General features: G+C 38.4%; 2 protein-coding genes and 1 non-coding gene across 4 annotated transcripts; 2 read left to right on the top strand and 1 right to left on the bottom strand.

The window, feature by feature from the left end:
- The first annotated feature begins 63,357 nt into the window (after window positions 1–63,357).
- On the top strand, window positions 63,358–67,437 carry CXHXorf66 (chromosome X CXorf66 homolog). Its single transcript, XM_059251386.1, is given in 5 exon segments — window positions 63,358–63,452; window positions 66,368–66,657; window positions 66,660–66,826; window positions 66,829–66,967; window positions 66,970–67,437. Coding segments are annotated over 5 exon segments (993 nt in total). The 5' UTR covers window positions 63,358–63,372; the 3' UTR covers window positions 67,287–67,437.
- A 25,538-nt stretch (window positions 67,438–92,975) lies between these two features.
- On the top strand, window positions 92,976–271,850 carry Atp11c (ATPase phospholipid transporting 11C). 2 transcript variants are annotated; one of them, XM_059250218.1, is made up of 30 exons: window positions 92,976–93,139; window positions 164,886–165,005; window positions 173,705–173,794; window positions 175,925–176,005; window positions 178,173–178,280; window positions 184,535–184,663; window positions 187,789–187,892; window positions 190,695–190,745; window positions 191,847–191,911; window positions 192,240–192,321; window positions 193,414–193,564; window positions 194,261–194,458; window positions 209,180–209,341; window positions 209,990–210,141; window positions 210,697–210,768; window positions 212,472–212,545; window positions 213,914–214,017; window positions 214,668–214,849; window positions 219,308–219,571; window positions 225,047–225,221; window positions 230,035–230,137; window positions 231,464–231,609; window positions 244,034–244,093; window positions 246,766–246,893; window positions 249,928–250,063; window positions 251,992–252,057; window positions 254,416–254,519; window positions 257,799–257,952; window positions 265,557–265,661; window positions 269,321–271,850. In XM_059250218.1, the coding sequence occupies exons 1-29, from the start codon at window positions 93,113–93,115 to the stop codon at window positions 265,656–265,658; spliced, it is 3,390 nt and encodes a 1,129-aa protein (XP_059106201.1). In that variant the 5' UTR covers window positions 92,976–93,112; the 3' UTR covers window positions 265,659–265,661; window positions 269,321–271,850. The 2 variants fall into 2 exon arrangements, with proteins under 2 accessions (XP_059106201.1, XP_059106202.1); XM_059250219.1 differs by lacking the exon at window positions 265,557–265,661.
- LOC131900257 (U6 spliceosomal RNA) lies at window positions 234,539–234,641 on the bottom strand. Its single transcript, XR_009376175.1, has one exon. It is a non-coding gene; the product is annotated as a U6 spliceosomal RNA (small nuclear RNA).
- Window positions 271,851–279,883: the final 8,033 nt, after the last annotated feature.

The following is a 279,883-nucleotide window of genomic DNA, read 5'->3' as shown; positions in this document are numbered from 1 at the left end:
CACTGCTCTTAACCTCGAGCATAGTGACTTGGAGATAGAACACATCAGTTATGCCAATAAGACTGTGGACTGATTGTTGACTACTGGGTCAAAACTCAAATGAGGTGAATTTTTCTTTTAAAGGGTTTACATGCTAAGAATCAACTTCTAATAGCCATGAGACAATCAGTTATAGCTACCAGTAGTACAAGTAGCAGATCTATTTCTGTAATTAGCTCTGAGCTCTATATTACATAATGGAGCCTTAAATCCATGGGGTTCATATAAATCATTTTGTTCTTTGAATGCTTGTGGAAACTGTGAATAACTGTAACTGGGGAATGTGATAATGTGAAGGTGTAGTATTAAACTTCGGGTTTAAACTGTTTGGAGCATTTTAAGCATTCATTTCACAACTAGATTGTATAAGGTATTGGCCGTGATGAGACTCACTCTATTATTCAGTAAATCATCTCATTCAGTAGGCACATAGTAAACAGCATTGTCTTTGGTGTTCTGTAGGGAGTGGCTTTCATATTGATCTATTGAAATTAAATTAAATGTGCCTTGAAATAGTTGGGGTTTTTTTTTTAACTTTTTTTTTAATTGAAAGCAGATTTTCTTTCATACAATATATTCTGATTATGGTTGCCCCTCTCCCAACTCTTTCCAGATCCTCCCCACCTCTCCAAATCTACACCCTTTCTTGCTCTCTCTCATTAGAAAACAGACACAAGAAAGAAAGAAAGAAGAGAGAGAGAGAGAGAGAGAGAGAGAGAGAGAGAGAGAGAGAAGAAAGAAAGAAAGAAAGAAAGAAAGAAAGAAAGAAAGAAAGAAAGAAAGAAAGAAAGAAAGAAAGGGAGAGGGAGAGAGGGAGGGAGGGAGGAAGGAAGGGAGGAAATAAAATAAGATTAAATAAAAACAAATAAACCTGAGTAGGACAAAATAAACAAAAAGCCAAAGAAAAAGCACAAGAAACACAGATACACATGGAGACACACACATTGGCACACACAGAAATCCCCTAAAAACACAAAACCAGAAACAATAATATATATAAGCAAAAGACCTCTAGGGTAAGAAAAAATACTCCAAAAATAACAATTAAGTTTGTTTTGTGTTAGACTTGGGACCTCCCCTTAAGAGTGGTTTGTTTCCCCAGTGAGACTCCCTTTCATTTGTGAGCAGTTATTGGTTGGAGATAGATAGATTCTGGGTTAGGGATGGGGGCTTGTGCCTATTTCCCCTCTCAGAGTGGCGACCCACCAGGTGAAGACCTGAGCAGATCCTGTGTCTCCTGCCACACTCTCTGAGTTCACACGTGCATTAATCCTGCTGTGTTCAGAAGGCTTTGTTTCCTTGGTGTCCTCCATCCCCTGTGGCTCTTACAATCTTTCTGCCTCTTCTTCCATAGGGTTCCCTGAGCCCTGTGGGGAGGAAATTGATAGAGACATTCCATTTAGGACAAATTGTTCCCAAGTCTCTTACCTTGTCCAGCTGTAGTCTTCCCCATCTGCTGTGGGAGGAAGCTTCTCTAGTGATGGCTGAGCTATGTATAGAGCAGAATACCATTAGAAGTCACTTTGTTGCTTCATTCCTTTCAGGTAAAGGACAGTATTTGATTATCTGAGGTGATCAAACCATTGACTTGAGTTCTTTCCTCTGTTCTATTTTAAGTATCTGGTGCTACAGCAGTTCCCTCTCAGCAATACTCTATATGAGTCTGATAGTCATTTTTGTTGTTCATTTTGTGATAATAATGTTATTCTTCAAGATTCCTACTTTAATGGCGCCCTCTTCTGTCAGGACAGCTGTGGTGATATTTTATTTGTGCTCTAATAAATAAAGCTTGCCTGGAGAGCAGAGGGAAAAGCCAACCATTATAAGTAAACACAAAAGTCATGCAATATTAGCACACGCCTTTAATCCTATCAGTTGGGAGGCAGGGACTGTCTGGATCTATGTGAGTTCAAGGCCACACTGGGAAAAAAGCCAGGCATGGTGGCACACACCTTAAATTTCAACACCAGTTAACCATAAAGGTCTGGAGGTCTGTATAGACAGACAGGAAATGACAGAGCTGGGCAGGAAGAGGAAGTGATGTAGCTGGACAGAGAGAGCAAATCAGATGGCAGAACAGCAAGGCATATAGGGGTGGATAGACAGGAAGTATCTCTCGCCTTTCTGGAAGCTGTGGAGTTGGTGAGGTGAGGTTAACATGTGGCTGTTGGCATTACTCTGATCTCTCCCAGGTTTCCACCCCTATGTCTGGCTCCATGTTTTCTATTAATAAGACCGTTTAGAAAGTTCTCTACATACAACCAAGTCCAGATACATAGTCTTCTCTCTTTTTTAGCCAGAAGTTAATAAATTTTATTAATATTTTCAACAAAATAACTAATTTTTGTTTCATTTTGTAAATTATTTTTCTGCTCTTAATTACTTCCTTTCTTCTGTTTGCCTTGCACTTATTTTTGCTCTTCTTAAATTTGTGTGTTCTCTTGTATTGTATTCCTCTTTCCTTTCCTCTCCCCCCAAAGCACTGAGGGTTTAATCCAGATTCACAATGCTAGGCAACTGCTTTGCCACTGAGCCAGATCCTCAAATCATATGGTTCTCTTTTCTCTATTTGGACACAAATTTTGGCTCCCCATAACCAACATTCATTTGCCAAAAGCTCTCTGCACTGATTTTAGTTTTTCTTTCTCATAAACTATCTATTTCAAACACTGCACCTTTAAATTACATGTGCTTTTAAATCTCTTTCATACACACACACACACACATACACACACACACACACACACACACACACACACAAATGTTGTGGGATATTTGTACACTGTGTGAAAATGTATTTGCTAAGATTGGTGTAATAAAAAGTTGAACAGCCAATAGCTAGGGAGGAGGTATATGAGGAATTTCCAAGGAGAGAAAGGAAGAGGAAGATAATCTAGGTACACAGGGGACGCCAGGTGATACGGAGAAGAAAGAGGAGGTACAAGATGGAAGAGAGGTAATACCATGTGATAGAATGGAGGTTAATATAAATGGGTTAATTTAAGTTATAAGAACTAGTTAGGAAAAAGCTTAAGCTATAAGATTGAGCTTTCATAATTAATAAGTAATCTCCATGTCATTATTTGGGACTAGTGGCAGAAAAGAAGTCTGTCTACACATACATACACACACATACCGCGCACACTGACCCATCTAGATTTTTTAAATTAGGATGAGCTTTAACTTTCTGGTAATGGGCCCATTAGATATTTATTATTTCTCTTCTGTTTTCCCCTCCCCACAAAGCCTTGTAAAAAGGCAAGTGAGAGGAATGGAAGAACATGAGCAATAACACACGAAAATTTGGTATTTATTTCTCCTTTTACTAAGATTTATTTTGAAGTTGGGCTATTCTTTCTTCAAATTATTGTAAGCATATGACTTTCTGTAGTTTTATTTTTCTCTTCTTGTTGCTCTGCATTAGTTTTGGAGGGAACACTGGGAAGTTTTGTAGAATCACATGACTGCCATTGTTATCTGATACCCAGGAGTTCCCAATCATACAGAATTCTAAAATTAGAAACATGTTTGCCCAGAGTTTTGGTGCTCACCTATCATCACAGCTTTTGAAGGGTAGAAATATGCAGATTTCTGTGAGATCAGGAACAGTCTAATCTTCATAGCAAGTTCTATGCCTGCCAGAGTTACACAGTAAAACCCTGCCTATAAACAAACAAACAAATAAAATGAAAATAGTTTTTTCTGCTGACTGATCATTTCTTGTTCTAAGTATGTTTTAACTTATAGTAAAAATGTGTGGCATACTAATGTGGGAATAATATACAATTTTCCAGGTCTAAATTGATTTTTCTTTCTTTTGATTTTGTTTTTATGAGACAGGGTCTCACTATGTAGTCCTGGCAGGACTTAAATTCTCTATGTTGTAGACCAGGCTGGCCTCAAACTCACAGAGCTCTGCCTGCCTCTGCCACCCAAGTGCTGGGATTAAAGGTATGTGCCACCATGCCTAATCATGTTTCTATTTGATTCTGCTTTCAACCTCAGTGGTTAAGATCACATACTGCTTTTGCAAAGGAGCAGAGGACCCACTAGGTTCACAGAACCTACATCAGGCAGCTCAAAACTGCTTGTAATTCAAGTCTAGGTGATCTCATGCTCTCTGCTGCGCCACCCCCCCCCCGCCCCGTACCTGTACTCACACACACATATAATTAAAAATAATAAAATAAATATTTTTTAAACTTTTCAAGTGTAGACTATAATGTACTTTGTCATTCTAATTCAGAACATTTGGCTAAATTAAAAAGACTATACAAAAGTCCACTTAAATGTTCCTTCATTTCTATACCTTATCATCCTTCATAGTCACTTTTTCAGAGACCTTTCTTGCTAGAACCATGATAGGCAAAAACAGATTTTTCTTACTCTAAGTGTCACTATTTTAAACATTATACTTTCAAAATAAATGTTTACAGCTAAAATCTTGCATTAATTTAGCAGCCATGTTCTGTCATGTATTTTTTTTTTCAGAAAGTATGACATTGGAGTCAATATATGAGAGTGGTTAGTACATAGAGTTCTCAGAGCCAGAACACCTGGATGAAAACCCAAGTTTTGCCATTACATACATGTGTGGCCAGGTTGCTTGAACACCTCCATACAAGAAAAGAAAATAGGGGTGAGAAAAATCTTTACACCTCATAGGGGCACTGTGAGTTAATACATGTGAACCACTTAGTATGTGACATATAGTAAACATCTGTGTTTATACTATTTACTGTATTGCTTAGCTTGTTTTGTACACCTTTTGAAATATTTTTGGAAATTAAGTGTAATTATATCATTTCCCCTTTCCCTTTCCTCCCTCCAGTCTCTCCATGTACAACCCATGTTTGTCTCTCTCAAATTCATGTTCTCTCACTTCTTTGTCTTTACTTTTTGTTATTGTGTGTATACATATTTATTATATAAATATATGAATACAATCTACTTAGTTTGTATAATGTTAGTCGTAGGACACCGACAGACATGGTTATATGGAAGGGAAAAATCTCATGGGACTCCAACCCTGAACAAAGAACTACTGAAAATGATGGAATATTTTGTTTTGTTTTGTTTTAAAAGGGAGTTTTGAAATACCCTAGGCTGGCCTTGACCTCATTATCCTCTTCCCTCTGACTCTCAAGTACTTAAATTAGAAGTACAGCCCATCATGCCTGGAGTTTGTATAACATAGTTTCAGCAGCATCTTTAATACCTGTAGCAGTTACCTATTGCTGCAGAAAAATTGCCATAATTTCATAGTCTAAAAGAACACATATTTCTTATGTTACTTTTTCTGTAGGTCAGGAATCTAGGTGCTGCAGAACTTGAGTCCTCCTATTCAGAATCTCTCATGACACCAAAAATCAAAGTGTTTACCAGAGCTTAGTTCTATATTTCTGAAGGTTGGCTGGAGAAAGATTTGTATACAGGCTCAAATGATTGTTGGTAAGATTCAGTTCCTTGTAGTCTGTGAAACCAAGGGCCTTGGTTCTGATACAGTCGATTATAGGCCTCAGTAAGATCCTTGCCCAAGTTTCTTCAACATGGTATCTTAAGCCAAAAAGGTAGATGTTGGGCTAAACAGACAAAGGTTGCCATATCTTATAACCTAACCAAAGAAGTTATGGCCCATCATCTTAACTATAATCTACCAGTTATAAATATCGCTAACTACCCCACCCTCTAGGGGAGTAGTCATCTGGATTCAGTGATCACTAGAAGGAAACTTAACCTCTGTGCATCACACCTTAAAAAATAAACGAAATATAACAGACACTTAACAATGCTGGCTTCTAAACAACTTACCTGGGTTTAAATAGTGAGTTTGAGTCACTAATTCAGTCTTCTGAGTCTCAGTTTCTTCACCTATAATATGGAGTAATAATAGTATTTGTAATACATTTTGGGGAGGATTAAATATGAATATCTATCTTGTTTTGAAACTAGTGAGTGTTTAATAAATACTAGTTTGTTACTTGAAAACTAAAAGAATAAGTGTTTAATTTGGCCAGCTAATATGTTACATACATTACTGCTAAATAGGTAATCAGATAGGTTGGAGAAAAATGACGATAAACAAAGTACCATCATAAAATTGATACTGTCCCATGTTAATTATGACCTTTGCAATGTGCCCCATTTGTATATACTCTCAGCTAGTCTTGGTGTCTTTTAGCTGCTTGTATGCTAAGAATCAAATTAATAATGGCAATTACAATTCACCTGTACACACCAGCTGCGTTTCAATTCTAATTCAGTCCGGACATCCACTACACACATATAATTAGGACATTTAATCACAGAATTGATACATTTTCTTGCCTTACCTGTGTCTGTTAAGATTCTTCTACGCTTCAGTCACTTTTCTTAACAACAGGAGGACAAAGTCCCTGACCACAAACAGGTTACTGGCTCTACAGAGAAATTTAAACATGGAGTATAGTAATGAAATGTCACACATTGTGGCAGGAACTGACACAGAGGACTATACAGTACAGAAGAAGGGACTCAACTCAAATTAGGGGGCTTAGGACCTAAGTTTTAAAGAGTGGGTGGGAAAAGGAGGGTTGGTAGGGCAAAGATATTGCTCAGCAGTTAAGAGCACTGGCTGCTCTTTCAGAGGCCCCAGATTCATTTCCCAGCACCCACATGGTGGCTCAGAACCATCAAGAATCCCAGTTCTACTGCCCTCTTCTGGCTTCTGTGGGCATCAGGCACACAAGTGGTGCAGAGACATACATGTAGGCAAAACACCCATATCCATAAAATAAGAAGTAATTAAAGAAAGGAGGGTTGTGAGTCATTCAGTGGTAGAGTGTCTACCTAGCATACACAAAGCCCTGGCTTTGATCCCCCAGAACTGTGTAAAGAAAAAATAATAATAACAAAGTTTAAACATAAGCTGTCCTCAACATGGGATGTGGCAGGTAAAATAGAGAGTTCTCTTCCTTGTCTCACAGTCCAATGGGAAGAACAAATCAGAAAAAAAAAATATGAGAACACCATGTATGATTAAATTCTACAGGAGCACAGGGAAGCAGATGGGATAGAAGGGGATAGATCAAAGAAGGGTTCACAGCAGAGACAGCTCAGCTAGTATTTGAGGATGGGAAATTGTTTTGATGTTTGGTCTTCATCTTTCTCCATTGCTATATTTAGCATTAAGTGTTTTTTTTTTTCCAGACTGGGACTATTTTTAACCAATATCTTCCCTTATTCATGTGTAAATAAAAAATCTAACTAAAATTTAGAATGCTAGAACTATCTGCTGGAATTACATCTTGGCTATTTCCCAACTTAAGTGTTATCTCCTCAATACATACCCACATGCTGCCTTTATAGCAGCAGTATTAATATAAATAATAATAATAGCTTAACATTTGTATAATGTTTTCTAGTTCAAAACCACATTCTATAGTTAATTTCTAGTTCAAAACCACATTCTATAGTTAATTACATTTCAGATATACAGAAAATGACTAAAAATAACTACCTGTAATCACACTATGCAGTTAACTGTCAATATTTCTTGTCATTTGCTTCAACTTTCTGTTTTTCTCTAATAATATGTTAAAGGGGATAGCTGAGGATGCAACTCAGTGAAGAACTCTTATCTAAAGTGCTGGTTTTACCTCTACAACAGAAAGAGAGAGACATAAAGACAGGAACAAAGACAAAGAGATAAAGAATCAATGAAATATACAAAAATGCAATAATGAATCACATTATTTTGCAAGCTAGTCAAAAGAAACAAATTTTAAAAGATAAAAAGGGGTGGGGAGATGGCTCAGTTAGTGAAATGCTTGCTACAGAATCATGAAGACTTTAGTTCTGCTCCCTAACGCCATGTAGAAAGCCCAGCATAGTGGCATATGTCTGCAGTTCTAGCACTGGGGAGGTGGACACAGGAGAATCCCTGGAGCTCACTGACCTGGAAAAATTCGTGAGCTCCACATTCAGTACAGGACTCTGTCTCCAAAAAGTAATGTGGAGCATAATAGATGAAGGCAGTTAACAGCAACCTCTGGTCTCCACATACACACTCACAAACATGTGTATGCACACACACATGAACAGGTACACCATAAAAATGTTTTTTAAAAGACAACATATAAACAATACTGTGTAGTTTAAAAGTTAGGAATTAATGAAGACTAGAGAGATGGCTGGCTCACTTGTGTGTATTATGTACATTATATAATATAAATTATATATCACTTATGCCAAGTTGTATACATATATAATCATATATACACATAGATCTTAAGCACGATCTTCTCACTACATGCCCATAAGTTGCCTTTATAATGGCAGTATTAATATAAATAATAGCTTAACATTTGTATAACACACACACACACACACACACACACACACACAGAGGCCTGCAGCCCTCGCAGTCTGGGATCTCAATGTGTTTACAGCCTACGGGCAAGAATGAATCCATTTCTAGAATTTCCATGCACCCTTCTGCTATTGTCCCAACACCATAAGACTCAGGATGACTTGGTGATTGGAGCCTGTGGCCATCAGGCAGCACAGTCCTCTATCTCCCTATGTCCTGGCCAGTCCTCCGGGTCCAGGATGAGTGGCATCCATACTCAGGTCAGAGGCTAGAGAATGTAATGGAGAACAGAGTTTGTTGGGCCTGCTTTATGAGCCCATGGTGATGCTGCTGAAGGCATTTGTAAGCATAAACTGATGCCTTCCTCCAACCTCTACCACCACTTTTTCAAGGGTCTTTTGCATATGTAGTCATGAATGTACATACATGCACCTGCATTAAAGATGTATAACCTAAAAATAAGCAGCCAATCAAGCCCACAGACAAAACCAACCATGGATACAAAGTCACTCACTTTTGTTATTATTCACTAGGCAAGACTGATGCTAAGAGACACTATCGAACTCACTGGGCCTTCAAGAGCTCTGGCAGATCAGGGCAGAAACAGGGTCTGTAAGTAGGTGACCAGAAAGGGAAACAAGAGAGAAAAGGAACCAGGGTTCCTGAATGAGTGTTGATGTGGAAATGAAGGGAGGATGGGGAGTTTAGAGGGGAACAGGGAGATCTATGAGAAAGCAAGCAAGTAGCAGTATGGAGTGGGGCTGTGTGTGGCGACACAGAAAATGTGGACATAGCTTTGAATCTTTACGTTGTGAGTGGCAGCTACTGTAGTATGGTGCCGCTAAAAGGCTGGAGGCTTGTAGGGTGCGGGTCTGGAAAAGGTCATGGGCAGATCTGCAAGTCTTGAGATTAAGCGTTGATGGGGTGGGGCTGAGGAAGTGCCTAGTTGGGCTGTGAGTACCTGGTAGGCCTTAGGGATGTGAACTGGTGCAATAGAGTTTATTGGGCAGCAGGGCAGAGCTATGAGTACTCACCTTGGTGGTCGGGCTACTGGAACACCAGGGTGGACGGCAGCAGTGAGGAAGAATTGGGGCCAAGGCTATGGATCCTGACCAGGTGGGCGCTGACGCAGGAGTTCTAGCGTGCAACTGAGTTGTGACGTTTGTAATGTGGGCGGAGCTTTGGAACCCGATCCTGTGATGAGTCATACAGTTGGAGGAAGAAGGCGGGGCTGTCCTGGTGAGATAGGAATTGGGAGCAGGGCTGAATGCTGGAACTCTGGAACCGGCAGGTTTATAGGAAGAGTCAGAAGGGGATGCAAGTACTGATCTAAGTGGGTAGGGCTACTAGAATGTCAGGATGAGGCTATGAGTGGCGAGGTGTAATGTGGAGAAGGAGCTTTAAATTCTGCCAGTTTGTGCTTATTTTGTTAGATGTAAATATAAACACCGTTAGAGTTAAATTCAGTGGCTCAGTACTTGCCTAAAAGTAGCGAGATCCTAGGTTAGAACTTGAGCACTGAAAATAACTTGACAATAAAACAATAGCAAATTGAATTCAATAACATATTAAAAGAATTTTACCTGCTGGGCGGTGTTGGTGCATGTCTTTAATCCTAGCACTCAGGATACAGAGGCAGGCAAATCTTTGAGATCCAAGATAGGCTGGTTTTCAGAACAAGTTCCAGGACAGCCAGGGCTACACAGAGAAACCCTGTCTTCGGGGTGGGGAGAGGGCATTTTACATCATGACTAACTGAGTTTTACTCCTGGAATGTATCAATATTTCAACATATAAAAATCAATCAATGCAATACAACAATTAAGGATAAATATATAATCTTTCTAATTTATGCTGGAAAGATATGAGAAAACATTCATCCTTTCATAATAAAACAAAATAGAAATAGAAGGGGACGCAACATATGGTCATATATGACAAAGTACTCATGTGGAAAGTTCCACTTAATATCATACTCTATGGTTGTGTGTTCCTTGCTTTTCTGATACTATAACAAAATGTATGCTTATGACAGAAGCAATTGAAGAGAGGAAAGGCTTATGTGGGCTCATGGTTTCAGAAAGTCCATGGTGCTGGGGACGATGTGACAACAGGACAGATCCATCTATGGCAGATGAATCATGCAACTTGTTTACATCCTATCATACAGCAAGCAGGAAATACCAAGGGGAGTATAACTTTCAAGGACCTGCTTCACCTGCTTCCACAAATCAGCCCCCACCTCCTAACGTCTTCCCCAACCCCAAAACAGTACCGAGAACTGAACATACAAAACTTGAGCCTGTCAAGAGCATGTTAAATTCCAATCACAACATTGGTGAAAGTATGAAGACTTTTGTGGTGCTTTGGGTGGGAATGACTCCCATAGGCTCATATGTTTGAATACTTTTCCCCCAGTTGTTTGGGAATATTAGGAGGTGTGGCATTCTTGGAAGAGGTACGTGACTGGGGGCAAGCTTTACAGTTTCAAAAGGCTCACACCATTCCCCACTGTGCTCTCTCTGCCTCCTGCTTGCATATCAAAGTGTGAGTTCTCAGCTTTTGTTACCACCATGCCTTTGTTTCACCAGCATGGACTCCAACTGTCTGAAATTTTAAGCCCAATTACATGCTTTCTATTTTAAGTTGCCTTGGTCGTGATGTTTTGTCAAAGAACTAGAAAAGTAAGAATTTTTTTTCGTTTTTTAAATTTTTTTAATTTTCATTTTTCAATTAACATACCAGCCACAGATCCCCCCTCCGCAGCTCCCTACCCAACTCACCCCTCATTCCCTCCCCCAACAGGGTAAGTTCTCCCAAGGGGGTACAGCTAAGCCTGGTATATTCAGTTGAGGCAGGACCAAGCCCCTCCCTGATGCATCAAGGGTGAACAAGGTGTCCAACCATAGGTAATGGGATCCAGAAAGCCAGCTCAAAATAGATCCTGATCACACTGCCAGGGACCCCTCAAAAAGACCCAACTACACAACTGTCTCCCATATGCAGAGGGTCTAGTGTGGTCCCATACAGGTTCCACAGCTGTCGGTCTAAAATTCGTGAGTTCCTTTGAGCTTGGTTCAGTTGTCTCTGTAGATTTCCCCATCATAACCTTGATGCCCCTTGCTCATATAATCCCTCTTCTCTCTCTTCGACTGGACTCCTGGAGCTTGGCCTGGTGCTTGGCTGTGGATCTCTGCATCTGCTTCCCTCAGTTACTGGATGAAGGCTCTATGCTGACAGTTAGGTTATTCACCAATTTGATTACGAGGTTAGGCCAGTTCAGGCACCCTCACCACTATTGCTAGTAGTCTAGTCTGTGGTAGTCCTTATGGGTTCCAGAGAATTTCCCCAGCTCTAGGTTTCCCCCTTACCCAATAATGTCTCCCTCTATCAAGATATCTCTTTAATTGCTCTCCCACTCTGCCCCTCCCCCAGCTTGACCATCCCATTCCCTCATGTTCTCATTCCCCATCCCCTCCCCTCTATTGCCCTCCCTCATCCCCAGTTCACTTATGGGGATCTCCTCTGTTTCCCCTTCCCAAGGTGATCTGTAATCCTCTTAGGGTTCTCCTTGTTTCCTAGCTTCTCTGGAGCTGTGGGTTGTAATCTGATTATCCTTTGCTTTACCTCTAGTATCCACTTATGAGTGAGTACATACCATGTTTGAACAGCTAAGATCAAAAACACTGATGACAGCTTATGTTGGAGAGGATGTGGAACAAGGGGAACACTCCTCCACTATTGGTGGGAGTGCAAACTTGTACAGCCACTTTGGAAATCAGTATGGTGGTTTCTCAGAAAATTCGGAATCAATCTACCTCAAGACCCAAGGGATGCTCAGTCATATAACAATGACACTTGCTCAACTATGTTCATAGCAGCATTATTCATAATAGCCAGAACCTGGAAACAACCTAGATGCCCCTCAACCAAAGAATGGATAAGGAAAATGTGGTACATATATACAATGGAGTATTACTCAGCTGTAAAAATCAATGACCTCATGAAATTTGCAAGCAAATGGATGGAACTAAAAAATATCATCCTGAGTGAGGTAACCCAGACTCAGAAAAACTAAGACAATTTTTATTTAAGATGAGGAACAAAGCAAAGATGCCCACTTTTACCATTTATAGTCAACAATTTCCCCTTTTCTTTTTTTTTAATTAAGAGATTTTTCCATTTATTTTACATCAACCATAGATTCCCCTGTCCTCCCTCCTCCCACCCCCAGCCTTCCCCCCAACCCATCCCCCATTCCCACCTCCTCCAAGGCAAGTTCTCCCATGGGAAGTCAGCAGGGCCTGGTACATTCAGTTGAGGCAGGTCCAAGCCCCTGCTCCCAGCACCAAGACTGTGCAAAGTATCCCAGCATAGGCACTGGGCTCCAAAAAGCCACCTCATGCACTAGGGACAGGTCCAAGTCCCACTGTCTGGGGATCCCCTAAACAGTTCAAGCCAAACAACTGTCTCGCTTATCCAGAGGGCCTAGTCCAGTACCACGGGGGCTCCTCAGCCATTGGTCCACAGTTCATGTGTTTCCACTAGTTTGGCTAGTTGTCTCTGCACTCCTTCCAATCATGGTCTCAATATCTTTTGCTACATGAACAAGCAAGGGGGTGAGGGAGCATAATGGAGGGCAAGGGACGGGGGAATGAGAGCTTAGGGGAGCATGAGGTTTGAGCTGGATCAGGAGCAGAGTGGGAGAACAAGGAAAGAGATACCATGATAGATGAAGACACCATGGGAATAGGGAGAGATCGGGTGCTGGGGAGGTCCCCAGGAATCCACAAAGATGACTCCACCATAGACTACTGGCAGTGGTCTAGAGGGTACCTGAGCTGACCTACTCTGGTGATTGGATGGCTGAATAACATAGCTGACATCATAGAACCCTCATCTAGTGACTGATGGACTGAATGGAAGCTGATGCAGAGATCCACAGCTGGGGCCCAGGCAGAGCTCCAGTAGTCCAATTGATGAGAGAGAGGAGGGATTCTATAGTCAACATTTTATTAGAAGTCATAGCCAAAACAATCAGACAAGAAAAAGAAATAAAAGTTCCAAAATTAGAAAGGAAAAAGTAAGATTATCTATGTTCACTATGCCCCCATTCCTTTATTTTGCAATTGAAATGTATATATTCTGTGCCACTGTATGTTGGAAGCATGTAACTTGATATTTTATTTTATTTTATAGGGGGTCATAATTAAGATATTGCCTTGAGTTGCAAAAGTGACTTTGGACTTTTAGATAGTATTGAAACTGTTATAGACCATGGAGACATGTGAAGTTTGACTAAATGCATTCTGCCCCACATGGGCTCAGGTATTTGAATATGTGGTCCCCAGTTTGTGGCACTGTTTGGGGAGACTATGGAAACTTTAGGAGTGAAGTCTCGCTAAAGAAAGTATATCTGGGATTGGGTTTGAGAGTTTATAGCCTTGCCCTTCTAGTTCACACTCTTCTTTCTGCATGAGGATAAAGTTGTTATCACTTAGATTCCTGCCCTAGCTGCCAACCATCATGCCTCCCTGCCATTATAGGCTCTCCTACTGGAATCAGAAGCCAAAATAAACTCTTCCTTCTGTAAGTTGTTTTTGGTCATTGTATTTTATCATAGCAATGTAACCAATACAATCAGTAAACAATTAACTGGGTTAGGACTCTTCAATGGTACAGCTTTTCATTAGTCATCTGTGCTAGAGTAGGATTTCCCAGTGGTATAGCTTTTAGATAATCACCCATGCTTCAGTAAGTAATTCGAACAAACTCATTGTTTCACCAATCTGAACTTATATGGATACCCCTCTTTGTTTTTGCCAATGCCTTCTTTGTCTGGAGTGAATACACTTTTTATGTCTACCCAGAAAAATTAATATGACCCCATTTAATGGGGAATAGGGGTACATTGGAAGAGGAGTATTTTCAACAAATGGTGCTGGAAAACCTGAACATCTGTATTTGTAAGAATGTAGTCAGAAGGCTGGGTGTGGTGGTATATACCTTCTCAGAACTAGGAGGCAGAGATGGGTAAATCTCTATGAGTTTGAAGCCAGCCTAGTTTACATAGCAAGTTTTTGGCCAGCTACAGCTATAGCAAGACCCTGTCTCAAAATAAACAAACAAAATAACAACAACCATTTTTAAAAAAAAAAAAAAAGAAAACTGTAGTTAGATACTAGGCATGATGGTACATGCCTATACCCCAGTACTCAGGAAACTATGGATCATAACAAGACACTGTCAGCAAAGAAGAAAGAAAGATGTTGACATTTAACTTTTATCATATACAAAAATGAAATAAAAAAATAAAAGTGAAAATGGACCAGAAACCTAAATGTAAAAGTTAACAGTAAATAACACTTAAAAGAAAACATAAGCAGAAATCTTTATGACAGTAAATATGACATCTTCTTGGAAATGTTGCCAAAATCACAAGCAACAAATAATAAAATGTGTAAATTGGACTTCATCAAAATGAAAAGCCTTTATATTCTAATGGACAGTATCAAGGTAGTGGGAAAAGGATGGTAAAACGGTTCAGCAGGTAAAGTGCTTGCCATGCAAGACTGATGGCCTGAGTTCAAGTTCTAGAACCTATATACAGATGGAAGGAGAGAACTGACCCTATATGTGTGCTGTGGCATGTATGTATGCACACACACACACACACACACACAAAAAAAAAAAAAACATCATATACATACAATAAATATTTGGGAAGGGATTGAGACAGGGCTTCTCTGTGTAGCCTTGGCTGTCCTGTCTTTGTTGACCAGGCTGGCCTCGAACTCAGAGATCTGCCTTCTCTGCCTCCTGAGTACTAGGATTAAAGGCATGTACCACTACGTCCAGTTACAATAAATATTTTTAATTTAAAAGATAATAGAAAGACTACTCACAGAATGAGAGAACAAGTTATAGATCTGATAACAAATTCACATATGGAATAGAAAATACCTATATAATTTTTCAAAAGTGAAATCCAACTTAAATGGACAAAGGAGCCAGGTGTGGTGGCACACACCTTTAATCTCAGCACTCAAAAGGCAGAGGCAGGAGGATCTCTGTGAGTTCAAGGCCAGCCTGGTCTACCTAGGAAGCTCCAGAACAACCAGTGCTACATAGAAAGATCCTATCCCAAAAAAAAGGAAAAAGGATATAAATAGATATTCTTCGACAAAGATACATAAATGGCCAATAAACATATGAAACACTGTTCAACATCAGTAGCCATTGGGTAAATGTAAACTCAAACCACAAACATTTTGTATGCATGTAGATGGATATATATATATATATATATATATATATATATATATATATATATATATATATATATAAAATCAGACACCACACACAGGTCATAGAACATATCCTCTTTCCTGGCTAGTTTTCATTGCACTAGATGGCAGCACACAGGCTGCTGGCAGAAAAAGTTATCAACAGTCTTACCCAGTTGTACAATATAATACAGAATACAATAATGACTAGTATGGTGAGATAAGACAAAGGGATTGTAGGCCTGTGTTCTATGTATGCCTGGCAGCAGTAATCTTAGATTTGTTCTTTTCTTTAAAGTGGTTCATTCTGCCTATCTTCATGTCTACTTTAGGTCCATACTGTCATTCATTTGTAACATATCTATACTGTAACTCAATATATTTCTCATGAGTCATTTAAATCCATGCCTCAACATTTTCAGAAACTATTAAGGCTGGATGAAAACTGATAGAAAGAGACATTTAATAAAATACTCTATAACAGACCACAGGTCAAATCATAATCCTCTAGACAGTGATGTTAGTCTATTTCTTCCCTCTAATAAAATTTGTTCAGATAATTCAAGGATTACGGAGGACAAATTAAGACTTTCAATATATACCACTGGGATATGAACAAAATAATTTTAATAAAATTCATTTGCTTTGAAATAGCTAAATAGTCATTACTTCAAGCAAATGAAAAGTTAAACCTACAGAACAGTACATTTGATCAGTTTTGAGCTGCAAAGCACAAAAGTTTTACATAATTCATGAGAACTACAGGATAAACAGAGCATACTTCTACTGGAAAAACAATAACTTGTTTTAGAAGTTAACTGCATGTAAAAGAAATGAGCTTTAGACAAGACTCCATACCTTTGTCTCTAAAGAGATGGAAAGGACCTAGACTGACCACCTTGTAAAGCTACTTGCTTTTCACAGCAATTGCTTCCTTCCTAGTCCTCTCTACTCAGTTACCCAAATGAATCTCCGCCATGACAGTTTTTCAGTTGTATGGCTCCAAGTTATAATGAAAGAATTTCACACATGTGGTGTGATGGGAAAAGGGGATGTTGGGCAAGAAAGCCTTCCAGGTGCTCCTTAAATCACACCATTCTACTCTGCCCTACTTTCTTTGTTATTACATCAATCTTTGAGCCTGATCTTTTGCACCTGTTGAATATGGCCAGCATTTAGAGATGTGCTTCAAGATGTTGGTCATAATCTACAAGCTATCTAAAACCATTTACAGATCACTTCAAACTATTTCAAAACAGTTCTTCCAGAAAAGCCTGTGTAGAATTTCAAGGGTAGCTCAAATTCCATTAGAATATGCTTAGGACATCAGACAGCAATTACCTTGCAGATTTTCTGTTGCCCAACAATCATCTTTGTTTACTGACTTGCATGTATAATAACTGGCTTTGTGGAACATTAAATTAAAAACACATTAAAAAGCAATTAGGCCTATGGTAACTATGTCTGATTTGCAAATCCAATTTTCTAAAAAATAAAAGAAATTAAGAGGAGTTTAGCCTGATAACATATCTAACCAGGTTCTCAGAAGTTGTTTATTGAATGAATTAATAACATCATGATTTAACTAAAAATGTGTTAGCCATGTTCCTATTCCTTCATTATTCTAGCTAATTTTTCTTAAGTAGGAAAAGATAGTTTATAGGAAAGGACAGTTTATTCAACCTGAAAATAGGACAGGTGTAGGGAAAACTAAGATATCTAACTATACAATATTAACTAACAATACTTGGTTCTGCCCTGCATCCATCAAATCACTTCTAGTTTTTGGGTCTCAGTATGTTTCTCAAATCCCTTTCAACATCAAAAGCTTATGTGCTCACCAATGTCAGAGAGGAAGCTGTTTGTTAAGTTTTAAACTTCTAGCTGGGCATGATGGTATGTGCCTGTAATCCCAGCACTCAGGAGGCTGAAGCAAAATTTTTGTCAGTTTAAGGCCAGCTTGGGATACATAGCACAAAGCAAATCAGTTATGGCTACATAGCAAGACCTTGAACTTGGAAAAAACAGAGGTTTAAACTTCTAGCTATTATTTGTTTTCAAAATTGTGTGTATTAGAAGACAAAGGGTGAATATGCATCCTAAATGTTAATTTGACTCTATGTGGCATATTTCTGAATAGTTTCATTTGCACTTCAGATTTTTAAAGTTATATAATTTTTATTTTGAAAAAATAAACATTTTATAAACTTTAAATCTAATCATAATAAATCAGAAACTTAGCATTTTCTTAGGATGCTGCATTGAGTGTTTCTTCTAAGAGTTTAACAGACATTATCTTGATAAGCCCTAAAGCATTTCTGTGAGGTGGCTGGATGGTATCATATTTCTGTGTATAAGCATCTTTTTCCACTTGAGGTCTCCAAAGGAATTAAGCCCTGATGCCTAAAGGCATCTACCCTGTCTTAGTGTTCTATAGCTATGAAGAGACACCATGACCATGGCAACTCTTAACAAGGAAAATATTTAGCTGGGGCTGGTTTACAGATCAGAGTTTTAGTCCATTATCATCATGGCAGGAAGCATGGTGACATGCAGGCAAACACAGTGCTAGAGAAGAAGCTGAGAGTTCTATATCTGGATCCACAGGCAGCAGGAAGAGAGAAAGACACTGGGCCAGGCTAGGGCTCTTGAAACCTCAAAGCCTACCACCAGTGACACACTTCCTCCAACATGGTCACACCTACTCCTGCAAGGCTATACCTTCCAATCCTTCTCAAGCAGTGCCACTCCCTGATAACTAAGCATCCAAACATAGAAGCCTATGGGAGCCATTCTTATTCAAACCACCACCACATACCCTGTGCAGTGAATTAACTTTTTCCCTATGAATCTAGAATAATACTAATTACTTCTCCTTTGAGAAGTTGTGGGTAACAGCCACTCAATTTTTGTGTGCAGCAATTCAGCTAAGAAATTCCAGTTTTCATCAATTTTCTGCCTCATTTTGGAGTATCCATTTTATGATGTCATTTTGCTAACTTACTAGCCACATCTGTGTTTTAGCAATTAGCTTAGCTTATTGGACACATCTTCATCTTATCAGAGTACACCTCCCATTGTTATTATGCCATTTTACATAAAAGATCTATGTAATAACAACCTTTTGTTTCTCCTCTCCTATCCTTGCTTTTACTACCATAAATCATTCTTCTACATGGATTCTAAACCCATAGAAAATCTGCCTGTCTTTATCTAGGTTACTCTTTCACATACTCTGTCTTAAAAACTCTCCCTCAGTAGTAATGATACACAGTGTAGTATTCACTTTATTTTTTATCTCCAAGGATCACTGCCCCTGATTTCCTGATGTCACCTTGAAACTACTATTTCCAATATTTTGTCTGCTATTTTTTAAATTATTTAACATAAAATAATAAATGTATATGATTTCACTTCACCTTACTTAGAAGCCAAAGTCCAGAAGAAAGCATGTGTATGTTTGCACATATGTATGTTGGGGATTGGATCCCTCTCTCAAGCTAACCATTCACTTCCCCACTAAACCACACTGTCAGTTCCTACTGTGAACCTTTATACTATATATGAATTCCTTGGACTTAGGATAGACTTTTAGAGTTTATTTTGGGATCTGGCATTGTTTCAGAACAAAGTTTCAATTGGAGAGTTCTTTGATGCTTATCAATTATCTGGGGTGGGGGTTGTGCAGATAAGCTAATGATCAATGAGTCAACCAAGATTGTGTGAAAGAATTTCAAGGCAATGCCTTGGAACTGCTCATGAAACAAATTCCCAAATGGCATATAGCATCTGAGAGACAGTAGCCAAGGATTGAAGGAGAATAGGTTTAGAACAGTAACCCAAGTGGGGAGTGATTCTTCAGACCATAACCTTCTTATTGTAGATTGGACAATGGTCAGCCAGCATTTTTGTAGGTGTAAAACTGGGATTCAGTGGGATAGAGTATTTTGACTAACTCCTAGATTTCAATGGGCTAGTATGGTTAATTCCTGGTTATCTGATTAAAATAATGATGATGATGATGATGATGATGATGATAAAGCAACTGTGTGCCTATTGCAAGAATTCTTTCCTTGAGAAGACATAAATAATGTTTACCAGCTTTAGAAGGTCCCAACAACAAACCAAAGTATGATTCCTCCAAAGTTCAAGCTTGGGAACCAGAGTTTTTTGAGCATTCTTACAGAGCATAGATGAGTAGTTGTCTATATTAGTGTGGGTGACCCCAAAGCTGCATAGAGGAAGCCTTCTTCTGTTCACCTTCCCCAGTACTTTCTAGGACCCCCTAGGCCACAATTAGGGCAGAATTGCACACAAATGGCTAGGGGGAATGGCTGGAAAGTCAGGTGAGGGTCCAATGACAGTCCCTATGCCCTTCTTTTATGAGGGAATATCAGCAGTCCATTGACCTTATCATGACAGGCTCTTGTAAGCAGGCACAGCTGATCTTATGAAGATAGTGGCTGTTTTACTCAGAAGTCTGTGTTCTACAACAGGATCTGTACCTTTGAAGTATTGAATATGTTTATCCCCATAACAAGCTTTGGAAGGAATTAAGTACTATTTGACCAATTTGACAGACTAAAGCTTCAAATGCTTAAATTACCTACCAAAAGTTTATACTGCTAACATTCAAAAGAACAGGAATTTGACCTGAGAACCACATGATTACAAAGTCAAGACTTTAATCTGTGCCATAGCAAAGTGAAAGTCTATTTTGATGGAACGCTGTACCCCAAGTTGCTGAATCTGAACAGGGCAGCAGGAGGCTATTTTATGTACAGGAGTTCATGAATAATGAAGGACTGAAGTAAGAAGAGGTGCTTCTGTTTATCTGTTCTGGAGAACAAACACTGGCCTAATTTTAACAGCTTAAACAACAACTAGTTTACTATCTCACATGTTCTCTGACTGACCTTGTCTCAGAAAGCTCCAAAGCTCACCTTACCTTGGATAGCTTAGGAAGTTATCATTAGATTAAAAGATAGCAGCTGGGTTGAGTCTTCTGGAGGCCTAAGTGTGATGGTGAGAAGGGTGACCCTTCCTCCTCATTCTAGTTCAAGACCACTCCATAGCAGGAAGTCTTACATGGTAGAAAAGAGCCCCCCAAAGTGAATATGCTCTTCTAATCTTTCTTTCTTTCTTTCTTTCTTTCTTTCTTTCTTTCTTTCTTTCTTTCTTTCTTTCTTTCTTTCTTTCTTTTTTTCTATTTCTTCTTTGCTGTGGGATGGTCTGTATGTAAAGAGTGTTGCTGATTAGTCAATAAATAAAACGTTGATTGGCCATTGGCTAGGCAGAAAAGTATAGGCGGGACAAGGAGGAGAATAAAGCTGGGAAGTGGAAAGCTGAGTCAGAGAGACACTGACAGCCGCCACAATGAGAAACAGCATGTGAAGGTGCCGGTAAGCCACGAGCCACATGGCAAGGTATAGATTTATGGAAATGGATTAATTTAAGCTGTAAGAATAGTTAGCAAGAAGCCTGCCATGGACATACAGTTTGTAAGCAATATAAGTCTCTGTATTTACTTGGTTGAGTCTGAGCGGCTGTGGGACTGGCAGGTGAGAGAAATTTGTCCTGACTGTGGGCCAGGCAGGAAAACTCTAGCTACACTTCTTCTTCTCCTCCTCCTCTTCCTCCTCCTCCTTCTCCTCCTCCTCCTTTTGCTGTGGGATGTTCTGTATGGCAAATGTGTTGCTAATTAGTCAATAAATAAAACACTGATTGGCCATTGGCTAGGCAGGAAATGTAGGCGGGACAAGGAGGAGAATAAAGCTGGGAAGTGGAAAGCTGAGTCAGAGAGACACTGCCAGCCGCCACCATGACAAACAGCATATGAAGATGCTGGTAAGCCACGAGCCACATGGCAAGGTATAGATTAATGGAAATGGATTAATTTAAGCTGTAAGAACAGTTAACAAGAAGCCTGCCACGGCCATACAGTTTGTAAGCAATATAAGTCTCTGTGTTTACTTGGTCGGGTCTGAGCGGCTGTGGGGCTGGCAGGTGAGAGAGATTTGTCCTGACTGTGGGCCAGGCAGGAAAACTCAAGCAACATCCTTTCTTCTTTTTTATTGGTTGTTTTACTTTTTGAGACAGGGTCTCTCTATGTAAGCCTGGCTGTCCTGGAGCTCACTATGTAGACAAGGCTGTCCTTGAACTAAGAGATATCACCCTGCCTCATGTGCCACCATGACAAATCTTTCTAGACTTTTCCAATAGTTTCTATAAAGCCATTCCAGCTCTGCCTAATGCTATACCTATCTTAGTTAGGGTTACTATTGCTATAATAAAATACCATGGCCAAAAGCAACTTGGGGAGGAAAGGGTTTATTTAACTCACAGTTATGTGTTCATTACCAAAAGCAGTGAGGGCAGGAACCTGGAGGCAGGAGCTAATGTAGAGGGCATGGAGGGGTGCTGCTTACTGTCTTGTTCCTCATGGCTTGCTCAGCCTGCTTCCTTATAGAACCCAGGACCACCACCCCAGGGATACTACCACCCACAATGGGCTGGGGCCTCCCCCCATCAATTACTAATTAAGAAAGTGTCCTACAGGCTCGTCTACAGGCCTATCTTATGGAGGTATTTCCTCAATTGAGGTTCCCTCCTCTCAGATGATTCTAGTTTGTGTCAAGTTGATAGAAAACTAGCCGGCACAGTATCTTTCAGATTTTTTTTCTTATGGCAGCACTGCCTTTTATCTACCTTTTTTTCTCTCTCTTTTCTTTCTCTCTTTTCTTTCTTTCTTTCTTTCTTTCTTTCTTTCTTTCTTTCTTTCTTTCTTTCTTCCTTCCTTCCTTCCTTCCTTTTCTTTTTCTTTCTTTTTCTTCTTCTTGTTCTTCTTGTGCTCTCTCCCTCTCTTCTCTCTCTCTCTCTCTCTCTCTCTCTCTCTCTCTCTCTCTCTCTCTCTTTCTCTCTCCCTCTCTTTCTGTTTGTTTTAGAGATAGGATTTCAACATGTAGCCCAACCTCTGAGTGATGGGATTGAAAATCTGAGCTACTATACCTTGAATATATTTCATTTCATTTATTTTGCTTTGTTGTGATGTCTTGCTATGTAGCTCAGTTAACCCTGAATTCATGATCCTTCTGCTTTATCCTCCCAAGTACTGGAAGTGTTTGCCACTATGTTTAGCTGTCATTTATTTTTTTATTTTTATATTTTGGGTCTCTATCACTGCATAACAAACCACCATAAAACTTACCACTCTATTTTTTTATAATTTATTTAAATTTATTTTTATGTGCATTGGTGTGAAGGTGTCAGATCCCCTGGAACTAGAGTTACAGATAGTTATGAGCTGCCATGTGGGTGCCGGGAATTGAACTCAGGACCTCTGGAAGAGCAGCCAGTGCTCTTAACTGCTGAGCCATCTCTCCAGCCCCAAGCCATCTCTCTAGCCCCAAAACTTACTACTCTAAAGCTATCAACATTCTATTATCTATCATGGCTCTGTAGGTTTATTGAACTGAACTTTAAATAACTATAAAGTTCCACTGGTCTCCAAAGCAATTGCAATCACATGCTAACCAGACTGGCTTTAAGTAGTTACATATAACCTATGCACATTCTCCTGCATATTTTAAGTATCACTAGATTACTTGGAATACCAAATACAATGTAAATTGTATGCATATAACTTTTATATTACATTTGGGGAATGATGACAACAAGAGACCATACATATTCAGTAAGATGCACCCCCCCACACACACCACAAAAACAAAACTGTGTGTAATTGGTTAAATCTTATTTGAAGAGTAGAAATCAGACCCTGGCAGCTCTTTTAAAGAGTAGGACTGAAACTGATACAACATCACTGTGGTGGTTTGGAAGAAAATGGTCCCAAAGGGAGTGGCACTATTAAGAGGTGTGGCCTTGTTAGAGGAAGTTAGTTACTGTGGGGGCAGGCTTTGTGGTCTCTTTTGCTCAAGCTTTCCTCAGTGTGACAGTCAGTTGACTTCCTGTGGCCTGCAAGATGTAGGACTCTCAGCTATTACTCCAACACCATATCTGACTACATGCCACCATGCTCCCCACCATGAGGATAATGGACTGAACCTCTGAAACTGTAAGCAAACCTCTTCAACTAAATATTTTCCTTACAAGAGTTGCTGTGGTCATGGTGTCTTTTCACAGCAATAAAAACCCTAACTAAGACAATCCCTTCTATAGCATTCTATTGGTTAACACCAAGACAGGACAGTCCACATTTTAATGAGAGCAAGGATTGCAGAAAAACATGAAGACCAGGTAGCAGCATAGTTTATCAAACACTGTCCTCAGAATCTAACTACCATAGATAGCTAAAAGCAAACTTTACTTACTTCATGAATATTAAATCACAAACTCAGAAAGATACTGCATGTTCTCTTTCATTTTTTATAATGAGTTCAATTCCCAGCACCCACATGGCACATTTTTCTAATTTTTATAAATGCATATTTATGTGGGGGTGAGTGTGTATACAGGCCAAGAAACTAGAAGAGGACTCATGAAAGAGGAAAAAGGCTTCAAACAAAGAAGTCAAGGAGGGTGTTGTGGCTTGAAAGAAAATGACCCCCAAAGGGAGTGGCACTATTAGAAGGTGTGGCCTTGTTGGAGTGGGCGTGGCCTTGTTGGAGGAAGTATGTCACTGTGGGGGTGGGCTTTAAGTTCTATGCTCAAGCTACTGTCCTGTTGTCCTGTTGCCTACATATCAACATGTAGCAGCTCCTTCTCCAGCACCATGTCTGCCTGCACACCACCATGTCTCGCCATGACGATAATGGACTGAACCTCTGAACTGTAAGCCACCACAATTAAATGTTTTCCTTTATAAGAGTTGTCATGGTTATGGTGTCTCTTCACAGCAATAGAAACCCTAACTAAGACAGAGGGTAATAGAACATATGAGATATGAGAGTAAGTGGAAGGGAAAACATTGGTGCTGGATGGAGAGTAGGGAGAGAGAAGGGAGTACAAGAAGATCAACCAAAAATCAATTTCAAAGTTGTCTGGTAGTCAAAGAGGAATTAACAGTGGACCAGTGATAGAATGATGAGAAATATGCTATGAAATGACCTTCTGGCAGTTCATTCAAGTGTTATGACTAGCTGATAAAAGATAAAAGCCCATGATCCAGTTTGAACCAGTGTGGTTAAAACTACAGGAAGAATTCACCACAAAGCATGCTTCAATAATTGTGGCTGGTCAGAAGAGGTCAGAAATAGCAGGTGAAATCTGGCAAGTGCCATAGGTCAAGTCAGACAAGGAGCTGACTGAAGCAGAGTGGGGCTCATGGTGCCCTCTCTAGGCTGGCTTTGCTTCTGTTTCACACATGCACTAACCTCTGACCTGACTCAGTAATTCTAATGGTTTGTCCCACCTGGAATTCTCTCTCTCAGCCCCACTAAAGGATATGACTTAAAGCCACTAAATTTCAAAATATAGATTTGACAAACTCCTGAAAAACCACAGTGGCTGTAATACCATTTTACAACCACTGGTTTGATTAAAATGTAAAGGTTTAGCATGGGCGCCAATAGGAACTCATATACTCTGGAGGAATATAAGCTAATACAACCTCTTTGGGGAAGGATACTAGTTTTCTTATAAAACTGAGACATTTGTTGTAGCCAAATTTCTAAGCAGTCTTATTAAATAAAAAACACGGAGCCAAATATAGGGGTGAAAGCCTTAGAGATCAGGGAAATAGTGAGAGGCACCAACCACCTTACCTCACCAGCTCTGTAGCTTCCAAAATGCCACAACTTCCTGTCTACCCAGGCTTTTATTGCCTTGCTGTTCTGCCCTCTCACTGGCTTTTAGCCCAGCTATCTCACTTCCTTGTCACTGTCTGTCGGTACAGCCCCCCAGGTATCTATGGTTGGTACTGGGATTAAAGGCATGTGTCACCACGCTTGGCTCTGTTCCCTAGTGTGACCTTGAACACACAGAGACCCTACCTGCCAAGTGATCGGATTAAGGGCGTGTGCTACCACTGCTTGACTTTTGTGTTAATGGCTTACTATTTCCTCTGATCTCCAGGCAAACTTTATTTATTAACATACAAATAAAATATCACCACATTTCAGCACAAATAAAATATCACCACATTTCAGCACAAATAAAATATCACCACAATTTGTACTCCTTGTAATATACATATTCTCTTCCAGGGAGAAACTCCCCAGAGAAACCCTTGTACACATCCACTACAAGTCATGCACATGGACATTAACAGCAACAGAAGAAAGGCTAAGTACATTCATGTAATAGGATCCTGTGTGTCAGTGAGAAGAATTACATTATACACAAGGATAAAGCAAGTTATAGGAGAGACATAAAAGTATCTCCCCCTTTCACTTCTTCCTTTTTCTGTGCTAGGGATGGGACCCAGGTCCTCATGCATGGTAAACCTTAGTGATCTGTTACCTGCAACACTTCCAACCCTCCATTCTTATATTTCTCAGAGTCAGGAAAAACTAGAGACACCTGCTTCAGAGACAAAATCTTAAGGAAATCAAGGGAATGAGTCAGGTATGGTTGCACACACCCATAATCCCTGCCCCCAGGAGGTGGAATAGGAAAGATAAAGAGTTCAAGGCCAACCTGAGCAACATGAGAACCTGGTGAAAGAAAGGATGGAGGGGGAGAAGGAAGGAGAGTAGGAGGAGGGGGAAGGAAAGGGAAGGGAAGGGAGGGAAGGGAATCAAGTGAATGGGAAAGCAAGTCAGGAGAGGGGCTACCTCAGGTCAAGGAAAGGGAAGGGTAAGGTCAGGAGCACACCAGCAAACTCCATGGAATGTTGGTATTAAGTCAGTTGAAGGGTTCACAAATATTCATTTTATTATTCGACTTTATAAGTTTTATATATATTATGCACATACATCAGTTACATTCTTTCATACATAATTTACTAATGGAATTTTTATTTTATATTTCTAGTTTATACTTGTAGTTTATTTTTTACCATCTCATATCCCTGCCATTTATGCAGTATGAACTTGGGCAATAACTGGGAGAAGATCCTGCCTGGCATCTACTGGTGCTAAGTAAATACTAGTTTCTCCTGTGTGCATTGCATTTGGAGCAGTAAATCGTACAGCCTGAACTGGTTAGGAAAAGTGAATGAAAAGTCTGGCAATCTTTGTTGTTTTTGGCTGTTTGCTTGTTTTAAGACAAGGTCTTTTATAGTTTAGGCTGGCCTTTACCTTGAATTTTTTATCCTTTTTTTTTTCCTTCGGAGCTGAGGACTGAACCCAGGGCCTTGCACTTGCTAGGCAAGTGCTCTACCACTGAGCTAAATCCCCAACCCCTTTTTTATTCTTCTTGCTCTACCTCCTGAGTACTAGGATTGGATTGCAGGTCTGTACCACCAAGCCCACTTTATAGGTTTCTGGCTCACTGAACCCAGGGTTTTGTGCATACCAAGCCAACATTCTACCAATTGAGCTACTAGTCTGTCATTTTTGATTTCAGACTCAGGTTTTCTCTCTGTGTCCTTCCCTTTCTCCTCTACCCCTGCAAGGAAAAACTAAATCTCTCTTATTTTTAAAGCCCACCCCCCAACACAGGATCTCTCTATGTAGGCTGACTGTCCTGGAACTCACTAAGTAGAGGAGGTTGGCCTCAAATTCACAGAGATCCTCCTGCCTCTGCTGGGATTAAAGGCATATGTCACTGCTCGAGGCTCTTAAAGCTCCTTTTAAATGAAACCTTCTGCAATTATTTCCTTGATATTTATGCTCCTTGTCCACACGATGGCAGAATAGGCAAAGAGTTGTGAAATGGATACTGGCCTGTCAAGAACACCTTTTATGGGTGGTCAAAACCTTATAAAAATCAATCTATTACCACTTCACTAATGTCAGCCCCTGAGTAAATTGAAATTCAACCAAAAATTCAGATTAAACTTGCATAATTTACATAATAACAACTAGAATACATTAGCAGGCACATGATAAAACATAATTTCTACAACTATAGATATTTCCTACAGGTTCTCACCCCTGAAATTTTGTGGGTATATGTATGTGTGTGTGTGTGTGTGTGTGTGTGTGTGTGTGTGTGTGAGAGAGAGAGAGAGAGAGAGAGAGAGAGAGAGAGAGAGAGAGAGAGAGAGAGAGAGAGAGAGAGAGAGTGTCATTATGGTCAGAGACAGGAAATAACTATTACTGAACTAGCCTGAGCTACTTACCTACCCTTGTGGCCAGAAAGGAAGTACATTGTAATTGTTAGTTCTTTTCAGGACTACTTGATTTGGATTAAAAAGAAGTCATTTTTCAAAATAATAGATTTCCTGTTCTTAGCAGATAAAAACTCATGTCCATGAAAGGGGGTGGCATAAGGTTCCACATATAAATACCTGTACATATATGTGATCAAGTTATTGACTGTGTTGTTTTAGTATCCGTAATCTTAATAATTTTGTGTCTATCTATTTGTATTTCACTGAAAGTTATATGAAGCTATGTGACATGCTTTGCATGGCATCAGGGGTCAAATTAACTGGGGTGGTAAGGGAAGGCACATGGACACAGGTGTAGCTGAAGTTTTCCTGTGTTCCACCTGACCCATGGTCAGGACAAATCTCTCTCACCTGCCAGCCTTGTAGCTGCTTGGACCCAAGTAAACACACACAGGATTATATTAATTAAAACTGCTTGGCCATTAGCTCAGGCCTACCACTGACTAGCTCTTACACTTAAACTCAGGCCATTTCTGCTCATCTATATGTTGCCACATGTTCTGTGGCTTTTCCTATGTGCCATTACATGCTGCTCCCTGCATGGTGGGCTGGCGTCTCCTGACTCAGCCTTCCAGCCTTCCCACAATTCTCCTTGTCTGCTTATCCCACCTATACTTCCTGCCTGGCTATTGGCCAATCAGCATTTTATTTATCAACCAATCAGAGCAACACATTCACAACATACAGAACATCCCACACCACACAGGAAAGCAGGGAGCAGGTGGACTAGGCTCTTTGATGGAGAAGCTGTAATACCTTGGAAGTTTAGTGTTTTTATTACATAGAGTTAAAAAGGGAGGCAGGGTTATTACATGCAGCTAAGCAATGAGGCAGGGTTATTAAGTACATATAAAGAAGGAGGCAGAGTTATTATATACAGCTGAACAGGGAGGCAGGTTTAGCTAATCTTAGTAGGAGCAGTCACTGTAGGGGAGTAGTCCTCAGGCCATAAACATCTGGTGGGGGGAGAAAGCTACAGGGGACATTTTTTACACACACTGTCAACATTCACATTCAGACCCAAAACCTTTTGACATTCCTCTAAGCCTCACCCAGGGAAGGCTTTGCCACTCCCATGGGGCTAAGACATTGGTCCTTGACATGGCCATGGCCATGCCAACAACATACATTCACTCAGGGCTTCACTAACTCCCTAAAGCTGTGCATCTCTAGGTTCCTAAATCTCAACTTTTTGTTTCATAAAGGTTAATACTAGAATTGATTGGCCAACATTGACTATTTCTTAGGCTCTTTTGTCATCTTTTCTGGCCCCCATCCTCAAGTTTCTTTCAGTCTCTGATTCCTGCTTTTATTATCATAGGTGGTGTCTGGTGGCTATATTTCCTTATATAAAGGTCTGAAATAGATACTTGAAGGCCTACTTAATCATCCCATCATTCTATTGTCCTTTCTAATGTGATAACTCTGGAAAGTATGGAGTATGTCACTGACTCTCTAAGATGAGCACTACACCCAACAACAATAGTTATTTTTGTGATGTACATGGTCTTGTGCATACTAGACAAATGCTCTATATCTGACCCACATCCCCAGCCCCAAAGCTAATGTTTCTTCATCATTTCTTATGTGATGGCACCTTGCTAAATGCCATACATGAATTATTTAGCTTAGTCTTATGTTTTCATTTAGAAGCTTCTATTATTTTTCCAATTTTAAAGATGACAACATAAAATACAGAAGCATTAACTTCCCCAAAAGTCACCTAGCTCATAAATGTTGTCATAGAATATCACAATATCCATCTTCAAAAAATTTCCATGATCTCAAAGTAAAATGCTGTCCTCACTCAAAAATAATTTTCTATTCCCCACACTACCAAGTCCCCAGCTACTAGTATTCTGCTTTCTGTCCCTGTGAATTTTACCACTGTAGGTATATGATATAAGTGGAATTATAACACATTACTTTTCTGTTAGCATAATGTCTTTAAGGTTCATTAACATTATGAAGTATATTGAAATTTCATTCCTCTTTAAGGTTGGATAATGTTCTATTGAATGAATGTAACCTATTTCATTTATTCATCTAACCACTGATGAACATTTATTTGAGTTTTTGTACCTTTTGGCTATTATGAGAAATACTACTATGAACATAAGAGTATGAATAATTTTGAGTAAAAACCTATACTGAAAATAATACTATGCAAAGAACCCATTTATATGAAGCATGTGTGTGTGTTCATCATGTACATAGACATGCAAGTTAGAGTGCCAAAAGTGATTTGAGAGGGCTGGAGATATGGCACAGTTGTTAAGAGCACATGCTTCTCTTGCAAAGGTCCTAAGTTTGTTTGGCTCACAACCATTTGTAACTCCAGCTCCAAGGGATCTGATATCTCTGACCTCCATGGGCACCTGTACTCACATGCACATATTCCCACACACTCATATACATAATTTAAAATAAATATCTTTAAAAAGTGATCTAAGAGATGTACATCAAACATTTGAGTTATCTCTAGAGGGAGAATAGAGTGTGGTGGAAATGAGTCTATAAATTTTATTATTACTATGCTATTGTATTTTTCCAGAAAAAGAATAGATTAATATATATCTTAAGGAATTTTAAAATGCAATGAAAAATAATAATGAAGATTTCTGACATCTGGTAGACTGAGAGTAAAACATATTTAAAGAAATTTTCAAAAGGTCAGAAGAACACAGTGGACACAGGAAACTGGATATGACTATGTGGCTCATGCCTATAATCACAATACTAAGGAATCTGTGGAAAGAGAACTGCAAGTTAGAGACCATCCTGGGCTACATAGGTATCACTGCCTTGGAGGACCAGCCTCTAGCAGCACAGGGCGCAAAGGGAAATCTACAGAGTCAGTGAGTACTAGACTTTTCTATCTGAGGAGGTTAGGGAAAAAGACACTCACACTCTCTCTTCATTGTTTCCTTCTTTATGATTCTATGTTTTTCATTCTGTGTTCTATATTCTCTTTCCTTATCACTAGCAGAAATGGCCATTTTGGCTCTCTTGATGTTTTCCTTCTCCTTCTAACTCTTTTGATGTTCTCCTCCTAATTCTCTCATTCTTGATGTTTTCCTTCTAGCTCTTTCATTTTTGATGCTTTCCTTCTAACCCATTTTAACTCTATCTTTATTCATTCCTTTACAGCTTATAAAACCCAGCAAAATCTTTCAAGCAATATAAAAATTACAATGTGGTTACATTCTGTTTCTCAAGTGAATGAATACAAGTAAAAAACAGCATGCTTTCCATATCCTTTACACAAGTAAACATTTTACATATTACAGGTGAAAACCAAATTATCCCAAGAATCCACATACATTTATACCCAAGCAACTTGTTATAGATTAACCATGTAGGCAAGCAAGATATTCTTCTCAGTCAGGTCTTTTATTGGCAGGCTGCATTTTGCAGTTACAAAGAAAGGGCCAATTACTTTATTACTTATCTTGAAAGGTAATCTTATAAGTAATCACAAAACCTAAACTTTTATATATGAAAAAGGATCAGTCAGCTCTACTTTAAACCTTTAGAGTGCATACCCACTCATCAATAGCTTTTTATTTTATATCAGGAAATTGAGGGCAGAAATGGGTATAAGAAATTAATCATCACCTTTGGTCATCAACCAATCCTAGCAAGAAAGGCACATCAGCTAATAAATATTGGGCTGCTTTGTTCTTATTCCCTGACCTTAACAAGGTCCTCATTCAACTATGTGCCTTTCTAAAATTTTAGATTGTCTTCTTGGATTTTTTACCTCAAAGCTATTTGACAAAACATCTTAGTCTAACTTTGGTTATTTTTCAAAGCTTTATTTCAGCCATGATGCACCCCAAAACCTGTGAACACATCTCCCAACATTAAGATTAAAAGAATTTAAACTAGCTGGGCTACTGGGACTCAATTGCTTTCCTTAATCATTAACCTAAGCCACAGTCTATATGGCTTTTTAATAGAAACTCATGTGTTCTAGCTGTGTGATACTTCCTTGTTTTATTTTTTTATCATCAAAACTCTATTTAAACTAACATTATTATTATTATCAGTTAGACAGTATAGCTTAAGAAGAAATCATCTTCAAAATAATCCACAGGTAAAAATGCCCAGTAGAATGGGATGTTTTCATGAGATAAGCACACTACATTACAGGCAGTGGGGATCTAGCCACACCCATTCACACCATGCCAGCTACCAGAGAAAGATAGCAGCAGCAAATACGTAAAGGCACAGCAGAAGCAAAAGACATTCTGGGGTCCGGGGTCTCAGGCCTTGTCTATCCAAGATTCACCCATCAGGGAGTTGCCTCCTGTAGGCTAAAACCTTGAACTTCAATTGCCACCTGATGCTCCTCTGACACGCCATGGCACAGTGTGTCCAAAGTCAACTTGTACTACATAATAAGATCCCATTTCAAACAAATACAGTCAGCCTGGAGTGGTAGTCCATAGCAAGTTCCAGGAAACCCAGGATTACATAGCAAAATCTTGTCTCAAACAAACAAACCAACAAGAAAAATCTAGTAAGAAAAGTTTAAAAGGTTCTACATAACATTGCAATGTCAACTGAGGACCAGAGGGGAGCAGTAGGGAGCAATAAGGCTGCAATGGCAGAAAAGAGATAAGGCAAAACTTCACATTTTCAGGGTAGAGGTACTGTTATTTTCAGGCTAAAGGTGCTGGCAAGACACTGAGAACAAAACCATTGGATATAACAGAGGAAATTAGAACATCAGCAAATGCTCAACTCTGGAGAGCCAAGGGAGAAAAATCTATGCTGGAATTCTTTGCTGAGATTCATACAACAGTGACCCAAGAGCAGTGCTCTGGGCCAGATGCCCTTGAAAGATTCCTAGGTGTCTGGAGGCCATGGGCCTATTTAGAAACACCCTGCTGAGTTATTGAATCCTGTCCCTTTACTTGTTATAGTAAAAATACCCTGCAGACTGAAGATGTATGGCTGGGATTAGGGTAAGTACAGGTTTGGGTCCATCTTTAAAATGTGTGATATAGTGCTGGAGAAATGGCTCAGCAGTTAAGAGTGCTTGCTGCTCTTCCAGAGAATCAGTCTGGATCCCAGCATCAACATGGTGGCTCACAATTGCCTGTATCTCAAATCCCATGGGATCCTGTGCTCTCCTCTGGCCTCATGAACACACACACACATTTTTTTTTTTTTTACTTTTTTATCTTCCTGGAATTTTTTTTTTAACCTTGGAGCGGAGGACCAAACCCAGGGCCTTGCACTTGCTAGGCAAGCATTCTGCCACTGAGCTGAAGCCCGAATCCCTCTTCCTGAAATTTTTGCACTAATTTTTATTTTATAGTGTTATATTAAAACATCATTTATCTTGATAAACCAGTTTGTAAGCTATTGCTTAAATTATGTGTAATAGTTAAGCATCTCACTGGGCCTACCCCTAATCCTGGTAACAATAAAATAACAACAGGCAATATAAAGCAAAATCTGGAGTTATAAAATACATCTGTTAGAAGATGTGGTGGCTCATGCAAGTAATCCCATCATTCAAGAGGTTGAGACAGGAGGATCACCATGAATTTGAGGCCAGCATGGACTACAAAGTAAGTTCCAGGCCACCTTGTGCTACAGAATCATATCATCTCTCAAAAAGAATGGAAAGAAAAGAACCCTAGAACATAGATTAAAAATACATCTTATGCATGTAAAAAAAAAACTTATGCGTAAGTTTAATCAAAAATTTTAACTTTATCCCAGAATTTCTGAGTATGAAATGAGTGATTTTTAAAAACTAGTTTTGTGAACCTGCAGATAAAATAAAATTATAAAAATCTATGTTAAAGCAAAAAAGTAAATGGTTTCTGTATCCCTTGTGAATGTGGAATGTTTGAGTTCCAATTTTTTTTTGTTTTTTGTTTTTTTTTTTTTGAAACATGGTTTCTCTGTGTAGCTTTGGCTGTCCTGGAACTCACTCTGTAGACCAGACTGGCCTGGAAGGAACTCACGGAGATCCACCTGCCTCTGCCTCGATGAGTGCAAGGATTAAAGGTGTGTGCCACCACTGCCTAGAAGTTATTTCTGAAAGAATGTCTTTACTATTAAAAAAGAACTGGATATGATGGTACATAGCTTTAAACCCAGCACTCAGAAAGCAAAAACAAGCAGATCTCTATGATTTCAAGGTCAGCCTGGTCTACATAGTGAGTTCCAGATCAGCCAGTGCTACACAGTAAGACTGTCTCAATAGATGAATGAATGAATGAATTAATAAACAGGTAACAGGTACATTCCTTCATTCTACAGGTACCAGTAAAGTTGAAAAAGTAGGTTAGAAAGCCAGCAAGATGGTTCAACAAGGCACTAACTGCCAAGCATGAGAATTTAATCCCTAGATCTACATGATAGAAGGTGAGAACCAACTTCTAAAAGTTGTCTTCTGACCTCCACACTTTATGGCATGCATACTTCCCCCAACACACATACACAATAAAATAATTGTAAAAAATAAAAAAATATATTCAAAAATAAAAATACTACTTTCACTTAAAAGTTATTTTTGGAACAGGATTATTTAAAGCTTCAAGATAAAAGTGGGTTCTATTTTTCACTGGATATTTAGTTTTGTAGTGTTCTAATGTCCCTAAGTGAATAATTTCAATGACTTGTATCCTGTTATTATGATCAATCCATGTGAGTCTATTAAATGGGTAACAGAATTTATACATCCACGATTACAGAACAGAGTAGACTACAGAAGTTGTCTTCTGATCTGACCAGGAGCGAATCCACCTTGCAATCAGGAGCAGGGAGAAGGGCATGTGACCCTTCTCCAACCCCTTATAAGAGGTCACTTACAATGGCAGGAAGCACTGCCTCCTTTGGGCCATATAGCCCAAAGTCATGGGTAGAGCAAATACCATTACATTTCCCCTTTTTGTCTAAATAAGAAGGTTCTAATCTTAATGCAAAGTATATGCAATAAGAATGATTATCAAGTATTGTCCAGGAAAACAAATGGTACCTGATAGGAATTCCAACCGCGCCCCATGGTTGCACATGCCCGGCAGGACACTTAGATGACTCTGCCTAGTGACTCATGCCCCATGGTTACACGTGATCTCTGTGCGTGGGCCTGTGTGCGCAGGTGAGACCTGTCCTTTATAAGGTGGCACCATGTTCCCCTGGTCTCTCTCTCACACGTGTCTTTCCACAGGCCTGATCACATCTATCTCTTTCTCTTTGTCTTGATAAAACTCTTGTTAGTGGATTCTGTTGTATGTCATGACTTTTGCTTTGGGGCAAGAGTGCCGTAAAAATCAACATGTGGTGCCATGGCCCAACGGATGCTTCCAGGTGCCTTGTGCACGGAAACCTGTAAACCGGGGAGTCCGCTCCGTCCACGACAGCCCACTGTCCATTTGCCTGGCCGCAGAATCCTACACACAACACCGCTGCTTCAATTGGTGAGTCCCCCACTTTGCAGCCAGTGTAAACAGTTTCCTGGATCTGTGGTAATGACCATTGAACATCCGGCATCCCTCTAGTATTCTTTTTTTTCTGAGACAGGGTTTCTCTGTGTAGCTTTGTGCCTTTCCTGGATCTCGCTATGTAGACCAGGCTGGCCTCGAACTCACAGAGATCCACCTGCCTCTGACTCCCGAGTGCTGGGATTAAAGGCGTGCGCCACCAACGCCCAGCCCATCTAGTATTCTTGAAACTGGGGGAATTCCTGACCAAGGTCTCTACTGGCTATGGTTGGCCCCTATCACAGGCTTGAATTTCTAGCCATCTCCCACGTCTGCAGTTTGAGATATTCCTCGTGGTCAGACCCCCGCCTTCAGATGGATCCTCAGGCTGTGTAAGGCCAACACATTTTTCTGGCTTGATGAAGCAGAAATTGCTGTCTGGATTCGTGGTGTCTCCTTGCCTTCACAAGCCTTAGGCCCCTGCCTTTCGGCTGACAAGTCATCTGGCAGCTTGTGCCTGGTACAGATCCATCCTTGGCCTTAGGTACACCTGGAGGACTTGGTTTAGGATCACGTTTGTTTTTTCATTTTTATTTTTTTATTTTTTGCCTCTCTGCTGCAGACATGGGAAATAAGGCTTCCAATCTTATCACACCCACCTCTCCCCTAGGATGCCTTCTTGATGCTTTAAAACCTCTCAGCTTAATGCCTTACTTAAAGCTTCAATCTATTGGAACCAATCTACACAGGGTAAAATCTCACTGTCTAACATCTATATCTCTATCAATCTAGAAAAGTGGTGGTTCCAATTCAAATATAAACCAAGCTGGCTTTGGAGATGGAATTGGCTCACTCCTTCTCTAAACCCAAGCATATTGCTAAAAGAAAAGGTTGAAGCCAGGCGGTGGTGGTGCACGCCTTTAATCCCAGCACTCGGGAGGCAGAGGCAGGTGGATCTCTGTGAGTTCGAGGCCAGCCTGGTCTCCAAAGCGAGTTCCAGGAAAGGCGCAAAGCTACACAGAGAAACCCTGTCTCGAAAAAACCAAAAAAAAAAAAAAAAAAAAGAAAAGGTTGAGAGATTCTTCATTCCCATATCAGAAGAGCCCTCTGGCGTGGGCCAATAAAAAGGGACCATTGTCTTCAAGATTCTAATTCTCTCCATGCTTACTCTTGATTTCTCGGAATCCTTTCTTACATGTCATGTCATCTTTAAATCCAAACTTTCCATTTTGATAAAAAATAAGTATTTCCAATAGCAATCCCTGAAGTCTCTAGAAGGAGGATGGGGCCCCAAAAACAACAACTCTACCCAATCCAGAATGATGCCATGGTAATCATCATCATACTACACTTCTTCACAGAATTTCAGACATTCTTACCCATTACTCTGTAGTGGGTAGCCATTCCAGCTTTGTTCTGGAAGTTCCAACCCCCATTGAGACTTCGGCAACTGTCACGCCTACAAGGCGGGGCCAAGGGAGGCACCTGGGGACCCGAGATCTGGATCGGCGAACACTCTCTTGGTTGCAGGACCCTGGATGGTGGAGGTGGACAAAGCAGAGCTCCAGAGAACACCGCTGGACTGTGATACACCTTCCCCAGACCCCGCGACCTACCTATCCCTTAATTTGTAAGTTACGCCATTAAATAAATCTCCTTTTAACTACGTGGAGTGGCCTAAATAATTTCACCAATATCTGGCGCTCACATGGGGCAAATTCCAAAAGCCTGGGTGGCTCCTGCCCTCAGCCTCCTCCCCGGCTAGCGGGTACCTAAACCCGCCTGCAAAGTTCCATATAACCAGGGAACACCTACATGGTTCCATTCCCGAAAAAGGGAGCAGCTAGTCCGGTCTCAGCTCCCTAGCTTAGCCCCGAGACCAGCGAAAGAGGCACTCCCCAGCTTCCTGAGTGCACGCACGCCAGCTGCGGCTCGGCTCCGCCATCTTGACTCCAGCGAGCTACAGTCAGCCAAGATCACCAGCAGGACCTGCTTTGGAGCTGTACCATCGCCACCTGCTGGCTGAAAAGTGCTACTACACCCCCCAAAACCACAAAAGGTAAGTAAAAGTACCTGATAATTTTACACCTTAAAATTGACTAACAAATTTTGAGTAATTCTTGTAATATGGCTGACAACATTACCTCACAAGAATTTGAAAACCTTTTTGCCTGTATGATGAATGACATCTTCCTGGAAATATACGACCTTCCTAAGGCATATCTGGCCTGTACCATTTTGGCATTCATTGTAATAATCCACGCAGTGTTCAAACACTGGTTTAAAAACAAGAACAAAGATGAGTCATTATTGGGACTGATACAGGCTTTAAGCGAGAACAATGAAGGCTTACAGAAAAAGATTCTTTCTCTGGAATCTGCTAACCACGATTTACAGGCTTTCAAAGATAGCAATGAAGACTTACAGAAAAAGATTCTATCTCTGGAATCTGCTTTAATGGATAGCAATGAGACCTTAGAGAAAAAGATTCTTTCTCTGGAATCTGCTAATCAGGATTTACAAAACAGGCTTGTACCAAAAATTGATCTTATTGATAATAAATGTGAATATTTAATGGACAGAACACTAACTCTCCAGACACTATATAAGGAAGAAAGATTATCATTAATTGATAAGATAAGGTCCATGGAATCATGTGTTTCAGAGGAACATAAAAACTTCTATGATTCCATGAGAAATCTGGAGTCCCTTGCCAGAAAGGAGGTTCACTCCCTAGAACAGACCCTACGTGCTCGTTTGCAGGCCTTAGAAGAAACTCTCAGTAAACATGACAAGGGACCTAATAAGCAGAAGGGCAAGACCATAGAGGCTGTAACATCTCCAAATGGCTCTCACACAATGGCTTATCCTGTTATCATCCATGAGAAGCCAGCGGATGACACACACCCCGAGCCATATAATACATATACATTACAACCAATTTCAACAAGGGACTTTAAAAATATAAAGGAAGCAGTAGTTACGTATGGGATACACTCCACATACGTAAAACAATTGTTAAATTCGTGGTCTACCTCTCATAGAATCATCCCAGATGACTGGCATTAGTTAATTTCAGCTGTTCTAGAATATAGTCAGCAGCTACAGTGGAAAAGCTGGTTGAGAGAAGAGGCAAAAAATTTAGAACAACAAGGTAAATTCAGAGGTTTTGTGATCTCCCAAGATCAAATACTTGGTGAGAGATGTTTTGCTGACAGGAATGTACAAGCCATTTATGATGAACATACAATATCCCTATGCCGTACAGCAGCTCTAAATGCTTGGGAAAAAATTCCAGAACCTGGAAAACCAACTGAGGTATACACAAAGATATTTCAGGGACCGCACGAACCCTTCACTGATTTTTTACAAAGACTGAACACAGCTATAACAAGAGCTGTATCAGATAAAGAATTAAGAAAAGTATTAACTGAGTCCTTGGCGTTCGACAATGCTAATGTAGAATGAAGAAGAATACTTACACCATTAAAGATCAGATCAGCTCCTTTGGAAGAATGGATTCAGTATACTAATGGTGTTGAGTCTCGTAACTACAGTAATGAGGCTTGGATAGGAGAGACAAATCCCAGAGGTGAAAGAAGGCCCCGTGTTACCAAATGTTTTAAATGTGGTACACCAGGTCATATAAGTAAAAACTGTACGTGGGTACTCCTAGGAGTAATACTCCTTTTAGGAATAGCCTAAACAGGAGACCCCAACCACCTCCCGGATTATGTAGAAGGTGTGGCAAAGGCCGACATTGGACCAGTGAGTGCAGATCAAAAATAGATATACGAGGTAACCCTTTACTGGCGGGAAACGCCTCAGGGGGCCTCTTGCAGGCCCCCAAATCAAATGTAGTACGAACATTCCCAGCCACTGTGGAAGAAATTCCTCTCCAGGACAACTGAATAAACCACTGCCTAATGTAAAAAACGATACTGCAATGGATGATAAAACAGCTCTGATGGATGGATCACAGTTTACAAAGAACACTATAAAACAAATATTTTGGCAGACTTCCATAAATGATCAAAGACCAAAGCTTAGAATTCGAATTAATGGCCTGGTTATGGAGGGACTGGTAGACACAGGTGCAGATGTGACTATAATTACACCAAAATCATGGCATCCGAATTGGCCTCTTCAAGAGGTAGATGTCCAACTTTTAGGGATTGGCACCCTATCTCAGATAAAACAGAGTTCAAGATGGGTTGAATGCATAGGGCCAGAAGGACAGAGAGGAAGACTGAAGCCATATGTAGCAAATGTAGCAGTAAATCTTTGGGGCCGAGATCTGTTACAACAGTGGAATACCCAGATTAAAATTCCTACACTTTCAGAAAAAGAATACAGACCAATGCATGTTTCTAGGAATAATATCATCGCATGCTATAAAAATCAGGCACCAACCATTCAGGCTGTTCACAAACAGAGCACAACTGCTGTTGAACTCTCAGAAGTACCAACTGCCTTACCTTTAAAATGGCTAACTAATAAACCTGTCTGGGTTGGACAATGGCCTTTGACAAAAGAGAAGCTACAAGCTTTAGAACAGCTGGTTCAAGAGCAGTTAAATGCTCAACACATTGAAGAATCTACCAGCCCTTGGAATTCTCCTGTATTTGTTATTTTAAAAAAGTCTGGTAATTGGAGAATGCTGACAGATCTGAGAGCTATTAATAAAGTAATTCAGCCAATGGGCTCCCTACAGACTGGGATGCCCTTGCCCTCTCTGCTACCTAAAGAATGGCCTATAATAGTTATTGACTTAAAAGACTGTTTCTTTACCATACCCTTACAAGAAAATGATAGAGAAAAATTTGCCTTCACAGTACCTAATTATAACAATTCTCAGCCAGTCAAGAGATATCAATGGAAGGTCCTCCCACAGGGAATGTTAAACAGCCCTACTTTGTGCAGAAACCATTGGAGATAATTCGTGTAAAGTTTCCACAATCCATAATTTATCACTATATGGATGATATCCTATTAGCTGATCCAAAGTTAGATACATTAGAAAGCATGTTTGAAGAAGTAAAAACAGTTTTGCCTCACTGGGGACTGCAAATTGCTCCTGAAAAAATACAAAGAGGAGATTCTATTAACTACTTAGGATATAAGATAGAGCTACAAAAAATTAGACCCCAAAAGGTACAGCTAAGGAGAGATCGATTGAAGACTCTTAATGATTTTCAAAAGTTATTAGGAAGCATTTCCAACTTACTGGGTATCATGGGAATACCCAAAGATGGACTACAAAATTTGGCTAATACTCTAGAATGGGACAAAGAATTAAATAGTCCAAGAGAATTATCAGCCGAAGCTGAGAAGGAATTGGCTCTAGTAGAAAAGATAATTCGAGAAGCACATGTGGATCATGTGGATCCAGAACTTAAATGCATTCTTGTCATATTCCCCTCCAGACATTCCCCAACAGGTATTTTGATGCAGAGGGAAGATATTATGTTGTAATGGATATTCCTACCACGTAAACCAAATAAGAAATTAAAGACTTATATAGAAAAGATCTCTGATTTGATTCAAAAAGGTAAACTAAGACTTCGCCAGTTGACAGGAATGGACCCAGGAGAAATTGTAGTACCTTTAACTAATGAAGAAATTTCATCACTATGGAAAGATAATGAATACTGGCAGAGAGCCTGCAGTAACTTTTTGGGAGAGATTAACAACCACTATCCCAAAAGCAAGAGAATAGAATTTATAAAGAAAACCGAATGGGTCCTTCCTCACATTGTACGACAAAAGCCAATTTCTGGAGTCCTCACATTCTATACTGATGCAAATAAATCAGGGAAAGCAGGATATAAATCAGGAGACTTAAGTAAAGTGGTACAAAGTCCATATAGCTCTGTACAAAAGGCAGAACTGTATGCCATTCTTATGGTACTGATGGACTTCACAGAACCCCTCAATATAGTCACTGACTCTCAATATGCAGAGAGAGTTGTTTTACATATTGAAACTGCTGAATTTATTCCTGATAATACAGAATTAACTTCATTATTCATACAATTGCAGGAAATCATCAGAAAAAGGGAACATCCTATATATATAACACATATCAGATCCCATACAGGTCTGCCAGGACCTCTAGCACAAGGTAATGATGAGATTGATCAGTTACTAATAGGTAATGTGCTAGAAGCTTCAGAATTTCATAAGAAATACCATGCAAATAGCAAAGGTTTGAAGAAGGATTTCTCCATCACTTGGCAACAGGCTAAGGATATTGTGAAAAAATGTCCTACTTGTTCCATCTATAACCAACTTCCATTACCTGCAGGGAGCAATCCAAAAGGTATACAAAGAAATGAAATTTGGCAGATGGATGTGTTTCATTTTGCAGAATTTGGAAGATTAAAGTATGTACATCACACCATTGACACCTATTCAGGATTTCAATGGGCAACTCCTATGAGTTCTGAAAAGGCTGATTCTGTGATTACACACCTATTAGAAGTTATGGCCATCATGGGGATACCTGTACAAATTAAGACAGACAATGCTCCAGCATATGTCTCCAATAAAATGAGACAATTCTTTGCTTATTACAATATAAAGCATGTTACAGGTATACCACACAATCCCACAGGCCAAGCAGTCATAGAAAGATCCAATCGAACTTTAAAGGATATGCTAAATTAAACAGCAACAGGTAACAATGACTCCTAGAAATAGATTACATAGTGCTTTATTAACCTTGAATTTTCTCAATGCTGATGAGAAAGGAACAACAGCTGCAGAGAGACATTGGACGACAGACAAAACTCCCGAGCTAAACCAACCGGTTTATTTCAAGGATGTGCTGACCTCAGAATGGAAACCTGGATATGTTCTACGTTGGGGAAGGGGTTTTGCCTTTGTTTCTGCAGGAGAAGAAAAGCTATGGATACCAACAAAATTAATAAAAATTCGATTTGAACAGGAAAAACCCCTTGATGAGGTGAAGTAAAAGATCATCCACCAATGTGACATCTCTACAAGTTGTAAGAAAAATTTAACAATCAAGGTTGGGGTAGGGTTCTGTTTTTGTCTTTCCAGGATAATGGAAATACCCATCTTCCAAAAATCATAAGGCCTTGGATATCCGGATGTTTACAGCAGAAAGAAAGAATCTATTGGTACCAATCTACACACGGTAAAATCTCACTGTCTAACATCTATCTCTCTATCAATATAGAAAAGTTGTGGTTCCAATTCAATTATAAGCCAAGCTGGCTTTGGAGATGGAATTGGCTCACTCCTTCTCTAAACCCAAGCACATTGCTAAAAGAAAAGTTTGAGAGATTCTTCAGTACCATATCAGAAGAGCCCTCTGGTGTGGGACAGAAGGAAACCAATAAAAAGGGACCATTGTCTTCTAGATTCTAATTCTCTCCATGCTTAATCTTGATTTCTCAGAATCCTTTCTTACATGCTATGTCCTCTTTAAATCCAAATCTTCTATTTTGATAACAAATAAGTTTTTCTAATAGCAATCTCAGAAGTCTCCAGAAGGAAGATGGGGGCCCCAACAACAACTCTACCCAATCCAGAATGATGCCATGGTAATCATCATCATACTACACTTCTTACCAGAATTTCAGACAATCTTACCCATTACTCTAAGACTTGCTGCAGAACCTACAGTTAGTCTAACTGAAATTTAACTATCTGCGCTTTCTCACAGTACCCAACAGAGATAACATCACCCCCTAAACAGCAGGAAGCAATTCTAAGAAAACAACGCCCCTTCTCCTTTAGGTTTCATAATTCTCAGGGTTATGGATGATGGTTATAGGGTTGGGGGTGGAAGGAAATATTAAACTCAGTACTCTTAAAAAAAAGGAAAAGAAGAAATGGAATGGATAGGTATAAGACATTATGGTAGATTATTGTGTATACTAGTAAACAAATTTAGTAAAATAGCAGCCTTAAATAATTTGCACTGTAATTTGCACTGTTATGGATTCTTATATGTTGATACAAATGTAAACTATTTTTATATTCCTGTTTAAGATAATTTGTATATTGATACAAATACAGAACTATACTTGGTATAATGTACATATATTTCTACTCTTATTTGAAATATTTGTATATTGATACAAATGTAAATTTATATCTATCATACTTTATGTATGTTCTACTTCTGTTTAGGATATTCGGTATATTGATATCTATTTAAGATTATTGTCATATTGCATATCCCACTACATACTCCTACCTCTGTTATAAATATTGATATATATTTAAGATTATTGTCATATTGTATATCACACTATACACTCCTACCTCTGTTATAACATCTTGTATATTGTCACAATTTTGAAGTCATCGTCCTTTACCATACATTTGCTTATAGACTGTCTACCTTGTTTACGTGAAGCCTTAGTCCTTAGGTTATTTCAGTAGATAAGACTTATAGATTTATAGTCACCTATGCTTGTCATCTCTATAGTTACGTTAGTTAGGTTATACAGATTTACAGATACATAGGTCAGATGGACAGGTAATCTTCAAACACTTCATAGACCTAGAGAATATGGCATTTAAATAACTTAGAATTCTGTCGATGTGAGACACAATTGCTCCTGGCTGCACCAATTTGATCCCAAGAGAATGTTGGGCTTCTAGACATTTCCATTTGGAAGTTTGTCTTCTTGGCACAAAATGGCCTACTGGGCAAAGAACTGCCCTTGCCTCGACGGCTGACAGTACAAATGCAATGCTATCCTTTCTGGACAAGCGGGACACAAGGAAAGCGACCACTGTACTCTGCCAAGACAGGGTAAGATGGTCTTTCAGAATTCCTGCTTCTGAAAATGGTCTGTCAGATACTTTAGGCCTGTAGCCAATTTGAATGCACCAACAATGCTGAGAAACATTAGGTGACTGTCCAGGCTGCCAGCTGTCTCGGTCTACTCTCGCAAGATTCCTGAAAGTTGCTTGCATCCATCTACCATTTCTCAGGTACCATTATATTCCTTCTCAGGTCTTTGATGGGATTGAAGACTAGCAGTTATAGTTACAACTTAGTAGATAGAACATATTAAGTATTAGATTCAGGTTCTTTAGGATAGGACACCTTTTGGAATGATCTTTGTAACATGCCATTTACCTATGCTCTATACTTCTCTGGATTTTAATATGTGTTTCTTGCTTGATATTGTTTGCATTGGTTGTAGTTCCATCTTATCTAGGTCATTATCCCTCATTATTCCTGGACAATATTTGATAACCATTCCTTTGTATATAGTCTTGTATTAGGTTAGAACTTTCTTATTTAGACAAAAAGGGGGAGATGTAGTGGGTAGCCATTCCAGCTTTGTTCTGGAAGTTCCAATCCCCATTGAGACTTTGGCAACTGTCACGCCTACAAGGCGGGGCCAAGGGAGGCGCCTGGGGACCCGAGATCTGGATCGGCGAACGCTCTCTTAGTTGCAGGACCCTGGATGGTTGAGGTGGACAAAGCAGAGCTCCAGAGAACACCGCTGGACTGTGATACACCTTCCCCAGACCCCGCGACCTACCTATCCCTTAATTTGTAAGTTACGCCATTAAATAAATCTCCTTTTAACTACGTGGAGTGGCCTAAATAATTTCAGCAATATTACTCTGAGACTTGCTGCAGAATCTACAGTTAGTCTAACTGAGATTTAACTATCTGAGCTTTCTTACAGATACCCAACAGCAGGAGGCAATTCTAAGAAAATGATGTCCCTTCTCCCTAAGGTTTCATATTTCTCAGGGTTATGGATGATGGTTATGGGGGTGGAAGAAAATATTAAACTCAGTATTCTCCTTAAGAAAAAAAAGTGTCTCAAACAAAAGGGAAAAGAAGAAATGGAATGGATAAATATAAGATATTATGGTAGATTATTGTATATACTAGTATACAAATTTAGTAAAATAGCATCCTTAGATAAGTAATTTGCACTGTTATGGATTCTTACATGTTGATACAAATGTAAACTATTTTTATATTCCTGTTTAAGATAATTTGTATATTGATACAAATACAGAACTATATTTGTTAATAATGTACATATATTTCTACTCTTATTTGAAATATTTGTATATTGATACAAATGTAAATTTATATCTGTCATACTGTATGTATGTTCTACTTCTGTTTAGGATATTCTGTATATTGATATATATTTAAGATTATTGTCATATTGCATATTGCACTATACATTCCCACCTCTGTTATAAATATCTTGTGTATTGTCACAATTTTGAAGTCATCGTCCTTTACCATATATTTGCTTATAGACTGTTTATCTTTTTTACGTGAAGCCTTAGTCCTTTGGTTATTTATTATATCTTATAAATCTATAAGATAAGACTTATAGATTTATAGTCACCTATGCTTGTCATCTCTATAGTTATGTTAGTTAGGTTATCCAGATTTACTGATACATAGGTCAGATGGACAGGTAATCTTCAAACACTTCATAGACCTAGAGAATATGGTATTTAAATAACTTAGAATTCTGTTGACGTGAGACACAATTGCTCCTGGAAGCACCAATTTGATCCCAAGAGAACGTTGGGCTTCTAAGACATTTCCATTTGGAAGTTTGTCTTCTTGGCACAAAACGGCCTATTGGGCAAAGAACTGCCCTTGCCTCAACTGCTGACAGTATGAATGCTGTCCTTCTGGACAAGTGGGACACAAGGAAAGTGACCACTGTACTCTGCCAAGACAGGGTAAGATGGTCTTTCAGAATTCCTGCTTCTGAAAATGGTCTGTCAGATACTCTAGGCCTGTAGCCAATTTAAATGCACCAACAATGCTGAGAAACATTAGGTGACTGTGCAGGCTGCCAGCTGTCTCTGTTTACTCTTGCAAGATTCCTGAAAGTTGCTTGCATCCATCTTCCATTTCTCAGGTACCATTATATTCCTTCTCAGATCTTTGATGGGATTGAAGACTAGCAGTTATGGTTACAACTTAGTATATAAAATATCTTAGATAGATAGTTTTTAAGAGAAACAACGCCCGATACCCACTCATCTGTCATCTTTTATAAAATCAAAGAGTCTGGGATGACAGGAATTCCAACCATGCCCCATGGTCGCACATGCCCTGCGGGACACTCCGCCTAGTGACCCAGGTCCCATAGTTATATGGTCATGTAGTTATGTGGACGTGAACACGTGATCTCTGTGTGTGGGCCTGTGTGTGCAGGTGCGACCTGGCCTTTATAAGGTAGCGCCATGTTCCCCCAGTCTCTCTCTTGCATGTGTCTTTCCACAGGCCTGATCACATCTATCCCTTTCTCTTTGTCTTGACAAAACTCTTGTTAGTGGATTCTGTCATGTGTCATGACTTTTCCTTTGGGGCAAGAGTGCCATAAAAACCAACAGTACCAACACAGACAAAAATGGAACTACAACCAACAATAATAATATGAAACAAGAAAGACATGCTAAATGTCCAGAACATAGGTAAATTACCAAGATTACAATAGCTGTCCTATCTTGAAGATTCTGAATCTAGTACTAATATGTTCTAGCCAACATATGAGAAGATTGTAACTATAACTATCTAGTCTTCAACTCCATCAAAGACCTGAGAAGGAACATAATAATACCTGAGAAAACAGGAGATGGACGCAAGCAACTTTCAGGAATCTTGCCAGAGTAGACAGAGACAGCTGGCAGCCTGGACAGTCACCTAAAGTTTCTCAGGGTTGTTGGTGCATTCAGATTGGCTACAAGCCTAGAGTATCTGACAGACATTTTCAGAAGCAAGAATTTTGAAAGACCATTGTAGCTAGAGTTTTCCCTCCTGGCCCACAGTCAGGACAAATCTCTGACACCCGCCAGTCCCACAGCCGCTCAGACCCAACCAAATAAACACAGAGACTTATATTGGTTACAAACTGTATGGCCGTGGCAGGCTTCTTGCTAACTGTTCTTACAGCTTAAATTAATCCATTTCTATAAATCTATACCTTGCCACGTGGCTTGTGGCTTACCGGTACTTTACATCTTCCTTGTCCTGATGGCGGCTGGCAGTGTCTCTCTGACTCAGCTTCCTGTTCTCTCAATTCTCCTGTTAGTCCCGCCTATACTTCCTGCCTGGTCACTGGCCAATCAGTGATTTATTTATTGACCAATCAGCAACACATTTGACATACAGACCATCCCACAGCACTTCCCCTTTTCTTTTCTTAAAAAGGAAGGTTTTAACCTTTACACATCTCCAAAGTCAGCTTGGTATATTTGGGAATTTGGGCGTAGCTTCTCTTACTACTTCCTGCTGGAGGGGGGCGCTGTATCTTATGGGGACACAAAGAATATTTTAGGATTATGGAGTAGTCCATGAGGGTGTATCGTCTGAGCCAGTTGCCTTGAAACGGTTCTGGATGTTGGATCATTTGGGCCATGGTGTCATCGGAGACCTTTCAGGTGGTCTTGGCTGGTCAAACCTGATGTATCTTAATCTGGAACAAATCCATATCCTCTGGCTTTCTGTGGAAACAAAAGCAGAGCCTCCTTTCCAAAGCAACATATCCTTACATCCAAATTTTGAAGTCAAGGTACCTTTAAAATATACATTTTGGCATAACTCAACAGTTTTTGTAATCAAATGTTTTTCTTCAGTTATGAATATCAAAGAGAACATAATCCAGATTTTCTGTGTGGTAGCCATCTTTACGTGGCTTATTTTTTTATATTAGCTTGAGCCTATTGCTTTAAACTGCAGCCTTCTAAGCCTGAAACGGCGCTGGCGCTGTGGCTGCTGGTTCCGCCCACTTCAGCTTCCCAACATGGCGGTAGTACGTTTTCCGCCAGCTCTGGGAGCCATCAACTCTCAGAAATAGTGGGTCTATACTTCTATCAAAGCAGCGTGTAGCCCAGAAACCTTTTTTTTTTTTGTTTTTTGTTTTGTACTAGCAAAGGCTAAATCCACCACACAGCTTAATGTGCCACTTGCAGAGGCCTCATTCCCACCATACTGCAGGTTGAGCATGCATGCCAGGAACCCGCCATAGTAGCTCAAACACGTAGGCTGCCGCTAGCTTGAAAGAGACAACTAGGAGCTGTTTTTAGCTCTGTTTTAGAATCTTTTTACTCAGGTTTTAGGTGGAAACTCTTGCCCCACGTTGGGCGCCATTTGTAGCTAGAGTTTTCCCTCCTGGCCCACAGTCAGGACAAATCTCTGACACCCGCCAGTCCCACAGCCGCTCAGACCCAACCAAATAAACACAGAGACTTATATTGGTTACAAACTGTATGGCCGTGGCAGGCTTCTTGCTAACTGTTCTTACAGCTTAAATTAATCCATTTCTATAAATCTATACCTTGCCACGTGGCTTGTGGCTTACCGGTACTTTACATCTTCCTTGTCCTGATGGCGGCTGGCAGTGTCTCTCTGACTCAGCTTCCTGTTCTCTCAATTCTCCTGTTAGTCCCGCCTATACTTCCTGCCTGGTCACTGGCCAATCAGTGATTTATTTATTGACCAATCAGCAACACATTTGACATACAGACCATCCCACAGCAGACCATCTTACCCTGTCTTGGCAGAGTTCAGAAGTCACTTTTCCTAGTATCCCACTCATCCAGAAAGGACATCATTTGTATTGTCAGCAGTCAAGGTATGGGCAGTTCTTTGCCCAGCAGGCCATTAAGTGCCAAGAAGAAGACAAACTTCCAAATGGAAATGTCTTAGAAGCCCAACATTCCCTTGGGATCACATCGGTGCTGCCAGGAGCAATCATGTCTCATGTTAACAGAATTCTAAGTTATCAAAACATTGAAATGCCATATTCTCTAGGTCTATGAAGTGTTTGAAGATTACCTATCCATCTGACATATGTTTCTGTAAATCTGGAGAACCTAACTAACATAACTATAGAAATTACAAGCACAGGAAACTATAAATCTGTAAGTCTTATCTCCCTAAATAACCTAAGAACTAAGGCTTTATGTAAACAAGGTAAACAGTCTGTAAGCAAAAGTACAGTAGAAGGACAATGACCTCAAAATTGTGGCAGTGCACAAAACAGCTAAAGCAGAGGTAGGAATGTATAGTTCAATATGCAATATGACAATAACCCTAAATATGTATCAATATACAAAATATCCTAAACAGAGGTAGAACATACATACAGTATGACAAATATAATTTTACATTTGTATCAACATACAAACATGTCAAATAAGAGTAGAAATATATGTACATTATAACAAATATAGTTCTGTATTTGTATCAATATACAAATTATGTTAAATAAGAATATGCAAGTGTTTTACATTTGTATCAATATACAAGAATTCATAACAGTGCAATTTATCTAAGGCTGATATTTTACTAAATTAGTTTACTAGTATATACCATAATCTACCTTAATATCCTATACCTATCCATTCCCCTTTTTTTTCTAAAATAGAATACTGAGTCCAAATTTCATTGTTCTACCCCCAATCCTACAACCATCCATCCATAACCCTGAGAAAATGAAACATTTGGGAGAGGGGTGTCGTTTTCTTATACTTACTTCCTGCTGTTTAGAGGGCAACGGTATCTCTGTGGGGTCCTGTAAGAAATATTAGATTGTTAGGTCTCAGTAGGGCTAGCCATAGAGTCTACATCAAGTCTCAGAAATGGATAAGATTGTCTGAGATTCTGGCTAGAAGTGTAGTATGATGGACCATCTCATCTTAGAACTGTCTAGTCTAACTCTATGTCTAATCTAGTGGCTGGCTCTGTCCTCTGATCCTCAGGCAAGTTTTATTGGTGTACACAATATATCACCACAAACAGGCATCTAAGGGATAATAATAAAATAAAATATATAGTAAGATTAAACAAAAACTAACATATTGGAATAGGACAAAACAAACAGAAGGGAAAGAGCCCAAGAAAAGGCACAAACACAGATATGACTTTTACTGAGTAATTCAATTCATCTACCTTGCGTTCTATCCCTCACACTCTGTTTTCTACATGATCCATTCTGTTGAGATGGTTTTCATTGCCTTTTTAATCTGGTTCATTAAGTTTTTCATTTCCAGCATCATTTTAATTTAGATTGTCTTCATCAATTCTCTTTGTTGAATTATATCTAATATTTTGCATTCATGTCCCCATTCTACTCACCCCTTTGTTTTTGTTTATATCTCCTTGGAATTATTTGAATATGGGTATAATTGTTCTTTTGAATTCTTTGTTCAGAAAATCTTCTAGATAATTCTCATTGTGATTAAAGGCATGAGCCCCACCACACCTGCCTTTAAATCGTTTTTTTTTTTTTTTCTTTTCGTTCTTTCTTTCTTTTTTTTTTTTTTTTTTTTTGGTATTTCGAGACAGGTTTTTCTCTGTGTAGCTTTGCGCCTTTCCTAGAACTCACTCTGTAGACCAGGCTGGCCTCCAACTCACAGAGATCTGCCTGCGTCTGCCTCCTGAGTGCTGGGATTAAAGGCGTGCACCACCACCACCTGGCATCACTTTTCTTAAGTGTAGTTATGTACAATGTTCATGAGAGATTAAGTTGTAAGATGGTTCAGATATTGTTTTCCTTTGTGGAACTGGTAATGAGAGTTGCAGGTTTTATCCCTTGTAGTCTTTAGAAGCCTGCTATGGTTCATGGGAAGAGACACTATCCAAAATCAGCATACCTCTTGCTGTTCCTCTCCTAAGCTGATTTCTGGTGTGGCTCTCCACATTTGGTTGTCCTACATTGATGAGGTGGACTGAAGAGAACAGCTCTCTTATGTTCGAATACTTGGTCATCAGTTGGCGAAACTGTTTGGGAAAAAATTAGAAGGTATGGCCTTTTGGAGTATGTATGTCACAGAAGTGGTCTTTAAAGGCTTCACATGCTTCCTGCCATCCCCAGTGAACTCTCTGCTTTCTGTTTGTGGATCAGGATGTGAGCTCTCACATTCTGCTCAAGTGCTCTGCCTGCCTGCCACCATTCTCCACTATGATGGTGATAGACTCCTACCCTCTGGAAATGTAAGCTCCAACTAAACTTTTCCTTCTATATGTTACCTTGGTCCATGGTGTTTCATCACAGTGATAGAAAAGCAATAATGTACTTAACAAGTTCTAGCCAATTGGTTATTAGGGATACATCTCGGGAAGATGGGTGTGCAGTAGGGAGGCCTAATGTGTTGGGAGGTCAAGGCCTACCTGGGAACACTAGGAAACAAGAACCCAGAGGAGTAAGAAGTTTATAGGGTAGGAAGGAGTGGGCCTAGTCTAAGGTATGGAGATGAAAGATCCCAGAGGAGCCTAGCAGCCTGGCAGCGCACAAAAGCAAAATCCCAGAGAAGCTGGGAGGCCTACAGGATGGGAGGAATGTCCACCTAGTATCTCAGGGAAGTGAGGTCACAGAAGACAAGAAAAACAAAAAAGCACCAGATGGCCTGTGGCATGGAAGGCAAAGGAGCATAGGCTACCTGATGGGTAAGGAAGGGAGGTCTCAGAGGACTCCAGCTACCTATGAGGTGAGGTGGGATGAGGTCTATTTGGCAGCATGGAGAAGGGAAGAGCCAGGCCTATGAAGTAGGAAGGAGACGCTCACATTCTCTCTTTTAACCACATGTACTCTTTATTTGGTTCTTCCAATGTGCCACTGCCTCCTCCACCACAGTGCTTTTGCGCCTGTGCTTGCCTCCTTCACTAAGACACACTTCTCTTTCACTTTTTCAGAGTCTATTTGTTTTCCAGAACTCAGCTCCAGTACTGTTTCTACAATGTAACTGGCCCTAGACTTCCTTGATGAAATCAAATCTGGTATTCTCAGTTCTACTAGCGCACAAGTACTTTTCTTTAATGTTTCACACACACACACACACACACACACACACACACACACACACACACAATTCTCTCTACCATTGAAGCCTCCATAATACAGAAGAAACCCCACTTTTGAATTAAATACTGCCAATTCTTGGTGATATAACACAAAACTACAAGAGCAAATCCATTTGTGGGAATGCAGTCTGTAATGCATATATACCTCTCCAGGAGAAATGTCTTACATACAGATGTCCCTTGTCTGTATGGTGATACAGAAACCAGGGCAGGCAAAAATAGGCCAAACAAAGAGAGACCAGGTCATGTGCTTAAGCAAGGTATCTCCTGGTGCCTCTGTTTTAGGGGCCTAGGCTCAGAGCCCTGAGATGAGTCAGCTCTTTGAATAGTATACGCTGGTCCATTAGTCATATACTGACAGAATGTGGTTGTCAGGGAAAACTCAGCAAACTGAACACTCTCTTATATAGCAGTTCTGATTAACATCTATTTCCCAAGTAGGATTAATTATGATGATTAGTTTCTTAACTAATGAATATATCACCTACCATAGAAATAGCTTTATCATTAAATAGTTTTTCTCATTATCCAGAGAAAAGCACAATTCCCAACTGTTCTCACATCTGACAGTTTCTTTAGTCTATCCATTCCTGAGAGCATCTGTTTCCAGCCTTCCTCACTGTCCTCAGATCTCTGCCTTACCTCCTTTAAAAATGATTTGTACTTTTCCATTGCACAGTTCCACTATGTGCATATATGACATTTTCTTTGTCCATTTCTCTGTTGTTGGATCCCAAGGTTGGTTCCATTACACAGTTATTGTGAAGAGTGCTACAATAAACATTGTTGTGAAAATATCTCTGCAATATGTTGACCTTGGGATCCTTCAGGTAAATCCCTAGCAGTAGTATAGCTAGGGTGTGGGAGGTTTATATCTTCTGAGTACATTATCTGCTTACATAATAATGGCCTTTCTTGGACTTACTGTCTTAGGTCATATGAAAGAGCAAGCTCATGAGCCATGGAGAACAAGCAAGTAAGCAGTATTCCTCCACGGTCTTTGCTTCAGTTCCTGCCTCTAGTTTCCCACCTTGAGTTCCTGCCTTGGCTTTGTTGGAGTGTAACTTGTAAGCTCAAATAAACCCTTTCCTTCCCTGAATTTCTTCTGACCAGTATTTTATTACAGCAATAGAGAAGCAAACTAGAAAACCAATCTCCATAACTGAGTACTAAACGTCTGTCAGTTAGGAAGCCCCTATTGTGCTTTTCCTTTGGCATGGCATTTCAAACTAACTAAGACAGCCCCTGTCCAAATAAGCAATTTGATCTTGCCACTGTTCACAGTCAAACATGAAGGCAATTGTATATATCAGCTGTGGTGGTTTAAATGAGAAATGTCTCCCCCAGGCGAAGGTATTTGAGCATTTGGTCCCCAGTAGAGGTGCTTTTTGGAGGATATTACGGAACCTTTCTGAGGTGAAGTTTTTCTGGAGGTAGAGGTGGGTTTTGAGAGTTTATATCCATGCCCTACCTCCAGGCTGTTTGTTCTCTCTGCTTCACATTTGCAGTTGAAGATGTGGTCTCTCAGATTCCTGCTCCAGCTACCTACTTCCATGCTTCCCCCTGGAATTATGACCCCTCCTTCTGGAACTGGAGCTGAAAATAAACTCATCTATAAGTTGCTTTTGGCTGTAGTATTTTATCACAGCAGTAGAAAAGTAACTAACAAACAAACTAATATCTCTTTCTCAGCTCTTGATTACTCTGCAACCCACTGAGATCTGATTTCTACCTCCATCGTTCCACTGAGTATCTTTCATTTGCTTTGCTGGGTCAGCCTCTTTTACCCAAATTTTCAACGTAGGAATCCCTCAGAATTTAGTCTTTGGCATTCTTCTTTACCTTCTCTCCCTGGGTTGTTCATATCCACTTCTACTAACTAGAATTAGCATCTAGATTGGGTTTTTGAAACAGAAACATTAATAGAATTTGGATGTAAACAAAAGTAGATAAAAATGCCCAGGGGTGGTGGTGCACTCCTTTAATCCCAGCACTCAAGAGGCATAGGCAGGTGAATCCCTGTGAGTATGAGGGATGATCTACAGAGTATGTTCCAGGACAGCCAGAACTACACAGAGAAGCCTTGTCTCAAAAGACAAAAAATGAAACAAACAAGCAAACAAAAAAGTAGATAAAAAACATAAATTTTGGCTAGTCGGTGGTGGTGCACGCCTCTAATCCCAGCACTCAAGAGGCAGAGGCAGGTGGATCTCCGAGTTCAAGGCCAGCCTGGTCTACAGAGCAAGTTCCAGGATGGCCATGGCTACACGTAGAAACTCTATCTTGAAATACCCCAAACAAACAAAACCCATAATTTTTGCGAGTGTGTTTGAATGTGTACAGGTACATGTTTGTGGGAACACATTATAAGCATGTATGTGGAGACCAGAGGTAAACCTTGCCTATTTTTCTTCAAGTGCTATCCACCTGGTTTATTGAAACAGGGTCTCTCATTGGCCTGAAACTCACCAATTAGGCTAGCCTGGCTAGACGGTGAACCTCTGAGATCTCCTTGTCCCTACCTCTTCAACACTGAGATTATAAATCCACCATTCCCAGGTTTTGCTTACTGGGGTGCTAGGGATCTAAGGGAGGTCTTCAGGCTTATGCTGCAAGCCCTTTATTGAGACATCTCTCCCCAGGCTGAAAATGTTAACTTTTGATATTTAGTAATCTCTAGTGCATATTTAATATTTCTTCCAATTATTAATATAGATAACAAGCCAATATGTATGACTTTGTCACTGATAGAAATCATAAATATTTTCATATATCATGGTTGTTGCTGATACATCAAAATATTATTGATACTTATCATTATTTCAGCTGATAGGCATTATTAGATTTACCATCAGATCATTTAATAAATTAATAATTAATATATTCTTACATCATAATGTCTCTATTTGATAATTGTATCAGTGTAATTTCTTTTCTTTGTAATCTGATTCATTTCACTTGATCCATTTAAAAATACTCTGGTGAGCAAAGGCCATAGGCTTCCCAATCTTCCAATGGCATAAACAGTATTGGGAAGTCCTTTTCCAAGTGCTGATGACCCAGCTGGCTCGTGGACATCTGTATTTGGATACCTCATGGGAATCTCAAACAAAACTCCAGATTGACTTTAGCCCTTCTTCCAATCTCATTTTCCACAAATCTCATTCTCCTGCATCCTCTATGTCATGAGAGGGATAAATAATCACCTAATTACCTACATCCAAATCCTGAGCTCTTCCAACTCCTCCTTTATATCACCCATCAGTAAGTCAGAGGGAAAACACGAGGCTTTAACCTCTTCAATGTTTCTCAAATTCATCCATTTTTCTTCATTCTCAACACCTCAGTTTTGGTAACCATGTTCTCTTTGCTTCCTAAATAATCTCCCCAGAAGCAGAGTGAGTTCCTTCCTAGTCTGTTCTTTCCCATCACTGTTAGAATGATAGTTTTCCACAGACTAAACTTAACATGAATATAGCCACTTTTCATCATCATACTTGTGCACCCTACTTGGTATAAGTTCCTTGAGTACAAGGACTTGTACTTTGGTAACTTGGGGGTTTATAACATTAATCTTGGTGTCAGGTGTATAAAAATACTCTATAAATGGTGTTTGTGTGAAATCAAGTTCTTTGGAAAAGCTACATTTATATTAAAGATCCTGCAGACTGTTTGACCTTGGCTAAATAGAGTCTTATGACTATACATACATAGAATGTTATAAGTGAAGAGCCAAATTTAGTCATCTTTATCCTGTTTTTAATATTTTTATTAATTAAATTTATTTTTTGACAATTTCATACATGTTTAAAATGCATTCTGATTACTCTTGCCCCCAGTGCTGACTAGTTTTTTGTTAACTTGACACAAGTTAGAGTCATCTGAGAGGAGGGAACCTCAACTGAGAAAATGCCTCCATAAGATCAGGCTGTAGGGAATTTTCCTAATTAGTGATTGATGTGGGAGGGCCTAGCCCATTGTGAGTGGTGCTACCCCGAGCAGGTGGTCCTGGGTTCTATAAGGGAGCAAGTTGAGCAAGCCATAGAGAACAAGCAACTAAGCAGCAGCACCTCCATGGCTGCTTCAGTTCCTGCCTTCAGGTTCTTGCCTTGAGTTTCTTCCCTAACTTTCCTTCATGATGGACTGTGATGTAGAACTGTAAGCTAAAATGAACGCTTTCTTTCCCAAGTTACTTTTGGTCATGATTTTATTACAGCAAAAGAAACCCTAACTAAGAATCCCCTCCCCTTTTCTCTCTCTCCCCCAGACTGAAAAGGATAGTGTTGTTGTTGTTGTTGTTGTTGTTGTTGTTGTTGTTGTTGTTGTTGAATGTTGGGGGTTGTTTGTGACAGGGCCTTACTGTGTAATTTAGGTTGGCCTTAAATGCATGAGCTTCCTGCCTTGGATTACAAATGCTGGGATTATGGTAATGTACCATCAAGGACTTTAGTCCTTTTTAATAGTCATTTACTTGCTGGAGAGATTGTTCAGCAGTTAGAGTACACACTGCTCCTGCAGAGGACCCAAGTTCAGTTCCCAGCAGCCACATTGGGAAGTTCATAACGATCTGTAACTCCAGCTCCAGGGGAATCTGCTGCCTCTGACCTCCAAAAGTCATATACTTTTAATACTCAAATCTATTCCATCATAATTAATCTCAAAAGGCTCAACTTGTTCCAATATCAACTCTAAAGTTTGTTCTAAACATCATTCAAATCAGAAATAAGTGAAATTCAATGTATAATTCATCCAAAGCTAAAGTTTCTTTATGACTCTGAATATGTAAAACCAAAGTTACATGCTTTCAAAATACAGTGGTAGAAAAGATATTCCCATTCTAAATGGGAAAAAACAGGGGTATGAAGGGAGAATGTAGCTTTCACACAAGTTCATAGCTCAATGCTTCTTAAAATTTGTCTATTCATGACCCCTTTCCAGATGAGAAATTTACACAAATCTAGGGGTATAGGTATATAAAACAGGCATATAGGTATATAAAACATGTATGGAAATTAAAAATTTACTAATAATAAATTATAATGAAATTAAATAATTTCTTGTTATACATAAAATATTTTATTCTGAGCCAAACATGAATGGCCATGGCCCAAAAACCATTATTCTAGTTATTCAGATTGTCATGTTTTGCCTTGCAACAGGCTATGTGAACTTTTATGCTCACAAAGAAATACATAGTTAGAAAGACAAATATAGCAAGTTTTCTCTCAAATACATAATATAGATTTAAATTGTGTGTATGTTATATGTGTGTATGTAAGTATACTGATTGATTTTTGTCAGCTTTATAAAAATCTAGACATATCTGGGAACATGGACTCTTATTTGAGAATATGCCTCTATAAGATTGGCCTGTAGGCAAGTCTGTGGGGTATTTTCTTGATTATGACTGATGTGGGAGTGCCTTGCTTATTGTGGGTGATATCACCCTGGTCAGGTGTTCCCGGATGTTATAAGAAAGCAGGGTGAGCAAGACATGGTCAGAAAGCCACTAAGCAGCATTGATACTGCTTTCAGGTTCTTGCCTCGGGTTCCTGTCCTTTCTTGGATAATAGACTGTGATGTGGAACTACAAGATCAAATAAATCCTTTTCTCCCCATGTTGCTTTTGGTCATGTTTTATCACAGCACTAGAAACCATAGCTAAGACAGTAGAACATGAAAACAGAGAAAGGATTTCAGATGAGGGGAAGAGATCTAAATGGAGGCAAGAAGACAGCTCAAGAGAGAGTAATGGCACACATATGACATGAAAGCAGAAGGGACACTACTTGAGGGGAACAGCAATAGGAGAGACAGTAGGGGAGCGGAGAAGAACCAAGTCAATTGATAGGTGTATGTGAAATGACATAATGAAATCCATTATTTATTTATTTATTTATTTATTTATTTATTTATTTATTTATTTATTGTTTTTTTTGAGACAGGGTTTCTCTGTGTAGCTTTGCATCTTTCCTGGAACTCACTCTGTAGCCCAGGCTGGCCTTGACCTCACAGAGATCCACCTGCGACTGCCTCCCGAGTGCTGGGATTAAAGGCATGCACCACCACCACCTGGCTGAAATCCATTACTTTTTATGCCAAAAATTAATAACAAGAAAAAAGAAAAGAAAGTTATTGATCAATGTGGACTCATTGGGTAGGTACACTGCAGTATGGTAGAGAAATCTATAGGATAGAGCTATTGTACTTATCACATCCTTGTTATATTAGTCAGTCTTTTCTAGAGGAACAAAACTAATATCATGAGTTCTTAGAATGGATTACAGGCTGTGGTCCAGCTAGTCCAACAATGGCTGTCTACCAATGAAAGGTCCAAGAATCCAGTAGTCTTTCAGTCCACAAGGCTGGGTGTCTCAGCTGGTTTTCTGTAAAAGCTGGAATCCTGAAAAAGTGGGCTTTAATGCCAGTGAAGGAGTGGACTCGTCAATGAGAGCAAACTGGCAAAGAAAACAAGCTTCCTTCTTCCATGTCCTTTATATAGGCTGCCAGCAGAAGGTGTGGTCCAGATTAAAGGTGGATCTTATGACCCCAAAAGATCTAGATCAGAAGTGGGTCTTCCCACTTCAAATGATTTAATTAACTAAAAAAAAATCCTCACAGGTGTACCTCGTTGCTTGGGTTTTAGTTAATTCCAGATGTAGTCAAACTGACAACCAAGAATAGCCATCACTCTTGTGTACCCACCAGAGCGGCAGTCCTTCCTCTATAGCTGTGTCAGGTGAATAATCCATTCCCAGGGTCTTTCTATGGAGGCGTCAACTCACTATATATTTGGGAAGTCCCACCTCACATCTTTTGCTGTGGATCTTCTGACTTGTTGAAAACAAAGTGATGACCTTGGCTATTATTTGTATGTGAAATGTCCTCCTACAGTCTCATATTTTGAACTTCGGTTCCCAGGTTCTGGTAGTATTTGACAAGTTGTAGCTGCCGGGCAGTGGTGGCAAAAGCCTTTAATCCCAGCACTTGGGATGCAGAGGCAGGTAGATCTCTGTGAGTTGGAAGTCAGCCTGGTCTACAAAGAGTCAGCCAGGACTATTACACAGGGGAACCCTGTCTTGAAAAACCAAAACCAAACCCCTCCTCTCAAAAAAGAAGAAGTTTTAGCACTTATAGGAAATTCAGTCTAGCTGGCAAAAGTGGATCACTGGGGAGCAGGCTTTGAAGTTATAGCTGTTCCTACTTCCTGGTTAACTCATGTATCAAGCTCTCTCTGTCTCCTAGTTGACTTATACATCAAGTAGCTCCTTCAAGATCCCACTGCCATGGGACCAACTGCTATAGTTGTCTTGCCTTCCATACTATGATAGTATTGAATCATAAACCAAATAAATCTCTGATCCTTCAAGTTGTTTCTGTCAGACATTCTATTACAGCAATGAGACTAGTAATGAACAGAGTCTGCCTTTTGAAAACAAAGAACACTGATGGTCTCTGAAACTCTTTCTGAATCATTCTTTTGTCTTGAAAAGTACAATATGTTTACAGACAAATAGCTCTGTGGTCCTGTCCTATATATAATCTTAGACGTTCAATAGTCTTTCTTCATTCTTTAGGTTCTAACTGGCAGTTCTCTTGATGGGACCATCTGATTAAATTTCTGCTTCACAAGGTGGGCATGGTGGCAGATGCCTTTAATCCCAGCACTCAGAAGAGAAGTAGAGGCAGGCAGATCTCTGTGAGTTCAAAGCCAGCCTGGTCAACATAATGAGTTCCAGGAAAGCCAGGGATATGTAGAGAGACCCTTGCTGTGGGATGTCTTTCGGTACACTGTGAATATGTGTTACTCTCATTGGTTGATAAATAAAGCTGTTTGGCCAATGGCAAGGCAGAATAAGGTTAGATGGTACATTCAAACTGAAGATTGGGATGAAGAAGGGTGAATTCAGGCAGACACTGCAAGCCACACCAGGAGAAGCAAGATGTGAAAGAACAGGTAATGCCATGAAGCCACATGACAAAACATAGATTAATAGAAATGGTTGAATTAAGATACATGAGCTAGTAAATAATGAGCCTGAGCCATAGGCCATACAGTTTATAATTAATATAAGCCTCTGTGTGTTTACTTAGGACCAAGTGGCTGCAGGACTAGGTGGGACACAAAAAAATTCTAGCTACAGACCCTGTCTTAAACAAACAAACAAAATTCTGTTTCACAACTGTTTTAGTTTCTTTTTCCTGTTACTGTGATAAAATATTCTAACAAAATCAATAGACAGGAGAAAGAGCTTATTTTGGCTCACAGTTCAAGGTTACAGTCCATCATGGCAGGAAAGTCAAAGCAGCAGGAATCTGAAGCAGGAGATCACACCACATCTACAGGCAGGGAACAGTGATGAAAGCATGCATGTTAGTGCTCAGTACACTTTCTCTATTTATATAGTCCAGGATCCTTTGCCCAAGAAATGTTTTTGACCACAATTAATGTATCTTCCCATATCAATTAACATAACCAAGGTAATTACCTCCCATGGGCATGCCAGTCTCCCAGATGATTCTAGAACATGTGGACAATTAACACTAATCATCACAACACCTGTCTTAGTTACTTTTCTATTGCTGTGACAAAACACCATGACCAAAGCAACTAAGAAAAGAAAGCATTCAATTTGGAGATAATGGTTCCAGAGGGTTAGAGTCTATGACTATCATGGCAAGGGGCATGGCACAGGCCGGCAGGCATAACAAACAGGCAGTGGCTGAGAGCTCACAACAGATCCACAAGCCAAGGCAGACAGAGAGAGCAAGCTAACTAACTGGGAATGAGTGAAATCGCAAAGCCTACCCAGCTACACAACTCCTCCAACAAGGCCTAGCTCCCAATCATTCCCAAACAGTTCCACCAGCTGGGACCCAAGTATTCAAGCATTATAAGCCTATGGTAGCCATTCTTATTCAAACCAGAACATTATCTGTGAATAACAATCCTTTAATCTGCTGTACTATGGGGACACACGCCTTTAATACCATCACTCATGAGACAAAGGAAGGCAGATCTCTGAGTTCCAGGGCAGCCAGGGCTACGCAGGGAAACCCTGTCTCAAAACAAACAAACAAACAAACAAACAAAAAACAAAACAAAACAAAACAAAAAACCCTTTAGTCTTGTTTTCAATTAGACAGAAGATTTTTATTTAAAAATGATTAAAAGTCGCTTGAGGGGCTGGAGCAATGACTCCAAAGGTTAAAAGCACTGGCTCCTTTTGTAGGGGATCTGGATTCAATTTTCAGTACCAACATGGCAGCTAACAACTGTCACTCAAGTTCTGGGGGATCTGATGTCATTCCAGTTCCAGGGGATCTAGCACTGTCTTCTTGTCCTGTGTATACTGCACAATATGGTATACAGACACATGTAGACAAAACATTCATAACATAAAATACAAATATAAACTTTTAAAAGTTACTTGATAAGATCTGTGCACAAAATTTGCTGCTTTTCCACAGTGAGATTATGTTGTCATGGTCTGATGCAAAATGACAGTGATGTCACAAACCCCAAGACCAGCCTGAAGCAATTCAGATACAGCAGTAACCTTAGCCAAAGAAACCTTCTGGCCACACTATGGCTGTGAAGGTTCCTATTTATGTCCTATTCTTGTCCATTTGGACAATCAATTGTTTAAATAGAAACCATACTAATGAATCATCTACTATCACTACCACCACCACAGGTATGTGCCGAGGCTTAATGTTTAAGATGTATTATCTATTATTAATTTATTGTGTTATTAGGAATTCTAGATTAACAAATATGCTTTTATAATGGTGTTACTATTATGAGGTCTTTAAGACTTCTGAGGACAATAGCTGATATTTTAAGAGCTATGTGAAAATTCTAAACCTAAAGAATACAAACTTATAGTTTCCTTTGACTTGCCTTTAACACCCAGTCTGCCAACCAAACTAGACAACCTTCATGCGAGTATATCTACCATAGGACTTAAGTATCAGGGGTTTGTTTTGATTTGGATTTGGTTGTTGGAGTCAGGTTCTTACTACTGTGTTGTTCAGGCTCATTTCAAGTACCTGGCCTGAAATGACCCTGCATTCTTAGCCTCTGAAGTGGCTGTTCCTAATATACCATTGAGTATGATCATGATGTGTTGTTATTCTGTCCTGTTTCCTATCACATACATTCACATAGTAACACTCAAATGTACTCACCCATGCACAGTTTATGCTCAAAATCTTAATTACTGCAATAACCACCCATGCTTCAGAGGTAATGCAGATAATGACACAGATTAGCTAGAGATACTACTCACATTTGACATTCATAGCCAGGATATGCTCAAGGAAAGAAAATTACATTAGAGGGCTCAGTGGGTAAGGCAATCGCTGGACAAGTGTGATGACTTAAATTCAGAGCTCCAGAACCCACATAAAGCTGAGCAAAATGACAAGTTATCTATAATCCTAGTGTTCCTACAGTGAGATAGGAGGCAGACAGGAGAATCCTCGCAAACTCATGAATCAGCTAGCCTGATTTTCAGTGCAGCAATAAACAACAGGAGAGACCCTGTCTCAAACAAGGTAGAAGACAGGGAAGGACACCCAGGGTTGTCCTCTGACCTCCACATGTACTTTGAAACATACACTTCTCCATATACAGACAAAACCATTTACACACAATTGTGTACACACACACACACACACACACACAAGAAAATTATAATGGAAACTTTCCTAAACTTCAAAAAAACATCACTGAAGGATGGAGAGATGACTTAGTAGTTAAGAGCACTTGTTTCTCTTATAGAGGATTCAGTTCAGTTCCTGGCACTTATATGGTGGTTCACAGGCATTTGTAACAACAGTTTCATAGTATCTGACACTCTCTTCTAGCCTCTGCCAGGTTCCAGGCATGCATGGATATGGTGTACATAAATGCATCCAAGCAAACACTCAAACACATAGGCAAACACTCATAGATGTAAAATAAATACATTTTCCAAAAAAAATTGAGAAAGACATTTGACTTCAATGTACAGTGGCAAACCACTCTCAAAGTGGGAGGAAATTGGATTACCTAACATTTTCTGATGGTACAATCTTTTGCAGTTGATAAAACCACCAGATCAACAGGATCAAGAATGGATGATTTTAGGAAACACCTACTCAGTTTCATAGTTGGAATTATGATCATAGCCTTCAACTTTACCTGTTTTTGTTTAATCTATTGTAATTACATGATCAAGGAGGTCCCATCACCAGGAGGGTAAGTTTCACACATTAAAGAATGAAAAGTTTGTGTGTATGTATGTGTGTGTGCATGAGGTATTTATACACAGGTGTGTATACACATGCAGAAACAAGAAGAGGATGTCAGGTGTGTCCTGCTCTATCATTTTCTGCCTTATAGCACTGATACAGGGTGTATCACTAAACCTAAATGTAGGCTCACAGGCAGGAAGCCCCAGCAATCGTTCTGTCTCTACCTTTCCCTCACACGTGGGACACGAGCATGTGCTAATATACACAGCTTTTTACATGGGTTTTAAGTGAAGATCCATGAGAAAGAAAGACAAGGGGACAAGCAACTCAAAAATAGTCCAAGCTTTTCAAAACTATATACTTCTATATGTATGGGTATTTGTGCATCATGTACATGCAGGACCCCACAAGGTCCATAAGAGGGCATCAAATCCCTTGGAAATGGAGTTAAGGCTGGTTGTGAGCCACAGTGTCAGGACTGTTAACTAAACACAGGTTCTATGCAAGAACTGCAAGTACTCTTAATCTCTAAGCCATGTCTCCAGCCCCAATAGTACAGGCTTTTATTTGGGGGAAAGGAAGTTCTTTAGAAGAAGTCTCTGTTGTAAGGAGAGATGGCTTAGCAGTTAAGAGCACTGGCTCTTCTATGAGAAGTCCTGGGCTTGATTCTCAACACCTACATAGCAGCTCACAATCACCTCCAACACCAGGTCTAGGGGATCCATTGTCATCTTCTAGCCCCTACAGACACCAAGCACATACATGGTACAAAGACATGCATGCAAGCAAAATACCCATATACATAAAATTAATTTTTTTAAGTAAAAGAGTAAGAGCTCACTGTCTGATTACAATCTGTGGTAGTTATGGGACAGAAAATTGGGAAATGGGTGGCCTGATCTACATAGTGAGTTCCAGGCCAGCCAAGGCTATAAAAATGAGACCTTGTCTCAAAAAAAAAAAAAAAAAATCAGCCGGGCGATGATGGCACACATCTTTAATCCCAGGACTAGGGAGGCAGAAGCAGATGGATCTCTGTGAGATCCAGGACAATCAGAGCTACACACAGAGAAACCTGTCTCAAAAACCAAAAAGAAAAAAATCAACGAATAAATTCCTTTTATGGCTTACAGCTGGTCATTGCCCAGGGTAACCAGTGAGCTAGTTAAAGATGTTAGGTAAGTAATAAATATCTTTCATGGCTGGTCCCTTACTGGAGGTTGATAGAGAAAGGAAGGCAGGAATCTAGAGAAGCAAGTTACTTTCATTCTATAAATTTATGCTAGTTTCCAAAATTGTCACTGTTTAATCAAAATGTCATGACTATGGATAACATTTCCTGACTTTTGTTTTGATTATATAGGGGAAAAACAGGGAATAATTGTCATTTTTGTATTTTTTGCAGGACAGGGTCTGTATCCTCCTCAGAGGGGACATGGGGAAGACTTCAGTATAGTAAATTTTGGAAGAGGAAGATGATGGAAGGGAAGGATCCCTTTTCAATAGCCTCCAAAACTATATCTGTTTAATTACCTAACATTTTCCCCTTAAGAACTGAGACCCTAAACTCATTTAGAAGACAGACATCAAATCACTCTGTGCACTTTGGATAAAATTAAGGGTATATAAGGGTTCAGGGTCCCCAGTCTTACTGAATTCATGCATTGGAGATCAATCAAGAGGGCCCAGATAGATGGAGATAGATTGTTGCAGAATCACCTGGGTGTGGATGGACAGTGAGACGGTGGTGTTTGGCATGGTCTTAGACAGGTAACTATAGTTACGTGAGTTAAGGATTACAGTAGTTGCATCATCGAGTGTAGGGAATGGCCTTTCATCTTAGCCCTTCACCTTACCTTCCAGCTCTTAAATACTTCTGGCCACCTCTTCCACAAGGTTCCCTGATTCTAAGAAGTGGTGGTGTAAGTGACTTGTCTGGGGCTAGATTCACATTCATGACTTATTTTCTACATTCTCCACTGTTCATTGCAAGGAGAGGCTTCTCTGATTAAGTCTGAAGCTGCTTTTGTCTGTGAGTATAAACACATAGGTGTTTGGAAAGCAGTTTGCTGCTCTATCAGTTTAGTTAACCATCAGAAGTACATTCCTCCTGTGGGCATACTACCTCCTCTACTTGGATTGTTAGCCCAGCTTACTGGTCCCCTTCCCATCCCCCATAGAGAGAATCTAGAACCCATTCAGAGAGCAGTTAGTTAGCCCCTGCTACTCTAACGGTCAAACTGTTATTGCATAGGTGGGTATATCTAGCTTTCCAGGTTCTTTATACTCCCTTTACACCAGTTAATCCTCCTCCATCCTACACCTTCATCTCCCCAATTGCCCCTCTCTCTGCCTCCCTCTCTATCGAAACATTTCCACTCAGAGTCCCTCTTTCTTTATATCTATGTTCTACTCCCCTCCCTCCCTAAGGTTCACAAACTCCCTGCACAATACACATTTGCTTTTTTTGTTTCCTGATCTGCACAGGTACTCCACTAGATATAATGTACTAAAGCTAGTATCCTCATATGATAGAAAACTACTGGAATTTGTCCTTTTTATACTGGGTTACTCATATACAAATCCATCCATTTCCCATGCAAATTTCATTTTATATCTAAGTAATATTCTATTATACATGTGTACCACATTTTTATTAGTATTGACAACTTTGTGTCATCCCATACATGGACTATAAGTTATCTAATGCCTTAGAAATAGTAAACATATTCTTTAAGGAAAATTATTCATGAATTCATATGTGTAACACAAGTTACAGGTGTCAGCACACTCTAATAGTTACTGTGTTTACTTTTACTGTGGAAAAATATTCATACTCTAAGCTAGCATTATATTTTCTGATGATAGCAATAGTACTTTTGTTTTAAATTATGACACCCTGAGTTTTCTGCATTTCAGGCTCAACAAAGAAAATATGGCAGCTATATCATCCTGGGTACCCAAAGTATCATCTTGTCAACCTGATATGATACCTGAGGACATTCTACAAACTCAACCTGTGCTATTAAATTAAGACCAGACATCTAGACCCTCATGTCAAGAAAAACTATCTGTATCAAACAGTGCAGTAAAATCAATTTAGCCTTCAAGTCTAGAAAAGCCATGCATGCCATCCAATGCACAAAGACCAGCGAGATACTCAAATATAGATAAGTCATCCATACCATGCACTGTAAAAAAGTCAAGTAGGCAATTAGATTTGAAAGGCCAACCAAGTCATCAAGCTGCCAAAGATTACATAAGTCACATTACCTGGAAAAGTCATATAAGAAACACAACCTTAAAAAATCATATAAACTCACCCACACCTGTAAATTAGCTAGTCAAGTCAATTCATCCAATTCAAAGAAACAGTCATACCACCATGGCTAGCTATTTTGCAATCTTCAAATATGCTAGCCACACAGTCTTGTCCATCAGTCTCACATAATCAAATCCTGTCCACCAAACCCTCCAGTATAAAAAAACTGAACCAGTCACATGGATACTATGATCTGAAAAGCCAGTGAGTACAGGAAAGGCTGTGTTACCCAGGGGGCATCTATCAGACAAAGTTTGCTGATATTATCAGGAAAAATGCCTTATTTGTAATACTTTTGGACTTCTCAGTGATCTTTTGGGGCCAAATAAGGGACATGTTGGAAATCCTCATGTTTCAAGGAAAATGAAGCCATCTCCCAAGTCTTTTTATGAAACAGATCACAAGTACAGTGAACCAAAGTACCAGTACAATTCTTATCAAGATAATGAGAGCAATGATACTATGAAAACACAGGATAGTAAAAATAGTGATGCAGAGATAGTCGTTTATTTGTGACACAAGTCATGAAGAGGATGACATGGCTAAAGGCTCCTTACATTATTAAGGACTTAAAACAACTTAATCTACATACAGAGTATCCACATGTAATCACTATCAAGAATAGACCTATCTATCTTGAAGGCAATTAAATGTATGTCATAACAAATTATTATTGTATTTATCATTGCATCTCATCGGCACAAGATTCATTTGGTGTATCTTATTTATATGTGGTCACTTAAATGGGAATCATACATGTACATACAAATCTAGAAAGAAATTTTATGATGGATATGATTAACTGCTCTTTCCCCTGAATTAGCTCTCAGTGAAAGGCCCAATTTGACATTATTTATGTAGCTTTTTTTTTCAGTGCTGAGGAGTAAACCCAGAGTATTATGTGTGCTAGCCAAGTGGTCTACCAATGAGCTTTGTTACCATTTGAAAATGTATTTTTAATTTTTTAGATTAATTTTTTATGATTTCATGTGTATGAGTGTTTTGATTCTATATATGCCTGAGCACCACTTGTGAGCCTGGTGCCCAAGGAGGCCAGAAGAGAGATTCCCTGGAACTGGAGTTACATACAATTATGAGCTGCCATGTGGATGCTGAGAATAGAAACTGGTACTCTGGGAGAGCTCTTATCCACTGAGCCATCTCTTCAGGCCCTGGAAATGTATTTTTAAATTTGTATTTTCAGAGTTGGGAACAAACTCAGGACTATGAATACTAGGCAAATGTTTTACCATAAAACTATACTCCCAGTCCCTGAAGTAATTTTCAGTTGCGGGGGTGGGATATGTGGTGCTGGTAATTGTAGCTGGAGAGTTTTCTCTCTGGGGCCCACCAAGCCCCGGCAGTTCCTTAGCCCACTTAGAAAATAAACATACAGACATATTATTTAAACTGCTTGGCCATTAGCTCACGCCTATCATTGTCTAGCTCTTACTCTTATATTTAGCCCATTTCTATTAATCTTTACTTTGCCACGTGGCTCGTGGCTTATTGGTACCTTACATCTTCCTTGTCCTGGCGGTGGCTGTAGTCTCCCCCTCTGCCTTCCTGTCCCTTAATTTTCCAATCTGTTAGTCCCGCCTATACTTCCTGCCTGGCTACTGGCCAATCAGTGTTTTATTTATTAACAAATCACAGCAACACATTTGCTGTACAGAACATCCCACAGCAGGTAATGGAATCCAGAACCTTGCACATGTTAGACAAGCTCTCTGAGCGACATCCTCAGCTCTACTTTTTAATATTTATGTGGAAAATACATGGTTTAAGACTGTGTCTTTCTCTATAGGACATAGTACTTGTTAGAAATAGCTCTGTACTATGGACTGAATGCTTGTATTTGCCCCAAATTCATGTGGTTGAAACCTAATACTGTATAGAATGGTTATAAAGTCCTTCAGTGGGGTTATAAAAATAGAGCATGTCATGAATGGGATTTGTACCTCTATAATGAGCTGAAGAGCATGCTTCTGCCCTGTGACACACAGTAAAAAGGTTCCATCCATGAATTATAGAGCTGGCCTTCACTAGACATCTGCTACTGCCTTAAGTTTGGACTTCCCAGACTTCAGACCTGTGAGAAATAAATTCGTTGCTTACAAGCCACTCAGTTTATGGTGTTTTGTTATGGACTCCAAACTGACTAAGATTCTCAATACTGCTTCCTTCTGGATGATTTAGAAAAAATCCTAACAACCAGTTCTAAGCACACCTCCTCCTCTAGAGATTGCCACCTAAATGGAGGGTTCAACCTACAGCACACACTCCTGGAACTCTATGATATCCTTCCAAGTGTTGGAATTAACTCAGGAACTAACTTGCTGTAGCTACTAAGGGCAAGGGGCCCATGGTGAAAAGTACACATTGATTATAAATATCATAATGAAAACACAGGTTGGGGTCCAAAGGAAGGCTAGGGCCAAAACAGTAAAGTTGGGGGCTGGAGAAATAGTTCAACAGTTAAAAGCACTAAACTACTTAAGCAGAGGACCCAGATTTAATTCTCAACACCCACATGGCTACTCACCATGGCCTTTAACTCCAATTCCACGGGGTATAACTCCCTCTCCTGGCCTTTACCAGCTTCTGCACATATGTGTTATACATAAACTCATGCAGGCAAACACATATACGTAAAAGAAAATCCAAAGAAACAAGTTCTGTAAGAGTATCAGCCAAATATTTTCCTAATTGTTATCTATGTACAATTCACAATTACTCCTGTACTGTTTTGATTTTGGAAATAAGAATTAAAAATATTATTTTCACCAGGCATGATGGCACATGCCATTAATCCCAGTACTAGGGAGGCAGAAGTAAGCATATCAGGCCAGTTTGTCCTTTATAGCAAGTTACAGGCCAACCAGAGAACTACAAAGAGACCTTGTCCCAAACAAACAAACAATAATATTAGCTTTGCAATTATTGATATTATGCATAGAATGAGCCATCTCTGAAGTAATTGAGGGCTGGTTATAACTTATACCTGAGAACTTTAAGAGTTTTACTTGCTTAGAACTATCCACTTATCTAAGTCCAAATACATTGAAAAGACTGCTGAAGGTGAGGAAATAAACTGTCATGAATCTGTCGTACACAATTTGCTTTTAAAATACAACATAAGAATAATATAGTCACGTTCCCTGGACATTAAAAATTCATTAACAAAGAGCCACTATCATTAATCACTTTCCTTACACGTATCTTTTCATGGGCTTTTTTTTTTTTTGGTTTTTTTGAGACAGGGTTTCTCTGTGTAGCTTTGGAGCCTGTCCTAGAACTCACTCTGTAGCCCAGGCTGGCCTCGAACTCACAGAGATCAGCCTGCCTCTGCCTCCTGAGTGCTGGGATTAAAGGCGTGTGCCACCACCACCCGGCTGGGCTATTTTTTTTTAAATATTTTTATTTTATAATTAATTTAACTTTACATATCAGCCAAGGATTCCCCTGTCCTCCCTCCTCCCATCCCCCAGTCTTCCCCCCTAATCTATCCCCCATTCCCACCTCCTCCAAGGCAATGTCTCCCCTGGGGAGTCAGCCCAGCCTGGTAGATTCAGTTGATGCAGGTCCAGTCCCCTCCTCCCTCCACCAAGGCTGAGCAAAGTGTCTCAGCATAGGCCCTAGGTTCCAAAAAGCCAGCTCATGCACCAAGGACAGGTCCCGGTCCCACTGCCTGGGGGCCTCCTAAACAGTTAAAGCTAATCAACTGTCTCACTTATCCAGAGGGCCTGGTCCAGTTCCATGGGGGCTCCTCAGCTATTGGTTCACAGTTCATGTGTTTCCATTATTTTGGTTATTTGTCCCTGTGCTTTTTCCAATGATGGTCTCAATATCTCTTGCTCATATAATCCCTCCTCTCTCTCACGGATTGGGCTCTTGGAGCTTCACCTAGGGCTTGGCGGTGGACTGCATCTGCTTCCATCAGTCACTGAATTGCCTAACGACAGAGAAATGGATGAGATATACATGAGCAAACTAGGGGTGACGGGGTAATGTAGTGGGTAGCCATTCCAGCTTTGTTCTGGAAGTTCCAACCCCCATTGAGACTTCGGCAACTGTCATGCCTACAAGGCGGGGCCAAGGGAGGCACCTGAGGACCCGAGATCTGGATCGGCGGACACTCTCTCAGTTCCAGGACCCTGGATGGTGGAGGTGGACAAAGCAGAGCTCCAGAGAACACCGCTGGACTGTGATACACCTTCCCCAGACCCCGCGACCTACCTATCCCTTAATTTGTAAGTTACGCCATTAAATAAATCTCCTTTTAACTACGTGGAGTGGCCTTAATAATTTTACCAATATCTGGCGCTCACGTGGGGCAAATTCCAAAGGCTCTGGGACTGGCGGGACTTGATGGCGGGAGCTGGAGAGAAATTCTCCAGCTACAGGGTAATGGAGGGCAAGGGTCGGGGGAAAGAAAGCTTCGGGAGCAGGAGGTCCCAACTGGATCAGGAACAGAGTGGGAGAACAAGGAAAGAGATACCATGATAAATGAAGACCCCATGGGAATAGGAAGAAGCAGAGTGCTAGAGAGGTCCCCAGAAATCCACAGAGATACCTCCACAATAGACTACTGGCAATGGTCAAGAGTGCCTGAACAGACCTACTCTGGTGATCGGATGGCCAAACACCCTGTCATGATAAAATGGGCTATTTTTAAAAACATTTTCTCACTGTATAGTCCACACTGGCCTGGAACTTCGCAAGTAGCCCCAGCTGACCTGGAACTCTTAAATATCTTGTCTCAGCCTCCTATGTGCTAGGATTACAAAGGTGTACACTTGGCTTGGCTGCTTTTAAAATATTGCATTGAAGCCAGGAAATGGTGGCTCATGCCTTTAATCCTAGCACTCTGCAGGCAGAGGCAGGTGGATCTCTGTGAGTTTGGGGCCAGCCTGGTTTACAGAGTGAGTTCCAAGACAGGCAGGGCTACACAGAGAAACCCTAACTTGAAAAAAAATTGCATTGAAATGACCAAAAAAATAGATAACTGTAAATACATAAAGAATATATGAAGTTATAAGATAATCTGTAATTATATAAAATTTAGGCCTGGAAATACTGATAAATGACCATATTTATCATCAGTAGACTTCCTTTACTCTCTCTGGCATTTTGCAAAGTAAGAAAATCAATGTCAAATTGTGTGGTTACATAGTAGGACACAAGAATTATCCTTAAGCTTCTTGCTTTTTACTTCTGAATGTTCATCTACATGATGCTGCTAAAATTCTTGAGTGCTACAAGAGCAATGACATGCATTATAGATTATTACAATAAAGATAGGCAACTTCAGAGAGTGATACTGGTTTGAAAAGGGAATATATTGCTTCTGTGTGAATATATCTCTTATAAAACTTGGTTTAATAGAAGGAACAGAGATGATAAAGTAGAATTGTCAAATATAAAGCTTTCCAGGATAGTAAGATGTGGTGATATATTGTGTACCCTAATAAAATTTACCTGAAGATCAGAGAACAGAACAAGCCACGAAATTAAACATAGAAGCCAGGCAGTGGTGGCATACACCTTTAATCCTAGCACTAGGAAGGCAGAGATCCATCTGGATCTCTGTAAGTTCAAAGCTACCCTGGACTACATGAGATTGACTCAGTCTAGGAGAGAAAACAGCCAGGCATTGGTGACACACACCTTTAATCCCAGCACTGGGAAGCACACACACCTTTAATCCCAGGAAGTGATGGCTGGGCGGAGAAAGGTATATAAGGCATGAGGAGACAGGAACTAAAGGCTTTTCAGCTGTAGAACCCCTTTTGGCTAGAGGCTTTTTGAATAGAAAGCCTTTTCAGGATGAGGAGTTGGTGAGGTCAGAGGTAGCAGTTGTGGCTTGTTCCTTTGTCTCTCTGATCTTTCAGCATATACCCCAATATCAGGCTCTGGATTTTTTATTAAAAGACTGTTTAGAAATTCATGTTACATTTGGTGCCCAAAAGTTGGGGCATGAATTCACAAAAAAGCCACAGGCTCAGTCCAGAGCTACATGTGGTGGGAATCTCCAGCCTGCCTGGGCTGCGAGTCCCTAACCACTGGCTAAGTTTTTGTTGCAGCCTCTCTACAGCAAACCCCATAGGTTTTGGGGCTCCCAAAATCATAGGAGTTAGCCACTTTCATACACTTTCCCGATGCTGGATCTTTTGCTTCTTTCCTTTCCTAGTGGGTTTTGGCTTTCCTTGGGCCCCCTCCTCAGGCTGCTGCCACACCATCATCTGAATTGTCATTGTCCGCAGATTTGATGAGTCAATTGGTATTTCTTAAAGGGAGGAATTAAAGGAAAGTTTTTTCCCCACATTAAAAATTGGGAAACATTTTTACAATGGTGGAAATTTAGTCTCTGTTTGATAATACGATAGACAGTTTAAAACGGAACAATTAAATGAGAGAATTATTAATGTTGATGGGATTTGTGTAATTATGTCAATTGTAAACATTATTTGTTTGATCATTTCTGTTTTATCATTAAAAAAGTTGGTTAATATGATAAAAGTTTTAGAATATACGCCTGTATGCCATATCTGGCTGCTTTTATTTCTTGTTTTGTTTTTTTTGTTTTTTGCTGTATTGGCTGTTTATAATTTCTGAGACAAGATCTAGCTAGGCAGCCTAGGCTGGACTTAAGCAATAAGTTTCCATCTCTAGAGTGGATAAATCAGAGCCTTTATCAAGAATTCTGTACTTTGGAAAACACCCAGTTGTTGATGGACTAAGAAATAAATAGGGTAGGCATTCCTGAAAGAGATACTGAACCCAACAATCTAGTGTTTAAAGAGAAAAGAAAAAACTAAACTGCTGCCTAATAAAACATACACAAATTGTCTACAGAATCCATTCCATGCTTTTGTGACTGATCCATTCCTTTTAGCTAGCTTTATTTGGATAACAATGCTGATATAGCAATGGGCTGGGTAGGCTAGAGACTCACACTGATTAGAGTGGGTTAAACTTCTTGTGGATGCCTGGGGTCATTTGGAAATAATGGTAAAGTACAACAGGTATTAATAATAGGAGATTGCTCAGCAGTCAAGGAATGACAGTTACCAGAGAAATCACTTAATTATTAATTATGACTTACAGCTGAGCAAAAATTGAGACATTACCAATTACAGTCTTAGTAGTGTTCTGTAGGAGAAGATCTAATTGGGTTTATGTGAAGAATGGCAAGACCATTGTATCTTTGAAGTCCAATATTCTAATTGGTTGCCTGGGTGATTCTGAGCAATCTATATGGATACCCACGGTGAAGAAAACAGCTTTCCTCTAAGGTTTATTGAAAAGTACAATGTAAGTACATATTTGATGGGTTTAAGTTTTCTTTTGTCACTGAATGTGCTAGGCTCATGCCAGAATAAATTAGAAAGATTTTCATAAAACACTGATTGAAGTAGCATAGTATAGGGAGAATGGAGTAAGGAGGAGATATTGGTAGGTAACGGCAGACTAATCAGGGCAGAAGAAACTGAAGTTCCCACTTCCTAGACGACTCTGATTTGTATCAAGTTGACAAAAAACTAAACAGTATACTATACTTCATGAAACTGCTAACATGTTGAAACCTGGTAATTGGGGTAAACTGAATCTGTGTTCCCAGGACATGGTCACTCATAAACCTTTATTCCCTTTGAGGTAAGAGTTGTGTTTTACAACAACAACTAAATACTTCTAGAAATCCTTAAATTATTTTTTGTTGTTGTTTGTTTTGTTTTGTTTTTTACTTTTGAGACAGGGTTTATATGTGTAGCCCTGGATGTCCTGGAACTTACTCTGTAGACCAAGGTGGCCTCAAATTCAGAGATCCGCCTACTTCTGCCTCCTGAGTGCTGGGATCAAAGGTGTGTCCTACCACCGCCCAGCAAAATCCTGAAATTCTTGGATGAAGAGATAAGATCTTGTTTTCCTGTTCATAAGGAGAGGACTGTACAAGAGCCCTGAGCATTCCAGGAAGGGTTTTTAAAAAGTTATGCTTAAATGAGGGAGGCAAAATTTCAAGAAAATCTAGTAGACACCTGCTGAGATAGCTGCCCGTTCACCTGGATTCTTTTTTTTTTCCTGTTATAAAAGAACTTCCTGGTTTACTGAAGGGTACTAGTAGATACTAAATGCCTCTCAGGTAAGGATAAGACATAACCTGCCCATAACAAAAATAAATGTTATTTCATCTGTTTGTACATAAAATCTGGTGTGCCTAGCAGTATTCTATCATCTTGTAGAGGTATACTGCTATGTTCTGTGTGGCTTGGGTCCCAGAACCCTGGCTATGGGCAGTGAGGGAATGAAGAAAGGAGAGACACACATACAATGAAGCTGGAATCAAATGCAGAATATGGAAGCAACACAGAACCTCGATGTGTTTATTAGGTACAGTGCAGAGGGAGAATTTGGCTAGTCCCAGTAGGTCTCTGTAGGTGAGAGCAGTCTCAGGCTATAAACATCTCAGAGGAGGAAGCTGAAGTTGCTGGTCTTTGCACACATTGATCAATCATTCATAAACACTCAGACTCCTGATGAAAGCTTTGGTGGGACCATGGAGGCAGTGGCTACTGCTTTGAGTTGCTGGCTCCTTCTCATATGGGTGACTGCTGTGATGCTGCTACCTGGGACGAAGGGTTTACTGCTGCTTGTTCAGAGAAGAATTATTGGTGAAATTATTAAGGCCACTCCACGTAGTTAAAAGGGTGGTTCATTTAGTGGTATAACTTACAAATGAAGGGATAGGTAGGTCGCAGGGTCTGGGAAAGACGTAGCACAGTCCTGCGGTGTTCTCTGGAGAACTCTGCTCCGTCTACCTCTAGCGTCCAGGGTCCAGGAAACAGAGCATGGCGCATCCAGATCTCGGGTCTTCAGGGCCCTCTCTTGGCCCCGCCTAGTAGGTGTGATAGTTACTGAAGCCTCAATGGGGGTTGGAACTTCCAGATCAAAGCTGGAATGGCTACCAACTACATCTCCCCCTTTTATCTAAATAAGAAGGTTCTAACTTAGTACAAGACTATATACAAAGGAATGGTTATCAAATATTGTCCAGGAGTAATGAGGGATAATGACCTAGATAAGATGGAACTACAATCAATGCAAACAATATCAAGCAAGAAGCATATACTAAAATCCAGAGAAGTCTAGAGCGTAGGTAAATGGTATGTTACAAAGATCGTTCCAAAAGGTGTCCTATCCTAAAGAACCTGAATCTAATACTTAATATGTTCTATCTAAGATATTATATATACACACACTAAGTTGTAACTATAACTGCTAGTCTTCAATCCCATCAAAGACCTGAGAAGGAATATAATGGTACCTGAAAAATGGTAGATGGTTAAGAGATTCTTATGTCCCAAATCAGAAGAGCCCTCTGGTGTGGGACAGAGAAAGACCAATATTTTATTTAAATCAGGTTGATTATAAATGCAATCTCTTTCTAAAGAAGAAAAGGGGATGTGATATAGATATGATAGGATGAAAGAGTAGATTAATGAGCCTAATTTTAAAGAGCAACTTGTTTACAATGTTTTACATTGGTATATATTTTAGTTTATTGATACAAACTTAAAGTTAATTTTGTTATACTGTATGTATATTTCTACTCTTGTTTAAGGTGTTATGTTTGTACAGCTCATTTAAAATTGTAATGGATAATTAAAAATAGATTAATAATTAGTCATCTATGATAATCATACTCATAGCCATGTTAGTTATCTAGGTATACATAGATATATTTCAGATAGATAGGTAATCTTCAAATACTTCAAAGACCTACAGAATATGGCATTTAAAATATTTAAAAAATTTAGACTTTCTGGACAGTGAGACATGTCTGCTCCTGGCAGCACCGATTTACTTCAGAGAGGAAAATGGGCATTGAAGACACTCTGTATGGAGTTTATCTTCACCTTGGCAAAAATAGCCATTTGGGCAAGAAACTGTTCTTGCCTGGACTGCTTGATCCACTGGACATACAAGACCCATAAAAAGGTGACCACTTAACTTTGCTTGACAAAATGGTCCTTCAGGTTCCTGCTTCGCAGAGGAAACTGCCGGACATTCTACAAGACACACACACAAAAAAGTGACTGAGAGACTCTAGGCCTGTGGGCTAAAGACAGATGCCCCAACTTTACAAGAGAATTTTGGATGACTGTCCAGGCTGCCAGCTGTCTCTGTCTACCCTGCAAGACTCCCGAAAGTTGCCTGCATCCTTCTCCCATTTCTCAGGTAATAGTATATCCTTCTGAGGTCTTTGATGTAGTTGAACCTAGATAGTTACAATTTTCCTTAGTTATGATAAAAGATAAGTTAGATATAAAACCTTAGACTCACAAATACAAGATAGATAGGATATCTTCTTTAATTTTGCCAAATAAACTAGTTATTATAAATAGACTAGATATTATAACTGTAATTCTTGCTTGGTAATTGTTTTGTTATCTGTAATTTTACTACGTGAAAGTTAAAACCTTCCTTTTTGAAAAGAAAAAGAAAAGGGGAAGTTCTCTGGATATTGTTCTGTATAAATAAAGCACTGATTGGCCAGTGGCCAGGCAGGAAGTATAGGCAGGACAAGAAGAGAGGAGAATTCTGGGAAGTGGAAGGCTGAGTCGGAGAGACACTGTCAGCTGCCTCCATGACAAGCAGCATGTGAAGATGCTGGTAAGCCATGAGCCATGTGGCAAGGTATAGATTTATAGAAATGGGTTAATTTAAGATATAAGAACAGTTAGCAAGAAGCCTGCCGCAGCCATACAGTTTGTAAATAATAATATAAGCGTCTATGTGTTTATTTTATAAGTGGGCTGTCGGACTGCCGGGGATTGGCAAGACCCAGAGAGAAAACTTCAGCTACCAAGAATTGCCAGGACCATCATGTTACAAGAAAGCATCAGCAAAGGTCAGTTTGGAAAAATTTGGTAAGACAAATGTTGGGAGAAATTGCTGTGAAGATTTTCTCTTCTAGGGAAGAACATTCATGGTTCCAAGAGACACATTTATCAGACTATGATTGCTCCAAATCACAGAGGAGGCACAGAAAAAAAAAGAAAAGAAAAAAGAAAGAAAAGAAAAAAAATTCTGCAGGGAACCATGACCACGCCTAACAGCAACTTTGAAATCTTCAAAAGGATAACAGGACCCCACAACGATGATTCCACATGGACTATGGTAAAGCCATTAAGCTGATTAACACCAGGGAAAGATCAGCTGTGGTGGTATTGTGTTCCCCAAAATATTGTGTACCTTAATAAACTCATCTGGGGTCAGAGAACAGAAAAGCCACAAGATACTTATGCTAGAAAATATTAGCACACACATTTAATCCTAGCATTCCAGAGACAGAAATCCCTCTGGATCTCTGTGAGTTCAAGGCCGCATTAGAAACAGCCAGGCATGGTGACTCACACCTTTAATCCCAGAAAGCAGCCTTTAATCCCAGGGAGTGGCGGTAGAAAGCAGAAAGGTTGATAAGGCGTGAGGACCAGAAACTGAAAGCATTTGCCTGGTTAAGCATTTGCCTGGTTAAGCATTTGGCTGGTTAAACTTTCAGGCTTTGGAGCAACACAGTTCAGCTGAGATTCATTCTGGATGAGGACTCAGAGGCTTCCAGTCTGAGGAAACAAAACCAGCTGAGAAGTTGGCCAGGTGAGGTTAGCTGTGGCTTGTTCTGTCTCTCTGATCTTCCAGTATTTCACCCCAATACCTGCCTCAGGTTTGATTTTATTAATAAGACTCTCTAAGATTCATGCTACAATCGACTTTGGACTACAAACTGCTCAGGACAATTTCGAGATGGCTAGCTGAGATGATCCAGATTCACAGACAACTCGAGCAAGGACTTGAGACAAGCCCTACATTTTCCCATTATGCAGAGACTGGACAACAAATGATACAGCTACATCTCCCAGGACTTGACAATTAACCCACAAATTTTCTTTTCAGGATCCCCTAAAGATGTCTTCACCCCCAGAAAGCAGGAAGTAATTTTAAGAAAACTACGCCCAAATTCCCAAGAGGTGGGGTAGGTTTTTTTTTTTTTTTGGTCATTCAATGGCTTATGGATAATTGTTATTGTTTACAATGGTTGGTTACAAGTTGTTAATTGTTAATGGTCAGGAAAAAAGCTGAACAAGGAGATTAGAGTCAGAGTTTTTGTTTGAAAAAAAGGAAAAAGAAAAAAGAGAATATAGATATGAGGTAGATCATTGAATCTACTCTGAGAAAAAAAGATAAAGAAATAATAGGATAAATGGGTAGATCATTGAATCCATTCTAAAAAGAAAAAGGGGAAGATATAAAAATGACAAAACATACATTATTGAATCTATTATGAAAAGAAAAAAGAGAGAATATGGATATGATAAGATTTAAAAGGTCAATTATTGAATCTACTTTTAAAAAGGAACTACTTGTTTTATATAGGATAAGCAATGAAAATTTTTTGTCTGAGTTTATCAAATGTTACTGGATTAGACATTGTTAATATATATAATGGAGTTTTTGTCTGAATCTGTCAAATGTTAGTGGACTAGACATTGTTAATGTAATTCTTGAGTATATATTGTATATACTTATTGAATATAGTTTCTCTTGTATTAGTTATATGCTTTTTTAAATTTTAGACAAAAAAGGGGAAATATGGTGATATTGTGTTCCCCAAAATATTGTGCACCCTAATAAACTTATCTGGGGTCTGAGAACAGAACAGTCAATAAATACAGAGGCTCGAAAATGGTGGCACTCACACCTTTAATCCTAGCATTCCAGAGGCAGAATTCTGTCTGGATCTCTGTGAGTTCAAGGCCACACTAGAAACAGCCAGGCATGGTAATACATGCCTTTAATCCCAGGAAGTGATGGCAGAAAGCAAAAAGGTATTTAAGGTGTGAGGACCAGGAATTAGAGCTGGTTAAGCTTTCAGGCTGTTGAGCAGCACAGTTCACCTGAGAGGCTTTCAGTCTGAGGAAACAGGATCAGCTGAGGAATTGGCAAGGTGAGGTGGCTATGGCCTGTTCTGCCTCTCTGATCTTCCAGCGTTCATCCCAATACCTGGCTCTAGGTTTGATTTTATTAATAAGAACTTTTAAGATTCATGCTACACATTTTATTATTTTTGTAAATGTTGGTGTAATCACAGTTTTATCCTGTGACAAGAATTAAATAGAGCCAAAATGGCAAATACTTTAACAAGTAGGGCAGACTAAATACTTGCTGAAGAGTGCCAAATGGAATTACAAATGTTAGAAACTGAGCCAGTAAGAACTATACAACTTAAAATAAAACAGACACCAACAGGGATATTAATTAATTCAAGGTTGGATTTGATTGTTAAGGGGAGTTTGCATCTCTATCACTGCTGGGAAGAGAGCCATTTTAAATGGATTTTTATGGCAGCCTGCCTGAATCTTAGCATTTTAGTGATGGCTTGGATGAGATAAAATTTGAATTAATTGATCAGGAACACTGGATGTGCAATCTGCTATTATTTTAAAACAATGGAAAGTAGAGGAAATAGAAGTGGAGAGTACACACACAGTTTGTTAATTTTTAGGTCTGCATCTCAGATTCTGTTCTATTCCTTATGAAGTCCCATCATCTTTCTCAATTGCCTGTTCTCATACAAACTAAGCATTTCTGAAAAGACCAAGATCACTCATTTCATGAATCCTTTTCACCAGAAAACACAAGATCCATTCTCTTCTTTTCTTTGACAGTGTTCTTTCTTGTCTCCAGAAAGAACGCTCACCCCTCTCTTTTCAAATCTGTGTCCTGCATTTTCTACTTCCTGAAATGTCTTTTCTTCATAAAATATTTAGCTTTTCTACACAATTATTATCACTCTGTTTCATTGGGTGCTTTGCTTTCTTGTGTTTTGCTGGTATTTCAGCCAACACCTTACTATGTAGTTGAGGCTAGCCTTGAACTCACTATGGTATCCAGGATGGCTTTAAACTATCCTTCTTCCTCATCCTCTCCAGTACTGGGATTATAAATTGTGCCAGCATGCCTTGCTTCTCTTTCTGCTTTGAAATATGTATATGTTCATTTAGTTTGGAATATAGCTTAATCCTAGTGGCTCTCATAACTAACTACTGTACATTTTATTTCCTTCTTTTATCATCAAACTTTGCAAATGAACAGTTTACACCTATAAACTCCTGAAATCTGGCTTTGAGTCCAACCACCATTGAAATTTTACCCTTAAAGCTCATACATGATTTATGAAGCATTAAATGAAATAACTTTTCTCAATTCTTATTTTCTGTGGCTAGGAATAATTCATACCATACTACATATACCAGGCTATAATGCACAGTAGGCATTTTTCTTTGATCATTTGTTACTATTTCAACATAGTTAAGATGAATTCATAACTTTCTTCACTGGTGTTTCCTCTGAATGACTTTCTTGGGTATGGCAGATGTAAGCTCTGCAAAAATAGGGATCATATCTCTCACATTCATAGCTATTTCCATCACATTACTTTGGGGTAGTCAATATTCAATAACTATTTGTTGAAATAAGTAATAAATGAACACCATTCTTCCACTAAGGAAGCTTTAATTTCCTAGAACTATTTTGGATTCCTCCTTTTATTTGACATGCATATTATATCAGTTATCAAAACTCATAAATTATGCCTCCAAAATCATGGATTTGGAATCAATTTAACCCCTTTGTGTTGTGTGATGTTTTGTTTGTGTTCTGACAAATAAAGCTTGCTTGGAGTCAGAGGGAAGAACTAGCCACTAGTTAACCATAGAGGTCTGGAGGTCTGTAAAGAAAAGAGACAGGAAGTGATAAGATAGGGAAGAGACAGGATCTCGGTCTTTTTGGTCAGAGGAACGGAAGGTAGGAAGTCACTGGTGGCTGCTCCCCTGCTTCTCTGATCTTTCAGGTTTTTAGCCTGATATGTGACTGCTGGTTTTTATTGATAATTCTGATTAGATTTACATATCACATTTGACTCTTTTCTTTGCTGTTTTCTAACTAGGATTTGGTTAAGGTACATAACCCATCAGTTTCTTCATCTACAAAATGGAGGATAACAGTTGTACTTACCTTTATCAAATTAGTAAGTAGAAATATGATAGTGTATCATTATACATGCAACAGAATGACTTATAGCAAGCACTCAAGAAGTGGCAGCTATTTAAAACTGTCTTATTACTCCCTAATCTAGGCTCATACTCCCCAAGCGGGGGAGAGATTTACTTACTAAATCTTGTCTTTTTTTGTAATGTTCTCTATTTTGTTCTTTTGTGGGGAGGGGGTTGAGATAGAGTTTCTCTGTGTGGCTTTAGCTGTCCTGGAACTCTCTCTATATACCAAGCTGACCTCAAACTCACAGAGATCTGCCTGCTTCTGCCTCCTGAGTGCTGGGATTAAAGGTGTGTTCCACCACTGCCCTGCTCTTTCTTTTTGTCCACTCAAAAGGCTATATAATCTTTTTTTAATTAATTTTTATGTTTGAAAGTGATAGATGTTTATATTCAAAAGCTGAATTGACTTCAAAGGCTTACAAATGAAAGATCAGACTCTTGTTCCACTTTTACCAACTTCTGATCTATATTTCTAGAGTGATAACTTAAAATAATTTTAACTGCTTTAGGTATATATTTCCACTTAAAGTCCTTGTACCAATGCCTTAGCTTTATGTTGCTATAAACAACTGATCTGAGAAAAACAACGTTAAGAAGGAAAAGTTCATTTTGACTCACACTTTCAGACGTTTCTGCCACTGGTCAGCACACTCCACTGCTATGGGCCTAAAGACATTTTGGCCAGAAGACCACTGAGGGAGGGTGTGGTGTTCAGAACATAGTAGTTTACTTTATGCTGTATGGAAGAGGAAGAACAGGGACATCATACTCTTAAAAGGAACTCCTATCTCCTAGGAACTAACATCCCCTAGAGACTAACTTCCCCCAACCAGGTGCTACCACTCACTACCTCCTAACAATGCCATCAACATGAGTCTATCAGCAGATTAATCCATTGACAAACTGAAAAGCCTTATGATTCTGTCACTTCTTGATACCTAGATATATCAGCTTGGGTCCATGTCATCAACACATAAATATGTTGGGAGATACTTCATATCTAAACCAAAGCCACCAATATTTCTTGATCACTCAATATTTCTTGATCAATCAATTAGGTACCTTTTTAGTATGGAGACAAATATTTGAGTTTCACATAATACAGTTCTCTCCAAATTATTCTGCCAACATCCTATGTCAGTAAACTCACAGGCAAGCACTTTAACACTGCTCCATCCTCCTCCTAATATCCTATTTAAATAGTTTTGGTTATATAAATTTCTATCACCATGGAGCCATGTCAAATTTTATTATGACTAATTTGTTTTCTTGAGCAACTTCCCTTTTTCCTTTTTCCTTAGAAAATTAGTTGGTTTTTTTTTAAGTATGTTTGCTTTAGTTCTGGGGGGGAGGGGTTATCACTAATTTCTTACTAATTTTTTTCCTTAGGGCTGTAAATCTTTTCTTCTTAATACTATTCTCTATATAGTCAAACACATCAGGTAACTGGGATTTTTTTCCTTTAGAGCATCTCTCCTGGATCTTCTTTTACTTTCCTTTAATCTCTTCAGGTGTGCCACATAACTGCTTGCCTTGAATTTCCATTCATTATCATCCAGAGAATTCTCTTCTTTTTCTTTAATGTTTATGCCTGTTTTCTAGGTCCTATGTCTTCTTTCTTGCTTTATATTCTTATTTGATGGAATGTACATTCCAGTAGTTTCCTAAAAATGGAGGTTCAAATATTGTATCTTTAGGATATAATTGGGATAGGGGGCTATGATGGGTAATGTCATTCTGTATGCTATGAATATGTATTGCTCTGATTGGTTGATAAATAAAGCTGTTTGGCCAATGGTGAGGCAGAATAAGGTTAGGCAGGATATTCTAACTTGAGAGATAGGAAGGAGAAAGGCAGAACAGAGGAGACACTGCCAGCCACTGCCATGAGAAGCAAGATGTAAAGGTACCAGTAAGCCACAAGCCATGTGGCAAAATACAGATTTATAAAAATGGGTTAATTTAAGATGTAAGAGCTAGCTAGTGAGAAGCCTGAGCCATTAGTCCATATCATTTGTAAATAATATAAGCCTCTGTGGGTTTTTTTGGGGGTGGGGGGTCTGAATGGCTCTGCGATTGGCAGGTGAGAGAGATTTGTCCTGACCAGGTGGGACACAGGAAAACTTCTGACTACAGGGCTAATTTAGTGGCATAGCACTTCTGTAGCCTGCATAATGTCCTGGATTTGATCAGAATCCAGGAAAAAAACAAAAACAAAACAAAACAAAAACAAAAACAGACAGACAGACACACACACACCATTTACTACCACTCCTCAGTGTACAGACATTGTTCTTCCAGAAAGGTCTATTTATACTACTCAGTGAAGTATTTTTACTTCTGAATCTTTACTGTTTCTCTGAGTGGGAATGCTTTTTTGCTTCTTGACCCCATCATTTTAATGAGCAATTCTAGAACCTTGCTTGCCTTTCATATCATGAGTGATTAGTAGAATACATCTGCTTCTTCTTTTTGAAAGCAAAACCGTATTAGATCATCCTCAATCTCTTTGGACTTGTTCTATGTTCTATGATTATGAACCTCATCTGTCAGTACTGAAGGATGTAATTAATATAGGCTATTTGGAGCACGATAATAGGGAGCCCTGATCCCATGTGAACAAGTGACATTTAAGCTAAGATCTGAGGTATGAATAGCTAACACAAGTAAAAGCATTTCAGCAGAGATGGTTTCCTGTGTAAATGCTGTTGGGAAGGAGGAAGCTTGGAAAACTGAAATAATGAACTGAGTAGTTATCTAAGTGACAGGGACAGTTACCTATTTGAGGCTAGAGAGGAGGGCAGGGGTCAGAGTATTCAAGATATTGTAGGTGATATTTGGGAGGATTATGGCTTTTGGTAGAGCAAAGGGAAGTATAGCAAGCTTTCTTTGGGGCTACCAATCAATTCCCAAATCATGACAAGGAGACTTAATATTAGTTATGAATGCTCGGCCTTATCTTATGCTTGTTGTACTAGCTCTTACAACTTAATCTGTTTCTCTTCATCTACATTTTGCCTTGGGGCTAATTACCTTTCTTTCATTCTGTATGTCCTACTTTCACTGCTTGCTCTGTATCTGGCTGGCTGGCGGCTGCTTGGCTAACAGGCCCTGGGCATCTCCCTTTCTTTCCCCCTCATTCTCTTCTCTCATCCTCCTCTCTGCCCACAAGCCTTGCCTATCTCTCTATTGCCTAGCAATTGGCTGTTTAGCTTTTTATTAGACCAATGAGGTGCCTTAGGGAGGAAAGGTAAAACAAATGCAACACATCTTTACATAGTTAAACAAATGCAGCCTAAACAAATTTAACGCACCTTTACATAGTTAAAGTAATATTCACAACAGGGAAGCCCCTGAAAATTCATAAGAAAGACAGTGGTTTTTATAGTATTTTGAGACAAAGTCTCTATAGCCCAGGCTGGACTTGAACCTGAGGTAATCCTCCTGCCTTATCCTCCCAAGAACTAGGAACTGCCATGCCACCACGAAGGGAGTGATTTGATCTATTTCTCACAGATTTTTCTGATTGTCATATGAACAGTGATTTGGAAAGGATCAACAAGAAGGATAATATGGACAAAATTGGTCTTAAACATCAAGGCTAGCCTTGCAAAGGAGAAGGACATTTTTTATATGCAAAAATTGTAGGAGATTTTTCTGAAAGCTCAGCATATCCAATTGGATTACTTCAACTTGCTGATAATGCACAATTTAGATTCAGAAGTAACAGTTTCATTTTTTTCCTTTAAAAACTATTAGGACTAAGTGGAAGATGTAATTCTACCTCACCATTCACTTCCCGCTGATTTACTGTATTTCAGTTTGATCTCCTTCACATGGTGGTTGGTGTAACTGGACAGTTCTCTCCCACCTGCCAGTTCTGGAATAACCACTCAGAGGCACAATATTAATTATAAATGCTCAACCAGTAGCTCAGGCTTATTACTAACTAGTGCTTACACTTAAATTAACCCATAAGTATTACCTATGTTTAGCCATGTGGCTTGGTACCTTTTCTCAGTACAACATTCTCATCTTGCTTCCTCTGTGTCTGGCTGGCATCTGGCCCAACTCTACCCTTCTCCATCTGTCTTCAGTTTGATGGTACTGCCTAACCTTATTCTTGCCATTGGTCAGCTTTATTTATCAACAAATGAGAGCAACACATATTCACAGTGTACAGAAAGACCATTTTGCAGCATTTCCCCCTTTCTGTCTAATCAAAAAGGAAGGTTTTAACTTTAACATAGTAAAATTACATATAATAGAACAGTTATCAAGCAAGAATTATAGTTACAATATCTAGTCTATTTATATTTGGCAAAATCAAAGTAAATATTCTATTTATCTTATATTTGTGAGTCTAAAATTTCATATCTAATTTAGCTTTTATCATGACTAAGGAAAACTATAATTATAACTATCTAGTCTTCAACTACATCAAGGACCCCAGAAGGATTTAGTATTACCTAAGTAAACAGGAAATGCATTGTAAGCAACTTCCAAAATTCTGGAAATGACAGTAACAGCTGCCTGCATGAACAGTCATCCAAAGTTCTTCTGCAATGTTGGGGAATCCATCTTCAGCCTGCAGAACTAGAGTCTCTCAGTTGCTTCTTCTTGTGTCCTGTAGAATGTCTGGCAGTCTCCTCTGTGAAGCAGGAACCTGAAGGACCATCTCACCTTGCAAAGTTCAGTGGCCACCTTCCTATGGGTCCTGTATGTCCAGTTTATACAACATACTGTCAAGCAGTCTAGGCAAGAGCAGTTTCCTGCTCAAATGGCTACTCTTGTCATATTGAAAGCAAACTCCATAATGAGTTTCTTCAATGTCCATTATTTTCTCTGAAGTAGATTGGTGCTTCCAAGAGCAGACATGTCTCAATGTTCAGAAAGTCTAAGTTTTTAAAACATTTTAAAAGCTATATTTTATAGGTCTTTGAAGTGTTTGAAGATTACCTACCTAATTGAAATGTATCTATGTATACCTAGAAAACTAACATGACTATAAGTTTGATTATCACAGATGACTAATTATTAGTCTGTATTTCTCAACTATACACTACAACTTCAAATGAGTTGACAACAAAATACTTTAAACAAGAGTGGAAATATACATATAGTATAACAAAATTTACTTTAAATTTGTATCAATAAACTAAAATCCATAGCAATGTAAAACATTTTAAACAAGTTGTTGCTCTTTAAAAGTAGACTCAATAATCTACCCTTTTATCCTATCATATCTATACTATCCCTTTTTCTTTTTTAGAAAGAGATTATATTTATAATCAACCTGCTTTAAATAAAAATAAACATTCATAAACAATATTTTGGGAATTTGGGCATAGCTTCTCATACTACTTCCTGTTGTATGAGGCTGCTGGCAATCTAATGGGGATCCTGAGAAAATTAAGAGTTATGGTCATGGGCTGGAGAGATGGCTCAGAGGTTAAGAGCACTGACTGCTCTTCCAGAGGTCCTGAGTTCAATTCCCAGCAACCACATGGTGGCTCACAACCATCTATAATGAGATCTGGTGCCCTCTTCTGGCCTGCAGGCATACATGCAGGCAGAACACTGTATACATAATAAATAAATTAAAAAAAAAAAAAAAAAGAGTTATGGTCATGTCCTAGGAAGACCGGCTATAACCTTTGTTGATAGGTACCATTTGTTAAGGTTCAGGAGGTCTGGCTTGATCAAATCTGATCCATCTTAAGCTGGAACATATCCATAGCCCCTTGCTTCCTGTGGAAACAAAAGCAGAGCCTCTTTTCCAACGCAACATATCCTTAGCTCCAAATTTTGAAGTCAAGATACCTTTAAAATATACATACTGGTTTTACTGAGTAGCCTTTACAATCAAATGTCTCTCTGCAGTTAAAAATCCCAAAGACAATATAACCCAGACTCTCTGTGTGATTTCTATCTTTACGTGGCTTATTTTTATATTACTTTTACTTTCTCTTTAAAGACTTTATTTTTTAAAACTTTCTATTTCTTTATATAACTGTCTATATTCCTTTTCCTCTCTCTTCCAAGTCTACATACATTTTTACACACACTGTAAACTGTTTAGGGTTTATCCCATCTGAATCTGTCTTATTGTGAATCTATTGCTTTAAACTGCAGTGGCTAGTACTAAAGCAGAAGCCTTGGCTGCTGATTCCTCCCACTCCAGCTTCCCAATATGGCAGAACTATGTTTACTGCCAGCTCTGGGGGAACCATGCTCATTGCTGACTCTGTGAGGCAGTGGGTCTATGCTTCCATTCAGCAATGTGTAGCCTAAAAACCTTTTTCTTTCTTTCCTTTTTTTTTTTTTTTTTTTTTGTCTAGCAAAAGCTATATCCACCATGCACCATGCTGTGCGGCTTGCAGACACCACTGTGTAGAGTGTTTGGAATCTGCCATGCTGCAATCAAACTCACATGCTGTGAACCCACCATACTGTAGCTCAAGTCTGCATGGTGTCTCTGTACCTTGGCGTCTCTGTATTTCAACACGCATGAGACATGAAGTGGAAAGCTGTTTTTGGCTCCATTATTGTGTGTTTAGAAGCCCTTTTAAAACTCTTTTAGGCCTTATGGAAATTGGAGAGCCCCGCATTGGTATGCCGAATTTAGTTGGAAGTTTTCCTGTGTCCCAGCCTGCTGGCGGTCTGGACAAATCTCTCCCACTCATGTCCCCCAAGTAAACACACAGAGGCTTATATTAATTATAACTGCTTGGCCATTAGCTCAGGCTTATTACTGATCAGCTCTTACACTTAAATTAACCCATAATTCTTATTTATGTTTAGCCATGTGGCTTGGTACCTTTTCTCAGTTCTGCCTTGTTATCTTGCTTCCTCTGTGTCTGGCTGGCAACTCCTGACTCAGCCTTCCTCTTCCCAGAATTCTCCTTGTCTGCTTATCCCACCTATACTTCCTGCCTGGCTACTGGTCAATCAACATTTTATTTATCAACCAATCAGAGCAACACACATTCACAGCATAGAGAACAACATTCCACAGCACAGAGGCTTTTCTGTCCCACCCTATCTCATAGCCATTTCCAAATAATCATTCAGAGGCTTATATTAACTATAAACGCTTGGCTGATGGCGTAGGCTTATTACTACTTAGCTCTCATATTTAAATTAACCCATATTTTTTCTCTATGCTTTGCCATGTGGTTCGTGGCTTGTTATCTCATTTTGTATACATCTTGTCTCCATTTACAGGTTGGCCTGCTGTACCCTAGTGTTTGTTTTGCATTCCTTCTGGTAATCTTTCAAAGTAGAAGGTGGGAAGGCGCAAAAGGCATGGGAGTACAGACACAGAAGGGCTCCTGAGTGCTTTGCATAGAAACAGGGCAAATCGGTCTCTCTTTTGCATCCCTTGGCTTCAAACTTTATCCCCTAGTCAAGTTGAGCAGAGCCCAGACACCTTCCTGAATTTCCTGGAAACTGTGGCTTCTGCTGAGGTCAGCTGACACTCTGGAAAAGTTGGCATTATGTGCCATTACTGGCTGTGACAGTTTCAGCAGGAGGAAGTTAGTTTCTGCAGCTCTGTTTATGGAGTTGGCTGAATAGAAATGTTCGCTGATGGTCTGCTTTTCATAGTCATCCACAACACCTAGGTTTTCTTTGGAAACTGTGAAAAGGCACTGAAAAGAACAAAATTAATTTCTTCTTGTCTTAAAAAATATCACAAAGGAGTGACTCCATGACGTGTATGTGAGATCAACTCTAATTTCAGGTTGAACTTGAGATACAACAAACATTGCTTTTTCATAAATCTCATGTTTTGGTAAGCACAGTTTGGTATGAAAATTTATTTTTATAGTGGAGCAAATTAGTCAGGACTTATGAGTATAGGTGTTGTGTTGAAATAAATTAGGATGACAAGGAGACAGTGGAATGCTAATAACAAATGAAATGTGAGCAACAATTCTTACTATGTCCTGAGGGATCTTAAAGTCACTGCTTTTAAAGCTCCAGTAATATATTAAAAAAAAAAAAGTGAGAACGAACAGTGAAAATGTTGAGTGTCCATTTTTTAAAGTTTATCTGTACAAATCTATAAGCAGAATACATTTTCTTCCATCTGCTTAACAAAACTAGATGTGGAAAAATATTTACCAGTAAGAACTTCCATCTCAAACTGTCTGAATTAGTTTTCTACTACTTATTTTGTCAACAAGTTTGTATTTCATTGATAAAGATTCTTGACTCCTGCCTGAATTGTTATCAAACTTGGGGTTCACAATCTGTGACTCAAGGCAGATCTGGCCACCCATCCTCAGTGAGTCAATTAAAAGAGCCAAATTAAAAGTGGAAAACAACAGAAAAAGATTTATTCAATGTGGCCACATTAATAAAAGACAACGAAATCCAGTGGCAGCTCCCTCCAATACCTCTTCCCAAAGACATGCACATCAAAGCAGTCTCAGTCAAGTACAGTCCCACCTAACACTACCCATCCTATCATTGTCTGGACTTCAGTCTCATATTGTAAAGTGGTCTGACAAATTGTTAGAACTGTATAAAATCTCTTTTCTCTGAACAAGTTCACTCTCTGGCAGGGGGCTTTTCCTTCACTAAGTATAAGATTCCTGGGTAAATTCCCATTTCCTTGGCATCCATTGTTTCCATAATATGATATAATCAGAGAGACACAAGTGTCTCTTCAGAATATCTTCATTTCTGCCCATATACATTACAGAATGAGTGGTAATAACTTCTTTCACCCCCATTCCAGTATTCAGAATAGCAGTTATTCACATAGTAGTTACTCAAAAAATAATTAGTAAATGAAATTAAAATAGTTTTTGTGTTCAATAAAAGTAAAGCCAGGAAAAAAAAAACATCCGTGTTGTCAATTAAATATCCTAATATCTAATTACTACAAATTTAAGATTTCTTAAAAATCGCTGACATATCCTTAAGTGTGGGGAAACAGAGGAGCCATAGTATAGGAAAAGTAGAAATGGTTGATTTTACCTATGTGCAGTTAGGACCATTTAGAAACTAATTTAAATCTTCTGCATTCGTACTTTATTGTGGTTGGGCTTCTCTTTGATCACAGAAATAAGGTCAGACTTCATAGCTTGTTTCTAAGGATGTTTTGGGGTTTTAGCTTTCATTTGTAATGTTCCGCCCACATGTGTCCCGGTTCCTGCTTTGACAGAGTGGCTGTGTTCTTTTTCTTAGGTTGCCCTGTACTTTCCAACTGACCTCTCTCTCTCTACCCAGGACTTTGTTCCCTGGGCTCCTCCAAAGCCTTCCCACATTCCAAGGCCTGGGTTAATCTCCAGCAGCTCTGTTTTATAGGCTTGACCCAATGAAAATTTCATGGTTTTCAGGAAAGCTTCCCAGATTCTTTTTAAAGGCATTATCCTCTCCTCTGTTTCCTTTGGCATTAGAAACCATTACATTCTAACCTGTAGATTTCACGTGTTTGTTCCTTGTAACTTCACTGCAGCCAGCCTGCTGGGGAGGTCTTTTAATACATCACTGTATCCAGCATCTAGAAAGAAAACATCCAGTAAATGCTGGTTGAAATCAAATAACCTTCAGGGGGTAAAATGGGAAGTACCGTAGCCTCACAATAAAAACCCTTCAGGACTTCACACTAGGTCAAAGGAGTAGCTGAGTCCAACCCTTCTAGGCTGGCAGGAGAACTTCTCTCTCTCTAAAGAACTCCCTTTACCCACTTCTTTAAAGTGTTTATAGAAGAATACGAAAGTTCTCAGCTCATAGCCTAGGGCCCCGCCTCAGAGGGCGGTGGAAAAAGGGGTGGGAGCGGGTAGAGCTATCCAGGCTCAAGGGAATTCTTGACCAAGGTTTCATTTTTAAGTTTTAAACTTTTGTGCATTGCAATTTAAAGTTAGCAAGTTGAGGGCGTGCAGGACTTAACGCTGAGTAAATGTCGAGTTCTGGGTAAGGTTTTCAGCATTCAGAACTTTATGTAATTTATCCTTCTCATCACATATCCCACAGCTAAGAATTTACCCAGTGTTTCTGATTTCCACACGCAGATGGTAAGGAGAACCTTGGTTTGGCCCTTAAGTCCCCCGCAGCTTCCTTCTCAAGACTGTGAGCAAACCAAACCCTAGCCGGGCGTATGGGGGAGCTCCCAGCTCGCAGTAGCCGGCTGAGAGACTGTTGGACTACAACTCCCAGGGTGCACTAGGAACATTGAAAAGGGCGGGTGATCTAGGAGAGGGTGGCAGGGAAATCCCGCCCCGCTGCGCAGTAGCAACGACACAAAGCCCGACTTTACAACCTCCCAGAGAAAGTGGAAGTAAGAGGGCTTAGGTGGGGTAGCTGGACGAAAGAAAACCAAAACCAAGGGAAAAACCAGAAAAACCCAAAATACGAGAAAGGGAAGACGATGTAGGTGGGAACCGAGGGGGAGCCTCTCCTGTTTGTAACCTAGGAGGGGGCGGCTTTTGTAACTACTCCCGCCGCCCGCGCCGCGCCCCGCCCCGCCCGCGCTCAGGTCTCCTCAGTCGCCCGTTAGTCCCGAGTGTTTCCTTAGTGAGCTGCCACTCCTGGTCCGGAGGCAGGGGCGGCCGGCGGCCTCGAGGTGGGCCGCACCGAGGCTCTCCTCAGTCAGAAGTGCTGGGCGAAAGCGCGGGGCCGACGAAGGGCTGCGAGTGAAGCGGCGAAGCGGCCGAGTTAGGGCCGGGGTGAGGGAGACTGTAGCTCCTCACAGACACCTGGGAATAGTGTCAGGCGAGGCGCGGGGACGCCCTAGAGGGGCGTCCGCCGAAGCTAGCGGGGAGTCGGGCGGGGGTTTAGCAGCAGGACGAGTGGAAGGCGCTGACGGCGAGACTGGAGCGCCCCCCTCCCGCAGGGAAAGCCTAGCGCTCCTCCACCATCCCTCCCCCGCGCGCCGGGCTCGCTTCTAGGCGGGCTGCGGCGGGAGCGCCAGGCGGTGCTGGGGCCAGATAAGGGGAGCGACGGGGTCGCCGCCCCCGGGCCGGGCGGGCGGGCGGGGGCTGGGGGCGGGCCACGGGGAGGGCGGGGCGGGGCGGGGAGCGCGCGGGCGGGCGGGCGGGCGGCCGGGGGCGGGGGCGCGCAGAGGCGAGGAGGGCAGGCGGCGGGCTGGCGGCGGGGCGGCCAAGCTAGCTGTCCGCTTTGCGCCGCGGGCCCACGCCGCAGTGTGTTTTGTGGACGGCGCCTTCCCAGACAGCCCAGAGGAGCCCAGCTTGACACCCCGCAGCCTCGGACGCGATGTTCCGCCGGACCTTGAATCGTTTGGTGAGTCTACTTGCCGCGGCTCCAGGCGGACCGGGGTAGCCGGCTCTCTGGCCCCTTCGCTCCTTCCTAGTCGATGTGTGAGGGACAAGTGGGACGCGCCACCCTCCCCCTCCTTTCCATTTTAACGGAAGCATGCTTCTTCGGGTGGCCTGGGTGGGGAGGCAGGTGGGGCTCTCTGGTGTCCCACCCCTGCCTCCAGGACCTTTCAGCCTAGGCTTCTCTGGGCTCTGAGGAACTCTGCCTCTAGACTAGGGATCGCCTTGTAGCGGCAGACACGGGGAACTCGGGGTGTGTGTGTTGGGGGGGGGGCTCCCCGGGGATCCCTCAGTTTCCCAATTAGTGGAAGATGGCGTTTGATTATCAGGGAAGAAGCTTTCTTTTGTTTCCTCTGCCACGAGCACATGGAGGTAAACCTAGATCTGTCACTGTGGCCCAAAAGAAGAGCTAGGGGGCCAAGAGAGCCCGAGGCTAAAGCAGGACTCAGCCTCGTCCCAGCTTCGGCCCGGCGGGTGGCTGCTGACCAGAGGCCGGGCAAACTTTGAAGACTCAGCCTCCAAGCTACCTTGAGGGCAAGATAAAAAGCGAGGGCCGCTGGCAGGGTGGGTTGGGACCAGCAGCGACGGCGAGGAGGCTGCACCAGCGTTGCAGAGCCTGAATCTGAAGCCTCGCAGAGGACCTTCTGCGCTAACCTGCAGTCGAGCTCCTCTGACCACCTTTCCCCATCCCTAGCCCCCCAGAAAAGGGAAGTGTATTTCTGCGGGGAGTTAGGCATGGGAAGGAGGAGCGATTTCTGGCTGCTACTGACTTTTTGGATTAACCTGTTTACTCAGAGGGTACGTTAAGAACGGAGCAAAGTAGAGCCGTTTACTTACTCGCTGCTGTTTGTAGCAACTTCCTTAATTTCCAGAAGTGGTGGCGGGAATAGGATTTTATTTCTGCCAGGGATATGAAAGAAAGCGTTCATCCTTAAATTTTATTTTATTTTTCTTTTTCATTTAAGGAGAATAATGCTGAGTACGTCCCCCTTCACTCTTGGCATAGATTAAGAACTTGACAATTTGGTACCTTTTGTGCATTCATTTCTAATTAAGTCATTGCTGATATATTTTTCATAGGTCAGATGAATTTGCCCTTATTTTTTCTACATTTGAAACTTTCACAAATGTCTCCTGCTTAATAATCACGCTTAATACGTCCCCTTTTAGGATATCGTCAGCATAACAGTACTCTGTTAAGGTTTTGCTAAATGTTTATTTCACTCAGAAACACGCAAATGAAGGTGGAGATGATTAGTACCTGTGGCATTGAGCATATCGAGGCTCTTGAGAGCCATGGGAAATGGAGTATGCTGGATGCTTTGCTGAAGCAAGTGACTAAAATTTGTTCTCACATTTAGCCTGAGACTGTAAAAGAGCATTGTACCTCCTATTCTGTTTCACATAGGTTCTTGTGATTTTGAAGTGTTGTTTTGGGGTGATAAAAAGGGAAAGGTGACAAGAAAGCTAATTGTAATGCATGGGAAAAAGGGTAATCTTTTCACATGGCACTCAAATGTTAACAAAACAACTGGTCTCCAAGTCATGTTAAATTCATTAGTACAAAATTGAGATACTGACATCTTCATCCCCATTTTTTTAAGGTTTGGACATTTGAAATTAAACAAGCAGTGTTGATCCAAAAGCAGTTTTCTTTTGCTGAGAGTGATCTGCATTGTATCTGTAAAAATTAAGCATTGCTGGCCCACAGAGCTAGGGCATGCAGTGGAATTTGCAGCAGTTGTTGAGGTGCCAGCTTGCCAGTACTTTGCATTTCTCCCAAGATTTCTGCAGAGACTCACTTTTGCTAATGCTAAAGGGAGCTTTGACCTCATTGTTTCAACCAAGATGTCCAGCTGCTCACATTTTACTGCACAACCCTGACTATGGTAAGTCCTAAGAATTTGTTCCAGTGTCATAAGCTGGAAGGTTCTTAGGAGTTCTGTCTGAGCCCTAGGCCTAGAGCAAGGAATTAAACTGCAAATCATTGCACTGAATATACCTTCAGACATTTTCAAATTCTCACTGCTAAAAATGGCTTTAAATTTGGGGGGTGGGGAGGGAAAATTTTAAATTTTAAATCCCTTAGATTAGTAAATCATTCGATATTGTCATCTACATAGAGCACGTTCTTTTAGTAGTATACATATTTAAATCACCAGATCAGTAAATTAAAGATTTAATTGGAACTTACACAGCCCAGTAGATGTAGTCCAAGTTCTTTGTTACCCTTACACTTGTTTTAATGTTTAGAGGTAGGGCTATGAATTCTTTCAAAATCGGTTATGCTTTTTTGACAGTCATATGCATCTGAAATTGACTTTGAATGTTACATCAATTTTAGTCGTGTTGGTTATAGTTGTTGGTCATTGAACAGTAGAGGACTGTGTTAAAATAGGCTTTCTTGGCTGGGGATTTAGCTCAGTGGTAGAGCGCTTGCCTAGCAAGCACAAGGCCCTGGGTTCGGTCCTCAGCTCTGGAAAAAAAAAATCTCCAGTTTTGCTGGGTGGTGGTGGCGCATGCCTTTAATCCCAGCACTTGAGAGGCAGAGGCAGGCGGATCTCTGTGAGTTCGAGGCCAGCCTGGTCTCCAAAGCGAGTTCCAGGAAAGGCGCAAAGCTACACAGAGAAACCCTGTCTCGAAAAACAAACTAAAACAAAACAAAACAAAAAAGGCTTTCTTTGTATCTTAAACCTGTGATGGGATGTAAGACACACTTAGGAATCACATCATCTTCCTATAGCTCACTTGTGTTTGTCAAGTCATTTTTAAATGTCATTTCTTTCCCCAGATCCTCTCTTTTTGAGCTAAAAGAAATAGTGATTAATTGTACTTTTTTTTTTTTTTTGGATTTTTCGAGACAGGGTTTCTCTGTGTAACATTCCTGGCTGACCTGGAACTTGCTTGGTAGACCAGGCTGGCCTTGAACTCACAGAGATATCACCTGCCTCTGCCTCTCAAGTGCTGGGATTAAAGGCATGTGCCACCACTGCCTGGCTCAATTAATTGTACTTTTAAAAGATATGGCCATGGCATGACATCTTTGCCACTGATAATTGCCCTTTCTGATAAATTGCAACTCCTAAAAAATTTTTTGAGACAGGGTCTCATGTAGTGCTGCAGATGGCCCTAAACTCAGCGATCTTGAATTCCTGATCCTTGCTTCCACTTTCCAAGTCCTGGGATTGCAGGTGTTTTCTACAACTGCCAGTATCAGTTTCCTTTTAATAGCCTTTTGTGGGTTTTTGCTTGTTTGTTTGTTGTTTTGAGACAGGATCTTTTATCTATCTCCAACTATCCTGGAACTCACTGTGTAGACTAAGCTAGTCTTGAATTCACAGAGATCCACCAGCCTCAGCCTCTGGAGTGTTGTGATCAAAAGCATATGCCACAACATCTAGTTTCTTACTTCTCCATCTACTGCCTTAGACTTCTTAGTGCTGGGATTACAGACTTGCACCATTATGCCCAGGTTTTGACAGTTGGAGGTGGAAGGAGATTAGTGGATTCAGTGTACAGCATTTTGGGAGTTAGACCTGTGGGGACGTCTTAAGAGCACTACTCGTTCCTAGTCAACATCTCTGTAAAAGCAACAAGTATGTAATCATAGATTTGCCTCTTCAATTAATTTGCTTCAAAGACATATTTAATTGGAAGTCCTGATAGTTGAAATGTAAGATGCAAAGGTCATGGACTTTGATGTCATCCTGTCTTTTTTTTTATTATTTATTTATTTGTTTTGGTTTTTCGAGACAGGGGTTCTCTGTGTAGCTTTGCGCCTTCCCTGGAACTCACTCTGTAGCCCAGGCTGGCCTCAAACTCACAGAGATCCACCAGCCTCTGCCTCCCGAGTGCTGGGATTAAAGGCATGTGCCACCACCGCCCAGTGACTTTACCTTTTTTTTTTTGATTTATTTATCATGTACACAGAAGAGGGTGCCAGATCTCATTACAGATGGCTGTGAGCCACCATATGGGTGCTGGGAATTGAACTCAGGTCCCCTGGAAGAGCAGTCGTTGCTCTTCACCTCTGAGCCATCTCTCCAGCCCGACTTTTCCTATTCTTAATTGCCTTTTCTTTGTGAGGGGCTGAATTCAGGACCTTGTGCTTGCCAGACAAGGGCTTAAACACCTAGCTACATTTCTCTCCAGCCACTGTTTTTATTTTTTTATTTTTTATTTATTCTTATTTTTTTATTTTTTTATGCTGAATGCTGTTTATTGAAGGAGGGAAGAGGTCTTAAAAACAGGCTTACAGCACAATGGGAGAACCCCGGAGGGCAGAAGTTCCACACAGATGTTTTACAATCTTGCATCTAAACTGTTAATGCCCATTATGCAGGATACACAGACAAGGAACTTCCCTTAAGCATTCAGGAGGGTGGAACCCAGCAGGGAATTAGCATAGGGAGGATATCAAGATCAAGGTCAGCAAGCAAGGCAACAATTACCCAAAACAGGGGCCAGGGCCCTACAGGTCCCCCTTTTACCAAAAAATGAGCTTCTGATTTAGGTTGCCTGGGACGTCAGCAGGTCACCTTACCCGTCATGGAGACGCCTGCCCAGGCCACACAGGCGCTCTGTCTTAGGTTGGTGACCGCCCCCCAGGCATTTCCCGTCTCTGGATACTCATTATCATACAGGCTCAATCATGTGTGGGCTGCAGAGCCAACTGCTGCCAAAGATTTCAAAGTGGCACTGGGCTTGCAATCTGTGTGTTCAACACAGAAAAGACCAACAGAGGTCCTGTCCCACCCATAGCCAGTAGGCTAAAGGCAACTGAGCCATTCCCTTCCTTAACGAACCTTACTGCAAATTGGAGTCCTTGTAAGATGGTATCCCAAAAGCAAATGGAACTTGAGTTTATAAATTTATAATTTTCAAAGCCAATTGAAATGTATATAACTATTGAATTAAATTTATCATGCCCAATAGAATGAAAGATTAACTAACTGTGGTAGCTACTTTTGCTGCCAGGGTCTCCACTGTGCTAGCTATAGTAAGCAATTAAGAAATGGTAATCCCAGAAACTGTAGCAGCGGTGTCCACCACTGCTATAACAGCAACAATGGCAGCAGCAATATCAAATTCTCTTCTGGAGCGTGTGGACATCCACTGGCATGGATACAACTCCAGGAACACGAACCACCAAGGCCCATTTTTCTTGATCCCAGTACGACTTAGGCTGGCAGCTCTTCTGGAGAATCCAAAAGCATAGCTACAGTTCCTAGGCTTATGTTAATGCTTGCCAAAGCTGGCCATATTGGGCTCTCAATTCCCATTGGCATCAGAAGGAGAGAGTTTTTCATTAAGGCCCAATAGGTTTCTGTCATGTTGGGTTTCAGCCGCAGCCACAGGGCGCACACAGCACTCAGGAATCCAAAGAGGAACCTCATTGTCCTGACATCCTGTCTTTTAATAAAATTTGTAGTGGTTATAGGAATTTTATAGTTTTGTATAAAGTTTTGTAATCCATAGACTTAAAAGGCTTATTGACAGTCCGTCACAAATTTCTCTCTTTTAATTTATTAAATTATTTCTTGCTAAAAGTTCAAATAAAATGTCTTGATAAAGTAAATTAGGTGATTTTGTTGAGTGGGTGCTGTCAATTTAATTTGTTGAAGGGATATTAGACAGTACAGGTCATTGATAATAAAAGCTTAGTAGTAGTGTGGAATAGTAGTGTGGAAAACTAGAGTAAATAAGTATCACTGATTTTAGAATTACTTAAATTGTATTGGTTCTATAAAGAAAATGCCAAAGAGACTGGGGAAAATTAGGCTACATCAAGAAGAATGAAAATTTTAAATAAGGCTAAAAATGCAGAATAAAAATTAATGAAATAGGTAGCTGATTTATTACTTTGAATCCAGGGTAAGGCTACTTTAATAAAACAAAATGTATAAAGGCAGTTAACAAAATAATTCAAGCCGGGCAGTGGTGGCGCATGCCTTTAATCTCAGCACTCGGGAGACAGAGGCATGCGGATCTTTGTGAGTTCAAAGCCAGCCTGGGCTACAGAGTGAGTTCCAGGAAAGTTGCAAAGCTACACAAAGAGACCCTGTCTCGAAAAAACCAAAAAAAAAAAAAAAAGAAAGAAAGAAAGAAAATAATTCAAGTAACTACTTTTTGTTCCAGAAGCAAGAAAGTTTTTGGCTTCCTTGTGAAATAAGAGTAATTACAATTTTTTTTTCTGTTTCATTTCCCTAATAAACTTATATATTGCTGAATGTCAAATATACTCATTTTATTTTGCTGTGTTTTGAAACATGTCTGCATGTATGTATTGTAATATTTTTGCATTTATGTAAATATTAACATAGATCTATACATTTTGACATCTACCAGATAGTTCTGACAGTTAAACTTACACTTACCTAAAAGCAACCTTTTTACCATATTGCATTCATTATAATTACCTATTAATTTGTATGCTTTCTACACTAGCCTTTCTCAAGTGGGAAAGAAGCCCCAATCTCTAGGGCATATAGTGTATGTAATAAATTAAATTTTCCTAGATAGTAGGAGGACAAACCACAATAGAGAAAGGGTGTTCCAAACTGTCAGCAATCGGGGGTGGCTTTTAACACTATACTTGGTACTTAGTAGATGTTTAATGAATAACTGTTGAGAAAATAGCTTTTCAGTGTTTCACATAGATAATAATCTTTACTTGGGAGCAGTGATTTATAGTGAGCCCTGTTCTTGTTCAGAGTGAAATGATGTTAAAAATGAGGAGTTCTAGTTCATGGGCATGAGGGTTAGTAGACCACACATCGATTAGTTGTTTTCTAGGAATTACAGTATATACATCAAATGCTGAAGCTATACTGACTATAATATATTATTTTGTAGGTGATTTAGTCAATTTATGGTATAGGGGGCATTGTTTCATTTAACAAATACTAAGCAGCTACTACTTATTGGGCCTTATGGTAGGTCCTGGGGAATATATCATGAGCAATGCAGACAAGATGCCTCTACTGAGATGCTTTATTATATTCATAACTATAGCTAAAGAAGGCAAGACGACTACAATTGTATAATTTGTGGTGTCCCACAAAATTTGATCTTTATGAATTAGTTAATGTCATATACTTACTATTTATTTGTCTTAATACCAAAAATAGATTGTATAATTTATTATTTTCTAGTGGCTTTGATGCCAGATAAAAATTTGATTATAACTGGTGCCTTTGATATGCTTGGTAAATTGTTCTTTTGAAAATAGTTGTTAGACTGACCCTTTTGCAAAGTGAGAAACCTATTTAGTAGTGATCCACTGCAACTTGGGGGAAGAAAAGATAAATCAGTAAGTCTCATTTCTCCCTTTCACTCCCCTCTCCTTTCTTTGAAAGAGTCTTGCCGGGTAACCTTGATTAACCTATTCACTTTGTACTTCTAGGCTAGTCTGAAACTTCTGAAATCTTCCTTCCTGGGCCTCCCCCAAGTGCTGAGATTACAGGCATGTGTTACCATGTCTGGCTTGAAATATATCTTTACAACAGGTAGAAACAGATTTTTCTTCCCAAGTATTTCTTCATTGATTAAACAATCCAAAACTGAGAGTGTCTCCTGAATGCCTTCAGTAAGAGTTTCTTTGTTGATTTTGTTTGTATTGTTGCTAATATTGCAACCTTCATTTTAAAATTTATTTTTATTTTTCCGTGTATGAATGTTTTGTCTCTGTATGAATATTGAGCCTGGGTCCTCTGGAAAAGCAGGCAGAGTGGTCTTTTTGGGGGGCGGGGGTTAGAAACTTATTTTAATTTTTACGGTGGTAAAACAATCATGTGTAAATCTTCTATCTGCTATCTCAGAGCTTCCATACAGCTGCTTGCAGCAAAGATACCTGTTGGGCACATTTCCAGATGAGGTAGTGCTCTTTTTTTTCCCCTCGTTTTTCGAGACAGGGTTTCTCTGTGTAACTTTGCGCTTTTCCTGGATCTTGCTCTGTAGACCAGGCTGGCCTTGAACTCAGAAAGATCCGCCTGCCTCTGCCTCCTGAGCGCTGGGATTAAAGGCTTGCGCCACCACTGCCCAGTGAGGTAGTGCTCTTAACGCTTAGCCTCTGGTTTTTTCTTTTCTTCTTTCTTTCTATCTTTTTTTTTTTTTTTTTTTTGAGAAAAGGTCTCACCATGTAGCCCCAAGTGGCCTGGAACTTACTATGTAGAACAGGCTGGCTTCTAAATCATAGAGATCCACCTGCTTCCTGAGTGCTAACATTAAAGGTGTATGTAAGACCAACTATTTCCATTATTTTTTAATTTTATGGGTATGGGTGTTTTGTGTGCATGTATGTTTGTGTGCCTAGTGCTTGTAGAAGCCAGAAGGGGTGTTGGACCACCCTGTGGGCAGTATGACCAGTGGCCCCTGGAAGAAAATCTTTGCCTTCATGATGTTCAAAGAATTAACTTGTTTTGCAAATTCAGCTGCTGTTTTGTTGAGTGGAAGAAGTCAAGGCTGATTGCTTATCAACCATGCTTGATCAGTTCTTTCAAAGAGGGCAGACAGACATATAGGATGGAAAATAAAAATACTTTGTTTTCTTCTTGATGTTGTTGAGTTTCCTGTATATCTGTAATGCTTTAAAAAGATAACTTCTGAGATGTCAGAAATCCCTGAGATGGGATGCTTTTTCCGGTTGGATGGAAGAAGGTTCTGACTTTCCAGGCGAATTAGATGTGCTTTACAAGTTATTTCTATTCACTCACGGTTTATTTTTTGACCTGGTATAAGTGAAGATCAGCAATGATCATAAAGCAAATATATTAGTACAGCTGCAGTGTATGTTAATACTACTGCAGAGTAATGATGAATGAGTGTTCAGCACTGCAGATATGGGCACAGGATGCCCTATCCACATTGGCAGGCAGCCCCTCAATTACTGCAGTGTTTGGATGGATTGCCAGTTTGGTTGACTTCTTGATTATAAAAGATGCAGTTTTTAGATGGTGTTGGATTAACAATATCTGGTTTAGGAAGTTGATTTGTATTTGTAATGTACAGACATTGCGCCCAAAATATTTAATATAATGTGAGAGGGTGAAGAAGTTTACCTGGTTCAAGGAGGTATTATTTGCTTCTTAGGCTCCTCTAGTCCACATTATCTTGAAGTGTTAATGTGACAGTACTTGCCTAGTCTAGTCTTCTTCACCAATATATTCTTGGAAAAATCAAAACTGTTTTTGACAATGATTTTACACTAGACACAGGTAAACCAAAGATGCTCAGTAAGTACTTGTAATTGTTTTGAACTGAATTAACAAACACAAACTGAGTAATTATCAGTTGAAAAAGCAGACACTAAGAAGCCTCTATGGTTCTTTTTTTGTTTGTTTTTTTTTTTTTTTTTTTTTTTTTTGGTTTTTGGAGACAGTGTTTCTCTGTGTAGCTTTGCGCCTTTCCTGGGACTCACTTGGTAGCCTAGGCTGGCCTCGAACTCATAGAGATCCGCCTGCCTCTGCCTCCCGAGTGCTGGGATTAAAGGCGTGCGCCACCACCGCCCAGCAGCCTCTATGTTTTAGACTAAGCTAAAAAAAAAAAAAAAAAGCATATAGCAGAAGAAAATAAATAATATCCTTTTCACTCAATAGTGTGTTATGCTATTAATTTGAATGAGCAAACAAATAATAATTATGTGTCCCATTAAGTGGCCAGAAAAAGTTTGCCCTTTACTGAACCTTTTTCTCTATTCATCAGAAAGAGAACCTCTAAACCATTCCCTTTTCTTGGCATTTCGTAAAACTAATTAATATACAGTTTTCAGCTTTTAAAATTATAAGTACATTTGTATGCTTTTTGTTAAGTACAGTTGATAACACATTTTTTAATGCCACTAACACATCAGATCTACTTTGAAAACCAAAGATGCAAACTCTAGAAGAGCTTTGTATTACTTTTTTAAATTTGTTTTTGAGATAGGGTTGTCTCTATAGCTCAGAGTGACCTGGTCTCATTATTTAGCCCATGCTGACCTCGAATGCTGAATCCTCCTGTTTTAGCTTCCCAAGTGATGGAGTTGTGGGTATGTGCCACCATGCCCATTTGCTTTATGTCATTTTACTCACTGTGGTAAGTGTACTTTATCTGCATTCAGAATAACCCTTACTTAGTATTTAGTACTAAGAATGTAAGGTAGTACAAAGGCAGAACAAGCCAGGCATGGTGGTGCATGCCTACAAACCCAGTGATAGGAGGATAATGAGCTCAAAGCCCAACTTCAGCTGTACATTGAGTTCTAGGGTAGCCTGTCTCACATATCCAAATATAAGAGCATATGGCAGAGGAATTGCAGATCATGAAGGATTTGCAGTTGTGTTGTGAAATAAATCTCAACCCTGTTTGAAGGCTGCTATGAAATATTGATATTGAAAGAAAATTACTTCCAAGGACAGTAAACTAATCAGCATTGGAGTCAAGTCCGTATCTGATACTAATAGAAATCATACCTTTTCAGTGCTACCACAACCATGCTTCCCAATAATGAGTTTTCATATTGTTGACAGTATTCCCTCTTTGTCACTTGCAGCAGAAGAGCAACCTACCCGTAGTAAATTGATGCACCCAGTGGGGGAGCCAGGAAGTATTGATGTTTCTGCCAATTTAGCGTCAACACTTGCTGGTTTCCTCTCTGGAGTATCACCAAGTTCGTGGATTTCTATTTGGACTTTCATAACTACCCAGATCTCTCCTTGTTCCATATATTTGTTCATGTTCCCAATATTCATTTGCACCTTTCTCATATCTCATTCTATATATACTTTAGTTCATAGGCAGTAAATATAAAGATCCTTTTAGGCAATATAATTCCATATAGCAAGCACACTGATGAGTATTTTTATTGTAATACCTCCCATATATATAAATATATATATATATGGAGAGAAATTATTGAAATTATTGAATTATTGGGCTAATAAATTTATGACAATTCTTATAAATATTATTTTATTTCAGGATGAGTTTTGAGTTGAATAATCAGGGAAATCTCCAGAAATATATTTCTGGTTAGTCTTAAGTTTCAGACTATTTACTGTTGTAAAGGAAAAGTAACAATTCTGCAGCAATCTAGTAGATCACTAGGGAGCAGAAACCAGTAGGGAACTGTCACAAATAAATAACAGCTGGGTGGAGAAGATTATGTAAGCTATACCTATTGTGAGAGCAGCAGGGATGTCCTTTAAGCTTCACAATTAATCTACTTTGTGGCGATGTGGATTAAGGTGTCTGTACACAACTTAATTTACTTCAGTTTCTTTTTCTTTTCCTTTTATTTTAAAGAAAGCATAGGCTAGGAAGATGGCTCAGTGTGTAAAAGCACTTGATTAATGACCTGAATTCAGATTCCCAGAACCCACATAAAAGCTAGATGCAGTAGTTCAAGTGTCTGTAATCTCAGTACAACCCTGCTGGGAGATTGGAGGCAGAAACTGGAGATTCTACAGAAGCCCACTTACCAAAGCAGAAGGAGCCCCTGTATCAAACAAGGTGGGGTAGTTTGAAAAGAAAATGGTCCCCAAAGGGAGTGGCCACTATTAGGAGGTATGGCCTTGTTGGAGTAGGTGTAGTCTTGATGGAGGAAGTGTGTCATTGTAGAGGCAGGGTTGGAGGTCTCCTGTATGCTCAAGATACTTCCCAGTGTGAAAGGCTACTTCCTGTTGCCTTCTGATCAAGGCATGCTGCCATGCTCCCTACCATGATGATAATGACTGAACCTCTGAAACTGTAAGCCAGCCCCAATTAAATGTTTTTCTTTGTAAGAGTTGCTGTGATCATGGTGTCTCTTCACAGCAATAGAAACCCTAACTAAGAAGTTCGTACCAGGGACTGGGGTATTGCTGTGAAAGGCCTGACCATGCAGTTTTTTGGAGGAATTTGGACTTTGAGAGTTTGGGTTATGAAAGCAGTGGAATGTTTTCAGTGCTGCATAATAGGCTATACTAGTAGGAGCATGGAAGACAATGGTGCTAAGAATGATTTGAACTGTCCAGATGCTGGCTCAAGAGGTTTCAGAGGAGACAAATTTTAGTATGTAGAGACCAGTCTTGGGATATTTTGGTGTAGAAGGCGCCTACTTTTGCCCTTGTCTGAAAAGTTTGCTTGAGGCTAAAGTGATGTTTTGGATTAATTCCCTTAGCAAAGGAAATTTTAAAACAGCATAGTATAGACTCTGTCATGTGGTTATTAGTGTTCACTCTGGTGAAGATTTATAATGAAAAAGGGCAAGCTGAGGAAATAAAATACAAAATGTACAGATTGAGGAAAAGGGCACCAGGAAGTAGAATAGAGCTAAATCCTGTGTTCAGGGAGACAGATTAGGGAATGGTGACCTCAGGGCAAGATCCACCCGGCTAAGTTTCCAACTTGTGAAAAGGAACTAAAGAAAAGTTTAGAGCGGAGTGTGATTGTACAAGCCTTTAATCCCAGCACTGGGAAGTCAGAGGCTTGCAGATCTCAGAGTTTGAGGCCAGCCTGGTCTATAGAGCAAGTTTCAGAACAGGCAAGCTTAGGTAGTGAAAAACAGAAAGCTGCTGAAGATGTAATTGAATGAGGGGGCCATTTTCTACCCCTAGCAAGCAGCAGAACTTGGCAGCTTCAGTCATATGGTTCTGGCTTTAAAGTTAAGGATAGAAGAAATGGGTTATGGAATTTGCCTCCTCACCTAAAGAAAGCTGCTGAGGCCAGGCATATGTTAGGGTGTCCCTGAATGGTGGCCTAGTAGAGCTGTGAATTTGAAGCCTGGATTGCCTTGGAGACTCCAAGATGTTGGAGATGCCAGAGCTATGTGATACCTGCCAAAGAGAGCTGCTAACAGGGAGTGGAACCAGCCCAAGAGAAATGTGTGTTTCAGTCAACAGAGCTGAAAGGAATTGGAGATCTGAAGAGCATTTTGACATCAGACATGAAGATGCAGAATTTGGAGTTTGCTAGCTGTTTTTCGGCCTTGCTTTGGTCCAGTATTTTTTTACTATCCTCCCTTCTCTACATTTTGGGATGGTACTGTATATCTTGTGTCATGTATGTTGAAAGTATGTAATCTGTTTTTTGATTGTGATTTTATAGGGGATTATAGTTAAGAGATTGCATGAATCTCAGCAGAGACTTTAACTTTGTACTTTTAAACATTCTTGAGACCGAGACTGTGATAGGCTATGGGGACTTTTGAAGTTGAACTAAATGCATTGTTGCATTATGATATGGCTACAAGCCTTTGGGGACAGGGAGTGTAATATGTTGGTTTGAAAGAAAATGGCCCCCAGAGGGAGTGGCACTATTTGGAGTTGTTGGAGTAGGTGTGGTCTTGTTGGAGGAGGTATGTCATTGTGGAGGTGGGCTTTGAGGTCTCACATATGCTCAAGATACTTCCCAGTGTGACAGTTGCCTTCTGATCAAATTGTGTCCAGTACATGTCTGCCTGCATGCTGCCATGCTCCCTGCCATAATGATAATGGATTGAACCTCTGAAACTGTAACTGAGCCACTCCAATTAGATGTTTTCCTTTATAAGAGTTGCCATGGTTATGGTGTCTCTTCACAGCAATAGAAACCCTAAGACACAAGGTGAAGGCTGACATTTGTCCACATGCCCAGATGTACACACACACACACACACACACACACACACACACACACACACACGATTGATTGATTGATTGAGTCAGGTCTGCATGTAGCCCAGGCTGGTCTCAAACTCCTGATTCCCCTGCCTCCACCTTCTCAATGTTGGATCACAGACATAGCATCATCATGCCTGCCTTTGCCCTCTTGAATAGCATATGAAGTAGACATTTGGAAAGAGGCCCTGACTTTTGTTTTAGATGAAGAATACTAATCCTATTTCTCATATTTATACCCACATTACCTAATTAACCTCCCCAAAGTCTCATCATACTATCACAATGAGGGCTAGGACTTCAGAATATAAATTTGGGAGGGAAGGGACACCAGCATCTAGTCTATAACATAGCAGGAAGAGTACAGCCTTGCTTTTCGGTGCTTTGTTTTCTTTTTCTTTTTTTTTTAGCAGGAAGAGTACAGCCTTGCCTTTCTGTGCTTTGTTTTTTTTTTCTTTTTTTTTCAGTGCTTTGTTTTCTATGATAAAATTTAGAGTTTATAAAAGGTGATAGTAAAACTGGTTATCAGGCAGCTTTAGGTCTCTACAATAGCTGTACAACTTTGTCCATAAACTCGTTTCTGAAATCATGACTCCAATGATTTGGGATAGTAAAATGGGTACTGAAATGAAATTAACATTTGAGGTAATAAACCACTATTTCATATAGACTTATGTGATTGGGTACTTGAGTTGTGTGGCTTAAGTAATGGATAGATAACTTCAGAAACTTCATAGGTCCAGGGTACTGATTTATAATCTTGAGTACTTGTGGTCATTTATTTAAAAATTTTTAAAGATTTATTTATTTTTATTTTATGTGCATGGGTGTTTTGCCTATGTATGTGTATACATCTGGTGCCCTTGGAGGGCAAAAGAGGGTGTTGGATTACATGAGTTACAGATGTTTATGGGCCACCATGTGGGTGCTGGAAATTAAACCCAGGTCCTCTGGAAGAGAAACAGGCTCTCTTGAACTCTGAGTCATCTCTTTAGCCCTGGTGGTCATTTATTTAAAAAACTGGGAGTCAGACCTTTGTTTAAGAGGGTTTTTTTTTTTTTTGGTTTTTCAAGACAGGGTTTTGAGCCGGGTAGTGGCGCACGCCTTTAATCCCAGCACTCGGGAGGCAGAGCCAGGTGGATCTCTTGAGTTCGAGGCCAGCCTGGTCTACAGAGCGAGATCCAGGACAGGCACCAAAACTACACAGAAAAAAACCTGTCTTGAAAAACCAAAAAAAAAAAAAGAAAGAAAGAAAAGAAAAAAAGAAAAAAGACAGGGTTTTTTTGTATAGCTCTGGCTGTTCTGGACTCACTCTGTAGACCAGGCTGGCCTTGAACTCACAGAGATCTGCCTGCCTCAGTCTCCTGAGTGCTGGCTGGTGGCATGCACCACCACCACCTGCTTAAGAGCACATTCTTTAATACTTCCATTTCAGGTCTGTTAGATAACATGGCTGTGGAATAGGTATTCAAGACTATACCATTCTAAGAGTAGAGCATGGATTGATTTTTTTTTATGAACAGTGTATCACTACACCCAGCTGGTGTCACTTTCTCAAAACTACCATTCTAGTTCAATTCATATTTGCCTTTTCATATTTGTTGCTCCTTTAGTTTGCTATGATTTAATAAATGGCACTATTTCCGATCTAGTGGTACTAGCAATATAAATGGAGTAGCCATTTTTTATACCCCATTTTTTTCTGTATATATCTGTGTCTACATGTATATGTAGGGTATACATATGTGTGCAAGTGCATATGTATGTGACAGACAGGAGTGAACATTGGGTATCATTCCTTAGGAGCCATCCACTTGTTTTTTTGAACCAGGATCTCTCACTGGGACCTGAGGCTCACCAAGTACACTAGGCTAGCAGGCTGGGTGGCTAGCTTGTAGCTGGAGTTTCCTCCACTCCCGCTCAGGCCCGCAGCTGCTCAGACCCAAGTAAACAGAGACATATTACTTATAAACTGTATGACTGTGGCAGGCTTCTTGCTATCTAGTTCTTATATCTTAAATTAACCCATTTCTATAAATCTATACCTTACTGTGTGGCTCATGGCTTACCGGTATCTTTACATCTTACTTCTCATGGCAGTGGCAGCTGGCAGCAAATCCTCACTCAGCCTTCCACTTCCCACAATTCTCCGCTCTGCTTATCCTGCCTATACTATACTTCCTGCCTGGCTACTGGCCAATCAGTATTTTATTTATCAATCAATCAGAGCAGTACATTCAGAGCATACAGAAAGACATCCTCAGCACTGGCTAGTGAGCTCCAGCAATTTAACTGTCTCCACTTCCCCAGCACTCTCACACAAGAATGTGCTACTACATCTGGCTTTTCACTTGGGTACTGGGAATCAAAGTGAAGTTATAGTGCTTGGATTGTAACCCCTTTACTGATTGAGCTGTCTTTTCAGCCCCTCCCTTCCTTTTCATCCTCTACATTTACTCTATCAGCAAACTTAATAATTTCTGTATCTGAAGGTGCTTTTAATACCTGCCCATTTCTTTTACATGACCAACACCATCCAAGTCCAAGCTAGGGCTCTCATTTATCTGGGCCACACAGTAGAGGATCTTACCCATTTCTATACTCTTCAGTTATCCTCTGTACAGCACCAGAGGGATACTTTACAAATGAATACCTCAAGTCCTTCGGCAACTTTCCATTGCTTTCTGGATTTGCTAGTATTGCTTTCATTGTTCCTCAGTATTTGTTATTTCCTTATAAAAATTGAGATAGAGACATGTCAAATAAAAATTCATCATTTTAGAGTATATTTCCACCATTTTAAAACTGAACCATGTGGTTATCAGTTGTTAATCCCAATTCTCTTCCCACACCTACCTCTGATAGTCCCCAATCTACCTTTCTCTACCAGATTTACCAGATCTAGACATTGCACATAATTGAAATGATATAACTGAGTTTTGTGTCCATACTTGTAATCCTAGCACTCAAGAGGCTAAGGCAGGAAGGAGGTTAGCAAGCTTGAACAAGCCCAGCCTCTATAGTGAGACCCCAATACATACTTTGTTATAACTGTTTTCTTTAGCATTTTTCAGTATTTTATTACTTAGTATATCATATCAGTACTTCATTCTTTTAAGGCTGAATAATATTCCATCACATGGATATACCACATTTTATGTATCTGTTCCTCAGCTTATGGATATTTAACTTTTGCTTTTTTCTGTTATAAATAATGCTGCTTTGTATTTATATTTGTATCTCCTTGTTTTCAATTCTCATGAGTATATAAGAATGGGATTTCTAGGCCATGCTATAATTTTGTGTTTTAATTTTTTTTTTAGAAGCTGCCAAGTTGCCTCTCACAGTTCTTTTCAAATAACTTGGGTTTTTTTGAGACAAGGTGTCACTAGCTGACTTGGAACTCTGTAGAAATCTGACTTCAGAGCTGTAGTTATCTCCTTTCCTCTGCTCCTAAAATGCTGAGATTATAGGTGTGTACAAGCACATTTGTCTTACGTTTATCTTATTTTATGTTTTGAGACAGTGCCTCATGTAGCTCAGGCTGGCCTTGAACTCCTGATCTTGTTGCTTCTACCTCCCAAGTGCTCATTACACCACACCCAGCTTAAATGATGTTTATTTTTAATAGCAGTTAAAAAAAACACAGCATAAAGTTTACCAACATAACCCTTAAGTGTAGCATTGACTAGTGCAATAGATTTGTAAAGTGAAACCTATTAGCTACAAAATGGTGGTTAGAGAGAGGCAGTTCTTGGACTGGGTAGCTGAGTAGCAGCTGCTAGGAAACAGTAAGTATAAGTAGATAGCAGGAAGGAAATGGATGGTGGATATATATGTATGTACTTGGGATCCAATAATGGATTGGATTCCATGGTTATTATAGTCTAATTTATCCAAAAGGATGACAGCTATAAGCAAAGGACTCACTTCATGAAATAGATTCTAAAGTACATTCTGTTTAAAAAGTTATTGTGGCTGGAGCAATGGCTCAGCAGTTAAGAGCACCCAGAACCCACATGGCAGCTCACAATTGTCTGTAACTTTAGCTCTAGGGGAATCTGACACCCTCACACAGGCACAAACATGCAGGCAGAACACCAATGCACATAAAAGTAAATAACTTATTATTTATTAATTATTATTATTATTTTATTTTAACTTTTTTGTTTTTTCAAGACATGATTTCTCTGTGTAGTTTTGGTGCCTGTCCTGGATCTTGCTCTGTAGACTAAGTTGGCCTCGAACTCCCAGAGATCTGCCTGGCTCTGCCTCCCAAGTGCTGGGATTAATAACTTATTTTTTAAAAAGTCATTTTCATTTGTGAAACAAGTTAGACTTTTGACCTTGATAAAAAAAAATAACAAGAGAATAGCTGTAAGGAGTGTAATTAAATATTCTTATATAAATTTAGATGTATTACTCTCAAAGTAATGAAGCAATGTAATCAAAATAAAATCAAATGTAATCAAATCGGAAGACATAATTGATTTTTAGAATTCGTGTTTAGAATTAATAATTTGAAGTAATTATGAAATTTTCATTGCATTAAAAAGTGTTTAGTTTCCAATATATAGCTTGCATTATGCAAGTTTTTCAGGTAAGGAACAGAACTTTTTTTTTTCTTTTTTGGTTTTTCAAGACAGGGTTTCTCTTTGTAACAGCCTTAGCTGTCCTGGAACTCGCTTTGTAGATCAGGCTGGCTTGGAACGCACAGAGATCCACCTGCCTCTGTCTCCCGAATGTTGGGATTAAAGGCGTGCACCACCAGTGACTTTTTTTTAATGGTGCACAAACTATCAGTATAAAATCACTTCAATTTTTTAACTTTTATTTTTAATTTATGTGTATGGGTGATTTGCCCGCATGTATGCCTGTGTACCATGTGTGTGCAATGCCCACAGATGCCAGGAGAGGATGTTGGATCCTCTGGGACTGGTGTGACAGGTTTTTTTGTTTTTTTTGGTTTTTTTTGGATTTATTTATTTATTATGTATCCAATGTTCTGCCTGCATGTATGTCTACAGGCCAGAAGAGGGCACCAGATCTCATTACAGATGGTTGTGAGCCACCATGTGGTTGCTGGGGGTTGAACTGAGGACCTCTGGAAGAGCAATCACTGCTCTTAACCTCTGAGCCATCTCTCCAGCCCCATTACAGGTTTTTTAGAGCTACTATGTGGATGTTGGGAACTGAACCCAGGTCTTCTTAAAGAGCAGCCAGTGCTCTTAACCACTGAGCCATTTCTTCAGCCCCAGATATTATCTTTAAATTTAAGTTAAATTTTAAGTTAATAAAACTGTAATACATACAGAATAGATAAAAATACAGTGCATAATAAACATTTAAATGTCAACTGCCTAACTTGAGAAATTACAATGTTATTTACCTATAATGTTACTGTCAGATTTCATCTACTTCCCTACTATTGTGAACTTTTCAGCTTTTGTTTTGTTTTTGGAGACAGGGTTTCTCTGTGTAGTCCTGGCTTTCCTGGAACTCACTCTGTAGACTGAACTAGCCTCAAGCTTAGAGATCTGCCACCCACCTCCACCCCATGCTGGGATTAAAGGTGTGTGCCACCACTCCTGGTGAACCTTTCAGCTTTTATAATTAATTCATTATTTACAAACAACTACTTGTTTTAAGCCAGATGTGGTGATGCTCACTCATAATTCCAGCACTCAATGATGTAGGATTTTGAATATTAGCCTGGGCTAAATGGTAAATTTGAGATCATTTTGGGCTACATACTGAGATACCATCTAAAAAATGCTTAAACACATTTATGTGCAAGCCTGCATAATACATTATTTCTTTTTTCTTTTTTAGAGCATTATCAAAATGCCTAATAATGTTTAAACTCAGTATTATATTTTTTACAAGATTTATTTTATTTATGTGTGTGTGCACTTGTGTCTATGTGTCTGTTAGTGTATGTGCATGTGTGTGGTGTTGTCCACGGAGGTCAGAAGGAGAGCATTGGGACATTTTGGCTGGTGTTACAGGTGTATTTGAGCTGCTCAATGTGGGTGGGTGTTGGAATCTGAACTCTGGTCCTCATGATTGAGTAACAGATTCTCTTAACTTTTGCACTATATCTTAAGACCCTATAAAGTTCTGTGGGTTTTTGTTTGTTTGTTTAAAATATAGTGTAGTTTACTCATGCTGAGTAATAATCCACTTTAGGAAGTGAACTAGTTAACTTGTCTTACTGCTGCAAGAAAATACCTGACAAGAGCAACTTAAGAAGGGTTGATTTTGGCTTACAGTTCCAGGAGATAGTGTATCTTGGCAGGGGAGGCATGGCTACAGGAGCAGGAAGAGGCTGACCACATATCCACAGTTTGGAAGCACAAAGCTTGTATTCAGTCTACCTTCTCTTTTGATACTGTCTGGGACCTCAGTCTGTAGAATGGGTCAACCTGTAGTCAGGATGGCTTTTCCTACCCCAACCTAATCTAGAAAAATCTTTCGTAGACATACTCAAAGATTTGTTTCCATAGTGATTCTAAACCCTATTAACTAGACAGTCAAGATTCGCCATCATAGGAATATACCTGAATTTGTCCCTCCTTCATTTTGATTATTGTTTTTAATATTTATTCATTATTAGTGTGGGGGGCGTACATGATATGTCTAGACCAGAGGTTAGTTCTGGGTTATCTTCAACTGCTTTCCATATTATTTTTAAGACAGGATTCCACTGAACTTGGAACTAGTTGATTTGACTAGACTAGCTGGCCAGCAAGCCTCAAGGATTCTTTTGTCTGCTTTTTCAACACTGGGATTACAGGTACACACCATGGCTTTTACATTGTGTTAGGGATCAAACTCGGATCCTCATGCTTATGTGCCAGGTCCTCTACCAACTGAGCCAACAACTCTCCAGACTCCTGGCCATTCTTATTTTGGTGGATCAGTTTCTTCAGGGTTTTTGTTGTTATTATGAACAGTATGCCTTTAGGTGTATATATGTATATCTGTAGGATGTATGCCTATATACATACACACTCAAGCTTACATGTAGGAAATTTCATACATGCTAGTAACGATAGGTCTTAAACTTCATAAATTGTTCAATAGTTACATCAACATGTTATCATAGTAGCTTCAGTTTCCATTATTATATATTTGGGGGGTGGTTTGAGACAGGATCTGTCTGCATACATAGCCCTGGCTGTCCTAGATGGAACTCACTGTGTAGACCAAGTTGGCCTCAAACTCACAAAGGTCTACCTGCCTCTGCCTCCTGAGCACTGGAATGTACCCCCACATCTGTCTGGTTTTTTTTTTTCAACACTTGTTTGATTTTTTTTCCTTCGGCAGATCTATTTTATGAAATTTTACTTCCCTCTGCCTGGCATGATGGCACAGATCTTTAATGCCAGCACTGAGAAGCAGAGGCAGGCAGATGACTTGAAATTCAATGGTAGCCTGGACTACATAGTGAGTTTTAGGACAGCCAGAGTTACATGGTGAGACCCTGTCTAAAAAAAAAAAAAGAAAGAAAAAGAAAAGAAATTTTACTTCCTTCTGATCTTAACTCATATTTCTTTGATTACCGTTGAAGTCAGTCATCTGTTTATGTTTGTGGGCCGTGTGTGTTTTCAATATGCGATAATGCTTCAGTGTTTCTTCACTTTTTTTTTTTTTTTTTTTGGTTTTTCGAGACAGGGTTTCTCTGTGTAGCTTTGCGCCTTTCCTGGAACTCACTTGGTAGCCCAGGCTGGCCTCAAACTCACAGAGATCCGCCTGGCTCTGCCTCCCGAGTGCTGGGATTAAAGGCGTGCACCACCACCGCCCGGCTGTTTCTTCACTTTTTAAAAAATGTGTTTGTGTGTGTGTGTGTGTGTGTGTGTGTGTGTGTGTGTGTGTGTGATAGAGTTTTGTGTGCATCATATGTGTACTGGTGCCCACAGCTTAAGAAGGAGGTGCCAGATTCCCTGGAACTGTATGTAGTTATAGGGGTTGTGAGCTGCTCCCCAATGTGAGCTGGTTGGGGGTTTTAGAAATCAAATCTAGATCCTAAGCAAGAACAGTAAGCACCCTTAAGCACCTAAGCCGCATCTCCATGCTCTTTTTTTTTCTTTCAGACATGTTTTCATACATATAATCCATGCTGATCTTGAGCTTGCTATATAGCCAAAGTTGGCCTTGGACTCCTGATCCTCCTGTCTTCTACCTCCTGATTGTTTAGGATTAAAGGCATGCACCACCACCACACATGGCTCATTTTGATTGTTTCCTTTGACATTTTTTTCTGACACTGATTTATGAGACATTGTATTCCTGTTTTTGTTTGTTTGTTTTTCAAGACAGGGTTTCTCTCTGTAGCCTTGGTTATCCTGGAACTTGCTCTTTAGACCAGGTTGGGCTCGAACTCATAATCCCGAGTGCTGGGATTAAAGGCATATACCATTACTACCTGGCTTTTTTTGTTTTTATATATTACCAATATCTTATTTAAATTTGTTGCTTTTTGTGTGTTTTCCTCTCTCCCTCCTTTCCTCCCTCTCTCCTTCCTCTTTTCCTTTAGCTCATGCTGAAACAAGCACACTCCACCATTGAGCTACACATATCATGCTTACAGTCTTTCCATAAACAAATGGACTAGTTACTTTTCTTAGTGTCTATTTTTAGGGTGGGTCTTCCCTGCTTAGTTAAACACTTCTGAAAACCCCCTCATAAGCACATTTAGTGTTGTAGATTTGTGCTGATTCCAAATCCAGTCAAGTTGACAATGAAGAACTATCATGGCAAGGTTCTATTTGCTTTTACATTTGTTTATTTCTTTTGTGAGTGAATATGGGTAAAGGATTGCCACAGCACAGGTGTGGAGGTCAGAGGATGTAGCATGAATCTTAAATGGTCTTATTAATAAAAACAAACCCAATGCCAGGTATTGGGTTAAAGCTGGAAGATCAGAGAAGCAGAACAAGCCACAGCCACCTCACCTTGCCAATTCCTCAGCTGATCCTGTTTCCTCAGACTGGAAGCCTCTGAGTCCTCATCCAAATGAATCTCAGATGAAGTGTGCTCAGAAGCCTAAAAGCTTAACCAGGCTCTAGTTCCTGGTCCTCACTCCTTATATACCTTTTTGCTTTCTGCCATCACTTCCTGCGATTAAAGGCGTGAGTCACCATGCCTGGCTGTTTCCAGTGTGGCTTTAAACTCACAGAGATCTGCATGGATCTCTGCCTCCTGAGTGATAGGATTAAAGGCATGTGTGCCACCATTTTCTGGCCTCTATATCTAGTGGCTGTTCTGTTCTCTGACCCAGATAAGTTTACTAGGGTGCACAATATTTTGGGGAACACAATATCACCACAAGAGGACAACTTCTGGGAGTCAGTTATTTCACCACATGAGTTCTGAGGATCAGACTCAGATTCTGAGGTTTGATGGCAAGCACTTTTTCTGAGTCATCTTGCCACCACCACCACCTGCCAATCTTTTGTAAAATTTTTTATTCTTTTTTGTCTCTGTTCTTTTTTTTTGGGGGGGGGTAGAGGGATAAAGTATCTTGCTTATGTTACTCAGGCTTATATCAAACCATGAATGATCCTTCTGCCTCAGACTCTCTAGCACTGATGGCAGTTATGTACTACTGTGAGTTTCGTGTGCGTGTGTGTGTGTGTGTGTGTGTGTGTGTGTGTGTGTATGTGTGTGTATGTATGAGAGAGAGACAGAGACAGACAGACAGACCACCTCTGCACATGTGCAGAGACAGAGGTGATCTCCTTTCTTCTACGCCTAGAATGCTGGGATTATAGGTGTGTATCACCACATTTGTCTCTATGTTTTTAGATGGTACTTCATGTAGCTCAGGCTAGCTTTGAACTCCTGATCTTGTGCTGTGTATCTGATCTCCTTGAACCTGAAGCTAGGCTGGCTGCCAGCAGGCCCTAGCAATCCTCCTGTCTCCTCCCCCAAACATGATTCAGTTACAAGTGTGCATGGTCACACTTAGCTTTTTTGTGTAGATGCTGGGGATTTCAGCTTAGTTCTTCTTGTTTGCTGACCAAGTAGGTGCTCTTACCCCCTGAGGTGTCTCCCCAGCCTGAGTTTCTAATTTTAATGTAAAATTTTGGGGGTTTCTTTTCTTAAAAGAAAAACATTTATTTATTTCCTGCTTTTTTGAGAACTGGTTGGTAATGAAGAAATTTATAGTTTTGATCTCTTTTCTAACCCTGAAGGAAGATCTGAAACAACTATAATGGACAGGAGCAATAGGCATACTCATATCAACCTTTTAGGTTGTATTGTATCAACATAAATCTCATTTTTGTGAGTCCACATAGTAGATACATGCTGAGTAGTTGATATCCATTAACTCTCTTGTCCCAGTATCAATTTTTTTAGACTTTTTTTTCTCTGAAAATAGCAAATTGTAGCAAATTATCTCTGTTGTTTATTCCCATGGCTAAGATTTGCAGTGATGTTGAGCCACTTTACCACTACTGTCAAAACACTCATGAGGATTCCAATTTCCTGGTCTGGGGAAGGGGAAAGGATTGCTTCACATAAATAAACAACTGTCCACAAATTTCAGAAACTTTTTTGATGGAGTCAATGAGTCTTTGGATGTTTTGCTTTTGCTTTATAGCTCATTCCTATGTTTTTATATAGGGCTATCTCTCACAGTCTTTAGCAGGATGTCAGTTTTCCCCTTGGTATTGCTAGAAGGTTCCTTTGGCCCCAGAGAGGCTGCAGCTGAAGATGAGACCTTTGGGGGTGGGATGGGAATCTAGAGTGGCTGCTTTCTGAAAAGTCTTTGCTACCAATCAAAGCTTCTGAAAAGGGGAGCTACAGCATGGTTTCAGGCTCCTCTGCCATCTTTCTCTCTCTCCCTCTGTGTGTATGTGTGTCTATGTTTGTGGGTGCCCTCAGAGACCAGAAGACGGCCTTTAGATCCCTTCAAGTTAAAATTACAGGCAGTTGTAGGCTGCCTGATGTAGGTGCTGCGAATCAAACTCCTGTCTTCTGGAAGAGGAGCAAGTGCTGTTAATGATGAGCCACCTCTACAGCACCGTGTTTTCTTTATGGTTAGTGCTATATGTATTTTGTTCAAGCAGTCTCTCCCTGTACCAAAATTAGAAAGCTGGTGTACTTGTGTGTGCGTGAGTGTGGAGGCCAGAAGTTGATGTCATTGCTCCCTACCTTATTTTCTGAGACAGGGTCTCTCACTGAACTTGGAACTCACCGTTTTGGCTAGATTGGCTTTCCAGTAAGTTCTAGGGACTTGCTTTTCTCTGCCCCTCTAGTGCTGGGGTTACATTAATGGGGTGCTGCATCTACCTTTTTACTTTGATGCTAGGGATCTGATTCAGGTCCTCATGCTTACATGTCAAGCACTTTACTGACTGAGACATCTCCCCAGTGCCCATTTTTCTTTCATAAAAATTTTGAAGTTTGGCAACTTACTTTATGTTTCATTATATATCTTGCCCATAATATTGGATACAACAACCTACATGAGGGATAAAACTGCCTATTACACGCATAAGCACACACACACACAAATGAATACAAACAGAATCTCATTTTTTCAGGTCTTTTAAATGCACAGGTTAAACTCACTTCATAATAACTCTTTACTCTTGGAGATTGTGAAGTAAATTTAGCATATGATTTGTTTACAAAGATTTCAGTGTTTTAAATTTTATTGCATCGTGTGTATGTGCACCGAACATATTACACCTGTGGATATCAGAACACGACTTGCTAAAATTGGTTCTCTCTCCTTGCACTATGTGGGTCCAGGGTGAAACTCAGTCTTGATGACAAGTGCCTTTACCCACTGAGCCATCTCACCAGCCTATGCAATGTTTTTTGGTTTGTTTGTTTGTTTTTGTTTTTCTGTATTCTTTCCCCGATGAAGATTCCAATGTAGTGCGCTTTTTCTTTCTTTCATTTCCATTCACTTCCTTTCCTCTTCAGGAAAATAAGCAACTGAATTCTGTAACATTATAAAGTTTCTAAATTGAAACAGTATTTGAATGAATGTAAATTTATATCAAAGTAACTATATATACACATAAAATCATAAAAACAAGTGTAGAGATGCTGTGCACCTTTTGTCTAGTTTTTCTCAGTGTTAGTTTGCAAAGCTGGTATAAGGTCATAATCAAGATTTTGACATTGATACCATCTCCCAGTCATGCTCAGATTTCTGTTTGATTTGTGTGTGTGCTTGTGCATGTAATGGGCAGTTTTATCCCACATGTACATTGTTATATCCACTACTACCAACAAGATACAGAAGGAAATACCATAATTTAAAAATTCCAATATTTATCAGGTGTGGTAGCACATGTCTTTAATCCCAGCACTCAGAGGCAGGCAGATCTTTGTGATTCATAGGCAAGCCTTGTCTGCATAGCAAGCCTCAGGCCAGCCAAGGCTACATAGTGAGACCTCAAAAAAAACCCCATAATTTAAGTCCATGTCAATGTGTGTTCTCAGATTGTTCCAGAATGTCCAACTTGGCTGTTGCCAAGTTCTAGAAGATCACCTCAGATTACATAATCTACAAGCAATCTACAAGCAAGGTGATGAGATAAAACCTTGATGTGAAAAAACAGAGGCGCATTATCCTGTGTTTGAGGTTGAGGGAGGCCAATTGCCTAAGTATATTATACATACCCATATGATCCTGTGTTTGACATGTTAGTGAAATCTGTCAATCATGTCAATAAAAATCATAAAAAAGCTGGGTGTGGTAATATACGCCTTTAACCCCAGTACCCACAAGGCCAAAGGCAACAAACAAAAAGAATCATGAAAATCCTATGTACTTATTAGCTACTAAAAATAGTACTGGAAAGGAAGGTGCGCACACGCGCGCACGCGCACACACACACACACACACACACACACACACGAACACACACGAACACATGTGGACAGGTCTGAACACATGTGGACAGGTCTGAGTTTGACATCAGGTATGTTCCTTGATTACTCTTCTACCTTTGTATATTGAGACAGTCACTCACTTGAATCCATAGTTTGTCTGTTCATTTAGTTTAGCTAACCAGCTTGGTCCAGGAATCCCCTGAATCTGTCTTCACCATCCTCAGATTCCTATGCCCACACAGCTTTCATATGATTTCTAGCTCATCTCAGTTCCCCAAACTTAAATGGCAAGCTCTTTGCTGCTGTATCATCTCCTTAGCTCCTAGGATCTGGGTTTCTTTTTCTTTTCCTTTTTTTTTTTTTTTTTTTTTGATACAGGGTCTCTCTACATAGTGCTGGCTGTCCTGGAACTCACAACGTAGACCAGGCTGCCCTCAAACTCAAAGAAATCTGCCTTTGCCCTCCAAGTGCTGGGATTAAAGGTATGCACCACCATGCCTGGCTTTAGGATCTGTTTGTGATAGGATGTCTAGGAAAAGTCTAAGGAGATGACATTAAAATGGATAGGGCAGTCAGTGAGATACACAAATTATGACATTAAAATGGATAGGGCAGTCAGTGAGATACACAAATTATGACATTAAAATGGATAGAGCAGTCAGTGAGATACACCAATTTTGGTAGCACCATCTTGGGAGCAATCAGGATCTGTTTGTTTTTGACAGGGTCTCACTGTGTAGCCCAGGTTGGCCTCAAACGTGCACTCCTTCTGTCTTAGTCTCCCACATGCTAGGATTGCAGGTGTGTGCCACCTCACCTGCATACAATTTGGATTTTTGTGAACTCAACTTCTTGATGTAATGAATGTGATTTGTTGATGTGGTTATGATAAAAAAGTTTTATGTTTAAGCAGCTCACACATATTCGTGGAGTTTCCTACCATAGGCCATATATTGTCTTCTACTTGCTAGAAATGCATTGGTGAGCAAATCAGACAGAAGTCTGCCCTCATTTAACTTACATTCTAATGTAAGAGAAGATATCAGTTTTTAAAAGGCTAAGATGATGTTGCAAAGAATTCTAAATTAGTGGCCTGAAAAAGTGTTCATTTCTCTGTTATGTAAGAACATAGTAAGGGCAAGTTGTCAGCCTCTTAAACCATGAGGCTGTCTTGGGTTCTAGACTAAGTAGGCTCTTTCTGCTTTCTTCAACATTTGGTTTTGAGGTTCTAGACAACAGGAATTATAATGTGTATGATATGAAAGTGATACATAATGTCATGTGAAATTATTAGTAATGAATGACAAAGGGAAACTAAAACAGAGAATGAAGATAGAAATACCTGTCTGGAGTTAATCATAGAGTGGCAAAAGAAGACCTCTTGATAAAGTATCATTTGAGCTGGTGTGGTAGCACCTTCCTTTAATCCTAGCCATTGGTAGGCCAAGGCAGGGCAAACTCCATGAGTTTTAAGCCAGCTTGGGTTTTGTAGTGAGTTTCTGGCCAGCCTGAGCCACAGTGAGACCCTATCTTAAGGAAAGTGTCATTTGACAAAATTGAGTCTAGTGAGCAAGCAATTGTTGAGGTTTGTTAGACCACAAAGCAGGATTAGGTTGTTGTTGTTTTTTTTTTTTTTTTCTGGAGCTGAGGACTGAACCCAGGGCCTTGCAAGCGCTCTACCACAGAGCTAAATCCCCAACCCCAGCAGGATTAGTTTTAACAGTCCAGAATTTTAGATCTCATCTGAAAGTGTTTAGTTAGTACAAAGGCCTGACTATGCCACAGGTTCACTCATAGCAAGCAGTACAAAAAGGCTTTAACTAATGAATGGTATATTAGTGAGTTATAATGTGAGGATCAAAGCTGAGGTATTTATATAAGATTTTGGACTGAGTTTCTTTTTTTTCCCCTTGGTGCTTTAATAGATGATAAGATTATCCCCCTAAAAGAGAATAATTAAGATCTTGGCCTAGCACATGATTCAGACTATTGGAGTGTAGGTTTTCTTGTAAGTGTAGAAATTATTTATGCTCAAAATCTGCTACAGAATTCTAGTTGATGTTAGTCTGTCATTGCCAGTGCACTTTTAAGGATTTGGTGACACAAAGCAGTGGAAATATTTCCATCCTTGCCTTTAATTCTCCAACCTTTTCTTGCTTAGTAGTCCTTCTAATTACAGAAGGCAATATTTTTAGCATTTGTTAAGATTTATTTTTATTTTTAATTATGTGTGTATATGTATGTGTGTTGTCTGTGGGAATGTGCACATGTGAGTGTGCAGGTGCTTCAAGAGTCCAGAAGAGGGCATCTGATCCCCACTGAGCACAGGTCCTCTGCAAGAACACTTAGCCTCTGAGCCATCTCTCCCTCCAGTCCCTACTATTTTTTTAAATTATATTTGCGTGCGCCTTTAAATCTGAATGTAATAAACAAGCACTTTATTCCTTCTGTACTGAAAACATTTGTTTAATGAGACATTGTTGCATAAATCTTAAAAGGTCTTATTAATAAAAACAAACCCAGTGCCAGGTATTGGATTAAAGCTGGAAGATCAGAGAAGTAGAACAGGCCACAGCTTCCTCACCTTGCCAATTCCGGCAATTCCTCAGCTGATCCTGTTTCCTCAGACTGGAAGCCTCTGAGTCCTCATCCGAATGGATCTCAGCTGAACTGTGCTGCTCAAAAGCCTAAAAGCTTAACCAGGCTCTAGTTCCTGGTCCTCACTCCTTATATACCTTTTTGCTTTCTGCCATCATGTCCTGGGATTAAAGGCGTGAGTCACCATTCCTGGCTGTTTCCATTGTGGCCTTGAACTCACAGAAATCCAGACGGATCTCTGCCTTTGGAATGCTAAGATTAAAGGCGTGTGTGCCACCATTTTCTGGCCTCTATATCTAGTGGCTGTTCTGTTCTCTGACCCCAGATAAGTTTATTAGGATGCACAATATATTGGGGAACACAGTATCACCACAGGACATAATTTTCTGCCTGTTCTTTTAAATGCCATTTGTAGCTCCAACACATCTATGTTGAAGTACATAGCTTTAGGTTTTCTTATTTTTGTTGAACCATAAAGTTTCATTATGGAACTTAAGAGTGTAGAGAGAAAAGATATATAGTTGTATAATGAAAATACATGACAAAAAGTCATAAATGCCATTAGAAATCTAAAAATAAGGTACTTCAGAGACAGTGGAACAAGATGAATTACTGTCAGTTTTTGCTTCCATGACTGTGAAGAGACAATAGGTTAACTTTGAGCTTAAATATAATGTTCTCAAAAAGATTTTCCATTCTGGGAGGGGGGGCAGGCATTTGATCCAACATCGTACTGTTTAAGATTTTTATAAGCCCAGTCTTTTCCTAAGGACAAATAAAATCCATTTTTGGCCTCATGCTGTTTCATAGGGCAAAGGTCAAGTCAGTCTGGAAAAGGCTAATGATCAATTTTCAGCATTTTATAACAGCATGGAAGTCAGTCTTGAATCTTTTCTCTTCTCATTCTGTCTTATCCATCCATTACTAAATTCAGCTTACAATCTGTCTTTGCAAAGCAACTAGGTTGATGAATCTTAGGATACACATTAAGTTATTCCAAGAATATTTAGTGGTTTCCTTTATATCTACAGTGTGCCTGTTAGGCCCTGCCTACCTGTGTGACATCTTCCTTTTCTATACTGTATTCATGACATTCTTCCCTTGGGCTGTACTCCCTTACTGCATTTCATTTTCACCATACTGGCAACTGATGCTATATGGAATGCTTTGCCTCAGAACCCTATTTCTACTCTTTCAGAACTAAACTCTACTTCCTTAAGGAAGTCATCTCTGACCATATATGAGGTCAGACTACCCAGTCTCGCAGACTTTGGAGGTACCTTGTAATTCTCTTACATAGTTGTTCCAGCAGTTATAATTTTAATAATGAATCATATAGAACTAGTCGTTAGCTGTCTCCCATCCTACAGCAAAATTTAAAAGGATACATGCTTTTATTTATTCACTACACTCCTAATGCCAGTTTTGAGTACAGTGTTCAGAACTGGAGTAAGACTTCAAAAATCACTTGCTGTAAAAGAAAAAGAACAGAAAAATCCTCAAATCACATAAATTTGGTTTGGACCTTAAAATTTAAGTCCTTACATTTGATCATATTTGTTTAAAAAGGTTGGAATGTTTAGAGAAGACAGAAGTTGTGTCATCACCTAAAGGCATTGGAAATTTGACTCTCAGGCATCTGGTTTAGACCTACTGTATCAGAAACTGGGAATTAGGCCTGGCAATATGTTTTCCAACAGCTTTTCCATGTTACAGAATGACAGATTAGTGTGGTGATATTGTGTTCCCCAAAATATTGTGAACACTAATAAACTTATCTGGGATCAGAGAACAGAACAGCCACTAGATAAACATAGAGGCCAAAAAATTGGTGGCACACATGCCTTTAATTCTAGCATTCTGGAGGCAGAGATCCATCCCGATCTCTGTGAGTTCAAAGCCACACTGGAAACAGCCAGGCATGGTGACACACGCCTTTAATCCCAGGAAGTGATGGCAGGAAGCAGAAAGGTATTTAAGGCATGAGGACGAGGAACTTGATCTGGTTAAGCTTTTAGGCTTTTAGCAGCAGTTCAGCTGAGATTCATTCTGCATGAGGACTAAGAGGCTTCCAGTCTGAGGAAACAGGATCAGCTGAGGAATTGGTGAGGAGAGGTTAGCTGTGGCCTGTTCTGTTTCTCTGATCTTCCAGCATTCACCCCAATAACTGGCTCCAGGTTAGTTTTTATTAATAAGACCTTGTAAGATTCGGGCTACAGATTAGGTGGCTCAAATAACAGTAGTTTACTTCTCTCTTTTTTTAGAGCCTGGAAAGTCCAGGATCAGGGATCTGGTAGATCTGGTGCCTAATAAGAGCAAATACTGTCTTTACATGACAACAAAAAGAGTGGGATGCTAATCTCTTTGGCCTCTGGTCCAATTAACAAAGGATCCATTTTTTTCAGTATGGGAACATAGACTTTCCCCCTTTTTATTGAAAATAGCTTTTTTTACCCTCACACATAATATACCCTGATTATGGTTTCCCCTCCCTCTACTCCTCCCAGTTCCTCCCCATCTCCCTTCCTATCCACATCAACTCCATTGCTATCTCTCATTAGAAAACAAACAGGCTTCTAAGGGGTAATAATAAAATAAAATATAAGATAAAAATTAACACATCAGAAGAGGACAAAAGAAACAAAAGGAAATGAACCCAAGAAAAGGCAGAAAAAAACAGACACAGAGACCCACTTTTTAGCACACTCAGTAATCCCATAAAAACACAAAACTGAAAGGCAATATATACTGTGGTAGTCCGAATGTAATTGACCCCCATAATCTCATAGGGAGAGGCATTACTAGGAGGTAATGGCTTTGTTGGAGTGGGTATGACCTTCTTGGAGGAAGTATGTCACTCTGGGGGCAGGCTTTGAGGTTTCCTATGCTCAGGATGCTACTCAGTGTCTCAGTTGACTTCCTGTTACCTGCAAAATGTTGTATGCTCAGCTACTCCTCCAGCACCACATCTGCCTGCATGCCACCATGCTATCTGCCATGATGATAATGGACAGAACCTATGAAACTGTAAACAAGCCCCCTCAATTAAATGTTTTCCTTATAAGAGTTGGCATGGTCATGGTGTCTTTTCACAGTAATAAAAACTCTTAAGACAGAAGTTGGTACTAGTTACTGGGGTATTGCTGTGATAGGCCTGACCATGTTTATGTTTAGAGGAATTTGGACTTTCGTACTTTGGGTTATGAAATTAGTGGAATGCTTTAAGCACTGCTTAATGGGCCATACTGGTAGGAGCATGGAAGACAGAGGTGCTAAGAGTTATTTGAACTGTTGGGGGCTAACTCAAGAGGTTTCAGAGGAGAAGAATTTTAGTATGTTGCCTAGAGATCATTCTTGTGATATTTTGGTGAAGAAAGGTCCAAAGAGTCTGCCTGAGGCTAAAGTGAAGAGTTTTGGATTAACTCCATTGGAAGAAAAAAAAATCTCAAAATCACCTAGTATAAACTCTGTCCTGTGGTTACTAGTATTCATGCTTATAAAGATATATAATGAAAAGGAACTAGCTGAGCAGGATAGATTACAAAATGTAAATTTTGAGGACATAAGAGTGCCAGGAAGTGGAATGGGGCTAAGTCCTGTGTTCAAGGAGATAAATGGATTAAGAAATGGAATAAAGGAAGTGGTGACCTATGGGCTATCCCACCCAGCTAAGTTTCCAACTTGTGAAAAGGAACTAAAGAAAAATTAAGAGCCAGGTATGGTGGGGCACACCTTTAATCCCAGCACTGGGAAGGCAGAGGCTGGCAGATCTCTGAGTTTGAGGCCAGCCTGGTCTACAGAGCAAGTTTCAAGACAGCCAAGTTTAGGCAGTGAAGGACAGAAAGCTGCTGAAGATATAATTGAACGAGGGGGCCATTTTCCAGCCCTAGCAAGCAGCAGAACTTGGCAGCTTCAGCCACATGGCTTTAGAGTTAAGGATAGAAAAAAATGGGTTATGGAATTTGTTTCCTTATCTAAAGAAAGCTACTGAGGCATGTGTCAGGGGTGTCCCTGAATGGAGGCCTAGTAGAGAGGCCATTGCATGAAGCTGTGAATTTGAAGCCTGGATTGCCTTGGAGACCCCAAGATGTTGGAGATGCCAGAGTTGTGGGATACCTGCTGAAGGCAGTTGCTAACAGGGAGTGGAACCAGCCCAAGAGAAAGAAGTATGTTTCAGTCAACAAAGCTGAAAGGAATTGGAGATCTGAAGAGTGTTTTGTCATCAGCCAGGGAGATACAGAATTTGGAGTTTGCCCAGGTGGTTTTCAGTCTTGCTTTGGTCCAGTATTTTCTCACTATGCTCCCTTCCCTACATTTTGGGATGGTAATGTATATTCTGTGCCATTGTGTGTTGGAATTTTTATTTTACAGGGGATTATAGTTAAAAGATTGCATAAAAAAAGAAAAAAATGGAAAAAAAAAGATTGCATGAATCTCAGAAGAGACTTTCAACTTTAGACTTTAAAACATTGTTGTGACTGTGATAGACTATGGGAAATTTTGAAGTTGGACTAAATGCATTATGCATTGTGACATTGTTACAAGCTTATGGGGGCCAGGGAGTGGAATGTGATAATTTGAATGTAATTAGCCCTCATAATCTCATAGGGAGTGGCACTGTTAGGAGGCATGGCTTTGTTGGAGTGGGTATGGCCTTGTTAGAGGAAGTGTGTCACTGCGGGAGCGGGCTTTGAGATTTCCTATGCTCAGCATAAAGGCCCAGTGTCTCAGTTGACTTCCTGTTGCCTGCAAGATGTAGTATACTCAGCTGCTCCTCCAGCACCATGTCTGCCTGCATGCCACCATACTCCCCACCATGATGATAATGGACTGAGCCTTTGAAACTGTAAGTGAGCCCCCTCAATTAAATGTTTTTCTTATGAGTTGCCATGGTCATGGTGTCTCTTTACAGCAATAAAAACCCCAACTAAGACATATAGGAAAAGGACTTGTAGGATACAAAGAGAGGGGAAAATATTATATAAATAAAATTAAAATTAAAAATAAGATTTTTTAAAAAGTTCTGACATGACATTGTAAGACAAGGAACCTCCAATGATGCCATTGAGGTCATTTTCTGTTAGCCATCTACTGCTCAGCATATAGCCTGCCCTTAAGAGTGGTTTGTTTCCTCAGTGAGAATCCCTTGGAGAAAATTAAATTTTCATTTGCAAATAGTTATCAATTGGACATAGATAACTTCTGGGTTAGGGATGGGGCATGTGTTCACTTCTTTCAGCACTAGGACCCCATTGCTGCAGACCCATGGAGGCCCTGTGTATGCTGCCTCAGTTTCTATGAGTTCATATGTGCATTGCTCATGTTGAGAACCTTGTTTTCTTGGTGTCCTCCATCCCTTCTGCCTCTTAAACTTTTTCTGCCTTCTCTTCCATAGGGTTCCCTGAGCCCCTGAGGGAGGAATTTGATGGAGACAGCCCATTTAGAGCTGTGTGTCCCAAGGTCTCTTTACTCTTTGCATAATGTCTGGCTGAGGGTCTCTGTATTTTTTCCCATCTGCTGCAGAAGGAAGCTTCTCTGATGATGGCTGAGCAAGACACTGATCTATGAGTATAGCAGAATGTCATTAGGAGTCATTGATATGTTCTTTTAGTAGACCACTAGTATTTGGTTTTCCCCTAGATCCCTGGGTTATTTAATTTCACCTTCTTCGTCACACAAGCAGTGTCAGGTATGGGTTCCATCTCATGGAGTGGACCTTTAGTCAAATCAGATATTGGTTGGTTATTTCCACAAGCTTTGTGCTACTATTGTATTATCTTACAGTCAGGACACAATTGTAGATTAAAGGGTTTGTGGCTGGGTTGTTATTTACCTTTCATTAAGGATCCACTTTTATAACCTATTCAGAAGGCCCCAGCTCCTGTGAGCATATTGGAGATTAAATGAGTAGATGTTGTCAGTCGTAATCTGAAATGTAAGCAAGGTCTGCCTACTCAACACAAACCTAGATGTTTTAAAAAAAGTGTTTTCCATTGTGATTCCCTCTATAGTCTAACTTTTATCTTGTTAAACCCAGAAAGTGATTGTAAAACTAACAGTGTCCATGATTTTTAGTAAGTATTGGAGGATTTGGCTTTAAATTTTTTGTTTATCAACACAAGTGATATGTCTTTTTGTTTGTTTGCTAAAGCTTATTGTATTGTGGTTTCATTAGGCTTCTTTTTAAATTCAAGTATCATGAAACATCAACACTGTTTTCATGTGTATATTTTCGGCTGTGTTGAGACACCAGAACTGTACCACATCATCAAGCTGATGGATTAGCTGTGTTGTTAAAGGTCACTCATCCCCAATTTTGTCATTAATTCTAAATTTGCTTCATGTTTGACTCAAGGGCACAATTTTGACAAAACCATTTTACCTGGATGCTGTTAGGTGACCCAAAGAAAATTAATTGTAGTGCTTTTTTTCTCTCATTGCAGGCATCCAGTCCTCGCTGATTGTCATTCTGATTAGAATAGGGGGAAAAGATAACTAAGAAAAGATTTTAGAACATTTGCTTATTTATTTATTTATTTATTTATTTATTTATTTATTTATTTATTTATTTATTTAATTTTAACTGTATAAGTGTTTTGCTTGCATGTATGTTTGTGTACCACACACATGCCTGATGACCTTGGAGTTCAGAAGAGGGCATTGAATCCCGTAGAACTAGAATTATGGATGGTTGTGAACTTCCATGTAGGTGCTGGGAATCAAAGTCAGGTCCTCTGCAAGAATAAGGGCTTTTAATTGCTGAACCATCCAAAAGTGAAGCTATAAAGTACATTCTGGGTTTGAAGAGATGAAAAGTTAGGAATAGTTCAGAGAATTCCCATATATCCTACAACCAGTATTAATATTATACACATTACACTAAATGAACGAATCTTGAGGTATTACTTTAAAATAAAGACCATATTGGTTTACATTTCCTCAGTTTTCCTTTAATGTTATTTTTTGTCTTTGCATCCCAGAATAATTTAGTGATCATCTCTCTTTAGACTTTTTGTTGTGACAGTTTCTCAGATTTTGTTTCATTTTGATGAAATTGACAATTCTATGAAGTACATTGACATTTTGTATAATATTTCTTGATCAGAATCTGTCTGTTTTTTTTCTGAGACAGGATTTCTCTATGTTAACAGTCCTGGCTATCCTGGAACTAGCTCTGTAGACCAGGCTGACCTAGAACTCACAGAGATCCATCTGTGATCTGTGCCTCCCGAGTGCTGGGATTAAAGGCATGTGTCACCACTGCCCAGCCTGATTTTTTTTTTAATTTGATGATTAAATAGGGCTTATTGAGCTTGGAGAGGCAGTAAAGCATCATTTATATAACAAATTAAGGGTACACATCACCAGCATGACTTATCACTGTTGGTGTTTGTCCCAATTTCTTTCGTGGTGCCATGATAAAACACTGACCAAAACTAGTTTGAGGTTGGAAAGTGTTTATTTGGTTTACACTTCCACATCACAGTTGTAAGTTAAGGTGAAACCACAGTAGGAACTTAGCAGGAGCCAAACAAATCAGAGACCATGGAGGAATGCTCGTGGTCTACTCATCTTGATTACTTAATCAGCTATCTCTTGCCCCAGGGTGGCACCTCCCACAGTGGGCTGGACCCTCCCACCTAATCAGCAATCAAGAGAATGTTCCACAGACATGCCTACAGGCCAGTCTGGGGGAGGCAATTCCTCAATTTAACTTCCTCAGTGCTCTCTTTTATGTCAAGTTAACAAAAGTAAACCAACACAATGTTGCCTTTAAATCACCTATGTAGAATAGTATTTGTGAGATTTATCTACTGAAAAGATACTATTTTTTTCTATTTCCATACCGTATTCTGTAGAATCAAGTCACTAAGCATAGCTTAACAACCTGTTGCATAAAGAGGTTCCAAGCAATATCTGTTTTGCTGAGAACTTACTTATACATTGCTTTTTACTATCTCCTTTAATTAGGAAGTGGTTATATGTACTTAGTATATTTAAAATGTTTACTTAAATTGTGAGGTATAGGGCCTGGAGAGATGGCTCAGCAGTTGAGAGCACTGGCTGCTCTTCTAGAGGAGCTGGGTTCAATTTCCAGTACCCACATGGTGGCTCAGAACCATCTGTAACCTAATTCTAGGTCCCTATACACACCAAGCACACATGTGGAGCACATACACACATTCAGACAAAACACTTATACATGTAAAATAATAACCAACTTTTTTTCTAATTGTGAAGCTTGCTCTGATGATGAATAGTTTTGAAATGGAAATTGATATTTTAGTGACTATTCTGGGGCTCCTATGTGGGAAGTTTATGTAGTTTTGCATTTGTACTTGTTACTGGCAGTTGTCCACATTGATGCACCACCTTCCAAGCCTTTTCTGTTTGCCTGTGTTATTAGAATTTAGTTGACTGGTAAGTATGATTCTGTGAAAAGATTTGGATAGATTTGTAACCTAGAGTCTTTTTGATTGAGAAGAACTCACTAAAATGATTTTAATATTTGTGCCTTTCTACTGTGTTTTTTTTTTTAATAGATGCAGCACGAAAGTTTTGCTTGTTTTGCTAATTAATGCCTTTGGTGGGAGGAGAGAGATACTTCCAACCTGAAAATGTGCATTTTGCAATATGTTTGGTTTCTTTTTTTTTTTTTTTTTTTTTTTTTTTTTTTTTTTTTTTTTAGCTTTTCAGATAGGGTTTCTCTGTGTAGCCCTGGCTGTCCTGGAACTCATTTGTAGACCAGGCTAGCCTCCGACTCAGAGATCCACCTGTCTCTCCCTCCCAAGGGCTGGGATTAAAGGAGTGCACCACCACTACTGGGCTAGCATTTGATATATTAACCAGGTTATCAGGATTTGAAAAATATCATTACTTCATATAAACTTGAGGCTGTTGTAAACAAAACAATATATGGCACATACTATAAAGAAGGTTCATTCATAGTAATTATCAGATTTACAGGGAGCAAAGAATGAGGGGGGTGAGATTCATATTTGCTTAAGGACTGTTGACCAGGGTCAGATGTGCCATAGGAACATTGTCTCTGTAAGTCCATCCTCTCTTCCTTCCTATTCACCCTATCCATAATTCATGCTTTGATTCCTAATGTTCACTTAAAGTGCTTCCCAGAAAGACTGTTCAGGAAGAAAAAGCTTACAGGAAGTAAGCAATTAACTTTTCATTGAAGGTAACATTTATTTTTTTATTAGTAATTTTAGATTCCTGTTTAATTCATTAAATAGGGAGTAATAAACCTCACTGTGTTTAGATACATTTCAAACAATGGAAGCTAGTATATCTGTCATAATAAAGGAAATAGATAAAAATAGGAATTTTTACTGCATAAATTTACTAATTTGTTGTAGCTAATGAGGTCTTAGACTTCTTGAATTTGAGAGAAATACTACAAAAGGTAGGTAGTGAATATTTACATTTTATATAGTTACTTTGTCAGTGTTGCTGGCCAGTATCTAATTGTATATGTTTATTATATGGAAGAATCTAGTACTAATTTTTAAATTTTGTTTTAATTTTTATTGGTACACTTACTTTATATAATTGTAAATTTGCAAAGGTGTTATAGTTTCATATATATATATATATATATATATATATATATATATATATATATACCACACCTAGTTTCCCTTGTTATTAACATTTTACTAGATTAACGTACATGTTTTGTAATTAATGAGCCAATATTAAATCGTTTTTGGTTTTTTAACAAGTTTTTATGTGTGTACGGTGTATATGCTTTGTGTGTGTGTATGCATGCATGCACACTTGTGAACATGCACATGTGTACATGTATGTGTGGAAGTCTGAGGTTGATGTCAACAGTTTTACTCAGTTGCAGAGTTGGGGGTCTCTCAGTTGAACCTAGAGCTCCATGATGTGACTAGTGTGGCTAGCCTGCTTGCTTGAGGAACCTTTTTCTCCACCTTCTGAGCTCTGATATTACAGGTGAGCTGCTATGACCACCTAGCATTTATTGTAGGATCTGGGGTATCTGAACTCAACTTCTGCCTGGCATTCTATGCACTGAACAATCTCTTTTTTCTTTAAAAAGTTAAAAACAAACAAACAAGGTCTCATTAGGGTAGCTCTGACTGGGCAGGATCACTGATTAAGCCTGTTAGGCCTTGGACGTCTAGCAATCTTCCTTCCTCTTTCACAGATGTTCCGGGATTACTGTCATGCACTACCATGCCTACCTAAAACTGATGTATTAGTAGTAACTAAACTTCATAATTTATTCAAGTTCCTTGGTCCCTAATATGCCTTTTCTGTTAATAATCCTATCTAAGATAACATCATACTTAGCCGCCATGGATTTTTTGTTTTTTTAAGATAGTATTTCTCTGTGTGGTGGTTCTGGAACTTGTTCTGTAGACCAGGCTGTCCTCAAACTCAGAGATCCACTTTCCCCCACCTCCCAAGTGCTGAGATTAAAGGTATGCACCACCACTCCCTAGCTATGGATTCTCTTTTTTATACATTATTTTTTTAATTTATTTATCTTGTGTATATTGGTGTTTTGCTCACATGTATGTTTGTGCAACACGGGAGCCAGAAGAGGGAGTTACATCCCTAGAGATTGGAGTTATAGATGGTTATGGTTGCTGGGAAATGAACCCACATCTTCTGGAAGAGCAGCCAGGGTTCCTAACCACTGAGCAACCTCACTATCCCCATGACTTCTCTTGATTATAGTAGTTTTCCAGGTTTTTCCTCATTTTAATGATATTGATAGTTTTTAGGATTTGTAGAATATCCTATAATTAGAATTTGTCTACTTTTTTATGATTAGCTGTTAAGAGGTTTTTTTGTTTGTTTTTTTTTTTTATCAATACCATTGCACTTTTGTTTGATTAAGTGACCCAAAGAATTTAATTAGTTGCTTACGTGAGCATGAATGAGGGGTTATTTACAGGAGCATGGTCAATTTACCACTGGTTATACCAACCAAAAAATCTTCCCCTCCCCCAGCAACAATAAACTGCCAGTAGCTCCTCAGGGAGAGGAGAACCTTCTAAGTTTTCCCCCAGCAACTGTTCACTGCTTATAAATCCTCAGGGGTAGGGAAGGTTGAGTGGAGCCTTTCAAACTGTTCCACCACCCAAGATAGAATGTTGACAGGACCCAATTTTGTGCATGCAGGTAATCAAGTAGTCTTTTTCTGAGAGGAGGAACAGAAAGATAGAGGATCATTCTCATCACATCATATCCATGGTGCATAGTATCAGTGTGACTCGTCACTAATAAACTTTACCTTCATTACCTATATGAAATAATGTCTGTCATATTTCTCCCTTGTAAATTTGCCATTTTCTTAGAATACAAATTGTAATGATTCTTATCTCTGATTCTGGAGAAAAAAAAAGATTCATTTACTTACTCAACAGAATTTACTGCAAGATAAAGAAAATGTGGGCTTCTTAGGTAAATTTTATTTTTTTCCTTCAAGGTCTGTGGTTACTAATTAGGGTAATAAGTCATATTTAATGAACATCCTATACATTATAGGTAACAAAAGTTGATCAAATACCTGATGTACAATACACATTTGTTTAGCTGTTATGAATATATTGAAATTTTCAACAAAATTCTTCATTGCAAAGAAAATATCAGTAAGTGATTGAAATACATTTGCGTGTTTCACCAACTCAATTATTCATGAATTATTAATTATTAGATTTTCATGTTCTCTCTTTTCAGTTACTTCTATATATAAATTATTTCCCCAAATAAGAGCATTTCTGTCTTCATATCTTTAATATACTATAAATACAAAAGACTATAAACAATAAGAAGTTGAGCAACCTCCTGCTTATTCCATTCCCTCAAATACTAGTCACAGTAACAGATGAAGATCAGAAAAGTGCTGAGAGTAAACATCACAAGCACATCTTGTGTTGAAATTTCTTACAAGATTTTTAACATCGAGGAATGAGTATGTCACACCACAGATGAGCCTGAGGGATGAATTTGATTAATTTTATTCAGCAGCAAAATCTCATAATCAGATGATGTTTCTTGATGCCTTCTCTTGCTTTGGAGTTGGATAATCTAAATTGGGTGACCTCCATTGGACCATCAGTTCTGTCAAGTATGAAGGACTGTCTGTGAGGATGGAAAGAGAATATTTTCCATTGAGCTATGCATGAGCTCAGTGGGAAGAGTTAAGAATTACAAATGAATGTGTTTAACTGGATTTTGTTTCCTAATGATAGGCATCTCTATCTACCAGATTTAGCAACACTGAAAACATGAAAGGAACAGAGGCCATCTGGGTTTCTTTGCTGGGTCTGTTGCTAGTTTATTGCGTAATATTTTTTGTAGTTTATCTCTTCAATGGTCTTTAGATTTTCCTATGCACAGTAAGAACACACATAGGACTGAGCATTGTTTAAACCTCTTAAAACTGTGTAAGTTTGTAGTTCAGAATGGGAACTAAAAGTAGCAAAATGTCCATTTTAGCAAAATAGTCCTATTATCCTAAATTCATGTTATATTCATAATGAGATACATAAAGCAAAATTGTTGAAAGTATCTTGTAGCATGAATCTTAGAGGTTCTTATTAATAAAAAGAAACCTGGAGCCAGGTATTGGGGTGACCATTAGAAGATCAGAGAAGCAAAACAAGCCACAGCCACCTCACCTTGCCAATTCCTCAGCTGATCTGTTTCCTCAGACTGAAAGCCTCTGAGTCCTCATCCGAATGACTCTCACCTGAACTGTGCTGCTCAAAAGCCTAAAAGCTTAACCAGCCAAATGTTTCTAGTTTCTGGACTTCACGCCTTATATACCTTTCTGCTTTCTGTCATCACTCCCTGGGATTAAAGGCTCACTTTCTGGGATTAAAGGCATGTGTCACCATACTTGGCTGTATCCTTGTGGTCTTGAACTCACAGAGATCCAGACAAATTTCTGCCTCTGGAATGCTAGGATTAAAGGTGTGTGCTACCACTGCCTATCCTCTATGTTTAATATTGTGGCTGTTCTGTTGTTCTCTGACCCCAGATAAGTTTATTAGTGTGCACAATATTTCGGGGAACATAATACCCCCACAGTATCTGGCTTTCCCACAAGACAGTTTGTATATAGTTGGAGGCATAGTCTGGACCAGTGACCTGATGAGGAATTAGTATTTTTAATATGAGCTATAAATACAAAAAGGAATGAATTTGAGGGTAATGCCTGTGGGCTGTAGAAGTTTTTATGATAAGTATTCTAGATTAGTGAAGTAGTAGTAGATAGAAAACATGTAGAGAGATCCCTGGACTTCATTCTTTTTCTTCTATTCTTCTCATATGACCTCTCCTCTCCTTCCCTCCCTTCCTCCTCCCCCTCCCCCGTTTGCTTGTTTGGTTGGGATTTTGTTTGCTTGTTGTTTTAAGGCAGAGTTTCACTGTGTTGCTCAGGCTGACCTGGAACTCACGTTGAGCCTCCTACTTCAGCCTCACAGAATACTAGGATTAATTACAGATGTGAGCCACCACACGTGGCTACATTCACTCTTCCATTATTTCTTAGCAACTCTATGGGCTTGCTTCATACTGTCAATGTTGTAAGGACTGTGATGGCATGTTTAGTTCTGTCTTTACACAGCTTTCCCATGGACAGAGCTGAGGCAGGTCAGCCTTGAACAAGGCTTTGGTCTCTGTCTCGTCCTAAGTTGAAAAGTATTTTGGGAACATGAGACTGCTAGCTTAGCAGTTCAATATCTCTGCCAGTCTCATTCTGACTTAGTGTGTTTTGCTAAGACAGCTCTTAACTTCTTCATTGTTGTTATGACTAGCTTTGTATTTTTGTGCCAGTAACTAGGCCTTGGTTTGATCCAGCCTTGTAAAGTTCTATCTGTAGAAAGCTATTGTATCTGTTCTTTCAAGGGTAAAAATATGCTTTGTTTCAGCCAGTTCTCTCAGAACTTGAGTTCTATGTAGACCATGCCTCTGATTGGACTTTCCGTTGTTCAGTCTTCATACTGTTGATGCCCACCAACTAATTTGACTGTCACAACTTTTCCATTAAGTTCTGTCTGCATTCTCCTTGCTCATTGTCTTCATGCATGCCTCTTACCTTTCTGTGCCTCTAGTTCTTGCTTCCTTGTCTTTTTCTAATTATGTACATTTTGCCTATTTGGGATTTCTTCCTAGGTACTAGTCTTGGGTTTACCTCTAAGTACCTGATGCGCTCCATCCATCTAAAGTCCTGTCAGTAATCCAAACTTCATGCAGTTTTTTCGCTATGCTATGCTTTACCTACATTTCTAGTGCTGCCTAGAGTGACTGCCACACTTGTCTGTCTAGTGAACTCTGGGGTACTGAAAACATGATGGAAAATGGTATGCAACAAGGAATTAAATCGCAGCTATAGCTTTCTTGTTCTGTTAAGTACTCTGGCCTGTTGCCTGATACTCATACACCTCCCACTATTACCTGCCAGAAGATTGCAGATGACTCTAAACCTGGTTATTACTATGTCTTCACCTTTAACATAGAGCCTGACTCATAGTGAGCAGTGAAGAGTTATTGGATGAATAAATGAATATAATATTCAATAGTGTATTTTTTAGTTTAGATTTTCTTTGGGGCCTCAGAGAGCACTAGTTAAGAGACTCTTACTAATTTGCCACAGCACTCTGCAAAGCCATGATCATATACACTGGCTTGCCCATGGCTACACACCTGCCTGTAACTGAATACCTTGATAGCCAGAAAGGCCTATCAGGAATTTTGGACAGCTGTTCACCTTTTCCCATCTTATAGCATCTATTGACAAGGTAAGTGAACGTCTGCTGGGGCTCTGCAGAATGTCAATCAAAAGAAAGAAATTACACAGAACAAAATGTTTTCCCCTTGCCCTTCTAAATCAGAACACTTATAAAGTAAGGGGAATTAGTGCTTGAATAGATTCCTGTATCTTTGGGCATGGCTTTAAATGAGTAATATATAAGCTCAAGCAATTGCTAAAGACAGTTAGTGGCTATTTATTATCTTCAGTTGGCCTATTTTGATTACATACTAAATGAGTGTGTCTGAGTTTTAAATTATGTATATATTGACATCTTACCAGAGATCCATTTTGCATAATCTTATCAATTAGTAATCAGAGATCTGTCTGCTGTCCAGATCTTATCCTTGGTTCTTAAATTCATGATCAGAAATCAACATTTTTAGTTCTGATTGGTTACAGATATCTCTGAAGTCATACTCATTTTTTCAGGATTATTGATACATATAGTTTACATGTGGAAAAATATTTTTAGGTATATGCAATTATATGTATATACATGAGTTTGGGCAAAATTCCATAATTTGTAAACAGCTGAAATAAAATAATAAAAATTTGTATCATCTTGTGCTCCTTTATAGTTAGTTCCCTTCCTATAATGCCAAGCCCTACTAGTTTTTTAATCTGATTTTAAATCTTTTAGAAATAGTGCATAAAATGAGTTTCATTCCTACCATCAATGCATAAAAAGTTCTGCTCCTATTCCCTATATCCCTTGCTTGTCAGTATTTGTCTGTTTTCTTGATAATATTCATACTGAATAGACAATCACTAATTTGATTTGTGTCATTATTTTTCATTTCTGGAGTTTCATAAATGGAATCAAAATACAACCTTTTGAGTCTAGCTTTAGTGCAATGCTTCTGAGAATTATGCTTGTCCTATTTATCCAGTTTAATCTCTTTCATTAGCTAGTAGACTTTCCCCTATGTGGTTGTATTACCATTGATCTATTTCCCCAGGTGATGTACATTTGGAGTATTTTCATGTTTTAGTGATTATGCATAAAGATGCTTAAATATCCATGCTTGGGTCTTTTTTCACCTTTACTTAGGTGAAAACTTAGAAATATGTTTTATATGGCTGAGTTTTTTTTTTTTTTTGAATGCATGGGTTTAACTTGATGGAAATTTACCAAACTGTTCTCAAAGTGTCCATAACCTTTTTGATGCTTAATAATGATATATAAGGTTCTAGTTGCTCCATGTCCTTTTACTGTCTGTCTTTTAAGAATTTATTGGTATTTGTATTTTTTTAATTTTTATTTTATGTGTATGGGCGTTTTGCCTGCCTGTATGTGTGTATACTATCAGCATGCCTGGTGATGCCTGCACAAAGGCCATTGGATCCCCTGGGACTGAAGTTTTAGATGGTTATGATCTGTACTGTAGGTGCTAGGAACTAAATCCAGGTCCCCTAGAAGAGCAACCAGTGCTGTGAACCGCTGAGCCATCTCTCCAGCCCTGCCAAGAAATTTTTATAGGTGCAAAGTGATTTCTCATTTTAATTTTATTCTGCATTTTCCACAATTACTAATATTTTATTACATTTTACGTTATTTATTGTGTGTTTTGCATGTGCACACGTGTATAAGTCAGAGGACCACATGTGGGACTTGGTGTTCATGTCGTCCCCCCCCACCCCTATATAGGTTCTTGGGATGGAACTAGGGCAGTCAAGCTTGATGGCAGGTACCTTTACCTGCTGGGTCATTTTTCAGCAAATGTTTGTTAGCATTCTTTTTTACCTTGTGGATGTTTTTAATCATACAGTTTTGAGGTTTTTAGATGTACTTGTCTATTTATCAAGTATGTGTGTGTTTGTTTTTTTCCCAGTTTGTGGCTTGTTTTTTTTTATTATTTTACTTTATTTGTTACATTTATTTATTTACTTATTTTATGTGTATTTGTGTATACAGATGTAGGTTCCAGGGATCAAATTCAGGCAGTCATGCTGCCATTACCTATTGAACCATCTTGCTAAATCTTGCCTTTTTATTTTTAATAATAATTTTTCAAGAAGTAGAAGTTTTAAGTTTTGGATTGCTTTCTATTTTTTTTTTTTAGTTTTTTGTTTTAATGTTCATGAATTTTCTGTATTAAGAAATATTTCCCCAACCCAAGTTCATAAATATTTAGATTCTTTGCATAAATTTTATAGTTCTTGTGTCCATATTTCAGTGCATTGTCCTTCAAGTTGATTTTTATGCATGGGTAAGGTTTTTGTTTCTTTTGTTTTATGTTTTTTTTTTAAAAGAGTTTTGTTCAGTTGCCCCATCATTATTTGTTTAGGAAAACTACCTTTTGTCTGTTGAATTAACTTGACATTTTTATGAAGAAGAAACTGTCGGTGTATGTATCAATTTCTAGACACTAGTCTTTCCATTGAGCTATATATTTGTTGTCTTACTAATACCACACTGCTTTGAATATTATAAAGTATTTTTAATCAATTGATATGAGTAGTTCAACTTTTCTTTTTTGTAATTGTTTGAGTGGGACTGGAGTATACTTACTGGTAGAGTCCTTACCTAGCATATGTGAGGTTTTTGGGTTCAATACCATAAAAAAAATTGTTTGGGCTGTCTTAGATACATATTCCCCATATTACTTTTAGAATCACCCTGTAAATTTCTGAGAGGAGGAAGGGAGAGCAAACACTTTTCATTGTGATATATAAATCTGGGCTTTGGGTGTATCTTAACTGAGCTCTCAGCTCTGCCATTTACTTAAAAATTTATGACACACTCATCTCTCTGGTCCAGGTTTAAATAATGCATTATAAACTAGTAACTTCTTTATTTCTTTTTTAAGAACAGCCTTGCAGGGCAGTGGTTGTGCACACCTTTGATCCCAGCAGTCAGGAGGCAGAGGCAGCGGATCTCTGTGAGTTCGAGGCCAGCCTGGTCTACAGAGCAAGTTTCAGGACAGTCAGAGCTATACAGAGAAACCCTGTCTTAAAACCCCCCGACCCCCCCAAAATCAACAACAACAACAAAATAGAGTCTGACATTACAGACCAGACTGTCCCAGAACTAACTGTGGAACCCAGGCTGGCCTGGAACTAACTGTGGAGCCCAGGCTGGCCTGGAACTTGTGACAATTCTAGAGTACTTCCAGCAACATGGGGTTATTATGAGGAATATAGGTAATACATGTAAATAATTTCACATGTGGAATGTGTTCAACATAGTGGTACTCAGTAATCACATAGTTTTTTCTTACAATGAAATGTATTTCACAACTGAAAATAATTAAGTTTTAAAGATTGACAAATTAAACTTTTAGAATGATTTTGTAGTTATTTTGCCAGAATAGCCTTGAGCAAATTGAACATGGTTTCCTTTACCACTCTCAAAACAATGTCAGTTTTATATAATGATCAACTTGGAAGGTTGTTTTTTTTTGTTTGAGACAGGGTTTTTCTATATAGCCATGGCTGTCCTGGAAGTCAATACTACGTAAAACAAGCTGTCCTGGGCCAGGCGGTGGTGGCGCACGCCTTTAATCCCAGCACTCGGGAGGCAGAGCCAGGCGGATCTCTGTGAGTTCGAGGCCAGCCTGGGCTACCAAGTGAGTTCCAGGAAAGGCGCAAAGCTACACAGAGAAACCCTGTCTCGAAAAACAAAAACAAAACAAAACAAAAAAAAAAAAACAAGCTGTCCTGGAACTTGAACTCACAGAGATCTGCCTGGCTCTGCCTGCTGAGTGCTAGGATTAAAGGAATGTACTACCATGTCCAGCCCAGTTTGGAAACTTTTTAAAAGTACATTTGTGTGCTTTGGGTTTTTCTACCGGTCTGGAAGTGGTTATGTCAACCCAGAGGACTGGAGATGACATTTTATTTCCTGACTCATGTAGGTCTTATTGTTTATGACTCCTGAGACTCTCTTCTTAATGAACACAAACCACTTCAGGCTGTCTGGAGGTAATGATTACTTTTCCAGTAAAGTTATTTTGGTTATCACAAGTAGATCCCAAGAACTTTGTGTTTCCTCAAGTCGGTTCAAGGGAGGGAGGAATCAGGGAAAAAAAAGAAGAGTTCGAGAAAGTGCATCAAGCCGACAGGAACAGGACAAACAGTTGTCTCCAAGCCCACACTGATCTATGGCCTCTGGAAGTTGATTACCATCACTATTTGATTTCGTAGTAGTATATAGTAGTAGTCTTCCAACCAAATGAATACTGCTTGATACATGAAAATGTGGGAAGTTAATAGTATTTGGAGATTTTTCTAATAATATTACACTATCCCTTGATGTTGCTGAAAATCAGTTTATTATCAGTAGTCTGGAGTATAGTCCTTTTGTTACCATAGCATTTAAGTAAATATGTTAAGCTTACAGCTCAAACTGTGGTTCAAGCAAGCTGTTGTCACAGTGAATACAATTATTTTTTTGTTTATCACATTTGTTCAGAAATCTAGAATTTTTTTTTGTTTTAGTATAGTATTTACCTTTTGGTTCTTTTGATTCCTCTTGTTCCCAACTGGTAAATTTATTTTGTAAAAATTTCATTTTACATTTTTTGTAAGCAGGATATAGGATATCTCAGGATGGCCTCAAACTTACTATGTAGCTGTGGATGGTCTTGAACTTCTGATCCTATTGCTTCTACCTATAAAGTACTTGGATTACAAGCATATGCCATCTTGCTGTGTTCAAGTGATGCTGGATTTCAAACTCAGGGCTTTGTGCAGGTTCAATAAATATTCTACCAATTGAGCTATAACTCAAGACCTAAAATCCATTTTTACTGAATTGAAAGTACATGGACCACACCTTTTCATGTAATTATTTCCTTTTTATAGCCATTGAGAATACATCTTGCTTCTATTTCTTGTTTTTGTTTTGAAACTAGTTTTCTTTTTTTGTCTAAATAAAATGAAGGGTTTTAACTTTAATATAGTAAAACTATATACAATAGGAGCAGTTATCAAGAATTATGTTTACAACATCCAGTCCATTTGTATTTGGCAAATTTGAAAAAAAAATCACTCTATTTTCTATCGTTTCTTGATGAGTCCAAAGTTTTGTACCTAATTTACCTTCTTTCATAAACTAAGGAAAACTGTAGCTATAAGTAGGCTTCGATGCTATCAAAGACCCCAGCAGGATATAATATTACCTGATGAAACAGAATGTGCAGTGCAAGACACTTCCATAACTATAGAAACAACAGAGACATCTGGCTGCCTGGACAGTAACCCAAAGTTCCTCTACAATGCTGGGGAATCCATCTTCAGCCTACAAGCCTAGAATATTTGGCAGACTTTTCTGTGAAGCAAGAATTTTGAAGGACTCTCCCACCTTATTTTATAAATTTTGCAGTCTTTTTCCTTTGTGTCCTGCTTGTCCAGTTTGTACAGTATATTGTCAGCAGTTGAGGCAAGTGCAGTTTCTTGCCAAACGACTAGCTGTGCCACAATTAAAGCAAACTCCATATGAACATTTTTCAATGTCTCTGATTCAACTCAATTCTAAACATTAGAAAGGAATAGATTTTTTAATGAAGAAAAAAATATAATTTCATTCTCAAGGACTTTACAAACTAGAAGACAAAATTGAAGTAATGTAGAGATTGTTGTATTTTCTGCCTCATCCAGTCTGTCCTCTATAATGCTACAGTTTTTTTTGTTTTTATATCATATCATTTCCCTTCTTAGGTGTGATTTCATCACAAATGCTAGCATGATTTTTTGGGTCAGGGGTTGGGGAGCACAGTCCTCGATCAGTTATGCTCCTTGTAGTTGGAAGGCTTTGATCCACTTGACTTCCATAAATGCCTTTCCTTCTTTTCTTTGCATGACCTTAAAAGAACCACTTTAAACGTTTTCTTTTGGGAAATGTTTTCTTGAAAGAACGTCTCAGTGTTCACAATCACACCCCTACAGTGATTACCCTTAATATGTCCCTCTTTGATTCCTCAGTTTGTGTCCTTACCACCTGTTGTTATAGGATCAAATATCTGATAGCTGCTTGGGAAATATTGAAGGAGTGCATTTTTTTAGGGCACAGAAAGATATGTAGGGTGGTAATAATCGAGACAGAGTGAACTGCTTGAGCAAAGTCGTGCATGAAGAGGAATAAATGATTTAATTTTTCTTTCCCTTGTCCCTTCTCTCTTCTTCCTCTCCTCTTTATTAAATAAGTATATATGGTCCCAAAGCTGTCATTTTAGGGAAAATATATTGTGCTGTAAAACAGAGAAAAAAGCATCTTCCTGGTAGTTTAACACGATTCATTGTTGGAAACTTTGTTGAAAACAGTGAGTGGGGGGGAACTTTTCTTGAAAGGAAGCACAGTTGATGGAAATGGAATTTTATTATTGCCAAGAAAAATGTGATAAAGATCAAATCTCATATAACAACTACTACCAGAATGGAAATTTCCATAGAGCAAAGAGATTTCAAAGTCTCAGCTAATGGCTCATATATATTTAGTATTCAATGTAGAAGAACTATAATTCTGTAATAGAATTTGACAAATTTGGCAGTCTAGTTTGTGATGTATGAATTAATGAAGATCCATTCATCTTGGCATTTGGTGACTCCGCCAGATGTTGGTCATAGTTTTGATGAAAAGAATAGACAGTTGGCCACATATCGCTACAGGACATAAACATGCTGCAGATAAGGCTTAAGAAAACACTCTATCAGCAACTAGAGATTTGACCCCTGGTCATTATGAAATATTCTATTGTAGTGGGATCCGATCTTATGAAAGATAGTTGCCCCTACAATACACAGACTCGAATCAGGCCTGTGTAGTGTCTATATGTCTTGTTTCCCCAGTTACTCCTTCAATGGAATCAAGTTCCTTCATTTTTAGCATGGGGATGAATAAAACAGCAACTATCTCATGGGCTTGGTATAAGGATTTAATAGAGAATGCATGTTGAGGGTTTCAACTGTGTTTAATAAATGGCATCTATGTTTTATTATATAGTAGAAGCAGAGAACTGAGAGTAAAATCTTAATATTTCTAGGGAATAGTATGATCATGTTCATTGAGCATCTATTCTGTGATAACTCAGCACAGTAGTCTAAAGGCTCTAGTTATCATGGCTTATACTGCAATTTATCTAACACGCACTTGTTGATGCCTGTCTATTCCCAGTTGAAGACAATTTGTTTTGACTTAAAGAATAAAATTACCTGTTTCTCCCTTGTGTTTCAACCTAGTACAGAATACTTTTTCCCCTCTTCTTCCTCATTAACTGTTCTCTCATGTTGATATTTCATGTTCAAATTAGTATCATCTTCACATTTCAGTTTTTTAGATTTCACATGCCTAACTTCAGAAATTCCCAGGCATGTGAAAATATGGTAAATGTATGATGCCTGAGTTTTGCTGTTTAGGTTAGGAAATACTTGACCAACTAGTTCTTCTATATCCTCTTTTCTTTAACTGGCATTGTTTATACAGGATTATCTCTTACTTTTGTATTTTAATGTCAACAGAGATGATAATTTCTCCATAGAACTTATTCTTTATGTGTTTATTTTTACATATCTTTCCTAATCATTGTCCCTCTTTTCTGTCATGCCCTATTAATTAAAAAAAAACTCACTTCTCAATGCATTTAAAAGCCAAAAACATGAATTGAATAATGACTAACATAATACTGCTATTTATACACATGTTTACCAAGGCAACGGGAAGCCATAAATTAAGAAATTAGAAAATTAATATTTGAATTCCCAAAGGTGTCTTTTGCTCAGAATTTCCAAAGCTGAAATTTCTCCTTGAGTCTTTTCCTCTAAACTACTATCTCCTATGGGAGCCCTTCTAGAAGTTTGTAGCAGTCAACTCTCAGCATGCTTTTGAAGCTAGTTTAATTCCACCTTCTAACTCATACTATCCTTGTCTGAGTCTGGTCCTTGACCTCACAGAGATCTGCCTGCCTCTGTCTCCCAAGTGCTGGGATTAAAGGCTTGTGCCACCATACTCAGCTCCCCCTCTTTTTTTTTTTTTTTTTTTTTTTTGACAAGGTCTTACTGTGTAGCCCTGGCTGGCCTGGAGCTTGCTGTATAGATCAGATTGTTCTCAAACTCACAGAGAACCATCTATCTGTGCCTCCAAAGTGCTAAGATTAAAGTCATGTGCCATCACACTATACCATGATGATGTACTTTTTTTTCAGATTTTCTTTATTGTAAAATGGTACAAGATTTTTTTTAAATCAAAGAAGTGTAACTTGCAAACAATTTTACAATTTGCAAACATAGTAGAAGGCATTATTCATATAAAGTAATAGAACATTGCTAGTCATCCCAGATATCCCTCCATATACTCTTATTTTATTCAACCCCTCCCTCCAAATAATTGTAATCCTAACTTTTAGATTTTTGTAAAACGTGTGTGTGTGTGTGTGTGTGTGTGTGTGTGTGTGTGTGTGTGTTGGGGGGGGTAATCTTGTGTGGATGATGGACTTCCAAGTAGTATAGCAAGAGTTAGTGTAGAGAACAAGAGTGAAAGCCAAGTTTCAAAGTCTTCATTCACTGTCAATAAGTGACCAAAGATCTGTTTTTGGTAGAGATTTTGAGATGGATGTTAAAGGTCACTAGAGATAAAGAAGTCAAAGAACTATGGAATGAGCTGACTGTGCACGTTAACATTACAATTTCATCAGATGCTGGAAGGAGATGAAATGGAAAAGTTGCTAATGACCCAAGTGAAGGAGGTCAAATATTCTTAGGGTGAATAGATGGCCATGTGAGAAGTAAAAGCTGATGCTGTCTTCACATGATGTGAGCCAAAGGTATGATGATGTGATGAGGTTGAATTGGTAGACTATATAAGCAATGCAGAGGCTAATGGAAACTCTGGGTGGTAGAAGTTAGAGGCATGTTGCAGAATATATGGGTAGTTACAGGGAAGAATTTCCAGTTTAAGTCTGAAGACAAAGTGGTTAACAGGGCTAGCAGATTCTGCAGGGCATAGTATAATCGTGAAAAGGGAGAGATGGGGAGGAGAGGGAACAGTAAGGTCATGAATATGGGGTGGAAGAGTTGAACATGATGGCCCATGCCTGTAATTCTAACACTTGGGAGGCTGAAACCAAAGGATTGCCATGAGTTTGAGGCCAGCTTGGGCTACATAGTATATTCCAGGCCTGTCTAAGCTATAGAATCTCAAAACTAAATCAGGAACTCCTCCAGAACTTGTGATTATAAGAAATTTAGAGAAATTATCATAACTGTTCCAGCTTTTCCATTAATGTATTTATTAATAGTAAATGTTTAAAGCAATTTAATTTTTAGGATCAAGGTAAGTCAGGGATATTTCAGAGAAGAGTATGAGTATATCAAAGTAAGAACGGAGCTGTGGGTATTAAAATCAAACACAAGAGCCATTGCTTCTTACAGAAGTGGCTTGATGCTGAAATACCAGGTGAGGCTTGGTTTTATGCTGACTGACTAAATGCTATAGGCTCCCAAAAGAGACTTTGAGGCTCTCTTGGAACTGTGGCTTATCACCAATAGTGAGAACACAATGGATGGCGAGGTTTAAGCATATTGAAACTGGGGAGACACAGACAAGTGTGTCTCCCAGGACCTAACATTGGTCATGATCTCAATCTTTTTTTTATTTTATTTATTTATTTTTTTGGTTTTTTGAGACAGGGTTTCTCTGTGTAGCTTTGTGCCTTTCCTGGATCTCGCTCTGTAGACCAGGCTGGCCTCGAACTCACAAAGATCCGCCTGGCTCTGCCTCCCAAGTGCTGGGATTAAAGGCTTGCGCCACCACCGCCCGGCCTCAATATTTTATCTTAAACATTTGATATTCCTTTAAGTACATAACTGCTTATGTTCATTCAAACATGTTAAATATTCCTTCTCTAGGATTCTAACATGTTAATTTTTTATAGATTTGAATAACTGATACTCATGGGGACCTTCTCATTTGGCTCCTACATTTTATGGATAGGAAAACTGAGGTTCAAAAGAGAAGAATTGAGATTCAAAGTTGATCTTCTAGTGAAGTGAGTTTCTTCATACTTTAGCAAGAGAATGATGCTTATCATTTTGCCTTACATATTTCTTGTTCTTGAAATTTTGGTTTCAGTAGAAAGGAACAGGCCTTTGGTTTTTAGGATTTCACAATACATGTCTACATGCACAGATTATTTCACTTGATTTGGAAAGGATCATAGGTGAAAGTGATTGTCTGAGGTCAATTATTTCCACTTCTAAATCTGTGGCCTTCTGCAGAACCACACTCTGACTACCTTCTTCCTGTTAGTTAGGGTGTTACCAGGACAGGATGGGAGGTTTCTTCCTATTGCCTGCCTGTGTAGATACTTCCCTTTTATTCCCAGCACCCAGCCTTCCCTGAATGGCAAGCATTGCAGAACTATGTGGTATTCCAGAGTGTGTTCATTTGATTACACTTGCTGTTTATTTTTGCTTCTAGTCTGTTGCCTACCAAGACCCTCCAGTTTGCTACTGCACACAGCCATGAGCTGAATCATTTATTATAACCTTTGAGGAGCCTTGAGAAGTTTGTTTTCCTCCTTTTGAAAGCATTTTACATGTTTCATGGTTATGAGTAAAGTCATAATATATCATTTTGCCTTTGTTTATATGCTAATGAAAAACATTGCTCAGTAAGTAAAGGGCTTGTCTAGCAAGCATGAGGAAAGACCTAAGTTCTGTCTCCGCCCATATAAAAGGCTAAGTTTGATGACATGTACTTATAATTCCAGCTTTAAGGGGCTCAGAGACAGGTAAGAATCTCTGGAGCTCACTGGCTAGCCAGCCTTGCCTGATAAGCAAGCCTGATTAGCAAGTCCCAGTTCCCAGTAAGAGATCCTGTTTCAAAAAGCAAGGTGAATGGCTCCTGAGGAAAGACATCTGAGACTGACCTCTGGTTTCCAGAAATGTGTGCACATATGTACATTGCTCACCTGCACACACACACACACACACACACACACACACACACACACGAAATTAATAAGTTCTTATTTGATTAGTATAGAATAATGAAATATTTGTGGTCATTTTGATCTTATAGTCTTATTATTTTTCTCTTCCATTTCATAATAACTTTATCTCTGCAAGAGCAGCAAGTACTCTTGATCACTGAGCCGTCTCTCTAGCCCCAATATTTGCATTTAGATAGTGAAGAAGCTGAAGTATAATGGGGGTCAGTGAACTTGTAGTTCACATAGCTAGTAAGTGGCAAACTCAGTACTTGAACCCAGACACCTGGCTCTATTACCCATATACTTCGCCTGTATGTTCCTTTACTTTACCATATCTTACATATCGTCTACTCTGAAACATTGTGATAATTGTCATGCCCTCTGAAAGATCAACCTGGTAGACTCAGTCCAGGCAGGTCCAGTCCCCTCCTCCCAGGCCGAGCCAAGCGACCCTGCATAGGCCCCAGGTTTCAAACAGCCAACTCATGCAATGAGCACAGGACCCGGTCCCACTGCCTGGATGCCTCCCAAACAGATCAAGCCATTCAACTGTCTCACCCATTCAGAGGGCCTGATCCCATTGGGGGCCCCTCAGTCATTGGTTCATAGTTCATGTGTTTCCATTTGTTTGGCTATTTGTCCCTGTGCTTTATCCAACCTTGATCTCAATTCTTGCTCATATAAACCCTCCTCTTTCTCGACAATTGGACTCCCGGAGCTCCACCCAGGGCCTAGCCATGGATCTCTGCATCCAGTTCCCTCAGTCATTGGATGGGGTTTCTAGCATGACAATTAGGGTGTTTGGCCATCCCATCACCAGAGTAGGTCAGTTCGGGCTATCTCTCGACCATCGCCAGCAGTCTATTGTGGGGGTATCTTTGTGGATTTCTGTGGGCCTCTCTAGCATTTTGCTTCTTCCTATTCTCATGTAGTCTTCATTTACCATGGTCTCCTATTCCTTGTTCTCCCTCTCTGTTGTTGATCCAGCTGGGATCTCCTGCTCCCCCAAGCTGTTTTTCCCTCGACCCTCGCCCTTCATTACCCCCACTCATGTCCAGATTATTCATGTAGATCTCATCCATTTCTCCGTCATTGGGTGATCCCTGTGTCTTTCTTGGGGTCCTGTTTTCCAGGTAGCCTTTCTGGTGATGTGAGTAGCAGTCCAGTCATCCTGTTTGGATATTTGGTCAAACCCATAGAGTTAAAAACTTGTGCACGGCAGGGACTGGTATAGCCCTAACTAAAATGGGTCAATGAGAGTTAGAGTGTAAGCAGAAAGACTGAAGTGATCAAGCTTTGTCTCAGTTTTGCTCTTATTTGCCCACTGATAACCTTGTAGAATGGCTAAAGGTGAATGACTAAAACTAAAGGATAAGAGTTCCTACATAGCTGAGTATCCCCAGGAATTGCAGGTAACCTCAGATCGCCTGTTGAGGTCATGGAATTCAAATCCTGCTCATGTACTATGAAAAGGACCAAAGCAAGGTGAGAGCCTAAAGAACCATGGGGACATGATGTCCATGAGTTAGAACCTGGAATTTTCTTAGTTGCAAGAATATAGTTAGCTAAGGAAACTAGAAAGATTTTGCTAAGAAAGTCACCAGTTGATTAAAAATATCTTTTAGGTGGGGCATGGTGGCACATGCCTTTAATCCCAGCACTTGGGAGGCAGAAGCAGGCGGATTGTGAGTTCAAGGCCAGCCTGGTCAACAAAGTGAATTAGTTCCAGGACAGCTAGAGCTGTTACACAGAGAAACCCTGTCTTGAAAAAAAAAAACAATAAAAAATATTAAAAAAAAAAAAACGTATTAGGGTTGCCTTGTGGTGGTGGTGCTCACCTTTAATCCCAGCACTCTGAGGCAGAGGCAGGCAGATCTCTGAGTTCAAGAACAGCAAGGGTTACACAGAGAAACCTTGTCTCAAAAAACAACAACAAAATCTTACTAGGATCTTACTCTTTGTCATCTCTAGAGCAAGAAAAGTGTGTGTCTTTATTAATGAGTGTGTGTAAGGAGAGTGGCAAGTTTTATATACTTCACTGTAATCTCTTCTACTTAAAACATGGTGGCCAAAAAAACTAATGATAGCCATTTTTTTGTGATTAAATATACCAGTTAGGTGTCTGAGTAGTTTTCCACATAGGATCTTAGGGATACCAAAAGATAAGGGAGAAAATTCACTAATTTGTTTTGAGATTATCAATAAAAAGTTTTTCTTACAGGTAAATATCCTTTCCATGTTGCATTTTAGTATTCTGCTCATCCTTCGTGTTTATTTTTTTCTGTGTGTGTTTCTATGTGTCTGTCTGTATTTGGTTATATATGTGTGTATGTGAACAACCTTGGGTACCATCCTTAGGAATGCTATCAACCCTGTTTGATACAGGGTCTCTCATCCTGGAGCTCACCAGTTAGGCAACACTGGCTGGCCAGTGTGGCCCAGGGATCTTTTTATGACATTTCAGCACTAGGGTGACAGGCAAATAGTACCATGCATTTTTATGTGGTTTCTGGGAATTGGACTCAGATCCTCACGCTTGTGAGGTAAGTACAGTACTGAACTGAACAAACCTTCTCCCCAGTCCAGATTGGCCTTGAACTTACAGTTATTTCCTACCTCAGCCTCCCGAGGGTATACTGGGAGGGGTAGGGCACCACAGCAGAGTTTGAATCCAAACATTGTTATTTGGAGGATTCTTTTCAGTTTTGAAAAGTGATTTTTTTTTTGGGATGGCTTACAGTGTGTTGCCCTTTGTTCTTTATATTCTTTATTCTTTCCCTTCACATAGCTGCAGTTCTTACATGAGAATTCCATGTCCATCTCACAGGTATGCTCACATGCGCACAGTGTCTGTCCAGGTAAAAACATATATCAGGCCTTTTCTGACAAGCCTGAGCAGGGGCCAAAGAGCACAGCAGAAGAGTGGGAGAAGAGGTTGGCTTAGCATTTAAAAGCACTTGTTTTTACAGAAGACCTGGTTCAATTCCTAGCACCCACAAGGGGTTCGCATTTATCTGTAACTTACAATAATCCATAACTCTGATTCCAGGAGATCTGATGCCATCTTCTGACCTCTTCCAGTCACCCAACATGTACACGATGCACACACCCACACATATATTAAAGTGAATAAATCTTAAAAAGAGTGAAAAAGATTGGGAGAAAGTGGTGTTGGATATAAACAAATATGACAGAAGAAAAATCTCTGTGCAGTTCTTCAGTAAAATGATCACTTTTGTGGTCATGGTAGCCTCTTTGGCTTGTTTGGAATTTTATGTGAACAAATAGCTTTCTTTCCTGACCCACTGTAATAGTCATTTCAACATATTGTCTTTCTTCCTTTTCCATACCACCCTGTTTAGTATCATAGGAGCAAATTATTACTGTGACCAAATAGAAATAATACTTGGATTTTAGTAGTGCTTGGCTTATATCAGGAACAAATATTTTGTATTTATAAGCATTCTGTACTTAGGATAAAAAACACTGAAAACAAACATACTAGTCTTGTTTTCCATTTCCTGTAAGTCAAAGTAATATAAACCTAATCTGATTTTCTTCATAAAAACAGCATTATATTAAGGATTATTTCTAGCCTAATTCCTGACTTTCTAAATAGAAACAGCTTTAGCTACCAGTTTTAATCAACTGTTTAATCAGCTGGATATGATTAATCTGAATACTGCTTGGGATAAAATTGTTTAAAGTCTATGTAAATCAATAATAACCAACAATGTGAAAATATGTTTGAAGCACTAAAAAGTCACTATACAATGTTGCTATTGTCACACCACTGCCTTGTTTTTTTCTCAAAATAATCAGAAGGATTTTCTTTAAATTTTAATTAGTATACATGTGAGTATGTGCATACATGCCCACAGAGGTTAGAGGTGTTGGATTCCGCTGGAGCTGGACCTACAGATAGTTGTGAGCTCCCTGATGGGGGTGCTGGGAACTGAACTTTAGTCCTGGAAGAGCAGTATGCTCTCTTAACCTCAGAGCCATCTCTCTGGCTCTTTAATCAAAAGAGTTTTTTTTAAAGCATTTTCTACAAAGTCAGGGGGTTCATACAGGATTTCTTTGGGTTAAGTTTAACTGGTATGTTTGAAGATACTTTAGTGGAGACTGGCAATTAACAGCTTTTTAAGAAATTAGCTGAGACTTTGTACTTTGCTTTGCTTGTTGTATATTCTGTGTAGGGAAGATTTTATAGAACAGAGCTGGGTGTGGTGATACAGACCTTTAATGGTAGCACTCTGGAAGCAGAAGCAGTCCGATCTCTGTGAGTTTAAGGCTAGCTGATCTACATAGTGAGTTCTAGGACAGCCAATGCTATATAGAGACCCTGTCTCGACCCCCAACGGACAAATTTTATATAGCAGGTTATTAGTCTTTTGGCTTGGTTTGTTCTTAGAGAAAGTAATGGTGAGCCAAATATGGTGGCACATACCTGTAATCCCACCACTTCAAAAGTGGAATCAGAAGGATCAGGAGGAACTCATTGTCATTCTCTGCTTCCTAGCAAGTTCAAGGCCATACTGGGTTACATAAGATTCTGACAAAAGAATAAGAAAAGAAAATGATGGCTGATGAGATCTGAAGAATGATTATAAGTAGGTAAAGAAGTGATAGGAGTATTCTGTGCTGAAAGAAGCAGTGGAACAGAAGCTCTGAGACAGTAAGGGGCCTAAGGCTCACTTGTAATGAATAGAAGACTTGTAGCTAGAGTTTTCCTGCCTTACCCACAGTCAGGACAAATCTCTGTCACCCGCCAGTCCCACAGCTGCTCAGACCCAACCAAGTAAACACAGAGACTTATATTGCTTACAAACTGTATGGCCGTGGCAGGCTTCTTGCTAACTGTTCTTATAGCTTAAATTAATCCATTTCCATAAATCTATACTTTGCCACGTGGCTCATGGCTTACTGGTGTCTTCACATGCTGCTTATCATGGCGGCGGCTGGCAGTGACTCCCTCTGCCTTCCTGTTTTCTCTGTTCTCCTCTCTGTTAGTCCCGCCTATATTTCCTGCCTGGCCACTGGCCAATCAGTGTTTTATTTATTGACCAATCAGAGCAATTTGACATATAGACCATCCCACAGCAAAGACTAATGGGTTGTAACAGAGAAATAAAAAAGGCGAGGTAGGTAGGTATAAGGCAAGATGTGAAATTAGACAAGGAGAGAACTAGACTATGTGTAAGACCTTGCAGGATAGATTAAATTTTTTAAGATTGATGTGAAACCGTTATCAGTAGGATTGGAGGACTGGTGCGATCAGGTTTGTATTTTGTAACTATTGTGTGGTACTGGCTGTGTCAGCTTTTACTGTTGACATTTACCTAATTTTTTTTCTGAGTCTTCAATTGTGAGCAGTCTCTCCCACAATAAGCTTTTTGAAGACAAATACTGTATAAAATCCATCACTGTGTTTCCAGTACCTTGTATATACTAGAAGATCAATTAATACAGGTTAATGAATCTATTAACAACATTAGTAAATTTATCTTGTTAGCTGGGGATATCTTTCTATCTTTCTATCTATCTGTCTATCTATCTATCTATCTATCTATCTATCTATCTATCTATCTATCTCAGTAACAGGATCTGTGCCTACTATACATAATGCCCTGAATTCAGTCCCCAGCCAGTAGACAAAAGAGTTACTTTTGAAAAATTTAAATGAAATTCACACAATATAAAATTAACCATTTTGTTACATTTGTTTGTGTGTATAAGCCACACACAGTGTGTGCAGAGATCAGAGAACAATTTGTGGGAGTCTATTCTCTCCTTCTACCATGTGGGTTCAGGAAATTGAACTTAGATTGTCAGGCTTTGACAGCAATGTCTTTATATGGTAAACCATCTCACCAGCCCAAAATTAACAATAAAGGCAAACACTTTAGTTTTATTTAGTAGTGTGATATATATATATATATATATCTTTTTTTTCTCTGTGTTTCCTGGCTTTTTCTCTCCAAAGTAAGTCATGAAAATTAATCTTCTCTCATCTTTTGTCTTGGAGCTAGCACATGTGTTTTTGAAAATTATTCTTTATTTTCAAATATTTACTCTCTTCCTTGCCCTTGAATTATTTTATTTTAGAAAGTCTTGGCTGACTCAGGTGGCCAAATTGTACAACTGAAGCTGCATTGCAAGATTTCAGTGCTATATATGTCTATAAATGTTATTTTTAGATGCAATCATCTAGTCAAGCCCTATGCAAGTTACAAAGACTCCAGTACCAGGGCTTTCCCAAGACACACACAGATCAGAAGGTAATTAAGATCAAGATCTTCTGGTACCTTGCCTCTCATAATTGAACTTTAGAAGCAAAAACCTGTACTTGGGCTTATGACCAAATACTTTATTTACCTACTTTTGCTATATAAAGATAGAAACATCATAATTTTACCATTTATCTTACCTCATATCTTTGAATGCTTTGCCAGTATGGCTGTTTGTGAATGCTGTGTGTTTTTCCTGCCAATAGAATCTAGCATAGCTATAGCCTAAATGTTTGATGCAGTAAAAACTGAAGTAGCACTTCCCAAACCATATATTAAGTGTGATGCCATGGTGTCTTCTTTAGGGAGAAAATCCTGTAGTCAAACTTTCATGGGAAAGGCTAATTTACACAAAGTTAAAGTAGTTCCTTGTAAACTTTTAAAAATTTTACTATGTAAGTATGCATTGTGGAGCCAGGAGAGGGGGTTATGGATTGGGTTTGGTCCTTCTATAAGGAAACATTATTGTTAACTTGTTCCATGTAGTGCATTTTGGGAAAAATTGAATAGTGCATTCTGTTATTTTTGACAGTTTATATTTATTGAGGGTTCCTAATTGGCAGTCCTCAAAGACATTGAGATCTAACAAAGCAAGCAGGTATTTTAAAATTTACAAATTATTATTTATTATGTATTTGATGTGTTCTTTTTATGCCTCAGTATAATACAAATTGTCTCTTTTACTTCAAAACTTTTGCTGATTTCTGTAAAATCCCCTAAGCAACTTGTAAGAATAATTAGTCCTAGGGCTGGAGGGATGGCTTAGCACTTAAGAGCATTGGTTGTTCTTCTAGAGGACATGTGTTCAATTCCCAACACCCACACAGCAGATCACAGTCATCTGTAACTCCAGTCTCAGGGGATCTGGCAACCTCTTCTGGCATCCACTGCAGGGCACGTACATGGTGCATGGATATACATGCAGGGAGAATGCCAGTATACATAAAAGTGAATTTTTTTAGATTTTTAGAAAAATAATTAGTCTCTTGGACTGGAGAGATGGCCCAGCAATTAAAAATATTTTCTGCTCTAGCAGAGGACCAGATTTAGTTCCCAGCACCTACATGGTGGCTCACAGCTATCTGTACTTCCTGTTCCTGGTGATTGTTTGTCCTTTTCTGGCCCCTGTAAACACTAGGCACATGTGTGGTACATGTATATATGTATACCTGAGGGCAAATACCTAGACACAAAGTAAAAATAAATCTTTTTAATTATTTATTTATTTCTATTTTATATGCATTAGTGTTTTGCTTGCATGTATGTCTGTGTGAGGGTGTTAGATCCCCTGGAACTGGAGTTACAGTTGTGAACTGCCATTTGGGTGCTTGGGATTGAACCCAGGTCCTCTGGAAGAGCAGCCAGTGCTCTTAACCTCTGAGCCATCTCTCCAGCCCATTTTTTTAAAGAATAATTAGATCAAGTATGGTGGTACACACCTTTAGTCTCAGCAGCACTTAGAGGGCAGAGACAGGTAGAGCTCTAAAAGTTAGAGGTCAGTCTGGTTGGTCTACTAGTGAGTTCAGGCTATCCAGGACTGCGTAGTAAGCCTCTGTCTCACAAACAAGAAGGGGGACAGGTGACCATTTAGTCTCTGTCATGCACAGCAACTTCAAAAAGTAAGCTTTGGAGAAGGTAAGGGAATATAGAGACAATGGCATTAGTTCTGGTACAGTACTCAAGTGACCGTGTACTCTATCACAAAGGGAGAAAGTAATTACTAATTTTGCTACCAGAGTATCAGATCAACAGTTCTAAAAGACTAATGTGTGTGTTTTGGACAACAGCCTTCAAGGGCTCCATCTAACACAGCGGCATTACCCAAGTTAAATCTGTGCTGGCCCAGTGTTTCAAGTTTTATATTGCTGTACTTACTTCTGCAAAACCTCATCCTTTGTTCACATGAGTAATTTACAGTCATAAAAGGTAATCTCTGGCTATTCAGTTAATGCTATTATAGGTAATCTTTAGTTTATGTTACCTTTTTTAGAGATAAGGAAATTAAGTCAAGTAACAAAAAACTGTTTTCTTCAGGTTTCATTCTGAAAAAAAAAATACAGATGTAAATGTTTCCCAAGAGCATATTTTCTTTGGTTTTGTTCACTCCATATCTTGTCCCTAAATCCTTCACTTACAGGAAAGATTGCTTTTTTTCAAGAACAGACTTTTCTTTAATAAGAACTAATCAAAGAAATTGGCTGTCACTGACTATCTTTTGTGAGTCAGAATCCAGAGCCATCTCTCCTGAAGCAGTGTTCCATGATGAAAATCTGTTCGTTCTCGTTCTTGTTCTCTCTCCCTCTCCCTCTCCCTCTGTCTCTCTCTCTATCTCTCTCTCCCTCCCTCCCTCTCTCTCCCTCTCCCTTCCTCCCTCCCTCCCTCCCTCCCTCCCCCTCTTCCCCTCTCCCCCTCTCCCCCTCTCCCCCTCAAAATGAATTTGCAGTAGTGGAGATTGACCCCAAGGCCTTCCTTATACATGCTAGGAAACTACCACTGAGCTACTTCTCCAGTCAGGAACATTATACCTAACTTTTGGGAGATGTTACAAAATAAGCTGATAATAGCCAGAATATTTTATTTTATTAATTACATTTACAAATTGGACTTCTTTTTTCCTAGCTGGTTTGCTTTCTGTATATTTAGCAGCTAGACTCGAAAATATATCCATTTGGGTTTACTGGAAATACTCCAGTATATATAGAAACCAGTAGACCTTTCTAGGAAATTTTATACCACTTTTGCAATAATGACACTGACACTGAAATATGAAACAAAACCCTGTTCACACCATCATATATCTCTTTACTCTCTCTGTCTGTACTCTAGCCAGAATTTTTCTTACACTGTAATATTTTTTTTTCTTTTTTGACCTAAAAAGTAATTCTTGAATGAGAATTTATCTCTTCTAGGAAATAATATTGACTGAAGGTACCTCCCATACCTGGTGGCTGTTTTTGCTAGATATTGCTTTTTGCTGCTGAGATATAAAACTCTCATACCTATCATGAGATCTCTAAAAAGGAGAATTTTCCATTCCTAAATAAACTTTCTACAGAAACCATTTTCTTAGGCTTTACATGTGTTTTTGTACAAATTTTTGAAGCTTCAGAATTTAGAATTAGAGTCATTTTCTTGAGGAAAACCTCAGTGATTCATAATGAATACCTAGATTGTATCTCAAACTATTCACAGGTCTAAAACTAAAATTTCAGTTAAGCTAGGCAGTAAGCCGAAGCAGGTGTATCTCTATGTGAGTTTTAGGCAACCCTGGTTCTGAGCCAGCCAGTGCTCTACAGTGGGACCCAGTTTGAAAAAAGTCAAATGTGTCCTGGTGGTGGTACACATGCCTTTAACCCCAGCACTTTGGAGGTAGAGGCAGGCGGATCTCTGTGAGTTCGAGGCCAGCCTGGTCTACAGAGCAAGTTCCAGAACAGCCAGGACTGTTACACAGAGAAACCTTGTCACGAAAAAAAACAAAACAAACAAACAAACAAAAATATCAAATGTGTGTATGTTTTAATTCAAGTTTAGTGAACTATCCTAACAAATGTAATTGTCATTGTGGTTTATTTTGATAGGAATTAGAGAAAGGAAAAAAAAAACTTTCCAAGATGAGAAAAGAATACGGTGCTGTGCCAGGATATTGATATTTGGAAAAAAAAAATGATGCTTGAAGTGATATTTCCAAGGCAAATTAGGATCTTTAGAGAAAAGTAGCAGGCCCATATGAAGTGGCACAATAACAGAGGGCTGCCACCAGAGTGCTGCTTCCACCGGACTCTTTTAGGTCCTCTAATGCTGCCCTGGGCACCTCCCACAGAAGTATATAAACTCCTTAAACCAAAATTGGCTTTCATTCTAAGTTCCAGAAAACTTTGCAAGGATCACAAGGATTGGCACAACTTCTTAATGACTTGCAGCCTTTTCTCTACAATTTAGCTACTTTTCTGTTGGAAAATTTCAAGTCAGTATGCAGATGGCCCCATCTTTTCCTTCTGCCTCTGAGGTTTGTAATCTGTATTTTATTCTGTTTTCTTGTTACCCAGGTTTGCTTAGCCCAGGAGCCTTCTTCTTGCTTTCTCTTTGTATGTGTATTCATCCATTTTCTGAGGGTATTCATCAGTGCTTAGCTGGATTGCCAGCTTCTCTTTCTCCGATTTTAGGACTTAGTTACCTTCCTATTTAGAGTTTTAAGGTTAAGTGTTTAGAATGAAAGGTGGTATACAGATATGGGTAGCAAGAAAAAAGATAGCTTTGTCACCTTGTAAAGACATGTTTATGTGTGAGTTTTGTCAGGCTATATCTAAGTTATGAAAGGTACTATTAATAAAGTTAAGTTGCTGTGTACTGTTAGGAACTTTGGGAGACATAGGCTACATTCTTTAAATAAAGCAACCTCTGAATCATTTTTTAAATTCCTGTTAAAATTGTGAATCACAAGATGCTTACAGCATTTTGATCCATAGACTCTCTTAGCTATCTTTTAGGAAAGCTGAATTTTATTTACATTTCTGTAGCTCTGAGTTACTTAGGGTGAGGACATAGTGTTCATGGTGTGGGAACGCTTAGGGTTGATTGTTCCTGGTGAAATTGAACTATTCAGTACAACACATTAATATCATGAAAGTCCAACTGAAAACTTCCAACAAGGTGTTGTTTTTATCTAGGCTCTCATGTTCTTCTTTTTTTTTTTTTTTTGGTATTGTGCCTGCAGATTTTGATGTTATTTGTGTAGAGCTAAAGTAGTATTACCTATAGCAGTTTTTTTTTCAGTTAAATATGCTGCCAGTAGGTAATGCCCAAGTTTGTATCTACATAAGAATTTCATGTGCTTAATTGTGTTTTGATGTTTACAAATTTCAGTAAATATGACCTTAATTGAGCTCTAAAGGCAAAACCAAATAAAATATCCTATCTAGAAGTTTGCTTTACTTCTTCTGGTAAAGGAGGGAGAAATAGCTTGATTACTTAAGAAGTTGCAGTAAATCTGTGGTTGGTATATAAAATGAATAAAAAATGTTTTAAATAAAAAATTCAAATAGTCTTTAAGAAAGAAGTTGCAATAAAAGCAAAATATGAAATGTACATTCTTAAGATTCATTTTTGCATTATGACTGTAAATTAGTGTCAGGATTATTCACCTTAGTTTGTTACAATGGAGTGAGCTTGGAAATCTCAGTTAATTGACCACTGAACACATTATAGCAATTTTAACCAAGAAGCTTAATACACTGCAGTTATTCCCTGGCACTGTACTATTCTCCTCCCTGCACTGTTCCTCACAAATCCTAGGATAGTAATCTGACTTTAGGAGACTTTTAAATAGGTGTTTTAACTTTTGATGAAATAGTTTTTTTCAGCTTTGAGATCATTTGTCCATTTTCAGACTTATTGTGCAGTTAAAAAAGTACTAATGCTTTAAAGAAGAAAATAGCATTGAGTTGGAGTGTGAATAGTGTAAAATCATTTCTTTGTCTTCAATTTTTTTTAGTTTAAGTTGTATTTATTTATTTTATATGTATGGGTGTTCTGCCTGTCTGTATGTCTGTGCATCAAGTGCATTCCTGGTACCTGGGGAAGTCAAAAAAGAGGACTTAAGAGTTCCTGGAAGCTGCTCTGTTGGTACTGGAATAGAACCCAGGCTGTCTGGAAGAGCAGCTAGTGCTCTTAACTGCTGAGCCATCTCTCCAGCTCCTTTCAAGTTTTAATTAGTATTTTTGCCCACTTTTATTAATTATAGGAAATCAGAGAGGAAGGATCTCCAATAGAAACAATTATGTAATTATCAAGGATAACATCTGCTAAGGTTATGTACTAATAATACAGATAGCTTTGCATATATTAATGCCTATAAGTTTTATTATTAATGGTATGAGTGGAAGACTAGTCACATACAAAATGAATCAAAGGAAAATTTAATTTTGTGAGCAGTTTAAATATTTGATGATAATTTTTTTGAGTTTTTTCATGTAAAAGCAAATTGTTTTAAGTATTGTAACCTGAAAAAATGCAGGCAGGGTTATAACTACTATGTTGAAAATTTGCAGGATGATAGTTAACAGTAAACAGTTTTAATACAGTCTGTTAGCAGTAATTTTCAGGTCTGGCTGTATAATTTTTTTCACCTGTAAAGTATCCAGAAAACTTAAACAGTAAGCAGTAGGCCCATGTAACAATGTGAATGTAAAGGTGATACATGGTCAAGATTAGTACTCACAGATACATGGCTAAGTAATACATTTGTTTGACAGACTTGAAAAGGATGGAGAGGGAGGCTTTGTGTCCACTCCATTGTTAGCTTTTATAGTGACGGTATTGTATTGAGGTCCTTAGTTTTTTTTTAGTTATTATCCAGTCAAAGGTCTGGATGCAATCAAGAAACAAATTATACTTCCAGTAGCATTCCTTTTTAAAAATGATATCAAAGACATGGGCGAAAGGTGGTCATAATTAAGAATAGCATTTTGCTCTGGTTTTTATTGAGTGATTATTTTTGATATAAGTGTGTGTGTGTGTGTGTGTGTGTGTGTGTGTGTGTGTGTGTGTGTGTGTGTGTTTAATGTCTAGGCACAGGGTGGTGCTTTTGTTTGTTGTTCGTTAAGATGGGGTTTCTGTATCACCCAACTGGCCTAGAATTCCCAGTCCTTCTACCTCCCAAGAGCTGCTTCAGGAAGGTGATTTTTATCTTGAGAAAGAAATTTAAGTTTCATTCTCTGTTTTATATATGTTTTAATTATAATTTTAATGTTTTTACAGTTATAAGAATAATTCTTGGGGCTGGGGAGATGGCTCAGCGGTTAAGAGCACTGGCGGCTCTTTTAGAGGACCCAGGTTCAATCCCCAGTACCCACATGGCCGCTCACAACTGTCTGTAACTCCAGTTCCAGGAGATATGGTACCCTCACACAGACATGCATACAGGCAAACACCAATGTACATAAAAATAAATCTTGAAAAAAATAGTTCTTAAGTAGTATCTGATGTGTCAGCAAAATAGAGTTGGTGCTAGCCTATTTCAGGGTTAAACAATAGTATTCCTAGAGACATTTAGATGGGACTCAGTCCAACACAGGATGGACTCAATTGGTGACAGGAATTACATACTCTGAGACCAGGACTACATTGTCTGCCCTACAAAGGTGGTTGTTTTTTAGTGTTTTCTTCTTGGATTTCTCTGCTTTGGCAAAAGCACCTATATTATTCAAAATCATGGGAAGTAACACTACAGTTTAACACTCTACATTGGCAACAAATGGAAAGGTACAGTGAATTTATACAAATTCAGAGTTGTCATCTTTTATTTCATTTTTACATTGCACAGTTGCAGGAAATGCAACCAGATTCCAGTGTCATCATAATTAGGGTAAAACAGGCATGGAAAAGACACCTGCTTCATATCACCCCATCTCCAGTCCTTGGGCAGCTTCAAATTTAAACCTTCCCTAGAGTAAAAGACCTACTTGAAAAATTTGGAAAGTGGATATTATACAGCTTCTCCTAGGCTCCATATTAACATCTAACAACCACTTCTAGGATCTGTACATAAATACACACCTACTTGCACATAATTTCAATCCATTTTCTTGAATTTATGGAGATAGATATTACTTAAGCCTTATTTAAAAGAGATCAGAGAGGTAATATGTGTGTGGGAACCTCTTAGTAAAATTGTAAATGTCATTCAGCTGTAGAGGACTCATAAAAACATGGGCCTGAAAATTATATTTTTTCTTTCTAGCACCAAAGCAGTTGAAGAAAATTTAAAATTGAGAAAGTGCTAGTTCATTTTCATCTTAAGCTAATTAGTAGCCATTATAGAGGGGAGAAGCTATATTGGCAGTGCAAGAAACATCCTGCTCCACTGACCCTCTCTCTTTCCTTTTCCTGTTCCTCATCCCTCTTTCTGCTTTAATTTATATTTATTTTTATTTTCTTTGTGTGGGTGTATTGTCTGCATGTATGTCAGTGTACCATGTACACAATCTAGGGCATTAGGGCAGGGAATGAAGAAACAACAGACACACATACAGAAAATCTGGGGCTGGGTGGACTGTGCGCTCTGGTGGAGACACACCAACAACAGCCACCAGAAAACCCATCAAATTGATTGTATACGTATGAATTGAGGAGGTGGGTTTGTTGTATACAGCTGAATGAGGAAGCAGGTTTAGCTGATCTAGTAGGGAGTGGATCACTATAGGGAAGCAGTCTCAGGCTGCAAACATCCGGGAGGAGGAAGCTGCAGAAGACATTTTCTGCACACTATTAACATCCACACATATACCAGGGGAAGGAAGGCTTTGTCCTTTCTCTGAGCCTGACTCAGGGAAAGCTTCGCCAGTGGCATTGGTCTGAGGCACTGGGATACTTGACATGCATGCTCGAGTAAACAACACACATTCAATTAGGACTTCCTCTACTCCCCACAGTTAACCTTTACTTACATTTTAAAAATGTGTTTATTTTTATGGTGGTGGTAACCGAACCCAGGGTCTTGTATGGGATAGGCAAGCACTCTACTACTGAGATAAACACCAAGCCTGAGTTTCTCTGTTAGTGTTTTCCAATTATTTTTGGTTGACTCTGTACAAATTTTGAAGGCAGTGTCTTATTAATTATTTCATAAGCTTAAGTTAAAAATAGCAGAACAGAGATGCTTTATACTCAGGGTCGTTATTACTTTTTGGGGTAAATTTTACAAATAATATCTTCACAAGACACACAAATGCAGACAGCAATATATACAAACACAGTAGACATTTGGAAAACTGAAAATTCTAAGTAGTCTTTCTTTTAACATTATTTTAAAGATTTACATATTTGACATTTGAATAACGCACCAAAAACTCCTTGTGGTTAGTATTTCAAAATATTGTAATTGAGGAATTATCATTAAAAAATAAGAATGAGGACCTAAGATACTGCTTTCCTACCAGTATAATTAGAAACTGTTTCTAATATCTAACAAAAGACTATCTTGTATATTTAAGAAAATGTATTCTATTCTAAGCAAAGAGAACAGAGGTAAAGAGCACTGCTGCTCTTCCAGAAAACCCAAGTTTAGTTCCCAGCACCCAAATGGCAGCTTATATCCATCCATAATTCCAGTTACAGAGGATCGAGTCTTCTATTTTGGCCTCCTTGGGCACTGTGCAATAGACATACATGCAGACAAAACACCCATACATATAAAATAAACATTTTAGTGTTTTTAAGAGAGAGAACCGTGAAGTCCTAGAAAGTTTTACATACACTAGAGCATTACTTTGAGTCTTTTAGATACAGTGAGTCTACTTTTAAAATATATAAAAGAAGCACTAGAAATATATTGTCTTAAGTGAGACTTTAGGACAATAGATTCTGAGAGATCACAAGGAAACTTTCATATAAAGGCAAAGAATCATAGTTTCTTTGTAGAAAATGGTGATCACCCCATTAATAGGATTTCTGACTTATATAGTTATAAGTAATTATTTCAAGTTTAGAAATAATTTGCATTGTGCTTTCTGTTCTCTGATATGTTTGTTGACAAGAAGATCCTCAGAAGTTGTATAATAAATTAAATAATCCCAGTCTAACTTTTCCTAAATTAGCATATTGTTGTAAAGATAATAGTTGAGCTTCATTTGGACTGTGGGTGAAATAATATGGCTGGCAGTAAAAAATACAGTGTTGTTTCTTTAAGATGCTGTCCCAAATTACACTAGCATAAGTTTACAGTAGATTGATTAATTTTACCATGCATTTTAGGAGAAACAAAGAATTGCAGTTACTTACTCAACTAATTCAATGGGATCCAGATAACCATAACCCCTTTTTATTTGTGCAATTGTTTTTGTTTTGAGGTGTTTTGTCTGGGGAGGTTTGTTTGTTTGGTTGGTTGGTTGGTTGGTTGGTTGGTTGGTTTTTAAGACCAGGCTGGCCTCAAACTTGTGGCAATACTCTTAACATATTTATATACAAGTGTGAACTACCCCTCAACCTATTATGAACCCTGCTTTATAGGGGATGAGAAGATGAAGAGTGACAATTTGAGGAGTGAAAAATGAGTTTAAGTGGATGGATGTGTCTAGGACTTACATAGTGATTAGAAAATTATTGTTTGGGGAATTGAATGAGCCTGCATAAGAGATAGACAAAGCTTGTATCAAAAATCTGTCCAGGTATTTATTTATTATTCAATCTTCTTTCTGAAGATACGAGTTTATTTACAGAAAATGCATGGAGAAGACTAAATGCAATTACTTTCTTCTTTGAAGTATCCAGCAGAGTATCAGAGTAAATACACTTTACATCTACTTCTTTCCAAAAACCTTTATTATTAAATTATCAGCATATCAGGGTGACATATTTTGAGGTGAATTTCTCTAGATGCCTCAGGTGCTTTCTTTAATTAGTATATTATTATAGAATTGTACTGTTGGCTTTAGACCAGTTGGTTCAAACAACAGTTTTGCTAAGTCAACAGCTAAGAGATTTATGAATTTTAATTCCTTGACAAGGTTTTTCACCTTTCCCTGCTACTCTTGACTCCTCAGAATTCTAAGCTTGGTAAAAACATGGAGAAATATGGTGCAAAGCTGACCTTCTCCTTCTTTCTCTTGGTTAGTGCGCTGGAGAAGAGAAACGAGTTGGTACACGTACAGTATTTGTTGGCAATCATCCCATTTCAGGAGTGGAAACTTACATTGCACAAAGATTTTGTGATAATAGAATAGTCTCATCTAAGGTAAGTTGTGTTTCTTTTTTAAACTCATTGGATGCTCATATAAAGTTGCATATTTTTATTTATGCTTCTAAGGAAGCTGGTGCACTTAAATATGTATACACACATGGTCATATAGTTATACAAATCATAATACCAACTGTAGTAATTATTCCTCTGAAAGGTAGTTTACTTTTTAAAAAGCCCATCATTTTGTCTGGTTATAACTTTCACTTGCCTTCCATTATGATTCACAGTGCCTGTTGATTATGCACATTAACTTTAGGCCTTAAAATGTGCTACAAGTAGTCATTATTGTGCTGAGGAGGAGTGTTTTTCAGTGGTCAAACATTTGCCAACATTTTGCAGGTTTGTGGGGGCTTTGTAATTATTTTCTTGTGTAAAGCTTTCTGAATTGCCTTTGAAAGGATTAGTCTGTACATAATTTACAGTCTTTTGGAGGGTGCTTAGTGACTTTCATTTGCATCTCTTCTCTCTCCTATCTTCTAACTTGTATTTCTGGTTCCTAAAAGGGTACATATTACCTGTATACTGCTTAACCTATGACCTGTAAAGTTTAATCACAGTAGCCATCACTTTTTGAATAATGATCTTACTTCACCGTGGTATAAGCTAAGACCAGTGGCCTGCAAGTTTGAACACCTGCATTTAAATCTTGATAAACTATTTGCTAGCTATATCATCTTTGACAAATTAATCAATACAGTTTATGGAATGGCTAATACTTCATATATGAAAACACTTTTTACAGCTCTTAGTACCCAGTAGTCATCACTCTGCTAATATTAATTTACTGGTCTTTATTACTGGCAGACCAGGCAAGGTGCTAGGTAGTAGATGGCTGGTTTATTATCATCTCTTATAACATAGAACATATTTTGATAATGTTCTTGATTTCCAAATGCAGCCTGGCAAGGGAGAGCTAAAACATTGGTGACATTTAACTCAGTGTATACTTGCAGTCAGTTAGGACCTGAAACACAAAATCATGTCCTTCCTTTAATAATACACCACATTTTGGTATTCAAAAATTCCTTTGGTTTCTCCTTTAGGTAATGGCATAATGGAGATTGTTTTTAGTTCAAAGATTAGTATGTAAAATATAGGCAGAAGCAGACAGATCTCTGTGAGTTCCAGGACAGCCAAGATTGTTTTGTATGAGACATTGTTTCTACAAAAAAAGAAAACATTAATATGTAAAATATAAATGTGACAACTGAGTAGCCCACTGAACAGGTATGTATATAGGCATGTAGAACACTGTGATATATCAGATAAAGTGTTGATTTTCTTTTACTCTTAAGCCTTGTCACAGAAATTTTATTCTCAGTCAAGGGCTCATATACTTGTATCTGGGATAGTAAATTGTACTTGCTCTACAGATTTTAACTGTGTTACCCAACTAAGCAATCACTTATAGACCTTTGGCTCATAATCATAGATTCGTGGAATTAAAAGGTCCTGTGAGGTTCATCTTGTTGACTTAGAGAAACTAAACCCGGAGAAAGTTCCCATCATGATAAGCAAGCACTTAGTGAAAAAGCCAGAAACAAAACGTCTGTATAAGGCCCAGTAACTTTGAAGAAAAGAGCCCTTTTCACATTATACTATTTGTACACCTTCCTCATTTTTTCTCTTTCCACATCAAAATGAAAGAATTACGATTTTCTATAATGTCGTATATGGAAGACGATAAAGTGGTATGCTGATGGTGGCTTTTCATTAAATTAATGATAATTGTTTTGTTTCACTTTTGTTCTCAATCTTTATGTATTTGATGGAATGCTTTTCCATATTTTATGTAGCTTCCAGTTTTGTTTGCATTGAAAACAATGCAATACCATGTTTTTGTTTTTATTTTTCAAACTGCACATGAGACAACTAAAATTCTGTTCCTAAACAAAACCATGATACAAGAGTGAACATTTTTGTACAGATAAAGACTAAGATACCTCTGTTCCCCCTTCTCTGAATATCATGTTTATAGTTTTTCTAATTAACTGATTTGCTTTTTAATAAAACAATTGTTGAGCCAAACAAAGAGGAATTGGCAATACAGTAATTTCAGAAAAAGAAGAAAATGTTTTTATTGTTTATTTTTATTGAGACAGAATCTTGATATGTAGCGCAGGCTGACCTTGTACCAGCTATATAACTTAGGCTCCCCTGAAACTCACATTTTTTTTTGCCACCACCTCTGAAATGCTAGTATTACCAGGTTTAGAAAGAAATGTTAATACCATAACCTTAGTATAATGAGTGATAATAGTGCACCAGTTTTTGTTGATGAAGTCCTCATCCCTAGGGACAGAAGACTTGTGGGTTTTTTGTTTTGTTTTGTCTTTGTTTTTGAGACAAGGTCTCAATGTGTAGCCCTGGCTATCCTGGAACTCACTCACTCTGTAGACCTAGACTGGCCTCACACTCGCAGAGATCTGCCTGCCTCTGCCTCCCAAGTGCTGGGATTAAAGGTGTGCGCCACCAGCTTCAAAGACTTGAGTATGAAGTTAAAACTTGAACTTTAATTCTCTTATGCAGCCTGGTCTACAGAGCAAGTTCCAGGACAGGCTCCAAAGCTACACAGAGAAACTCTGTCTCGGAAGAAAAAAAAAAAAAAAAAAGGAAAGAAAAAAAAGAAGAAAAAAATCTCTTATCTATAAAATAGGTCTATTGAATTGTTCATTTCATGAGGTTGTAGTGAGGATAAAAATAAAGTGATATTCATAAAGCATTTACTACTGTGTTTGGAATGTGTTAATGCCTAGTAAATGCTATCTTTCTGTGATTATTCCAGTGCATTATTACTATTGATTTTCTTGGACTTTTGTGATTTGAATGTATGGAGAGGGTCCTTTTTAGTAGAGGGCCTTTGGATCTACTCTGGAGAAACCAACAGTTTTATAATTGGACCTTATCTTCCTCACATACTTTTAAAATTAGTGTCTCTTTTTCTTCTGGGAACACAAATACTTCCTTAGGAAAAAAAATGTCTCTTGAGGCGTTACTAATTTAAAGTTCTCTGCGGAGACTTTTGGTTATTGCCAGAATTTTGTAGCTGCCACAAAATTGGAAATTCCCTTCCTTGGCAAAAGGAACATTAATTACACTGCTATTGTTCTTAAGTTCTTTAGTTTTGTTTTTTTTTTTTTTTTTTTTTTTTTACTTTGGTTTTGGTTTTGGTTTTTGTTTGTTTGGTTGGTTGGTTTGGTTTTGTTTTGTTTTACAAATTCTGAACTTCAGTGTGCCTTCAGTGAAATAATCAGTGAGCTATATATAATTCATTTAGAAAGTTAAACTTGTCTTGGATCAGAATTTTAGGTCATTTTCCCTAATTCAAAAAACTGAATTGAGACCTGTAAATTGGCTCCGTGGGTAAGGTGCCTACCACCACACCTGGGTTCAATCCTTGGGACCTACATGGAGTAAGAAGATTACTGACTTTCATCAGTTGTCCCCTGACCTCTACATGCACACTCTGGCACACATATGTGTGTTCTTGCATAAACATACAACAAACAAATAAATGATTTAAAAAAAAACAGAGTCATCGATAGTGCAGTTTATTAAAACTGAAAGGACGTCTTTCTCTCAGTTTTGTCTAATGCACTAAAAATAACCTTTAAATTTTACTAATTCTGATTCAGTTTTAGTCAAAGATTGAAATTTACAGTGGATAGAACAGTGTGAAAAATGAAAGTTCTGTGTGGCATTGTTAGTAGTGAAAATGAAGGTAGACTGCAAAGCTCAAAATTCCATTTAATGCCAACATAAAAGAAAATTGATAGTAACTTAGCAAAGTGAACAGTTACCAATACAAATACTTACTAATAATTAATCTTGCTTTTTTATTCTATTGCGTCCAGATGGCTCTAGTAGTTACAGAAGGTTGTTTTCTTTGTGCAGTTCAGTTACTTTTTAAATAGTTACTATTTCATCTTTACCTGTGTCCCTGTTCCTTTTTGTTGTTTGTTTGCTTTTGACAAGGTTTTGTTATTTTGCCCAAATTGGCTTGCCTATGTAGTCCAGGCTGTCCTTGAACTCCTGGCAATCCTCCTACCTCACCTTCCTGAGTTAAGATTCCTGGCATGTGCCACCATGTCCAACTTTATTTCCCCTTTGCTGGTCCTATACAGAAGCATTAGAACACATTACTTAGAGCCTTATCCTCAGCATTCTTAATGCTAAGTGAAAAGTTTGGTGAACTTCAAATAAAAACAGTTTTTTTCCCTCTCATCTCTGATGCTTGGGATCAAGCATAGAAGCACATGCATGCTGGGTAGTCACTCTTATCACTAAGCTATGCATATCCATACTCTAGGCCCAAATCAAGTAAAGCTCACAGCCTTCAGTCTCTTAGTTCATACTCATTTCAGCTTCCCTGCTTCATACATTTGCAGATTTATTTGATAGAAAAAATTGGTTTTAGATTCTTTTAGATAGTAAATATTTGAGGCAGTAACACAACTTTTTCATATAGTATCAGTTTTAGAAACCATGTGTATGTACCAACTACAAAATAAGTGAAAAATACCCTCTATAAAAAATACTTGCCAGTCTGGAGAGATGACTCAGCAGTTAAGAGCACTGGATTCTCTTCAAGATGTCCTGAATTTAATTCCAAGCACCTGAATAGCAGCTCACTGTAGTATCTGACTGTAGTTCCATGGGATCCAATGCCCTCTTCTGGTGTGCATACACACAGACAAAAACACCCATATACATAAAATACATACCTAAATAAATGTAAAAAAATTAAATACAAACAAATTAAAACCTAAGTGGCTGGGTACACCTGTGAGGGATTTTAGCCCAGTAGTGGTGGTACATGCCTTGTATCCCAGCACTCAGGAGACTGAGGCAAGCAGATCTCTGTGAATTCAAGGCCAGCCTGGCCTACAGAGCGAGTTCCAGGATAGCCAGGGCTATACAGAGAAACCCTGTATCAAAAAAACAAAACAAAACTTGCAATGCTGGTATTTTTGTGTAGAAACAGTTAAACATGTTTTTAAGTATTTGGACTAACATTTAATTTTATTGTTCCATACTAAAATAGTATAAAGGGGAGTTGGAGAGAGCTCATCAGTTAAGAGCACTTGATCTTCCTAGCACTGACATGGAGGCTCACACCTTTCTGTAACTCCAGTTCCAGGGGCTTCAAAGGCCTCTTCTAGCCTCCATAGGCACCAGACACACACATGGTGCATAGACATACATACAGGCAAAAACACTTATATACGTAAAATATAAGTAAATTATTTCTAAAAATAGTATAAGGATTCATTTACTCCTCTGGGCAAGAACTTGGGACAGAAAATCGATTTTCATCACTGTATTTAAAACAACTATTATTTATACTTTTGTCCTGTGATTGGCATTGTTTTTGGTTTATAACAACAGACTAAGTCTGAGAGTTCATTTTTTAGATAAACAGTTAAATTTTAATAACTTCATGTATATGTCTATAGTTCCATTTTGCTTCTAATTAGAAAGCTCATTAAAAAGAATTCTCTTAATCTGTGCTAAAATATTGGTTTTAGTATCTAGAATAGATGATTGTATCTTAATTTGCCTTTTAATTGAATCAGTGATTTAAATGGCCAATGTACAAATTTTACTCATGATTTCTTGATGTAAAAGTCTCAGTGATGGCTTAACAAGTATAGTCCTAGGACTTGGTAGGCCAAAGCAGGAGGATTGCTTTAACTTTGAGGTTAGCCTGGGTTGTATATAGTATGAGACCCTGCTTGAAACAAACATCCTTGTGTTTCTTGCCAAACACCATGACAAGAACTTATGGTAAGGGAAGTTACAACACCCTGAGATCTTAGCTCATGCCCTGATGAAGGAAAGAAGAGCAATAGTTTCCAATGAAAGGACTAACCAAAGTTCTTAAGGAAAAAGTTAATCTGGTTAAGTGGGACATGTACTTCAGTGGTGTAGCTATATAAAGCCCTATTTAAATCCTAAGCATTGCAAAATAACAGCAGTAGCCTAATAGGACTAGATTTTAAAAAATGTTCCCTTTGATCTGTTAATATTACCCCAATAAGGACGTTTAAGTGGCCTTAATGCTTACCTGTTTAACTTTTTTTTAAAAAAATGTTTACTTGGAGAGCAGAAGGTCAGTGTCCCAGAAGTTCAGTTATTAGCAGTTTATTAGAGTTTAAATTTTATTTATTTACTTCAAATTGATGGGGGCAGTTAAATGCTGGTTTTGGATTATATTGGTTTCAAAGTGACTGTATCACTGGTTTTGAATGCTTACCATTTTTTATCACAAGCAAATTTGAGAATATCATGAAAAATGTGGACTCTCTCCCAAATAATACACATCCATGCTCAGTCAGCACTTAATTTTTTTGGTTGGTTGGTTGGTTGGTTGGTTGGTTGGTTGGTTGGTTGGTTTGTGGCAGTTTCATTATGTAGCCCAGGCAGACCTGAAATTCATAGAGAACTGGCTGCCTCTGTCCCTCAGTGTTGGGCTTAAAAGTGTCCCTGGCATTTCGTTTACTTTTTTTTTTTTAATTATGAGTGTTTTGACTGTGTGCATGTGTGCCATTGTGTGTGTGTGTGTGTGTGTGTGTGTGTGTGTGTACACTACATGCATGCTTGGTGCCCTCTGATAGTTAGAGGAGGACATCAGATGGTCGTGAGCCATTTTGTGTGTGCTGGGAACTGAACCCTATTCTTCTACAAGAACAAGTGCTCTTAACCCTGGTCCTCTCTGAGGTACCTCTTTTGGACCTCAGAATTATTCTTCAGTTGGCTGTTGATTATTTTCTTAGTTTGCTTTCTATTACTGTGATAAAACACCATGACCAAAGCAACTTTAGGAGGCAAAGTATTTACTTTACCTTATAGTTTATCATCATGAAGGGCAATCAGGACAGAAATTGGAGGCAGGAATTGAAGACCTCAGAGGAACGCTGCTTACTGGCTTGTCCCTCCTGGCTTGCTCAGTTTGCTTTCTTATATACCCCAGGACCACCTGTCCTGGGATGGCACTACCCATAGGCTTGCTTGAAGGTCATTCTGATGGGGGCATTTTCTCAATTGTGATTCCCTCTTGACAGGTGACTCTTGCTTGTGTCAAGTTGACCAAAATCAAAACAAAACAAAACAACAACAAAAAAACCCCAAACCTGTCCAGTACAGTCCTCCTGTAGCTGTTTACCTCCTTTTGTCTTCTTTCTCTTGAGATTCTCTGAACTTTGAGAGCTCCTAAGCCTTATTTAAAAGAAGTGTTAGGGGCCAACAAGATGGCTCAGGTAGTAAAAGGAGCTTGCCATGTAAGTCTGGCAACCAGAGCTTGATACCTTAGACCCACATAAAGATTTGGAAGGAGGAAGATCATGCCACAGTATTATCATCTGACCTCCATATGCACACCATAGTGCATTCATCCCCTCCTATCCACAAAATAAATACATAAAATTCTTTAAAATAAATTTCAAAAGCTTTAAAGCTATTAGTAAATTCTCATATACTCTGTCATGCTCTGGGACTTTGGCTTTCCATTTGCTTTATCAGTGGATATCATGATATGCAAATGATTGGAATAGAGACTTTCCAAGTATAAATTTAGCTTTTTACCTTAAAAGGATTTTTTTTTCATTCTGGTTTCAAGTCTTCTGTATTATGATATGTCTTACTTCTGTTGATTTTTAAATGGCTCAGTCATTGAGCTTAAGGCATTAATAAGAAATTACATGTTGTGTATGCACTCAGATTGTGCACATTCTCAGCAGTCATGAAGATAGACAGTACTGATAGAGACAGAATTTTATCTCTGACAATGATCTGAACTCAAGTGATCAGCCCAAGCCAAGAGAACTCATGTGCTCATTCATTCATCCAAATAACTTTTATCTATACCAGGAATTGTTAGAAGGAATATTAGGGAAGACAACTGAATGATGTATTTCTATGGAAGTCATTGCCTATTGAGGGAAAAACCTTATTGAAAACATACACACATTTACAACTTACAGTAATTGTTAAAAATAAGTTCAGGGTCTTAAAAAAAGAGATCATCACTCCAATTAAAGTGTCTTGACAAAGTAAAACTAATTTTGATTAGAAAAACGAGCTACTCACAGAATGGAAGAACAGGCACACCAGGACAGAAAGTTCACTTGGTTTTTATTCTAATGCAAATGGTGACTGTGTTTTTCCCATTGGTTGGGGTCTGACTTCATAATCTTTTGTAAATGGATTGTAAATGAAGTTTAATTAAATGAGTTGCAACTCAGCAAACAAAAGTTTTATTCCGTCAGGTTGGGAGATTAAAACATTTGCATAAAGGTTTTACAAAATGGGAGAGATAAAATGACTGGAACTCATTAATAGCAAACAAAAGTTTTACAGTGTTTAGAAAAAGCTAATATTTAATGTTTTTATGGTAATGAATGCTGTCAAAGTACATGCAATATTATCATATTTGAGAGCATATAGCAAGGAATCTGTTTTAGATTGGGTTGGAGAAATAAAAAAAATGCAGTACTTTGATGGCAAATGAAATTTTCAGTGAAGCTTTATTTCTGAAAAAAAAAAAAAAACAATGTATTCTGTACCTCTAAATATATGCTGATGTAACATGTGGTATGAGTTTTCAGTTGTTTGCTGTAATAAATACTTTATATGATAATAAGACTTTTTAAGTTTCTTTTCCAATAATACTTTTGGTTCAACCTCTTTTATAGTATACACTTTGGAATTTCCTCCCAAAGAATTTGTTTGAACAGTTTAGAAGAATTGCGAATTTTTATTTTCTCATCATTTTCCTTGTACAGGTAAGAACTCCATGAACTGCCACTTCAACATTGAGAAATTTGGTTGTTTCAAATAATTTACAATTTTAAGTTGTCCTGTGACTTAAAAATATTTGGTTATTATTTTTTAAGTAGAAATATAATTTCACTTCAAGAATTATGTGATGTTATAAGTTTCTAAAGTTGTATTAGAAATGAGATTTTATTTTATTGTTTAATTTTTCATGGATTTCGTATCTTTATCTTAAATGTATATTGTATAACAACTTTAATTTGATATATATCAAAATTGAAAATAGTTTAACAATTTTACTTTGTTAAACACCAGGGATTTTTTGTGGTAGGGGAGGAAAGGGTTTATTCATCTTATACTTCCATATCACTGTTCATATTGAAGGAAGTCAGGATAGGAACTCAAGCCGGACAGGATCCTGGAGACAGGAACTGATGCAGAGGCTATGGAGGAGAGCTAATTACTGACTTGCTCAGCCTTCTTTCTTATAGAACCCAGAACCACAAGTCCAGGGATGGCACCACCCACAATGGACTGGGCCCTCCCCCATTGATCACTAATTAAGAAAATGCCTTACAGCTGCATCTTATGGAGGCATTTTCTCAATTGAGGCTCTCTCCTCTCTGATGATTCTAGCTTGTGTCAAGTTGACAAAACCAGCCAGTATACATTTCTTATCTCAGCTTCCCAAATATTGGAATTATAGATATGTGCCACCATGCCTAGGCTTTTCCCCATTGATTCTAGGAAACTGTTTTTTTTTTTCTTTTTTAGAGACATGAGATTGATTCTGCTTGCAAGAATCATTCAGTTTATTAAAGAGTGCATTTAATTAAGTTTATTTAAGCAAATATATGCTGACTACCTACAGTGTGTTGTACAGTAGTACCCAAAACAAAATATGATGATCAAAATACTGATTTTCTCTACCCTTAAGGAATTTATATTAAAGTTGTGAAAAGTCATGTATTGACTTAACAGATTGAAAGGGCTTCAAAAGTACATGATATCTCAACTGATCTTTGAAGGGTTAGAAGAAGTTTCCATGGCAGAGAATGCTACACCAGCATCTCAGGAATAGAGAAGAGGTTGCATAAAGGCATATACCTTGTAAAAGTCTATAAGTCTTGTGTGTACACTTCTTTGTGTCGGGTAGAATAGGTCTGGCTGGAGGCTGGAGATGATAGTGAGATTTGAAGACAAATTGTAACCATGACACCCCCCCCCCCAAAAAAAAAATCTAGTTCTCCTTCCATGTTTCTTATTTTGGTAAATAACAGCAACATTCTCCCAGGCATGTTAATCAAACACTTGCAAGATGTCTGCAATCAATAGTTATAGCTCATTACTTACCATTTCTGCCAATTTTTCTTACTGAATATCTTCAGTGCCTCTTTCCACATCTCTTTCTTCTACCCTAATCCAAGCCATCATCTTTTACTTGGATCCCAGCAATAGCCTCCCAAGTAAACTCCTGTCACTCCTACTCTCTTCCAGTCTGTCTTTCACAAAGCATTGAGAATAAATTTTCATGTTACTTTTCCCTGTGTAAACTCCTGAAAGATTCCCCACTGTGGAATGAATAATCAAAAGTCAACAGTTTTCCCTGCACAGTTTGACTCATGCCTGCCTCTCCAACACTATCTCACACCACACTTTTTTGGCACTGATTTTTGTTTTGTTTTGTTTTGTTTTATTTCCTTGTACACATTTCACTTTCCCCTTTTAGAAGAGAGCCTCTATATATTGTCCATTGTACCTGAAAACCTCTTTGAGATAGTTAACACCTAACTACCCCATAGATCTCAGGCTTTAATGTCTTATTTTCCTTATAAACTTTCAGCTATGTGAAGAAAAAGACCTCTCCATCCTTTTTAAGCAATATTTCTAGCGGCTGGATGGTAACAGTACAGGGCTGGCACAATGAATGCTTTTCAGCCATTAGCTCATAAACCAATGTGCATATTTCAGTAAAGGAGGTATCTAATCTAGATAAAAGCTAGTGCTGAATTTTCTCAAATTAACTGTTATAGATTGTTTTTCTCACTAATGGAATGTATTTTGAAATATTTGCAACATGTAAATGCTACATATGAGTTAATAGCTAATTTTATTTTCAATTTAATTTCTTTACGTAGGTCACAGTAGACACACCAACAAGCCCAGTTACTAGTGGACTTCCACTTTTCTTTGTTATAACTGTTACCGCAATCAAGCAGGTAAATTTCTTACTTAAACTATGCCTGTCCTTTAATGCTCCTCAGTATATATATGGTATAAACATAATAGAAAGTACAAGTAGAAAGTTCAGCTCAGTAGGGAAATGGGAAGTGGGTTTTTACTGTTCATTAATTATTCTAACATGATATGTCTTAAAATTTCACATTCCAATGAATTTTAGTTATTGTTTCCTATAGCATAGAACTTAAGAGCACAAATACTTGAATTTCATTATCATCAGTAATACTGTTGAGGTGGGTGTTGGGTAGGGGAGAGTTTTATCTTTCCTCTCAGAGATGGTATGATGTGATTGTCTTTGAAGTATTTTGAACATTTTAAGTGTTAGTACCTTTAAAATTGTCCAAATGAAATTGAAAATTTAAACAGAAAACTTTAAGTGAGAGGTGGGTTAACTGTATAGGAACAGACCAGGATCTGCTTATTTGCAAACATATTTTTAGATAGTACCTATCAACATGCTTTTTGAAAGTACCTTAAGGAAACGTAGATTGAAGGAACAAGGTTACCTTTCCTCCTAGGGTTATCTGATCTTCTCTTTTGCCTACCAGGAGTTTTACAAATAGTTTTATCATGTATTTCATTGCTAAATAAAGAATTGGAATGTTCTTTCCCTTTGGCTATCTAGATTATTTTCCTTAATATCATAAATTTTTAGTTCTAAAAATACCATGCATGGTTTTCAAAGGGCTTTACTGATTCATTCTACTCCCAGTCCTAGTTCATGCTATATCCTTCCTTTCTTCATCAGCACCAGAGAATGTACCCTATGAAATGATAGCCTAGTGTTTTCATAAAGAGGGACAGAATAGGAATGAGGAGAAACAAAGGGAAGAGGGGAGAAAAAGCAATCAAGAGATTTTTTTTCAAACAGATTATATTTGAAAAGGCACAGATATTACAATGAGGGAAAATAAGCATTGGATACAAAAAGAGGAGGTCATGTTCAAATGAACATCCTGCGTCCTTAGCTCTTTTAGCTTAAATCTATTCCACATGAAAAGCCTAAAGGAAAATGAACCATTAAATCTCTCTGATTATTTTTTAATTCTAAAAGCAAATACCAATTTCTATTTTCTGTAATCATTAAGTCAGTGGAAAATTTTAATTGTTATCTCTACAATGTAAATTCTCTGGCAAAACAGTTTCAAATTTTCCTACTTTCTGCATGAGAAGAATTCCATTTCTAAGTGATTAAGTTTATAAAAAAATGTCAGAACAATTATTTTTCAAATTAAAAGTAGAAAGACATGCTGGAAAGATGATTCAGTATTTAAGAGCACTGGCTTCACTTCCAGAGGACCCAGGTTCTATTCCCAGCACCCATGTAGCAGCACACAACCATTTATAACTCCAGTTCCAGAGGATCCGACACCCTGTTCTTACCTCCCCAGGCACTGCACATGCATGGTGCACAGGTATACATGAAGGCAAAATGCCAACACACATAAAATAAGAACAAATAAATCTTTCCAACAAAGTAGAAGTAATTATTGTTATTTATTAAGCTGTGCAATGTTATTCATTAAGTGGCGCTATTTACCGTGTGAGAAAAGCCACAAGGTACAACAAAACCCACTATAAGAGTTTATTAAGGGAAAGGAACAGAAAGGGGTGCTTAGGCCTATGGAAAGATCATTCAGGAAGAGGGGCGAAGGGATAAGTGGGACCCTCTTTCATAGATTGCCTCACACATGCGCATATCTTATGTAGCTATGCCACACCTGCACATAGATTACGTGATCACCCAACACAGGAATTACATAGGACATAAGGCCCTGGGATGACAAAGTATCTTGCCTGGCTACTGAACAGTGCATGTGCAGCCATGTAGCTCGGGGAGTGGCTAGGAATTCTAACAATTATAACGTTCCTTAATTCTTCAGACTTAAACACAACATAGGCATTCATTAGAGGAATAAGTCATAGTTTTTCACAATGAAGAATGTTAAGTCTCTAATACCTGTTTTATCTTTAACATATATCTGAAGAATTAAGGAACCTTATAATCCAATAAAGCTATTTGCCTAAGGAGTATGTTTAAAGTTTGCCTCAAATTTTCTAATAATGTGTTCATCATTGTATTTGTGGCATTCTGTGTTGAAATTAACATTATAAAGTTATCAATACAATTTTTCTTATCTTTAGGGATATGAAGATTGGCTTAGACACAGAGCTGATAATGAAGTTAACAAAAGTACTGTTTACATTATTGAAAATGCAGAACGAGTGAGAAAAGAAAGTGAAAAAATCAAGGTACTGTTTTACTTTTTAAAGCTACTCTTAATGGTGTAAGTGTGTGTATATGCCACAGAATATGTGTGGAGTTCAGAGGACCCAATTTCTGGAGTCGGTTCCCTCCTTCTGAAATGAGTTCTGTGGTTCAAAATCAAGTCATCATGCTTACGAAGCAAGCACTTTTACTCTTTGAGTCATTTCCCTGGCCCCCACTCAGGAGAACTGCAGTCAGTCTTGCATGATAAAAATGTACACTTGAAAGTATACAAATCAGGGGGGTAGAGGTGCACACCTTTAATCTCAGCACTCAGGAGACAAAGGCAGGCGGATCTCTGAGTTCAAGGCCAGTCTGGTCTACAGAGCAAGTTCCAGGACAGCCAGGGCTACATAGAAACCCTGTCTCAAAAAAACAAAACAAAACAAAACAAAAAAGAAAATGTACAAATCAGTATCATTTATTTGCATTTGCAGTGTTATATAACTAATGTTATATAACCATAGCTATTTACATTACTAGAAAAGGAAACTCCATACTCATTACATATTATTTCTTCTACCCAAGCCCTGTCAGCACTAACCTTTCTCAATGAATTTATGGTTTTAATATTTTACATGAATGAAATAATCCACTACATGAACTTTGTGTTTTCCATCTTTCAGAATATTTTAAAAATCCATTTGTGTTGTAGCATGTATCAATAATTCATTTCTTTTGATGGTTAGACAATAACATAGTCTATGTTTGTACCACGTTTTCTTTATTTACTAGCTAATGTTTCTGTTGGGGGCAGCTATAGATATTGCTGCCATGAACATTCAAGGACAAATTCTTGTTTGAATTATCAGTTTTCAGTTCTTTTGAGTATATGCCTGGGTTGAGAATTGCTAGTCTTATGATAATTTTAATGAACTACAAAACCGTTTTTGCACAGGGGGTGTACTGTATATATTTACAGAGCAAGGTGGTATTCATATTTTATTCAAATTAATCATTGTTTGCTTCTTCTACCAAATAAGATCCCTGCCAGATGACATTTAAATTTTGCCACATCAAATTTTTTGGTTGCCAGTAGATTTTTTAAATAATAAACTTTGTTGTTTAGAGCAGGTTTATGTTCACAGCAAATTTTAACAAAGTATAGCTGTATAGCCAATGCTCTGCCACATACAAGGACCCTTTTCTATTATAAACATCAGTAATCCTCCTCCCTTAGCATATAAAATTTAGTTTACATTAGTGTTCACTCTTAGTGCTGTCCATTCTGTGAGGTTTGACAAATATATGGCATGTATTTAACATTGTAACATCATATAGGATAATATCAGTGTTGTGCCTCATTATTCTTCATTCTCCGTTAATCTCTGTAGTCACTTTTACTACTACATCTTTTTTCATTTTCCAGAATATTATATTGTAGGAACTATACCATGTATTGCCATTTTTTTAGAGACTGACTTTTTTAACTTAGTAAACATTTACATTTCCTCCATATCTTTTCATGGCTTGATAGCTCATTTCTTTGTAGTGATGAGTAATATTAATTTATCTGAATATAACAGTTTACTTGATTATCTACCTTCTAGAGAAGGAATATATTTTACTTTACACTTTTGTCAATTGTGAGTAAAGTTGCTACAAACATTCAAATATAGGTTTTTATGTGGATATAAGTTTTCACTTCATTAGATTTAATATCTTCATATGGAGATTAGTAGTATATGTTTTCTGAAATGGACCTGTCTCTGCTTCTGTCAGAACTTTAGTGTTTGGTATTTGGGTCAGTCTAGTCAGGTTGTCATTGTTTCTTTTATTGTTATTATTATTATTATTATTATTATTATTATTATTAATACACTACTGAGCTTTACATTCTTTTGAAAGATTGATGGCAGTTATGCTGAGTTTTGTGTTGGACCTGGGGTGCTGGAGTGTTTTTCCTAATGTTACTTTTTCACCATCTTCCTTTATCATATTCCAGATGGCCTAACAGTATATGCCTCTTTCTGTTCCCTTGCTTCTCTCTCAAAGCAGTATATTGCTGTTTCTTATTTGTTACTTAATATGAAACGCCAGATAGGAACAGAGTAATTTATTGGTTCTCCCATACCAATCTCAATATTGGCACTATGCACCTGAGTTTTATATAGCATATAAAACTAGTTTTCTAGTCTTACAGTCCTATCTCTCATGGGAGTCAGGTTCTTTGTATAAATGGGCTTCCTATCTCATCTCTTGCAACAGCTTGCTTGTGTTTTCTTTCTTCTACCTCTTCTCTGCATTTGTCCTAGATGTAAATGAGCTTTTTGCTTCCTATAAAGAGGGGTCCATGATGCTCTCATGCCTTGTGCCTGTCTCCCCATAGCAGTTGATCACTCCTGTGGCTGTACCAGTAAAGATGGTCCTTTTAGGTCCTCATGCTTTCTCATGAGCACAATAGGAACCTGTGGAAAAGAGCTGAGAAATGGTCCACTCTTAACTCTGAAGCTTGTGCAGACTCTAAACTGTCACTGTAGCTTATACCTAGCCTTTAAGAATTGCTTGAAGGAGATGGCCAGTTCAGGCTACCTATCCACTATTGCTAGGAGTCTTAGCTGGGGTTATCTTTGTAAATTGGTGGGAGTTTCCCTTGCACCAGGTTTCTACGTGACCCCGAAATGTCCCCCACTACACTAATTGTCATCAGAGAGCTTCGTCCAGTAACTGATGGAAGCAGATGCAGAGATCCACAGCCAAGCACTGGGCTGAGCTCCGGAGTCCTGCTGAAGAGAGGGAGGAAGGATTGTACGAGCTGGTAGAGGAGGACTGTGTGTCAGAGTCATTACAAGGGAACCCATAGGGACAATTAACCTGGGCTCTTAGGAGCTCAAAGACCCTGGACAGACAGCTAAGGACCAACCTAGGCCCTGTACATATGTGTGACAGTTGTATAGCTTGGTCTACTTGTAGGACTCCTAGCAGTGGGAGTGCAGCCTGTCCCTGACACTTTAGCTGGCTTTTGGGAACCTATTCCTCTTACTGAGTTGCCTTACCAAGCTTTAAGGCAAGGGGAGGAGCTTAGTCCTACCTCAACTTGATAGGCCATGCTTTGTTGACACCCATGGAAGGCCTACCCCTTTCTGCACAGAAACAGAGGAGGAGTTTATGGGGGGCACAGAGGGAAGGAATGGGAGGAGAGGGGTGTAGGTGGACTTTTCTGTCCCACCAGCCAGTTCCCAAATAATCATACAGAGATTTATTATTAATTATAAATGCTCGGCCAATAGCTCAGTTTGTTATTAACTAGTGCTTATAACTTAAATTAACCCATACTTCTTGTCTATGCTGTGCCATGTGGCTTGGTACCTTTTCTCAGTACGACAATTTCATGTCCTGCTTTCTCTTCATTTCCTCAAGACTCCCCAGACTCTGCCCTGAAAATCCTGCCTAACTACTGGCTCTTTAACTTTTTTATTAAACCAATTACAGTGACATATATTCACACAGTGTGAAGGACTGTTCCACAGAGGAGGGAGGGGAAACTGTGTCCTGGATGTAAAATATTCCACAGAGGAGGGAGGGGAAACTGTGTCCTGGATGTAAAATAAATGAATAAGTTTAATTAATTAAAAAGAATTGATTGGAGGGCCAGTGAGATGGCTAAGTGAGTAAAGGCATCTGCTACCAAGCTTGATGACCTGAGTTCAGTTCCAAGGATCCACATGGTAGAAGAAGAGATATGACTCCCACAAGTTTTCATTTGACCTTCAAGTACTCACTGTGGTACATGGGCCCACACACATGATATACATGCAATAAGTTAATTAAAATAGAAAAAAATTACTTGAATTATTATTGGTCCTAGTGTCAGGGACCTGTAATCCAGACTCAGAAGGCTGAGGCAGAGACATCACAAGTTTAAGTCCTCCCTGCCCTACACAGAGCAAGTACAAGGACAGCTTGTGTAATTTATTGATCTGTTAATGTCTGTAGTTTAGTTGTAGAGAACTTGTTCATCATACATAAAGCCCTAGTCAATATACAATTTCTACCACTCTACTTTGCTGTTTGTTTTCTTATTAATCACGTTTATGATAGTCATTTTTCCTCATGTGTTCCCTTGGTGTTATAAAACAGATCATCTAGGGCTAGAGAGATGGCTCAGTGGTTAAGAGCACTGGCTGTTCTTTCTGGAGGAGCCTGGTTTGATCCCCAGCACTCGCATGGTGGCCCACAACCATCTATAACTCCAATCTCAGAGGATCTAATTTCCTATTCTGTCTTGTAGGCACTGAACACATGCTTTACTTAGCCATCAGTGCAGGCAAATGAAATATATATATATATATATATATATATATATATATATATATATATATATATATATAATCAGAGGCCTGAATATGCAAGGCAAAGAATAATAAGACCCTTGGAAGGGAGACAGGACAGGAAATCAGTTTTATTATTTTTTTATTTTATGTATGTTGCTTATTTGTGTGCATATATGTGGTATGCATGCATGTTGCAGTGTCCATGTAAGGAGAGCAAAGGAAAAATTGTGAGAATTAGTTCTCTCCTACCATGTGGGTTCTGAGGATTGAACTGAGGTGATCACACTTGGTAGTGTCTTTACCTGCTGAGCCATCTTGTCAGCTCCCTTTAAAAATGATAGAGGGACTGGAGAGATGGCTCAAAGGTTAAAAACAATTGCTAGCTGGGAGGTGGTGGTGCACGCCTTTAATCCCAGCACTGGGAGATAGAGGCAGGCAGATCTCTGTGAGGTCAAGGCCAGCCTGGTCTACAGAGTGAATTCCAGGAAAGGCACAAAGCTACACAGAGAAACCCTGTCTCAAAAAAACAAACAAACAAACAAAAAGAACAATTGCTACTCTTGCAGAAGACCTGGGATCAGTTCCTAGCTCCCACATAGCTCCTCACAACTCTATTTCAAAGGTTCTGGCACCCTCTTCTGGTCTCTGCAACCAACAGGCATGCATGCAGTGCACTTACATACATGTAGGCAAAACACTAGTACATATTTATTTAAATGTTTTTAAATGGTAAATAGAAACAGAACTATGAGTTGATTGAATCATTCTCTTTCCTTACAGTTGCCTTCTCCTTTGGCTTCAGAGTGAAGCCTAAATTCCTTAGCCTGCCTGGCCTAGCCCATTGTGATATTTCTTCTATACGTTTAAATATAGCTATGGTTATATCATAACCTAAGCACTTACGTAACTGTGGAAGGAAACATCTAAAAAATAGAATAATACTTTAAAATTAATTTAATTATAATTGCTAATTCTGGTGATCTTGGATATTTATTTATGTTAACAAAGAAAATAATTTTTCCATTTGAATAGGCCTAAAATCCTCATCATGAAAATTGTTGGGAAGTGTTATCTGAAGGCTTTCTTATATCCTTCTCAAGAAATATACTCTGTTATTCTCAATTTGTGAATAAAGTAGTTACATTGCATTACTAAGTATTATTGACACCCATCAGAAAGTTAATATGTGCACATTAATGTTTTGCTTGTATCATCATCATCTTTTGCACTTATTGGAATCATCTAAGACATTTATCTGAGGTTATATTATTTAGTAACAAAGCTGGGACATGAATTTAGGTTTAAAAGTCTTCAGTTTTATGCTTTGTTCTTTGCATCATTGAATTATTCAAGATTTCATCTCTCAAGTTTTTCTTCTACTTGAGTTCAGGATACTTGCTGATGAGATATTTTTACTGCTATATTAACTGGTTCTTCTGATAGATGAATTCTTGGAAAGCTTACCTAAGAACCTCTCCCCCCCTAATTATGAGGAAAATTGATACTTTTCTCAATTAGCTGAAGTTTTCTGAACACTAAAGAAGGAACCCAACAATCACAACTGCATACAAAATATGCTGAAATATATGTGGTTCAAAGTAAAAATGTGGAGGGCTGTGATTATGCAGTACCTAACTTGAAACCTATAGCTTTTCTTGCTTCGTTCTTTAAATGGTAGTAAAAATTGTCTCATTACATATCAGTTTCAGGAATATCAGAGAACACAGAACACATGGATGTCAGAATTTCTTATAACATGACCAAAAGTATCCTAAGTCCTTATGCCCTTTAAGAGGAGTCTGAATGTTTAGTAATAATCTTTTATTTCTTTGCATGTGCTGGAGAGTGCTAAGATACTCTCAAAGTCTCAAATCTGTAGATGGCTCTTAAGAAAGTTGTAGCTTTAATGTGAGCTATACTGAATGCTTTGTTTAGAATTGAAAATATTTATTCTGATATTTTAGGTTGGTGATGTAGTAGAAGTACAGGCAGATGAAACCTTTCCCTGTGATCTTATTCTTCTGTCATCCTGCACAACTGATGGAACCTGTTATGTCACTACAGCCAGTCTTGATGGTGAATCTAATTGCAAGGTAATGGAGACTAAACCTGACCTGAGCATTTTATTCTCAGGATGGTTAATGAGACAGTACTGTCTCCTAACACTCCTTGATCCCTTACCTCGCTTTTACTATTCATGTAAGTTTTGTATTTGTAGACAGTGGTTATGTAATTATATTTGAGCTTCTGAGTAAACACCCACCCTGGAGAATAGGTTTGCATTGTTGAGGATGGGGGGAACCATGCCCTAACCAAAAAAGCATCACAATTTTTATAGCACCACTCAAATTTAATATTGAAATAATTCAGTTAACTTTTTGTTTGTGTTTTTGTTGTTGTACTTAGGACTGAACTCTTGGCTCACACATGCACAGTAGAACTAGCACTGAGCTATTTTACTACCCTAGGCTTTTACAAGTGAGAATACTTGTGAGCCCAAACTACATAACTACAAAAATACTTCAAGTATTGTAACTTTAATTCATCTATTTTTATTTTTAAAAGGTTGTATAGTTTGTTTAAAACATTTATTCTGGGTCTGAAGAAATAGTGCTATAGTTAAAAGCACTAACTGCTTTTCTAGAGGGCCTAAGTTCGATTTCTAAAACCTATATAGTAGCTCACAATCAGATGTAATTCCACTTCCAGGGGATCCGAGTCCCTGGCTTGCTTGGGCATGCCCTGACCTGTTCGGACACTAGGCACACAAGTGGTACACAGATGTACATATAACCAAAACACCCATACACGTAAAATTAAATAAATACTCCTGTGATATACCCAGTCTAATATGGAGTAATTTCATTACATATTTTAATACCTTAGGAAATAGTTTAATAAATGTTTTATTTATTGTAACTAGGAAGAGTTTTAAGTATGTTATAGTCAATTTAATCAAAATGGGTGATAATGTACTTTGCTGGTACTTTCTGGCAAAGCCAGTTTTTGGCCGTGGTCATCCAGTGTTCCACGGAGCATAAAGACTTGTCCTTTCTGTGCTGCCTTTAAGGAGTAATTCTGGTTTGGTGTGGTGGTGCGTGCCTTTAATCCCAGTACTTGAGAGGCAGAGACAAGTGAATCTTTGTGAGTTTGAGGCCAGCCTGGTCTACATAGGGAATTCTGAACCAGCCAGTGCTGCATGGAGAGATCCTGTTTAAAAGAAAAAAAGTAGTATTACTAATAAGCTCACATGTGGCTGTAGCTGAAGTTTTCTCTGGTCCTGCCCAACCCCACAGACCCTGCAGGCACTTATAAAATAATCACTCAGAAGCTTATATTAATTAAAACTTATGGGCCATTAGCTCAGGCTTATTATTGACTAACTCTTACACTTAAATTAACCCATAATTCTTATTTATGTTTAGCCACATGGCTTGGTACCTTTTCTCAGTTCTGCCTTCACATCTTGCTTCCTCTCTGTCTGGTTGGCGACTCCTGACTCAGCCTTCCTCTTCCCAGAATTTTCCTTGTCTGTTTATCCCTCCTATATTTCCTGCCTGGCTACTGGCCAATCAGCATTTTATTTATCAACCAATGCGAGCAACACATTCACAGCATGTACGGCACCATCACCCATCATGTGGGTATATCTTTGGGGAGGTCTTCTATTTGTTTTTTCCCTGTGGAGTTAAGGAGTTGGACTCAGAATGTGAAATAAAAGCTTTACTTGTTAGTATTTACCGATTTTGTATTTCAAGCACACAACACTAATTTACTGGTGTCTTAGGCTGTTCAAATACTGAGTTATATTTTAGGGATTATCAAGATAGAGAAATCTAGCCTGGCATGGTGGCACATGACTTTAATCCCAGCACTTGGGAGGCAAAGCCAGGTGGATCTCTAGGCCAGCCTGGCCTGCAGAGCGAGTTCCAGGACAGGCTCCAAAGCTACACAGAGAAACCCTGTCTCAAAAAATGAAAAAAAAAAAGATAGAGAAATCTACCTAAAGATTCTCTAACATTGAAAATTGTAGCTAGATTCTCCATCTTTAAACTATGGATACTTGCTTGTGAAAGACACAATGGGAGGTGGGCGAGGTGGCCCACACATGTATTTCTAGCATTCATTAGGTCAAGGCAGGAGGGTTGATGAGTTTGAAGGTAGCCTGTGTAGCTAGAGTTTTCCTGCCTGGCCCACAGTCAGGACAAATCTCTCTCACCCACCAGTCCCGCAGCCGCTCAGACCAAGTAAACACAGAGTCTTATATTGCTTACAAACTGTATGGCCATGGCAGGCTTCTTGCTAACTGTTCTTACAGCTTAAATTAATCCATTTCCATAAATCTATACCTTGCCACGTGGCTCGTGGCTTACCAGCATCTTCACATGCTGCTTGTCATGGCAGCGACTGGCAGTGTCTCCCTTCGCCTTCCTGTTCTCTCAATTCTCCTCTCTGTTAGTCCCACCTATACTTCCTGCCTAGCCATTGGCCAATCAGTGTTTTATTTATTGACCAATCAGAGCAACACATTTGCCATACAGAACATTCCACAGCAGAAAATATTGTTTAGAGGAAGAAAATTTTCAGTTTTCTTTTATTCATTAAGTGGCAATAAATCAGAATTCTTAAAGTCAGGCAGTAGTTTTAAATATAAAGCAAGAAGTTCTCTAATATCCCTAAAGACTGTGTCAATAGCTTTCTTTGTGCATGAGTGGTATAATACTTGAATCTGCATTAAACTTTATTGACAGTTTATAAACAGGATCATTAGATCTTGTCTTGCATTTTGGATGAATAAGAGTATGGTACACATATGTAGAATATTTTAATCATTGAGTATAAGACATTATCTTTCTGCTTCTATATAAAATACATCCATATTGAACAGTTTCAAAATCTTTAAACTTTTATGTAATAGAGAAAAAATATGTTAAAATCTTCATGGGGATTTCAGTTAATTATATGCATGCTACAAATATAATACACTCCAGTGTCAGTGTCAAGGAAGGTTTTTGTTTTTCTTTTACCTTTGAAATCCTTTTGGAACAGGGTTACCTAGTTATTTGTAACATATTTTAAGAGTGGTATAGAATGTCCGTCAACATTTATAATATTCTGCTTAACCCTCTTATTCTAAAATGTGCTGTTTCTGAAATCAGTTGGCTATACAGTTATACAAAGAAATACTTTATATTTGATTATCTTGTGCTTTCTATAGACACATTATGCAGTACGAGATACCATTGCACTGTGTACAGCCGAATCCATTGATAACCTCCGAGCAGCAATTGAATGTGAACAGCCTCAACCTGACCTCTACAAGTAAGCACCTTATTTCACTTTATTGCTGTCTGTTGGCTCTGCTTCTTTTTTTGCCACCAGTATAGCAAAGAAACACCCACTACTTACTTACCAGTCTACTCTTGCGTATATTTTTATGAGCTGTTCTTTCTCCTGGAAAGGAAATGAATCAAATCAGCATTGCTCACTACCAGCCTAAGAGAATTCATTGTGGGCCTATATATCCTATGTTTTTTTTTCCTTTTCTTTTTGTTACTTGTAAACATGGCTGTTAGTTTTTTTTTTATATTGTTATCCCAAGCCTCATCTATTAGACTAATGAATTTCCCAGAGTTAATTAAAAAATAAACCTTTTACATCTTATCCAACATGAAACAAGCAAGAGTATATGGGACAGTGCAATTAGTAGGCACAGCATCATTTCTTGTTAATGATTATGATGAACTGAAGATTTCAGATAAGCTGTTTGTTGTCCACAATAAGCCATTAAGTTCAAGGACCAGTAAACTGGTGTTTTCTTCTGGCTCATGAATGTAGGTTTTCTGATTAACATTCATTGTGAGTTGTCAAAAATTTGGCATTAGCTTCTAGGATTGGTTAATTGAATTAGGGTGTGGTACTGCTGAGGGGTGTAATAGTTTTTAATTCATTTAATTCTATACCACTGTTGGAGGTAACGTCCACTATATAGGCAAGCCATCGTGTTAATTCATGTTGTTGGTCATAATGGAGGACCAAATGACATTGAATTTGATTTACTCGAATATGGAAATATATCCTACTATGAGAATGTTGATTCCTGCCCCCTACTTCATTCCTTGTTTCCTCTTTGTCTCTCTCTCTCTCTCTTTTTTTTTTTTTTTTTTTTTTTTTTTGGTTTTTTGAGACAGGGTTTCTCTGTGTAGCTTTGTGCCTTTCCTGGATCTCGCTCTGTAGATGAGGCTGGCCTCGAGCTCACAGAGATCCGCCTGCCTCTGCCTCCCAAGTGCTGGGATTAAAGGTGTGTACTACCACCGCCCGGCCTCTTTCTCTTTTTTTTTTTTTTTTTTTTGTTTACCTTGATACTAAGAACTAGAGCCACAAGCAAAAAAAAACAAAAACAAAAAACCTTTCTCCACTTTCTTTTTTTTTTTTTTTCTTTCGAGACAGGGTTTCTCTTTATAGCTTTGGAGCCTGTCCTGGAACTCACTCTGTAGCCCAGGCTGGCCTCAAACTCACAGAGATCTGCCTACCTTGGCCTCCTGAGTACTGGGATTAAAGGCGTGTGCCACTACTGCCTGGCATCCACTTTCAAGAACTCAATGAACAAAGGATATCAATCAATAAAGCTAAGCTTACAGTACAGTAATAAAGATGTATGCAAAGTCCATGAAATCACAGAAAAGGGATTGGCTTATTCTATCTGAGAATATACGTATGTATTTTACATACATACGTACATACATACATATATACACTTGCATATTTATAAGGGAAATTCCCAGATTTTATACTTACCTTAAATGTGAAGGAGAAATTAAGGTAGTCAAAGGTTATCCTAATTTACTAAGCTGAATCCCTTTAATGTGACTTCAGAATACCAAGTAGTTCTACCACTCTGATAGAAATCATTTGTACTGTATTTATCAAATTCACTTACCTTTCTTAGGGCAAAGAATATGCCTTTTTAGTTTATTGTATCCTCAACATCTATCTGGTACAGTACTTTCAAAATTAACAGAGTGAATGGATAGATCTTCCTATTTTGTATATAAAAGTATTTAAATTGAGGTGCTACAGAGATTAACTCAGTGGTTAAGAGCATGCATAACACACACATTAGACTTCTCATAACCACTTACAGCTCCTGGAGATATGATGCCTCTGGCTTCTTTGGGCACATTCATTCACATGCATAAACACAGAGATACACATATGTTCATACAATTAAAATGAATAGGTTTTTATTTGTTTGTTTGTTTTTTGTTTTTTTTGAGACAGGGTTTCTTTGTGTAGTTTTGCTCCTTTCCTGGATCTTGCTCTGTAGACCAGGCTGGCCTCGAACTCACAAAGATCCACCTGGCTCTGCCTCCCGAGTGCTGGGATTAAAGGCATGTGCAACCACCGCCCAGCCCATGAATAGGTTTTTAAAAGAGAGCATGAATTTTGGTTGGTAGGAATGTGGATATGAACCTAGGAGAAGTTGCAGGGGTGAATATTATCAAAATACAATACATTGTATGAAATTCTCAAAGAATTAATAAAAGTATTCTAAAAATCAAAATCTAAAAATTTTAAAAGTATGTGAACTGTATAATATAATAATACACTAGTTTCTGTAACTGAAGTTTTCCTGTTCCCAGGACTAGCTATACCAGTATCACTTGAGAATCTGACACAGAAGTTTAAGGATAGGACCTAGAAGTCTATTGTTTAATAAGCTTCTTTCTACTTGCTGTAATTCATAAGCAGGCTCATGTGTAAAAATCACTGAACTAATCGTTTTGAAAATTGTATATAGTATCAGAAACCATTATTCTTCACATGAATCTAAAATAAAAGCCACATTATTTATAGAAATGTATGGTAAGGTTTTTGTGTGTGTGTATAATACCAAGTAGAGCTTCAGTTAATTTAAAATCTTTGTTTATACTCTTATAATTTATCATATTATTTTAAAGGTTAGATGTAAATGTTGTATAATGTAACTTTTGTCCAGAAGCTTAATAGAATTTTAAATTTATTTAGTCTTATATTTTTCATTATTTGTAAACTGATGAATTTCCAATTGCTGGTATTTGGATTTTTATACTTGGTATTATGTTTTCTTTTTGTTTTTAACAGGTTTGTTGGGCGAATCAGTATCTATAGTGATAGTGTTGAGACTGTTGCCAGGTTAGTTTATTATTCCTTTTATCTATCCTTTTGGAAGGAGGGATGTTTAAACCCTCTTTTAAACCCACTAAAATAATCAAATACCTTTCCTTAAATAAAGTGAAAAGAAGATAACTAAGTAACCTTGTCATTAGTCGGGTTGTGGTAGTAGGGTCTCTTTGTGTTGGGTAGAAGATTATTATTGAAATAATGTTTAGAGTTTCCAAAAGAACAGAGCTCCATGGGACTAGCCAAATGTTCAAATAATAAAGACACTTGCCACAAAAGCCTAGCTTCCTGAGTCTAATCCCCAGAACCCACTTTAAAGGTGGAAGGAGAGAACTGACTACATAAAGTTATCTTCTGACCACTACTCATACATACTCCGTGGCATGTGCACCTACACAAACATAGTAATTATATACCAAAAAGTTTTAGTTAAATAAAAGATCAGAGCTCTGTACCTGTTGACTGCTTTTCCAAAACTGTTCTAGACATTGCATATATTTTCCTTGGTTGTATAGTGGCTGACAAGGTTGAAAATAAAGCTAGAAAATAGTGGTTTATGGAAGAGTAGTTGAGGGTCTAGGCAGTGAGGAAAATGTTAGAATTACTTGGACCTAAATAAAATGTAAGATTAATCATTTATGAGGACATTCATACAAACAGGATGTTTTCTTTCCTCTTTTATCACATAGTTAATTGTCTCAGCTTTTCCATAATGCCTTGATCTCCCAAAAGTCAGGTTTCTTCTCTACGAAGATGCCATTGTGTTTTTGCAGCTTGGCATTTGTCTTCCCAGTCTTTTATCTGTGACCCTCTGTTTCTCACTTCTTATAGCTCTTTCTTGCTATCTATAAGTCATCATCTTTTGATCCTTCTGTGCATTTCTTTACTTCTGCATGTTGCTGGCTACTCCTGTATTGTGCACTTCCATCTGGCTGTACCCTCAAGTCACTTTAGATAGAGGGATCACTTTGCTCATTCTAAGGGAGTAAGTGTATGATAGAAATAGATACATTCTAAACTCCTTGGAGATGGATGTGTTTCAGGGAAAAATCTGTCCCCACTATTGATGACATTGTATGTTGTTTTGATAAACTGTGATTGTTTTTCATTTAGGTCTTTGGGACCTGAAAATCTTTTGCTGAAAGGAGCTACACTTAAAAATACCAAGAAGATATATGGTGAACAACTTTAAAAATATGCTGTTAAAATGTATTTTATAAAGCTTATGAATAAATAGTGCATGTTTAAAAGTGAACATGGCAGATACTTGCCTTTTATTCTCAATGTATATTTATGTGTTGATAATTTATCAGATAATAAATTAACATGAGTATGATACTTTATACAATGTAAATTTTAATATGAGTGATATGTCACCTGATGAGTAGAAAGACTTAGAATTTTTACCCTTGTAGACTGTGAAGAATTTACAGAGCAAAACAAGTAGGAGGTTGGCTAACAAGTTTACCTGTAAGCAGATTTTTATTATACTCTATTATTCTTTAGGAGTTGCTGTTTACACTGGGATGGAAACCAAAATGGCTTTGAACTACCAAGGGAAATCTCAGAAACGTTCTGCTGTCGAAAAGTTAGTATGCGTCACAATTTTTTTTAGTCGTTACTGATTGAAATAGTTACTTCTTTTGGTAACTCCAAATAACAATACAGAAACTCATCATCCACAACAATAACAGCTATCATTTTAAGCACTTGTTTTTGTTCATGAAATAGTCGTTGCTGATTTATGTCTGATTTGATTTAATCCTCTGAATAATTCTATGAAGTAATTTATGTTAGACTCTTTCAACTATACAGATGAAGAAAAGGTCTCCAAGATAATAATTGAATTAACTGAGCTTGCATAGGTTTAAATGGCACCATTTACCTAAACTGTAAAATTCATTTCCTTTTGTTACTGAATTTGGAGTCCTTTAGCAGATATGTTCAAGTTGGTTCTACAATATTGTTCTAGTAGACATTGGAGTGGTACCTGGTAGATCATGAAGGAAGGTGCCACTACTAGGGGTTTCTCTTTTTAAAATTTGATTTTTATGGGGTTATTTATATGTGTGTGACAGTGTCTCATGCAGCCCAAGCTGATTTTAAACTAGCTACATGAGCTGAGGATGATCTTGATTTTGTAATCCTCCTGCCTGTGCCTCCCAACTACTGAGATTGTAGGTACTATCATGCCAGAACACTTCTTTCTTTATAGGCATGGATATGACTCATTGTGCCTTACCCAGAACTCTACTTTGAAATAATATTAAGAGAATATATGCTGAGCTTGAGGTTTCACATTTGCTATTCTACGTTCAGTTTGAAATATTTAGTCTTTTGAGGAGGAGATACAAACTACACTTTACATAGAAGTTAAGTAGGTACTAATACATATGGTTATGTCTGTTTCCACTTATTTTAAAAGGTGTGTTTGACAAGCCAGACATTGCACCTTGGGGAACATTAGTGATCAATAAACTAGATTTTCCATTTTGCCATTTAACAGTGATTCTTCAGCTGTGATAATTAAGGTTCTTACGTAAAATTTGGGATATGATTATTACAATATACAAGGGAGAGTCTTTACATTATTTAAGACTAAACTAAATCAAAATTAAACAATTTAAATTTGTATTTTGCTTATGTCTTAAGTAATTAGACACAATATCTTATTTTTCAGATCTATTAATGCCTTCTTGATTGTTTATTTATTTATCTTACTGACCAAAGCTGCAGTATGCACAACTCTAAAGTATGTTTGGCAAAGTACCCCATACAATGATGAACCTTGGTATAACCAAAAGACTCAAAAGGAACAGGAAACTTTTAAGGTAATTAACTTGCTATGATGAATGTTAACTCTTTTTTAGTAGGCTATCCTTTACTAAAACACTGCTCAAAAAATATGATACCTTTTGATTTAGATTTAATTTTATTCCCTACTTTATATATGTCTATGCTTGTTTTTAACTCTTTCCTTAAGAGACTGGAAAAAAATAATGAGCTTTCAAGCATTTTAATTCAATATGAACTTGTGTAAATCTATGTATAAACTTTGAATATTCCTATCTATGAATGGAAGGAACTTAGGACTTAATGAGGTGAAAAAGTATTAAAGTGGAAAGCACATATACTAAAAAATATAGATAAAATTGAGAGTGTTCTAAAATGTTCTGTTGGTGGTGGTGGGTGTTTTTTTTTTTGTTGTTTTTTTTTTTGAGGCATGGTTTCTCTGTGTAACAATCCTGGCTGTTCTGGAATTCTCTCTGTAGACCAGGCTGTCCTCAAACTCACAGAGATCTGCCTGCCTCTGCCTTCTGAGTGCTGGGATTAAAGATATGTGCCACCATTGCTCAGCTTAAAATGTTCCTAATACTAATAATTTTGACTATAATGATATAGTGTCATTAGGAAGTTTCTTTATATTAATAGTATGTTAAGCATTGAAACTGAAAGAAAGCCACTTTATGTCGTATTCATCTGAGGAGGCTGTGAATCAAATTAACATGAACTATCTCTTATTTTAGGTTTTGAAAATGTTCACCGACTTTTTATCATTCATGGTTCTCTTCAACTTTATTATTCCTGTCTCCATGTATGTCACAGTAGAAATGCAGAAATTTTTAGGCTCATTTTTTATTTCATGGGATAAAGACTTTTTTGATGAAGAAATTAATGAAGGAGCCTTGGTTAACACATCAGACCTTAATGAAGAACTTGGTCAGGTGAGAACATAGTTTTTGCTTAAATTAAATATAGTAAAAATCTTTTCTATTCTGGAATACTAATACATGTAACTGTCTTAGGGTTTCTATTGCTATGAAGAGACACTATAACCACTGTAGTTCTTACACAGGAAAACATTTAATTGGGGCTATCTTACAGTTTCAGAGGTTTAGCCCATTATATTCATGGCAGTAAATATAGACATGGTGATAGAGAAGGAGCTGAGAGTTCTACATGTTGATCATCAGGCAGTAGAAGTGAATGCTACACAAGGATAGTTTGAGCATATGAGACTGCAAAGCATATCCCCACAGTGACACACTTCTTCCAACAAGGCCATACAAACTCCAACAAGGCCACACTTCCTAATAGTGCTACTACCTATGAACCTATAGGAGCCATTTTTATTCAAATCACCACATTCCACTCCCTGGCCCCCATAGGCTTGTAGCCATATAATAATGCAAAATGCATTTAGTCCAACTTCAAAAGTCCCCATAGTCTATCAGTCTCAACAGTGTTTAAAATCCAAAGATCAAAGTTCAAAGAGATGCATGCAATCTCTTAACTGTAATCCCCTGTAAAATAAAAATGAAAAGCAGATCACATACTTCCAACATACAGTGCCATGGGATATACATTACCATTCCAAAAGGGAGGAAAGGAAGCATAGTGAGGAAAGTTGGACCAAAGTAGGACCAAAAACCAACTGTGAAAACTCCAAACTTCATCTCCATATCTGCTGTCAGAACCCTCTTCAGATCTCCAACTCCTTTCAACTTTGTTGACTGTAACATACTTCCTTCTCTTGGACTAATTCCATTCCCTGTTAGCAGCATTCCTTGACAGGTACAGTTGGACTTTCTTTTGTACCACCAGCTCGCAAATAATGATGCACAGACTTTTTATTAATTATGAAAGTTTGGCGTTAGCTTAGGCTTGTTCCCGATGAGCTCTTAAAACTTAACCCTTTATATTAATTTATGCTCTGCCACTCAGCTTGTTACTTCCCCACAGTACAGTATATCCCTCTTCCTCTGTGTCTGGTTGGTGAATCTCTATCTTTCAGATTCTTCTCTGGAGTTACTCTCTCCCCCCTGTAAGTCCCACCTATCCTCTTCTGCCTACCTATTGGCCATTCAGCTCTTTATTAAAGCAATCAGAAGGTGCCTTGGCAGAGACACATTTTCACAGTGTACAAAAAGATTATCCCACAACAGGCAAGTATCCCACAACTCTGACATCTCCAACATCTTGAGTTCTCCAAAGCAATCCATGTTTTATCTTCATAGCTTCACACAGTGGCCTTTCCTGGCCTCCATGCAAGGGCACCCTTGACACATGTCTGGCCTCAGTAGCTTTCCTTAGTTGCAAAGGGAGATTCCATAACCCCTTCTTCTGTCCTTGACTCTAAAGCCAGAACCATGTAGCCAAAGCTGCCAAGTTCTACTGCTTGCTGGAGCTGGACCATGGCCCCCTCATTCAATTACATTGTAGCTAGAGTTTTCATTCCAGGTCCCACCAAGCCCTGCAGTCCAACAGCCCACTTATAAAATAAACACACAGACGCTTATATTATTTAAACTGTTTGGCCTAATGGCTCAGGCTTCTTGTTATCTAGTTCTTATATCTTAAATTAACCCATTTTATTAGTCTATAAGTTGCCACATGGCCCGTGGCTTACTGGTACCTTACATCTCGCTTGTCATGGCAGCGGCTGGCAGTATCTCTCTGACTCAGCCTTCCACTTCCCAGAGTTCTCTTCTCTTTGTCCCACCTATACTTCCTGCCTGGCTACTGGCCAATCAGTGTTTTATTTATTACCCAATCAAGCAATACATGTAACATACAGAACATACCACAGCACTACATCTTCACCAGCTTTCTGTTTACGATGCATTCCTTCACTGCCTAAACTTGGCTGTCCTGAAACTTGCTCTGTAAACCAAGCTGGCCTCAAACTCAGAGATCCACCTGCCCCTGCCTCTGGAGTTCTGTGATTAAAGGTGTGTACCAACACACCTTGCTCTAAGCTTTTCTTTAATTCCTTTTCACAAGTTGGAAGATTAGCTAGTTGGGATCTTGCCATAAGGTCACCATTCCCTTTGTTCCATTTAACATCAGGCTTTTCTATTATTATTATTATTATTATTATTATTATTATTATTATTATTTCTTTATTAAGAAATTCACCTACTCACTCCACACACCACCCACAGATCCCACCTCCTCCTTTCTCCCTCCTCCCTCCTCCCAGCCCTCTCTCCCAAGCTACTCCATATCCCCACATCTCTCAAATCAAGATCTCCCATGGGGAGTCAGCAGAGCCTGGCACCCTGAGCCTAGGCAAGTCCAAGCCCCTTCCCACTGCACCAAGACTGCGTAAGGCGTCACACCACAGACACTGGATTCCCAAAAGCCTGCCCATGCACCAGGGATGGATCCCCATCCCCCCCCTGGGTGCACCCCAAACAGTTTGTGCCAAACAACTGTCTTCTGTATCCAGAGGGCCTAGTCCAGTCCCATGGGGGCTCCACAGCCACTAGTCTACAGTTCATGGTATTCCATCTCTGCACGTCTTCCCATCATAATCTCGACATCCCCGCCTGCAGAATCCCTCCTCTCTCTTATCAATTGGATTCCCAGAGCTCAGTCTGGCACCTGGCCATGGATCTCTGCATCTGCCTCCATCAGTCACTGGACAAGGCTGCATGACGACAGTTAAGGTATTCGCTGGACTAGTCACCAGAGTAGACCAGTCCAGGCACCCCCTAGACCACTGCCAGCAGTCCAAGGTGGGGTCATCCCTGTGGATTCCTGAGAGCGTCCTCAGCACCCTGCCTCTTCCCATTGCCTAGATTTCCCCATCCATCACGGTATCTCCCTCCGTGCCCTTGTACTCTGTCCCCGCTCCAGCTCAACCCTCCCATTCCCCTATGTTCTCATCCCCCACTCTTCACCTTCTGCTACCCCCCCCCACACCCAGTTCACTCATGTAGGTCTCATCTACTTCTCCTTCACAGGGTCATCCATGTGTCCCTCCTAGGGTCTTTTCCTGTTAGCTAGCCTCTCTGGAACTGTGGGTTGCAGTCTGGCCATCCCTTCCCTCACATCTAGTATCCACTTATGAGTGAGTACATACTATGTTTGTACTTCTGAGTCTGGGTTATCTCACTCAGGATGATATTTCCTAGCTCCATCCATTTGCATCAGGCTTTTCTTAAATCTGTTTATCTGCTTGAACATAGGGTTTAGCTCTATTCCACTTCCTGGTGCTCCTTTTCTCCTCAAATTGTACATTTTGTAACTTTTCTTGGTCAGTGGGCTCCTCTTCATTATATATCTACATAAGTATGGCCACTAATAACCACATGACACAGTGTACCCTAGGCTGTTTTGAAATCTCCTCCTCAAATGTAGTTTATCCAAAACTCTTCAATTTACTCTTAGGCAGACTTTTTGGACAAGGGCAAAAAGCAGCCACATTCTTCACCAAATCATCACGAGAATAGCCTCCAGGCCATATACTAACATTTTTCTCTGAAACCTCTTGAGCCAGGTCCCCACTGTTCAAATCACTCTTAGCACCACTGTCTTCCATGTACCCACTAGTATGGCCCATTAAGATCTACTTAAAGCCTTCAACTTATTTTCTAATCCAAAGTCTCCATTCCTCTAAAAACAAGGTCAGACCTATCATAGCAATACCCCAGTCCCTGGTACCAGCTTCTCTCTTAGTTAGGGTTTCTATTGCTGTGAAGAGATACAATGACCATGGCAACTCTTATAAAGTAAAACTTTTAATTTGGGTGGTTTATATTTTCAGGTTTAGTACATTATCTTCATGGTGCAACAGAGTGGTGTACAGGCAGACATGGTGCTGGAAAAATAGCTGAGAGCCCTTCATCTTGACTCGCAGGCAACAGAAATGAACGTCACACTAGGCCTAGCTTGAGCATATGAGACATCAAAGACCACCCCCACAGTGACACACTTCCTTCAACAAGGCCACACCTCCTAATAGTGCCACTCTCTATGAACCTATGGGGCCATTTTTATCTAAATCACCACAGTAACCATTCCTTCTATTGATACATAACTCAAAGAAAAATAATTAATGCAGACAGGTAATTAAAGGTTTACAGTATTTTGAGCCAGGCGGTGGTGGCGCACGCCTTTAATCCCAGCACTCGGGAGGCAGAGCCAGGTGGATCTCTGTGAGTTCGAGGCCAGCCTGGGCTACCAAGTGAGTTCCAGGAAAGGCGCAAAGCTACACAGAGAAACCCTGTCTCGAAAAAACCAAAAAAAAAAAAAAAAAGGTTTACAGTATTTTTACAACTGTCACTTCAGTTTTTTAACTAGAATTTTTGCAAAGGATAAAATTTATACATTTGAGTGTTACAGAAATCCATATAAAAATTCACCAAGTGTTAGATTATAAACAGGATATGTGGTTTTCATTACTTTTGAATTTTTTGTGTATAGAATAAGGTGTAATAAAATATAGCTATTTTACACATGCATATTGTTAACCATGGTTGTCCTATATTGACATTTTCTAGTGTACATTTCTTACCACATTGAACATAGACCTAGCAAGCTATGTTTATTCCTTCCTTCTCAATACCATATCCCAGTGTACTTGCTTCAAATAACAGTGTAACCAAGACCATGCCCTTGTTTCTAGCATAGGTGCATTTACTTTCTAATACAGTGCAAGCTGTAATTCCAAGTAATGACTTCTTATGTGCTTTTCTCATTGTTGTTTTGTTTTTATTGGTCTTAGTGACTGAACTTAAGATATCAAGAATGGTAGGCAAATGCTCTACCATTTGGTTAATGCATTCACTTCTTTTTTACTTTTGAGACAGGGAGTTACTTAGTTGCCCAGGTAGGCTTTAAACTCACCTTGTAGCCCAGGCAATCCTTCAGTTTCTGGTATTCCTCCCTCTGCTTCCCAAGTAGATCTGTTACAGACTTGTGCCACTTGACCTAGCTTTCTTATTAGTATTGAGATAGATTTTTTTCCCTTGTCTAAATTTACTGTATATTGTGTAATGATGCTTATTGTTGGAGAGAATCTTTTGGCTTGCTGTTAATTCTCATGATAGTTATATTAGAGTAGTATAAATGTAATTTCTGTGACTAGAAAGTGCAAATTCAGGCATGAAACTATAGCTAGAACAAGGCCTCACACTTGTTTGAAATGGCACTGATTTGCATCTTTAACTCAACTCTCACTAAATTTAGCCGTTTTAACGGTCATACTCTCTATATCTTCCCTTTTTAATTTTTAATTTTTATTTTATGTGTATGGGCGTCCTGGCTGCATGTATGTCTCTGGACCATGTGTGTGCAGTGTCTTTGGAAGCCTGAATAGGCATCAGATCCTCCAGGATTAGAGTTACAGATGGTTGTAAACTGCTACATGGGTCTGGGAATTGAACTTGGGTCCTGAAAGAACAGCCAGTGGTCTTAATCACTGAGCCATATCTCCAGCCTCTATTTCCACTCTTGACACAACCTTTGCCTAATCCAAAGTACCATTTCACAATTGCAATTGGAAGGGCAAAAGGACTTTGCATGTACTACTCTGTTTAGAACTGACTGCAGGATACTGGTAGCTCAGACCTTGGAGTCTACATTCCTCATAGATTCTGGAAATGCTGAAACAGTGCAAGAAGTAAGTGGAACGATGGCATTTTCCTTAGATATTTCCAGAAGATTCTTTTATTAATTAATTGAGCTGTCACAGTTGATACCAGCCTTTTTATGCCTCATATTTGCACATAAGGGGCCAAGTTGAGTAGAGTTACTTTAATCTTAATAAAATGTATCATTCTACAGGCTTTTAGCATGAGAAAACATTTAAATGCACAAGCTACCAGCTCATATTTGATGCCAAGTAAATGTGTGTCATGTTTGTTGCCTGGCTATAGGGATTTTTCTATCCAGAAGCAGAAGACAAGGCATTAGATAGCCTAAGGCTAGCCTCAGCCACTAATGCAAATATAATAGATATCATTCCATAGTTGGAACTTAATGAATCCTAGAGGCAGACAGGATACCCAGGCCAGGTTCCACTTGATAGGACTCTTACCTCATTTTTTCAGATCTCCTCTTATCTCCTCTTCAGCAGTACCTTTATTACCTATAGGAATAGTCTAGTCTGGCTCTTACTTTCTAGATTGTGTTACGACTACAGGAAGTTAAGTAGAGCTTTGGGTAATGATCTGGTAAATTTGATCAGTGGAAAGAAGCTACTACTTTTATTTCAATTACCATTCGGTTCCCCAGCCAAACTCTGCATTTCTGGATATGGTTGTCATTTCTCCAAATCACAAAGTTAATGGCAGATCACTCCTTCAATTAGTATGATGCCTAAACAACTTGAAATAATTATTAGCTTGTATGTGTAGAAACTACCTGAATGAAAATGCAAAGAAGTCTTGAAATAGTTTCTTAGGCCATTTAGCATGCAATGGACTGTTACACAAAAAATTAAGTGTAACCAATTTCCTCTTTTATGAGCCGTAATTCAAGCTGTAGAGCTTTTTATGTTACTAAAAAAATCAGTTCATTGCCATCAAGGCCATTGTAAATATTTGCTTTAGTGACCCATTGGTATTAAAACTGTATAGAAAGGTATATAGTGGAACAGTGCTTGGTGTAAGAAACAAAACACAGATTGCTTAATTTAATTAGAAGGTTATAAGATTTTTTCCTTATTAAAAACACCAATCTTTCATAAAAGTGAATGGTTTTAATGGCTCTTAAAAAGGTTGTAGGACTACCCTTCTCCTTTAAATCCCCCGGTCTTCAAGGTTGGATAAAGCACAAGGACAAAAAGCCAAACGAATGGAAACACATGAACTATGAACCAATGGCTGAGGGGTCCCCAAATGGATCAGGCCCTCTGAATGGGTGAGACAGTTGATTGGCTTGATCTGTTTGGGAGGCATCCAGGCAGTGGGACCGGGTCCTGTGCTCATTGCATGAGTTGGCTGTTTGAAACCTGGGGCCTATGCAGGATCGCTTGGCTCGGCCTGGGAGGAGGGGACTGGACCTACCTGGACTGAGTCTACCAGGTTGATCTCAGTCCACGGGGGAGGCTTTGCCCTGCAGGAGGTGGGAATGGGGGATGGGCTTGGGGGAAGGTGAGGGGGGAGAACAAGGGAATCCGTGGCTGATATGGAGAGCTGAATTGTATTGCAAAATAAAAAAAAAAATCCCCCGGTCTTGTAGCTATATCTAGTTATATGACATCATTATTTTAGGGGGCGCATTCAACACAGGATTTCTCTGTGTGTAGCCCTGGCTGTCCTGGAACTCAGTCTGTAGACCAGGTTGGCCTCAAAATTACAGAGATCTGCCTGCCTCTGCCTCCTAAATACTGGGTTTAAAGGCATGTGACACCACTGCCCTAACATTATCATTCTTAAATATAAATTCTGATTCCACTAATTCAATACAGCTGTTGTTTTGAGGTCTTAACATGTACTGGGGATATGCTCTATGTACTGAAGTTACTATTATGAAGTTAAAAAAAACTGAAATTATCCACTACCTGCCTGGGCAAACATATTAGACCTAACTATATTAGTATGATTATAATTAATCAGAAACATTAGATGGTAAGGGACAGTAGAAAGAATCTTAAGACTAATTTTGGTCAGTATTAATCAGCATATATATATATTAGGCAGGACATACTTGTTAAGCTTTATGTTTAGTCATTATAGTGTTTATTTCTGCTCTGCCACCCAGCTCCCAAATAAATCACCTATGGAGGCTTATTTTTAATTATAAATGTCCAGCCTTATTTTGGCTTCTTTCTTGCCAGCTTTTCTTAACTTAAATTATCCCCTCTACCTTTTGCCTCTGGGCTTTTCCCATTGTCTTCTGTAAGTCTTACTCTTACTCTATGGTTGGCTGTGTAGCTGGGTGGCTGGCCTCTGATGTCCTCCTCCTTCTCTGACTACTTCTTTCTTCTCTCCTCCATCTCTTTTCTTCTTGTCCTCCCATATTTCTCCTTCTATCTTCTCCTGCCTTGTTATTGGCTGTTCAGCTCTTTATTAGACCAAGTGTTTTAGACAGGCACAGTAACACAGCTTCACAGAGTTATACAAATGCAACATAAACAAAATTAACACACCTTAAAATAATATTCTACTACATTATAGCCTTATCCATCAAATATTTTACTTTAGCCAGGGTGGTGGTGGCGCACGCCTTTAATCCCAGCACTCAGGAGGCAGAGGCAGGCGGATCTTTGTGAGTTCAAGGCTAGCCTGGTCTACAGAGCGAGATCTAGGAGAGGCTCAAAGCTACACAGAGAAACCCTGTCTCGAAAAACCAAAAAAAAAAAATATGTATTTTACTTTAAAGAAAAAAAGAAGAGATTTTTCTCAAGATTTGAGTGATAAAGCTAGGCCTCTGAAATGTTCACTTAGGTTAAACCACTTGTTAGTTTTGTCTAATCAATTTTTACTTACAAAATAGGTAACTTCATGTGTTCAGTCTAGTTCAAGAGTTCTTGATTAATTTTTTTTCCCTTCACTGGTCTCAGAGTAACCCACAATACTGTCATCATTCAAATGGTAGTCACAGTACATGTTTTTCTTTGTGATTCCGATCATCCAGTTATAATCAAAATTTACATAGACTCTTGATTGAATTTCATTAATTTGACAGCATGACCCCAAAAAACTCAAGGAAACATAATATTGCTTATCATTTTATTCAAATGTTGATGAAAAAAGATACAGATGAGTAAGCAGACGACAGCAGGCAAGGTACACAGGAAGGAGTGCAAACCTCTAATGCCGTCTCTACTGTGCCAGCCTTCAGGAAATCTCCACATGATCAGTTCTCTGCAAGGTGGTCTTGTTTTGTTTTGAAGGTTCAATAGAAGTAACAAAGCATAATACAACTGCTTAAATCATTGGCCATTGGGGATAACTTAACCTCTACCTCTTTTATCCTCTGTTATTAGTATTTTACTCTTTTGGGGGGGGGGCTGCCACCCAGCTACCAAATAAATCACACACGGAGGCTTATTCTTAATTAGGAATGCCCGACTTTAGCTTGGCTTTTTTCTAGCCAGCTTTCCTTAACTTTAAATTATCCCCTCTACCTTTTGCCTCTGGGCTTTTCCCGTTCTCTTACTTCTATGAATCTTACTCTTACCCCATGGCTAGCTGGGTGGCTGGCCCCTGGAGTCCTCCTCCTCCTCTGGCTGCTTGATCTCTTCACTCCTCCATCTCTTTCTCTTCCTCCTCCTCCTCCAAGATTTCTCCTATATATTCTCTCTGCCTGTCAGCCCCACCTATCTCTCTCTCCTGCCTAGCTATTGGCCATTTACTTCTTTATTAGACCAGTCAGGTGTTTTAGACAGGCAAAGTAACACAAGTTCACAGAGTTAAACAAATGCAATGTAAACAAAAGTAACACACCTTAAAATAATATTCTACAACAATCCTCCCCCTCAGGGGTTCTGAATGGAGGTGAAAGTTCCAGCCATCAAATTAATGCCTTAGTTTCTCTAGTGACTTGCTATTCAGAAGGATAGCTAGCTATGGAAGGCCACCAGTTATCTCATTAGTATATAAAAGATACATATCTCTTTCTAGTGATTACCAGAGGTTTTTTAAGTTGTATTCAGGAGACAGAGATTATTAATATTAGATATTTCATAATGTAACAGTCTTTCCCCATTTCAGATACCCATCCCTTTATATCAAGAGGACATACAGCCTCAAATGGTAATGAGACATTGCTAGAATCCTATTCAATCATTAATAATTACCATAATTCATTATCCAGAATGTCTCCAAGGGTGAGAATATTGAGAAATAAAGGTTTCATCCAAAATTGTCCAATTCTAAAATTAGGAGCAGCAGGCTTTTGTTTTATTGAACTAGGCGACGCTGTCATCTCTTTCTCTGAGCCCCTTTTAAGGTATTGAGTAGTATTAGATTGCCCTCACATAATCCCATTTATTCATTTATGACCCACAACTGTGATTTCTGCTTTTCTTTATATCCAAACTTTCTCACTTTGGGAAGGGTAATTAGGTTTGTCTACTGTGCTCATCTAGACTATAGGCATCTAGTTAAGAGGAACCCTTGCTTAGCATTTATAGAATCTTGTATCCTACTCCCTACAGGAAAAATGAAAAACTTGAAATTTTTGCTTCAAAATCATTATGTTTCCAGCAGTTGTGGGGTTTGTTTGTTTGTGTATGTATGTTTGTGTAGATAATTGTTTTTTCAATAATGGAAATTAAACCAAGGACTTCACACATGCTAGCCAAGCCTCTTACCACTAAGGTATATCTCTAGCATTTTTCTTTTTTGAGAGAGGATCTCCCTGAAATACCCATGCTGGCCTTGAACTCACTCTGCAGCTCAGACAGAGCTTGACTTTGGCAATACCCCCACCTTAGCCTCCTTGTCAGCAGAGATCATCGACCTGTACCACCAAGCCCAGCACTTAATAGTTTCACCCTAGTCCTATAACCATTGCATCAGATTAAAAAAGAAAGAAAGAAATTGAGGTGGTCTGTGAAAGGAGAAAGAGGGCATTGAAGCATCCTGTGTTAGCAGATATTGCATAGTCCTCTATCTTCATCTACCTCTCTTGCAACATCCACCAGAAAAACAAGAATATCTAGTGGGGATACTCCTTTTATTACACCATGCTGAATATGAGCACACACTCATTGACCTGTCATCTCAAAATAACATTCTTACCAGACTAGAGATGCCATATGTGTTAGAAGCTATTTTAGAAAATAGAGAAGCAGATCAAATGTATATTTTACAATGTACAGCTAGCATAGGCTTTCTAGCCATAAAATGATGAACTTGACTTTGCTGATAGAGAGGAGTCTTTTCATCCAGCTCAAAGCTATCGTTAAAGAAGAAGAATCTGTTTGTGAGGCAGGGCCAAGCAGCAATCTCTCTTTTTATCCCTGTCCTTTAACTATGAAAATACTTTTTAATATTAATCACAACTAGTCCCATGTCTACTTTCCCTCAGTACATGGCATATGAGAATAGTTTTGTAAGTATTCTGATTCTAGAACCAACAGAATCAACATTGCCTAGGAATTTAAAATTGAAAATAAGATGCCTGTTTTAGTTTATAGTTTGTTGGCCTATACTTTCGAGATTTGGTGTTTGCAGACCTTTACTCTCCATACTGTTCCACAGAGACAAAAGAATTGTATATTTTATTTGAAGTTACCACCTTTAACACTAATACCTTAAGATTCTGAAAGGGGGCTAGAAAGGTAGTTCAGTCAGTAAAGTGTTTCCTTTAGAAGCACAAGGATATAAGATCTATCCTAGGGAACCACATAGAAAAGGCCCAGCATAGTGGCGTGTACTTTAACCCAAACACTGGGGAGGTGGAGATAGGCAGATCCTGAGGCTCACTAACTGGCTAGCCAAGCTTCCTTGGGGAGTGCCAGGTCAGTAAGAGATCCTAGCTGAAAAGAAAGATGGACAGTTTCTGGGGAACAACACCCAAAGTTCTCCTCTGGCCTCCGCATACATATACACACAAAAGAGACTAAATGGGCTAATACTAATCCAAATACATGATGTGAAGCAACCCAGGATTTGTTGAAAACTGAAAGTGAATATTTTGATCAAGAATAGAAAGCCTCAAAGAATTTCAGTTTATTTAGAAAAATCTAAATGATGCACAAGTAATACCACTAGGATCAATTTAAAAAGAGAATTCAAACTTGCTGGCTAATAGGGAAAAAGGAAGACTAGAATGCTTTATTTATGTCAGTGCTGCTACCATGAAAAGCTTTGAAAAATAATTAGAAAGCAACTACTGCTGGAGTTCATCTCTTTTACCATACATTATAAAAACCTTAATCGTGTGCTTATACTGGTTCTTGTCAGCCCATAATTTTAACTATTTAAGCATACATTACCAAAAAGGAGGATAAAATTGTGGGTTTCTAAAAGCCAGATGTTATAAATAGAATAGATAAAAACTGATAAAATGACTCAAAATGACTTATTAAATGCTCAAAATTAAATGACTTATAAAATGCTCAAAATGACTTATTATAATGGAAATTTTATTTCATTAGCATATTTCCCATTATTTGTAAAAATATACACATATATTATATTTTAACCTATTAATTGCCTTTTTTAATTTGGAAACATTTTTTAAGAATACCTGAGAAAATAGGACTGGAAAAAACTTTTAATTTTTTTATTACCCTTTACCTGTTGTATCTTCTAACTAGATAACTGTCAACATTTCTCTTCTGTATAATATGTTCTATAGTTGTAATGCTTTTTACATCAATGCAGTATTTTTTATTAAACTTTCTTCTTATTTATTCTTTGTGTCCTTCACATCATGCATCATGATCCCATTCATTTCCCACCCCTTTGTACCTGCCCTTGCAACCTCCCCTGTAAAATAAAATAAAATTTAAGAGGGAAAAAAGGACAAATTTCCTATTGGAAGCTATAGTATGACACAGTGAGTCACGCAGTAAATCCTTTTATCCATATATCTTTACATGTAAGTGTTCATTGCAAAGAGTCTTTGTCTGGCTGGGTAGTGGTGGCACATTCCCTTAATCCCACCACTGGGGAGGCAGAGCCAGGCTGATGGATCTCTGTGAGTTTGAGGCCAGCCTGGTCTACAGAGCGAGATCCAGGACAGGCACCAAAACTACACAGAGAGACCCTGTCGAAAAACAAAAAACAAAACAACAACAACAACAAAAAAAGTCTTTGAGGCCTCTGGTTTCTGCTGCACTATCAATGCTGGGCCCTCACTGGGACTCCTCTTGGATATCCTGTTGTTGCCCTGTGTCGTGGAAATCCTGCAGCTTTGGGTCTGCAGGACTGGCCTCCTTCAGCAGATCATAGATGGGGGGATGTTGGGGTGGGCCATTCATAACCCTGGTTCTGGGCCTAGGTAGTTGCTGGATTGGTCAGTCCTGCCAGCTCTCCCCTGTTTTCACTACCAGGGTGAGCTCTCCAGCATTGCCTTGGCTAGTTCACCCCTTGCAGTGATGAGGAAGAGGTGGGACCAATTCTCCCTCTTGCATCCTCAGGGTCTGTTCTCCCACACCTACACCTTCAGGGACAGCTCTACTGCGTGTGTGTGTGTGTGTGTGTGTGTGTGTGTGTGTGTGTGTGTGTGTGTGTGTGACTGATGATGATGACTCCCCCCTGCCCACACCACCATATGGCAGATGAGGGGTGGGGCAAGATCTCCCACGCTCATCTTCTCAGAGGGGCCCATGCCCAGTCAAAAGGGTCATCTCTCTGGTGCTTCCCAGGTGAGGTACAGGGTCCACTTCAGAGTACTGCAACTGGTAAGGAGGAGGTTTAGCTCCCTTGCCACCACAGGTAGCAGGGCAAGGTGGGGCATCTTTCTTTTGCCCTCATCACCACATGGCAGACGAGGGGGTGTGGCCAGCTATCCCACTCAGGGCCAGCTCACCCGCACCTCTGCCAACAGGGTCATCTCTACTGTGCTGCCCAGGCAAGAAGCAGGGCCCCCTTTCCTAAGTGCTGCAGCTGGTAAGGGGGAGGGTCAGCTACCTTGTCTGTCATATGTTGCAGGCAATGAGAGGCAATGAGGGGTAAGGGGAAAGGCGAAAGGCGTCTCTCCCTTGTCCACATTGCCATCAATGCGGTATTTTTATTGAGTCCTGACAAGATAGTTCCCCAGATAAAGGTGCTTGTCAACAAGCCTGATGACCTAAGATGGATCTCTGGATCCTACATTATGGAAAGAGACAACTTATGGGGGATATCTCTCTGTACTTTGTGAATATGTGTTGCTCTGATTGGTTGATAAATAAAGCTGTTTGGCCTATGGCAAGGCAGCCTATAGGCAGGCAGGAAATCCAAACAGAGAGACAGGAAGAGAAAGGAGAGGAAAAGCAGATGCCAGCTGCCACCAAGGGGACAACATAGCAGCAGACTGGTGAAGCCATGGAATACATGGCAAAACATAGACTAATAGAAATGGATTAATTTAAGATGTAAGAGCTAGCTAGCAAGAAGCCTGCAATAGGCTTTACAGTTTGTAAGTAATATAAGCCTCTGTGTGTTTAATTGGGTCTGAGCAGCTGTGGGACCAGGCGGGATGTAGGAAAACTTCCAACTACAGACAACTGTCTTCTACAAGTTGTCCTCCATCTATCTGTTTATTGGCATGCATGTTATATGTTATGATATGCACACATACACATACACCCAATGAATTTATAAAATGTAATAACATTTAATTGTGCTTTTCAAGGGGGAAAATACCAGTTTTTCTTTTATTGGTATGCCAGGTACATTTGTATTACATTTTTTCCATTGGATTATATACATGCTGGTGGGGGGATGTTCACTATGTTGTTTTCTTCATTGGGAAATTGACTTTTTACTTTACCTTATAAGAAACATTAAAGGATTAAATTAAAGGTACTTAGCCTAATAAAAATAGTCATGATTTTCTGTCCTGTTAGTCTTCTACATTAAGTAAGTTTCAGTGTCTTTGAAAATGCTCACAACTTTCTCATTCATTTGATAATACTGCATTTATAATTCCAACATTTGACAAGTCTTAGAAGAAATGATTTCTATGGCTATGGAAATAGGACTGCTTTCTTATAGCTGGCTAAAAATTAACAATATTAAAGAACATGTATATGTTTATGTCCTTGTTTTTAGGTGGATTATGTATTTACAGATAAGACTGGAACACTCACTGAAAATAGCATGGAGTTCATTGAATGTTGCATTGATGGGCACAAATATAAAGGCACAACTCAGGAAGTTGATGGATTATCTCAAACTGATGGGCCCTTAACCTATTTTGATAAAGCAGATAAGGTAACATTTTCCCGATTAATATTTTACCTGAGAAATCTTTGTAAGCATGCTTTATCCCTACATAGTAGAAATACAGAATTTTCCAGTGGGTGCATGATACAGACCTTTGAATAACCATTTGTACTTTTGACTACACCTTTCTTTTGTTAACACTTTTAGCATTTAGAAACAACTAGAACTTACAAGTAGAATTACAGGAAATGACATTTGAACAAAACATGAACTTGGCTGTATGTGGATTCACATATTTTTAAAAAATATCAGCTCCTCTAAGAATGTTGTCTCATCAAATCATTAACGTTCAAGTTTTTTCGTGTTAAACAAATCAAAGTCTCCTTACACATGAACACTTGCTAGATTGTGCCTTAGATACCTAACTACCTCTTAGGCCATGAAGAAATTACCACTTCTACCAGTTACTACTCTAATCTGGATGAGTTCATATATATTCCAGGGATACAGACTAGGAACCATTGATTTTGTTAGTTGCTAGATATGTGTTTGAGTATTGGGAATTTATAAATTTTCATTAGTTAGTTTCCTAGAGATTTTAACATTCTGTCAATTTAAACCTTTTCTTTGTGCACTGTGTGGTTACCTAGTGATAAAAATAAAAATAATAGTCATTTTTCTGTTTCTGTTCTACAGAACCGAGAAGAGCTCTTTTTGCGTGCTCTGTGTTTATGTCACACTGTAGAAATTAAAACAAATGATGCTGTTGATGGACCTACAGAAACAGCTGAATTCACCTATATCTCCTCCTCACCAGATGAAATAGCTTTGGTGAAAGGAGCAAAAAAGTAAGCTTTCTTTATATTTCTGTGAAAGTGAAACCGGGGGGGGGGGTAGGATTTCGTTTAATGTTTTTTCATTTGCTTCAGTAACTCTATCATGTGCCTCTCCTATTATGTAAGTTCAAAAAGAAAATAATGATGCATTGATTTTGCTTGCCTTATTTATACATCCCAGTCACTAGTCCAAACTGTCCTATTATTTTATAAATCATGTAACAGTGGCAGCTTTTGGACAACACATGTTCTTGCTGAGTGATGCCAGCAGTTTTGATGTCATTTGGTAACTGACAATCCAGTTTACCCATGAGATTCTAGATGACTAAGTACCTAAAAGGTCACACACTGTGTTTGCTGCAAAATTGGAATTACATTGTCTGCCTCTTGAATTCAGTAGTAGCCAGTCATTGGCTTGCTCTTTGTTGTCAGCTCATCTTGAAAAGGAAAATGCAATTGGAGATTGAGATAAAAGGAGAAAGGCATTTATAAGGATAGGTAATGACAGCAGAAGAGGAAATTAATTGTTTCTTGAAGATATACAAGTCTTTTTACTGTTTTTGATAGGTTTGGGTTCACATTTTTGGGAAATTGGAATGGACATATAAAAGTAGAGAACCAAAGAAAAGAAATAGAAGAGTAAGTAGCTCTGTGTTTTGATGTTTGTCGTTTTTTTAACCCTGTTGTATACGTTAAATGGATTCAGAAAGGAAAGAAAACTTATGTATGTACCTGTAAATACTGAACAGTATTCTCCCATTTCAGGGTTTTACATAAATACGGTTGGAGTAGGAAAAGCTACTTTTCATAGCTATTTTTCAGAGTATCAAAATAAGGGTTTGACACCAGGCTGAGATCCAGGAATCCGGTCAAAGAGAGAGAAGAGGGATTCTAAATGATCAAGGGCATCAAGATCATGATGGGGAAACCTACAGAGACAACCAAATCAAACTAGTGGGAACTCATGAACTTTAGATCAACACCTGTGGAGCTTCGATGGGACTAGACTAGGCCCTCTGCATAAGCGAGACAGTTGTGTAGCTTGATCTGCTTAAGGGGCCCCCTAGCAGTAGGATCAGGATCCATCCCTGGTGCATGAGCTGGGTTTTTGGAGCCCACTACCTTTGGTGGGATCCCTCACACAGCCTTGATGCAGGGGGAGGGGCTTGGACCTGCCTCTCCTGAGTGGACCAGGCTCTGCTGACTCCCTATGGGAGGAGGCTTTACCTTGTTGGAGGAGGGAATGGGGGCACGGGTTGGGGAGGAGAAGGCTGGAGGGACAGGAGGAGGGAAGAGGGGGATCTATGATTGGTATGTGAAATGAATAAAAAATTTCTTAATAAAAAAATGAGGGTTTGAAGTAGAAGTTTCAGTTTGATTTACATGTTGTCTAGTAGCCAGAATGAGTCTTGCTGAACTATCTGTGAAATGTAGATAAAAATATTCACTCACAAGTCCCTCCTTTTTTAGCTCTTCTGTATTGTTGAATCTAATTAATAGTTCATCAATACATAGACAAATCTAAGCCACCTCATAATGTTGTTATACTCTTTAAACCCTTCTCTGACTTCTTACTGTTTTAAGATAAAATGCCATGTTTCTGAAATAGCACCAGAGTCCCCAGTTCTAAGCCCCTGCTTACTTTGAATACATTATACATATATAGCTTTTCTATCATTGAGTTTTCCAGAGATTGGAACTTTAAACTCTGTGAACCATGGCTGCCGTGTATGCATTCATACATTTTCTCCCCTATGCTAAAAGTCAGCCTCATTTCCTCATCATGTCATTCTTTTAGAATCCAGCACATACCCTTTTCCAGGAAACATTCTTTCAGTAGGCCTTTTTTCTGTGCTCGGGTCTCTCCCTTTTGAGTATTTTTGATATAAGTATTTCGTGGACATGGAATATAGTTATGTTCATTATCCTTTGTCTCTTCTATAATATGGTAAGTTTTTGGACAGAAGTCTTTGGCAGTTTCATCTCAATTCCTTAGAACCTAGCACATTGTCTAACCCCACAGTAGATACTCCAAAATTACAATCACACTATACCCCCTCCAGAGCTGGCTTGGTGAGCCAGTTCTTTGTTTTTCATTCCTATGTAGTCACTCTCTTTATAAGTTATACAGTGAGAAAATAAAAATAACTTTCACTGCTATTATCAGCATGCTCTACATGCAGAGAAATTCCAAAGAAAAGTGAAAGTACCAGTTGTATACAAAACTAGCTCTCCACATCCAAAGAGCAAAGCTTTGCGTTCATTAAGATGTTTCAGTCATGTGCTTTTTCTTATTCAGCATAGTTGAGGTATTTCACTTTTTTGTCTTTCCTTTCCTAAAGGTATGAACTTCTCCACACCTTAAATTTTGATTCTGTCCGCCGACGTATGAGTGTAATTGTAAAGACCCAAGGAGGTATGCATCTTTAAAATTTGACTTCTCTATCTTTTTCTACTTAAGGTTTATTTATCAACTTTTTGAGGAAAGAAACATTTTATGTAGTTTAGGATTAAGCAGTCTTGCAGATTTTACTGAAACAGCACCTCTATATCGCCTAATGGTCTGGAATTACCAATTTAGAAGCCTAGAGTTCAGAGACTGGCTGGTTTTCAATCCTTCTCTGACCTCTCTTATTCTCCTACTGCTTTATACTCCTCGGAAGCAAGTCAAGTAGAGATGTATAATTAACTCAAGTTTCTGGGAAAGGACATTTTTGTTTCATTCCAGAGCTAAGAATTGTGAAAGAATAAAACTTGCCTTTCAGAGAAATGGGTACCGTCATGTCTAGGCTCCTCAATGTCTTTGGAAGTCACTATAGTAGTTTGCTTTCTGTTCAGATTCTGAAAAACCCATGGGAGAGCACTTCTACTTTATTCACAAGCTCTCAGATGTATGTATATGTGTGCACATGTGTTTCTTTGGCCTAAGAGGTTTATTTTCAAAATATCCTTGATTTATTTTAGTATTAATTTTCTGTTGCAAATTCTTAATGAGAATAGGAGAATAAAGACAAACCCATAGAGAAACACTATACTCATGCTTTCTGGGATGACTGAAAAGTCATGAGATTGGTTTTAATATATCTCCGTGAAATTTGTTTATGACTTAAACATACTTCAGATGTGTGATTAGAAATGAAACATTTAGCATTTAAATACTTACTACTTTTATATGTGCACATCTATACCCATATTCTTCTGCAAATGGTAAAATGCCTGCAAAAATGATATGCAAAGGTCAGTGGTCCCAAAGCTACACTTTTTAATTTGCTCAGCTATTTGCCTCATAAGGATAAAGTATCTTTTAATCCTCAACAGTACATGATCTAAAACTGTACTTATAATATCAGCATTCTACAGAAATATTTTCAAGTTCCCAGTATAACCCATAAAGCAAGTGTTCTTCTTGTTTATTCAAAATGCATTCAAGCTGTTGGAGCATGAGTTTGGTTCTTGGCTCTAGGTTGTGACTGGCTGCATTTTCAAAGATAAGTCATCTGGAGTTCCTTGACACAGCCTAGCAGTCCACGATTTACTGGGAGAAACTATAGCAGGGGTACATGTAGTAATATCTAGTTTGTGTATTGTGTCTACGATGTTCTGCAGAGATGGTGATTCTTCTTCTGACAAACTAAAGCTCTAGATATTTCATTCCATTTGAACATTGCAAGACAGATTCAAAAATATATAGCAGCTGCATGAGAGAGGCCATCTTAACAAAGTTACCTCTTCTTAAAATCCTAATACCAGTCTTTAAATTGAGTACTTTGATTCTTTATTTTAGGAGATATACTACTTTTTTGTAAAGGAGCAGATTCATCAGTTTTTCCCAGGGTGCATAACCATGAAATTGAGTTAACCAAAGCTCATGTGGAACGTAATGCAATGGTGAGTCTGTGCCCCTCCCTTCAATAAGTAAATGGAGAAATACTGGATATAACTATGTTTATCATTTTTAAATAGATGTTAAAGTTAATTTTAGTTTATTTTATAGTCTATTTCTTGTGCTTGGAAATTTGGTTATATTCCTATATTCTTTATTTTAACATAAACTATTATTCTAGATCAATATTGTGGTCAGAACTAGTACTTGGTGAAGATGTTTTAAGGATCTTTTCAAAAGAGCTATTATTTATTTAGAACTTGACTGAATGTTAACTTTTTAGTTGCATTCTGTTCTTTTTTAAAAATTAAATGTGTCAGAATTTCTCTTGTATAGATGGATAAAGCAAATGCATTTCAAGAATATGACTGGGGCTAGAGAGATGGCTCAGCAGTTAAGAGCATGCACTGGTCTTGCAGATGACCCAAGTTTGGTTCTCAGTACCTACAGTAGGTAGCTCATAACTGCCTGCAACTCAAGCTCCAGGAGATCTCATGTCTCTGGCCTCCACTGTCACCTGCACTCATGTGCACATAACCATACAGAGACATACACTGACACACAGTCAACACATAATTAAAATAAATCTTTATAAGAGTATGACATTCATTCAGCTATTACAGAAGTAACTGTAGACCTTCTGCTTTGCTTCTAGGATGGGTATCGGACTCTTTGTGTAGCCTTCAAAGAAATTGCTCCCGATGATTTTGAAAGAATTAATACACAACTAATAGAGGCAAAAATGGCCCTACAAGATAGAGAAGAAAAACTGGAAAACATTTTTGATGAGATTGAGACAAACATGAATTTAATTGGAGCCACTGCTGTGGAAGACAAGTAACAAAATACTCTTGCTAATTTTTTTTGAAGTTATAATTACATCATTTTCCCCTTCCCTTTTCTCCCTCTAAAACCTCCCATGTCCAACTCTACTTTGTTTTCTTTCACATTCATGACTTCTTTTCCTTTAATTGGCTGTTTGTGTGTGTATTCCTAAATATATAAATACCTATTCAGTCCATATAATGTTACTTGTATGTTTGTTTTCAGGGCTAACCATCTGGTATTGGATAACCAATTGGTATGCACTTCCCTGGGAGAGACTATTTCTCCTCCCTCAGCCAGCATTCCTTACTTATTTGTAGTTCTTTATCTCTTCCTGAGCTTTCCCCGGGCCACATTAGCATATCTACTGTATCATCTTTGTTCAGGTCTACTTTTATTATTTCAATGACCAGTCATTTTAGGTAGTATGACCCAGATTAGTAATTTATTCACATATTTTGAAATGTCTCATTTAGCACTGTCATCTGTGTAAAGCTAAAGATTGGTTTACCAAGTATAAAAAAATACAGCAGATTTTAAACTCTAGAAATAGTTTCAAGTTAAATACATGTATTTTAGAAAAAATGAATCCTTTATCATTATAGTTTTTTGAATATTTACTAAATCATATAATTGTTTATGTAACTTTTATAAAAATAGCCTTATAGTACATAAAGCAGGATTGTAGAATCATTATTTGAGCTATTTCCTAGAAGAATGGGTAAGATTTTGGTAAATGAGCAAAACAGCACAAGATTTTAATATGCTTCAGCAAGCCAGAATATATTTTTGAGTACTTTAAAATAAGATTAAAAATAAGACAGATATGTAAGGTGAGCTCTGTCAGACATTATTGTAGGACTTGGTCAGTAATCTGCTTGAAGTAATGTTTTAATTTCTTACTATCGTACAAGTTTTCAAAGTGTTGTAAATTACGAGAAGGGGACTAGAGAAATGGCTCTGTGGTTTAGCGTACTGGTTGCTCTTCCAGAGAATCTAGGATCACTTCCCAGCATCCACATGGTATCCATAGTCATCTGTAACTCCAGTCCTGAGGGATCGGATGCCTTCTTCTGCCACCCTTGGGCACCAGGCATGCACATAGTGTACAAATATATATGCAGAAAAAACAGCCATGCACATATAATACATTAATTAAATTTTTAATTATGCAAAAAATCACAGATGTATCCAACCAATTGAAAGTATTAAAGTTTTCATTTTATGTTAATATTTATTTATTATTTGATACTTTGATACATGTATGTAATGTAATTTAGTTTCTTCATTCCCATTAACCTCTCTCATCCTAGTCTTGCTCCCATTGACCCTCTTTTTAAGAACAAGGTCCCCTCCTATTTTTATGTCTGCTTCCTTGTCTGTCTGTCTTTCTGGGTTTGTTTGTTTGTTTGATTTTTGTTTTTTGTAACCCATTGAGTTCAGTTAGGGTTGCTTGCATAGGCATGAATGATATGATCATTTACTTGAGCATGGGCAATTTATTGGTGGCTGTGCCACTAAAGAAAATAACTATCCTACCTCAGCAATCACTAATTGCCAGTAGTTCCTCAGAGAGTAATTATGAGCTCCTTCCCCACCACCCGTGATAGAATCGTTGATAGATCTCATCTTGTGCAGGTAAACCAATCTGCTATGAATGCCTGAGTGTAGTGGCCATGCCACATCCAGAAGATAACAGTTCAAAGTACTCTTCCTCTGGATCTTATATTCTTTCCATTCCCTCTTTCATGATGTTCCCTAAACCATGGAGGGATAATACAAAATTCTTACTAAGTCTGAGCTGTCAACTGTCACTTATTTTCAGCACTTTGACCAGTTATGAATTACTTCAGTAATTATCACCCACTGCAAAGAGAATCTTCTCTAGCCAAGGTTGAGAGCAGCATTAATCTATGAGTATAAACATAAATATTTAAAAGACAGTTTGAGACCATTTCGGTTTATTTAAAAACAAAACAAAACAGTAGGTTACCTCTTAGAGCCTAGGACCTCCCCAGCTACAGACTTTTGGCATGAGTTTCTTTCCATGGAATGGATCTCAAATGCAATTTTTTTAAGATTTATTTATTTTACATGTATGGGTGTTATGCCTACATGTGTGCCTATTAGAATACATGTATGCAGTGCCCTCAGAGGCCAGAAGAGGTTCTCAGATCCCCAGGAACTGGAGTTACCGACAGTTGAAAGCTGCCATTTGGGTACTGGAAATTGAACCTAGGTCCTCTACAAGAGTAGCCAGTGCTTTTAACCACTGAGCCATCTCTCTAGCTCCCTCAAATACAACTTTTAAAAAACAATTGGTTACTCCTATCAGTCACATTCACAATATATTGCATCAGTGGACACATCTTACCTGGCAGGTTGGTATTGTAACTCAAAGGATTTATGGATAGATAAGACTCTTGATAGCTTTTCTCTCCTAGCAGCCTATATAACACCTTCAAGCATACTGAAAGCCAGCAAGCAGGGAGGAAGCTTACAACTCAGTTCTAGCCTTGATTTCTCTGTCCTGCAAGTATTGTGTATGGTATCTTCAGCCCAAGGGTTTTACCATCTAGTCCTGATAAGCAACCAAGAGCCATGGCAAGAGCTTGTTTTGTTTGGGGATCTCTGGGGCCTCACATTCACAAGGAAGAACCTAAAGAGATGGCTCAGCAGTAAAGAGTACTGGCTGTTCTTCCAGAGGACCAGGGTTCCAGTTCCAGGTAATCCAGCATCCTTTTCTGGCCTCCTCGGACCCTGTGTGCATGTGGCGCACAGACATACATGCAGGCAAAACACCCATACATATATAATATATAATATAATGTAATTTAATGTAATATAATTTTTAAAACTTAGAGAGTGGCATTTAGCACTTGGATTTTCATTTAATAACCTGTGGCTTGTGGAAGCACCATTACTCACCCATTCAAACTCATTTTATAAACATCACTTTACAAGACATGTGGCTACAAAACACCATGCAGCTATATTGAAGTATTCAAACAAGTACTTGCCAAAACCCAATGTCTGCACATCTAATGAATTTCTATATGTTTTTAATTATATTTTATTATTTAGCTTATAAACTAGCAAGTTCCATATGACTTTGTCCCATATAACCCTTTTTTTCGTTTACCCTCTTGCCCAATCTCCTCTTTATTCATCCTCATCTTCTCTAAAACCTTTCCATCTTCAATTTCTGTCCAGAAATTTTTTAAGAGTATCATATTTTTATTTTTAAGTGTGTGTGTGTGTGTGTGTGTGTGTGTGTGTGTGTGTGTGTGTATAAGATGGGTGTGAGGGAATGAGAATGCCTTGTATTTGGGAGTGCCCATGCAGGACAGACATCTGATCTCTTGTAACTGGGGTTGTTACAGGCTGTTGGGAGCCTCCTGACACATGTACTGGAAATCAAACTAGGGTCCTCTGAAAGAGTAATACATGCTTTAAACTCCTTACCATCTCTCCAGCCCCTCCTGAAAATTCTTTTAACGTATATTACAAAAAGTTAAGAAATTTCATTGTAATACTCCCATACATGCATATATTTTAATCATATTCTCTGCTTTTATTGCTCTTTCCTACCTTCTGTGTCTCTTCTTTGCCTTCCTCTTAACAAAATTTCTTTTGTAAAATTTCACTGATAACTCTGGTGGCTGAAAGGAACCCAGAGATTGTGTCATTCTTCTATCTTTACCTTTTAGAATTATTCTTAAATTCTCAATAAAAATTATTGGGTTTCCTTTATTTATTTATTTACTTACTTTTCTTTTTATGAGACAGGATCTCAACTGTGTGGCCCTGGCTTGCCTAGAGCACAGTATAAAGATCATGTTAGCATCAAACTCACAGAGATCTACCTGCATCTGCCTCCCATGTGCTGGGATTAAAGGCAAGCCACCATACTGAGCAGCTTTCCTAACATTAAAAGCTCCTCAAAGATAGAAATTTACTCACAGCCCCTATATCTAATTAGAATGTTTTAGCTCTTTCCATTTTGGAACACGTTAAGAATTTGTATGGTTCACCAGGCATGGTGGTTTATGCCTTTAATCCCAGCACTTGGAAAGCAGAGGCAGGGATCTCTGTGAGTTCAAGGCCAGCCTGCTCTACATAGTGAGTTCCAGAACAGTCAGAGTTGCATAGTGAGATGTCATAAAAAAATGCACTTAAAGTGGCAATGAATACAAACATTTGGTGAGTTTCTGGATAGTTTTGCTTATAGTTTCAATTCTTATTCTGCCACTGGTTACCAATTACCTTAAGAAATATGAAATTTTCTGAACTTCATTGTTTGAAATTCAATTTAGTAAGAAATAAGAAAAGCTTTGCCAGACAACACAACTGTGATAAGAAGTCAAAATTCTAGAATTGCATTGCTAGTGAGCTGTAAGAATGCTTGCTTCAACAGATCTTCTTCTGTCAAGAATTTTAGAGGTTAACAAGATTTCTTTGTGTTTGTAGGCTACAAGATCAGGCTGCAGAGACCATTGAAGCTCTGCATGCAGCTGGCTTGAAAGTCTGGGTGCTTACTGGAGACAAGATGGAAACAGCCAAATCCACTTGCTATGCCTGCCGCCTTTTCCAAACCAATACTGAGCTCTTGGAACTGACCACAAAAACCATTGAAGAAAGTGAAAGGAAAGAAGATCGATTACATGAATTGTTAATAGAATATCGTAAGAAGTTGCTGCATGAATTTCCTAAAAGCACTAGAAGCCTTAAAAAGTAAGAAAGTTAATCTATTTCTTATTTATACATTGATACAAATGTAAATAACGGATGCTTTGGCAGAAGACTCTATTTGCTGTAATTTATCATTCCCTGTTGATGTTTTATTCTTGTAAGTTAAAACCTTCCCCAGAGGACTTGGTTAATGGGCCATTTGAGATCATTTGTCACTTTATACTTCTCTTAATGTACAAGAAAATTAGATTTCTCAAGATTTCGTGTGAAAGCTTGTTTTTGTTTGTTTTGGCAGTGCTGTAAATTAAACCTAGGGCCTCACACATTCTAGGCAAGCATTCTACTACTGAGTTATCCCAGCTCTGTTGGTTTATAATTCATGTGTACACAAAAGCATAAAATTGTACATACTAATAGGTTAATGTGATATTTTGATGCATACATATACTGTATAATGTTTAAATTATAGCTAAACACTTTTTCCCAAAGCACTTTTCTTTATAGTAAAAACTTCCAGAGTCATTCCTTCTAGCATTTTGAAATTTATGTAAATTAGTGTTACCTATAGTCACCCCACTCTACAGATAATCCCCATCCTTATATCCACATATTCTCCCAGCCTTTGGTACACCCTTGTATTCTCAACTTCCATAAGATCAATGCTTTGAGATTCATATGAATAAGATCATATACTATTTGTCTTCCTGTGCCTGGATTGTTTTACTTGCTCATTATATTACACATAATATAATGAGCTCCATGTCATCTATGTAGTTGCAAATGACAGAATTTCACTATTTTGTAGCTGAATAGTATTCTATGTTATGTATGTCCCATTTTTTTCACCTGTTCATTAGTTGATAGATACTTAGGTTATTTCCATCTCTGGGCTCTTGTGAATAGTGCTGAAATGAACACTAGAGTACATATGTCTCTTTGACATTCATTTTGCTTTTATGTATAATCAGTAGTGAAATTTCTGGATTATAACAGTAGTTGTTTTCATTAAAAAAAACTTTTAAATTAGTTCAATTTCTAAACATTGGCATCTGGCATACAATAACATCAGTCTCTGTAACAGTTTCTACAAATTTTGAGGTCTGAGTGTGGGTTTTCAGTGTGGGTTCTTGTGCCTCAGTACTCCAACGGAAACTACATGAATAAACTTTGATTCTGTCTTTAACAAGAAAAGATTTATGGAGGCTAAGGGTTTCAAGAAAAGCTTCTGATTCACAACTCAGTGCCCAGAGATAAGACATCCTTCAGTTCTTCTTGTTGTCTAAGTTAATTGCTTGAATTTAGTGTAGCCATAAGTAAGTTGAATTCCTTTTCTGGAATACCACCAGTTGTACCTGCAGTAATTGCAGAGACCTCCTGTAGGAAAGACTATTTCCCTGTTTTTTCCCTGAAAATTTTTTTCGGGGCTGGAGAGATGAATCAGTGATTAAAAGGACATAGAGTACATACTGTTTTGCCAGAAAACCTGAGTTCAGTTCCCATCACCTACATTAGGTGGCTCACATAACTCAAGATACAGAGGATCTGATGACCTCTTCTGGCCTCTATGGGCATCTGCACTCATGTGTACATACCCACAAACGTAATAAAGAATAAAATAAATCTTTAAACTTTTTATTTATTTATTTGTATTTTATGTGTAGCGATGTTTTATCAGTAAATTATGCACTGTGTGTGTGTGTGTGTGTACACACGTACGTGTGTACGCGCGTGTGCTTTGTGCCAGTGGAGGTTAGAAGAGGGCACTGAATTCCCTAGAACTGGAGTTATAGGCAGTTGCAAGCTATCTATGGGTATGTGGGTACTTGGAACTGAACTCAAATCCTCTGCAAGAGCAGCAAGTGCTCTTAATCATTGAGCCTTTCTCCAGCCCTGTTTTCCATTTCTTAATGGAATACTATTAAGTGTTTTGTATGATTATTCTCATTTAAGCTTTATTAACAACTCAATTAGGCAAGTTTAATTCTCTTTATAGATAGAAACTGAGGCTCATAAAGTTAACTTCCTCAAAACCATACAGTTATTAAGGAATTTAACAAGTCTGTACAATTTCAGAGCCTCTTCTTTTTAACAGCTAAGCTTATGCATAGTCTATCTATGTATCTGATGTTTAAATAAGCTTTAAAATTAATAAACCACATTCATAAGGCTATGGCACATTTTAAAACAACTATTGTTGTTCCGGTACCTGATAGTGAGGTTGCATATTCATATCAATTACCGATGAGAAATGTTTCCTTTCTTTCTTTAGTCAAATAACATATATGGTCAGTCCAAATTACAATGAATGTTACTTGTCAGTTTTTCTTAGTTTGCTTAGGCTGCTGTAGCAACACCATAGACAGTGAATAGATATCATTCTCACAATTCTAGGTCCAAAAGTTTGATCAGAGTGCCATGATTTGGTGAGTACTTTCAGATAACAGATTATTTTGGTGTCGCTTCTTCAAATAAAAACAATTGTTCCAATACGTGAACCCAGTTAAACTTAATTCCAAAGATCTTGTCTCCTAATAACTTCACATTTGTGGTTGTATTTCAGAATTTTGAGAGCACAATTAAGTTTATAACAGGCACAAATCTCATCTTGAAGGTCCTGCTCTTATGATTTTATCTAAACCTAATCAACTCTCAAAAAATCCACCTTCTAATATCATCACAATGAGGACAGGCCTTTAATAAGTTTGAAAGAAAATAGGTCAGTCTATAGCAATATGTAGTACTCAATTTGAATAAGCCAGGCATTATGGAAAACTTACCTTATGTTTTTTCTCTGTTCCTGGTTGTGTTTAGAATTAGGCATAGTCTTTTCCCAAGTTAATAGGCTTCAGATCCAGAATCCTTTTGCCAGCTTTGTTCCTTTCCTTTTTCCAATTCACATTATCCATCAAGCCTTAGCCAAGCTTCAATTACCACTGTTATTTCAGATCATGTGCCTATCATGTGTATTCAACACCTTAAGCCCCTCTGCCAGATAAGGTCTTTAAATATTAAAGTACTGTCCATACCACAACTTTACCCTGAAACCTTTGGTAATTCTTCATTAGCCACAGGTACTCAGGTCATACCAAAGGCCTGAAGCAGGATTAATTTGCTTTCTAGTGTGCCCAACATACATTTTCTCCCTTCACTTCTTTCATCTCTGCCTTAAATGTGACTTCCAAGTGTCTCACCTCACAAAAAATTAAGCAGCAAGTATTCTTAATCATTGAGCCAAGTAACCCCTCTAGACAGTAAACTTTGAGTAGCATTAAAGTAGACAAGTAAAGCTATAACTATGAAATTTTCCTGTACCTACTGCTTCTACTGGTTTGATTTTCAAAGAGCACCCAAGATTGCTTGAGCAGAAATTAAATGGATGCTGGTTTGCTCTCCTCATTGCAACAGAAAATTGATTGACTTTGGTCTATTGTAAGTTTGTGTGTGTGTGTGTGTGTGTGTGTGTGTGTGTGTGTGTGTGTGTGTGTGTATGACGTTTCATACTTGTGTTGTGTGTGTATTAGTCACTTTTCTATTGATGTAGTAAAACACCACTACCAAAGCAACTGGCAGAAGTGAAGTGTTTATTGATATGTATGTTTCCAGAGGAATAAGAATCTGTGGTGGCAAATCAGAGGCACAAAGCAGAGAAAACCAGCTGGAAATGGCATAAGGCTTTGAAACCAAAGATGTACTTCCTCTAGCAAGGCCATATCTCCTAGATCTCCCCGAACAGTGCCACCAACTGGAAACCACGTGTTCAAATGTCAGAGCCTATGGGAGACACTCTTATTCAAACTACCACAGTGTGCATTCAGATTATGATCCACCCAAATCTCTCCCACCTCTACTACCCCCTCTACCTACCTACAAACCCCATTCTTGTGTTCATGACTTTGTTGTTTGGTTACTAGCTTGCATTGTTAGTTTTAGAGAACTACTCTGTGACCATGGGTTTGAAACTGATTTTTTGAGACAAGGGCTCATGTAGCCCAGGCTGGCCTTGAACTTTTGATCTTCCTACCTCCATCTTGCTTTACATTTGTTTTCTTGGCACCTAAATGCCTCTTAGTCATAGTTACACATGAAAACTACCTAAGGAATCTTCAAAATATAATTTGCAGTACCAAGTTGTGCCCAATATTTTCTTACTTACTTGGTCTACAAATGGAACCAGGCATGGACAATATTTTAATATAGGTAGGCCTGGGTTAAGAACCTTTAGGTGATATAGAATGATATTTATTTAAATGACGTATGTATTTATATTATGTTCTTTTTGGGGGGTTGTTTGATTTTTCAAGCTGTGTAGCTCTGGCTGTCCTGGAACTCACTTTGTAGACCAGGCTGGCCCCAAACTCAGAGATCCACCTGCCTCTGCCTCCTGAGTGCTGGGATAAAAGGCATGTGCCACCACTGCCCAGCTATATAATGTTCTTCTGTTTTGCCCTATTTGAAAAACCATGTTCTATGGATTGCTATTGTCCTCAGGCAAAGATACTGTTTCTTTGTCCCTAAGTCATTTGATCTTTTGTTTACCTAGAAGTTTCAAGTTAACTGATTATTTATCTTCATATCGACTTTTGCATCATTTCACAATAGTTTGACTAATTGATCTGTAGTTCAAAAGACTCATTTTAAATTTTTTATAGAGTCATACTGCACAACCACCTTCATTTTTATACATTTTAGAACTTAGAATTAACTGTGGGCAGTCCTTGCCCCCATGGCACTATTAGCCCCTTGTGCCCTGTTATTTCTGTTAATAGGCAAACTTGGTGCAATCCACTTTGTTCTCTTCCTCATTTCTCTACTGAAATTGACATTATCAGTTACATCCTCCCTAAAACTCTCCTTCTTAGGCCAGTAAAATAGCTCATCAGCTAAAAGCGCTTGCTATAGAAGCCTTATAACCTGAGTTCAATCTCCAGGACCAACAGTAAAAGGAGTGGGCCAATTCCAGAAAGTTGCCCTCTGACCTTCACACATGTGCCATGCATGTGCATATGCATGCCCACACACACACACACACACACACACACACACACACACACACACACACACACTAAAATTAAAAAAAAAAACACCAACTGTATTTCTTGATTTCTGTGATATCCACAAAATGCTGACATTTCCTCCTTCTTGGGAATCTAGTATCTTCATTTTCTCCCTAATTAAAGAGCTTTTCTAACCAAAAGTCACTATTGTGCTATCATTAGAGGCAGTTCATTCTTTGGGATGAATAGATGAAGGAACTAGAACTGGTGACTTGTCTCATCTGGGATAGTCACCTCTGTGATTAAGAAACTCAAAATCAAGCAAGGAGTTGTGGTGCCTGCCTATAGTCCCAGGACTTAAGAAGGGGAGACAGGGAAATCAGGGAGTTGGAGGACGGCCTCAGCTACAGAGAGAGTTGAAGGACAGCCTGATCTATGTGAGACCTGTCTCAAAACAAAATAAAATCAAGGTGTTAATTCTGATTATATAATAGATTCAAACACATTTTTATATCTTTTTCAGAGCATGGACAGAGCATCAGGAATATGGATTAATCATTGATGGCTCCACATTGTCTCTCATACTAAATTCTAGTCAAGACTCTAGTTCAAACAACTATAAAAGCATTTTCCTACAAATCTGTATGAAATGTACTGCAGTGCTCTGCTGCCGGATGGCACCGTTACAAAAAGCCCAGGTAACTGGATATTAGTTAATTTTCCATTCTGGATCCTCTTCACATATCTCATTTCTCTCCCTGGCTTTTCCTTCTTTGTGAACAAATTCTGCAGTCTCTTCCAAATCATTTTAATTTTCTTTGAAGTTTAAATAGGGATTTTATTTGTAAACATTGCTTGTTTAAGTAGAGAATAAGAAAAAACTTTTAAATAAAAAAGGAAGAAATGTTCAAGTCTATAATAAGATGAAATAATAAAATCGCATGCATATGCCTTTGTTCTATGCACAAATCACTAGTATTCTCCTATGATACATATGCTTCTTCATTCAAATTATTTTAAACCTGTACTGTACTTTGTGCCCTCAAGTTTGCTGACCAGTTCTTTACCTTCTAGACTTCTCAAATGAGTACTTAGTTCCTACTGCCTCTGCCCAGTGTTCATTCCTCCCCTTGGCATTATTAGCGCTATATATCCTGATCTTTCTGCTCTTACTACTCTGCTGGCTTGGTTACATATAAACCTGGCTCAATTCCTTAAACAATATTCTTTTCCTTGTTTCTTTACTACAGTTGACACTATCATTTACATTCTCCTCAAAATCTTCCTTGATTTGTGGGCTTGCCCAAAATGCTGACATTTTCCCCCCTCTTTGGCATTATAGTATCATTTCATTTTGTTTTATCCTGTATTTTTAGATTTTTATTTTTATGTGTGGGAGTATTTTGCCTACATGTATATCTCTGCACCCCTTGGGTTCCTGGTTTCTCCAGAGGCCAAATGAGAGCATCAGAACCACTGAAACTGGAGTTACAGACATTCATGAGCTGCTATGCTGGTACTGAGAATTGAACCTGAGTCCTCTGAAAGAGCACCCAGTGCTCTTTGCTACTGAGCCATCTCTCTGACCCATTATCCTGTATTTTCTTAATAGTTTTCCTTTTCTATGGTAAAGTTTTTCTTTGATTTTCACATTATGGACTCTCTCTCTAGATTAACTCTTGATTTCTCTGCCTTCCATTGATAAAGCTTTAGTCCTGACTTTTTCTTAAGAGTATGTTTCCTGGTTCTAGCTGTCTGCTAGACATCTCCATTTTGATTCTCTACTATCACATTAAATTCTAGTATCCTAGACAGATCTTACAGTTTTCGTGAATAGTTTGTTTCTTCCCTTGTTTTACTTTACTTCTATTACTAGGGACATTTTTCTTTGTTCCCTACGTCTCACATTATAGACTGTTTGTTCTACCTATTTTTTGTCATAGCTCTCATTTTCATGAAACTTTTTGATGTTGCTCATATTTTTTTTTTCCTACCCAGAACATGGGGTATCTTGTGGTTCAGGCTTCAGTGTATTTTATCTTTGTCACTATAGTTACTTTTTCTAGACTATTATGTCTATGTCTGAGCCATTACCTTCTGTCCAAATCTTTGGGATTCTGTTACAAACCCATCTTCTTGGGTTACCCTTATTGTCCCAACTCTGCCTTCTCTGCAGCTTAGCCATCATTTTCTTTGGCATCTCCTATTATTTCTATAACCAAGCTTACTATGGTTTCAACTTTCTAAACCCAAAACCTTTATGTATTGACTACCCTCATGCTTTATTCTTGTGTGTGGCTTTAGCCATCAAAGTATGTTTTCTAGTACATTTTACTAGTTTTTTTCTACTTGTTTCTTTCTTCTCACTTCTTTCCAGAGCCAGACATTGAGTAGCTCATTAAACTTCATTTGTAACCTCCTAGCTTCCCTTTATTTCCTCTTCATTTTGTTTTCTACCAGCGCCTTCTGTACTCTGCTGCTACTTACACAGTATCCTTCCATGTTGATATAAATCCATGATCCATATGTGAAAATTCATTGATCTAGTCACACCAGACCTAGTTTATGAATGTTTACTATTCTTACTTCCCTGTGTGCCTTTTGTATATCGTTCCTTTTCTCTGGGAATGCCCTATTCTTTCCCTACACACACAAATTTTACTAGTATTTCATTATTTAAATCATGATTTCTTCTGTAAAATAATGCCTAATTGGGGAATACTTTCCTCTTCTTTGATACCATAGCTTTCTTACATGTAATTTTTTCTTACATTTATTGATGGATTGATTGAGTAGTACATGTATCTTGGTGCACATGTGGAGATGAGAAAATGACTTGCAGAAGTCTGTTCTTACCCTCCTCCATGTGGGTATCAGGAATCAAACCTGGGTCTTCATACTTATTAGCAGGTGTCCTTACCCACTGAGCCATTTCACTAGCTTTCATATGGATAATTGGATAATGTCATATACTCCGGTACAGATACCATATTTTGTTATCTTTATGATTTAGCTGGTTATCTAATATGCTTGTGTTTATAACTAATCTCTTTCATTTGCATGTTTTTCAATGACCATACCTCTTCTTTTTTTGTATTAGTATATTGTTTTGAATGGTATATTGCATATATTTATACTTGTTGAAAAAAGCTATTTTTAGTTAAATTGCCTCTTTTTCTTGAAAGCTACCTACAGTTTGGAGAAAAACTCTTAATATGGGTAACTTTAAGAGATTAGGGGAGCAAAACACCCTAATTGTCGTGCTAGAAACCTCATCCAACTACTGAGGGATCTGGATGCAGAGATCCATGACTAGGCCCCGGGTAGATCTCTGGGAGTCCAATTAGCGAGAATGAGGAGGGTTTATATGAGAGAGAATTGTTGAGACCAAGGTTGGATAAAGCACAGAGACAAATAGCCAAACGAACGGAAACACATGAAATATGAACCAATGGCTGAGGGGTCACCAACTGGATCAGGCCCTCTGAGTGGGTGAGACAGTTGATTGGCCTGATCTGTTTGGGAGGCATCCAGGCAGTGGGACCAGGTCCTGTGCTCATTGCATGAGTCGGCTGTTTGAAACCTGGGGCCTATGCAGGGTCCCTTGGCTCGGCCTGGGAGGAGGGGACTGGACCTACCTGGACTGAGTCTACCAGGTTGATCTCAGTCTGTGGGGAAGGCTTTGCCCTGGAGGAGATGGGAATGGGGGGCGGGCAAGGGGGAAGGTGAGGGGGGAGGGAGGGGGGAGGAGGGAATCTGTGGCTAATATGTAGAACTGAATTGTATTGCAAAATAAAAATTAAAAAAAAAGAAAAGTAAAGCAAAAAAAAAAAAGAGAGAGAGAAATTAGGGGGAAAAACCTACATGTTTACCTTACCAAATCATTCATGACTTTATTGTCAGTAACCACAAATCCTTTTATTATTTTCTACAAGGAAAAATTATAATCTTTCAACCTAACCTATGTTTTTCTTGTGAAGGTGGTCACCTTGATAGTTATATTGCCTTCCAGGTTGCAATTTTTAATCCTTGAGGTATAAATTATTGCTGCACATAGTATACCAAGTGCAAATTACTTAACCATTATTATAGCCCATCGAAACTGAATTGAGTTTGGATTCTCTAGCTTTGTCCTTAGTTCTTTCACTTATAGAAATTGAGATTATTTCTGACAATCTTTTGTAAAGTTCTTTTTTTTTTTTTTTTTTTTGGTTTTTTCGAGACAGGGTTTCTTTGTGTAGCTTTGCACCTTTCCTGGAACTCACTTGGTAGCCCAGGCTGGCCTCGAACTCACAGAGATCCACCTGGCTCTGCCTCCCGAGTGCTGGCATTAAAGGCGTGCGCCACCACCTCCCGGCGTAAAGTTCTTAATAGGAACCAAATTAATGAGAGTGATCAGGCAAAAGCTAACATTTCACTTCATTTTTGTGTTGAATGGTATTGGACATGTAGGATTTTTTAAATGATTTTAACAAATTAAAAACTTACTGAGTCTTATTTAAAGAAATATTATGTTCCTTGCATAATTTATTTGTAATCACATAATTTATATTGAAAATGAATTTTATTTATGCTAACCAGCTTAAGAAAGCAGGGGGACAAACTTTATGGAAAGCATTATTTAGTGGCTGAAACAAATATGTCATGTTAAGGCTGCTAAGTCCCAAGGAGTCTTGAGAGTAGATGGCAAACGATGACTATCTGAAACAGTGGAAAGGCAGCTTTGACCTAAATATTTTCCCTAAGTAACTTTCCCAGGAGGTTTTGGAGATCTCTGAAGCAGAAGTCATTTAATACCGTCGGCGACCGTTTTTTATTCAGTATTTGTCCTGAAAACAGCATTGAACCACACTGCATTGTTTTCACATCTGGATGAGTTACTATTTGGAAAGTGATGGAATTTGTAGCATTTTTCTACAAATCTCACCTCCTTTAAGATGCCCCCTTTGAAATGTAGCTATCTGTAAGAGAAAACAAACCATATTGGATAGTGAAGAGAGTTCTAATTGGCAGCCATATAGGTGCACAAGATTAGCATAAGTTCTATAATTACCTTTAGGGTATCCTTAAGGAAGATAGGAATGTCTTCATAAAGAAGGGATTAAGAGGTAACCAAAACACTGTTCTGATTTTTTCATTCTTCTTCTGATGGCTTTGTATATGTTACCTCAAATCCAATTTATGGCCTCCACTCTCACATATTCAACAATATAATCTAAAAAGAATACGTGGAAAGATGGCAAAAGAAGGAAACATGCCAACCTTTAGTAAGCATGGTAGGAAAGGTTTTGAGCATTTATGCATGTACAGACCTGGAAACAAATGGGGTGCTAGTGTTGCATTTTAAATGACTATGTTACTTTGCACCTGACAAGACTCTCACACATTATATATACAAGCTACCTTTCTGTTTGTGAAACCTGCATTTACACTTGTAAATGACAATAAACCCCAGTGAGTTATTACAATTCTGCTTTTGACTTTTCTGTCTCTTTGGTATTTTATGTTTAGATTGTCAGAATGGTGAAGAACTTGAAAGGCAGCCCCATAACACTGTCAATAGGTGATGGTGCCAATGATGTCAGTATGATTTTGGAATCCCATGTGGGAATAGGTAAGAAACATTTAATGGCCTCTATAAGGTATCATCATCAGTATTGCTTTTTAGGTTAAATCAGTCTTACTCCAGATTGTTTTGGTTACTCGTCTGGAATTTGAACTTGTGAATAATTGTTAATCTAGTGAAAGATTTCTTCTAATAGTGACCATTCCAAGGTCCTACCCATAGTAGTTAGAGAGTATTTATATGTGCCAAACAAAGTAGATTTTTCCTTTTTCTTTTTCTTTTTTTCTTTTTGGATTTCCAAGACAGAGTTTGTCTGTGTAGCCCTGGCTGTCCTGGAACTTGTTCTATAGACCAGGCTGGCCTCAAACTCAGAGATCCACCTGTCTCTGCCTTTTGAGTGCTGGGATTAAAGGTGCAAGCCATCACCTCCTGACTTTAAAATGGATTTTTCAAACCTTCTTGTGTCAAAATTAATTGAGTAGTTCTTGTTTTGACAGCATGCATGACATTTTATTAATTTTTTTGCACCTCTGGCCAGGCTACCCACTCTATTATTAATTACTCTCTCTCTCTTTTGAGATTGTTAACTGTTAGAGGTTAAGAAATTGTCACTGATTGGCTCATTTTCCATACAGTGGTATTTATGGGTACCATGGGCTATAGTGTTGAAGTCTTATGTTGACATACACCAACAGCTTTTCTAGCACCTACACAAAGTTTTCACATATCCGACTGCTATTAAGCACCCAACCTAACACCTCAGCAACATTGGGCAATGGATTGGGAGCACATACAGAATTAATGTCTTGGACATTATTATAGTGAAGTTTGGATTCCCAAATTCCTTCTCCCATTCAGAAGTAGAATGATTTAGCACGGAATTCTAAGTTTTGCTCATTGATTACCCAATGTGGAAATGGCCTATGGCTCATAAAATCCATGAGTAGCTATTCCGTTTCATACAGTAAAAGGGTTTCACTGTCTTTTCATATTTCCTTTACCACAAAACCCAGACCTCTGAGTTGCCTTAATATTACATCTAGTTTAGTGTTGTGCACAATTAAGCACATACTGAATGCCTTAAATAATGTTCAGGTGGATTTTTTCCCTCCAGATAATTTTTGCTTTGTAATGGTTGAAATAATGACTCTGCTTACTGTTTTATATTGTACTAACAAATAACTGATCATCAATTAAACATACTTTTATTTGGCGAGTCTCAGTATCACTGTTAAAGCTTCTTTTTATTTTAAAAGGAGTAATCTAAGGTATACACTCAATTTGTAATATTTAAACAGCTTAAAAATATAAAAACAGATCAGGCATTTGCTCATTCTATAAAGTTATCACCATACAGAGATATTCTTTCTTTAGGTATTAAAGGAAAAGAAGGTCGCCAGGCAGCCAGGAATAGTGATTATTCTGTTCCAAAATTTAAACATTTAAAGAAACTGCTATTGGCTCATGGACATCTATATTATGTGAGAATAGCACATCTTGTACAGTATTTCTTCTACAAGGTACGTAATCAAATGTTTATAATTTAGCTGTTTTGCAGGGGGGTGTTTTTGAAACAGGATCTTGCTATATAGCCTAGATTTGAATCATTTTGTATTTGTTTTTGTTTTTTAAGACAGGGTTTCTCTGTGTAGTCCTGGCTCTCCTGAAACTCACTTTGTAGATCAGGCTGGCCTCAAACTCACAGAAATCTGCCTGCCTCTGCCTCCCAAGTGCTGGGAATAAAAGAGTCAAACATCTTCTGTAACTGGGGCTAACACACACTCCTCCTGTGTCAGCCTCCAACATGCTGGAATTACAGATGTGTACCACAATGATGAGCTCTGCAATTTAATTTCTGTGAATCAAAACCAAGGCATTACTGATGACATTAAAGATTTGAGATTAATTTTGAAGTCAACTTTATTAAAATATAAGTTAAATATATGTTTTATCCAATAAGAGTGTATAGATCCAAGCCAAAGAGTTGTTTTGTTTAGCTAAGAGTGTATGGATCTTTTTTGTCCTTTCAAAGAATTAAGTGCTTCTTTCATTGATTCTATTTTTTGTGTATGTATGGATATTTTCATTTCATTTTTTTCTTCTATTGTTTTTGAGATTGTAATGTGAATATATCATTTCTCCTTTCCCTTTCTTTCCTCCAAACTTCCCATATACCCCTGTTATTCTCTTTCAAATTCATGGCCCCTTTTTTTCATTAATTGCTGTAGCATGCATATATGTATATATATATGTATGTATATATATATGCATATATTTTTTTCCTGAATATAACCTGCTCAGTCTGGATAATGTTGGAGATATATATATATCTGTTTCCGGGCTGACCATTTGGTATTAGATAGCCAATTGGTGTGTGCTCTTCCCTGGGGAAGACTTTCTCCCACTCTTGGCATTCCTTAGTTGCCTGTCGTTCCTTGTTCATCGTCTTTTCTCCATCCACTTTGGCATGTCTGTTGTTGTCCTTGTTAAGCTGGTGTTTAGGTGGTCATGTTGGTTGAGATTCGATGGACGCAGCTTCTGATACAACTAGGAGACATAATCTCACATTAAATTCCCTGATCTCTGGCTCTTAAAATCTTTTTTCCTCTTCTTCCTCAGCGTTCCCTGAGCCTTAGGTGTGGGAGTTGTTTTGTAGATATATCTATTGAGACTGAGTTCCACAACTCTGTATTAGATTGTGGTTTTCTATAATGTTATCTGTCCATTTCTAAAACAAGTTTCTTGGATGAGAGGTGAGGACTTCACTTAATCTGTAGGTATAAGGGCAAATGTTTAGAATGTAATTAGAATGTTGATTTAGTAAAGTGGCAACTGTATTTTCCTCCAAGACCTATGACTTCACTATCCCTGAGTAGTGAGCTGGGTTTACAGTACCAGGCATCATTTCCCTCTTGTTGAATGTGTCTTAAGGCCAATTAGAGAGCTGTTGGTTACTACCAGGGTATGTGGGCCACTACTGCACTCTTAGGGTTATTGTGCAATTCTGGTTCTCAATATAGTTCATAGGCCTCATAACTGGGTAGGACTGTAGGTTGCCTTCCTCCTTTGGAAGCTTGCATGGTACCTTCTGAATGCTGTTTCTCAGGGAAGACACATTCAGGTCAGTTTCAACTCGGGCCTCCAAGCCCTTTGAAGTATATGGTATCTTCAGCAATAGGGACTTAATCCTTCTACCTCTTGGGGGCAACCAAGGGCAATAGCAATAGACTGCATGTTTTTGCTGACCAACAAGTCAAAAGAGGGCTTCTTATGCCTATTATTGGGTTTTTTGCTAGATGGTATTTGGCTCTTGGAGGGAGCATTGTTAGCGCAGAAGAGAAAATTTCATTTAAACTGTATATGTATATTTATACACAGACACGTGTTTTATAGGTTTGTGTTTTAGGTATATAGTTAACAGTATGATTCCTTATGACTTTTTCAAACATCCTTACTATAACTTCACCTTTCTCCCTCTTTCTCCTGTATTTATCTCCCCCACCCTCCAAATTAGAGCCCCCATTTTTCCCATTTCCCTAATCAGATCACTTGTACTTGTATTCCCCTCTCTATGGCTCCCAAAACAATGGTTCCTCTTTACTTTCATGGTTTCTACAGTTACTCCAGGATACGTACTCACATCTGAAGATTTGGAACTAAGAGCCTCCCATGAGAGAGAACATGTGATAATTGTCTTTCTGGGTGTAGTTCCATCCATTTATCTTCAAAATTAATGATTTCATTTTTCTTTGCATCCAAATAGTATTCCCTAGTGTATATGTACTCATATTTTCATTATCCATTCATTGGTTGAAGGACATTTAGGTTAGGTTGTTTCTATTTCCTAGATATTGTGAATAGAGCAGCAATAAACATGGCTAAGTATCTGTGGAATAGGTTTTCTCATCCTTTGGACATATGCCAAGGAGTCATATGGTATGGTATATGCTGGGTCATATGGTAGTTTTATTTTTAGCTTTTTTGGGATTTTTCCACACTGACTTCATAGGGGCTTCGCCTGTTTGCAATGCCACCAGCAGTAAATAAGTATTATCAAAAATATAGAACTGTAACCAGAGGCAGAGCTTTCTGTCCTGTATGCCTGATTATACCCGACAGTCACTTCCCAAATTACCACTCAGAGGCTTATATTAATTATAAATGCTTAGCCAATGGCTCAGGTTTATTACTAGCAAGCTCTTACATTTGAATTAACCCATATTTCTTATCTATGCTTGTCCACATGGTTAGTGGCTTGTTACCTCATTTTCTATATATCTTGCTTCCTCGGTGGCTGGCGGGTGTCTGCCCTGATTCCACCCTTCTTCATCTCCTTCTTCAATTTGATTGTACCACCTAACCTAACTTATTCTGCCTCACCATTGGCCAAACAGCTTTATTATCAACTGATGAGAGCAACACATATTCACAACACACAGAAGGACATTGCACAGCATGGAACACTTTATAAATTTGCATGTCATCCTTGTGCAGAGGCCATGCTAATTTCTCTGTATCCTTCCAATTTTAGTGTATGTGTATTTTTTGAAACAATTTCTCACTGTATAGCCCTTGCTAGCCTAAAACTCCCTATGCAGACTAGGCTGGCCTCAGACTCACAGAGATCCACCTACCTCTGCCTCTCAAGTGCTGGAACTAATAGTGTAAAAGTGTGTATTACTGCACCTGACCATTTAAATAATTTCTAACTTTAATATTTTTTTTTGTTTATCTTTGGAATTCAGATTGTACTTGCTTTTCCAAGGCCCTAAAGTACATTCTTAGCTCTGACTTTTCCTCTTTGGTAAGATCTCATGTATCTCAGGCTGGGCTTAAACTAAATGTATAGCTGAGGATGCCTTCATGCTGAGTTTATGTGCTGTTGGTGATTGAACACAGGGCTTTACACAGGCTGAGCATGTACCCTACCAAATGAGCTAAATCCCCAGCCCCATCTGATGTTTTTAATGCAAATGCTTATAGGTATAAATTTCACTCTCAGGACTACTTAGCCTATATGTTTTGGTATTTTGTATTTTCATTTTCATTCAGATCTCTGATTTTTTTATTCCTTCCTTGATTGATCTATTCGTCATTCCATAGAGTATTTCTTTATTAAGAAATTTTTTTATTCATTTACATACCAAAGATCCCCCTCTTCCCTTCTCCTGCCCCTCTAGTCTCCCCTCCCAACCACCCCCCCTTTCCTTCCTACAAGAAAATAAGACTTCCCATGGGGAGGTACATTTAGTAGAGGTAGTTCCAAGCCCCTCCGCCTGCCTCAAGGCTGTGCGAGGTATCCCTCCATAGGTAGTAGCTCCAAAAGGCCTGCTCCTGCACCAGGGATGGATTCTGTTCCTACTGCCAGGGGGCCCCTTAAGCAGATCAAGCTACACAACTGTCTTGCTATGCAGAGGGCCTAGTCCAGTCCCATGCAGGCTCCACAGCTGTTGATCTAAATTTCATGAGTTCCCACTAGTTTGGTTTGGGTGTCTCTATGTTTCCCCATCATGATCTTGATGCCCTTGCTCATAGAATCCCTCTTCTCTCTCTTTGACTGGACTTCAGGAGCTCGGCCTGGTGATTAGCTGTGGATCTCTGCATCTGCTTCCGTCAGTTACTGGAGGAAGGCTCTATGGTGACAGTTAGGGTATTCACCGATCTGATTACCAGGGTAAGACAGTTCAGGCACCCTCTCCACTATTGTTAGTAGTCTAAGGTGGGGTCATCCTTGTGGATTCCTGGGAATCTCCCTATCACCAGGTTTCTCCCTTACCCCATGATGTCTCCCTCTATCTTGATATCTCTTTCATTGCTCTCCCACTCCATCTCTGTTCCAGCTCAACTAATGCATTCCCTTATGTTCTCATCCCCCACCCCCTACCCTCCACTGCCCACCCCTCATCCCCAGTTTACTCATGGAGATGTCATCTGTTTCTCCTTCCCAGGGCAATCCATTCATCCCTCTTTGGGTCCTCTTTGTTAGCTAGCTTCTCTAGAGCTGTGGATTGTAGTCTGGTTATCCTTTGCTTTACATCTAGTATCCACTTATGAGTGAGTACATGCCATGTTTGTCCTTCTGAGTCTGAGTTACCTCACTCAGGATGATATTTTCTAATTCCATCCAATTGCCTGCAAATTTCATGATGTCATTGTTTTTTACTGCTGAGTAGTCGTCCATGTGTGTATGTACCACATTTTCTATATTCATTCTTCGGTTGAAGGTCATCTAGGTTGTTTCCAGGTTCTGGCTATTACGAATAATGCTGCTATGAACATAGTTGAGCATGTGTGCTTGTGGTATGATTGAGCATTCCTTGGGTATATGCCCAAGAGTGGTATAGCTGGGTCTTGAGGTAGATTGATTCCTGTTTTCTGAGAAACCGCCATACTGATTTCCAAAGTGGCTGTATAAGTTTGCATTTCCACCAGCAGTGGAGGAGTGTTCCCTTTGCTCCACATCCTCTCCAACATAAGCTGTCATCAGTGTTTTTGATCTTAGCCATTCTTATAGGTGTAAGATGTTATCTCAGAGTCTTTTTGATTTGCATTTCCCTGATGACTAAGGATGTTGAGCAATTCCTTAAATGTCTTTCAGCCATTTGAGATTTTTCTGTTGAGAATTCTCTGTTTAGATCTGTAGCCCATTTTTTTTTTTTTTTTGATTTTTCGAGACAAGGTTTCTCTGTGTAGCTTTGCGCCTTCCTGGAACTCACTTGGTAGCCCAGGCTGGCCTCGAACTCACAGAGATCCACCTGGCTCTGCCTCCCGAGTGCTGGGATTAAAGGCGTGCGCCACCACCGCCCGGCTTGTAGCCCATTTTTTAATTGGATTGTTTGGTATTTTGATGTCTGGTTTCTTGAATTTATATATTTTGAAGATCAGCCCTCTGTCAGATGTGGGGTTGGTGAAGATCTTTTTGCATTCTGTAGGCTGTTGTTTTGTCCTGTTTATTGTGTCCTCTTGCCTTACAGAAGCTCCTCAATTTCAGGAGGTCCCATTTATTAATTTTTGCTCTCAGTGTCTGTGCTACTGGTGTTATATTTAGGAAGTAGTCTTCTGTACCAGTGCGTTTAAGACTACTTCCTACTTTCTCTTCTATCAGGTTCAGAGTAACTGGTTTTATATTGAGGTGTTTGATCCACTTGGACTTGAGTTTTGTGCATGGCGATAGATATGGGTCTATCTGCAATCTTCTACATGTTGACATCCAGTTATGCCAGCACCATTGGTTGAAGATGCTTTCTTTTTTTCCATTGTACAATTTTGGTTCCCTTGTCAAAAATCAGGTGTCTGTAGGTGTGTGGATTAATGTCAGGGTCTTCAATTCGATTCCATTGGTTCACATGTCGGTTTTTATGCCAATACCAAGCTGTTTTTATTACTATAGCTCTATAGCAGAGCTTGAGACCAGGAATGGTGATGCCTCCAGAGGTGACTTTATTGTACAGGATTGATTTAGCTATCCTGGGTTTTTTGTTTTTCCATATAAAGTTGAGTATTGTTCTTTCCAGGTCTGTGAAGAATTGTGTTGGGATTTTGATGGGGATTGCATTGAATCTGTAGATTGCTTTTGGTAAGATGGTCATTTTTACTATGTTAATCCTACCTGTCCATGAGCGTGGGAGATCTTTCCATTTTCTGATATCTTTTTCAATTTCTTTCTACAGAAATTTAAATTTTTTTATCATACAGGTCTTTCACTTGCTTAGTTAGAGCTACCCCAAGGTATTTTACATTATTTGTGGCTATTGTAAAGGGTGATGTTTTTCTGATTTCTTTCTCAGCTCATTTATCATTTGTATGTAGGAGGGCTACTGATTTTTTTTTTAGTTAATCTTGTATCCTGTCACATTACTGAATGTGTTTCTCAGCTGTAGGAGTTCCCTGGTAGAATTTTGGGGGTCACTTAGATATATTCCTTGGAGGCAACAAATGGATAGATCCCATTTTTTAATCAATCTTCTTATCTATGTCTGTTGGTTGGGGAATTGAGACATTAGTATTGTTATTATTGAAATATGTTAATTCCTGTTATTTCTATAACTGGTTTGCTTAACTATTGCTTCTTTTTCTGAATCCTATGGTTGTGTTTATCTTTTTCTTCAGTCCAAAGGATTCTTTCATGTATTTTCTGTGTAGGTGGTTTAGTGGTTATGAATTCTTTTATCCTGTTTTATCACAATTAACTTTTCTTTCTCCTTCAATTATAAGTTTTGTTGGAAGCAATTTGGTTGACTGTTGGCTTTCAGGGCTTGAAATATATCATTCTAGAAGATCTCCTGGCCTTTAAAGTTTTTGTTTAGAAACCTTGTATTCTAATGAACCTGCCTTTGTAGGTAACTTTGTGTTCCTTCTTGCACTTGTGTGTGTATGTACATACTCATATACAAGTGCTGCAGCATCTGGAAGAAGTCACTTCTTTCCCTTTACCATGTGGGTCCTGGGTATCGAACTCAGGTTGTCAGGCTTGACAGCAGATGCCCTTACTGAGCCATCTCTCTGTCTTCATATTAATTTATCTTTGTCATTGTCCTGTGTTTCAGTTCCTCTACCTTGTCTTTAAACCCTGATATTCTGTCCTCCCTTTGATCCATTCTATTGGTAAGACTTTTTAAGGGGCTTTTAATTTGACATACTGAATATTTTGTTACCAGTATTTCAATTTGTCCTTTTATTTTAGCATTTCTAACTCTTTGTTGGATTCTATTTTCATCTCCTCTGTTTACTTATTTCATTTAGCTTTTTGTGTTATCTTGAATATTCTGCTTTGGAACCTTTGTCTGTATTCACACTGTCTCTGACCAGGTTTCCACCTAGTTAGGTACTATGAGGTTTTGATGCAATGTTTCTTCAGCATAGATAGGTTCAGCCTATAGTTCTGTAATACTTACTCTAAGTTTCCAGAGGGTTCAGATCATGTATTGTTTGGAGCCTGCCAAGCTATCAACTCAGTAGGGGTCTTTTAAAATGGCATTTTACAACTGTTCCAGTTCATTGCCAAGGAAAAGGTTTTTTTTTTTAATCTTTTTCTCTGCAGCCACCATGCATAACGTTTGTCTCTTTTCTTCCATCTTTCTTTTTTATTATAATATATATATTACTGAGGGTATTATGCCAATTTTTGAGACTCTCTGTTTTAAGTTTCAGTAGTCACTCTAACAGAGAGGAGGGAGTTCCCCAGACTATGCTGTCCCTTGGGTTGGACTGTATTTTTTTCTCTTCTGATTTCCAAGGTTTCCTATTTTACTTTGAACTAGGCTAGAGATTTTGTGGCCATCACCCATTTCTTCTGATAGCTGTTAACTAGCTTTCCCCAGATTATTCCCTACATAATCTAGCAGACCAAGCCTGCATGATGTCCACCATCTTGTCTAACATCTCCTGTTTCACTTCTTTATTCATTTTGTCATCTATAGCCCATCAAATGAGTCATCAACAATGATCCCTCTTGGTATATATAGCATCAGATGCCAAGACTCCTATATATGTATTTGTTAAATAAAAAATTAAAAAACTAATCAAGCACAGGTGCACACCTTTAATCCCAGCACTCAGGAAGCAGAGACAGGTGGACCTCTTGTGAGTTTGAGGCTAGCCTGGTTTATATATATTTGAGGACAGCCAGAGTTACATGAGGAGACCTTGTCTTTGAAAATAAAAAATAAAAAGAAAAGAAAATGTTTATAGATAACACATGTATGTGTATATAGAAGGAAAAATGTATAGATAATAATATATATGATCACTGATCCTAGGTTGCCAGATTTGCTAAAAACCCTGCCTTGCCAACCTGTATTAACTAGTTGTTGGGCCAAACATTGAAAAATGAAAAAGTATAATTATAATGATGGTAATTGAACCCAGCATGTGTAAAATAGTTTGCTGTTTGACAGAAGCACTTCATTTATTAATTAATCCTCACAAGATCTCCTATGAGGCAAATTATAGAATCTCAATTTTTTTGTTTGTTTTTTTGTTTGTTTTTTTGAGACAGGGTTTCTCTGTGTAGTTTTGGTGCCTGTCCTGGATCTCACTCTGTAGCCCAGGCTGGCCTCAAACTCACAGAGATCCTCTTGCCTCTGCCTCCCAAGTGCTGGGATTAAAAGCGTGCTCCACCACCACCCAGCAGAATCTCAATTTTAAATATATAAAAAAATAGATCTCAGGGAAATGCTATCTTAGTTCTTGGTTCTACAGCTAGGAAATATGAGAACTATATTCCCACAGTAGATTAAATCCAGTCATCTACATCAGAGTTAGGGTCTGTTGGGCTTGGCATCACTGTTTTTTGTTGTTGTTCTTTTTTTTGTTTTTGTTTTTTTGTTTTTGTTTTTACCTTCCCCTAATATGAGATCTCCATGAAGATTTGTCATGTAGATTTGTCTGGTAATCTGACTCTTTTTCCCTAAAAGCTTGGTTTGCCTCCAGTTGGAATTTGGCCTAATTCAAGCATCTGCCACCAGATTGAATGAATTCTCTGTTAAAAGAACAAAACAAGCTTTAACTTACCAAATGTTGACCAGTGGTCAAAAATTGTTATGACCCCGTTCACAACAAAGGTTATCAGAGATTATTTATGTAGGTGATTCCTTCTGTGTTCATTATCATCTACATTACTGACTCAACACTATTCATTATATACAGCTATCCTTTGTCAAAAAGGATTTCTAATCTTTTAACAGCCTTTGGTTTACCATTAGAAAAGGAGGCATTCCCTCTTTTTTTAGATATATTTTTAATAAATATAGGTGTATGGGTATGTGCACATGATTGGAGGTGTCCTTGTCATCAGATGCCCCTGGAGCTGGAGTTAAGGGCATTGTAAGATGTCCATGTGGATGATGGGAACAAAATTCCATCAGGAGTACACTCAACTGCTGAGCCATCTTTTCAGCCTTTCCATCCCCCACCCCCTTTTCTGATCATTTAATTTTCAAATTGTCATATAATCCACCCGGGTTACTTTAGAATATACTACTTTCCAATCTATTTCAATTTTACTCTCTGTTGTGTGATCATTAATCTTTCTTTTAAGACAATCCCTCAGTCTGATGCTCTTACCATATATGGATTTGGGTATGGTGTTTTGGTTTTTGAGGTTTTTGTTGTTGTCTTGCTGTTTTAAATGTGTATGTGTCTTTGAAACAGGGGTTCACCTTGTAGATCAGACTGGCGTTGAACTTGCCTCCTTCTGCTTCAGCCTCCAGAGTACTGTGAGATTACAGTTGTATACTATTATGCCTGGCTTTACTAATACTACTTTGCCTTGGTCCTTACTATCCTGTTCATCCTTAAGACCTAATTCAAGTTCTGAATACTTTTTTCCTTTTTCTTTTGGTTTTTCAAAACAGGATTTCTCTGTATAGCCCTGGCCCTCCTGGACTGGGCTGGCCTTGAACTCAGATCTGCCTCCCCCAGTGCTAGGATTAGACGTGCCACCACACCCCAGCATTCAAGTTTTGAATTTTTTGGTGGAAGGGGTGTGACACGGGGTCTCTCTATGTATCCCTGTCTGTCCTAGAACTCAATATGTAGACCAGACTGGCCTCAAACTCAGACATCCACCTACCTCTGCCTACTAAATCCTGGGATTAAAGGCATGCGCCACCACAACTGGCTCAAGTTCTGAATTCTTCAGTCAATCAAAAAGTAAATTTTCAATGTGTGGCTGTTTGCCAAGAACTCTTTTAGAAACCAAAGATTCACCATGGAGTAAGATAGTTAAACACATAATGTCCCTTTTATTATGGAATTTACACTCTAGTAAGGGAGGCAGATATCCTTTCTCAACCCTCTAGTCTTAGAGTAGTTAATCATACTCACTGAACTCTGCTTCCTCTAATCTCAGAAAATTTCCCTATAGAGCATAACTCTAAAAGTTGTGCTATTTCTGTGTTTTGCCAAAACTGATAAATACAAATGATTGCTAGTCCTGCAGGATGATCATAGGGACTCTGACTTTTTTTGCTACATTTTATTGTTATGCTCTGACATTTTATTTTTATGTTGTTCAAAGTATATTAGACCACACTTCTTTAGGTGTACCCTCTAGAACCTGTAGTATATTTATCTAAATACTTTCAGCATAGTACATGATGATCATCCATGTTAAGGATAGACTTGGTTTTTTAGAACAGCTCTGAGTCTCCCAGAGCAAATTCTGGTGAATTGAGTGAAAATGTATGGCAATGGGAAGGACAGTGCTATCTAGACACAGACATAATAAAAACAGGGCATTTGAAAGCACTTTCTTAAAAGAAGTCTAAATTTGGGGAACAGCAAACTGACTGGAGCACTCAAGCTTATAGCCTACTTTGAAGATTGACAGTCATTTAAAAATCAGTTCTGCTACATTTGCCTGAAGGCATTAATTTCAATATTTTATGCTCACACTCAGTGGCTTGTAATGGCTTTGTGAATTCTCCACTTGCCATTTTCATGTTTGATTTTAGCATTTCTCCAGATAAAAAGGTAAGTCCCTTTAGAGAAAGAAAGCTTTATTTGTTTAATGTACATGTATTTATTTAGTGTAATATGTGTGAGAATGCATATGTACTAGGGCACACATGTGGATGTCAGAAGAGAACTTGTGGTAATTAGTTCTTTTCTTCTACCATGTGGCTCCCAGGAATTAGAAATCAGGTCCTCAGGCTTGGAGGCAAGTGCCTTCACCTGCAGAACCACTTCACCAGCCCAAATTTTTCTTTAATCTGTTTTCTTATTGTTGCAAGAATGGTGCCTGTGCGTGCCACAACCCATATGTGGAGGCCAGAGAACAACTTTATGGAGTCAGTTTTAGCCTTCTACCTTTATGTGAGTTCTGAGGATTAAACTCAAGTTATCAGGTTTGTCCTGCAAGTGCCTTTTCCTGGTGATGTCATCCACCAGTCACCCTATTTCTTTCTTTGTTTATTTAATAGCGGTGCATGTGTGTGGTCAGACAATAACTTTTAGAAGAGACGATTGTTCCTTTGTGTGTATGAGAGAGACAGGGTCTCACTGTATAGCCCTGGCTGGCCTGGAACTCACTTTGTAGACCAGGCTGGCTCACAAATATCTGCCTGCTTCTGCCTCTCGAGTCCTGAGATCAAGGGCCTATGTCACCACACCTGGCTGCTCATTTTGATAATGACCACTGATACCATCTTTGCTTGTAGCGGGTGCTTAACTAAGTTTTTTTAATGAGGCATTAATAAAGGCAAGTATCAGTTAATAACTGTTGGTGTCAACATAAACTATAATAATATTCTGAGTATGTATTACTATTAATCAGCCTTAAAATATATGTTTGAGGTCAGAAACTTAGGGGCAAACAGTACTTGTTATTGTAGAGGCCTGGAGTTAGATTCCAACACCTTGTTCTGGCCTTCACATGTGCACACACATAGACACAGTTAAAAATAAAATATTTAAATGAAATAAAATACACACTTGGGTATTATGTAAGTCTATAGTGATTCTATAAATCCAGTTGGTATTTAAGGGACAGTAAATTAGGTGTTCATGTCATATGAACACATTTCTTTCCTGTAACAAGAATATAGAGAGCCAGGCATGATAACTCACATTTGTAGTCCTAGCACATGGGAGGCTGAAGCAGGAGGAAAATAATGAGTTTGAGACCAGATAGGAGTATATGGCAAGTTCCAGACCACCTTGGACTACAATGTGAGACCCTGTCTTCAAAAAGGAAAAAAAAAATCAAAAATAGCAAGAGGTTCTCATAAGTGAGATCCTCTTTTGCTTAGGTAGTGGCAAAAGTTACTATGAATTAATCATTTGATTTCAATTAATCATTTGAAACTAACTTCTTTACATCTTTGCAACAGAGAGTTGTTGCATTCTAACAGAAGGATTTAGGAGTGGCTTTGTACAGTGCCCTGTGTGGGTTTTTAAAGTTGATGAAGTGAAAATACTAATCTCGGTCTTAATATTTTCCAGAATCTTTGTTTCATTTTGCCACAGTTTTTGTACCAATTCTTCTGTGGATTCTCACAACAGGTATGTGCCCTTCTTAGTAGAAGTATAGCAGATACAGAACTATAATGATGACTGGCTCAGAAATTTGGTTAATCAATAAACAATTTAATGATGTTGACAAGCTAGATAACCACATTGTCACAGTTATCTGTGACTGAATTTCCAAATTTTAAAAATACTTTTAAAAAGCTTTATTTCTGTTGAGTCTAAATGCTAGGAAGCAATGTTTTTCTGAGGATATTGCAATGATAGAAACAAATGTTATCATTTTAAAGCTTGTGAGATAGTAATAGGGAAGAGATAGACAAATATGTGATATAGGATACAGTATTGGTGCTCTGAAGAAAAAATATAAAGTATAATAAAATATAAATTAATAATAAAAGGATATACTGTGACAAGATGAGAGGCTACTATTTTAAAAGAGTTATCTGGAACAATCTCTCTAATAAGCCAACATTGAGGCAGAGACCTGAGTACCCTAGGGAAGAAACTAAGCAGACACCTTTAAAATGTTAAAGGTAAAGGGATGGTCTCTGAGGAAGCGCAAATCTTTACTTTTTACTTTAGAGTTGTGTTAGTGCTGGTAGCAGCTTGCTTTATATTGTGTTTTTGAAGTGCATATGGGCTATCTTTTTCAGTCCATGGTCTCATTAGATACTCTCTAGAGTTCAGAAAGTAAGCTATGAAAATGTAGAAATGGAATCACACTACTTAAAACAAAAACCTCTTTATCCTTAGTAAAGCCTAGGATATTACTTATCTGTTTTTTTCCATGAAAAAGATAACATTTGTTACAGGTTTAGCAAAATAACAGTATTATCAACTAAACCTTGTTCATGGGACATTCTGTCTCCTCTAATTATGCATCCAAGAATTACAATTAATTCTCATGTAACCTTAAAGGTCCATCCTGAAGCAAAAGTAAATTGATGCTTCTTTTGTTTGAATAAATACAAGACTAAGTTACACACCAATCAATCTGGGAGTTTCTCTTTTAATCTACTCTTTATGAAAATGGGTAGTTACCAAAGCAAATGTAGTCATGTCATGGACTAGTACTCTCATTTGAAAATTAGAAGTATAGCACATTTTTATTTTATTTCAGTGAAATATTTTTTGCTGATCTTAAATCTTTGTTCATAGAAACAATATGAAAATTGTCTCCATATTTTATGCAGAACCATTCTTTTCTTTTCATTGAGATGTTGAGTGTACTATATTTCATGCTTTCTCTCTGTTGAAATCAAAGAATGTGACCCCTCCTGGGTCTACCAACTCCCTGTATACCCTAACTACTCTCTGTCTTGAATTAGAACTCCTGGATGAATATAAGGAAGAATCATTTCTGTCCTCAGTGCTTGGTACTTACTATGTTCTCTATTAATGGTTTGAAGCCAACTAGCGAATAACCTAAAAAAAGTTCTGTTCAAGTTGTTTACAACCTTTTCCAATCACTTTTCATTGTAATTGTGTGTTTACTTCACTGGTTGGAAATACGTAGTTGTATTGATTAGTATCACATTTAAGTGAATTTTATTAATCAGAGAACGTTTACATTGTGTGTGTGTGTAAGTGTGAATATAGGATGCCTTTAATTAGACAACAACAAATGGTTATATGATGACACCTAGCAGTGTCTAGATACATTGAACTTAGTAAGTACTTTCACCTGCATGAAGGTCATAAAATACTTAAAATTTTTTCAATAGAAATTTTGTAGGCTAGAAAGATGGCACAGTGTTAAATAGCTAGATGTTAGATAGTATTAGATAGATAGATAGATAGATAGATAGATAGATAGATAGATAGATAGATAGATAGATAGATAGATGGCACATATTGGATAGTTCACAGCCATCTGTAACTCTAGCTTTATGGGGATCTTACTCCCTCTTCTGGCCTCCTTGGATACATGCATTCACATAAACTTACCCATACACAGACATACACATACACATAATTTTAAAATTTTTAGAAATATTTTTTGAAAAAGTTTATAATTCCTGATTGATCATTTACAAATGTGGTATGACATCTGTGTTCACTTGTCCAGTACTTCCTTAATGCTTTCAGGATTTCTGATTGGGGAGAACTTCTGTTTGGGGAACTCAGTCCTGTTAACTCACTCAAGACAAAGATCACTAGGCTCATACTTAGGGTTGATCAAATTCAGTTTATTAGTCCTTACAGAGTAAGTACACACACCAGAGGAATTCTCAAGAAGAGGGTGCTAGAAATAGCTTTATTATAGGATTTGGGCTTATAAAATATTAACCAAAAATACATAAAATGTTAACCAGGAAAGATCTGCAACATAGGTTGACCACTCCCTATGGTTTAGTTTCTGTAAGGACTCCTGACTTGTACTTATTTGATCTTTTCTAAAATAGCTACTAAATATCTACATTTTTAGGAACTGAAAAATCTTATATAAAGTTAATAGTTAATATCTATTAGAAATAAGGCATAGCATGCAAATATTATTAAGATCCTGTTAAAGGGTCGGGTTTGTTAATAATGACATATAGAATTTTTTAATATTTTTATCTTTACCAAGTAGGGTGACCTTATTTACAAAGTTTCCTTTGCTGCCCCAAAACGCATTTTAAAAAACTATTTAGCTACAGGTTTTTACAAATACATAATTATATCAGTACATTGTTTTCCTCTTTGTTTGTCTATCTTTTCAGCCACTCTATGATGCTGCTTATCTTACAATGTACAATATCTGTTTCACATCCCTGCCCATCCTGGCCTACAGTCTACTGGAACAGCACATCAACATTGATACTCTGACCTCAGACCCTCGATTATATATGTAAGTTGAAAATATAGTTCAGACAATTTCCCATTCTATAGTTCAAGTTTGTCTGAACTTACTGTGTAGCTCATGTTAGAATTTGTGAAATCCTCTTATGTTGGTTCTGGTATTATTGGTAAAAGTCACCATGCTGGGCTTTAAGTAGTGGGTTTCATTTAATCTACAGGTAGGAAGGACACAGAATTGATCACTTGGTTCAATAAGTGGTTCTGTTGGGAATTTTCAGCTAAAACAGATCATTCAACCGGAGAGTGGTATATTTTCCTAGATATCAGTTCTGTACTTAAATGGATATACTTGTGTTCCATGTATAGATCATAAATTATTGCACAGTCTTTCATAGAGATGCAAAATAAATGCTATCACATAACTGTGACCCAGCCTGAAGTGTAACTTTAACCTTCTTAACATTGTAAGCAGTGGGTACCTGTTTTGATCAAACTTGACCTTAGCTTGTTCCTGGACAACAGATTATTGTTACCCTGATAACTTCTTTATAAACATGAAGTCTGGTCTATGTATATGGACCTCTACAGTATCCTACTGAATTTTAGCAGTGACGTTATGCATTATACCTTTAGAACTTAATGACTCACATTTTGAAAAATATTGATGTGAAACATTAGGTTATTTTCATATTCTTAATAGAAATTTGAAAACTGAACTAATTCTTTTGTTAAGAGAGTAGATAGGTGTAGCTGACTTCTTGAGCTTTAAACAGCAAAAAGTGAAGGCTCTGGTAACATCTGTTGCGTGTCTTATAGAGGTACTCAAGCGTAACCTTTCTCCAGATCCTTATTCCTGGTTTTTATTTATGCTTTCCTTCATGTTGGGTGACCTATTTTGAGTTTCTAACAGTTTGTTCATCTTAGTGTGGCTAAAAAGTCTGACTGGGAATTCAGTATACCATGATACTTCTGCCATTCTTTTTTCATAGATTTTTTACAAGGACAGGAATCACTTTCTGCTTTTGTTCCAGTCTAAGTCAGTGACTGGAAAGGCCACATTGGTTAGCAGTTGATAGGCACTCACTCCGAGGGTCTTCAGAGAGGTCCTTTTCCAATTTCTGAGAAACAGCCACATCTTTCTTCTCTTTTTCTGTTTACAAACAGCATCCCCAGAACTTTAGATTTGCACCTAAAAGTCCTATAAGTTAAAAAGTTGTATACTTTGTCATGTTTTCATTCTCTGTCCCCAAAACCATTGCATTTATGTTACAGCTATAATATAGCCCAATGACATTCTGTAGAGTTACAATAGGTGTGCTGTTTGAGTAATTAGATACCCTTAGATACATGGTATGAGAAATTTCAAATGGAAGCAAAGAAAGATACATACACAAAGCCATCTTCTTTATGCAGATCTGCTTCATTAGATGAGTAGCCTTATTTCATATTCTGACTGAGAAGATTGTGCCATTTTTGAAATTTTAATTTTAATCTGTCTACCTGCTATTTATCAGGACATCATTGTATAGCCGCTAGCATGTGATTTGATTTGATGGAAAACTAAGACCTACTTAAAATAGGTTACATTTCCAGTAAGAAATTGAAAGAAATATATACACAGATATAGCTAGAAAGCTTGGTAGCATTGTTTAGAACATATGGTTTTTTTGTTACTGTTGTTTGTTTGTTTAAGACAGAGTCTCACTATATAGCTCTAACCATCCTAAAACTCACTATGTAGACCACACTGGCCTCAGAGATCTGCCTGCTTCTGCTAGGATTAAAGGTGTGTGCCATAAGACTCAGCTAAAAGAATATGTGTTTGAAGTTAATTCAATGCAGTACTGTATATTAGCTCTGTCTCTTACTGAATGAATTTCTGTACATTAGAATCACTTGAGGAAGAGGGAGAAATGAGAGAGAGTGCAAAAACTAGGTGTCATTACTCTCATTTTCAAATAATAAATCTCAGAAAGCTATAACATAATGGTTCCCAAACTCCACACTTAATTAACCGAGAATCTTTCAAAGCTAGTAATGTATAATTACTATTATAAGTAAAATTGATAATTAAAAATACCCTGATGTTCAGGTTATACATAATACTAGTAAAATCAGAATGTGGATGCAAGTCAGACATGAGTATTTATTAACTTAATATTTTTTGACTATGCATTATGGTATTATAGTTTAATACATGTTTACAACGTGTAATGATAAAAATCAGAGCAGTTAATATTTACATCTTCTCAGATCCATCATTTCTCTGTGCTGATGACTTTCAAACTCTTCGGTTTATTTTGAAGTGTCTAAACTGATAAACTGTGGTTATCTTACTGTACTAAACCACATTACAACTACCTCTCATTCTTTAAAAGTATTTTGGAAACTATCATTCACATTCTCATTATCCTCCTTGCCTTCCTTGTCTCTAGCAACCTCTATGCAACTCTAATTCTATGTGGTCAACTCTTTAGCTTCCATAAATGAGTGAGAACATATGGTATTTGTCTTTTTATACATTACTAGCTTTGAAAGATTCCCCAGTATGTTATACCTTTCTGAGATTTATTTGCAAATGAGAATAATGATACCTCATTTTTACACTCTCTCTCTGCTTTTCTCTCTCTGCCTGTCTATGTGTGTACATGTGTGCACATGTGTGAGTACGTGTGTGTGTGTGTGTGTGTGTGTGTGTGTGTACTGATTTAATTCATATATACATGTATAAAGTTATAGGTATGTAGATGGACAGATGGTCAATCTTAACTCAGTTTGTACCGTTTTATAAATAACTGTTAAATGGTATATAATTATTATTGATGTTATTTTGTCCTGTTGCTTGGCCAAAATTTTAGCAATATTTTACAGTTTACTTCAGTGTCTTTGTCAGGTAGTGATTCCATGAAGATCTAACTTTGGTCAGTCTATCTCTTAATTAAAAAAAAATCTTTCTGTCCATCATGATGGGCAGCCCCTTCATTATAACAAGGTCAGATTACTGCCCATCTTTGGTATTTCCTTGTATCTTTAACTCAGCAGCTTATAGAGGTTCATTAATTTTTCTCTCCATTTCTTCATAGGAAAATTACTGGCAATGCTATGTTACAGTTGGGGCCCTTCTTATATTGGACATTTCTGGCTGCCTTTGAAGGGACAGTATTCTTCTTTGGAACTTATTTCCTTTTTCAGACTACATCCTTAGAAGACAATGGAAAGGTAAAGGGAACATGTATTTTTCCCATAGGTACTGCATTTGTCACACATTTTACAGTAATCATTTTGCAAATTAGTTTTCTTAACACTAGGTCTTTAACATAAAGGAAGTACTAGAGTAAGAAAATCACTTTTGTGTCTGTATTTAGGAAGAGAGCTTAAGCAAACCCTCTAGAATCTTAATTTGTTTATAGTTTTTAGAAAGTGAATCGAGTTCTTGGGACTTTTTTTTATACCTGTGTGTTGTAATAGGAAGAAAGATTTTTCCTGTGTTACTGTACAGCATGGCCCTCTGCATTTCTAATTCATAGTTAGTAGCCTTCCATGTTTGGAGTTGAAGAGGGTAACTACTGTGTCTTTGTAGTGTTAGACCAATATGTAAAGAGGGAAATCTTTTCTTTCATTTCAAAGTGGTAGTGCAGTGTTCTTTTAAAAAATGCTATGCTGGTTCTGCTAGTGCCTCCTGAGAAAGTGACAATATCAGTGAGCATCTACACTGGAATGATTTTAGCCTACCCATACTCTAGGAGAGAAATATTGATGTGAGACAAGTGTCCATCTTCCTTCAGCCACACACTGGGAAAGTGAAACTTGTGCCTTGCATGTTGCTTTCACTGTATTCTCCTTTGCTGTGTTTGGTACTCTTCTTTTATGGTCATTCTTACTTATCATAAATATGAGGCAAAAAGATAAGTTTCAAAAATAATTTACTGCATATAATATGTCTGAAACCTACACAACTAACATCTCTTACAAAAGTATAAGCTCAATGAATTTGAGTGATACTTTGAAATTTGATACCATAGTCAGGCCTTCCTAATTTGGACTAACAAGTTAGTTTAGTATGAATCCTTTCTAATTATTAATCATAATGTAACTATTAGAAAAATATTAAGTGACCTTAGAATGTATATACCTAGCACTTGCCACAGAGGTCCTGCTAAATCTTAGGCATCCTTGGGAAAGTCTCATTAGCTTTCCAAGTCAACTTTTGTCTTCTAGTAAGTAGAGGTTCAATTTTATGACTTCTCAGATCCTTCACATAAGAGTAGTTTTGGGACTTTTACTTTTTAGTTTTTGACACAAAAATTGTATATAACTGACTAGTAATTGCTTCAAATTTGCTTTATGTTGACTGACATTCATGGGTTTAGCCAACATTCCAGGTAGTATATAAGAATCATTGGCCCAGGCTGTTTCTGATTCATTATGCATTTTGAGGTCATGAAGTTCAAATTAAGATTTTATTGTATATGTCACCATCCTTTTTAAGTGTTTGCTAAAATTACGTAAGAATAAGAATTTTTATCAGCAGCTAAACCCATGTATGATTGGTTGAATCCTTTTTTCTTCTAGTAACCTTATTTTGTTTTTATTTTTTAAAAACGTTTTACATCTCATTTTTTGTTTCAATGTTATGCATTCAGATCTTGACAGCGTTTGGTAAGCATATGTGCCATTCATTGCCATCGTTTGGATTTATAAGTGGTACTGCTTCTCTTTGGTGTGCACATGCTAACAGATGTAGTAACAATTAGACTCGCTTTTAAAAATGTGAGTCCACTTGTGTTTATATAAGAACTTCCTTATATTGTAGGACAAAAACACATCAAACTCATTAGTGACATGAGTCATCCAGATGTCTTATTTTGATGAATGGTGCTTATAGTGGAATAGTATTTTTTCCCTCCTCCTTTACCAAACCCATGAACTCCCTGTTTGATGCTGCATGGTAATGAACCCAGCCAACCACAGGTGTGGTTTATCTATCCATGAAAATATAGTATTGTGACTTAATCTTATTAACCAACTATTTTCTCAAATAATTCATAAAAAGATCTTTGACAGTTACATGCAGGATTAAACCTGGCTTTTTTTTCTTCAGCAGGCTTATGTATTTATGGTACATGTAATTATTTAATGTTTTTCAGATATATGGAAACTGGACATTTGGAACCATTGTTTTTACAGTCTTAGTATTCACTGTAACTCTGAAGGTTAGATTTATTTATTCAAATATATTTTGTATAAGCTTTTTCTTTTAATCTTTGTGTTACTGTATGTTATCCAAGCCCTTGTCTGAATGCTTACTAAAAAAATAGTTGATGCTAAGGGTTTTAGCATTTGTATACTATTTATCATTTTTTCTAGTACATGTTCTGTGCTATTTTGTTTTGGCGTTAAGACACCATACTTTTTGGAAACATATTCCTTCTTAATCACTGGATTGTTTTTTTTTAATTTTTTGAAAAATTTTTCATTTAATATATTCTGATCACGCTTTTCCCCTTCTCTAATTCCTCTCAGATCCTCCCTACCCACTTATCTCCATGCCTTTTCTTTCTCTCTCTCTTTAGAAAACAAACAGGCAAACAAAACAAAAACTCAAAAACACTGTGTTGGAGCCAGAAGGGGAAGTGGGCATATATTCCCACCCCTAACCAAGAAGCTATCTGCAATTGATACCCACTTGCAAAGGAAAAGTTAACTGTTGTTTTTAAGACATTATACTAAATTACATATAAACAGGCTGAAAGTTTGTGAATATATACGTATACTATTTCCATGTTGAAAACTTGTATCATAGGGCTGAAGAGATTGCTCAGCAGAGCACTTGCTTAGTTTTGTAGAGGATTGGAGTTCTGTTCCTAGCACCCATGCTGCAAGGTTCACAACTGCCTGTAATATCAGCTGCAGGGTATCCAACTCTCTCTTTGGTATCTTCATACCAGAAGGCAATGATCTCCTTCAGACTGGAGTTAAGAGACCCCTGCGAGCTGCCATGTGGGTGGGAGATAGGAATTGAACCTGGGTCCTCTAGAAGAGCAACCAATGCTCTTAAACGACTGAGCCATCTCTCCAGCCCTTAAATCATTTTTTAATTAAAAAAACTTGAATCTGCTGGGCAGCGGTGGAGCACGCCTTTAATCTCAGCACTTAAGAGGCAGAGCCAGGCGGATCTCTGTGAGTTCAAGGCCAGCCTGGTCTACAGAGCGAGATCCAGGACAGGCACCAAAACTACATGGAGAAACCTTGTCTCCAAAAACAAACAAACAAAAAAAAAACCCAAAAACTTGAATCTTTAAAAAAAAAAAAATTGTCATTTATTTAAGGATCGCTGGCTGGCTCTAAAAGAATTTTAGTGCTTAAAACACTTAAATAAATGTCTGTATAGAAGACATGTATGTGAAAGAGCTTGGTGGTAATACAATTTTATAAGCTCTATTAATTACTGAAATTTACCTATATGTTAGTTAAGGAAGTATATAAAGGTATGTGACAGGGATAGGCATGATTGTTTGTATCTATAATTCCTGTATTTGGGAGACTGAGGCAAGAGAATCACCCAGAGTTCAAGGCCAGTCTGGCCTACATAATGAGTTCCAGGCCAGACTGAGTGAAAGACCCTGTCTCAAAAACAAACAAAAATATATCCGTGCAACAGAAGAAATGTAATTTTGGCAAAATCATTGTCATTGATATGCAGCCATGTAATAATGCTATAAAACCTTGATGAATGCTGTCCTCAAGACTCATGAATTGGGACTTTCATACTTGAAAGCATAATCAAATTCATCTGATCCTTCTAGTAATATTTCACATAGAGTCTTAGATTGAAACAGAATTCAGAAATGTCATTGTCATAGGACTTCTCTGTTTTCTTTATTTTTTTGTTCTAATATTTTCATTATTCACCTGCATTCATCTGCTAATTCAGTAATATCATAGAACTTTACTCTCTCTCTCTCTCTCTCTCTCTCTCTCTCTCTCTCTCTCTGTGTGTGTGTGTGTGTGTGTGTGTGTGTGTGTGTGTGTGTGTGTGTGTGTGTGTGTATTTCTATTCCAAGGCGTTCCTGTGGAAGTCAGAGGTCACTGTTTGGTAATGGGGATTAACTTAAGTTTTCAGGCTTGCCAAGTAAGCACCTTACCTACCAAACCATCTTGCCAGCATTTTTTGTAGGATTTTAAATAAATACTACAAGTCATCTCAGGCTAGCTATTTCATAACTGTAGTAACTCCACTTGGGACTTTGGCCTCCTAGTTATTACCGTTGCTTCATTCGTCACCTGTCACTCAATACTGAGACATCAATAGCCCTCTACCTACAAATTGCTTGACTACACTTCCATGCCTGTACTGTGGAATTTAAGAGACCTCAGGGCAGCACTCAGCATTCTTACTTTAGTACTTTGAAAAGCCTAGCTTCTGCTCTTTCAGCTACATCCCCTTCTAAAGCCATGGCTAAGGCTAAATCCTCCCATAACTATTATATGTGTATAAATCATCAGGTATCATAATGTATTACCTAATATTTTTGTGTCTGTTAAAAAATGATTGTGTCATGTCATTTCAGCTCGCCTTGGATACCCGATTCTGGACATGGATAAATCACTTTGTGATTTGGGGTTCTCTAGCCTTTTATGTTTTTTTCTCATTCTTCTGGGGAGGAATTATTTGGTAAGCAGCTGTACATATGTGAGCAATATTAAATAGCAATATATATGTATACTTTATATGTAAAACATACTTTTAAAGTTTTGACTATATCTGATATAGTGGCTAATTATATTAGGTGGCTAATCTTTAATATTAATGAACTAGAGGTTACTTATACCTTGTAATGGTGCTACTTTTAGGTAAATTTTCAAATATAAGTATGTTATTAGTCCATTCATTCAATTCAGAGATTGAATTCAAATATTTATTCAATATTTGTATAGCCTCTGCCCAAATACTTAAATTTATAGATATATTATCAACTCTCTGTGAAATAAAACAATTAGTAGCATGACTATGAATGTGATTTCCAATAGAAATGCTCATCCTATGACATTTCAACAGGATAACATTGGCTAAAATATACATTATTGTCCATTTAGACCAGTGGTTCTCAATCTGTGGGGCACAACCTCTTTGAGGGGTCACATATCAGATATTTACAGTACAGTTCATGACAGTAGCAAAATTACAGTTATGAAGTAGCAACAAAGTAATTTTATGGTTGGGGGGTTACCACAACACGAGGAACTATATTAAAGGGTCACAGCATTAGGAACGTTGAGAACCACTGATTTAGACCCTATTATCGCTTAAATGATAGCATTTTCCTTCAGTATTTGTAGGAGAGGCAGGATCACCAGAAGTTCAAGGTCATCCTGAGTTACATATTGAGTTTGGTGCCATCCTGGGATACAAGAGAACCTGTATCACCCTTCACACACACACCCCAAAGTGGGGGAAAAGTTTCTCCTTTGAAAAGCTATTTAAGATAAAATCTTTTAATAATATGATCAGGTGTAGCAGAACACACCTTTAATGTCAGAATTGGGGAGGTAGAGACATGTGTAGTGAGTTTTAGACCAGTAAGGGCTACATAGTGAGAACTTGTCTCAAAATAAAACACCCACATACACACACACACTGAATCACTTATAAAACGTGTAATTATAGCACATATGTCACCTCTGTAGTTAATGATTAAGAACAGCAAACAAAACTGAAAAAAAAACTTGTTTTCTTTAGTATTATACAACCAAACCAAACTTTATTAACTAAATGCAGTATGTAGTTGTCTACCCAGAATACTATAATTCTGTGACTCTGTAATGAACATTCAAAAGTTAGACAAATTACCACAATAATAAAATGTTTCTAGAACCTGAACAATTTTGAACCCTTCATACAGACTTTTCCTCATTAAGTCATTTAAAAGACTTTGTCACACTTATTTACATTCATTAAGTGATACCTACTGAAAATGAAGTACAATAGTCTTCTCTTATTTATGGTTTCACTTGAGGGTTTGGATTGTTCTCAGTGAATCATAGACTAATAAATCATATGAAACCCCCTAGAAATAGGCAATTCATAAATTTTAAATGCAGTTTTCAGTAGTGTGATAAAATTGCACACCACCCAACTCTGTCCTGTCAGAGACATGAATCATCCCTTTGTCCCATGTACTCAAGCCATATATACCACCTACCCATAAATTGCTTAGTATCTATCTCACTTTCAGGTCAGCTGTCATGGCATCACAGTGCTTGTATTCAACTGACCCTTATTTTGGGTCAACAAAGTACAAGAGTAATGATGCTGGTGTCTTTATTATGCTTATTTTATTTCATTATTGTCTTTTCGTGCATGTTCTATAAATTAATCTTATTATGGGTATTATTGGAAACTGTTAAGGGAAGGCACTAATCATAGCTTCAGGTACCCACTAGGGGTGTGGGTACCTGAATTTCTGTGCACATATATCACATAGATAAAGGAAGACCAAATCTTTGTTTTATTTTGTTACTTCAAGTTCTGTGCTTAAGTAGAATTGTTCAGGTTAAGCTACACATGAGCTTAAAATTATAAAGCAACCAACAAAATGTGACTAGAAATTATATAAAACTCTAGCTGAATTACAGCTAATTGCTCTGGACATGTTTTACAGAGACATTGAAACTTTTTTTTTTTTTTTGGTTATTCGAAACAGGGTTTCTCTGTGTAGTTTTGGTGCCTGTCCTGGATCTCGCTCTGTAGACTAGGCTGTCCTCAAACTCACAAAGATCCTCCTGCCTCTGCCTCCCGAGTGCTGGGATTAAAGGCGTGCACCACCACCGCCCAACCCTCCTTTTTTAAGATTTTAAAAATTTATTATGTGGTGTGTGTGTGTGTGTGTGAATGTGGGTTACTGCATGTAAGTGCGTACCTGTGGAGGTCAGAGAAGAAACTAGTTCATGAAGTGTGATACATGATCAGTGATCTAATAAATAGAACCAAGTAGTTATCAACATGGAGTTCTTGAGTTCTAAATTATTTATGATGGTCTGATATGCATCCTGACCTTAAGCAGCTACTGTCTTCACCTCAATTTAGAACAATACTTTAGATAGTGAGATTTTGTGGTATACAGTTTAGAGGATAAGGGAGATTGGATGTGTTTCTCAACTCCACTTCACAATTCAGTAGATGATTTGAAATAAAATCAATGTCAGATTAAGGATTCTCCGGGATTTCTAGATTCTAATATTGTCTTATTAACAATAGTCTGCCATCTTGCTATCTCCTGGGCACAAATTATTATTCAATATATGTTTGCAGACAAGAGATTCTTTTCATTTATGAGTGACTGTAGACTGTACAGTTCTTTTTTATATTTTTACTGAAGTTTTTAAGGGGGTAATTGGAGTAATTCATTTAAAAAAAATTGGATTTCTGAATGTAGAGCAAAAAATCCTTCCTCTTTCTTTCTTTTTTTTTTTTTCGGTTTTTTGAGACAGGGTTTCTCTGTGTAGCTTTGCGCCTCTCCTGGAACTCACTTGGTAGTCCAGGCTGGCCTCGAACTCACAGAGATCCGCCTGGCTCTGCCTCCCGAGTGCTGGGATTAAAGGCGTGCGCCACCACCGCCCGGCTCCTCTTTTTAATAAGACAGCTGAAGAAATAAAATGCTTACTAGAATGGAAATGAACTTCATTTCTCTTAAATGTCTTTAAGCTCTGGCATTTTCCAATGCACATAAATAGTCACCATTTGGCAGCTTTATAGTTGATTGCATGATTGTTTCCAGTTCTCCTGATTCACATCCCTTTTCTTTCTAAACATTTGGTAAATAAAATTTGTTTACTGCTTTTGGTATATTCTAGAGAAAATAATTTTTATTAATGTGTGTGAGGAAGATTCCTTTTAAATGCAAAAGACAGGAATTGATTTGTTTTTCTATTCTGTGTTTTCTTTCCATTCTAGGCCTTTTTTGAAACAACAGAGAATGTATTTTGTGTTTGCTCAAATGCTGTCTTCTGTTTCCACATGGTTGGCCATAATTCTCCTAATATTTATCAGCCTTTTCCCTGAGATTCTCTTAATAGTAGTAAAGAATGTACGAAGAAGAAGTGCCAGGGTAAGAACTAAGTTTATGTTTTAGTCTAATATTTGGAAGAGGCTTCGCTCTATACCGTGAACTGAAAACCTTACTTAGAGAATTGCATTAGTTACAGCATGTTAAACCCCTCCTTGCAGGTTCATCACTTAATTTCCTCTTCTGCATAAAAAGTATAGTAAAAACTTCGTTATCCAATGCAGGTGGTAAGTAGATTCCTTAATAGTGTTCTGTGTGATCCTTAGCAATCCATATGGAGTATCTCATATGCTCCATATGGAATTTTTAAAGGGAAAAAAAGACTTTATTTTGTATTTATCTCAGAATTTTCACATCAGGAATTTCCACACCAACATTTCAGCCTTGACCTTAGAAATTTCCCTGTGGATTGTTTGCAGATTTTTTTCAGTTGATAATCCTAATTTGCCTCTTTCAAACCTGTCCCCTTCCTTTGATTATAGTGCTGCTTAATCTCTGTGTTGCTTCTAGCCCTGTCTCCTAACAGTATATTTCACCCAAAGAGAATTCCTTGGATGTGGTTTTAACATCCTTACTCTTCGGGACACACTTGTAATAATTCATGATAGTTTATAAGTGTGTTTTTATTTTTAACTGTTAAATTATATTTCTGTGAAGAGAAGTTATTTCCCTCTGTCGCATTACCTGATATCTTTTGAATATTTCTTTAAAAGCTTTTAAAGTGAAAGGGTTAGAATTGCCTGAAAAACCACTGGCAAATTTTTGCCAGCAGATTAATTAAATATATCATATTCCTGCCAACACTTGCTCACTTTGTTAAAATAAAGTCCTATTTCTTTCATATTGATATCAACTAGCTCTTATAACACCTCTAAGGCAGTATTTTTGGGAAATAGTCTAGTCATGACCACCTTATGTAGTTAATCAAATATTTGTCAACCAATTGAGCTACAACACTGGTATATCATAGGGGTCTTCCTGCGTATTGAATTATGAAACCCAGTTGGCTGACATCATGTAGACATGAAGATGTGAAATTATTAAAGTAGAAAAGTCTTCAACAAAATTTTAAAGGGGGCTTAGGAATACAGCTTTAGTGATAGAGCTTTGAAAATATTCATGAGACCCTAGGTTTAATCCTCAGTACTGGAGGTGTGTGGGAAATCAGTATATAGCTAGGTGACCAGAATTGCTCTGAGCTTCCTGTTTTTACGTGGCTTACGGGATAGACTGATCACAATTTTGGTGTATTTGTTTACACTTTTAATCCTTTCAATGGCCTTTGACTAGCTCCATCCAGCCTGGTTTTTAGTTTTAGGATAAAAAGTAGTATTGATGGAACAGTTTTCTTCCAGACTGGCTCAAGTGGCAATTTTCATACAGCCATATAAAAATGTTCAAGTAAGACAAAGGGAAAGAAAAGAAAAAGAAGAAAAATCGTTCAGGGACTGGAAATATAGATCACTTTGTAGAGTACTTTCTAGTATGAGCAAAGGCCTGGATCCCATACTCAGCATTACCTAAAATGGATATAGGGCCCCATGTCTGTAATATCCGACAGAAGGATCACAGTTCAAGGCCATCCTTGGCTATACCATGAGACCCTGTGGGACAGAGGAAGGGAAGGAAAGAGATTCTTTTTCACTACAGAATTTACAAAGGAGGTTCTCTTGAATTACTCTCCTTTTTTTTCTGAAAAGTACATTTTAGTCTGCTTCTAATGTTTACATTTGTGATAATGGAGCTCATGTTGCAAAATGGCTCACACTCAAGCTTCATGCTCTTAAGGGTAAAAAAATCTCACAACTCAAAATCTCCAAATGTATCATCCCAATCTTACTTAGGCCCTTTCTAAAAATGAGACACCAGCTGAAATGTCCAGTGATGTTTGTATAGACCATTAAGTGGAGGGATATTGCTAGGAAGCTATAGATTCATACCAGATAGCATTTTTATTCCATGTAGACAGGAGATTCCAAATTTTAACTGAAAACATAGAATGTTACCAGTGGGTCAGCATGAAATTTGTCATGGTTTATATCTATGACAGGAGGGAATTCTAACATCTGTGCTGTAGCTTGGCATGAAAATATGCTTGAACAAACAGGAAAATTTCCATAATCATTTTCATTCATTCATTCATTCATTCATTCATTCATTCATTTACTCTTACCCTTTTTGAACCAGTAAACATTTGTTGAACCACCTGCTGATGAACATCTCTCGATATATCCAGTGTCTGAAATGCTAAATTGTTTTTCAGACTCTGTAGGATTTTGAGAGTTACAAATGTGTCAGAACAGTTGTGGGCACTAAACTACACTATCTCTGTGTATGTGGGGGGGGGGGATGCACAAAGTTACTATATATGAATGCGTACAGGCCAACAGAATCATGGCAACCGTAGGTCATATCAGATTCCATTTGGCCATTGATAAACAAGAAGAAACCAACTTTTAAATAAAGGAGAATGAATACCTTATTTTCCATAAAATATATTAGTCTTTATGTTTAATGACTAATTGTGTGAAATCTTGAGTGATTTCCTATTTTGCTCAGTATTCCTTGTTAAACAAGAGGGTAGACTTACTTTAAAGTGAAGCAGAAAATTACTTTACACTGGGTCATGCTCAGAGCCTAGCAGATTCTATAATAGGGTGAAATTGAAATGTGCATCCCTATCTGGAGTAGAAGGTGCCCCTAACTTCAGTAAACATACTACACATTCTCTACATACTTACTCTAGAATTGTCTGCAGCAGGTAGCCTATCAGTGCTATCCACAAGTGGGTCTTAGAAGCTGTTTTTAAAAGGAGACTTAACAGTAGGTAGTGAACATGCCTCTATGATGTTTGAAAAAGAAGCTAATATATATTTAATAATTATAAAGGCATTTTTATTTGGGGTTCCTGTCAATTCAATTTATATTGTCTGAGGATCCTTGATACATTCATTAGCTACTAGAGTAGGTGGTGATAATTCAGGGGTGAATCAAACATGGCCCCCAGCTCTTTGGAGCTTTCCTTCTAGTTACATTATAAAATATGTTCATTTTGAACCCTTCAGTAAGTAAGCAGATATAAAACATAATAATGAAATCAATTACATGGCTTTTGATAGCATAACAAGATTGGAGTAATTTCCTCCTAAAATCTCCAGTAAAAATTCTAATAATGGTAGCCCCCAGCACTGCTAAGATCTGTTGTAATGTTTGCATTATACATAATACTCACGGGGATGGAAAAATGGCTCATCAGTTAAGAATGCACGTTCTTGCAGAGGACGTAGGTCCACATAGATGTAGTAGCTTACAGCCATCTTTGACTACAGTTCTAAGGGATCTGATGCCTTCTTCTGACCTACACAGCTGCCATCCATGCTTACCATTTACAGACAAACATGCAAATACTCTTAAACATAAAATAAATCTCAAAAAAATAAAGAATGCAGAGTAGGAGGAATTGGAAGGGGAGATGAATGTGATCTAAATATCTTACACTCATATATAAAATTACCAAAGAATAAATGCAATTGCAATGGGCTGGAGATAAAAATAGCTTTTGGAATATTTATGTATCTCAAGAAAAACTTAGAAAGAAAAGCATATTATTTGCCGGGCAGTGGTGGTGTACACCTTTAATTCCAGCACTCAGGAGGCAGAGACAGGCAGAATTCTATGAGTTCAAGGCCAGCTTGGTCTACAGAGTAAGTTCCAGGACAGCCAAGGCTACACACAGAGAAACTCTGTCTCTTTAAAAAAAAAAAAAAAAAAAAAAAAAAAAAAAAAAAGGAGGGCTGGAGAGATGGCTCAGCCAAGAGCACTTGGCTGCCCTTTCAGAGATCCCAGCACCCATGTGGTGGCTCAGAACTACCTATAATGGGATCTGATTTTCTCTTCCACTGTGCGTGAAGACAGAGAACTCATATACATGAATAAATAAAATTTTAAAAAAGAGAAGCACATCAATAAAAAAAGCCTAAGTAAACTATAAATGATTATAAGTGATAAATTTCTAATTTTAATTTTTAAAAATATATCTATGAAAATAAGCTCACAGGTCTGGTGAGATGGCTTAGAGGGTAAGGGCATTTGTTGCCAAACCCAAGAACCTGAGTTCGATCCATGGTACCCACATGGTGGAAGGAGAGAACCAACTCCTTCCTGCAAGTTGTTCTCTGATCTATGCATTTATGCCATGTTAGGCATGCATTCCTACCTATGTTCAATGAAAATAAGCTCACTCAAGTCACTTAATTCAAGGGTTATAGTTCAACAACCTCTCAGCTTAATTTTCATCAAAGAGGTTAATTTTTGAGCTAAAGCCCATCTTTAAAGATAGTAAAGTTTACATCAGGTGGTGGTGGCACACACATTAAATCTCAGCACTGGGGAGCAGAGGCAGGCAGATCTCTGAGTTTGAGGCTAGCCTGGTCTACACAGTGAGTTCTAGAACAGCCAAGGCCACAGAGAAACCCTGTCTCAAAAAAGAAAAAACAGTAAAGCTTTTCTTTAGCTTATGAAATGACAATGCTTCATAACCATACTGTTGGTAATGTTTGATGGAACTACCAATGAGCATTGAACAGTAAAGAAGCAAGATAACACCTGAAAATGAGTTTTAAGGTTTAAGATTTGAGGTATTTCAGGAAGCTATATCTCATATAAACACAATAGCCTCCATGTAAATCATTGAAATACCCCTGTACCTTCTAGGCAAGTAGTAAATACTATTTTACTTTACATTTCCAGCAAGAAGATTTTCCAACTTTCGTTATATAATGTTTTCTCATGTAATCTGCCTCAATCTAAAAGGAGGCTTCACTGCCTGCTAGACATGAGAAGAGTTGTCTCATTAGTAGGAAATGACCCAGTAACATCCCAATGCCTAGTGTGAGATGTCTACACAAAATATGAAGGGAATATTCCAATGTATAGATATGAAGCCATTTAAGAGGAGAACACAGGGAAAGAAAGAATGTCAACTACCTGAGTAAAGTTCCCAGAGAATGCATTTTGGAAAATATAGCATTTTAATAATAAATGGTAATAATGATGAGTCATGTTGCAATACTTACAGTGTCATATACAATCATGTATTCAGAAGGCAGTACTCCTGAAAAAATGTATTACTGAAAATAAAATTACATTCTCATACTATTGTAAGGAAAAATCCTAAAATCATGGTTGTTGGGACAAGCCTTTATCCTTGGCCTCTTTGGCATACTATACTTGAGCTGATTTCAAAGCTCTATAGATGACTGCAAAGGAATGTGTACATTTTACACTGTTTTAGCTCATCATCACCTGTTCTCACCTACCACTGCCAGTTGCTAGCTCTGTTTTTTATTGTTTTGAATACTCTTTTTCATGTCATGCTTTCTACTGCTTTCTGTATGTTCATATTTCCTTTTTTTTTCTTTATAAAGTCTCTAAACACCTAATCTATTAGCCTCTAAAACTTTTATTTCTGTGCTACTTTTATCTTTGGAGGTTGAATACAGAATTTTGAACACAACAAAATGTGCTTATAGTTGCAGTCTCTAAATAGATAGGCTTGCACATTAAACTTGGGAATGGGGACATGGTATCATGTTAATCTTGTTGCAGGATTTTCGCCCACAAAACAGAAGATAGATTTTTTTTCTTTGAGAATCTGAAATATTTCTCTAGTTTTATCAACTGGTAATTTGTATACTTCCAACATGTCCCCAACTTCTGAATTTAAAGTAAAATATAAATGGGAAGAAGTATGGTTATATCAAAACACAAAAATGGAAGTATTTGTATTTAAATGTTTGGTTATAAAACTCTCTTGGATATGTACAATCACTTGAGCTACTTTCTTTTCCTATTTTCTTTAATGAGTAAAAAGATAAGAGTAATCTTCTGATTGTTTGGGTGGATGGTTAGTTGTTTTTGGTTTTGGGAACAGAGTCAAATTCATAGTGATCCGCCTGCCTCAGCCTCCTGAGTGCTTGGACTACAGTGTGTACCACCACACCTGGCTAACCTGGGTTATATTGATTAGCAGAGTTGTTGAGTTCATCCCCATCCGTAGTTGACCTCCCATCTTCTGTCTTGCATGGGCAATGCTAAAGCTAACTCTGCAAATTATGTTATGATTTCAGATAAGGAAAAAGAATCTCAGATTTTTCTAATTAAATTTTTACAATTTCTAATTTTTTGAGTTTGAAAAATGTGTACTTTACTTCAGAAAAATTTAGCCCACCTTTGTGAAGAGGTCTCTTATGTAAGAAAAATAGTGAAACTGATCAAACTAGAAAAAAGAAAATTAACCACTAATTCAGAGGCAAGTGGTAGGATGGTTACACCACCAAATGTTTTCTTATTATATTGGTTTTGGTTAGTTTTTTTTTTTTTTTTTTTACCTGTAGCTGCCTAAGGAGCAGTCAATTCTTTCATAATGTGTCTGTACAATTGAATAGGAAAGATTATTACTTCAGGTACATTAGTGATTTGTGATGGAACGTGAACATAGCTCTCTGACCAATGGATTTTGAACAAAATAAGGTAGTGAATTATTGATTAGAGATTAACCTTTTTTAGTAAGAGGCATATTAGAATTATTTGATTTAAAATAGTATATCCCCATTAATAAAATTATTTTAAGTTGATATACAGGAAAACAGCAGCTGGCACATATAATAGATTATTTCTAACTAACTCTACTTTTACTTTAGTAAGTAACGTTTTCCAAACTAACATGTCATTTCTACTTCCAGTTCTCAAGGTTTCTTTTTAAATGTTTTACATCTGAGAGAATATTTACTTTTTCTTTTCTTTCTTTCTTTTTTCTTCTTTTTTATGCTTTCTGCATTTCTCTCTTTTCTACTGCAATTTTCCACCTTTTGTGCAATTGTGAACAAGGTAATGAAACGCCTCCCTTCCTCAGGAACATCTACTATCTTCATGCTTTCTCAAACTTCCAGCAATCACAGTTTCTCTTGGAGTGAATAAGGTGATTTCCTTTCTTAATGTACCAACTTGCTTGCATTCTCATTGCCTGACACCATTTCTGATTCTTCATAAAAAGTTACTTCTCATGATTCATTTTTATATTTTCTATTGATACTTAAAATATTTTGTCATTTTCTTTTAATCATTTATTCACCTTCTAAATTGTCTTACTGGAGAAGGAGTAATTTTCAAACACTTAAACTATAACTTTGTAATATGGAGTAGGCAATATAGAAGCCATGATTTACACCTAGCCTGTTTATCAGGACAAGAGCATTTTGCACAAATTTCTCCTTTTTGACACGCTCAGAGCACCAGCACAACTCTCAGAGGTGTTCACCAAGAGGATGGTAAGGTTCATTAATCAAGCCATATTGACTCATCTTACCATATAACCTACCAGTGCCATCCCAGAAACCCAAGTTTTCTACATACTGCTAATATAATTTACTTAGACCACAAAAAAACAGTTTGAATTGGAGACTTTCTTGGTCCTTTAAATGTATTCATTTGAATGTTATGCATTTTCTGTGTAGTAAAATAATTTGTACTTTGGGGCCAGGAAAGTAGTCTGTAGGAAATGATTTCTTTTTTCTCCTACATTTTTAATCACCAGGTAGGTTAACCTATCTTCAAATGCTTTAAGTATCTTTGCCTCACTATTACAGAGAAATCAGAGCTGTAGAAGGGCATCTGACTCATTATCCGCCAGACCTTCAGTCAGACCTCTTCTTTTACGAACATTCTCAGACGAATCTAATATATTGTAACAGGTACCTAGTGTTAAACAAGTGGGCTGGCTTTAAAGAAACAGATTAACAGCATTATAAAGAAAAAATGAAAATATCACTCTTTAAATTTTCTCTGCTGTTGGTGTGGTGAACTTTATACTATTCTTTGCAAAAATATAAAGATGCATTGCTTGGAATATGGGGAAATTTATATTTTAAATTTGCTGAAACTCATAATGATGACATTTTCAGAGCTGAATGTTAATACAATATATTTAATTTGTGAAGGACAAATTGTTGTGGCAGTGCCATCATGTGAAAATACTTAATATTGATCTAGAAATAATATAATTTTGACTTATAAGGATGATTTGGAGAAACAAATATTCCAAAATTGCATCTGTATAATACCAAGTCAGTTTAGCATTGCATGTTTTTCTGGGAATTATGTGAAGATAATCAAATGTGTTTGTACCTTCATGTGCTGTGTCTGTGTGTTTGTAGGTTTACACTTTTAATGTCCTTGTAAACGTCTAATCCCCAAATATATGTTAATGATCCAGTCCTCTAATTATAACATTTTTAATGTCAAGTTTTATTCAAGCTAAATGTTTCAGCTCTCAGAGGTAAAATCTTTCCTAGCTATTCAGGGGGATGCATGCTTATTGACAAAATGTTTCCTAGTTCATGTTTCTAAAAAAATTTATTTTATAATATTGGTTTTATTTACCTCAAAAATATTTTAGAGGAATTAATATACCATGAGAGGAACCCTAGAACTCAGAATGACTCCTTTCATGTGCAATCTATATTTCCTACTTCAGAGGACTCTGACACTCGAGGTCCTGAAAGGTATTTTATCCATTGAAGGGAATTTGGAGTAATTCCCAAGTAATTCACTTATAAATTTGTCTACAAGCAACTCAGTACAGTTTATAGCAGGGCTGATTTTTATGCGCACATAAAAAATTATGATTGCCAGGCAGTGGTGGCGCATGCCTTTAATCTCAGCACTTGGGATGCAGAGCCAGGCAGATCTCTGTGAGTTTGAGGCCAGCCTGGTCTACAGAGCGAGATTCAGGACAGGCACCAAAACTACACAGAGAAACCCTGTCTCGACAAACCAAAAAAAAAAAAAAAAAGAAAAAAAAAAGAAAAAATGTGATCATCTGAATAAAATTGTGGGACAATATACTTGAATCTATGATTCTACCTTGGCCCATTTTAATAGATTGAATCTGTTGGTTCTTTCACCTCCTATCATTCACCACATTCTGTGTCTGCAGTGTTATTTTGGAAGCATACTTCTTTTGCTGCAGTCAGCATGTTATACATTTTTTTAATGACTCACCTGCATGTTTTTCCCCTTAGTAATGAGTTTACTTCTTAGTAGCCTTCAAAATCTTTGGCCATTTTGTTTCAGATTGCTATGTCCTAAGTAACCTATGAGATGCATCTCAGCAATAGTATTTGCATTTAATTTTGTATCCCCCTGGATTGCTTTCTTTAGCTTGGTCTATGGTTGAGGGGCTCTGCTGAGTAGCAGACACTGCTACTGCTTTTGGCCTCTCCAGGGCCTCAACTAAAACATCTAGAATTTAAGAAGTTTAAAAAGGCTGGGCAGAGGTGGCACATGCCTTTAATCCCAGCACTTGGGAGGCAGAGCTAGGCAGATCTCTGAGTTCTAGGCCAGCCTGGTCTGCAGAGCGAGATCCAGGACAGGCACCAAAACTACACAGAGAAACCCTGTCTTGAAAAAAAGAAGAAGTTTAAAAAGTTTTTCACTTTTAATGTAGTTATTTCTTCTAGGAATTGATTTTCATGTAGCATTAGTTCTTCAAGGAAAATATTTGGCAATTCAGCCACTGAATTTGTTCCTTGGTAGATAAGGGGACGACCTGATTTCTTTCACGTATTCTCAGGGTGAGTGGCAACCTTATTTTGGTTAAAGTCATTATGACCTGAAGACTGGGAAACATGAATAGAAATTGAGGGTATTCTAATGAATTTATAGTCCAATTAGGATAAGAAAGGTGTCCCAGAATGGGAACAAAGTAGTACCATTTTAAGACCTTCTTCCATTACTGTAATTCAAAATTTTTGAGTTTTAGACCATCAAGATGGTTCATCAGATAAAGATGCTTGCTGCCAAGCCTGATCACCTGAGTTCAATCCCACATGCTGGAAGGAGAGAACGACTCCTGAAGGCTAGTCTCTGACCTCCACACATGCACTATGGCATGTGCACACACAATACACTCTAAATAAATACATTTTAAACAAACTTTAAAGCTTGATTTTATCATGGAGAATCATAGATATACCCCCTCTTCTTGACACATAACTTCAGTGTTTATATTCAGGTTGTCTATTATACCCCATCCTGATCACAGCATGAAATGATGTTTAGAGGAGAGAGAAGAATGTGCAGATTTATTAGGGATATTTCTCTGGTTTTTCTTTTAAGTAGATGATGAATAAGAAAAAGAAGAGTCATTTGAATCATAGTAAATCATCTACCAAAAAGAAAAAATAACTTTGATATTATGGGTGGTGGTTTTTTTAGTAAAGGAGTATTTTCACAGAAAATTTCCAAAACTGAACATCTCAGAATTCCCAAATCCAGGGGCTGGGGCTGTAAGGTGGTGAGTGTGCAGGCATATGGACCTGAATTCAAGACCCAGCAGTCACAGAAAACACCAGGTATGCTGGTGCACTTGTAACCCTAATGCTGGGAAGGCAGAATAAGAGGATTCCTTGGAAGACAAAGCAAGAGAATTCCTGGAGCTTACTGGCTAGTCAGCCTAGTTCATTGGCAAGCCCAGGTCCCACTGAAAGACCCTGTCTTTAAAAAAAAAAAAGTGAGGGCGGAGTGTCTTGCTGCACACATTTAATCTCACCACTTGAGAGGCAAAAGTAGGTGGATCTCTGTGAGCTCAAGGCTAGTCAAAGCTACATAATGAATTCCTGTCTCAAAATAATAAAAAGGGTGAATGGCACCTAAGCATGACACCAGAGGTTAACCTCTTCCCTCTGCATGCTCATACACACACATGCATGTATACTCACATACATACATACTCAAAGATAATTCACACATCAAAAAATAAGCAATTCGGGGCTGGAGAGATGGCTCAGAGGTTAAGAGCACTGACTGCTCTTCCAGAGGTCCTGAGTTCAATTCCCAGCAACCACATGGTGGCTCACAACCATCTATAATGAGATCTGGTGCCCTCTTCTGGCGTACAGGCAAACTTGCAGAAAGAACACTTTATATAATAAATAAAATAAATCGTAAAAAAAAAAATAAGCAATTCATTCCTTCAATTCCTGAGCATCTACTACATGCCAAGCATTTTACTAGATGCTAGAGATAAAACTATCAGGATCCTGTGTTCCAGCAGCTCCCAGCTTAATAGGCAAACCCAGTGGGAAAAACTACTAGGAGAGCCCTGGAGCAATCCAAAAGCAAAGAGCAAGCCTGAACTATTCAGCTGACAGATGAAGAAAAAATTAGAAATCCGGTTATTGTGTCACTTTTTTCCCTCTTGCATGTGAATAAAACTTGGCACTTTTGTTAAAACAGTTGCTTTACTCTCATAACAAAATTTACTACTTGCTTTATTTTTGAAAATATTAAACAGATGGTTATATGTTGTTACCAAAATAAATTTTGTAACTCTATATTTTAACCTTTTCAGAATCTGAATCTTGAACTGCCCATGTTGTTGTCCTACAAGCATATTGACTGTGGTTGCAGCTAAAGAAAGAAAGCATGAAGGAACAACTACAAAAGATATTAACTCAGGATACTCAATATGCAACAAAAACCACTCTCATGTGTAGGGTTCAGAATAAATGTCCATTAAAATACCAAATAACTCTCCTAACCATTTACAGTTATTGTAAGTAGCCATTATGGCCAAAGTTAAGAATTATATGAAAGTTTAAAGTAAGCATACTTAGAATTCTGGATTTAGATAGAATAAAGTAACTATAAAATGGGTGCTCTTTTAACCCATTGACTTCGTGAATGGATTTAAATATAGTAGTATAAAGTAGAAGTCATGCAATGGAAATGAACAGATTTTGCTAAAACAGTGTTAACTTTTTTGCCTGGCAAAAGACATAGGCTGTTTGTATCACATTTCTCGTTCCTGCTGAATGATTATCTTATTTTTTTTCCAAATATAAAAGGAATACTTGAAAATACAGAAGAACTAAATGATATTACTACATCAGACAAAATAGTTCATCTTCTGTTCATTCACAGGCTAATTGTCTTGGTCTCTAATATCCTTTCTAAAAAAATACCTTGAATACTTTGTGTGATACTGTTAATTCTGGGTATTATTGTAGAAACAAGGTTGCAAAAGGTTATTTGGTTTGTTTTCTTCTGAACTACACACCACTTATGTATTTAAACTTGAAAATAAAACACTTTGGTCACTTGGGTAGTAGCCCCTCAAAACAGTTAAGCAATAAGATATTTCCAATGTCAATTTTGCTGGGTGATGAGGTAAGATGGATTAAATATATAAAAATAAGTGCCATTCTTAACATCGGCATTTTATAATTTTACGTGGCAAAGAGAGGAGGAATAGCTTATTTTAAACTACTAACGGTTTTTATTTGAAAGAGGTTGTGTTTGTGTATGTATACAGCACTTTTTTTAAAGTTACCAGTTTGGTAGAGGAGAGATCCATTCTAAAACAGTTCAACTTGTAAGAGCCATGACTCTTTGGACATGAATGTTGACTCCTGTAGCTGACTGGGACAGTGAAGTAGTCTAATTCTAAACTATGAGGTGGACCTTGGTAAGATCCTCAAACTACTGGATAAGAAAGAGGTTTTTACCCCTAATAAGTTCACTTAAAACATGAAGTAAGTGTGAAATGTCTTTATTCGATAGAGGGACCACATTTGAAAGCTAAGTTAAAATGATATTTAGAAAATATTTTTCTATCAGTTTCCAATTTTTTTGTCTTTCTGTCATGCCTGTACTATTTGATGTTTATATTTTACCTTGATTTAGGAAAGTATTAGGTTCATTCTATTCCAGTATATTTATATAGTCCATATGGCACATTTGATTCTTCCGTATATATTGTTTTGATGTTTAGATGTAATATTTCTTAAATTCTAAAAAGGTCATAATTTCAGTTACCAGGAACCATTCCATAATTAATTTAATTTGTTCTTGTCTATCAGTATTATTTTTGAGTATTTTGTTAAATGTCATTTACAGCTTAAGTGTGCTGTGTGCTATTGTAGCCTGTATTTGAGGTGATCTGCTGAAAGCAAAGTCTTTCTATTCTTTGCCTATTCCAAAGAGCTAAAACATCTAATCCAGGAAAGCTTTGCTATTGTGTTATTGTTGTTGTCATTGTTGTTGCTGCTGTATTGTTATTATTTTACATCAGAACTATAAGGACTGTGAATAACTATAAGAGCCAAATAGAGAGGCTTAGTTAATGCAGAACAATTGAGGAGTTGATATAGTCAGGATATCCAGGATAGTAGAAATAAAACTGAATATGTGTGACATGTGGCAGTGGAGAGAAATCTAGATAAGCAAGTGAGGGCTATTTAGAGTTGTATCTCAGTTACACATTACATTGTGCACTGCAGCTCAAATCAGAGGAGCATGGGTTTGCTTTTTGAAAGATTTTTATTAATGATGTAAAACATGGCTAGCGTGGGATTATCAGATGAAGTAACTTGAAATGAGCCATCCAGTATTCCTAGCACTATAATCTAACCACTCATATCAGAAGAGGGCAAGAAGTCAATAAGAAAACAGTAGGACCATATTACCATAATTTGAATGATTTTTTGAGCTATCAAAATGTCCCTTGTATTTTCAACACTGTTGTCTATTGTTTGAGGATGTTGCCTATTAAACAAATATTCATTCCATATCTACTACATATACACCAGCAACAGTATAAATGTAAGCCTAAATTTGCAAAAGTCATAATTTAGTGATAGAATTTTTTAATAACATGCAGTATATAAATGTGCAGATTTTATGCAGATGTTGATAAAATCATTTTTCAGCTTGTAAAATGGAACTGCAATATTACATTTTTCACTTAAGCAATTTTTTACATCTACTTTGTTGCTTTCTAAAATGAACGTGAATGCCATCTTTTATGAATGCAACTTGCCTTTTTCATTACAGAAATTTTCGTTTGATGTAATCAATAAACTTTGGTATGATATAATTGATATTTGGGCCTTTTTTAAGTATCAATTTGATATCAAAATGTTATAGATGCAATTTAGTGATAGGAAGTAAGTTTCCAGTTTCCTGTTTGCATGTACAGTTCACAAAAGGTTGCTACAACATCTCCATGAATTCAACTGATGTTTTATGGCTGTACCTAATTTGAGGTGAGTAAGAAACTTGTGAAATTTTTTTAATAAGACCATATTTTATAATTGTATAAATAAAGACCCAGCTAGGATGTAGTGATGATACAGTGTGTATTAAGCATGCACAAAGTCTTGGTTTTGATCCCTAGCACCAAAAAAAAGAGTATAAAACCCAGCCAGCTCAATAAATGCATATTAGATGTTCGTGGTAGGCTCTTACTGCTGCCCACACACTCGAGGGATTGTGATGTACATTCTGTGTGATCTTCATGTTTGACCTATTGAAACTCTGATTCTTAAGTGACCAAAGATGAAGTTTTACTGTAGATTGAAATTAATACAAAGATGTGCATATTCACATCTCCCTTCATGCGTCCTTATATTGCTCTGGCTACACTCAGGCCTTGAGAAAGACCCCTTTCTGGAAAAGTGCTTAGCTGTCAATCCATTTGCTCCACCTAAATCTGATTGTGTTGCATTTTGCACTTCAACCACTTCATTTTGGTACCCTTTCAATTCAATTAGTACTCTGTTTAGTCTATATTTCCTTTTTATTGTTGTGAGAAATGTGCTGTATTCAGAAACAAGATCTGAGTTAAAGTTTCAAATACTCTTATCCAGTGTGATGGAAGTCAAATGAGTTAAGGAATGAGACTTGTTCTGTAAAATGTAATTTGCTCCTCAGGTGGAAGCACAGTTATTTTTATATTAAAGACTTGCTTATTGCTCTGACACTAGTTAACATTTGTCATTTACCAACGTTTCACATATGTGTAATACATGCTTTCTAACTTACTGAAGTCAGTCTCTTCAGGATTCCTTCCCTTCCCCCATACAACCTTATGGGTCACTCTCTGTCTCCCTGCTTTGTCTGCCTTCAATTGCCAATACAGTGACTGTTGTGAGGGCTTGAGTGATTTGACCTCTTCAGCAAGAAACACATGCAAAGGTTAGGGGCTGAGGTTATCACTATGGTTATTCAGTGAATGCATCTATGGGTAAAGTGCTGGATGCATACTAATGAAGTCAAGAGGCCTGAGTTCTGGGAATAGTTATCAGGGGAAAAAAAAGGAGAGAGAGAGATGGCATTAGTTTGCTGTGTTTTTATTCACGTTTTCCCATTCATTAGATGAGCAAGGAATCAGAGCTTAGTGCCTAGTTCACTCATCCTTGATTCTAAAGAAATGTTCCTCTATGGGTTAAGTGAGGCCTGATCTCAGGGGTCTTAGGAACAAGTACTGGAAACAGATTGGTGGCTAAAATGAACAGTATACCTCATGGTAGGCCACAAGTCCTGCTGACAGTAAGTCTTTGGCCCTTGTTCTTTGGGTAGGGAAGAAGAAAGGATATACATTGCTAAATCACCTGCTGCTGCTTTAGTTTCTTCCTGAACTGCCAAGAATGTGCTATTAGTAAAACCACCAAATGTCCAGCTCCTTGTTTTAGGTAACAGTGTTCTAGCCACAGTATATGTTTTTACATTTTTCCTAATCCCAAAAGCCTTAGGAGATACATACTGATATCTCCCATATGTGCAATGAGGAAACTAAGTCACAAAAACCAAGGTCACGAGAGCCAAAATTTGGATCCAGCTATTGTGGCTAGAGTGTGTATACCTAACTAGGACACTATATTATCATCATTATACCCTCCCCTGATGGCATAAGTTAACAAGCCGCCAAAAATTAACCATGAGAAAACATCAGACAAACCCAAATCAGAGGGTTTGTGTATAGTAATGGACATGTGATCTTCAACATCATCAAGATCATGAAAAGACCAAGACCGAGAAACTTTCCCAGATAAAGGAAATCAACCATGAAGCATGTGATCTTAGTTGAATCTTAGACTAGAAATTGAATGACCACAGTCTATAATAGATATATAGATATAGCCCCGACCCCATCCCTGGGCACCAGCCACTCCCGGGAAGACCTGCCCAACTTGGCCCCAGGTTCTGGTCACCAGGCAGGTTCCCTTCTAGCCCCACCGGGAAGGATCCCCTTCTCCAAGACCCCTGGCAGACCCTGCAGTCTCCATGCCCTGCCCCCACACCCATCCGCCTGAGCCCCAAGCCTCTTCCTGAGACTTAGAGGCCGGCCCCCAGCTCCCATCTTGCCCCGGACTTCCCTTCTGAAGCACAGGTGAGTGCCCTAGCTTGCCCCCGACCCCATCCCTGGGCACCAGCCACTCCGGGGAAGACCTGCCCAACTTGGCCCCAGGTTCTGGTCACCGGGCAGGTTCCCTTCTAGCCCCACCGGGAAGGATCCCCTTCTCCAAGACCCCTGGCAGACCCTGCAGTCTCCACGCCCTGCCCCCACGCCCATCCGCCTGAGCCCCAAGCCTCTTCCTGAGATTTAGAGGCCGGCCCCCAGCTCCCAGCTCCCATCTTGCCCCGGACTTCCCTTCTGAAGCACAGGTGAGTCCCCTAACTTGCCCCCAACCCCATACCTGAGCACCAGCCACTCGGGAAGACCTGTCCAACTTGGCCCCAGGTTCTGGTCACTGGGCAAGTTCCCTTCTAGCCCCACTGGGAAGGATCCCCTTCTCCAAGACCCCTGGCAGACCCTGCAGTCTCCACGCCCTGCCCCCACGCCCATCCGCCTGAGCCTCAAGCCTCTTCTTGAGACTTAGAGGCTGGCCCCCAGCTCCCATCTTGCCCCGGATTTCCCATCTGGAGGAGAGAGAGAGAGAGAGAGAGAGAGAGAGAGAGAGAGAGAGAGAAAGAGGAGAGCACCCATCCTCCCCCGGACTTCCCTTCTGAACAAGAGCTCCCATCCTGCCCCGGACTTCCAATTTGGACAAGAGAGCTCCCATCTGGACAAGAGAGAGAGACTTCCTGAATCTGTCTGAACCAAGTGTGCGGATAAGGCCAAGAACGAACCACAAGGAGATGGGCAGACGTCAAGGCAGAAACACATACAACAAAATGAATAGCAATACACCATCACCAGGCCCTAGCCCTCCTCCAACACCTAGACCTGAACATCAAAAATTGGAAGAAGCAGAAGAAAATAGCCTTGGGCTGGAGAGATGGCTCAGTGGTTAAGAGCACTGGCTGTTCTTCCAGAGGTCCTGAGTTCAATTCCCAGCAACCACATGGTGGCTCCCAACCATCTGTAATGAGATCTGGCGCCCTCTTCTGGCATGTAGTCAGAACACTGTATACATAATAAATAAATCTTTTAAAAAAAAATAGCCTTATGAATGTCATCATGAAGAAGCTAGAGGCTCGTGTAGAGGAAAAGACAAAAAAATGTGAAGAACGCTGTAAACAACTAGAGGAAAGTGCAAACAAATTAGAAGAAATCAAAAAAGTCCTGGAAGAGAACAATAAAATACTGAAAGAAAATCAAGAAAAATCAATGAAACAAATGAAGGAAACAGTCCAAGACCTGAAAAGGGAAATAGAAAAAATGAAGAAGACACAAATAGAGGGAATGCTGGAAATAGAAAATCTGAGAAAACGATTGGGAACTTCAGATGCAAGTATAATCAACAGAATGCAAGAGATGGAAGAGAGAATCTCTAGCGTTGAAGATACAATAGAATAGATTCATCAGTCAAAGAAAACACTAAAGTCAACAAAGTCGTGAACCAAAATGTCCAAGAAATTTGGGACACCATGAAAAGACCAAATCTACGAATAATAGGGGTAGAAGAAGGAGAAGAATACCAACTCAAGGGCACAGAAAATATATTCAACAAGATCATAGAAGAAAACTTTCCCAACTTAAAGAAGGAAATGCCTATGAAGATACAGGAAGCCTATAGAACACCAAACAGACTAGACCCCCAAAAAAAGTCCCCTCGCCACATAATAAACAATTAAACGTACAGAATAAAGAAAGAATATTAAGAGCAGCAAAGGAAAAAGGCCAAGTGACATATAAAGGCAAACCTATCAGAATAACACCCGATTTCTCAATGGAGACTTTGAAAGCCAGAAGGACCTGGACAGATGTAATGCAGACACTAAGAGACCATGGATGTCAGCCTAGACTAATATACCCAGCAAAACTTTCAATCATCATAGATGGAGTGAACAAGACATTCCATGTCAAAGCCAGATTTAAACAATATTTATCCACAAACCCAGCCCTACAGAAAGCACTAGAAGGAAAATTCCAACCTAAGGAAGTCAGATACACCCTCGAAAACGCAGGCAATAGACAAAGCCACAGCAGTAAACCCCAACGAAGAAAAGTACACACACATCACCACCAAAAAATAACAGGAATGAACAATCACTGGACATTAATGTCCCTCAATATCAATGGACTTAATTCACCTATAAAAAGACATAGGCTTACAGAATGGATACGAAAGCAGGACCCATCTTCCTGCTGCATACAAGAAACATATCTCAAATTCAAAGATAGACACTACCTAAAAATAAAAGGCTGGGAAAAGACTTTCCAATCAAATGGTCTTAAGAAACAAGCGGGTGTAGCCATCCTGATATCCAGCAAAATAGACTTCAAACTAAAATCAATCAAAAGAGATCAAGAAGGGCATTACATACTCATCACAGGAAAGATCCACCAAGATGAAGTCTCAATTCTGAACATTTATGCCCCAAACACAAGGGCACCCACATATGTAAAAGAAACATTATTAAAGCTTAAATCACATATAAAACCCCACACATTAATAGTGGGAGACCTCAACACCCCACTTTCACCACTGGACAGATCCCCCAAATCGAAACTTAACAGAAATAAAGGACTTAACTGATGTCATGACTCAAATGGACTTAATCGACATCTACAGAACATTCCATCCTAACAAAAAAGAATATACCTTCTTCTCAGCACCCCATGGAACCTTCTCTAAAATCGACCACATACTTGGTCACAAAACAAATCTAAACAGATACAAAACAATTGGAATAACCTCCTGTGTTCTATCAGACCACCATGGTCTAAAGTTGGATTTCAACAACAACAAAAACTACAGAAAACCTACAATCTCATGGAAACTGAACAATACCCACCTGAATCACCAATGGGTTAAGGAAGAAATAAAGAAAGAAATTAAAGACTTCCTAGAGATCAACGAAAATGAAGACACCACATATCCAAACCTATGGGACACTATGAAAGCAGTACTAAGAGAGAAATTCATAGCACTAAATGCCCACATCAATAAGCTGGAGAAATCTCACACTAGTGACTTAACAGCACACCTGAAAGTTCTAGAACAGGAAGAAGCAAAGTCTCCCAGGAAAAATAGATGCCAGGAAATTATCAAAGTGAGAGCTGAAATCAATAAAATAGAAACAAAGAGAACAATACAAAAAATTAATGAAACAAAGAGTTGGTTCTTTGAGAAAATTAACAAGATAGACAAGCCCTTATCCAAACTAACCAAAAGACAGAGAGCATCCAAATCAACAAAATCAGAAATGAAAAGGGGGACATAACAACAGACATTGAGGAAATCCAGAGAATCATCAGGTCATACTTCAAAAACCTCTATTCCACAAAACTGGAAAACCTAAAAGAAATGGATAATTTTCTGGATAGTTACCACATACCTAAATTAAATCAAGACCAGATAAACTATTTAAATAGTCCACTAACCCCTAACGAAATAGAAACAGTCATTAAAAGTCTCCCAACCAAAAAAAGCCCAGGACCAGATGGTTTCAGTGCAGAATTCTACCAGATCTTCAAAGAAGAGTTAATACCAATACTCTCTAAATTGTTCCATACAATAGAAACAGAAGGAACATTACCAAACTCCTTCTATGAGGCTACAATTACCCTGATTCCCAAACCAAACAAGGATACAACAAAGAAAGAGAATTACAGACCGATCTCCCTCATGAACATTGATGCAAAAATACTCAATAAAATACTGGCAAACAGACTCCAAGAACACATCAAAACAATTATCCACCATGATCAAGTAGGATTCATTCCAGGGATGCAAGGATGGTTCAACATACGAAAGTCTGTCAATGTGATACACCATATAAACAAACTCAAAGAAAAAAACCACATGATCATCTCACTAGATGCTGAAAAGGCATTTGACAAAATCCAACACCCCTTCATGATAAAGGTCTTGGAGCGATCAGGAATACAGGGAACATACCTAAACATAATAAAGGCAATTTACAGCAAGCCAACAGCCAACATCAAATTAAATGGAGAGAAACTCAAAGCAATTCCACTAAAATCAGGAATGAGGCAAGGCTGTCCGCTCTCCCCATACTTATTCAATATAGTACTTGAAGTTCTAGCCAGAGCAATAAGACAACATAAGGAGATTAAGGGGATACAAATTGGAAAGGAAGAAGTCAAGCTTTCCCTATTTGCAGATGACATGATAGTATACTTGAGCAACCCCAAAGATTCCACCAAGGAACTGATACAGCTTATAAACACCTTCAGCAACATAGCAGGATACAAGATCAACTCCAAAAAATCAGTAGCCCTCCTATATACAATGGACAAAAAAGCAGAGAAGGAAATCAGAGATACATCACCCTTTACTATAGCCACAAATGACGTAAAATACCTTGGGGGTAACACTAACCAAGCAAGTGAAGGACCTATATGACAAGAACTTTAAGTCCCTGAAAAAAGAAATTGAAGAAGATGTCAGAAAATGCAAAGATCTCCCATGCTCATGGATAGGCAGAACTAACATAGTAAAAATGGCAATCTTACCAAAAGCAATCTACAGATTCAATGCAATCCCCATCAAAATACCAACACAATTCTTCACAGACCTGGAAAGAATAATACTCAACTTCATATGGAAAAACAAAAAACCCAGGATAGCCAAAAGAATCCTGTACAATAAAACAACCTCTGGAGGCATCACGATCCCTGACTTCAAGCTGTACTATAGAGCTACAGTAATAAAAACAGCTTGGTACTGGCATAAAAACCGACATGTGGACCAATGGAATTGAATTGAAGACCCTGACATTAATCCGCACACCTATGAACAAACAATTTTTGACAAAGAAGCCAAAAGTGCACAATGGAAAAAAGAAAACATCTTCAACAAATGGTGCTGGCAAAACTGGATATCAACATGTAGAAGGCTGCAAATAGATCCATATCTATCACCGTGCACAAAACTTAAGTCCAAGTGGATCAAGGACCTCAACATAAATCCAGCTACTCTGAACCTGCTAGAAGAGAAAGTAGGAAGTAGTCTTGAACGCATTGGCATAGGAGACCACTTTCTAAATAGAACACCAGTAGCACAGACACTGAGAGAAACAATCAATCAATGGGACCTCTTGAAACTGAGAAGCTTTTGTAGGGCAAAGGATACGGTCAACAAAGCAAAGCGACAGCCTACAGAATGGGAAAAGATATTCACCAATCCCACATCTGACAGAGGACTGATATCCAGAATATATAAGGAACTCAAGAAATTAGACATCAAAATGCCCAACAGTCCAATTAAGAAATGGGCTATAGAACTAAACAGAGAATTCTCAACAGAGGAAACTCAAATGGCTGAAAGACATTTAAGGAATTGCTCAACATCCCTAATCATCAGGGAAATGCAAATCAAAACAACTCTGAGATACCACCTTACGCCTGTCAGAATGGCTAAGATCAAAAACACTGAAGACACCTTATGCTGGAGAGGATGTGGAGCTAGGGGAACTCTCCTCCACTGCTGGTTGGAATGCAAGCTTGTACAACCACTTTGAAAATCAATATGGTGCTTTCTTAGAAAATTGGGAATCCATCTCCCCCAAGATCCAGCTATACCACTCTTGGGCATATACCCAAGGAATGCTCAACCACACCACAAGAGCACTTGTTCAGCTATGTTCATATCAGCATTGTTTGTAATAGCCAGAACATGGAAACAACCTAGATGCCCTTCAACTGAAGAATGGATAAACA

Source organism: Peromyscus eremicus, chromosome X (genome assembly GCF_949786415.1).
Source record: "Peromyscus eremicus chromosome X, PerEre_H2_v1, whole genome shotgun sequence".
NCBI classification, from domain to species: Eukaryota; Metazoa; Chordata; class Mammalia; order Rodentia; family Cricetidae; genus Peromyscus; species Peromyscus eremicus.
The sequence above is the reverse complement of the archived record's forward strand: the minus strand, read 5'-3'. Positions and strand labels throughout refer to the sequence as shown.

Excerpts from the sequence above, each read along its gene's own strand:
- Atp11c (XM_059250218.1), top strand. The coding sequence starts at position 93,113 with ATGTTCCGCCGGACCTTGAATCGTTTG. Across the intron at positions 178,281-184,534 it reads AAGAAAGTGAAAAAATCAAG|GTTGGTGATGTAGTAGAAGT; the intron begins GTACTGTTTTAC and ends CTGATATTTTAG. Across the intron at positions 184,664-187,788 it reads ATGGTGAATCTAATTGCAAG|ACACATTATGCAGTACGAGA; the intron begins GTAATGGAGACT and ends TGCTTTCTATAG.